The 288,358-nt window shown below is 43.1% G+C and overlaps 1 protein-coding gene and 2 non-coding genes across 3 annotated transcripts; all 3 read right to left on the reverse strand.

Annotated features, from left to right (window-relative positions):
• Positions 1-4,392: 4,392 nt before the first annotated feature.
• On the reverse strand, positions 4,393-196,771 carry LOC124788495 (sphingosine kinase 1-like). Its single transcript, XM_047255765.1, has 9 exons — positions 196,603-196,771; positions 38,100-38,329; positions 30,415-30,533; positions 29,618-29,717; positions 22,157-22,277; positions 18,987-19,276; positions 13,543-13,768; positions 10,251-10,390; positions 4,393-7,077 (listed from the first exon to the last, which is right to left on the reverse strand). The coding sequence occupies exons 1-9, from the start codon at positions 196,769-196,771 to the stop codon at positions 6,892-6,894; spliced, it is 1,581 nt and encodes a 526-aa protein (XP_047111721.1). The 3' UTR covers positions 4,393-6,891.
• On the reverse strand, positions 50,120-50,191 carry Trnan-auu. The gene has a single exon. It is a non-coding gene; the product is annotated as a tRNA-Asn (tRNA).
• Trnan-guu lies at positions 132,999-133,072 on the reverse strand. The gene has a single exon. It is a non-coding gene; the product is annotated as a tRNA-Asn (tRNA).
• Positions 196,772-288,358: the final 91,587 nt, after the last annotated feature.

The following is a 288,358-nucleotide window of genomic DNA, read 5'->3' on the forward strand; positions in this document are numbered from 1 at the left end:
TGGACTTTTACCTCTGCAAACTCTTCAAAATTTCGTGCAAAGGTTTACTATATTTAATGCTGCATAATAACTGCGTTGAACATCGAAACAAAATTAAGTCATTTATGGGGGGAAGGTATCAGTCAAGAAGATAGGTAAAAATCTAATTTTTGAGCCAAATAGTTTTTGTGGAATCGAATGATAAAGAGTGTCAAAGCAGTCAGAACACAATGTGTCTGCACAGGCGAGCAGTGCAGTGACAAAATCGCCCACAGCACGGAATGCAGGGAGCACGTCTTTGTAGCAGCGAAAGGGTTAATGCGGCCGTGGTGGCTTTACTTCATGAACTGCGCGCTCCCCCCTACACGTAAGCTTGAGAACTATGCTATACTATGGCGCTGCTTCTATTGGCGCGTGCGTCGTGTGCAACTGGCAACGCAGCAATCTCCAGCGTCTGGGCGGGCATGCGCGAGCCGCCAAGATAAAAGAATTGAACTATAACAACAAATTATGAACGCAACAGAAGTCACAAACCTACCCTTTCCCGGAATTGGGAAAGTTCTGGTGTGATTTTGGGAACAGTAACTAATGTAAATGATTGAAAAATTCTTTTATTATTTGGAACATTTTATTTGTCATTCCAGAAACTATAACAAATCTGTCTGAGAAATTTACTCAGGAGCTGAGAAAACTGTGCAGTTTATATTTATTCCCACACATTTATTATATATAAGATCCATTTTATTTACAATAACATAAGAAATACCAAAAATATAAAATAATATATTCAAACAGGTATGTACACACTATACATTTATTACCATGGCACAACCACAAAGTTTTCAATCACAGTACACCACATTATTGTAAATATTTCATACTCTGTTCCAAGAGATCAATAGAATATCAGTATCACCTCTCTAAAAGAAACACTTATCAATGTTCTTCTCGACTAGTGGACTCATATTAATCCACATTGTGTTTGGAAGCCACCCTATAAGAATTCAGTCTCTTGGAAAGAAAGAATTTATGTCACAGATATCTAAGGCAAGTGGAGCAATGGAGAAGCAGACAATGGAGGAGGAAATTATTGATCGTAGGTCTCCCAACAGCTATAACAGACGTATAACGTATCTGCAGATTGCAGATATAGAAACCAAATTCAGAATTACAAACACAGATTTCTAAATTAATGGCCCCAAAACATAAATATCACTGCCAAATTGTGATGCGAAATAATGTAATTGCTGTTTCTAAAATAAATTCTACAATAATACAAAGACTTTTAAAAGATACAACAGTGCTGATGATGTATTGTTTCTATCACATTAAAATTATTTGCAGTTAGTAAAGATCATTCTCTACTAGTGGCAATATATGTTTGAAACAATTACAAATATGAATTAATCTTTGAACACATTACAGTTCTGTAAATTAGTCCAAAAACTATGTTCCGCTACTAATGAAGAAAATCTTCTCTCAAATGAATATGAAATATTTTTTTTATAAAAAAATTCAATATGAAATAAAAATTAGAAAAAAGGGAATGTCACCTGTAATCTGCAAAGGAGAGAAGAAAATAAGAATAAATTATTTGTAGATTAGTGTGTCATTAAAAGAAACATTTGCTATGATATGTTAAAGCACGGCCAAAGTGCACTCACAGCCTGCAGTACTTGCCAAGTCTGCACATGGGAATCAAAATTGAAGCATATGACAAAAACAGGGTAGGAGAAGAATATGACGAATGAAGAAGCAAGGAAATATATAATGTGAATGAACACATGGGGACAGATTGGAAATAAGAGGAATTCAAGATCGTCAAGAGATAAGGAGGAAAAGAACAAGGAGAATTAAGATGATGAGAATCATAATGGTTATGCATCAGATTAATGTATTGATCATGCAATGAGAAAAGGATGAAAGGCAGGACAATTTTAACATCCTATAAATTGTATGGGGACAGAAGAGGGTAGTAGGCATGATGTAATTGTACCAAGACTACCCCAGCAATCACCAGAAGTACTGGAAACCACACAAAACCCATATCTTGATGAGCATATCAACCACACTCCTCCAAAATGTTGGTACAGGATCTTAAGCACTTCTCGCAGAGAAAACAAACTGTGTATAGTAACTTTGAAAGAGAAAAAGGCCTGCTATAACTGGAGAAAAGTTCTGTCTCATGACTTCACCATTAAAATACAGTCAATACTGTATAATGGTTCCAGGATTGTTCAAGACAAGGTATAAACTTTTGTGAGCTGATATACCAAAAGGCAGTTACAGTTAACCTTTTATTTTTATGATAGTCAGAGAAAAACAAACTGTTAAAAATAGTGTGTTGAAATACAAGTGAAATCCCAGTAGTAATATTTCTCAATAAAACAACTGTAACTGAAAACAAGAAAACTCAAACATTAAGACAGATGAGTACGTAATAATTCATATTCAGAAAGGAATTATGCCAATATGGAACACAGCATTTGTGAACAAACTCTCAAAAGTCAAATATAACAACAGTTATCCATTTATAGAAAAGAGGCATCCACTGCCACCACAACATATACCTGCAGTGCATATTTTAGTGAATATGGCTACCGAAAAATTCAGCTCTCTTGCTCTACTTCTTTCTCTTCTTAGTGACGTCATGCTCTTGCATCTTTCCAAAAACTCAACACCTCCAGCAAAGAGTCATTGTCTACTACACATAGGCTAATAAGTCAATTCCTCAAAAATACACAAATGTTAATAACTCAAATTTTCACATCATAAATGAGGCAGCATTTTAGTATTAACAAACATCAACTAATGAAGAATCTGTGTCTTGTAATCAATCTCATTGAGGGTTGAGGACTTGGAACAGCTGTCTTTTTATTATTGCAATTCATATAAAAATACTTCATTTTTCACATTATAAGTTAATCAAACCATATCACAGTATCAGTTTTATTAATAGGTGGACTACTTAACTGAACAATATGTACGTAAGTACAGTCTGCCTGCTTTATAGGACGATGGTGGAGAGAGTGCAGATAATAAGAAAACACACAATAGAAGCAAATGTGAACATGAAAAGATGAGGTTTTAATAAATCAGTATTTTATATTTAAGTGAAAATAATGACACAGGGTAAGATGTAATATGGACTGTAGCTAAGCAGTAAGAAACTTTTAATTTATGGACAACAATGAAAAATAGCAAACTAATAATGAATGAATGATTAAAGATGATCACTTACTGTATCAATGCTAAGCAGAAGACACTCAGACTTTGAGCTCGGATTTGAAAGTATGTTCTGAAGCTTTCACTCATCCTGTTGTTTGTATTCTGTTCACAATCCTTCAGCATTGTATAAATGTGGAAACAATTAGATGATGTGAAATAGTGGTTCAATGACATGACTGGTAAGTTTACAAGTAAATAAATTTTAAAAAATCAAAACAACAAAAAAAGAAAAGCGAAAATATTTAAAATAAGAAAGTAGTGACAGGAAGGAGCTAGTGAGTAAAATATACAAATAAAGACTTTGTTATTTTGCTTACAACGTACACTGGTGCCAGATGAAAGTGAGCAACATTTCTCTATCACTATGTAACATAGTGAATAGTATGGCACTGTGCAGATAAACTGATAAGCCATTTTGTGCTACATTTTTAAGTTAACATAAAACCAGTGAGTGATTTACTATCAGCAAGTAAAATGAAGCATCCATTATTAACATGATCATAAGATTTTTAAAACTTTATTTGTATCTTAAAAAGGGTGGTATGCTTCGGTTCATACTTCAACTCACAAAACCTAATTCCTCTTGAATCTTTTTCCGAAGCTTTGTTGACTGTATGAAAGTGTAAAGAAACAGAATGTGAGAAATGATGAATAGGATGGCCAATGTATCAATCAAATCAGAAATACTGAGACAAGATGCAAATGCAGACCACTTCCTGTAAGGTTGAGAACTACCTTAATGCGGAATTGATTCAGCTGACTGTGGTGCCAAAAGTCATACTGTAAGTTCATACAGTTCGAAATAAAGAATGAACAATTTTGGAGTGGTGATTTTCCTGTAATTATCTCTCACATCTGTCCACATACAAAATATTTAATCATTTTTGATGCCAGGTTCACACTCAAACATGTCATAATTCCAAGAAATTCGTTATCCGTTCCAGACATTCATTCCATTCTCAATTTGTGTACAATTCTACTCATTTCTTTTTTTTATTCATTTTTTGCAATAATGAATAAAAGTACAGAATTAAAAACATTGGAACAAGGGCAAACAAATAACTAACCACAGGATGCCTAATTTACACCATTTGCATGATATGCTTTGTACTGAAAGTCGTTCAACTTCAGACTTAAAAATCAATATGTACGCGTCTTCAAGATGGTATATTGTGGTAACTTACAGGCTGTACTTTTTGTCCAACATGAATTTTTTTTTTTTTTTTTTTTCAGAGACTGGTTTTGTTAAGACTTTCTTTGGGTATTCCAGCTCAGACTAGGGAGTGTCCAACACTAATAACAATATAAATTGTCTTAGTAGATATTATATACACAGTATTGAATATTAAAAGTCAAATATAAAAATTACACTATACAGGATAATTGACATATTAAAAAAGTAGAAAGTGTGCAGCACATGACAGCAACATGATAAGAACCAGTGACTGATCTTGAGTGTCCAAGACTAAAGTCCAGTCTACAAAAGTTAGCAAGAAAAATTGGGAAACAACTGAAGTATTTAATAGTTTCCAGGGTCCAATGAAATAAAACATTTGATTTCTTCCATGACATCATCTGATATTTCTAGCTCTCTATGTCACCGAAAGACTTATTTTTCTCCTTTAATATCTAGACTTCTGCTCTGTTTCTATTTTTATGGTTCTGGTAAATGTATTCATTGCTTCTCTATTGCAATTTTTTGTTTACCTCAGTTTTCATGGCAGTTCTGTCATGACTTCCATTTGTAGTAAGTACAGTCTTTCTATTTTATTACAAAGTTTGTGACACTAAAATACTGCCTTTTTTATGATTCCATGACCAAGAATCTATCAGCAGCCACCACAACAACCAACGCATTAACAGATTTGTAAACATTTAGAATGACTAAAAGTTTGATTGCAATTTACATTATTCTCCTGCTACTCCCTAGGAACTATATTTACTTTGCTTAAGATAAAATACAAAACTCTGTGAATAAAAATCCAAGGTGCTGATAAATCATCACATATTATAGCCTACATAAAGATGTATTGGCAAGTTGAAAAACATTAAGTTACAACATATTGTTGGGAAAAATAGCAGATTCTGAACAAGTAACTCATTTTATGCTTATTATAATTAAAAATGTACACACTTTAAAATTTTTAAACACTTGGATGGAATGTATGAAGCATGTTCTTTGTACAAAACAGTTACAGTATATACAGCCCAGTGACCAATACAGGTCCAAATTAAATGTAGCAAAAATATTTACAGTGCATTTATGAGGAAAACTGGGTAACAATATCAGCAAAGCACCATATTTAAATGATTAATCAAGTTTGTAAAGAATCACTCTGCAGCATTGTTGACTTGATTTAAGCACATAAAAATAGAAGTGAAACATCCTTGAAATGGACTATTGCCAATGCAAACCTTTACATGCAGATTAATTTCTGCAGTAAAACTACCGTACAATTTGTGTTTGATTTTTATTCATAGGCAGTAGATTTTACTATGGTTTACAAATATACTGTTTATTTAAGAATGCTAAAATACTGTTATAGTACTAAGTGTACCTATAACCTGGCACTTGCTCACATTTTAACAAACATACAATGACTGCACAGAAAACAGGAAATGGCAAGACCCTCGCATCATTTGCCATGTCAGTGTGTATCAAAAGTTCAGCATTTGAGTTCCTTGTACTCTTCGTACACAGTTAAGTAAGAAACAAATTCACAAATCCTGTAAGAAGAGATCCCATTAACAGAAAAGGAACTTTTGATAAATCTAACATGGCAAATCTCTTCTAAAACTGGGGGTAATATGTAACTATGTTTAGTCTTTAATTTCACAAATTACTAAAACCCTACTATGATCGTTTACTGTTTCGGTCTGGATAAACAATACAAATATTACCTTCCAAGCCATAATTAGACTCCAAGATAGTTTTGACAGAGTTTTGATACTACACAGTTAAAAGCTAAATCCACAATGGAATTTTAAAAATACTGAATGTAGGACTGTACAGTAATATGTCTGGAGTCAAAAAATGAAAAATAATTTGGAGTGGACATCTGCACTCTACAAAGTATGAGGTTGTACTATTCACAGCAGCGTTGAGACAGAAGTGTGTCTTATCAGACTGCCAGTACTAAACAGCACATAAATTTTCTACAACCATGAAAACATGATAATTGTAGCCACAATGCACCCACAAAAAAGGCTGTGGAACTGTTGCATTCCACTGTGTGATGCAGACAACTAGAGAATGTTCCACTTACCTCTTTGGTAAATATTTTGTTAAAATAGCACCTTACATTGTTTGCATACAACATGGTTGTAACTTTTTGTGCTTCTCTTTAAAATACAAAATTCACATGCAACATAGGCAAGACATACTTCAACACAAGTTGTGCAGATTTTTAGGGCAAGTTTCATACTTCTACACAAATTGTGTAGCTTTTTAGAGGCAAGTTGTACAGAAGTTATGTACTCAAATGAGCAAACAATCAGTCTCAATACACAGAATACTGGGCAAATGGTGAATGGTTTATCATACAGACGCAGCTTCAGTTAGTGAAATGGAAAGAGGCTGCAATAACAGCTCCGACTGAAAACACATTCCTTCCTGAATGCTGTAACCATGGAAATACATACAGGAAGACCTAAGGCAGAATAGCAGTAACCTGGCTAGCCTCATCAACGTGACATAATGTTTGCCAGTGATGGCATAAGCTCTGCTTGCACAGGACCATAATCCACAAGTTCACCATCCACTGTCAGGTGTCCACGAGTAGACTCAGGCTCAAGGCGGAATGCTGTCACCGGAATCATTTCTGCCCGAGGACAGGACAAGTGACTTCCTGATGAAAGACCAAGCAAGAACTGCAACAAAAATGGGAATTTAGCAACATGAAATATTTTTGGAACAGAACATATCATCAATCATCACAGAATGCACTCTTTCATATAACTATATCTATGTGCACCACAAGCCATCAAATGGCAGAACACACAATGTACCAAAACTATTGTCCCCTTTCTATACAATTTCCTAGAACAACAACTGTTGATACCCATCAGTACCAACCCCAATCTCTAATTTTAGCAGTGTGGACATTACACAAATCATATGTTGCTAGAAGCAATGTATTCCCTGATTCATATCAGACTTCCAGTACTCATTGTTTAGAGAACAAGGCATTCCACATTGCACAAAATAAAAAATTTCTTGAAGCATCTCCCATTGTCATTTGTTCTAGTTTTCTGTGAAGCTATCACAAAACCACACAGTTCTTCTTTGAAACTTACCTACCTTCTCCATTAATTCAATTCATTTGGTGTTCTTAGTAGTTGTCATTGATTTCAGAGACTGAATGACAAACTCATAACACAACATTATGTGGTCTTGTCTATTTACTCACACACCTTATATTTATTTATGTTAAGGGGCCAGCTGCCAGTCTTTGCATCAAGTACTTATCATTTGAAAGTGTTTATACACTTTGTAACAATTTTTAATGGTAGACCTCCATGTGCACAACTGTCATCTTTAAACAAACTGAGAGCTAAATGTGTTATCTGTCAAGTTATTTGTACATATTGTTATCCAGTACTATGCACATATTTTAATGAAAACAAACTAAAATTAAACACAAATAAATCCACCTATATTGAATTTGATCTTGATGGGCAAAAACCTCATGGAAACCAAATTTTAATGGGTGATGACTACATTAAAAAAGAATATTTGACCAAATTTTCTGGCCTGACACTTGATGCAGAGTTAAACTGGTCTAATCACGTAAATGACATTTGCAAAAAGCTATCAACTAGCATATATACCCTAAGAAAACTGACACCTTTTTGTAACATTACCACTCTGGGGCAAATATATTTTGCACTATTTGAATCCCATCTAAGCTATGGGATAGAGGTATGGGGATCCAGCAGTAAAGGTAATATGAAAAGTGTACTTATTCTACAAAAGAAGGCACTTAGAATTATGGGAAAGAAATGTGCCAGGAAGTCCTGCAGGAATTTGTTTAAAGAATTTAAAATACTAACTGTTCATAACCTGTATGTACAGGGTTATTACAAATGATTGAAGCGATTTCACAGCTCTACAATAACTTTATTATTTGAGATATTTTCACAATGCTTTGCACACACATACAAAAACTCAAAAAGTTTTTTTAGGCATTCACAAATGTTCGATATGTGCCCCTTTAGTGATTCAGCAGACATCAAGCCAATAATCAAGTCCCTCCCACACTCGGCACAGCATGTCCCCATCAATGAGTTCGAAACCATCGTTCATGCGAGCTCGCAGTTCTGGCACGTTTCTTGGTAGAGGAGGTTCAAACACTGAATCTTTCACATAACCCCACAGAAAGAAATCGTATGGGGTTAAGTCGGGAGAGCGTGGAGGCCATGACATGAATTGCTGATCATGATCTCCACCATGACCGATCCATCGGTTTTACAATCTCCTGTTTAAGAAATGCCGAACATCATGATGGAAGTGTGGTGGAGCACCATCCTGTTGAAAGATGAAGTCGGCGCTGTCGGTCTCCAGTTGTGGCTTGAGCCAATTTTCCAGCATGTCCAGATACACGTGTCCTGTAACATTTTTTTCGCAGAAGAAAAAGGGGCCATAAACTTTAAACCGTGAGATTGCACAAAACACATTAACTTTTGGTGAATTGCGAATTTGCTGCTCGAATGCGTGAGGATTCTCTACCGCCCAGATTTGCACATTGTGTCTGTTCACTTCACCATTAAGAAAAAATGTTGCTTCATCACTGAAAACAAGTTTCGCACTGAACGCATCCTCTTCCATGAGCTGTTGCAACCGCACCGAAAATTCAAAGTGTTTGACTTTGTCATCGGGTGTCAGGGCTTGTAGCAATTGTAAACAGTAAGGCTTCTGCTTTAGCCTTTTTCGTAAGATTTTCCAAACCATCGGCTGTGGTACGTTTAGCTCCCTGCTTGCTTTATTCGTCGACTTCTGCGGGCTACGCGTGAAACTTGCCCACACGCGTTCAACCGTTTCTTCGCTCACTGCAGGCCGACCCATTGATTTCCCCTTACAGAGGCATCCAGAAGCTTTAAACTGCGCATACCATCGCCGAATGGAGTTAGCAGTTGGTGGATCTTTGTTGAACTTTGTCCTGAAGTATCGTTGCACTGTTATGACTGACTGATGTGAGTGCATTTCAAGCACGACATACGCTTTCTCGGCTCCTGTCGCCCATTTTGTCTCACTGCGCTCTCGAGCGCTCTGGCGGCACAAACCTGAAGACCGGCTTCAGCCGAACAAAACTTTATGAATTTTTCTACGTATCTGTAGTGTGTCGTGACCATGTGTCAATGAATGAAGCTACAGTGAATTTATGAAATCACTTCAATCATTTGTAATAGCCCTGTACTTATGGACAGATACCCTACAACATACCTCATAGAACAACACTTTATGAAAAAAGCCCTTACTATGCAGCCATAAAACTACTGAATTGCTTCCATCCTAGTACTTCCAAATTGCCCATTGCAGAACTAAAAAAGAAATTAAAATTATGGCTCCTAGAGAATCCTATGTATTCAATACATGAGTTTCTAGAATTAGTACACTTGTATGATGAAAGACCATCTATCTAGAAATATTTGAATCTCAGAACTTACACCGTGCGATAGTAAATTGTTTTTATGTATTGTCCATATATGTAACATTGTTCTCTCAACTAAATTTAGAAAAAGTTGTGTAGATAATAATGCCAATAATGCCAGACAATAATATGTAACTCTAGTAAGTAAGGCTCTGACTTATCCAGAAAACTGGAACATTTTTTTTAAATCAATAGATGTTGGATCAAAATAAATAAATACATATCAAACTGTCTATTTTTCCAACTACATAGCAGGTGACATTATTATTTTGGATAATGTATGCTGAAGTATAATATTTTCTTTCAAGATGGCATAATTAACTAAAATTACATAACCATAATTAGGGCCAACAATGTGAAAAAGTGTTTCATATATTTTTATCAAAACCTTACTTGTAACAACTGTGTACGCGTTATTCCTGCACGAATAATTAACAGCCAGATAATACCATCATCTAGTTTAGAACTGGGTGCAAAGAGGCAGTCGGAGCCAAGGTGTGTCTGGTATGATGCATGCACCAAGACAAAATCACCTGCATGGAGAAGAAATAAATTTATCAGCTTGTGGAGAACAAAACAACAATATCGAAAGGTACTTGAATAATTCTGCATGTGTTTCTATGACAGTGTCTATTATAATTACATACTAGTAGTAATATTAATTCCAAAAATTCTTCGAATTTATGCAAAAGTATTCAAATTAAACTGATTTATGTATTCTCAATTTAATACATCATGATTTCAAAATACTGCCATAATTCATTTGCATAAGAAGGGAAAAAAGTAATAGATGTCAACTTTGGAGGAGATCAGTTGTGTTTTAGAAAAGTGTAAGAATGCACGAGGCAGTACTGATTCAATGATGTATTTTAGAAGATAGGCCAAAGAAAAGTAAATCTTTGGATTTAAAGACAGGTTTTGACATTGTTGACTGAAATACAGAGATGAAATACACCAAGCAAAAGATTGTCTGAAACTTGTGCAGAAACTCGACTGCAGTTATAAGATTCGAAGGACATGAAATGGAAGCAGTAGTTGAAAAGGGAGTGAAACAGGGCTGTACCCTATCCCCAATTTTATTCAATCTGTACACTGAGCAAGCATTAAAAGAAACAAATGAGAAACTTGGAAAAGGAATTAAAGTTCAGGAAGAAAAAAAACAAAAACTTTGAGGTTGACACTGTTATCCTGTCATTCGTGCTGAAGCACTTAGAAGAGCAGTTGAAAGGAATGGTCAGTGTCTTGAAAAGAGAATCACTATTTTATTATTTCATTATGTACATACATAAATCACTGATTTAATGTACACGAGACTTTTAAATATAAGTAATATAATTTTGAGATATAAAAAGTAAAAAAAAACTTAAATTAATTTTAATGTCCAATCATCTTCACAAGGATATTACATTACTCTACACAAATAAAAACAATAAATACTTCCGAACAGGTCTTGAAGACCCAATAGCTTTATCATAATTCAAAAATTCTGTGACAATAAAAATACTGGCATTTAATTTTCTTCTCAGCAAAGCCAGATACCTACTGTGAAAGTTTTCACTTTTAATTCATCATAAATTTGCATAGCCATCTACTGAATGGTATAGCAATAAATTTTTAACCTATGAGATGGTAACATGAAATTTTCTTTGTTTCTAGTTTCCTACACATATAGAAAATTCTAAAAACTGTAGAGACAGACCAACACTTGACACAGTAAGTGTATTCAAATGGATGTAGGCTGCAGTAGTTATTTGGAGATGAAGAGGTTTGCACAGGATAGACTGGTGTGTGGAGAGTTGCATCAAATCAGTCTTTCGACTAAGACCAGAACGAGATGAATCATATAGAGGAGTTAGTACAAGAAGTATGATTAACTGAGGTGTTTGACCTGACACAGATTTTTAAAACAAGGCAAGGAAGATTGGTTTCAAATCTCATTGACAATGGTGTCATGAGGGACAGAGTATAAGCTCAGACTGGGGTAAGAAAATCATACATGTTCTTCAGAGGAACCACAACAGTATTTTCCTTTATAATTTCAGAAACCACAGAATATCTGAAAATAGAAGGCCAGTTGGGAATGAGAACTGCCTCCAAACTCTGTAATGCAAATCCGATGTGCTAACCACTGTTCCACCACACTTGGTGATTTCAGGAAGGCAGAGTTAAAAGAAAAAGAATGGCTTGAACCAAAACTATTCATTTTGGCTGTCGCGTGTGTCTTTACGATAAATGACAAAGAACAAACCCCTTCTAATAATTTCCGGGTATGCAGCCGGGTCCCGTCGACATTCTGCCACGATATTTCGGCCCAGAGACGTCCGGCCATCATCAGGTGAGTACACAACTACTGAAGAGCCCAGGTGCAGTCGCGGTATTTATGCCGAATCTCGCGCATGCGAAATGTACTGGCATCCTACAGCGCATGCGTCAGGTGTTGACATGCGTGGCATAGCCGAGTTGTACGTGCTGCCCTCGGGGTGAAAATAAAAGATCATCTAGTCATTGAGTATCGAATGACGCTGTCGATTTCGCTGTGATTGTATAATTTTAATAACAGGATTCCAATTTTTATCCAGCTGAAAGCCGTTGTCACGATTTATAAGATTATTGGCGAGACGTATTTCCACTGATTCTTTGACTACGGAATCCCAAAATGGAACAAAAATTTTAGCTCCGGTTTCCGGATTTTGGGATTCTGTAGTCAAACAATCAGTGGAAATACGTCTTGCTGATAATCTTATAAATCGTGACAACGGCTTTCAGCTGGATAAAAATTGGAATCCTGTTATTAAAATTATACAATCACAGCGGAATCGACAGCATTATTCGATACTCAATGACTAGATGATCTTTTATTTTCACCTCCGAGGGCAGCACGTACAACTCAGCTATGCCGCGCATGTCAACATCTGACGCATGCACTGTAGGATGCCAGTACATTTCGCATGCGCGAGATTTGGCATAAATACCACGACTGCACCTGGGCTCTTCAGTAGTTGTGTACTCACCTGATGATGGCCGGACGTCTCTGGGCCGAAATATCGTGGCAGAACGTCGACGGGATCCGGCTGCATACCTGGAAATTATTAGAAGAAGAAATACGCTGGGAAAATTTCAGAAGTCACATCAAGGGACAAACTGTTTAATCAAATGTATTTATTTACTTTGTTGACTTTAATTACCAAAAATCAAAACTACACAAGTTTAAACTATCCATAACTGACACAGCCAGATATTTACAAAAACCTCTGTAGATATCAATACTGGAATGAACAGAGTGTACTGAAGGTGTTGAGCAATGGGTAAGCACAAAGACATTTATCATTCCTGTAGTAAGACATATGCAAAGAAAACTTTACCTTCACATGGAAAAGAGGCAATTATGAGTAATTCTTGTGAGTATGATTCAGGGATAGAAAATAAAATTAGGAATGCAACCAAAAATAATGAAAAATGGAATCAGTAATTTTGATAATATTTTTAATAGACGTTTCAAAGAAACTGGTGGATAAAAATTAAGTCCAGTCCAAATATTTTCAGCCAACTGAACATACGCTACCAGATTACTTTGGTTTCAGTGGCTGCTACAATAACTAATTTAAGAAATTGTGAATGTCTAATACGAAACTCCAAACAGACTACTTTCTTCTTTTTTTAAATATCATGTTCATCATGCACATACCCTCAATAGTCTTCCAGTGTGATGGCACTGGCTGTGTAAGGGCTGGTAAACGTGAAGGTGGTCCATATACAACATGCGGGCTACCGTCACCTGCTATTGTCACATCCACAGATCGGTAACTTGAGTCTGCAGTTGAAAAGTATGCACTGTAGCGTGAATTTGCTGAGTAATAGCTGTCTAGACGTGGCCTCATTGTTGATCCCGGACTGTCCAGGTCACTCATGCCCTAATGTTTGACACAAAAAAGATATGCAATGTTAATTGTTTTGTAAATATTAACCATAATTAGGAACAGTGGTCAGAAACACACTATGTTAACTATCCAGTCAAAGCAAATTAAAAATAAAAAGTAGAAAATCCCTCACTGTTATTTCCTAAATGCTAACAATACAGTTTGTGACAAATGAAACACACCAGTGGATCTGAAATAAAAGTAGAGTATTAGTCACTTATTACATGGAGTACGGTAAGGTTTATTTGTATGTGTGGGGCTTCTGGTTTATGTGGGTGGACTCTACACCATTGTGGCAAGTGAACTTGTGGCTGAATGCCAAATGAGTTAATGTATTTGCCTGAATTATAAAAGTAGCCCAATTGCTAAGCAGGGAAGAATATGAGAAAATAAGAAGAAAAGTGCAAGTTTGTATAAATAATTCTGTATTCAGAATGTTGGAGTGATGGAGATTAGTGTGTTGAGTGAAATAATGTCATTGTGATGTTCACAAAAGTAGGGTGGAATAGAAAAAACACAAATGTAGCACAAGAAAAAGCATGTTTAAAAATGATGAAAACGTTTTTTGTGTTATTTTCATGTCACTTTTTGAAATATTAAAAAAACACAGATTCAGGGCAAGGAAAGGATGGTTCAAAAAAGACAAAAGTTTTGACCCTCAACCTTCACTAACAACAAAAAAAAGGGCAGTGAATTTCATAACATGTAAACTGGAAGCAAAAACACCAAACGCCACAGAAGAAAAACATGTCTGGTGGAATATGCTTTTCAATTGGTGGTAGCTTAAGATGAAAAAACCATTAACATATAATAGCTGCAGTGGCAGATGGCCATGCAAACTAACATACAAATCTGAAACATTTTCAAGGACAAGGCAATCAGTGAATCACTGGCTGGTGTGCGGGTTTGAGTATTTAGTTCAGGACATCAGTAGTTTTAAAATAAACAATAAAGAGAGCATCAGTACTTACTGAAAATTGATCCAAAGTACTGCTGCAATAATTTTGTAATTATAATTGAGTTTCGATATCTAGTAATTACACAAAGAGACCTGCATATCATCTTGAGTGTTACTCTCCAACTATGTCCTTTGTCCTTGCTGATGATACTAACAGAAAATCAGAAAACTTCCTAAGGTGTTATAATAATGAATGAGATGTTTTCTTTGGCCACATTCTTACTGACTTTAAAACATAGGCTCTGCACTCAACCACTGACACACAACAGCATTCCATGTATTGAAGCAACTAATTGTTGCCAGAAAAGACTATGTTGGATAATTTCTGTAACTTGGTAGAGCTCACACATGGTGTTACAGACTCAGCAAGGAGTTTATGCCTTACAGCATAACCATGAGTGCACATGTACATTGCAAAATGCTGAAAAATGCATTTCCTATTCATGGTAATAATTTCCAGCTGAAAGTAATTTTCTTATCTTCACTACAGTTCTCATCTGAACAGTAGTGATTTTCTTTTCTGCGCCTCCAATCATACATTGCATGATCATTCTTTCAAAGCTATGACCAAGAGAAAAAGAATTGTCTCCAGCTGGATACCATCATAGATGTCAAATTTTTACAATAAAGACAGGAAACACTGGCCACAAAGACAATGCAATCAAAATAAAATTGTGTAGTTGTATGTAAAGCCAACAACATTGTCAAAGCTTTTTTCCCCTTCATCAGAATTTTCTTTCATGATGATACTCATACTTTTGGTTGTAACTCCCAAAACATGAGACATTAATTAGAAACAATGATTTATATTAAATAAAACAGAGTTCCTTAACATCACATTTGGCTTCTCTTTTGCCATGGATGAAGACCTAGATGGGATGTACCCCATCTAACATAACACTCAGTCTCTTGAGTGGAATCACATTAAGTGGAAATGTGACTTAATAACTGTTTTATCAATAACAAAGATTGGTCTGAATGCTGGAATCTTCAGCGGCTGATATTCATTTCCAAGCGTTGTCTCTCTCCTGCAGTTTCAAATGGTTGGTGGCTTAGGAGATACCCTCATACTCCAACATCCACAATTTTTGGATCTTAACGTTCCACTTTCTGTTATCTGAGATATTGTTTAAATAGATCAACTTCATATAATGCTTTAAACATTTTGTTAGATAATCCTGAGAATGTGGATTTTTATGTCAATTTTCTTCAAGGTCAGCTGAAGAGCAGTTCTGTTCAGGGTGTGGCTACCCGGGCAAGAGCGCTCTAGTTCGCTTGCTGCCTGGGGAGTGAGCACGAGCAGAAAAATGGGGTGGTCTGACGTCATTACATAGCACAGAGGAAGTGCAACCAATGCGCTGCCTTCAAAGGAATGACCACAGTTACGTTTGGCGTAGCCTTACAGATGAAAATAATTATATATTTATGGCACAGCATGCCAAGTGGAGAGCAGCGGTTTTACAACATGAAAAGTAGCATGATGGCTGGGTTAGAAAATTCAAAATTATGGTCAGACAGATGAACATCAATTTAGAACATGTCAGAGCCAGATTGCTATATATTAATGGTATGTAATGATATCTGAATATGCTTAATTAATTTCAAAGCTCTGAATACAATGAAAAAAAATTGCAATATCTTCGGTGTAAAGGATTATGGAGACTTACAAAAGTGAAGAGCAAGAAGGGAGAAGCAAAAATTAAAGAAAGCACTATTACATGATGTGACTAAAGAAAGTATTAATCATGTGGAAGCAGAGAAATAAACATCTGTATAATTTATCCCAACATTTCCACTATGAAAATATATTTTCATTTTCAGGAGGGATCTCAACAAATGAATCTGCAGTTCAAGCAAGTTACCTTACTGCTTTCCAGTTTGCACAGCATTGTGCAGTTTCACTGATTTTCAGTCGATGTTGACAATACTGAAACTGAGCTACAGTTAGAACTTTTAGACCTAAAGTGTGACAGTTGTGTTATAAGTCTCATTACAAAACTAATCTCGCAGTGTTTTACTTCCTCATCATAATCTTCCATGACTTAACAAACCTGCAGCAATGATTATGTCATTGTTTTGGTCTGCATACTTGTGCAAACAACTTTTTTCCATGACAAAAAGAATGAAACCTTACCCACAAAACTCACTGACAGACTTTTAAGTTAAAAGCTTGTCTTTGAATGAGCAGTACTCAAAAGTGGTACCAGACAGTGATACTTTAGTTAAAAGCAAAATAAGAAATTTCTTTGCTTCTATGTGTAATGTATAAAGAAAACGGTAATGAAATCAAGTCTGTCAGTTTACATTTTGCCCTAAAATGTCATTCCTTATTGGGCTCCATCGGTCTTAAGAAATCTGATGTTCTGTACTTCGCTGAAGTGAAGAACTTCTTCAAAATATTAAAAAGAGATGTTTCATTTGATTGTCATTTCTCATCAATATAACAATCATAAAAATAAATTTGCCACAAAATGCATTAATGAGTGGCCATGAAGCAATACATTTACGAATAACATAACATTATTGGCTGCAGAATTAAGACGCATTGTGAAGAGTGAAGCTACCTTGTTCTGATACCTCCCTCCCCTACCTTACTCTCACTCCTCCTTTCCCCACCATATGTTGCTGTGGGCCAACTGGTTTCTCATTGCTGTCATGTGAGCACAACCCAGTGCACATGAGCAGATCGGTGAACAGGCCTGCTCTAGAGGGCCACCTTGAGGTGCTCTGTCAGCACTGAGCTCATAAAAGATGACAATGTTGATTGCCTGAGTGATAACAGACTTCCTTGACATATTGTCATGTCTGAGTCTGTGGCTAATGTGGTACCTTTTATACTTTTCAGTCATGCTCTTATAAGAACAACAATTTCAATTATCTACTTTTTGCATTTTATGATCACTGTTCAAGCTTTTGATGGTAAAAGCACTCCGGGCTGGTTCCCCTTATTCCGTCTCAGCTACACTCTGTCAGCGATTGCTGCGCAAACAAGCTCTCCATGTACGTGTACGTCACCATTACTCTACTACGCAAACATAGGGGTTACACTCATCTGATGTGAGATGTCCCTTGGGGAGGTACACCGGGGGCCGAACCGCACAATAACTCTGGGTTCGGTGTGGGGCGGTGGAGGGGTGAAGTAGACAGTGGTAGTCATCGTAGGGTTGTGGACCACTGCGGCTGCGGCAGGGACAGAGCCTCTCCGTCGTTTCTAGGTCCCCGGTTAACATACTATACAATACAATTAATATGTTTAATGTAAGTAGCAACACCTCATTTCTCTACCATGTTGAGATACATGCCACGACACATAAAATCCTACTGCCCATAACATTATGTTAAATTCCATAACTGACAGATGCAATTGATGTAACTCTGTTCACCTGACACACAGAGTTGTTCAACTGATGCTGACCATAACATTTCATATCAGGAGTAATCTCAACATTTGTATGATTTTTTGTGAAACTACCCTTACCAGGTCACTCTCAATACTGTGTCCTAACCTATTTACTATTATAACATGCTCATTCTTTCCTAAATATTTGCACAAAGGATGCAAGTTCTCTAATATTTCACTAAGACATACACTTGTTATATGAGCCACTACTTTTTCTCTTAATACCCTCTGCAGAATCTAGCGCACACCTTTTTCAAGTCACGTTACCCACTTTACACAAAAAAATCTAACTGAAAATACAAAGCGGCAAGCTCATCAGTATTCACACGATGTAAATATCATCAGTGCTATAGAGTCAACCTAAAAATCTTCTGTCAACAGAAATATACTTAATACATAGAACAGGGTGCTGATGGTGGAACAATAGAACAGAAGGGAATATAAACATTGCATTGATGCTGGGGGTGGCTCCACTCTCATTTGGATGTCATAACTATTGACAGCAATACGGGCAGTGGCCATAGTTTAGAATACCTCTGGACTGCCCTTATGGAAACGGAAGCAAATGGCTATGTACATAGAAAGAGAACCATGGACACAAATTGGCAGACGTATTTTTGTTTCCTGATGATGAGGGCAATGGTAATGATATTTGAAGGCTTGAGTTTTAAATTTAGTCCGTAATGATTTGTGTATCAAAAATTTTATAACAACAGCCTCAGTGGAAGAAAACTTGATAAATAAAACAGTCATTCACAATGAACACAATAACCTAAAGGGAAAAAAGTTTACTTTATTGTACTTTCCGTAAGGTAATATTGAAGAAAACAACAAAAAAATAAAGCAATATGTACCTGAGACACCGCTGTCTCCAAGCTAAGAGAATCGGTGAGAGTGTCTGGTTCATCCAGGAAATCATCAGGAAGCGCACCAAAATCAAAACTCCGACTGGCATGCATGGCCTGCAGACGCCCTTCAGAAGGGACACCATTTGTGTGTTCTCTCATTGTAGAGACTGTTTCAGTGGGATAATGGCTTGAACTCCGTGTGAGAAGTGCTTCACTGGGTCGTATGCGGTTCTTATCATCTGACAGGCCATCTTCAACTGGCTCATATGACAGACGACCACGGTAAGTCCGCAGCCCTGCAGACAGGTCAGAAGTCAAATGTTCTTAGTCACATGTAACAGCTACCTAGATTTTTTATTGTTTCAGTTAGCTATTTTAATTTTATAAGATATAATTTATACAAATTAGATAACTTACATATTTGAAAAGGATATGGTGAATAAGAACCTATCAGTTTGAAATCATTCAAGTGGAGAGAAGAGGATGCAAACATTAGAGAAGGAGGCAAGGAATAGAGAAGGCAGAGGAGATGTGCGAGTTTGGCTGGAGGGAGGTAGTTGAGGGACAATGATGTGGGATGAGGGGGAAGGAAAAGTGGAGATAAAGCAGAAGCAAGAAAAAGAGGAAGGGAGAAGGTGACAAAGGTGAATGGATAGGGAGGAAAATGGAAAGATATATGAGAATGATAGGCATATGGGGAGGTAAGGAATGGAAAGGCAGAAAAGTTTATAGAGATAGTTAGGAGAGTGCAGGTGGAAGAAGAGGATGGGTGAATAGGAACAGAAAGCGAAGAGCAGGAGGATAGAAAGTCGGAGAGTGGGGATGCAGAGAGGGTGAGTGGGCATACAATATGGGGAAAGGGAATAAGACAATGTGAGAGCAGTAGTAAGAGCAATGTTAAAGGAGTGGGGCAGATCTGTTAAGAGAGGGGAGAAACAGGTCTATTAAGTTAGTGGAGAAACAGTAAGAGAGGGAGTACAGAGGGAAGTAATAGCAAAGAGGTAGTGGGAGGAGACAAGGGAATAAAACAACTTTGTGATATGGTGCTTTACTATTGCACACACAATCATGAAAGGAGAGTTTGTCTGCCTCTTTGAATTACTTATATAAGTGAATAATATACAGGATGCCCATAATTAAAGTTCCAATTTTAAAATGCTGTAGAAAGAGAACTACTGCTCAGAATGATGTCAAATTTTAACAGCATAATACTGACATAGGGAGAAAAGTCACAGGACAAAAATAACGAAAATTTGACCAACAGATGCACCATAAGCAACAGAATATGCATACCAACAGATGCACAGCACAAGGCCCAACATGACTATCTCCTTGAAGGATCATGCGATGCTGGTATATCTCTTTCATAAGAACAGTGACTGTGTACCAGTAGTCCTCCAGAAGTCCTGGCCACTCAGTGGTATGAAAAAAGGCATTGGTCTGATGTCTGCTAATGATCTGGAGAAAATGATTACAAAATTTGAAAAGAAAGGTTTATCGAAGTGCAATGCTGCAGAAGGAGAAAAGCAGTTGAATCAAAAATCTCTCAAATATGTGGCCACAGCACTGTAGGAGGGCCTGAGTAGTGGTGTGCAAACATGCAGTGCATAGGGAAGTGCCCAAAGGTTGTACATGCCTGTGAGCACAGTGCATAAAATTCTATTAAACATCCAGGATTGCTATCCATGCAAAATCACCCATGTTCTGTAGTTGCTTTCTGCCAACCAGCCAGCAGCACAAACATTCACTCCAGAATTTCTTGCTCACATGGAAGTGGACAATGAATGGCCAAGGAACATTCTATGAACAGACGATGCCCATTTCCGTCTCCAAGGACATGTCAGTATCCAAAATTGCAGAAAATGTGCAACAGAAAATCTGCCCATACGTCAACTGGTTCAACTTCATTCTGCAAAAGTGTCTCTGTGGTGCAAGTTGATGGCATCATTTTTTGAGATGAGTCTTGCAGTTCGTGTTACCTGTACCATCACTGGCAAATACCGTGAAAGTCTTTTGTGCACCAATACCGTTGCAAGTATTCAACAGTGTGGATGTGGGGGTATGATCATTTTCATGCAGTATGGCACTCCTTTGCACATTGCACAGCCAGTGAAGCAACTGCTGCAGAGGCATTTCGGAAATGCTAGAATTAGCAGCCATAATTTCCCTACAGCCTGGCCATCCAGATCACCTGATTTTAACCCAGATGACTTCTGATTGTGCAGTTATGTGAAAGATGTAGTGCTCAGTGTTCCAGTCACAAACATAGCTGAACCAAAGGCAGGCACTGGACAGTGCATTCTGAATGTCACACCCCGGTCTGGTGTGGAACATGCTATTTCTTGTTTCAACTTTCAAGAAAACAGTGGATATCATGTTGAACATGTCTTGTGTCAGTCTAATGACAATTAGGAACCGATGTCATTTTGTTTTTTTATGCAGTTTTTGGCCCCAGGACAATTCAAGCCTCGGGACAATTAAAAACCTAGTTTTTCCTTTTGATGTGGAATGACCTTGCCATGGTGGATGGGCTTACTTAACAAGCAGTGCCACAACTGCTGACAACCAAAACTGTGCAGTCATGCACACTGAAGAGTACAGATGGTGTAATATGTAACTCAAATCATAGGCGTTTTACTATGATTAATCTATCATTTGTGAGCGACCCCATTTACGTTAAGACCTTTGCAGTGCCATCTATTGGTAAAATTGTTGTTACTTTTTTTTGTTCCATGATGTTTCCCCCAGTGTCAATAATATGCTGTTCATCTGAGTGGTGGTTCTCTTTCTAAAATGTTTTAAAATTGGAACTTTAATTGTGGGCACCTTGTAGTTATCAGTGAGTGATCTGATAATTTTATGAACCTTAATTTGAATATTGGGATGAAAAAAATATACCTATTGGCATTCTCATAACTCGTAAATACATTTTATCTTAATAATTCTATGTTGATTGGTAAGATATGCCAGTTTTATATCTCAGTCTTTGGGCTACTAAATTCATACTCTATGTACCTAGTCAGTCTCTTGACATGCAAGACTATACTCTAGCTCTGCACAAAGAATGTCATGTAGTATCTATACTTATGTGTTAAATAGCATCAAAATTATTTTGTCCCTTCGATGCACAAACTGTTCATTTAATACAAATTCACTGAAAACTGACTTTCTCTTACCTATTAGCCTAGCCACACTCCATACAGTAAACCTCTGGCCTCCAATAGCTCGCAGCTTCTCCGATTCAATATCAATATCGGACAGCAATCCCCACCCAACAGATAGGAATGAGAACATTATCTGCAAGACAAAATACTTCATTACTTTTCTGTACAATATGAAGAAAATTGGTCGACTTGTGGGATAACAAGCCTAGCAATATAGGCAAATAAAATAAAGTAAGAAGAAATAAGAAGTTAAAATGTAATTCCATGCTGCATGCAGAAACAATGGGATTCAAGACAGTAGTCTCATGTGACAGTGTTGAGAAATGTCATTATTCAGATTCTTCTTTGTTTCTTTTTTTTTCTTTTTTTTAATATGAGTGTACTGTAAAAACCCAAGACTTGATACAGAGGTTGGGCCAGAGGAAGCTACTGGGTGCAGAATCAGGGACACACAGCAGTGGCTATCACCCTGCCAAGTACTGTTACATCAGACCATGCACCTGGACAGCTCCGAACGGTTACTGCAAGTGACCTCCTGCCTCTTATGACACCCAGCCACCAATACCTTACAAAATACGGTAATGACCAGAGACTTTGGCATAACCCACTAATGACACACTATCATGTGATCAGTGGAAGGGTTGGCGGTGTATTATAGAGCTGGATGGGACTCTGTTTCATCTTGGTTGTAGGGCCGGTAAACCATCACTGTCCCAAGGCACACCTCCAGGACAAAGGGAGCTGCATAAACTGTTAGTTCATGGGATATTGTATGAAAGGTTGATCTGGGTTGAAACGGAAGATGATCTGTCACTAAATTCATTGTGTGTGTGGGAAACATTCCACGTGGGAAAAATTATATATAAAAACAAAGATGAGGTGACTTACCGAACGAAAGCGCTGGCAGGTCGATAGACACACAAACAAACACAAAACATACACACAAAATTCAAGCTTTCGCAACAAACTGTTGCCTCATCAGGAAAGAGGGAAGGAGAGGGAAAGACGAAAGGAAGTGGGTTTTAAGGGTGAGGGTAAGGAGTCATTCCAATCCCGGGAGTGGAAAGACTTACCTTAGGGGGAAAAAAGGACAGGTATACACGCGCACACACACACATATCCATCCACACATACAGACACAAGCAGACATATTTAAAGACAAAGAGTTTGGGCAGAGATGTCAGTCAAGGCAGAAGTGTAGAGGCAAAGAAGTTGTTGAAAGACAGGTGAGGTATGAGTGGCGGCAACTTGAAATTAGCGGAGATTGAGGCCTGGCGGACAATGAGAAGAGAGGATATACTGAAGGGCAAGTTCCCATCTCCGGAGTTCGGATAGGTTGGTGTTGGTGGGAAGTATCCAGATAACCCGGACGGTGTAACACTGTGCCAAGATGTGCTGGCTGTGCACCAAGGCATGTTTAGCCACAGGGTGATCCTCATTACCAACAAACACTGTCTGCCTGTGTCCATTCATGCGAATGGACAGTTTGTTGCTGGTCATTCCTACATAGAATGCATCACAGTGTAGGCAGGTCCGTTGGTAAATCACGTGGGTGCTTTCACACGTGGCTCTGCTTTTGATCATGTACACCTTCCGGGTTACCGGACTGGAGTAGGTGATGGTGGGAGGGTGCATGGGACAGGTTTTGCATCGGGGGCGGTTACAAGGATAGGAGCCAGAGGGTAGGGAAGGTGGTTTGGGGATTTCATAGGGATGAACTAACAGGTTACGAAGGTTAGGTGGACGGCGGAAAGACACTCTTGGCGGAGTGGGGAGGATTTCATGAAGGATGGATCTCATTCCAGGGCAGGATTTGAGGAAGTCGTATCCCTGTTGGAGAGCCACATTCAGAGTCTGGTCCAGTCCCGGAAAGTATCCTGTCACAAGTGGGGCACTTTTGTGGTTCTTCTGTGGGGGATTCTGGGTTTGAGGGGATGAGGAAGTGGTTCTGGTTATTTGCTTCTGTACCAGGTCGGGAGGGTAGTTGCGGGATGCGAAAGCTGTTGTCAGGTTGTTGGTGTAATGATTCAGGGATTCCGGACTGGAGCAGATTCGTTTGCCACGAAGACCTAGGCTGTAGGGAAGGGACCGTTTGATGTGGAATGGGTGGCAGCTGTCATAATGGAGGTACTGTTGCTTGTTGGTGGGTTTGATGTGGACAGACGTGTGAAGTTGGCCATTGGACAGGTGGAGGTCAACGTCAAGACAGATAAAATTCAGTGTTTTCTCTTATGTACCTCGTCCCATGCTCAGGAAAGTAAAGGACAGAAAGTAGTACTATTATGTATCGATAATTTCAGCCACGAGGATGGGGAACTACCACACAGTGTACAGGCAGCTAATTTAGAAACAGTGGATGAGGACAAATTGGAAAGGAAATTCTTGCATCGTTGTGGAGCATTGGAACAGTCTTTCAGTTTGTCCACAATGAAGGGAGAAGTAGCACATTTACAGGGAAAAGACAGAGAAAGCGTGAGGAAGCTGTTGCAGGAATTCGTAGATACAAAGACCTATTTGACACTCCTGGACCTCTGCCTGCCACACCAATATGCCAGCATCTTATTCCAACAGGGAATGAAGCAGGGAAGGCATCACAGAATGTAGTACCAGTCCACAGTCAGAATTTGTGGTCACTGTATGAAAAATTCACCAGTTTATAGATTCTGTTGTGACAACTGTTTATTGAATGAGAAAATTGTTTCAGATCATGTACCCTATGCCTACAATAAGTGACATCCTAGATTATCTGAGGGCAATGTAGGTACTTCATGACTAAGGACCTTAGCACCAGATATCATCAGTTGGGGATGGCACCCAAAGATTGGACAGAAACTGTGTTTTCCACCCTGTCTGGACATCATCAGTATCAGTTCATGCCTTTCAGACTAAAGAATGTGCCAGTGACATTTAAGAGCCTTTTGGATGGTGTACTGAATGGTTTAAAGCCAAAACAGTGTCTTGCGTTATCTAGATGATATAATAGTTTGCTAAAGCCATTCTACAACATCTCCTATATTTGTATGAAATTTTTGATTGATTATGTTCAGGAAGACAGCCACTTAGTTTACAGAAATACCATTTTATTTGCTTGAAGTGCATATTTATGGCACATCACTGGACAGGATGACATAAGCACTGTCCTTCATCTAGTTGAAGCTGTGAAAAATTTTCCAACACCTACTTCAGTTAAACGAGGGTAGTCCCAAAAGTAAGGTCTCCTATTTTTTTAAAAGTACATAGACCTGTTTATTTCTAAAAAGGTTTACATCAGTTTACAGCTTGAACATTTAGCTATTTTTCAACATAATCACCATTTCTGTCGATGCAGTTTTGTAGACACTGTGGCAGATTTTGTATGCCCATGTCATACCAGCTGGCCGCCATGCTGTTCAGAAAGTTGTTGCTTAGTCTCAGGTGTAAAGTGGTATGCCCAGGTTTCCTCACTCGTGACAATTGAGTCCAGAAAGTTGTCCTGTTCGGCTGAAAGGCAGTGAAGAAATGCGCGGGAAGTATCAACTCGTTGATGTGGCACCCATCTAGTGCACACCTTCCGGTAGTTCAATTTTTCCGTTAAAATTCTGTGAGCGGTACTTCGGGAAACCTCAGGAACCAAGGTGCAGGGATCATCCAGGGTGATTCGCCAATCTTCACACATGCTTTGTTCAACCTTCAACACTGTCTCCTCAGAAAGGACGGTCTCCCGCTCCTTTGTTCGTAGTGAGTTTTGGTCCGATCTTGTGAATTTCGGTCCGACCAGCTGCATACTCTCTACACCACTTACGAACATTTCTGACATCCATGCACGACTCACCATACACTTCCATCAATTGGCAATGGATTTCAACCGGCGCAGTGCCCTTTGCGTTCAAAAACCGAATAAGTGCGTGCAATTCGCACTTGGTAGCAACATCCAACGCAAGCTGCATTCTCAACGGCTGCCAAGCCAAGACTGAGCACCTCAGCGTGGCGTGCACATGTTTACAAACAGCGCTTGAAGCACTCTTCATAACAGAGTGACTAACTGCCACACAAAGGGAGTTCTGTACTTATAAAAAAATAGGAGACCTTACTTTTGGGATTACCCTCATAGAATTACAGTCATATCTTGGCCTGCTGACTTTCTGCTGAAAATACGTGTTGCACTTTGTGGAAATTGGAAGATCGCTTACATAGTTATTGCAGATGGGGTAAAATTTCAATAATATGAAAGCTGTGAAGCAGAATTTCAAACATTAAAAGGCTTATTAACTTCATCTCCAGTTTGTGTTTTTCTCAATTTCAAAAAACTGTTCATATTATCCTGTGATTGGAGCAACTTCACTCTCGGCTGCATCCTGAGTCAGGAAATTGATGTGCATGAACATCCCTTAGCATATGTATCTAGGCAGCTAAGTTCAGCTGAGAAAAACTATTTACAACTGAGAAGTAAATGTTTGCACTCATATTGAGTGTAACATATTTCATATGTTATTTGTATGGCAGATGTTCCAAGGTGGTTATGGATTCACACAGCACTTCAGTGTCTACTAGTCCTTTGAAGATCCAGCCAGCAATAAGACAAGGTAGTGAATTCTGTTATGAAGTGATACATCGTCTGGGCTAGTCACATGTGAATGCAGACAGCCTGAGTCACTAAATTCACACTGTGGAATGTGCTGGTGTTGATGCTAACATTTGGAGACAAGCACAGAGTCACGACTCAGACTGTCAGTGATTCACAAGGCAGCCCAGTTCTGCATGGAAGACGGTCTCCTTTACAGGGAAACAAGATGTGGGTTGCAAACTGATGGACTGACGGAGTCCCATGACTCAATTATGTCCAGTCATGTGAGACATAGGTCAACAGAACGCAGAGTGGTGAAAACATACTGGTGGATGACACGCAAGCAAGATACCGAGCATTACATCAAGAAATGCATTCCACGTGCCCTAAGAGTGGAGCTAAGCCACTAAAATATTGGATTATAACAACTACCTGAAGTTAATAAATCTTTTCAAGTGATTGGAATTGACATGTGTGGACCATTTGCCCACACAACAACAGGAAATCAATATGTGCTCATAATTACCAATCATTCCTCTCATTTTATAGCTATGATAGCCATGCCTAACCAACACGCGAAAACCATGGCTCATGCACTGGATGAATTGGTGAATCAATGGTTGCTAACGAATTTTATGTTTGACCTAATGAAATACTTTTGCCACTTAATGTGTATTAAGAAACTACGGATCAGTATCTTGCAACCATTCATGAATGGCCGTACTGAGAGGGTTCACAGAACAATAAGTAAAATGTTAAATTATTACGTTAATTCATAGCACACAGATTGGGACAGTCTACTTCCTTTGTAATGGGGATGTACAATTTGAAAGTCCATCAGAGTATGTGGCTCTCCTCTCATGTGGTTATTTTTGATTGAAAGAAGCCATCATTTGTTAATTTTGTCAAAGCACCCAAGGAGGGAGATGTTTCACAAATAAAAAGAGTTTACAAAACGTTTAGAAACTTTTTGTTGACATGTGCAGAAAATGAACACAAAAGCTTTAGAGCGGTAGGAGAGAGCCCATACCAAAAAGGCGGTACTGCTAAAATATTTGGTTGGCCAATGGGTCATGTTAACCAACTCTTGAAAACCTAAAGGGATGACAAACAAATTCGTGACACTATCAGGGGCCATTTCAGGTGACTGAGATGCTGTCATCAGTATATATAAGCTATAGCTTCCAAACTATACACTGATTGTTCATAGTAGTCATGTCTGTCGTTTTGGAGGTGTCATAGATCTGCTACCTCCTGTCGGCAGCTTCCACTGATTGGGAGGGAGGAGTTTCTGAGATCAGCAGGAGAAAAAAAAACAGAAAGAGGCAGGAAAATAAGGGCAGCACAGTCACTAACCTGATGCACCGCTACGCACTTTGGCCACAAGCCAAGACAATGAACTAACACTAGGCTTCCCTTTCCCTTAGGGAAGGGTGGTCTGGCCTTGGGGCAAAGAAAGGCAGTTCCGGCACCAAGCATGGAGCCTGGGATGATGGGGAAAAGGAGCATGAAAACAATCATCCTAATGGGACTGCTAAGATGGAGCAGGATGATGCAAGCACTTTGAAGTACATCCTTTCACGGGATGAGTTTTATTCATATGACAGCCAGGTATGATCATGTTGGACCACTGGTGGACTTTAAGATTAGATTTCAATATCTGAGCAGTAAGAAATGAGATCAGATGGCTGGAAGGTACTTTTGACAAGCTACAAGCTATTATAGTTAACAAGACAGAGTTCAGAGATATCCAGGGAGAATACCAGCTTTTACTCAACTACAGAGTCAGCTTTGCCACACCATGGAGATAGTCCCAGGGGTATGATGAATAAGAAGTTGGATAGATGCATATTAGAAACCATTTTCAGTACAGCTGACTCCGAGGACACTGAAAAAAAATGAAACCTTGCAACAGCTGCAAGCCAATGAAAACACTAACCAGAATGCAATAGACTTGCATACCACCCAGCTTGCCAGCCTATAAAATGACATGGTAAATAACACCAGGTAAGCACCTGGTCAGCAGCCATGGGCCAACACCTACAGTCCAGTGGGATCAATGGCTATCCATTGCATATGTTGTTAATAAAGCAGCACTGCAATTCATTAACACCTTCCTCAGCTGTTGGACCTCCAGCTTCACAGGCAGCAACCCACAGCCCGCCATTCCTAAATCTCCTACAACATAGTGTAGAGGTTTGTGATGAGAACTTAATAAGAACAAAATAAATATCTTATTGTTGCAAGCAAGTACGGCAACGAAATGATGGAAGAGGCTGAAATCAGGAACACACTGCATCTGTCAAAAAGCAGCCTTATGGAATATCTCTTATGCTCTACTGTACCAATAAAATATAGAGCAAACTTAAAAATTATTTTAATGCAAGAGTTCATCTGATAATGTGACACTTGTAGAAAATTTCTTGGTTTAATGACAACTTTTGCATGATGGCAGACAGAAAGATGGCTTTACTGTTTTCTGTGACATCAGTGTGTTGCATTTCTTCAGATGAGTCAATGGGAAATATTAAGTACAAAAGGCTACATAAGAAAGGAAAGACGAGATAAGTCAGTGATTCAGCAGTACATTTTTATCATTGGTATAATGAAGTATCGTCTACCTACTACCAATTTTGTGTTATCTAGCAAATAACATTCACCATCTAAAACTTAAGACTGCTTGCAGATTAAAATGTTTTAAAATTTATGCTAAAACGACAGCCATCTGAAGTATTATAACTGCCAATAAATATGTCCTGAACTTTGGCATATAGACAAATATAACTGTGAATCACAATCTAATTTACTTTTTGTCTGTATGTAAAGTTATGATTTAGCAGACAATAAATACAGTAATTAAATGACTTATACACTGCTAAAAGAGTCGTGCATAACTCTTCAGATACTACTAACATTTATTAAATGAATACCTGTGACTTTGTCTCCACTCTTACAAGATCCATGGGTACTTTTTTGGCTTTTATAATGTTCAGTGTAGAGATGAGTACAGGGTTTTGGTCAAATGGTTCCCTGTATAAACATGAAGAGGTACAGGTATTACTTATCTGAATTAAGACAAAGAGGGATCTTCAAAATTATCTTTTACAAATGTACTATTAACTCACACTAGAAACATTCTCGATATCTCAGTATACTCGAAACAATGGCACTAACTACTTCCAGTGATTACCTTTGTGTCTATCTTACTAATAGCATTGTCGAAGGGGTAAAATTAGGGATTAGCAAGAAGCTATAGATGTAGAATATGCAGTTTATGGAATGCAACTCAGAATAACTATTAAAAGAAAAACAATCACCTCTTCACTAATCTACATAATTATCTATCTGTGTATCTTATAGGCACATTTTGGTGCTTATGTCTGTGATTTTGGTAGCCCCAGCTTTGACCCAAGTGAGAAATGAGATGCAGCAGCAAAAGAAATGAATTTATCTTACAGGGGAAGTAGATTCACAGCAAGAACAGATGAAATGGTTGAGGAGAGGAACACACTGTCATTTAAACTTAACAAACGCTTCACAGACACAATACTTAATCTTTTACACATGCAATTCCTGAAGATCAAGTGAGAAATTGAATTTTCATTTAGGGCATTTACTTACTTTTAATGTGCACTTTAATGTTCTAGAGCAAATGGGGTACAAATAAATACATTGTTCAGTGCCATTAATACCTTATCACAAAAGAAAGTAAAACCTGCATACGTACTCATGTATATAAGCTATTGTCTTCGCTAAGCCATTTCCAGAACCACAGGGTATAATTCCAATACCAATTTCCTTAAATGCCTGCTGCCAGTCTGGTCGTTCAAACAAGCCATTAATTACCTGCCAAATCAATCAAAAACATTTGATTTTCTTACAAATTAAGAATGGGATAGTTATTTAATTATTTGGAATAAAGTTATTCTTTCAACTAATGTTCTGTATTTCTTATAAAATATAAGTAAATATTGGGTATTGGATTATTTAGTGGTTGATTAACCCAAAGTAAAAATATGTAAGATCTGAAAATAAGAAAGATAAATATTACGAAGTCATAGTTTGTATATTTCTGCTATTGCCCCCCTCCTCCCAACCCTGCCTTTTCTCCAAATAATATTATCAGCTTTAACAGACCAAATTTTACCTCAAGAATATTAGGTATCAGAACATTTAAGTTTTGGTAAGGATGGGGGAAGGAATTGATTATAATGTTCTTGGCAGAATCAATAACTTCAAATGAAATAATTGATGGAAATTACCCCAAACCTATGTCTGTGTGACTGCAAAGGAAAACACACACACACACACACACACACACACACACACACACACACACACACACACACACAAACAAACAAACAAAAATACCAATAAATGGAATACAAAATAAACTCAGCAGAGCGTAGACACATTCTCAAGGAATAATTTTTAAATGTGAGAAGATATATTGTGAAATAGTAAACGCTTAATATGTGTAAAAACAAGTGTCAGTTTTTATAGCATCATTATCTCTATCAATCATAAACAACAGAATTATCATCAGCCATTTCACATATACTGCTTAATAAAGGTCGCCTCTAGAACCTTCCATGCAATACTGTCCATAGCGACACACATCAATGTTGCTCCTGCATATTTTCTAATGCCGTTTACATACCTTGCATAGCTCACCTCCTCAGTGTTTCCCTCTCTCTAGCAATCCAACAAAGAACTTCCTTGGTTGACTTAACATCCACTCATCTTGCTACTTCCCATTTGTTTTTCATTGCGACTGCAACTACACCTTACACTAAAGTCTGTTATCTGATCTATTTACTTGTTTTCCTAACTGTTCTAGTAATACCCAATATATTTCTTTCTACACTGAATGCTGAGCAAATGTGTTTTTTAATGTTTTTCTTTCAAACTATTAAGTTTACCGACCCCATTCCACGCCATTTTTATGTATCTGTTTATTTCTTCTGGTGTTCATCCAGTCACTGTCTTCAGCTATCCTAAATATCTTCTATGACTTCACTGTTAACGTGTGTGTGTGTGTGTGTGTGTGTGTGTGTGTGTGTGTAGTTTATTTTCAGTCCTACTTTCAGAATTAGTCAACTAAGTTAGTCCAATTTTTGTTGAAGTTAACTTGTGCTAGATGTAAACATTATAATGTCACCAGCAAAATGATGATGGTTCAGGTATTTCCCAATAACATGTATTCTCATTTGCTTTCCTCAGGTTTGGGTCTGAAAGCTTCCTCCAGGAGAATACATTTTTAGACATGGAACCTCCTTGCTCAAATCCCCCTCAGTTCACACTATTATTATCGTTACAGTGTGGAAACACTGTAACAAATATGTCTGAAAAGGCCACATGCAGAATTGTGGGTTTGTGAGGAAGGGCGCTCATTGCTCAGTTTCCATTTGAGCTATGAACATGAGGTAAAAAGTTTTTAGATTGGCCTGGACTCACAGCCATTTTTATAGGCATTCAAATATATGTCTTACTGTAGCTTTGTTGCAGTATATTAAGCAAGGTTCGTGCAACGAACTGGAGCTGGCATCCAGGAAAATTCTGCGAATCAATTAATATCTTTTGCAAAAGATTCTAATTGGTTTTAAATTAATGCTCAGCTAATCACACCATACCATTTTTATGTGCACCGTTCGGATGTTATTGTGCAAATACACACAGAAAACAAGTTTTTCTGGGAGGTTTATGAAGTGCCGCACCTCTGTAGTTTAAACTTGCGTGAACTGATTCAAACTTTGCACCAAGGTAGATACACTGATAAACTCAAAACGAAATGTTTTCTATTCAATAATCTTTATCCATCGTCACGATACAATGGTTTAAAGTCGAGCTAAATGTAGCAAGTCAAAATTACTCTTAAGTGAACTGTATGTACAGAAACAGTTTAAAATGTTTCAGAAAAATTTTAAAAAAATGCATTCTTATGATAAAAATTTGGATTTTATGTGCAAAAAACACATTTTTTGTGAGGGTTTTTTTATACGCGTCGCTTATATGTTTCAACCTTGTGCAAACTTATTCACATTTTAGAAGGTAGACAAATACATGTAATTAAAGGCAGTCCTATTGTTTAGTGGAAGTTTTATCCATTGCCACAATGTAAGCAACATGATTTGAAAGACCATAAAAAAACATATACTCATCAATCTTTGGCAGAGTCAACAAAACTGTACATTGGTTGCGAGTTAAGGCAGTCTACCATCAAAATTATGATAGAGTAAAAGTTGGGAACTAGAATGAAAAATGCTCCTATCATAAGGCAAAAAAATGTGAAGAAGTCCTGGGCAGAGTTAGGGATGTAACTAGGGGATTAGCTTTTTGATTTATCTGGGTTGCTTCAGAGACATTTAAGTCAAAACATCTTGACATATTCACACTTTTTTACGAATTAAACCTACTTCCTATCGCATTAAGCTTTCTTATCTGCAAGATGTTGACACACTTGTATCTTGCAATTTACAGGCTAAAGTCCCTAATCATGTGCCCGAAATTCAGTAGATTCATCAGCCATTGTAAAAAATAATATCATATGGCTGAAGAACATACATGTAATAGCTAAAAAAGGTTTTCTGGGGGCGGAGGGGGGGGGGGGGGGTGAAGTGGGGGGGGGGGGGGAAATATAAAATTTCTGTGGGTGGATTTGTTGATGGGGAGGGGTGTTTGACCTCATGTATCATGTTACTTTTCTTGACACAATGCATCATATTACACGACATGGGTACTAATACTACCAAGTAAAAAGCTATGAATATGTCAAGATATTTTTATTTAAGTGTCTTTGAAGCTGCCAGATAAACTGAAAAGCTAGTCCCTTATTTTATGCCCTTAGATCTTTCCAGGACATATTCACATTTTTGGGATATGATAGGAGCATTTTTCAATCTGGAGTAGTCTACGGAAGCTATATCACAGGCTTGTGTATTCCTCAATTTACAAAGAAGTGTTGAGCTAATACCTCAGTTTTCAAGGACTGTCGTCACAGGTCTCTTTACAAAGAAGAGTCAGCCTGAAAGCTAAAATTCCTAGCATTCTTTTTCATTGTTTCTGTTCGCGACTCAATGACTCCTCTACATTATATTAATCCTTTTTCCAGAGATCATGAATACAATGACATTTCATAATGATGTGGAACATGCCAGTCCAACACAAGTTACCATTACACTTTTTTCAGTTACTATTTCATATCTAAAAATGCATCTATTGAGCAGGAGTTGTCAGAAATTATTTTAATTTGTTTTTCAATGTTGGTTGGCTATCTGTCAGACTTTTAATGCTATTTGGCAAATGACCAAAGATGTTTATGGCAGCATAATTCACCCCTTTCTGTGCCAGAGTCAGATTTAATCGAGAATAATGAAGATCATCCCTTCTTATAGTGTTGCAGCTATGCACTTTGCTATTATTTTTGAACTGGGATGGGTTATTAATAACAAATTGTGTAAGTGAATGTATGTATTACAAAGGTACTGTGAAATGTCAAGTTCCTTAAACAAATGTCTGCAAGGAGATCTTGGATAGGCTCCAGCTATTATTTCTGATTACACACTTTTGAGCAATGAATACTTTTTCTCTTTTGTTGAATTACCCCAAAATATGATGCCATATGAAAACAGTGAATGAAAACAGGCATAGTAGGCTGATACATTTCTCATCAAAATTTGCAATACCCCTAATAGATAAGAAGTCCAAGCTAACCATTTCAGCAGATCATTGATGTGTTTCTTCCAATTCAATTTCTCATCAATGTGCACACACAGAAATTTTGAATATTCTGGCTTAGCAACAAACTTCTGTTCAAAGTCTATATTTATCAATGGTGTTATGCGATTTACTGTACAGAATTTTATATAACATGTTTTCTCAAAATTTAGTGAGAGTCCATTTGGAGAGAACCACTATCTAATTTTCTGAAAGGTATTATTTACAACTTTCTCAGCTAATTCTTGTTTGTTGGATGTGATTATTATATCTGCATTGTCAGCAAAAGGAACTAGCTTTGGATACTCATGAATACGGAGTGGCAAGTTATTTATATATTAAGAACAATAAGAGAGCCTAGACTGAACCCTGTGGGACTCTGTTCTTGATACCTCCCCAGTTAGAGGATTGACCTGATTTTACTGTTAATTTCAACCTTTTGCATTCTTCCAGTTAAATACAAATTAAACCATTTATGCACTGTCCCACTTATATCACAATACTTAAGCTTATCTAGAAGAATTTTGTGATTCACACAGTCAAAAGCCTTTGAGAGATCAAAAAATATCCCAATGGGTGATGTTCAGTTTTCAGAGCATTTAATATTTGATCAGTGAAAGCAAATATAACATTTTGTCAGTACTTCATTTTTACAAATATATTAATCTACTCCTGAATACACTACTTTTTCAAGAATTTTGGATAATGCCGTCAGAAGTGAGATTGGGCAGTAGTTGTTAGCATCAGACTTCTCCCCTTTTTTTATGCAATGGTTTAACAATTGGATATTTCAGTCTATCTGGAAAAATGCCCTGTCTCAGTGGGCTACTACATATGCGGCTGATAATTCCACTTGTCTGTCGGGAACAAGCACTTACTAGATGGGAAAAAGCATTTATTATTCTGTTGGAAATGCCATCAATTCCATGCGAACTCTTACTTTTTACTGAATTTATTATTTTCCTAGTTTCAGTAGGAGAGGTGGATTGAATTTTAATTTTATCACATTGCGTAGGTATTGTCCCATATACAACCTTGCTTTCTTTAATACGTAGCTGGAACCTATTTCCTCTGCAACACTTAAAAAATGATTATTCACAATATTTTCTACTTCTGACTTTTTGTTATCAAACTTTTCATTGTGTTTGATAGAAATACAGTCTTCCTGTGCTCTCAGTTGCCTTGTTTCCTTGTTAGTCCTTGTTATTCAAAATATTTTCTACTCCCGACATTTTGTTAGCAAACTTTTCATTGAGGGTTTGATAGAAAAACAGTCTTCCTGTGCTCTCAGTTGCCATGTTTCCTTTTTACCAATACTCCAAATTGTTTTAATTTTATCATCAGAGGTGCTAATCTCAGACATAAGTCACATACTTCAGGAGTTTTTGATAAACTTCCTTAACACAGTGCATTAGTTTTGTAATGTTTACTGTATCTGAATCATTACTCCTTCTAGCTGTAAGATACATTTCCCTTTTCTTTTCACAAAATATTTTTATCCCCATAGTAAGCCATGGCTTTCTAGATAATTTCTTACAATTATGTTTCACTGTTTTCTTAGGGAAACAGTTTTCAGATATACTCACAAAGGTATCATGAAATAGGTTAAATTTTAAATTAGCATCAAGTTCCATGTAAGCCTCATCCCTGTCTAACTGTTGCCAGCTTTCTCTACAATTTGTAATTGTTGCAATAATTTGGAGAACTGTTTTGCATTACTGTATGTAGCTATGTTATATACCATAACTAGCTGTGCATCATGATCAGACAGACCATTCTTAACAGGAAAAGTTTTTATTTGATTCAATTTACCTTGGTCCATAAAAAATTATCTATCAGTGTGCTACTTTCCTGTTCCACCTGAATAGAAAAATCAGTAACTGACGTCAAACTGAAAGAACCAGGTTTTACTTCATTGTCAAGCTTTCTATCAAACTCTTGCAGAAAATCTACATTGAAGTCCCCACAAACAATAATTTGCTTCCCTCTGTCTGACAGATAGAAAGAATCCTAATTTTTTAAAAATATCTGAAAATTTACTTATTGGGACCTATACACAGCTACAATTACAAAAGTACCATTATTTAGTTTAAGCTCATATGCACATGCATCTATATGTTGCTCTACACAAAATTTTTTTGTTTCCAAATTTTTCACACTGTGATAATTTTTAACATATATGGCAACTCCTCCTCTCTCTGTAGTGTCTCTATTTACATGTACTGAAAGCTTATATCCACCTACATTTACCTTTTCCATATCTGTGACTATATGGTGTAGTACATCTATTCTTCCCTCAGTTTCTAAATCTTCTACACAAACAAGAACTTCGTTTCTTTTGGTTTTTTAAATCCCCTGATATTCTGATGGCAAATACTAACATGATTTTTCACTGAGCTTCTCATTAAGCTTAATTTAATTCAATGTTGAATCATGGGACAGCGATCTTAGCCTAAAAAGCAGGTACTCCCGTGAGTTTCAGTGCCGCCCCCCACCCAATGTGGCGAGTAACAATTTTGTTGTTATTCCATTCTGGACTTTTCATTGTTTTTCAATTTCTGCCCAATGCAGTCTCCAAAAATCAGTCTTTCTTTCTCATCAGGTCTGGTGAATCTCCCCTGACCTAGGATTCTAAACCTCTCCAGTCCCTTTTGCTTCACCCCTCCTCGTTCACTTTCAGCACTTCTGCTGGAAGAAGGAGCCACTGTCTCTGAAAGCTTGCATAAGTAAAACCTTTTTTTATGTGTGTGTTCTCCTGCCACCACTTGGTAAGTAGATTTTTTTATCTATCCGATTGCATTACATAATCAGAAATTTATTATTTTTGTTGTTATATGTAAGAGGATCAATACAATATAAGAGTAGCTCTCCGGCACTCTGAATTTATATGACACCTGGCACTGCCTTTACAATGGCAACATACAACAGCCATCTCACATATGAAAATTTGTAAGTTTTCTTTAGAAGGTGATACTGCGAATGTAACTTGATCGAGCAAGTGTGCTGGTGGTGTATATATAAAAGGAATGTATCAATATGTCTGCTTCATTTATGTCCATTATAATTATCTGGGCTGTTATGCTGTGGTCGGTTGATGAATTCCGTGTCAATTCCCAACGTTTCGTCTCCGACTGCGGGAGACATCTTCAAGGGGGTCCGTAGCTCGATGGAAGATCCAACACACCCACTGGCTCGCTACTGACTGTAGCGTGCCAGTGGGTGTGTTGGATCTTCCAACGAGCTACGGACCCCCTTGAAGATGTCTCCCGCAGTCGGAGACGAAACGTTGGGAATTGACACAGAATTCATCAACCGACCACAGCATAACAGCCCAGATAATTATAATGGACATGACATTTCTGGCCGTGAAAGTCTACATTTTAGTATGCTTCATTTATACATACGACTAGCTCATTTCACAGGTGATAATGTCAAAATTACAGTATTCCATCAGTTTTCCTATAACAGTTTTGTATGGGTGTCAATATCCGTAGTGCTGATGATCTTAATCTTACAGCCAATTAACCAACTAAACTCGTTCTGAAATAAATTTGGGGCAAAACCTCTTTCTTTAGCAAACTTTACGGAAGCTTGCTGAATTTGTGAAATAAACAGGACCAACAGTAGTCCTACCCTGACTTACAAAATGAGTAACTTCTATCTGTAAGAATTTGAAATTTAAATGCAGCTGCTCACCTCAAACAGTATCCCATCTCCTCCAACTACTACAATTGCACGCCATTGGTAAATATCTCTAGACCTCACAAAATCTCTGGCGTACCCAGCATGCTTAGTAACATGCAGATCAAATGGTATCTCTGCCTCCGCAAATACAGGTACAACTCGCTGCTGAAAGACATCTCTAGCTCGGCCTGGACCAGATTTTGGGTTAAGTAATACCAGTACTCGCTGCTCTTGTTCATCACCTGGAAAAAAGAAAAAAAAAGTCAACATACACAAAAATCTTAGATATAGCTGCCTTTTTCTACTCACCGATGCCAGAGCACTTATTATTAGCTAGGGTTTTTGAGTTTTCACTGGCAAGTCACACACACTGTATGGTTAATATGCCTTGGCACTATTTACTTTAAGTAGTTTCTCATTAATAATGGGTGCAGCTGAAGGTTCTGCCTGTCAATCACAAAATATAGGACAATTTTCTTTGCTCAGAGAGAAGTATCTATTCTTTTTAAACAAACTATCCCAATTTAATCACTCAATGGTGCTTTTCTTTAGAAGCACAAACAGACCAAAAAATTAGTCAGTCTCAGGAGACACATCACTATAGTCCACAAGTTTCTTCAGTTATGCCATGTCCAGTTGAAGCCACTCATTGATGATTAGATCCCATATGCCTCCCAAATTGTGGCAATGTTGACTGCTGTGTTTCGCCCACTATTCCAAGTAGTACCAAGCATTTACATTGGCATAAGATCTGGTGGTTTAGCAGATTAGTTGAGGTGTGGAAGGACACCTGGGTGCTCAACAAGGAAAATTTGTGTGAGCCCTACGAACAAGGGTGTCCACAAAATACTCAAGATGCAGATGTAGATAAAGGACAGCACATGGTCAACAAGTTGAAATGAACATCCTGGGTCAACTGCACAGTAACCAAAATGAATGGATCAAAGGCCCAGAATGAAAAATATGTCCTAAACATCACAGAACCATCTCCAGTCCGAACTACACCCTCCACATGTTGCAGGTTAAGTGCCTCGTAGGGTCATCAGTGCATTTGATGCCCTTCATCACTTGAAAAGAGGCAAAAATCCCGACAAGTCAGACCACTTTACATGCCCTCAGTACCTGCTATTCAGTTCCTTGGATGTTTGACCAACTAAAGACGTGCAGTTTTATGTGCCACTGAAGCAATGACCTTTTATGAGGTACTTGAGACTCCACATTTCCATTGAATACAGCTCTGTTCACAACATTTACTTCAAAATTGGTTGAGATGGCCATGCATTCAGTAACATCAACATTTTCTGTCAGGATTGAAACCAGTTGTCAGTTGCGAGGAATGAGGCTTGTCTCATATACTGTTAGGATCACGTTAAAACTGCTGTTAGAACACTTTGTTACATGGCTGTTACACCACTCCTTGCAGTAACGGTGGACAGTCTGTAATCATACACCAACAAATGGGGCAACTATATTCTAAGTGTGGTCATGGGCACATTGAAATGCAACAGATTTTTCTGCCACATACCCACTTTAACTTATCTCACTGTGCTAATTCCATACAGACAACTGGCACATACGTTCTACTTCAATCCCATGATTTACATCAAGGTTGAGGATTGCACAACATGATCACATGACATGTTGACATAAAAGTAATATTACCTGTTTGTTCAGATGCATGAATGCTTAATTGAAAACTCAGTGTATTTTCAGTTACTCTAGCAGCTTCTCTAGCAGCTTGGGAAGTCTTGTGTGCAGATTCTGAATCTAGGCTACTGATTAAGGGGGGAGGGATGTGAAAACAAGGGTTTTTGGATGATCCTTTTTTATATACACGTTACAGAAATTGTTTACATATTCCAAATTCATCTGAGAGTTCTGAAAAATATTTGTTATTAATATCTACCACATAAAGAATTTATTGTTAAAATCTAAGTAACTTTAGTCGACATCTAGGGCACAGGCAGTGGAAACTATTGCTATTTTGTCTAAAAGACATGAAAAATAATGACCATGTTGTTTAACAACTCAATAGAGTCCTGCTCTGTTTATACTCCGTGATTCAATTGCCTCACGTTAATTTTTATTTCAAGTTTTCAGTTGAGTTGAAGTTGCAAGTTTAAAAAAATATGGCTAATTTAAACTTGAAAATATACCACTACAACAGGATGATGCCCCCCTCCTTCTGTGCCCTATCCATACTTAGGCAGAGTTGAGATGTAGAGTGTTCTGTATTTTCTACACTCCACGGATACAGCACCGTATGATTACAACATACTTGGCTTGTCTATTGATGGTTTTGGTGGAACAAAACTTTCAAATTGGTAAATACATCAGCAAAGAACTGTTTAAATGGATAACCACTGGACAACAAAATTCTTCTGTGTTGGAAACTATACACTTCCCAAAAAATGTGTATTTTCATCAAAATGAGGCACATCACTTAGGAGAATGTAACACATTATTGAAACGATCAATCGAAATCATATGTCTGATAATTTTCTATCTTTTACATTGCTCATTGATATCAGTATCGGTAATGAAATGAAATAAAATTATTAATTTATCCGCGTTAATGGTGGCTGAGCCTCATGGCCATGGACTGAATTATGTGAAGAACTACAATTTTTCTCCTCTGTATATGAACACATTTCGCCAAATGAAGACGGATGAAAACCAGAAAAAACTCCTGACAAACTTACTGTATTTCTTTACGGGAATAGGATCATAGCTATTATAGGCTATACAGTAGGGTAACGGTTTTATGCACTTGGAAAAGTTTTTTTTCATTGTTGAGCACAGCTGGGCGTTCCATTCGGAACGGATACACTCGTCTTTGTTACGTAATGTATGTTATGTAAACTAATTACCAGTACATAATTCATATGAAAAGTAACAATATGTCCTTATTTATAAGTTAAAAATTATTCGCGGACTCCTAGCTACGGTTGCCCTGGCATTTTATGGTCATGACCGCCTTTTGTTAGTTTTTTTTAGCGATGAAATAGAGGAAGTATAACAAAGGCACGTTCCGAGTTAATTATGTACGTATAAGGAGATATATCACTGTACCATAAGGATATGTAGATATACCAGCCAATTCTATTCCTAGGCGTAACGAACCTAACACACAATGTCACAACCACACTACAAGCAAAACAATCTCGCCCTTCAACACTCACGCGCCGTTCCTAACCGCCTTGAGATATGCCAAGTGTGTGATGAAGAATTTAATCCGGGATTATTAACACTTACAGATATTATTTTGCAATTCAAAGCCATAGTGCCAAAGTCGAAAGGGCGTTCTCTTTCAATAACAGCCAAGTGACAAAAGAACGTAATAAATTGCAAACCGACAATCACAGATACACTATGTGATCAAAAGTATCGGGACACCTGGCTGAAAATGGCTTACAAGTTCGTGGCGCCCACCATCGGTAACGCTGGAATTCAGTATGGTGTTGGCCCACCCTTCGCGTTGATGACAGCTTCCACTCTTCGCAGGCGTACGTTCCATCAGGTGCTGGAAGGTTTATTGGGGAATGGCAGCCCATTCTTCACGGAGTGCTGCTCTGGGGAGAGGTATCGATGTTGGTCGGTGAAGCCTGGCACGAAGTCGGCGTTCCAAAACATCCCAAAGGTGTTCTATAGGATTCACGTCAGGACTCTGTGCAGGCCAGTCCATTACAGGGATGTTATTGTCGTTTAGCCAATCAGCCACAGGCCGTGCATTATGAACAGGAGCTCGATCGTGGTGAAAGATGCAGTCGCCATCCCCGAATTGCTCTTCAACAGTGGGAAGCAAGAAGGTACTTAAAACATCAATGTACGCCTGCGCTGTGATAGTGCCTCGCTGAACAAGGAGGGGTACAAGCTCCCTCCATGAAAAACACGACCATATCATAACACCTCCGCCTTCGAATTTTACTGTTGGCACTACACACGCTGGTGGCAAATGACGTTCACCGGTCATTCGCCTTACCAACACCCTGCCATCGGATCGCCATATTGTGTACCGTGATTCGTCACACCGTACAAAGTTTTTGCACTGTTCAATCGTCCAATGTTTACGTTCCTTACATCAAGCGAAACTTCCTTTGGCATTCACCGGCGTGAAGTGTGGCTTACGTGCAGCCACTTGACCATGAAATCCAAGTTTTCTCACAGAAATGGCTCTGAGCACTATGGGACTTAACATCTGAGGTCATCAGTCCCCTAGACTTACAACTATTTAAACCCAACTAACCTAAGGACATCACAAACATCCATGCCCGAGGCAGGATTCGAACCTGCGACCGTAGCGGTCAAGTTTTCTCACCTCCCGCCTAGTAGTTACAGTGGATCCTGATGCAGTTTGGAATTCCTGTGTGATGGGCTGGATAGATCTCTGCCTATTACACAATGCGACCCTCTTCAAGTGTCGGCGGTCTCTGTCAGTCAACAGACGAGGTCGGTCTGTACGCTTTTGTGCTGTACGTGCCCCTCCACGTTTCCACTTCACTATCACATCGGAAACAGTGGACCTAGGGATGTTTAGGAGTGTGGAAATCTCGCGTACAGACGTCTGACACAAGTGACACCCAGTCACCTGACCACGTTCTGCGGAGCGCCCCATTCTGCTCTCTCACGATGTCTAATGATTACTGAGGTCGCTGATATGGAGTACCTGGCAGTAGGTGGCTGCACAATGCACCTAATATAAAAAAACGTATGTTTTTGGGGATGTCCGGATACCTTTTATCACATAGTGTATGTTGTTGTTGAATTTAAAATTATTCTGTCAGGAGTTACACGAAACGATTTCCAAGAAATATAGAGTTCAGAGGATAAATATTAATGCTTAACTACAGATTATTGTTATTTCTTTGAAACTCTAATTGAAATAACCAAATTAATTGAATTTCTTTTCGTTTTTTGTCCCAGAAGGGGAGAGATTGTTTAATGAAGAACCTTCAGTTTCTTTTGACATAAGATTGTCTTAAGAAAGCTATTAGGCAGGCTGAGCACTTAATTTCTACCATAACTGCCAAATTATAAGACTATTTATTTTCACAAGCTGCGACATGATCGCGAATGGGATAGCGATCTGAAAATGTAGAATAAATTTCTTTACTTTAGGTCTATGGTCACAAGTACGTCCTCTAATTACCTGTTTCGGTCAGCAATGACCACCTTTGCATCCAATGCCTACTTTCCTTTTCTTGACACCGTTCCACTGTAATCATTGAACGCCTTTCTCATGTACAGAAACTTGGACACCTGCCTAATATCGTGTAGGGCCCCGTGAGCATGCAGAACTGCCGCAACACGGCGTGGCATGGACTCGACTAATGTCTGAAGTAGCGCTCAAGGGAATTGACACCATGAATCTTGCAGGGCTGTCCATAAATTCGTAGGAGTACGAGGAGGTGGAGATCTCTTCTGAACAGCACGTTGCAAGGCATCCCAGATATGCTCAATAATGCTCAGGTCTGGGGAATTTGGTGGCCACTGGAAGTGTTAAAACTCAGAAGAGTCTTCATGGAGCCACTCTGTAGCAACTCTGGACGTGTGGGATGTCGCATTGTCCTGCTGGAATTACCCAAGTCCGTCGGAATGCCCAGTGGACATGAATGGATGCACGAGATGAGACAGGATGTTTACGTATGCGTCGCCTGTCAGACTAGTATCTAGACGATCAAGGGTCCCATATTACTCTCCACTTCATTACAGAGCCTCCATCACCTTGAACAGTCCCCTGCCGACATACAGGGTCCATGGATTTATGAGGTTGTCTCCATACCCGTACACGTCCATCCGCTCGATGCAATTTGAAACGAGACTCGTCCGACCAGGCAACATGTGTCCAATCATCAACAGTCTAGAGTCGGCGTTGACGGACCCAGGCGAGGCATATACAGCACTGTGTCGGGGGGCAATCGAAGGTACACGAGTGGGCATTCTGTTCCGAAAGCCCATATCGATGATGTTTCGATGAATTGTCCGCATGCTGACACTTGTTGATGGCCCAGCATTTAAATCAGCAGCAATTTGCGGAAGGGTTGCACTTTTGTTGCGTTGAACGCTTCTCTTCAGTATCGTTGGTCCCGTACTTGTAGGATCTTTTTCCGGCCGCAGCGGTGTTGGAGATTGATGTTTCACTGGTACACTCGTGAAATGGTCGTACGAAAAAATCCCCACTTCATCGCTACCTCGGAGATGCTGGCAAACTCACTTAAATCTTGATTACTTGCCACTGTAGCAGCAGTAACCGATCTAGCAACTGTGTTATATAGGCGTTGCCGACCGCAGCGCAGTATTCTGCCTGTTATATATATCTCTATATTTGAATACGCGTGCCTGTATCAGTTACTTTAGCGCTTCAGTGTATATATTGCCTATGTCTGTACCTTATACAGAGTGCCTTACATATTTACTTCTTCTTTGGTTGAGCTCTGTTCTCTGTTTATAAAACATGTTTGACGAACTAGATAATCTTGTTAATGGACTGGTACGGTGTTTTATCATTCTTTTCTCTGAACGGCCTTTCGCAGGGTATGAGGGGCCTTCTAGAGGTTACATTCCTCTAACAACTTCTCGTCCGTGCGCCATACTGAGAGTAGCACGAACAGAGGGCGCTGATTATTTGCTACAGTATGTTTTCATTCATTGGGCTTCTTTCGGTATTTGTTTTTGTCGTTATGCTGTGTACTCCGTAAGCTGGTTATTACTTATGCATTCATATTTTCATCCAAAATTCGTCACCACAGCGTGTCACAATTATTGTCACTTAACTTTTTCCTTTTTGATAATCTAACTTTTGTCATATCTTAATTTATTGCATTTTATTATTGTAATGATTTTTACGCCTGGTAAGCCTACTACAGAGTTCACTGATTGTATTCTTTTCATTTTATATCGTATAATTATATCGTTGGAGAGTACGTGTATGCCTACAGGAGCGACGTCTGTTGTGCTAGCGACACAAACATTTTCTTGGATTGGTTAGGTTGGTTGGTTAATTTGGGAGAGGGGACAAACATTTTGTGGCTGCTGTATACAGTAGTTTGTTTTGAACAGTAGTACTCTTAACAAGATGACTCTAGTATATACCATAATTTAGATATGTGACGATGCTGCCGCTAATTTTGTGTTTAGCATTTGACGATGCCACTATGGCTCAGGATGTACACAAAGTCCGGGAACATTTTCAATTATTTACTGCACAAGAACCAAACATTGTACAGATGTCATTTTGAAGAGAAATCCTGAAAGTGGTTTTTTTTTATGTATACCCCCCTCAGCGTAGTTTGGTAATTTGCCGATAGTCAGCGCTAGTCGCACACGTGGCGAGTTCAGGTGCGGAGTAAGCTTTGTGTGCGTTAGGAGTTCGACAAAAACAACCGTGCTAACAGCTGTTCAACGGATGTTTAGAACCAAGTACGGTAAGAAGCCACCAATAAGGAAGGCCATTTACCACTGGCACAACAAATTTGTTACGACGGGTTGCTTGTGCCCGGCAAGGAGAAGAGGATGCCCCAGTGTGAGTGAAGTGAATGTGGAGGGTCTACGAGAGACATTCATAAGGAGTCCCAAGAAATCGGTGCGTCGTGAACTCGCAGTCGGGCTCCACCCCATTTTCGTCGTGAAGTTCGCGTGTACTTGAACACGGAGCTGTCGCATCGATGGATCGGCCATGCTACAGAAGGGGTCAGTTTCATGAAGTGGCCTCCCCGATCACCAGATCTCAGTCGGTGTGACATTTTTCTGTGGGGACACATTAAAGATCTGGTGTATGTACCACCCCTACCACGTGATGTAGCAGAGCTCCGGGAGTGAACACGGGAAGCGACTGACACAGTCGACAATGCCATGCTGGGGCGGGTATGGCAAGAATTCGATTACCGTATTGACGTCTGCCGGGTCACTCATGATTCGCATATTGAATGTTTGTAAAAAAATTCAGAGTTTCTCTTCAAAATGCAATACGTATGACATCTGTACAATGTTTAATTCTTATGCAATAAATAATTGAAAGTGGTCCCAGACTTTATGTACACCCTGTATTAGGACCTGTAGCCATCCACGAGTTGTATTTGTATTTTGCTGCAGATCTGAAGATTGTCGTTGCTGATCAAAATCGGTAGTCTGAGATCTACAATATTTGTGATCATATAAGTGAAACAAAGAAATGTAGGCTGTTTATTGATTGCTTTTTTAGATTAAGCACGTTTAAGATTGATCTCTCAACAAAACTGGTGGTATTTGATTATTGATAAACGGCTGGATATAACCAACTGACTATTTCTATTTAAAACAGATAGTTCTGCTTTTAGGGCAAAATGTCTGGCTAAATATAACGCCGAGTCAAGCTTTTCTATTTTTCGACCCGGCAACCCTACTCTAGCTGACACTCGGCGCGGGGGCTGATGGGAGCGATCCTTTAAAAGCATCTTCCATTTACGGTTGCACCCATCAGCCACTACGTCGATTTTCAGCTTGGACCAGTACACTCCGATTCCTCAAAGAATTGAACTCCCACTAATAAAATAGCTTCAAAATTATGATTACTTTACAAATGAGTTAATGTGTTACATATTTAACGTTAAGCATGGAAGCAAGAAGCGAGGACTGATGACTTCAGATGTTAAGTCCCATAGTGCTTACAAGGGAACCTCCCTATCGAACCCCCCTCAGATTTAGTTATAAGTTGGCACAGTGGATAGGCCTTGAAAAACTGAACACAGATCAATTGAGAAAACAGGAAGAAGTTGTGTCGAACTGTGAAAAAATAAGCAAAATATACAAACTGAGTAGTTCATTGGAAGATATGCAACATCAAGGAGGATAGGAACACGGGAACGCTGTGGTCTCGTGGTAACGTGAGGAGCTGCGGAACGGAAGGTCCTTGGTTCAAATCTTCCATCAAGTGAAAAGTTTAATGCTTTATTTTCAGTTTATGTGACAAACTCTTATGTTTTCATCACTTTTTTGGGAGTGATTATCACATCCACAAGAAAACCTAAATCGGGCAAGGTAGAAGAATCTTTTTACCCATTCGCCAAGTGTACAAGTTAGGTGGGTCGACAACATATTCCTGTCATGTGACGCACATGCCGTCACCAGTGTCGTATAGAATATATCAGATCTGTTTTCCTGTGGAGGAATCGGTTGACCTATGACCTTGCGATCAAATGTTTTCGGTTCCCATTGGAGAGGCACGTCCTTCCGTCTACTAATCGCACGGTTTTGCGATGCGGTCGCAAAACACAGACACTAAACTTATTACAGTGAACAGAGACGTCAATGAACGAACGGACAGATAATAACTATGCAAAAATAAAGAAAATAAAATTTTCACTCGAGGGAAGATTTGAATCAAGGATCTCTCGTTCTGCAGCTGCTCACGCTACCACGGGACCACGGCGCTCCTGAGCTCACATTGTCCATGATGTTGCTTATGTGGCCTATGGACTACTCAGTTTGAACATTTTGCTTATTTTTTTATAGTTCCACACAACTTCTTCCTGTTTTCTCAATTGATCTGTGTTCAGTTTATCAAGGCATATCCACTGTGCCAACTTATAAGTAAATCTGAGGGGGGTGCGATGGGGAGGTTCCCTTGTTAGAGCCATTTGAAGCAAGAAACAGTTTAGAAAAGATTCGAAATAATGTCTAGAAGTAGATACATGCTCCCTGTATCTAACATTGGATGAGTACGATCTGGGAAATCTGCGATCCGCTTTAAGCAAAAGCTAGTTTCTCACGCATCTCAATGGTTATGACGTCGTATGTCCTGAACTGTCTGTCGTACAATGATATAATTTTACACATACTTTCAGTGGCATATGTATTTTATGCAGTCCGCAAAAGGTGTTACGAATAGAGGTAAGAGTAAAGAAAGTAACAAATTAAAATGTCGTGCCCAATGCTGAAGCTTGAGTGCATAACAGGGAAAATGTAGTAAGCGATACGCTTTTTTCCTTTCATCTTTGTGTAGGGGTTTCAGCGAGGAAAAGCTTCGTAAAAGTTTGAAGCTATGTGTAAAGTCTGTACTCTCATCCTCTAATACTGAATGAATATAGTCCGAAAATTTGCGCGCTGTCATTTAACGCTGTGTCTACAAACACACAAACACACACACACACACACACAGTTTCTAACTGTAACACTTGTCTAGTGTGTTAAATCTTTAACATAAATTTATTCCTTATTGCCGGCCGTTGTGTCCGAGCGGTTCTAGGCGCTTCAGTCTGGAACCGCGCGACCGCTACGGTCGCAGGTTCGAATCCTGCCTCGGGCATGGGTGTGCGTGATGTCCTTAGGTTAGTTAGGTTTAAGTAGTTCTACGTTCTAGGGGACTGATGACCTCAGATGTTAAGTCCCATAGTGCTCAGAGCCATTTGAACCATTTATCCCTTATTATTTATTAAACGTCCATTTAATTAAATCACTGACATAGGACACACTTTCTTGCGTACATTAATACACGGTTTTAAATACAAGACACATTACAATAAAACTGACTCAATAAGGTACCAGCACCATAGATAATATTTGGCGTATAATACAGAACAATAAAGCTTTGCAATATAACACCTTAAAATAACAGAAATAACAGTACAATGGGTAACAAAAGAAATTTTTGAATGTTGTTATTTCTTTTTTGCCTTGATGTAGTGCGGAAGCTCATTGTAAAGTTTTTCAGTCTGCAGAGGTCAGTTTTGTCTGAAAGTTGTGTTAGCATATTAACTGTGAACGTCCAGTTTTTGCCTGACAGTGTCAGTGATCTACTTGATTTGTACATATAAAGTTATTTTTAGCCTCGGGAATGTACAGGCTATTGTAGTATCTTAGTTTGCTTCAAATAGGAGTTTACACCAACTTCTGGTTGCTGCGTTTTCAGTTGCCCTTACGATCCTCTCAATGAGTGGATTAAGTCAGTATTTAAAATTTTTAATTTCGGGCAATAATCATGCGAAATGCTGAAAATAATTTTTTTTCTTCCCTCGAAGCCGCTAGATAGGCAGTCTGCAGCTGTTACTGGGTTCCAGGATAGCGCTTTAATAATATACAGGGTGTCCACAAAAAAAAGTCACCGGTTCAGTGGCGTATTACAACAGTTTAATTTGGACTACTGACAACAAATCATAAATCAAATTGAAAGTAAACTAACCTAGTTTTTCTTACAAATATTCAGTTTGTGCGCCTTCAGTTACATGGCACACATCCAAAATCTAATTCTCCTCACGCTTTGACTAAAAAGTCCAGAGTAATGGAAACAATAGCCTCTTCAATTCTGTGTCTCAACTCTTACAAATCATTAGGTAGCGACATACCTTAGACCCGATCTTTTATAAAGCCCCAAAAGAAAAAAAATCGCAAGAATGCGGATGCCTGCGAAACTGAGCTCTGTCTTATTGACCATTACGACCAATTCAACGATCAGGGACTTTGTCTTGCAACCATTCTCATACAAAGAGATGCCAATGGGAAGATGCGGCATCTTTTACCAAATAAAGTTTTCAAGTTCGCCTTCTAATTGGGGAACCCCATTCTTACAAGCCCAGATAAGCCAGCACTGTACGGTAGCTTGAGCGAGAGAAAAAGAAGTCTGTACACTGTACGTCGGGACACATATCAGAAAATGTTTAATTTTGAGGTTCAAATGGCTCTGAGCACTATGGGACTTTACATCTGACGTCATCAGTCCTCTAGAACTTAGAACTACTGTACAGATTCATGAGAGTGTTCTGAACCCCTGATAGGAAAGTTATGGGTATTTATCGTCTCACTACTGAATATCACACGATGAGAATTTATCTATGTGCTGCAACATTTCATTTGCAAAGTTATCTGGCTCTAAAGCAAGTACCATTACCAACCGTAACCAGTATGGAGGCATGTGTTATCATTTTTGTAAACTTTGCCACATTGTCGTCTCTGCCAAATGTAGTTCAAGGCTTACTTTCCTAACAGACTTCTTAGTACCACGAAGAAAGTGGAAATGAGCGACTGATGATGAAAATAATGATGAAGGTCACATAACACCCAGCCCCCTACCGGGAATCGAACCCGGGCACCCTGCGTAATAGGCGGAAGCGCTACCGCTACGCTACGGAGGCGGACACCATGAATACAATATGCTCTGATACTGTCAACATCCTCTTCAGGCGCATTTTGTTGTCCCTTGATTTTCCCGTTACACAAGCATCTGGTAGTTTCTAACTGACTGTACCATCGGCAGATGTTGTTGCCACATGAGGATCACAATTAAACCTTAAATGAAACGCACATTCGACTGAAGTTAACAGATTCACTCTTAGCAAACTGTAGAACACCAAAGGCTTTATGATCAGGAATCACCATTTTGCGTATGTGGCGCCACAAGCGGGAAAACAAAGTAGTACTCGGGCATGTGCTAACACCCTGAGTTATTCTTAATTGCCACTTCGATCCAACTGTCTGCAACGCTTATTGTTGATACTAGTAAAATTTATAACTGGGACACTATTTTATGAACACCCTATGAATTGCGCGAATAGTATTACCTATTGTGAGGGACCAACGTCTGGATTCGAAAGGAGAACGGGAAATTCGTCACGTCTGGTATCCGGTCATGCGTCCGTTTTTGTTGTTGCTACTTCCGTGTATAGCGGAGCTCGCTCGCACGGAGTGTTCTTTATCTCGTCGGCGTTAAAGGTCTGCGTGTCAACTAGAGTTAAAAAGGCCATCAACATATTTTGGAGTAATAATGTGTACAGATATGAAGAGGATGTACCACACTGACGATTTTAGGATAATCAGGAATTGCATATTTTCTACGTAATGGGTTGCATACAAGACACTGTACAGTTTATCGCTTACTGTATTTTCGCTGTTCAAGCTGTCAAGTCATGAGGCATGACGTTTTCATTTATTACTTCTTCACTAGTGATTCTATTCGCGACAAATTTTGCACGCAGTATCGACATACACGACTGAATGTGCCTGCAAAATTATATCACTGTACGGCCCATTGTTCATGAAATATGACGTCATAAACATTGAGATGCGTGAGAAACTACCTTTTGCTTAAAGCTGGGTGCAAATTACCCAGACTATACTCATCCAGTGTTTGATAATGATCGCATTTACCGACTTCCAAGGAACTTTCAACATTATTTCAAACCTTTTCTAAAGTTTTTCTCGCTTACATGCTTAACGTCAAGTATTTAACTCATTAACTCATCTGTGAAGTAAGCAAGAGTCTGAAGCTGTTTCACACATGGGAATTCGATTCTTTAAAGAATCGGAGATTTACCGGTAGACAATTTGATATGATAAAGTGTACAGCAGTCAGACAAGAACTAGGAAGTAAATGCATAAATTTACAGATTAAGGAGCAGTATAGAAATAAATGGAGAGATCATGTCACAAGACTGAATGAAAACAGAACTCCTAAAATAGCACTTCCCGATAGGAAGTAGGTCAATAAGTAGACTGAGAAAGAGGTAGAGAGACCAAGTAGCAACTAACCGCAGAGTACAGAGGCACCGAACAATAGGACGTAACTGGCACCTGCCTAATACTTTAAGGATGAGGAAGAAGAAGGAAAATAGTCTCTAAACAGCGAATAAATTTTGTTTAGTTGTTTCAGCAGTAATGCGGTTCGCTGCTCGCAACTGAATACATTGTCGCGTCGTAACTTGAGAAGATTTTTTTAACAGGCAACAGAAGTAGTTTCTGAAAGCTAATCTTCTGTCTTTTATAGCAGGACGAATTTACACATCCTTCCTGGTTCTCCTTCGTAACATGACTAACGGATCGCTATACATGTATAGACTGAGAAAAAAAATTGTAGCACTTTCGAATCTTGCCATCGTGGCAGAAAGATAGATTTAAAAAAATAATGGCACCATGAAATTAAGCCTCAATACCGCAGTGCAGTTCCTGTAAGCAGAACCAGAAGTCGTCGAAACAGACGTGCATCGTGTCAACGGCATTGTTTATCGCAGCAATGGCTCGCGCGCTCACAAACAACAGCAGTGTTATGGCAGTTTCGTCACTGTAGGTTAATGGCGGCTCAGTTGCGTAGTCACTAACATTAGTGACACAAGCAAACTGAGCAATTCCGTCTAGCAAGGAGGTCATTGTACTTCCGTGTCTTTCTTCACAGCGTCCTGCTCTGAATAGTATTCACGCCGGTAGGAACGAGGTACAGGTACCGGTAATTTTCGTCACAAGATACAGAAGTGAGGTTTCCGGAAAATGATCGAATGCAGAGGGGCATGTCATTTTATTTGATGGGTAGTACCGCAGATCGGCATTAACGTTATTTCATGGGTAACACATATGTATCAACCGAGAGCATATTTTAGCTCTTGAAAAGACGAGAAAGGGATTGCTCGTTAATGTTGGCATTGAACCTTTCTGCAAAGGTAATCAAGAAACGTGCTCAAGTTGAAATAGGGCATTGAAATTAGTTCCATAACTGGAAACCGGAAACTGTTTTAATCATTCATGTAGGCATCTGATTTGAATAATTTGAGTTTGCCTCGATTTCTGAGTGGAGCTTCACCAATAATGAAACAAAAACTACCAAAAGTTCGGTCTTTCTCCTTTTTTTTCAAAATTCTTCCAAAAATAAGCGTTTACTAGAAAAAGCCAAGGTTACCAAAAATGTAGTGTGTTTAATTCTGCATCAATCGAATAACAAAACTTTGCTATTTAATTAAATGTTAGTAGACAAAGCTACAACTGACAACGGTAATTTCTCACACTTTCCAAAACACATTCGTTTCGTTGCTATGAAACTTGGAGCATCTGAGACTTAGCCAGTTTGACGCAAAATTTTATAAGAGAAAAGTTGGAGAGCATTAAATCGTGTTTTCAAAAAGTCAAACAAAATGATAAAAAACTAATCATTATTCAATTATACGTAAATGACATGGTTAACGACCCGCACTATTTTTTACTTTAATTTCAGTGACTTCTTCCCACTCTTGTTCGTCTACTTATCGGTATCTTCAATCTTCAAAGTTCGGTGCTCCACCATTGTCTGAAACAGACACTTGCCGGGGCGCATAGTGTTGATACTTCTAGCAGGCGTCTGACCATTGTTCACTTACGTTCTCCAGTAGAAATCAATGCAATGGTTCAAATGGTTCAAATGGCTCTGAGCACTATGGGACGTAACATCTGTGGTCATCAGTCCCCTAGAACTTAGAACTACTTAAACCTAAGGACATCACACACATCCATGCCTGAGGCAGGATTCGAACATGCGACCGTAGCAGTCGCGCGGTCCCGGACTGAGCGCCTAGAACCGCTAGACCGCCGCGGCCGGCTCAATGCAATGTCTGAGAGTTGTATTTGTGGTGAAAGTGCTGTGGACGGGTTGGATGTCGTCATAAGGAAGGAGAGTGGGGTACGAACATTTACAGCGAGAAGTAAGATGAGAAAAGATAGTAAACATGTTGGTTTCGTGAAATGCACTGTTGCTGTTGTTCATGGAAACTGTTTCTGACCGCTTCAGCCCAGTCTCCACATCTCTACTGAAGCCAGGCAAAGGCAGAGATGGCGCGGTAGTCTAGAGCTCCCTAAATTTCAAGTTTTCTCTAACGTCGAAAGACAATATACCGTTAGTTCCTAGAAGCCTTCAGTGACTGTGATAACGACTTCGTCTTTTTTCGGCAAAGGGAAACTGAAACTCATCAGGTTACCTTCCATTCAGAAGGCTGTTGAACTCAGCGACTGTTACATTTACTTGCAAATTATAGATTGCAGCGGTCAATCGTCCTTTTTAAATTTTATTGTTCAGATCTAGATTTCGGCTAGAAGCTAGCCATTCTCAGTGCACCATTATTTTCGCGCAATGCATGTAATGCCTGTTGGTCGGGTTCATCCACAGTTCACTGAATACTACAGTAGTATTCAAATATCGGTCCAGTAATTTCGGAGACGTGGAACATACATATATGCATACGTACATTTTTATAACATAAAAACATGTATTAATAAATAATACATGTTTGAATATCTTTTCTTTTGTGATTCGATCTTGATGAACTACAGCCTATACGGTGCACTTAGCTACGCCGAAAATATCAGTGACAACCCGATAAAAATCAGTCTAATAATTTTGGACATTACCGTGTTCAGACAGAGAGACAAAGTTTCAGTCAAACTTTAAATCGTGGTATCTTTTTTCCGTTACCCGATTTTAATGAACTAAAGCTTATACGGTGCCCCAGACTATACTCAAGTGACCTGCGAAAACCCAATGGAAATTCGTCTAGAAGTTTTGAAGATTAGCGTGTTTAAAGACAAGCAGAGAGACACGACAGTTTTACAGGTTATTAGGACCTAGATATATGTACAGGGTGGTCCGAAACAGCTTGAAAAGCCTGTTAATGTGCTGCAGGGTGGAATGCGCCGAAAAGTAACATTTAAGAAAAAAATTTGCTACCCCGCAGCGTTTCCGAGTTAATTAACACTGAAGTTAGCCAATCAGGCCTTTGCAAATTCAAACGGGCCGCCAGATACAATTAGTGTCGGTTGTTCTCATGTTGTTGTTGTGGTCTTCAGTCCTGGGACTGGTTTGATGCTGTTCTCATAGCGTCGATGATAATGCCCAAGACTGAGGAGCCTTTGGCTCGGTTTCGGTCCTTATTACCGTATCATCTCCAATTTTTGGCGCTCTGCTGTTCGATTTTAGGAAACCAAACGAGGAACGCGTTTGACGACATTATCTTTGGCTGGCTGGTTGAATTTGTGCGCACAACGGGCTGATTGTCTAACTTCAATTCCAATTATCTCGGAAACAGCGCAATGCATTGACTGTTTTTCCTTAGCAATTATTTCTCAGCACAGCCTATCATGTAACACCTTTACAAGCTATTTCGACTGTTTCTTACTATCTTCTGTGTGTGTGTGTGTGTGTGTGTGTGTGTGTGTGTGAGAGAGAGAGAGAGAGAGAGAGAGAGAGAGAGAGAGAGAGATTGTTCTGATGACAAGCACCACATCATAACGTTTATCGTGTATATGATCCATGGAACAAGTAGCTAACCAATCAACTCACTCACTCACTCACACAACCTTCGGTACATGTTTACGATTCTCGTTTGGAAGGGACAATACGACGACTGGTCCCAGATTAATTCACGATTGCGAATCTGCGCAAAAATTTGTGCTTTGGAGCCAAAATGTTGTAGTATTCTGCGTCACAGAGTTGTTCCGCGACATCGTAACATCCAGCTAATAGAAGCTTTTCGATCTTTCACTACCGTGTGTCGAAATTTTTTTGTCTCCTTTGTGATTATCAAAACTGTCGGTCCAAAAAGGGCTTCATTGTCACTGTTTCTGCGACCACCTTTACATTCACGAATTAAGAAGCAAACAGTTTACATATTAGTGCAGTGCCCGGATGAACTTCTTTGAAGTCGTCTTTTATCTGCGTCTCACCACACCTTGTAGCCAGTCTCCAGGAGCATGAGAAACCACACGGGAAGGGCAAAGGGCGGAATATTGTATTTAGCGCTGAGAGCAGACTACGTGTTGACATCAGTGACGATCGTTTGCGTGTACGGCTTCGACGATGAGAACGGAAAATACCAAAGTTTATCAGGTCGCGAGACGCAGAACTAACTCTGAGCATCCGCATTTACAATGGCTCAGTGGCTCTGAGCACTATGGGACTTAACATCTGAGGTCATCAGTCCCCTAGAACTTAGAACTACTTAAACCTAACCAACCTAAGGACACCACACACATCCATGCCCGAGGCAGTATCCGAACCTGCGACCGTAGCGCCGCATTTACATCCATACCATGCACGCCACTGTGATGTCTATGGCTGAGGGCACTTCCCATTGCACCACTGGCGTTTCATCCTGTTCCAGACGCTTAAGAAGCTTTGCTCTTATCTTCGTGGCAGCATCATGAAATACCTCACTCCTACCTTCCCAAATTCATTGAAGTTCTGCATACCTTTTGGGTCTAGTAGCACTCCTCGAAGAAAGGATTCATTCTGAAAACAATCACTTGTGGCATGACGCGACCATTTCTCCGCAGTACCCTTCCTTCCAGTATTACTAGTCCCGTAAGATAGGAACTTCTGTGAATTTTGGAAGAGAGGCGAGAAGTACTGGCAGATGTAAACCAATGAGGGCGGATCGTGAGCCTTACCTGGATAACTCAGTCGGTAACATTGTCCACGAACGTAAATGTGCCATACTGAAGTCTCTGTCCAGCACACAGTTTTAATCTCTCGGGAACTTAACACAGATACTGACTCCTTTAAAGTTGTCACCATTAAATATTAAACATACACTGTCTGATCAACAGTATCAAGGCAAGCAATGTAATGCGGAACTGACCACTAGATCTCACAGAGGCGTACCCGATAGTGTAAAAGGAGGCAGGGAATATTGAACTGTCAGTAGGGAAGCAGCAACAGCACACTGGGTTGGTCGGGTCAGCTCCGTGACTTCGAACGTGATCATTGGATGTAACATCTGAATCCCTTAGGGACAGTTCGACCTAATAGCTGCCCAAGTCGACTGTTGGTGAAGTCATTGTGAATTGGAAACGTTAGCCGGCCGATGTGGCCGAGCGGTTCTAGGCGCTTCAGTCTGGAACCGCGCGACCGCTACAGTCGCAAATTCGAGTCCTGCCTCGGGTGTGGATGTGTGTGATGTCCTTAGGTTAGTTAGGGTTAAGTAGTTCTAAGTTCTAGGGGCTGATGACCTCCCATAGTGCTCAGAGCCATTTGAACTCTACTTGCCATTGGACCACAGGCGTTTCATCCTGTTCCAGATGCGTAAGAAGCTTAAATACATCCAGTATGCACTGTCATTAGTGTGTTCTTATCTTCGTGGCAGGAGCATGAAGTACCTCGCTCCTACCTTCCCAAATTCATAGACGTCTGCATACCTTTTGAGTCTAGCACTCCTCGAAGAAACGATTCATTCTGAAGACAATCACTTGCGCTATGACGGCCATTTCTCCGCAGCACCCTTTCTTCCAGGATTACTAGTCCCAAGGTACGAATTTCTGTTAAGTTTGGAAGAGAGGGTATAATGGTCGAGCAGTTCCTCATAAGCCACACATTTCTATATTCACTGCTAAGCGACGCTCGAGATAGTGTAAAGGGCGACACCAGTGAACAGTGGATGGTTGGAAAGAAATGATTTGAAGAGCCAAATCACGCTATGTCTTGGGCCATACGTTTCACTTTGGCGAATGCGTGGAGAAGGTTACCTGCGAACATGCGTAATGCCAACAGTGTAGGACGGAGGAGGTGGTTTTACGGTATGGATGCGTTTTCAGTTTTAGGATGTGGTACGGCTACCGTGCTTAAGAAAGCTCTAACTGGAGAAGGATATAAATACATTTCACACTTACGGTGTTGTGTACTGCGTACACTAGAGGAACAATTCGGAGACGATGATTGGTTGTATGAGCGCGACAGTGCATCTTATCATAAAGCACCATCTGTGAGATAATGGTCTGTGGACAACAACGTTTCTGCAACGGACTGGCCTGCCTAGAGTCCCGATCTGGACCCAGTGGAACACCTTTGGGGTGAATTCGACCGTCGACTACGTTCCAGATTCCAGCATCCAACATAGCTACCGTCTCTGGTTTCGGCTCTTGAGGAAAAATGGGCTGCCATTCCTCCACAGACTTTCAGACATCTCTTTGACTATGTTCCCAGCAAAGTTCAAACTGTCATAAAAGCAGAGGGTGGATACAACCCATATTAATGCCCGTCCAGAACTCATCGATAGCCGACGGCCTTGCCGCAGTGGTTACACCAGCTCACGTCAGATCACCGAAGTTAAGCGCTGTCGGTCTGGGCTAGCACTTGGATGGGTGACCATCCGGTCTGCCGAGCGCTGATGGCAAGCAGGGTGCACTCAGCGCTGGTAAAATGGAAATGAGCGTTTGGCGTCATTGGCCGGGAAGTCCCTTGCGGGGCAGGTCTTATTACATTCGACGCCGGATGGAAATGAAATTATGATGAAGACAACACAACACCCAGTCCATGAGCGGAGAAAATCCCCACCCAACCAGGAAACGAACCCGGGCCCCTTAGGACGACAGTCCGTCACGCTGACCATTCAGCTATCGGGGCGGACAATCAGCGCTGGTGAGGTAAACTGAGGAGCTATTTGATCGAGAAGTTGCAGCTCCGGCCTCGTGAACTGACATATGGCCGGGAGAGCGGTGTGCTGACCACGTGTCCATCCATATCCGCATGCAGTGGCGCCTGTGAGCTGAGGATGACACGGCGGCCGGTTGGTACCGTTGGGCCTTCATGACCTCTTCGGGAGGAGTTTAGTTTGGCTTTCCCATCGAATCCAAAGTCATATGACAGTCTTGGGATCCCAAACAATGCGAGCAGGAATATTGCGGACGCTAAAACGCATTGTCGATATGCCACAATTCTGCCATTTCAAATACAGACACGTGCTGGTAGACGATTAGTCTCCTTACACGAGATATAACATGACTTTTTCACAAACATCTAACGTAAAACTGCGAATTCTGAATAAGAAATCCGCTACGTAACCTTTCTTTATACACAGGATGGAGATGGCGTTACTCCCATCTACTTTGTGTAGATGCGCTGTCATCATTTGTATGCGCAAGTACGCAATACATTTGCCAGTTTAATGTTTACTGTATATCCTTTCGTGGTGTTGCAATTTTAGTGGTCAGCAGTGTACTTTCTGAAGATTAAACTCTACAATGGTAGCAAATGGAGGATCTATACAATAGAAGTTACACAGCAATGGCTGCCCGATGACTTCTGCCTACAAAAAGTGAGTGTTTAGCGGGAAAACAAGAGCAGGTGGTAGCCACAGTGCGGCGCCATCCTCGGTCGGGTGAATCTAGCTGACACCGCCAATGTAAACCTGAGTGTTGGCAATTTGCTGCGAGTAACACGAGGAGGCACTTTGGATGCCGATCGCTGACGGCTTTGCGTGAAGGAGGCGAAACAGCGTCGGTAGGGCTTCCCTGCAGATCGAAGGATCGTAGCTCCTCTGAGAAGAATTTAACACACGCAGGTTTTCTAACGGTCTAACACGTAATGCACAGGTGTTCTTAAAAAGACCGCGGCTGCAGTAGATAAAGCACCTACCGCATATCAACAATATCAGCGATCATCATACCGGGATGACCTACAAGTTAATTTTGAGCAATCGAGTTCCACACAAAATAATGTAAAATATATGGTCTGCATGAAAGAGTACTTGCGTTGCGTAGCTTCGAATTCTGTGTGAGCTTGACACACCTGTATCTCCCTTTCTTTACTGTGTGACAGAATGAGGCAAAGCTACCGAGTAATTCACAGAACCCTAATGATTTTTTTAAAACTAAAACAAGACATAAATAGTAACATTACAGCTAGCGACTCAAAACTACTGACAGGGACACAAGCACATAAAAAGGAAGGGTGCCACACAGGACCTTAGATCTGAAAACCTGGGAACTATCGATCACAGCTTGTCTTTCGTTCTGCTGAAAGCGTAATGTATATGGGACCTGTAGAACAGTGTACACCCTTCAGTAAAATCGTTAAAGAAGTACTGTTGCTGTTATCTTCAGTCCGAAGCCTGGTCTGAGGCAGCTACCCACGTTTTGCCTCCCCTGTGCAAGCCCGTTCATCTCTACTTAGCTACTGCAGCCTACATCAATTTAAAACTGCTTACTGCAGTCAAGCCGTCGTCCCCCTCTAGAATTTTTACCCCGGCACACTTCCCTCCATTACCAAACCGACTATCCCTTCACGCCTCAGACTGCGTCTCGTCAACCGATGCCTTCCGTTAGTCATGCTGCGCCACAAATTTCTTTTATTCCCAGTTCGCTTCAGTTCCTCTTCATTAGTTACGCGATCTACCCATGTAGTCTCTAGCTTTACCTGTAGCACCACATCTCAAAAGCTAATATCATTCTGCCAGACATGTTTATCGTATTTGTTTCACTTTGGTACAAGGTCACACCCCAGAAAAATACCTTCAGCACTTAAATTTACGTTAAGTGTTCCCAGATTTCCCTATTTTAGAAGTGCTTTTCTTTCAATTCCCAGTCTGCATTCTATGTCCTCTCTACCTCGGCTATCGTCAGCTATTTTGCTGCCCAAATAGCAAAACTTATCTACTACTTCCCCTGTTCTTAACGTAATTCCATCAGTATCGCTCGATTTAATGCGAATGCATTCCTTTATTGCCTTGAAAAGAGGTTATAAAATGAACATCAACAACAGCATTCATTCATTTCAATGGATATTCCATGTCCTTCGCTGCCTCTGACAAAAACGTATTCACTGGCAAAGCTCGAAGTTTCATTTTTTGTCCCTAACTTTTTAATTCTCTTCCAAATATGGTTTCATTTACTGCTTGCTCGATGTACAAACTGAGTAACATTGAGAACAAGGTATAACCATGTCCCACTCACTACTCAAGTACTGCTTCTCTTTCATGTACTTCGACTCTTATTATAACTGCAGTATGACTCAGGTTCTATTCCCCATGAAAAAGTTATGCTCAACGATCGCATTTATTAATATTGAGAAATGTACAGCTATCAGTAGCTAATAATCGCTCCACTCATGTGAAAAGGGCAAATTTATGGACCTGTTGGAGGAATTGGAAATTTTCTGCCACTAGCAGTCGTCTCATGGTAAGCTGCTCAATGAGCAGACGAAGAGCTCCCATTTTTGGGAAGTTTTTTAAACTGCTTTGGGCTCCACCAATGCCAGCAGGCCATCCATCTGCCAGTGTTGGCATATTATAATAGCACCCCTTCAGGCTCAACTTCGACAACATGTTCAGTATTTACTAATAAAGTTTTTTTCATTAATAGTCAGCGCACTTTAAAGCTTAACGAATTTAGTATCAAACTGAACCAACAGTTATATGGTCCTATCGGAGTTCTGGATTTGCTGCGGTCAGTTCAGTGTGAAACCTCGAGCTTTCGACGATCACCTCCATCGTCTTCATCAGGAGCAACTGCCTGTCAAACTGCTGCTGTCGTGGACTTGTATAGCTCAAAGACGGCTTGTGATTGGCCGGTAGTTACGTCATGCTGTCGAGATGGCGTCAACGTCTGCGCTGGTGGCGCCACCACTCCCGCCGAAGCGTAAACACTGGACGAATCGAGAGCTCGCTTCTATGCGCCGCTAAGATCATATACGCTGTCACAATTGAAGATTTTCCTACATATTCTTATTTCTACGGCCTCTTCAATTACAGAGTCCAGCACGTAGGAGCTTGGGGTAATACTATTGTTTCGTCGAATAGTATTTTATGTTTGTGAGGGTGTACTGAGACTGAAGACCACAACAACAACAACAACAACGTCAACAACAAGGACAGAACGCAAGGACAAGTGCATTTTGGCAAGAGAAACATTCACGGATTACTTTAATTCTTATGCTGAGGTCTCTACCTAGGCACTGAAATACCGAGATATAAGTAAATGTTAAGTTCTAACTACGCGTCTGCTGCAGAAGTACCAAAAAGACGTTGCTGTTAACAATATAATAAATAATAACGCAAAAAACATGAATTTCGTACTCTTTGTTTCGATTTCCTCTCCAGTTTTGCTCCAAATACGGTTCTTGAAATCTGTACCCACATATTTTGGACTGGAGAAGCCATACAGCAACGGATAATTTGCTATCCTATATCAATACTCCGCAAGCCACCTGCACACTGATTCAATAAGTCTTTGGTCATTAAAAGTTCCGATGATAAATGAAAACCATCTACAAAATGGGAAATCAGAATACTCCCACACTCCCCGAGTTGCACGTCCGCGAGAAATCAATCGCGGTACTGTGACGGCGACACGACTGATGGCACAGCCACGGTTCCGCGCCGAGAGAGTGCGAAACACAGCCATTTCAATTCTAACCAGAATGTTTTCAATTTTACCTCAAGGCACTCGAATCACCCACGGTACTATCACATCACAGATAGGTGTGAATCGATTGGAAAAGACGGAAGAACGAAACGGCGAATGTCGTCCACTTGTGCCTCCGAATTATGTCGGGATCCTTGCTGTTCTTGTTGTGTATTAATGACCTGGTAGGAAATAGTAATAGTAACGACAGACTTTCCTTGCAGATGATACAATTATCTATAACGAAATATTGTCCCGAAAAAAGCTGCACTAATATTCCGTCAGAGCTTGCTAGGAGTTCAGAGTGGTGCAGAGATTCTCAACTTGCTTCAAATATTCACAAGTGTAAAGTTGTGCTCTGCACAAAATGTAGAAAAAAAATACAACATTAATGAGTCACGATTGGAATTTGCTGTCTCATACAAACACCGGGCAGTTCTGGTGTGATGTCTGCACTTGTTGGTTGGCTTTGTTATACCATTTTTGTACGGGCACTAGGAGCCACACGATCACAGCAATATGCTACAGGCATCTCATTTTGGACACTTCCGAATGATTCATCATTAAGACCCTCTGAAGAGAGGCACTAAGTGCCTGAAACCGGATAACGGAATAAAATTTCTTTTGCGCAACTGGTTGCTGATTATTTCAATAAATTCAAATACAGATGCTGCGGATGGATAAAAATATTACCTTTACATGTTTTTTTAAATGTTCATTTGTGTAATAATTGAAGGTTGAACAGTAAAATTGTTGAAGGCTAAACGATTGTCACTGCTGATGGCTAATTGCGTGCCCACGCTGAAGGGCAAACAAGAAACAAAAAACTCGATAGTATGTTCATCGAGTTAGCAGTGCATGCCCTTGTCAGCCCAGGAGAGTGGCGTCACCAGCGGGATCACGCCCACCATAGTGAAACCATTAGCCGCATGTAAACATACAGCCTGTGGTCTTTGTAAGATCTATCGCAGGGCGCCTCCGTAGTCTGCTGATTAGCATCGCTGCATAGAAACACGGAAGTCCAGGATTGATTCCTAGTGACCATCTAAGATTTTTCTTTAGTGGGAAGGTGTGGAATCCGTGACGCCAAATGGGAAGCCCCTTGCTAACGTAAGCAGAAAAACTGATACGTAAGCCGACGAACTGGCGTCAAACAAAAAGGTTTCCACCAGGATGGCTTTAGCCACTGCTCGATTGTTCAGACCCGTCCTGTGAGCAGACTATGTAGTACCTGCTTACAGCCATGTTATCGATCTTCAGCTGTCCACAGGCTTTCATTATTGGACGACAGCCTCCGTGCCATGCTAGCGACACCTAGGCTTGCACATCGCCTTGTGTCTTCCTACTAGCTAATGTCAACCCCAACGTGAAGTAGTGTAGCGAATTACTGAACAGTGCATGTTGTTTATACCTCACACTGGATCATGAATAGCACACGGATATCAAAAAACATGGGCCCAATTTGTTTAATTTTCATTTCATTAAATATGAATTCGTTATAAATACCATATTCACCGATGGATATAGAAAGTTTTAAGGCTTAAAAACATAGGTTATAAACAATGTGTCACTGTTCCGCTGTCCGCCTGCTTAGCTGGGCGGTAACGTGCTTGCCTCCCATGTAGCAGACCCGGGTTCGATTCCCGGCAGGGCTGAAGATTTTCTCCGCTCGTGGACTGGGTGTTGTGTTGTTATCATCATTTCATCCTCATCATCGGCACACACGTCGCCGAATGTGGCGTCGACTGAAATACGATTTGTACTCGGCTGCCGAACTTCTCCGGATGAGGCCTCCCGGCTAAGAATACCACACGCTCATTTCATTTTTTCATTACTGTCCCGCCGTGCAGTAAACGCTTACGAAATAGTTGAGCTCATCCCGCACGCGAAGACTCATCTCTTGTACTATCGCGTCCATCGCAGCTGTCATACGGTTCCGCAAGTTGGGCAGAGTTGTTTGTAGATGTGGAACGTAAACTGCCTCTTTTACAAAGCCCCGCCAAGAAAATCCACTAAGCGTGAGATAAGCTCTCAGCGGCCACAACGAAAGAGCCTCATCGTCTTTTTCCCATTCAACCTGACCATCGCTTGGGAAGGGATTGCTTAGAGAGGAAAAAAAAAAAAAAATTGCTGCGACATCAAGGTGCCAATTGGGCGGTATTGGTAGCTCTGTATTCGCTTTATTGGTCGACATACTTGGACTACTCTTCAATTTGTATCACGTCCTCACCTGACACACACACGGTCGGTGTGTTCTTCGGGCTCTCCAGAGAAATCACGTTTGTTAAGGTTGCTTAAAGCAATGACTTACACGTTTCCTAGTTAGTGGAAATTGGAAATTAGTCGTAAGGTCTTATGGGACCAAATTGCTGAGGTCATCGGTCCCTAAGCTTACGCACTAGTTAATCTAACTTAAACTAACTTACACTAAGGACAACACACACGGCCACGCTCGAGGGAGGACTCGAGCCTCCGACGGAGGAAGCCACGCGGACCGTGACGAGACGCTTTAGACCGCGCGGCCCTAGTTAGTGGATTAATGCCAAACCGGAGAAATGCACTGCAGTTCTCGGCTCACTTCATCCGAACTCAAGAACGGAGAAAACTTTATACTGCACGGTAACCATCTGCTTCACGGCTGACGGTAACTCTAGTGGTCATTTCAGCAATTATCAGCGGTCTAGCGGTAGTAATCGAAACTCCACATCATCTTCCTTCAAAAAGCGTAAAATTATTCATATTTTTATGAAATAAAAATTAAATTGGGTCCATCTTTTAGAATAATCCTGTACTCGTATTTCGTATGAAAGTGCGAGCAAGCCAATGAAATTTGGGCAACGACAACAATATAAATTGTTTGCGTCGTTATATGCAAAAAGCGCAGTAAGCAAGGCTCACTGGAATTGCGAATAGTAACGACTGTAAAGTGCAGATATTAGGAACAGTCAAAAAATATACGTACTGATGGATGCATAAACTAGTGCGTCATCCGATGCCGCATATAACATCTCTGAGCTCCCTATCTTTCGTTTCACTCCTTTTTCCGAACACTTGCGTTGCTTTAGTGATCTTCGGTTATTCTCGCGCCGTGCACAGTATACACACGCAGTAACAAGATGTTTCTCAGTCTCCCATGGTAGTTCTGTATAGTTATTATACTGCCTGTAGTGCTTCCGTAGACTACTAACGATATTGTACCAGCGTGTCCCACAGAGAACATGACGCTCGTCGCGGTACGATAGACGTTCAATTAGCTTGATATCATGGCAACTTTGCGTCTAGACAAATGGTTTGAAGTCTCTGTTGAGTTTAGAATGGCGCATTATCGTGATGAAAAGACCAGTTCTCTCCCGAGAAGACAATTATTACGTACACCAAAACACAAATGGCAACCAAGCGCCACGGGGATACTAAAGATTCTTTCGTTTATCGACTTCAGTAAATAAAACATTGGGCTCTAAACCGGCCACATTACCACTGCTAGAATATTCTCTGCTTCAGTTTGTAGTGTGAGCGACATGTACTTAATTTCCATAACGTTCTGCTGACGCCGGGACCATGATATGGAAAGAACGTTATCGCAACTCAGATATATTCCTAAATGGGGTCAAACTGCAGGAAACTGTCCCTGAGATAACAGGAAGCAAAAATGATGGCACGGACATATGGTCGAAAATGTGTTCCAACCCACTTGAAAGGCGAGGTAAAAGATTTTTGACAATGATCTTGGTATCAGCACCAAGCAGGTGGCCCGTCAGCATGGGATAAGCTAGACGACCGTGTGGAACACATTCCACAACTAAGACTAGCCTATCACTTACAATGCGCGCACGCCTTGTTACTTTCCTACATGGCTACGGTTTGCCGCTCGTTCGGCGCATAGACCACCAAGTGGTAGGATATCTATCATGCATTCTACCCACAGATGATGCTACTTGTACGATGGGCTGTATCGCCAACCTTCTCAACACCATCTGTTGGCTAGGAGATCCCCATGATGTGGTGGCAGCGAACCATCACGACCGGGTCAGCCTCAATGTGTGGGCTGGGATTATTAGCGACCGCCTTGTGAGAGCATTCATTCATCCACAACGCCTCCCAGATGGTGAATATCAGCACTTCCTGCAGTTGATCCTACCACCCCTGTGGAAGACATTCTTGTGATGGTACGGAGAGTAATGTGGCTACTATATGAGAGTAGTAGAGCTCACGACTATCTCGAATGTGGAGCTAAACCACTAGCGGACACAGAACATGCGCAGTTGGCTAGCGTGTTCTCGTGCGTTCTTTCAACCACTGATACCTACACTATCGAAGATCTTCAGTATTCACCATCAAGTGGATGTGCCTCCCTTGGGACCAAATGTCCACATGGCACGCTTTGCTCCTTATCCTCTCAGGTGTAGTTTCCTGCGCTTCGTCCCCATTTTTGCAAAATCACCCTGTATACGTGGTGTGTCAAAAAGATTCATCCGATTTCATAAGATTACATCTTCTTCATGAATGAAGACAGAAACATGCGGGCACATTTTAACCTTCGCATCCGGCCTAAAAGTTTACCTTGCGCCAGTTGTAAGCTGCCGTTGACATTTAGCCGGTAAGGGTCTCAGAGGGTCACCTCGCTCGCTTGCTTGTTCATTACCGAATGTGTGTCGGGTCGGGATGGAGATAGCACGGCAGCAAAAGGCGTTTTGCATTCCCCGTTTAAATAGATTGTAAGATGCCTTCACTAATAAATTTTTTTTGCGTGTGTGAAACTTGGTGTTTTGACGGCGGCTAGGAGACGCATGGTTGTTCGTTTTCTTTTTTCGCCATCCTGATCTTTAGTTGCTCTGCTCCCTACGCCAATCTGCAATAATTACGACGTGCATTACTTCGTTGCTTCGGTATTTATTTGGTGAGTGGAGGTGAAATCCAAGTCACAAGATGCAACTCAGTTACAACTGTGCGGCGTGATTTTCACACCTGCACCTTCAACAGCACAAAGCATTCGACGGCGTAAAGGGAAATCCATGTCACCCTGTTCAAGATGTAGGGTGCATTCAAAATTTTTTACAGGTAGCCCACGTAAGTCTACTCGTCGTGCCATCCGAGAATTAGACATTCCTCACGTGTCTGGCTGGCAAGTTTTGAGGCGACGTTTGTATTTCAGACCATACAGGATTCTATTGTTAGGTCGGTATTACACTACAATATTTCTTTGTCAAAGTTGATATGTCAAACTTTATGTCAAAGAAATTTGATAGTGTATTAAGGAACTTTGTCAAATCTCGCCTATCGCCAAAGAAATATGATCACACCTGGAGCCTCGCCGTAGATTTGATCATAAAAGTCGTTCTTCTGTTCATTGCAATGTGAAAGGTAACCGCTTGGAGCGCTGACATCGCTACAGCTATTTGACATCTTTGTGGTGTGTTGTGCACATGGCTTCGAAGTTGGTGTGTTTCTTCGACTGTTTTTTTAATAACCTTGCTTCGACTGGGGTGGGGGATGAGCAAGGGGCTCAATGCATGTTGTTAATAGTGTGCTGATGGACAGGTGGAATATGCTGCAGGCAACTTTATTTCCACAATCACAGCTACAGCCATCCACCTCTACATCTGGAAACATCCAGGCAGCTGTTCAGCAAGCCAGAATAGAGGAGGTGGTCACACTCTAAAATAAAAAAATTCTTAGTTTTCCATTCTACTTTGTCTATTTTGAACTCTGGATGCCACAAGTTAAAAGATGTTTCATCTGTTTCGCACTTCTTATTAATCTTGCAGCTGTTGGAACACTAATTCTAGTAATTAAATTATTCAAGAATGAAAGTAGTCCTATCGCTTCACACATTTCTGGAATTATTTTGGTTAATGTGCATTGTCGCAGTCGAGTACTATACTGTAAACTAGAGTAACTCTCTCCTGTACCGAAAAAATCGCAGGGTCACAGTGAGCATGTCTTCTGCACATATAGCGTTCCTCAAGTGAGTATTCTGTTTTGTAATATGAGAAGCCACTTTTCTGAGCAAATACTGAAATGCACTCTCATCCACTCGTAAGTAATTTATATAAGACTTGACGTCCTCCACTTGCAGCTCTTGTAACAAATTTTGCCGACTGCTTTTACTACCTCGAAGTAATACCCATAGCCTCACCCAAGTGTCTTTCCTTTTTTTCCGCCGTTTTTCTTCCAAATGCACACACAATGTAATTGTGTCACAAGCAACTGCAGCGCGTAATAACAAGTTATTGCTGTCCGCCATCTTGAAATATGACGAAAAATATGGCGACAGTGTAATATCCATAGACTATATACAGGATTCGCGCACTCGGGCTTCGCAGCCTGACTCTTCACATGCCAGCGATAAAAAAATGTCTCTCACAAAATTTTGTCTGGCGAGTATATACGGCAGAAAAAGGACGTTAAAAAGTGGCATCTACGCAAAGTAAGCACATATGTTTTGTGACTTTTGCTTATTCCAGTACAGATACCAAAACGATGTCAAGATAGGAAGCGTAATATATTACAAAACCTTAATTACACTGGTAAAGTGAACTAGGTATTAAGTATATGTCGTTTCAAAATGATTAGTCATTCAACAAATTTTACATCCGAGGACCAACATGCATCCTAAGCTTCAACTTATGGAAATGTCTCTGCAAGTGTTTCAAAGTAATCCACTTACACAACCGAGATTTTCATCACTTTACCTAACCTGCAGGACACAAACCGAGACTTATCTGAGCATATGTGAAGGTCTTTCCTTCTGCATCTAGTAAAATGCACAACATTTGATCTATAACAAAATGTCATAAATGCGAAATGTCATACTCAGCTTCTTGCCCCGAGTCACGTGACTTAGATGTTGTTTTCAGTAATGTGACGCTGTCTATGTTATCTTTGTCAAAGAAATATGATAGTGTAAAACGGCCTTACAAGTCCGTCGTGATGGTGGCAAACAACGTGCAGAGTTCTGTGAATTCATTCTGCGCGTGTAGAAGAAAGATAAGTTGCTTAGTTGCTACGTTCTGTTTAGCAAAAAAACTCAGACGCCACAACGTAAGAATATGGAAAACACAGCAGCCACATAACGATAGTCGAGCGCGAGACGAACTCTCCAGAGCTTCTAAGTGGTTTGTGCCATTTCCTGAGAAATGATTTACGGCCCTGAAAAGACGGTCACTGGAATTGTGCACTTAGATATTTTGCAGATATGAATTTTTGCGCAATTGAGAGAACACACTGAAAATTTAATTTTTCAACAGTACGGGTCATAATGGGCCTCCAAGGTCGCTGATGTTACGATTTTGACTGGGGTGTGATGGATTCCATCCGACTGAGTTCCCTCCTGACAACTGCGGGTGAAATGTGATGCCGCAAAACAACAGCAGTTGATGCAGTAACTCAAGACATGCTCGCAGAAGTGTCGGTTGTGTTTGATATTGCCGGGTGTTTGTCGTGTATCGGGCGGAAGGCACACTGGATATTTGTGAAGGGTAAATAATAACTTTGATCCTAAACGTAATTGTAAAAAGTAAACCAAGGTTGTATGTGCATGCATATAAAAGACTTGAGCTTGTAAAATCGGATCATTCTTTTTAAAGTGAAAACTTTTTATTGGTATGTGTAAGTTAAAATTTGCCCGAAGTTTCTATCTTTGTTTATATAGATGGCATAGTCTTGCAAAAGCAGATGAATCTTTTGGAAAAGCCCCGCTTTACAAACATACCGATAGCACTTCACTGGAAATGGTATACCTACGTACCATACTTTCGTGCACTGCGACAACATTATTGTGATCGAACTTAATATTTGCGAATTATGATCAAATTTGTAGGTATTAAATTGAGTGGCGTCTTAGAAAACGAAATATATGAGTCATTCAATATGCTACGACAGAACCTGCGCTGCTCCGAGATGAGCCGCTGAATATTCAGCTAAGCGTCAAGTTCCAGCATACTTGGCCACTATTGTGTATCACACGATCTGTACGTGACCGTCTCCACAGCAGAAATCAGGAACGATCGATGGGTCACGGTAAATCAATTCCATGGCCTCCAAGGTCGCCACAATAACTCGCTGGCCTTCTTTCTCTGCAAACCATGTAAGGTACGTTCTTTCTCAGACATGTAACGATGCTAGGAATGCCTCTGCACTAAACAAATTTTTGCAAGACATTTCGAAACTGTCTCTTCCACGAAGAACACAGGAGCCAACTCACATACCATTATTGTGACAAAATAAAACACCTACAGCCGTCCTTATGATTTTATTTTATTTTATTTTGTTGCAACCATTTTCAACGCTTCAATGCATCATTTTCAGGCTGTTGTTGATACGGTATGGGTTGATATGATCCCTATATAAATCGCATCAGTCGTCAGCATTAATAGATAACGCAGATGATGCGTCAGCACTCCAAGTGCAGTTAATGGTTGGAGTGCTGACACATTATCTGCGCATCTAGTAATGCTGACGACTGATGCGATATATATAGGGATCATATCAACCCGTAGCGCATCAACAACAGCGTGAAGATGACGCACTGAAGCGTTGAAACTGATTGCAACAAAATAAAATCATAAGGACGGCTGTAGGTGTTTTATTTTGTCACAATAGTAAACGGCCGTCGTCCCACAGACCTCCTGCCAAAAGGATGGACATACAAAAACATTCCATTACGCCTCTTTCTCCCATCTTCAGCGGGATAATCGTTCGGATTCTGACGTTAGTACCAAATGATAATCTGGCTATTTTGTTTAATTCTTGCACAATACATTATTAACCAACCGGCGGTGGCCGAGCGGTTGTAGGTGCTAGCCTAGGTTCGAATCCTGCATCGCAGGTTCGAATCCTGCCTCGGGCATGGATGTGTGTGATGTTCTTAGGTTAGTTAGGTTTAAGTAGTTCTAAGTTCTAGGGGCCTGATGACCTCAGAAGTTAAGTACCATAGTACTCAGTGGCATTTGAACCATTTTGATTATCAACCCTAGTGTGCTTTACTGCAGGGACGCTCGTAAGTAGTCCACATCTTGTGAAAGACCAAGTTCCGACAGTCTGCAAGGTAATCGCCGCAGAGAACTCTAATAGAGGGCTAAAACGGTGTCCACGAATGGGTGCTGAAATTTAGAAAGCCAGACGAAGTTTCCTACCTGTAATTTTGCTCCAAGTCGGTCATACGTACTTTCATACGAAGGTTTGCACCGTCGTGTAAAACGAATAGGCCATATGAGACAGCTGTTGACTGTTTGTCTATTATGTTGCGGAGCCACAACAACGCGTTTAATCACGCTACGTGACTATCTCCCTCGATGTTTTCTGCAAGATAATCAGTGATCGTAAGTGAAAGCCCTCAGTAGTTCACAATTGGATCATATCCATCGGCTTATTATTATTATTATTGTTGTTATTGCCAGTAACCCCCCCCCACACACACACATACGAATTCTTTAAAGAATCGAAGTCGAGTGTCTAAAAAGTCATATCGGTCGAATAATGTGTCATACAATGATGTATTTTTGCAGGTACATTCAGGGGTAAATGTGGATACTGTCTGAAAAACTGTTCCAAATAGAGTTAATAATTATAATAAATTAGAACCTCATGTTGCAGCTTTACTACATGAACAGTGAAAATGTAGTAATCTGTTGTCAGACACTTCCTAAGCATCTAGGCCTGAGTGATGTACCGGGAATTCATGAAGATCCCAGTAAAGTGGGTAGTTTGCATATGTATATTTTATCGATGCTAATGGTATTCAGATGCCCATTAAGATCTTCTAAAACTGCTTTCTGTCTGCCAGGCCGGCCGCGGTGATCTAGCGGTTCTAGGCGCTCAGTCAGGAACCGCGCGACTGCTACGGTCGCAGGTTCGAATCCTGCCTCGGGCATGGATGTGTGTGATGTCCTCAGGTTAGTTAGGTTTAAGTAGTTCTAAGTTCTAAGGGACTGATGACCACAGATGTTAAGTCCCATAGTGCTCAGAGCCATTTGAACCATTCTGCCTGCCAACAACCACTTGTTTACGCTACTGTAGCTGTTGTTCGATTTTCAAGTACTAGTATCTGATAAGTTCAAGTTGGTTCTCGTCGATTCAGCTATCACCCGCGATGTCAATGTCAATGATCCACAGTTCCTTTTTCTCCACAATTGTCTGGTGTACTCTGTTCTAGCAGCCGATCTGTCTGGAATCAGCAATTCCACAGTAAATACAGGTAGGCATGTTCTACTATTTCCTTGCCACCAGTAGGCGGTAATTTTGGTACAAGTAACAGTGGATCATTCGTGCCACATTATCGTGCCTCTGCATGTGATCAGTCAGAGCGATCCTCCTGCAACAGCTAAAAATTGTTTCCCCAAGTTCCTTGCAAAGTCTGCACTTCTGGTCTTTGGCGATTTCTTGATTATTATTATTTGCTTCTTGCATTTCCTATCCAATCAGGAAGCTAAATAACAGCTAAAAACAGACGGACAGAGAGAGAGAGAGAGAGAGAGAGAGAGAGAGAGAGAGAGAGAGAGAGAGAGAGAGAGGGGGGGGGGGGGGGGAGGGGGGGGTTTTGTGCGTTAAAAAAGCTGTTTTTATATAAAATTCACTTGACTGTCAATCCTGAAGAGCGGAACAGACTGTTAGCGGTAGGGCGCATTATAGAGCCTTGTTCTTTTTCACCAGGAGAGTTGATAGTAGGTCAACATTGGCTGAGAGAACAACCGAGTCAGTTCGACCACTGAAAAGATTTCTTTAAGTAAGACACATAGGTGGATTTGTGTGAAGCGTATCTCTATAAAGTGAGAATGACAGTTGTGCCTGCGTATAAAAGAGCGTTGCGTTTGTTCTGTAGATAGTTTTGGTTGAGGGGGAGGTGTGGGGCTATGGTGACAAATGCTGTTGGCAGGTAGCGTACTCCTCTCGATATGCAATAAAGTATCCGTTAGACAACGTGCTTTCCAGGAGGACAGATCGATATCCAGAGCTTTACCTCATATCTTCATAAGACCTTGCGGATAGCTTCCCAGTTTAGCACAGGACGCTATGATTTCTTCTTTCCACCACCGACGTCCGAACTACCTATCATACAGGTTGAGGCATACGCAGCTGAAGTCGACATCGTTCTAAAAGACTAGTCACTGCAGTGCTGATAGCATGGAAGAGCACATGTGACTGTGGTGTACAGGGCTTTTTACTGAACTTAAAAAAATTTTGGTAAAATTAGAAACTCTGGGTGGAGATCCATATATAACAATGGAACATTGTAACTCATGGAGATGTGTTCGTGCGTACTATAGTCAAGTCGCCAGCGGCCTTGCCGGAGTGGTAACACCGCCGCGCGGAGTGGCCGCGCGGTTCGAGTCCTCCCTCGGGCATTAGTGTGTGTGTGTTGTTCTTAGCGTAAGTTCACAAACACACGCCGTGGTAACACAGTTTCCCGTCAGATCACCGAATTTAAGCGCTGTCGGGCTGGCCTAGCACTTGGATGGGTGATCATACTGTTTGCCGAGCGCTGTTGGCAAGCGGGATGCACTCAGCCCTTGTGAGGCAAACTGAGGAGCTACTCGATTGGAAAATGGAAATGTCGTGTGGCTAGGGCCTCCCGTCGGGTAGACCGTTCGCCTGGTGCAGGTCTTTCGATTTGACGCCACTTAGGCGACCTGCGCGTCGATGGGGATGAAATGATGATCATTAAGGCAACACAACACCCAGTCCCTGAGCGGAGAAAATTTCCGACCCAGCCGGGAATCGAACCCGGGCCCACGGCCGGGAGAGCGGTGTGCTGACCACATGCCCCTCCACATCCGCATCCAGCGACACCTGTGGGCTGAGGATGACACGGCGGCCGGTCGATACCGTTGGGCTGGTTGGTTGGTTTGTGGGGGTTGAAGGGACCAGACTGCAAAGGCCATTTGTCCCTTATTCCACGACCATGAAACATCCACAAAGAATAAAAACAAGCAATGGAGAGGACAAGGGACGACACAGAACAACAAAGACACAGACAAAGACCAGAAAAGAGGAATTAAAAGCACACAGAGTTTTACAGTGGTTGGCCGACCATGGAAACAAAAAAGGAAAAGCCAACCACCAAGAGACACACTAAAAACTCCAATCGAAAACCGTAGGCCAAAGGCCAGACGCAACACACAAGAGAGACAAACCCTCAGACTGAGCGATAAAAGCCCCCTGCTCGAATAAAACTAAACACTAAGCCTGCCATTGCAGCGTCATCCGTTAAAAGTGCAGGGAGCATATCAGGCAGCGCAAACGTCTGCCTGAGCGCAGTTAAAAGCGGACAGGCCAACAAGATGTGGACCACTGTCAATTCTGATCCACAGCGACATAGAGGTGGGTTCCTCCGGCGCAATCAATGACCGTGCGTCAGCCAGATGTGGCCAATGCGCAGCCAAACAGGGAACAACTGAGTCCTTGCGAGTGGCTCGCATGGAGGAGCGCCACACACCTGTAGTCTCCTTGATGACCCGAAGTTTGTTGGGTGAAGGCAGGATGCGCCATTCATCACTCCTGGTACCAAAGACTTTCTGCCGTAATACTGACTGAAGATCACATTCCGAAACGTCAATCTCCAGGGCCGGTTCACTGATAGTCTGTACCGCTGGGCCTTCACGGCTTGTTCGGGTAGAGTAACTCATAGTCAGGTTCACATGTACGTACACAGGGTGAACCCGAACTCCACCGATAATATTTTTGAGGTTGTTCAGGAGTATTTTCCGAGTATTGCTTTGTAACGAGCCAATGGAGACCATGTACCAAAACAAAATACTGTCCAAACAGGTACCGACTGGCCACCGTGTCATTCTCAGCATGTGAAATGTTATTGGTAAAGTCCACCCAGCCACGCGGGGTAGCCGTGCGGTCTATCGCGCCTTGCCATGGTTCGCGCGGCTGCCTCCGTTGGAGGTTCGAGTCCTCCCTTGGGCATGGGTGTTTGTGTTGTACTTAGCGTAAGTTAGTTTAAGTTAGATTAAGTAGTGTATAAGCCTAGGGACCGATGACATCAGCAGGTTGGTCCCATTGAACTTAATACAAATTTGCAATTTCCTCCCATCAAGAAAAGAATGCCTGATAGTATCTGGAATCGAACCCAGGTCCCCCACACGCAGTATGCAGTACTGACCACTAATCTACAGAGTGAACAGAAACGCAATGACTCCTGATTAAATTACCGGTTATGTGAACAGAGGCGATCCTGTTGTGTAACCAGTGGTAACCTATACCATCACGCCAGTTGCTGAGCTTCTAGAGGATGACAAATGTAATCTGACAACGTTCATTTAACTCAGAGGCTCCACACGCGGATACCAACATGTGATGCTGTACGCAGAACCGGCATTCGCCCGCATCTCGTGGTCGTGCGGTAGCGTTCTCGCTTCCCACGCCCGGGTTCCCGGGTTCGATTCCCGGCGGAGTCAGGGATTTTCTCTGCCTCGTGATGGCTGGGTGTTGTGTGCTGTCCTTAGGTTAGTTAGGTTTAAGTAGTTCAAAGTTCTAGGGGACTGATGACATTAGATGTTAAGTCCCATAATGCTCAGAGCCATTTGAACCATTTTTGAACCGGCATTCCTCTGAAAACATGAAGCGGCGTCACTCGCATGTCCAGTATTGTCGCTGGCCGGTTCGCTGCCACGTCAGAGGAAGCCGCAACAATTGTCACCGTGTTGATCGCCCATTTTGCTCCATACATCGTCCCATTTCCTTACTCAAGATGCGTGACGTACATTTACTTTCCTCCATGGCCGAGTCGCGCGAGGTCGTTGAGATCTTGTGTGATGCTCAGAAAGGCCCTCCTGAACCCATATGCACATGACAGTCGTGGTATACCAACCAACGCCAGCAGCAAAATTGCTGAATCACAAACCGCAGTCTCGATGCGCCATGATCCACCGGTTGTCAAATTCCAAAAAGTGCTAGTAAACCTTTCTGCTCTTTATGTTAAGTGTAATACGATCTTCTCACAAACAAACAACCATTCAGAATGTAATTTCTGAATGAGAAAACCTCTGCATAATCTTTCCATATTTATGGTATACAGATGACCTTACTACTGTCTACAATGTGCAACAGAATTAAGGGATCACCTTTTCGAAATCCCGTAATTCCCACCCACTGCAACGCTTAAGTTCGAAATTTGGTTCAAAGGTGCCTATAGCCTTCCTCTGTAAAGGTGCAATCGCATGGCGCCCTGCGACGTCGCCGTCGGGCTCGACAACGCTTTAAACAGCATGGTGTCGACATTTGCAATAAAGAGACCAGACCTCAGAATTTCTTCTGAAGTGTAAGGTAAGTTAATGTTATCACAATGGCACCAAATTTCACCGCAATTCTGCCCAAAGTCACTGTGGACGTGTCACACGCTCGGAAAGTCGTCACACCCCCTCTTAAAAATAGTTCACTCTTTATTTTGACGCCTCTACGATGGAGGTTAGGCCGGTATTATTACACTATCAAATTTCTTTGTCCAATATCTTTGTCAAAGATATTTGATAGTGTAATAGGGACTTTGTCAAATGTCGTCCAATATTTGATCAAATCTAGGGCCTCGCTGTATATTTGATCAAAGAAATCGCTTGTCTTCTGTTCACTGCAATGTGACATGTTACCACATGGAGCGCTAGCATCGCTGCAGCGTTCTGTCGTCTGTAGTGTTTTTATAACCATTGCCGGTAAATACCACTGGTGTGTGCCGACAACTACAAAATTAATAGAGATGTCTGAAGCTGATGAGGCGCTTTACAACGTGAGGCACCCTGAATACAAAAATAGATTAAGAAGATTGGAGACCTAACCTGACCTGACCTAACCTAACCTACCATAATCCTCTCCTGTAGCAAGGAATCGGAGTGTTATAGTGAGCCTGTCTTCTGAAGATGTAGCAGTTTTTAAGTGAATATTGTGCTTTGTGATATGAGGATACACTTCATTGAGCACATACAGAAATGTATGCTCATCCATTCTTAAGTAATTGATGTACGACTTGACGTCTTCCACTGTAAGCTCACGTAACAAGTTTTGTTGAATGCTTTTATCGTGTCGTCGTAAAACCCACGGCTTCACCCAGATTAGATTAGTTTTTTCGTTCCATAGATCCATGCTGAGGAGATCCTCGTGGATGTGGAACATGTCGACTTTTTTAAGCTGAAATAACAATACTAATAGTATGAATAAATACAATACATCATTTGTTTCTATTAAAAATTTCGTCAATGGAGTAGAAGGAGTTGGCCAATAGTAAGTCTTTCAGGCTCCTTTTAAACTGATCTTTATTTCTAACTAAATTTTTTATGTTTGCTGGCAAATTATTGAAGATGAGTGTTCCTGAGTAGTGGACCCCTTTTTGAACTGAAGTAAGTGCTTTTAAGTCCTTGTGCAAATCATTTTTGTTCCTGGTATTGTATGTATGAACTGAGTTGTTTGTTGGAAAAAGAGATATATTATTTACGACAAATTTCATTAAGAAGTAAATATACTGAGCGGCAGTAGTTAGTATACCCAGTTCTTTGAAGAGGTTTCTGCAGGAGGTCCGTGAATTTACTCCACAAATAATACGTATTACACGCTTTTGGACCTTGAAAACTTTTGTTTGACTTCAAGATTTACCCCCAAAATATTATCCCATATGACATTATGGAATGAAAGTATGCAAGCTTTTTCATTTTTATGTTGCCTATGTCTGCTAACACTCGAATTGCAAATACAGATTTGTTAAGGCCTTTCTGCAGTTCTGTGGTGTGCTCATCCCAACTGAATTTATTATCAAGTTGTAATCCCAGGACTTTTAAGACTGTCAACCTCGTATGTATGGTTCCATTTCCCCCCCCCCCCCACTTCTTTTCCGCATGTGCACACAATGCAATTGTAGTACGTAGAACTGCTGTGGTTAAATAACAAGTTGTTGTCAGCCATCTTGAACTTCGACGAAAAATTTGATGACAGTGTAATACCCCTTCTAGCGCTACGTCAAAGATCTCTGTCAAATATATTGGACGGAATATTGGATCACATCTTTGATCAAATCTTTGACAAAGAAATTTGATAGTGTAATACCGGCCTTAGAATCGCGACACCCAGCGTTGAAATCTCGCGGTTTTCTTATGAGTGGCCGAGGAAAACATTCCAGTCACAAAAAGGCTGCACGGGGTAGCATAAAGGGCGTCAATGATACGACTCATTTCCCTGCGGTGACCATTCCCAAATATTTCGCGGTCGGAAACGACAGTTCGCAGTTCGATGAGCAGCAGGAAGATGTCCTTCGCAACCTCTGGCACTGCTGACACCCTCGGATGTTTCAACCCTTCTCTGAGGACACTGTGGCGCTGCATCCTCATCGAACACTATCGCACCTGTTTGGAGTGCAGAACGACTGTTTTTGCTCTCGCGCGCAGGTTGGAATCACTACGGAACGTTCAAAGCAATCCACCGAAATCAGAACATGAACCGAAGCTGCAAAGGGTGCTTATGGCTTTTCAGCGCTCCCGTTTTGTGTCCTGTGGCGTGATTACAGGCAGATGTGAAATTGACAGATGCATGAATAAAGTGGCAAAGGGTCTGTCTAGGATCCTCTGGTTTGGCAAAACCCTTTGTGGCACCAGCCTATTTTTATTGAGAATTTTAAAAATCTATCTGTATAGACACAACCGTGACCGCGTCAAAAATGGTTCAAATGGCTCTGAGCACTATGGGACTCAACTGCTGAGGTCATTAGTCCCCCAGAACTTAGAACTAGTTAAACCTAACTAACCTAAGGACATCACAAACATCCATGCCCGAGGCAGAATTCGAACCTGCGACCGTAGCGGTCTTGCGGTTCCAGACTGCAGCGCCTTTAACCGCACGGCCACTACGGCCGGCGTGACCGCGTCTTTGCGCTTGCAGACCAGCAACCCCTTTGACACTCAATGATTCTGGATGGCCTACTGTGAGGCGCAAGAGCACCAGTGAAGCCTGCCTCCAGGCGCCTGGTATTCTTGTCACAGGTTCTGTCTGGACAGGTATATTTTTAAAATTCTCAGTAAAGGTGGTCGGGTGCAGTCGAGAGTTTTGCCGAACTGGAGAGGCTTACAGGGACCGTTTGCCATTTTATTAACGCACGAGTCAATCTTACATTCCCCTGTGACCACTCCACAGGATGAGACAAAACAGGAGCGCCGAAAAAACATAAGCACTCTTTGGTTTTGAATGGTCCCTAGTGTTTCCAACCAGTACCTGAGAGCAGAAACTGTGGGTGCGCTGCAGTTCAGATGGTGCAATCACATTCGATGGGGATACAGCTCCACAAGGCTGAAACACCCGAGGATGCTAGCAGTGCCAAAGGTTGTGAATAATGTCTTCCTGTTGCATCGCTCTGTGAACTGTCGTTTTCACCATGAAATGTGTAGAAATCAACACGTCAGGGAATAAGGTGGCCTTCTCGAGCCGATTCTGAGCGGCAGTGTGTCTGGAATGTTTTCCTCGGCCACTCATAAGCGAACCGCGAGGTTTCAACGCTGGTTATCGTGGTTCAAATGGTTCTGAGCACTATGGGACTTAACATCTTAGGTCATCAGTCCCCTAGAACTTAGAACTAATGAAACCTAACTAACCTAAGGACATCACACACATCCATGCCCGAGGCAGGATTCGAACCTGCGACCGTAGCAGTCGCGCAGTTCCGGACTGAGCGCTTAGAACCGCGAGACCACCGCGGCCGGCGCTGGTTATCGTGGTTCTGACCTCCATCACAGAGGTGTGAAAAAAAAAGTCCGCACTTTTGAGCCAAATTTCAGCTTGAGCGTCGCAGTGGGTGGGAATTTACGAGGCGTGTTTTTTAAGTAAGTACAGTTTTGCCACACCGCGGCCGCAGCGCTGCGGCCGGCGTTCTGCACATGCGCACTGGGTACCTACATCTGTTGTCTACGCACTGACGCCATTGCAGTCCGATTCTTCCTTGTTTACGTTGTGCACTGAGTGTTTAAGATGCCTCCGATAATCGTGAGTCCCGCCGACTGTGAAGTACGGGATGTTATAAGATTTCTTACTGCTAAAGGTTTAAAGGCGATCGATTTTCATCGTGAGTTCTGTGCAGTTTATGGAGAAAACATTATGAATGATGGAATGGTAAGAAAGTGGGTGAGAGCATTTAAAGATGGCCGCACAAATGTGCATGTTGAACAACGGAGTGGGCGTCTTTCCGTCGTTAATGAAACTTTGGTGCAGGAAGTGGACAATAAGGTGAAAGAAAGCACACGCTTTACGATTTCCTCCTTGCGGGATGACGTTCTTAATGTTTCTCGTAGAGTTTTGTATGGCATTGTGACCGAGCACTTGAATTACCGAAAATTGTGCGCACGCTGGGTACCGAAAATGTTGACGGATGTGCACGAAATAAAACGTTTAAACAGTGCATTTACTTTTCTTGAGCGGTACCACGACAGTGATGATTTCTTAAGCCAAATTGTTACGGGCGATGAAACATGGGTGGCGTACGTTGTACCAGAATCAAAGCAACAGTCCTTGGAATGGTGGCATTCAGCTTCCCCCAGAAAAGTGAAGTTTAAGCAAACAATTTCTTCCCGGAAAATCATGTGCATGTTTTTTGGGACAGAAAAGGAGTATTGCTTGTGGAATTTCTGCCTCTTAATGAGACAATCAATGCAGCAGCTTACTGTGCACAATCTGCGCCGTTCAATTCAGAACAAAAGACGTGGGAAGTTGAGCAAGGGCATCGTTTAGTTGAGTAAGGGCATCGTTTTGCTGCAAGACAATGCCCGTCCGCATGTGGCGAATCAGACCAAAAGTCTCATCACATCTATTCGATGGGAAACTCTAGATCATCCTCCGTACAGCCCCGATCTTGCGCCCAGTGACTACCATATGTTCCTGCACTTGAAGAAAGACCTGGGCAGTCAGCGTCTTCGAGACGATGACGAAGTCAAAACAGTGGTGATGCAGTGGTTAACAAGTTAGGCGGCAGATTTCTATGAGGAGGGTACTCAAAAACTGGTACAACATTATGACAAGTGCCTCAATATTGGCGGAAATCATGCAGAAAAGTAGATGAAGGTACAGGCTTTCATGCAAAAATAAAATTATTGAGATATCTTAGCGCATCTTTTTTTAATTTCAAAACGGTACTTACTTAAAAAACACGCCTCGTATATCCAAGAACGTAGTACACTTAACGTAATTTTGACCTTTGATACATGCAGCTTTCGTGGTGTTGCAATTTTAATGGCTATCAGTATGTTGGTCCAGGTGAACGAATGCTGTATGTGTCCACAGGACAAATAGAAAGGAAAATAAAAAAAAACTGTCCAAAGCCGCCACAGTATTGCGCTGAGTTTTGAGACTTCTTTGTTGACACTTGGCCAAGAAACGTGTTCAGCTATTTCACGCCGAAAGTCCTCGCTCTCCAAGAAGGTCGCAAGTCGGCAGTTAAAAGGCTAACGTGTTACCTGATGTCACGGCGTCTCTTATTTCGGCCAAAGAGACGCCGAATTCTGTTTTGTGTTCTCTTTGAAACCCTTCAGAGATTTACGCTTTACTTTGAACCTCAGGAGCAGTAAGGAATCTTGCCTGCAATGCCTCGCAGAATGGAAATCTGCGCTATTCGTGGGCAGCGAGCAGTAAAATGCAAAACCATGTAAAACTCGCCTCCGTAGCCGAGATCGATAGTGTACGCCATTGCGATGACGCTCGATTCCGAAGTAATCGGTTCAAGGCAATTCGATATCATTATTTGCTCAGCAAGAGGCGGTGGAAGCGATGGGGGTGTTGGCGGTGGCGACACACAGTTACCGATTGCCAAACTACGCATCAAATTAATGCGTTGAACACTAAACATCTAAGCACTGTCGTGTAACTTCTTTAATATTTGGACCAACATTCAATGAATGGACAACCATTAGCTGTATAATGGAATCACAACAATGAAAACTTGAGCCGTACCGGGACTCGAATCCAGATTTTCTGCTTATCGCGAGCGGTCGTCTTACCTTTTGGCTATCCGAAGACTACTCCCGGCCACACCCAAACTCCCATATGTCGTCAATAATGCGTCTACAACCTGCACTCGTGCATTCCTTTTGTACTGGGTGATCAAAAAGTCAGTATAAATTTGAAAACTGAATAAATCACGGAAAAATGTAGATAGAGAGGTACAAATTGACACACATGCTTGGAATGACATGGGGTTTTATTAGAACCAAAAAGCTACAAAAGTTCAAAAAATGTCCGACAGATGACGCTTCATCTGATCAGAAAGCAATAATTAGCATAACAAAGTAAGACAAAGCAAATATGATGTTCTTTACAGGAAATGCTCAATATGTCCACCATCATTCCTCAACAATAGCTGTAGTCGAGGAATAATGTTGTGAACAGCACTGTAAAGCAAGCCCGGAGTTATGGTGAGGCATTGGCGTCGGATGTTGTCTTTCAGCATCCCTAGAGATGTCGGTCGATCACAATGGACTTGCGATTTCAGGTAACCCCAAAGCCTATAATCGCACGGACTGAGGTCTGGGGACCTGCAAGGACAAGCATGACGAAAGTGGCGGCTGAGCACACGATCATCACCAAACGACGCGCGCAAGAGATCTTTCACGCGTCTAGCAATATGGGGTGGAGCGCCATCCTGCATAAACATCGTACGTTCCAGCAGGTGTTTATCAGCCAGGCTGGGGATGATGCGATTCTGCAACATATCGAAGTACCTCTCACCCGTCACGGTAGCAGTTACAAAACCAGAATCACGCATTTCCTCGAAGAAAAAAGGCCCGACAACGGTAGATGTGGTAAATCCAACCCATACCGTGACTTTCTCGTCGTGCAATGGAGTTTCCACGACAGTTCTAGGATTTTCGGTAGCCCAAATTCTGCAGTTGTAGGTGTTGACAGACCCTCGGAGCGTGAAATGAGCTTCGGTCCACAACACATTACTCAACCAATCGTCATCTTCCGCTATCTTTTGAAACGCCGACACCGCAAATGCCCACCGCTTCACTAAATTGCCAGGTAACAGTTCATGATGCCGATGGATTTTGTACGGATAGCATCTGAGGATACGCCTCAGTGCCAACCAAACAGTAGTGTATGGAATGCCGGTGCGACGTGCGACTGCACGAGCACTGACTTCCCCGTGCATAGACGAACCCGCTACAGTCTCCATTTCTTCCTGAACTGTCTCAGCAGCATTACGCCTTGTGCTCGGTCGGCCACTACGGGTCTATCGTCTAAACAACCAGTGGCTTCGAACTTCGAAATCTCGCCACAGCTGCATTTGTCAACGGACCTTTACCCGTTCGAATCCCCTTCCTATGGCGATAGGATCGTAAAGCTGAACTAGCACATTCCCCTTTTTGATAATACAGCGTCACTAAAAGCGCCTTTTCAGGTAACGTCAACATGCTGCGACTGCTGGCGCATCTGATTCTCTCTCTCATTACAGCTCCTTTTATACACGATTGTCATGCGCAGTCACAGACGTTTTGCTGTCCACCGTCATCTGTCGGGCATTTTGTGAACTTTTTTGGTTCTAATATAACCCCATGTCATTCCACGCATGTGTATCAATTTTTACCACTCTATCTACATTATTCCGTGGTTTATTAAGTTTTCAAATTGATACTGACTTTTTGATCACCCGGTATATTCCCGTACAGGAGAGACTTTAATTGAAAATGGCTTGCCCGCTGTCGGCGGATACATACATAGCGCAGTGCCTGTGTTGTTCAGAAGTATGACGCAAATTTCCTTCGGACAAGGATACATGTCCAAAGGAATAAGACACTGCGGTGACTACAGCCGTTATGAAATACATTTTAAATGTATTCACAGTTGCGAATATGAACAACCTTCAGCTGTGTAAGGGAATGACGACCCTGACACGCATTCACGCATATCTGCAGGAACGTTGCACCGCTCTTCGTAACAACATATGGACTGCAATATCGTATTAGCTCTTGTTGTTTCGCCTCAGTTTTTTTGATACTGGGATATTTAAAATTCGTCGTATATTTACAGGGATTAGCTTTTTATCTTGATTTGATTGTTCAAGGGCAAAGGGCAAGTGGAACTGTTAATGGGGAATCGTCCATTTAGCCCATTCAAACTGTCAGAAAAAAAAGACTATATCTTGCAAAACGTTGGGTAAAGGATTTTATTTTTTAATTCGTTCATATGGTTGGAAAGATTGAAAAACAAAGTTAAGCCAACAAAATTTATGTTGGTTAAACTTTCAGTAGTCAAAAAACTTTGAAAAATTCTGATTTTTTCAGTTTTTCTAAAAATCCCAGTTTCTTCTGATCACAGCGGTTTGGCAACTATTTCCTTTTTAAAAGAGCACAAAATTCTCTACAGATTTGATTAATGCAACCTTTTTCTGCACCCAATACCAAGGGTACTACAGTTCGTCAAAAAATATCAATTTTACAATAGTTGGTGACCATTCCCGGATATGTGAAGTTTCATAAAAAAATATAAGTTTATGACTCCCCTCTCTGCGGTCAGTATTATAAAATCTCAGAGCACTAAAGTTACTCCTGTTGATTCTTTATCTATTTTCCAAAGGATTTGTTTTATAAAACAAAGTGGAGAAGAATTATAAGCTTTTCTTAAAAATGAACTTGGTCCCTATCCAATGTCTCTAATCCCAGAAAAAGACGTACGAAAAGGAACAAAATCTGCAGTCTACAAGTCCATTGCTCCAGTGAGCAATGTGAGCTGAGGCACACCGAATAATGTTGTTGTCGTTGATAAAGGGTAGGTTACACATAAGGTAACTTGGCCTCGAAATGTTTCCTTCAAATCATTAGCCCAAAGTAATGTTTCTTACCTGCAACTTCATTTTAGATCAGAATTTGCTGTTGTATTTGGTGAATACTCTTGCAAGAGAGAGCAACTTAGCACACAGAGTGCTGAGACAATTCGTAGATCTAGAAAACATTATTCGGTTAAAGCTGTAATTGAACCACAAATGATAACCAAGTACCTCAGGGCAAGTTTTTGTACAACTAACAAAACAAGAACCGCTTGATCACTCTTCTTACAAAGGAATGTCGAGAGTGAAGCACTGAGGTGGACGAGGCACAAGATGATGCTGGCGCTATGATTGTGGTATCCGCCATTGCAGGAAATGACGATTCTGGAAGTCTGGTCATAGTGGGAGAAGATGTTGACCACCTTGTGCTAATGACTGATTAGGACAAGGCATCAAAAACTTACTTGCTCTAAAGTCAGGAAGAGGAGTTGCAGAAGAAAACTGATTTTGCAATGCAACCTACAAGTGAGGCAGTGAATATACGAGGTGCGGCTAGAAAAAACCGGACTGATGCTGGAAAAAACATTTATTTACAATTATTTACAATTTCATGTTGTCTCCTTCAATGTACTCTCCTCCTCGGTCTCTACACCGCTCCATACGAATTTTCCACTGTTCATAGCAATGCTGCATATCATTTTCGGTAAGTCCATACATTACTTCCGTCGCTTTTTCTTTTACTGCTTCAAAAGTCTCAAATCTAGTTCCTTTCAAAGCTGACTTGACTTTAGGGAAAAGAAAAAAGTCACAGGGGGCCAAATCAGGTGAGTAGGGTGGATGATCTAAGATGGGAATGTTGTGTTTTGCCAAAAACGTCTTCACTGACAACGCACTGTGAGCTGGGGCATTGTCTTGGTGAAGGATCCATGACTTTTTTCTCCACAAATCGTTCCGTTTTCTCCGTACTCGCTCGCGTAGGGTAGCCAGGACGCTAATGTAGTAATGCTGATTCACTGTTTGTCCCTCTGGTACCCAATTAATGTGCACAATCCCTTTGATGTCAAAAAAAACAATCATCATTGCCTTGAATTTAGATTTTGACATTCGTGCTTTTTTTGTCGTAGAGAACCAGGAGTTTTCAAATGCACCAGTACTAGTCCGGTTTTTTTCTAGCCACACCTCGTATTTTGTCCATGCAAGCCCTTCGTTGATGTGATACAACATTCGCTTTTTTCGGTCAAAGAAAAATGACGTTTTGGAACCCTAATAAGAAACATGGACACTTAAACTCAGCGCTTATCACGTTCAAGGAACCAGACGCTTCACGTGAAGAAATAATAACACCTGGAAACAGTTCATAAACGCATTGTATAGAGGTGGTCTCAGTGGTTTCCAGACGCTAGATGATTCGCGGTACCCGCTATTCCCCAAGTCCGGCACCAAAGCACACTTAATTTTGCAAGGTTGCCATCCAAAAGAGATTCCGCGCAACATCGTTTATTACAGAGTTACCTACAAAAGTTGGACGGGGAACTGGAAACATCCTGAGAAATGGAGCTGGATTGCAGGTTCGAAATACTCTTACATCTGCAAGAACTGCAGTGGAGTCCACTGTGAAAAAGTACGTAATATGAAAAAACTGAAAAAGAAGTGGATTTTATGGAAATTATTGAGGAAACAAACGTCGAAATCGACGAACTGGAAGAGTCTTACTCGCTTTTGGAAGAACAGGTCCATCTGGGACACACTCTTAACTACTTACTCTGATTCTAGTATTCAAGGCACTTCTTTGGCCCTTCAAAACGTCAGTCGTTACTCATGTCCACCTCAAGTGCGCCAAAGATGATGCGATGTGTGTGAAATCTTATGGGACTTAACTGCTAAGGTCATCAGTCCCTGAGCTTACACACTACTTAACCTAGATTATCCTAAGGACAAACACACACACGCATGCCCGAGGGAGGACTCGAACCTCCGCCGGGACCAGAGTGCGCCAAAGGTTGAAGTACATCGTCAGATGTTTTACCCAGCCAGAACTGATAATAATAAATGTAAGTAAATGTTAATGCATTTTTAATTATAATAAAGCTTCATGTGTTTAATTTGTTTACGTGGTTTCCTTATACAGGTACAATTAGCTACCTATCTCGGTCTGCCTATTTTAGCTCATAATAGCTGTCAAAGGTTATTTAATATATTCACCATAACGAGTAAATGATGTAATTTTTAAAATTTTCACGACTCAGGACTGAAAACTCTAGAGCATAGCTGCGAGTAGTGATGTATGAATCACAACAGATCTATGCTCAGGAATCACCCGACTGCACATGGAGTAACTGAATACCGCAGAGTGAGAAGTTTATTTCCAATATATATATTCCTATGGTAGAAACAGAAATTGAAAGAAAAGTGCTTCCAAATTAGGTATTTTGACATTTTGCACAAAAATAAAAAAAATGATGTTTTTTGACGAACTGTAGTGCCCGTGCCCTTGCCGCTGGTCGCAGAAAAAAGTTACAGTAATCAAAGTTGAAAAGAATTTCGTCCTCTTTTAAGAAGGAAATACACGAGGTGACAAAAGTCACAGTGTCGGACCTCCTTTAGCCCGACGTAGTGCAGCTTCTTGATGTGTCGACATGCTGACTCAACAGACGTCCAAAATTGCGAAAGTGTTGCTGCTGAATTTTGTGCACGAACTTTTCTCTCGAAAATGTTCCATAAAAGTTCGATGAGATTCACGTTAGGCGGTCTGGGTGGCCAATTTATTTGCTTATATGCTTGAATTGTCCAGAATGTTCTCCAAAGCAGTCGTGAACAAGTGTGGCCTGGTGACATAGCGCACTGTCATCCATAAAAATTCCATCGTTGTTTGGCAATATCACATCCATGAATTGCTGAAAATGGTCTCCAAGTAGCCGAACATAACAATTTCCAGTCAATGATCGGTTCAGTTGGACCAGAGGACCCAGTCCATTCCATGTAAACACAGCCCTCACATTATGGAGTCACCACCAGCTCGCACAGTACCTTGTTGGCAACTTGGTCAATGGCATCGCAGGGTCCGCGCCACACTAACTATACCATCAACTCTTACAAGACGAAATCGGGAAACCATCCGACCAGGTCACAGTTTTCCAGTCGTTTTTGGCCCACCGTTATGGCCACGAGCCGAGAAGGGATGCTGCAGGGGATGTAGTGTTGTTAGTAAAAGCACTCGCGTCGGTCGTCTGATGCCGTAGCCTATTAACGTCAAATTTCGCCGCACTGTCCTAACGGATACCTCAGTCGTACGTCCTGCATAGATTTCTACGGTTATTTCACGCAGTCTGTTAGCACTGACAACTCTACACAAACGAAGCTGCTACGTATTGTTAAATGGAGGCCGTCGGCCAGCGCGTTATATGTAATGAAAGACCATGGCTGAAACTTGATATTCTCGGCAGACTTGTCGGTGTGGACCTCGGAATACTGAATTCCTTAACGATATCCGAAATGGAAAGCCCCATGCTTTTAGCTCCAGCTACCATTCCGCGTTCAGTCTGTTAATTCTCATCGTGTGCCCATAATCACGCCGCAAACATTTTCATATTAATCAGCTGAGTACATATGATAGCTCCAGTAATGCACTGCCCTTTTATACCTTGTGTACGCAATACTACCGCCATCTGTATATGTGCATAGCGCTACCCCATGACTTTTGTCAGTTCAATGTATGTTCGATACACGTGGAGCAAATGATGTTTTTAATGACTGCAAAAAAATGGCTCTAAGCACTATGAGACTTAACATCTGAGGTCATCGGTCCCCTAGACTTAGAATTAGTTAAACCTAAGTAACCTAAGGACATCAAACACATCCATGCCCGAGGCAGGATTCGAACCTGCGACCGTAGCAGCAGCGTGGTTCCGGACTGAAGTGCCTAGAACCGCTCGACCACAGTTGCCGGTAGTAACTAAAAGACACTGCATGTTACACATTGATGATAGGATTCTAAGGGCATAACATGCTGATGACATTCTGTTTGCAAGTACATTTATGTGTTCACAGCACTTCAACCGAGAAGCAATATTCATTCCTAGAAATTTTGCATTTGTTACATAGTCTATAGAGGTGCCACCTACACTTAATTTAACATTGTCATTTGTCCTCTTCAAACTGAAATTCATGGCATTAGTTTTCTTTATGTCCAATGTCACTTTATTGCTTATTGACCAATCATAAACTTCCTTGAGAGTTTCATTTGCTTTCTTGGCAAGGAGTTCTCTTGTTTTCTCAGTGACTATAATATTGCTGTCATCAGCGAAGAGAATTTTTTTCACCATGAGTAACATTACTGGGAAAGCCATTGATGTATATCAGGAACAGTATTGGTCCTAATATGCTACCTTGCGGAACCCCTATATTAATGTATTTTGGTTCTGAGAGGTGTTTTACTAAATGTTTAGATCTATTTGAAGTATGTGTTATCTCTACTCTTTGTACCCTATCTGTAAGGTATGATCGAAACCAGTCATTAGCTATCCCTCTTATTCCTAATGCTTCTAACTTATTTAATAGAAGCTTGTGGTCGACTCTGTCAAACGCCGTAGAAAGATCCAAAAATATGCCTGTGACACACTCATCTTTATCAAGAGCATCAAGTACAACTTTTGTGAATCCTACTATGGCTGACTCTGTATTTTTGCCACTTCGGAGACCAAACTCCCAATTTATGTCCCATAAATGTTCGACAGGATTGATGTCGGCCGATAAGGGTGTCCAAACGAATTCTCTCGAACTGTCCAGAATGTTCTTCAAACCAATCGCGAACAATTGTAGCCCTGTGAACGGCGCATAGTCACCCATAAAAATTGCACCGTTGTTTCGGGACAAGTAGCCGACAATTACCATTTCCAAACAATGATCGGTTCAGTTGGACCAGAGGACCCAGCCCGTTCCACATAAACACAGCCCACACCATTATGAAGCCACCACCAGCTTGCACACTGCCTTGTTGACAACTTGGGTCCATAGCTTCGTAGGGTCTGCGCCACACGTGAACCCTACCATCAGCTCTTATCAACTGAAAAGGGGACTAATCTGACCAAGCCAAGGTTTTCCAGTCGTCTAGGGTGCACAAGCCCAGGAGAAGCGCAGCAGGCGATGCCGTGCTGTTAGCAAAGGCCCTCGCGTCGGTCGTCTTCTGCCATAGGCGATTAACGTCAAATTTCGCCGCACTGTCCAAACAGATACGTTAGGCGTACGTCCCACATAGATTTTTGCGGTTGTCTGTTAGCACCGACAACTCTACGCAAAAGCCGCTGCTGTCGGTCGTTAAGTGAAGGACGTCAGCCAATGCTCTGAGCACTTAATATCCCCTAGAACTTAGAACTACTTAAACCTAACTAACCTAAGGACATCACACACATCCATGCCCCATGCAGGATTCGAACCTGCGACCGTAGCGGTCGCGCGGTTCCAGACTGAAGCGCCTAGAACCACTCTGCCACAACGGCCGGCAGTGAGACATCATGCTTGAAATTTGGTACCCTCTCGTGACATTCATGACACTGTGAACCTCGGAATATTGAATCCTCTAACGATTTTCGAATCGGAATGTCCCAAGCATCTGGCTCCATCTATCATTCCGTGTTCAAGGTCTGCTGATTTCCGTCGTGCGGCCGTAATCACGTCGGAAACCTTTTCACGTGAATCATTTGAGTACGGATGACAGCTGCGCTAATGCGCTATCCATTTATACCTTGTCCTCGTCATACTACCGCGAACCGTATATGGGCATATCGCTATCCCATGACTTGTCACCTCCTAGTCGGTCAATGTTACAGTGCAATACTTAGTATTGCGTAATAAATATTGAGCGTGCGACGGATCTTTTACGTTGTGCTACAGTAAAATGGCTGCAACTTTGAGTTTCTGATGAGACACTTACGGTTAGACAGGATGGGCAGACGCGGATTTAACGGCTGACGCTCTTCAGCACGACTCCAGTGACTTGACTACTGCATCAGCTGTTTGTTGCGTTGCGGTATGAAAAGAATATCACGTCCAAAGATTTATAAGCAGCGGAAATCTCTGTGCTACAGTCTCCTGCTCTGATGTGCACGCTAATAACACACGAAAACCACAAAGCTGTTCTCAATAAAGGAAGGCAATACATTTGTTTGCAAAATTAACTTGTGTTAAAACAAAAAAATTAGGACAGTTTAATGCTGCAAGTGGAGATCGTATGTCGATAAACAAACAACTTTTAAGAACTCACTTATCCTAGTTGAGTGTATTCCATAAATAGTGGCCACCGAAGTCTTAAGTGGCAGGTGATTTCATTCCTGATAGGGAACTAAGATATGGGAGAAAACACTCAGATCATCTACCAACAAAGACAGGACGAGATTATCTGGTAGTGATAGACGACACGACAATCTTAGATTTTCTTATGCACGGGAACTTCGTTCTTCTGAGGAAAACTTTACCCCTCTATATCAAATAAACGGCAAACGTTTGGGGTCAGTTTATGGAAAAACGTGGGCTCAGAGTCTGTCCGCCATTCGAGAGTCACCACCATCAAATTATTTAATTATCATACTGAGTTTGCAGACATTGTAGAGAGACTTCGAAATAACTTTATTTCTGTTAGTCCTTTAAGTGAAAGTCCGCATAAATATTGTGTCGCTTTGAAAGCAGAGTCAGGCAGCTTGTAGCAAGCCCCTTTACTCCGCTTTGGCAATAAATCTTTCTTCTTTCCAGCTTTCTGCCAATTACGGTCCTGAAATACATTAAGACCCGGTAACTCTGCCTGCTTCCAAATATTATTTCCACAATACATGCATCTGTAGTTAAGACCGTCGAAAATAACTTGAAAGGCATATTAACAGCCAAAGTGGAAGCAAAATATGTATTTTTCTCAAACACAATTCTGTTCAGGCAGCTCTGTCTTACCGATAATTATCTTGCCATAGGGTAGTTGTTGATCTGACAATGATCTATATTTTTCTCTCAATACACAATGTGGCTTTTGCCGTCTCAACCCTTACAGCCATCACATCAGTGTTACAATTTCTTTCACATTTCAATATACACATCGCGCAAGATTTGTCCAGCCATTCAGAATTAGGTTTCCTACGATTTTCCTAAATCCTTTACGGTGAGTGGTGGGATAGTTCTAAAAGAGGTACGGCCAGTTTCCTTCCATACTCTTCCACAAACAGAGTTCGTGACCCGTTATCCAATATTATCGCCGTCGATGCGACATTCAATCCTAATGTTCCTTCGAGTATACACAGATTTTAAGGTATGTAAATGTACGGATCCACTTCCGGGTTTTATAATGCCAAACAAGCTTTTGCATCAAATGTTGCATCTTAACTTATGAGACATATTCCATGTATATGCACTTTCTTACAGACCTGAAGATGACAGCAAAGTCTGTCGAAACCGGCTGTCTTAAATAAAGAAATATTTTATGCGATATTGAATGCTGAATCTTTTTTTGCGATTGCACTGAAATGCTGATCATTCATTAATACAAGTACGAAGCGCGCTTCACACCAGTTTGACGTTTGTTGGATTTCGCCTTCATGGTGTTACAATTTTAATGGCCAGCAGCGTATATTTTTACTTTACATGAGGTAACCATAAATAACCCCCAGCTTTGTTGCTGGTCAGTGACAGGCTGTTTTGTGTACTTTACACAGCTGATTGGTACCTAGCGCAAGGTAACACCTCATCTGTGCTGCTACGGATGCCATTTCACCATAGACTTAAAAGCCTGTAATGCTTTTTCACTCGTTAGTTATATCGTAATTTTATATATATATTTTACGACTCACTTTATTCTGCTGTTTTAACAGTTTGTATGAAGATGGTTAAGCCGAAACCGCTCACCAGTTTAAGTAAAATAAGACTTGTACTGTTTCATGATAAATTTGAAATAGTAACTGTTTAACACCCCTCCTCCCTGGAGGAAGCCAGTTTGAATCCTCTTCATCAGTAGAATACGTGGGTTAGTCATAAAGCTATAATTTGCACACTGTTTAAAAAAGTTACGTTACTCAAGGAAAAAGAAGGCGTATCAAAAATGGCTACATACTAGAACTCAGGTACACAGAGAAAGTTATGTTGAAGAAAGAAACAAAGCCAAACAGATAATTGCAGCATCCAAGAAGAAATCTTGGGAAGGCTTTGGAAACAGGTTGGAGCCTTTGGGTCGAGCTGCTGGAAAACCATTCTGGAGTGTTATTAGCAGTCTTCGAAAAGGAGGTAAGAAGGAAATGACAAGTATCTTGGACAGGTCAGGAAAACTGCTGGTGAATCCTGTGGATTCCTTGGGCAGATGGAGGGAATATTTTGAAGAGCTGCTCAATGTAGGTGAAAATACAATCAGTAATGTTTCAGACTTCGATGTACAATGGGATAGGAACGATGATGAAAATAGGATCACATTTGGGGAAGTGGAGAAAATGGTCAATAGATTGCAGTGCAATAAAGCAGCTGGGGTGGATGAAATTAAGTCGGAACTCATCAAGTACAGTGGAATGTCAGGTCTTAAATGGCTATACAGGATAATTGAAATGGCCTGGGAGTCGGGACAGGTTCCATCAGACTGGACAAAAGCAGTAATCACACCAATCTTTAAACATGGGAACAGAAAAGATTGTAACAACTACAGAGGTATCTCTTTAATCAGCGTTGTGGGTAAAATCTTCTCAGGTATTGTTGAAAAGAAAGTGCGAGTATTAGTTGAGGACCAATTGGATGAAAATCAGTGTGGGTTTAGGCCTCATAGAGGTTGTCAGGACCAGATCTTTAGCTTACGCCAAATAATGGAGAAGTGTTATGAGTGGAACAGGGAATTGTATCTATGCTTTATAGATCTAGAAAAGGCATGTGACCGGGTTCCTAGGAGGAAGTAATTGTCTGTTCTACGAGATTATGGAATAGGAGGCAAACTTTTGCAAGCAATTAAAGGTCTTTACATGGATAGTCAGGCAGCAGTCAGAGTTGACGGTACATTGAGTTCATGGTTCAGAGTAACTTCAGGGGTAAGACAAGGCTGCAACCTGTCTCCACTGTTGTTCATATTATTTATGGATCATATGTTGAAAACAATAGACTGGCTGGGTGAGATTAAGATATGTGAACACAAAATAAGCCGTCTTGCATATGCGGATGACTTAGTTGTGATGGCAGATTCGATTGAAAGTTTGCAAAGTAATATTTCAGAGCTAGATCAGAAAGGTAAGGACTATGGTATGAAGATTAGCATCTCCAAAACGAAAGTAATGTCAGTGGGAAAGAGATATAAACGGATTGAGTGCCAAATAGGAGGAACAAAGTTAGAACAGGTGGATGGTTTCAAGTACTTAGGATGCATATTCTCACAGGATGGCAACATAGTGAAAGAACTGGAAGCGAGGTGTAGCACAGCTAATGCAGTGAGCGCTCAGCTACGATCTACTCTCTTCTGCAAGAAGGAAGTCAGTACCAAGACTAAGTTATCTGTGCACCGTTCAATCTTTCGACCAATTTTGTTGTATGGGAGCGAAAGCTGGGCGGATTCAGGTTACCTTATCAATAAGGTTGAGGTTACGGATATGAAAGTAGCTAGGATGATTGCAGGTACTAGTAGATGGGAACAATGGCAGGAGGGTGTCCACAATGAGGAAATCAAAGAAAAACTGGGAATGAACTCTATAGATGTAGCAGTCAGGGCGAACAGGCTTAGATGGCTGGGTCATGTTACACGCATGGGATAAACAAGGTTACCCAAGAGACTCATGGGTTCAGCAGTAGAGGGTAGGAGGAGTCGGGGCAGACCAAGGAGAAGGTACCTGGATTCGGTTAAGAATGATTTTGAAGTAATAGGCTTAACATCAGAAGAGGCACCAATGTTAGCACTGAATAGGGATCATGGAGGAATTTTATAAGGGGGACTATGCTCCAGACTGAACGCTGAAAGGCATAATCAGTCTTAAATGATGATGATGATACTCACTTTTTTGTTTTTCTGCAGGTATGTGTCTGCACTGCTGATATACAATGAAATCCCTGCACCAAATACCGTAGCACACCACTAAAGGAACCAAATCAAATGGCGCAGACCACTGATAAAGTTGAGTATCTTGTAGTAATTCGTTTTCTGCGTTAGACGGTGAACAACGCTACAACAATCCACGCTGAGTTGTTGAAAGCGTACCGTAAAAACGTGCAGCCATATGACACAGAGGTTAAATGGGACAGACACTTCCGATGTCGGAATGACGAAGTAGTAATTTTTGAGAACATTTATGGCGGAGAATAAGAGTTGTCTGGTTAAAATACTTTCAAAATGGATGAAAATAGTCTTGACAGCAATGAAATATTTATTTGCAATGAGTACCGGTTTCGATCAGGATGTGACCATCTTCAGCCCATTTATACCATATGGTAGGCGGTGGCAGTGAACGGATCAGATGTTATGACTCCACGAAAGCAGACGGTAACCATTAGAAACTAATATTTTATTGCTGTCAAGACTGTTTTTAGTCCATCTTTAAATGACGAAGTGGCAGACCATGTTTGTGTGAAGAACCGGGAATAGCAAGACAAGAGGCGGCCCTGGCCCTCGGCATATCACAATGGAAGTGACAGTGGAAAAAGTTAAAATTAGTCATGGATCAGTTTTCAACATCTTGCACGACATTTAGAAAATGACAAAGGTTTCCGTCTGCCGGACTGAGGCGGCAGCGGAAATGTTGCAATCCACATAATTTCTTTAACTGTCCAATCACCATGGCCGAGTGTTGGGCGTACCACTATGACTCTGAGACAAAGGAGCAAAGCAATCTGAGGAAACATTTGGATTCATAGAGACCATCATCGGGCAAGGGATCTCTGGGTCTGCTGTGGTGTGGTTAGGGGCAAAGCATCACAGGAGCATTCTACCGAAATCTCCTGACGAAGTTACGGGCGGATGCAAAAATGAACTGTCACGGAAAGCTTTCAAAGGGGAATTTGGATCTCTCTTCACGATAACCGCCTGAGCATTTTGCGTAGCACAGTGTCTCACATGCTGCTTCGTTTGGTCACTGGGCCATCAAATTTTCCATCACCCCTGAATTCTCCAGACCTAACACCCAGTGACTTCTTTCTCTTTCCCCTGGTGCAAGAAACCATTTGCGGCAGGACGACGAAGTGATTTTCGAGGAGTTTCAGAACAGCCAAAATGCACACTTGGGAAACCGAAGTTACCGCTAAATCATCTGTCATTTACAAAAAAGGTCTCACACTGGAGAGTTGATATGCACAGATAGACTAACGCCATCAGCGGGTTGCAGCAGCACTTTTTCGAGATGATAAATAAATTTTTATGATTAGCCCTTCTGTGGTGGCAAGGAGTGGCCGGGGGGGGGGGGGATGCAATAGTGTACAATTTCCAATCTTTGGTCCAGGCACAGCTACTGAACTAAGAAAGAGGCAACGTGCTTTCGCCGTCTCTAGTTAATATACTCAACGTATGCAGCATCGCGTAAATTCCAGGTCTGGGCGACACTAAGTATTTTTATTAGACGTTTCTATTCAAATAACACGTGGATAACATGAAACAGCTGCGAAGATGAGCAGTCACCAAGCATCCGAATCATCATGATTTACCCGCAAATTACACTTGCAAGCATAGTAAACATCACCAGTACGTGAATTTTACGAGTCACATCTGACGGCAGCTCCGAAGACAAACTTCGTCTGAAAACTGTCCTGTTTGTCCTGGTCTGAAGTGCTAATAGGGAATATTCCACCGCCTTCGCCGCTTACAGAGGAGGACGTCACTGTGTCGCAAACATTTGGTACGAAGGGCACAGTGCGATAGGCAGTGTATACCCCGGAGAAGTGCAAGCGATGTCTATACGCTAAATTCTGAAACAAACAACGAAAAGTTTCATAACTTCTACTGGTGAATAGAGATTGTGTATTAATACTTGGAAAATATCCTTAACCTTCAACGCAACAAACATTTTGGTTATATACGCTTGCTGGGCTCAAAGAATGACGGTAGGGACATCTTGAAAATATCCGTCGCTTACCACTGCCAGCACTTGAGCTCAGGATGTCACCTTGTACTCGCTACAACGGAGACAGTAATGCCAGCAGCTACCAAGTCCAAGCCTCATGCTATCTCGATAGTTTTAATTGCGTCTGTGATTAGCACCAGAGGGCGCTTCAATTCATTATAAACCACACTATATGAAGAGGTGCGTATAGCACACAGCACATGTCATCAGTAACAAACCGAAATAGTCACATGAAGTTGTGTTAAGACCGAAATTACATTTTTTCCTATTTTCACACATTCAGTTATTAATAACAGCTATGGTGTTGGATTTTTGCTGCAACAGATGCAAATCGCAGTTCATCAAAGGAGAAAACGTTTCTGTTCATGGAGACCACACAGGTCTAATTATATTTATCATACAGTTAGAAGGTGCTTTATTGTCCATCTGTATATATAGAGAAGAGTGTCTGTTTCTTTCTTTCTAATTCATACAACCCTACAGTTTTATTATGATCCTGAAGAATTTTTGTGCGCTTTACCTTAAGGACAAGAGGAAGATACTACCTACATAAGCTTTCATAGTCTGACTTGAAACATACACAATGATGAGCCAAAACATTATGAACAGCTGCTTAATAGCGTGTTTGTCCGTCTTTGGTACGAAATGCATAACTGATTCTGCGTATCAAGGATCAGACAGTTTATTGGTAGGTTTGTGGAGATATGTGGCACTAGGTGTCTACACACAGGTCATGTAATTTGCGTAAATAAAGGGGTCGCTGATTTGTGTACGCGATGATGCCGTGCGGCAGCGACCCAGATGGATTCCGCAGGATTTGTATCGGGCGAATTTGGTCGCCAAGTTATCAACATGAGTTCACTATAATGATCCTCAGACCACAGTAGCAAGGTTCTGGCTCCGAGATACAGTTTGTTGTGTACATAGTTCCGCGTAGTCAGCGCGTACACAACTTTCCCACTAGAACGCGCCCCGCTAAACACAACAGTGCAGGCGCAGCGCTCGTCCGTCTCCGCACTAATAGATGGCGCTGTCTTAGAGACGGACCAAATTCTGCTTCCGCCGATCCGCGTATTAATATGTAACGCAGCCAATGAGATTGCTACTAATGTGGAACCTTTTCTCCTTGCGGATCACACTCGCGCAGTGATACCTGAACGCGCGAGGTATTATAACGAGTGTACAGACCTCCGATTAGTCAGTCTGCATTAGTCTGTAGTCAAGTTTCAGTCTGCGCCTAATAAGATTATCATATTCCTGTACATAGCCATGAAGAAAAATGTATAGACACTTTGTCAAGTATCAGAGATATGTGAGAATAAGATTAACGTACCAAGACCAAAGGAACTTCAGATTGTCAATTGTAAATAGCATCCAGAATCAAGTTAAGTAAGGTTTATGATTTTTATTATTTTAATAAATGTGTGTGAAAATTAATCAATTTCTGCTTAAAGTTGGTCACCGTCAATCTGCTACTCTAAGCGTGCAAGTGGCATTTCTATCGTCTGACCTAACGGCAGGAGATAAACACGCCACGATAAGACCACGAGACATATTGCTGACACTCGCGTACTTCGTTAGAGCGACAAGTCAAATAATCTGATGGTGTGTGCACCGAAGGTCTTACAGTACGAACACCACACAGTTATGCTGCTGAAAAATTATATCGCCGTCGGGGAAGACACCAAGTACGAAGGAAAGCAAGTGGTTCGCAGCTGTCAGCGCGTCTTCGATTACTACCACAGGTCCCATGCAAGCGCAGAAGAATGTGTCCCACAGCATAATACTGTTCCCACCAGCCTGCGTCCACGCCGCGGTGCACATTTTGAGCCGTCGTTCACCTCGATGAAGGCGTTTGTGGAGACAGTGTAGCAAGAGTGTAATTCGCCCAGAGAGCCGACACGTTTACATTGATCGACGGTCGAATCCCGATGGCTCTGTGACCACTACAATCTTAAATGGCGATATCGTTGGAACAACATGTCAACATGTAGGTGTGGCCTGCTGCGGAGCTCCATGTTAACAACGTACGATGAACGGTGTGCTTCGAAACATTCGTGAGGGCATGAGCATTGGCCTCCTCCGCCAGACATGCCTCCGAACCCCACATTCCGTGAAGAGTCGTGGACGTACAACAGCTTAACGCTTGGTGGCAGTTCCACTGTTCTGCCTCTTTCCGTAGATGCTCATGGCAATAGGACATGAACATTCCATCAGCTTCGCCGTTTTCGAGATATTCCTTCATACACTCTGCCTAATAATAATCTGCCCTTTATCCACGTCCGTGGCTGCCCCGCTTACATACTGAAGTAGTGCTGGAGGAAACTGACACCATGAATCGTGCAGTGCTCTCCATAAATCCGGAAGAGTACGACGAGGGGTTGGAGATCTCTTCTGAAGAGCACGTTGCAAGTCATCCCAGATATGCTCAATAATGTTTATGTATGTGGAGTTTGATGGCCAGCGGAAGTGTTTAAATTCTGAAGAGTGGCCCTCGAGTCACTCTGTAGCAATTCTGGACGAGTGGGGTGTCGCACTGTCCTGCTGAAATTGCCCAAGTCCGTCGGAATGCAGGACGCTTACTTACGTTACACCTGTCAGAGTCGTGCCTAGACGTATCAGGGGTCCCTTATCACTCCAACTGCACATGCCTCACACCATTACAGAGCCTCTACCAGCTTTAACAGTCCCCTGCTGATATGCAGGGTCCGTGGATTCATGTAGTTGTCTCCATACCAGTACACGCCCATCCGCTTGATACAATTTGAAACGAGACACGTCAGACCAGGCAACATGTTTCCATTCATCAACAGCCCAAAGTCGGTGTTGACGGGCCCAGGCAGGGCGTAAAGATTTGTATCGTGCAGTCAACAAGGGTACACGAGTGGGCCTTCGGCTCCGAAAGCCCATATCAATAATGTTTCGTCGAATCGTTCGCACTTGTTGATGGCCAAGCATTGAAATCTGCAGCAATTTGCAGAAGGGTTGTACTTCCGTGACGGTGAGCGATTCTCTTCAGTCGTCGTTGGTCTCGTTCTTGCAGGAACATTTTCCAGCCGCAGCTATGTCGGATATTCGATATTTTACCAGATTCCTGATATTCACCGTACACTCATGAAATGGTCGTGCAGGAAAATCCCCACTTCACCGCTATCTGGGATGCTATGTCCGATCACAGGGCCGTATTCTACCTGTTTACATATCTCTGTATTTGAATACGCATGCCTATACCAATTTCTTTGGCGCGTCAGTGTATAAAGCGGAAAGGTTGTTACCAAAAATCTCTTGGCCCATTTACTTGAAATATCTACACGATTCCCAAATGAACATTTGGGCGACGTAGGCTACGCCTCCATATTTTTTTAAAAAACACAAAATATATGACAAACGGTTTTACCAAACTTCTGGAAAAGTAGGTGACCGGTTTACGTCAACCTTTTTGGCTGATTTACTTCAGATTTCTACGTTGAGATGAACCAATAAAGAAAATCAATGAAAAATTAAATGCCTAACAAACAAAAAAAGTCCCATGGAATAATTTCTATCGCGAGAACAAATTACAACGGGTATCCGCCTTGGAGATAGTACCATCAGTCCTTATTAGCTCGTGTTACGAACGAAAGCTCGAGAATTTGAGAGTAACTTGATTGCAAACTCTTATTTATTGATTAGTTGTCCTTGTTACATAAGACACATACCTTAGAAAATATATTAGTCCTTGTTCCACAGTTATTTCTCTTATTAGTGTCACACAAACGTCAGATCGTGGATATAGTACTAACAAAAGTCTCTACTAATCGCGGGCCGATCAAATCAGAATAGAACCCGACAGTTCCCGAACTGTGACGTAAACTGTTCGAATAGTTGGAGTCGTGCTCAAACACAGCCCTACTTGAAACAATGAAGACTGAGCTGAAAGAATAGGAGACGAATTCTCCAAAAACACAATGAGACACTTATCCCAAAACGTAACAATGAATGGCGCAACTAATTACCTTTTCATACAGGGAAAATGTTCTAAGAACTGTCAGCGCCAGTTCATGATGATACCCAATCAGGTAACGATGATTATACGTTATATAGAAGACGGAAAACTGAAAATGGAGGCATCATAGCGACAATTAAAGTTAACAACAAAAACAGAAACAACGAAACCGATAACGGATGGGTTGTGCCTTATTGCCCTCTCCTTACAAAAATGTTTCACGCGCACATCATGGTGGAGAACTACCACTCTGTTAAATCTATTAAGTACGTTTGCAAATACGTCACCAAACTCAGTGACATCACCGTTTTTGGATTAGCCGATGAAAATGCGGCGGACGAGGTGACTCAGTACCAATCAGGACTCTGTATTAGGAGTTAGGAGGCCGTTTGGCACCGCTTAAATTTTCCTATCCACCAACGATACCCAACCGCTGTCTGCTTAAAATGTGTACTTAACTAAAGAGAATGCTCAAGAAACAGCCGAAATGTCTCCCAACACAACATTAACATCGTTTTTCCAGGCAGAGGGCCAATCACTTTGTGTGGTAGATATTACGGTAAATACCACGCGCAATGCGTAAATTTGTAAGATCTTATGGGACCAAACTGCTTAGGTCATCGGTCCCTAAGCTTACACACTATTTAATATGACTTAAACTAACTTAGGCTGTGGACAGCACACACACCTTGCCCGAGTGAGAACTCGAACCTTCGACGGGGGGAGAGGGGGGGGGGGGGGAGCCGTGCGGACCGCTACGCCGGGCAATGCAGCTAATCGAATAATACAGAGTTACAGTCTAATGAAGGCTTAAGGCTGTAGGACTAATCTAAGTGACCGTATGGTCATGTGTTTACGAAGTAAGTGCTGGATAAATTCAAATGGTCAAATGTGTGTGAAATCTTATGGGACTTAACTGCTAAGGTCATCTGTCCCTGAGCTTACACACTACTTAATCTAAATTATCCTAAGGACAAACACACACACCCATGCCCGAGGGAGGACTCGAACCTCCGCCGCTGGATAAATTCCCTGTTTACGAAATTCGGGGAGGTTAGCCTTCTCCGGATCGAATTCATCTCGAGGATTAATGACGAGGGTTGAAGAGTTCACCAACCTGGATGTGGTTTTTAGGCAACTTTGCTCATCCACCTGGGTAAATACCTGGCTGGTACCCAAGTTCCGCCGGCCGCTGTGGCCAAGCGGTTCTAGGCGCTTCCGTCCGGAACAGCGCTGCTGCTACGGTCGCAGGTTCGAAACCTGCCTCGGGCATGGATGTGTGGGATTCCCTTAGGTTAGTTAGGTTTAAGTAGTTCTATGTCTAGGGGACTGATGACCTCAGATGTTAAGTTCCATAGTGCTTAGAGCCATTTGAACCCTTTTTTAACCCAAGTTCCGCCTCAGAAACCCACCACGTTCTCACACTTGAACGGGGGATTTACACTAGACGTAGACAGATAGGATACACAGATTTCGTCGTGATGGCGTCAGCACCAGCATTCGGTCACCAACTGTCACTAATTTGCTTCAACCATATAACAACACCGCCCGCTTAGAGAAACGGGAGAAGGAGAAGATTCAGTTGTTCCAAACCATTGTGCTTATTTTACAGTAGTTGTAAAGTTACTATGACATGATTAGTCTTTATTTTATTTTCCCTGAGGAAGGGTAAAGGTTAAAAAGATAGTACCAGAAAGAAAAACGGAAGAATGTGGTTAAAAAATCATTTCAAAGTGTGAAAAGCCTAATTTGCTGCATGTCGTAGGTCCAAATTCGAACTTTATAGGGACACTTTCTAACTGTCGTAGTAGGAAGCCATTACACAATGTCACCGCAGAATGATTTATTAAAGCAGAGACTCGGGAATACAAAGGCCTAAAACAACGATGGCTAGCACTTCTCTTCCAACAAGAAAGAAAAAAATAGGGACATCGGAGTTGTGACAGTTTTCCAGTTTTCGCATGTGAAATGCCCTTACATTTCTCTCTTCAAATCTCTACAGTCCAACATCCCGCCTCCGGACAAGACCACACCTCGCCTCAATATTCGGCCTTTCGAGTTTCCGTGTCCCCTATGTCGCGTGCATTGCGGTAAGCACCGCGGGTGCATAACTTCCCGGTGCAGCCTTTCAGTAATGCAAACAACTTTATCTGCATAGCCACACTTCCGTGTGTAACGCCTGCTTTGCACGAGCGACTTTCTTATCTAAATCAACTACCTGTGCTGGGTTCGCGTCACATGCCAGCCTGTAAATCAACTGCCAATGACGCACGGATGGTCCAGTAACGCCAACAGGCAATAACTGAAAGCGCCGAGTGTAGCTCTCTGAAATCTAGAGAATGCTGTTGACTGTGTCTCCTTAATATTTATTGTATTGTTTGCTTTGCTTTCGTGACATACGGCACAGGCTTCATGAAAACTTCCCAGGACAGTTCTCTCATAGGCGAGCCCAAAATAACTGAAATCAAAAGGTTATTTAGGTTTTCCATGTCAGAACAAGGAAAAAATCTACACTGTGCGTAAATAAAAACGTAAACAGATTAAAACTGTTGCATCAGTCGTAAAGTCAGCTCTATTGAAGAAGAAAAATAGTTTGTATGTCACATGGCACTTACGGAGGAAATAAAACACAAAGGATAAAGCAAATGCACTACGTACTGCCTTCTGAAACTGATTTTGTACTTATATATTTTATCGAGTTGATGTTTCAAATTTTTTAAAGTCACTTTTCCTATTCTTGCAGTTCCCAACAGGGCGGTGAATTCGTGACACAGTCTTTGTCAACGTATCCATAATTATTTTTGTTTTAATTTTTAATAAACTGGCCGGCCGAAGTGGCCGAGCGGTTCTAGGCGCTACAGTCTGGAACCGCGCGACCACTGCGGTCGCAGGTTCGAATCCTGCCCCGGCCTTGGATGTGTGTGATGTCCCTAGGTTAGTTAGGTTTAAGTAGTTCTAAGTTCCTAGGGGACTGATGACCTCAGAAGTTAAGTCCCATAGTGCTCAGAGCCATTTGAACATGTTTTAATTGCTACTCACTCGACTTTGTTACGACATTCCCACTTTTTGTAAGAATAACTGTCGTAACTCTTCCTCTACCGTTCATGCGCCTAATTGCACAGTAGACAACACTCAGAGCATAGGCTGTAAAATATGTTCGTATCCTTCTGTATTCTTAAGCCGCAAATAGGGGATCGCGCCCTAACCACGAAGGAACAGACTCAGGTGCCAGGCTAAGATTCATAGGAAGCATCAAGGACTTGTCCACGAAGGAAGTGCCTTATGAGGTGCTTGTTCGTCTGTCTGGGATCCCTACCAGACAGGGCTGATAGGATAGGGGAGGGGAGGGGGGCAGTTGGAGGGAGAGGGCGGGAGAGGGAGGGGGAGAGAGAGAGAGAGAGAGAGAGAGAGAGAGAGAGAGAGAGAGGGAGACAGGGAGAGGGAGAGGGAGAGAGAAGAGAGAGAGAGAGAGAGAGAGAGAGAGAGAGAGAGAAGATCCAACGAAGTGACTCACGAAATCGTTTAGTCAGCACGACAGCATTACTGAGAAGCTCAACAAAATCCATTGGCAAACGTTAAAAGAGAGGCGTTGTGCATCACGGAAGATTTACTATTGAAATTTCGAGAGAGCACTTTCCGGGAAGAGTCGGACAACGTATTACATAGCTGTAATCAAGAATGAAGGTCGACACATGGGAAAGCTGTGGTGCGACGTGCGCAATCAACACCGGCGGGACTTGAGAGACTGGCATCAGAACCTGTAGTAAACGACCAGTGAGAGAAGGACGTTGACTTTTCCATCGTTTCCACATGTTGATCATGTAAAGGGCAGCTGCTCTCGCCCTGACGTTGATCAATCCCAGCCCATCTTTGTGCACTGGGAGGGTAAGAGTGTCGTATCGCCCTTTAAATATATGACCTGTGGAAACGTAGTCACTGAAGGCCGCCTGAAGCCGGCGACCTATCTGCAGCGGTAGTGGGAGGATTTGTGCCATATGGTTGAGTTTTGATCCCACGTAGATGTTCAAGTATTCAATACGTTGTAGCTGATTCAAGTCCCACAGCAGGTTCTGGCGCACCATCGCGAGTATGATCTGTAGTAAACGTCGATAGTTTGCTGCAGCTGTTTTGCGTAAATCCTTCGTGAACGTGATTCCCAAATATCGCAGATCAGAAACTAGTGGGAGGGGAGCGAAGACTTCCGGTCCGAGACCACGCCCAATATCCAACGCCGCCGACTTGTTGATGTTCACAAGACTGTCTGCGGCCTGTCCCTTTGAACTTGGTCATTGGAACGAACCAGCAGTAACAGGTCGTCAGCGTATGCCCTATAGCGAAAGGTTACGTCCCGCAGCGTGATGCCTGATAGCCGGTGGTTAAGGCCCCCGAGGAGTGGCTCGAGAGCGATTGCACAACGTAGGTAGAAAGGGGACAACCCTGTTGTGGAGACCTCTTAACGGGTACTGGTCCTACCGTCCTTCCATTGACCTGGACGTGTGAGTTGGCTGCGGTCCAAAGACGCCGTAGGATGTCAATGACCGGCGGAAAGCCCATACCGTTCATCACTCGTAGGAGGAAGTTATGGTGCACTCTATCAAAGGCGTGATTGAAATCGATGGAGACGATCGCCGCTCTCAGACGGCACGCAGAGGCGATCGCTATTAAGTCCCTGCGGTCACCGGTGGTCATGTATATGTTGGCTTATCCCCCCCGCTGACGTCTGTTCTGAGGCGAGAATCATCGGAAAAGTCGTCTTAATACGGCCTGCCATAAGCCTGGCGAAAATCTTGTAGTCGGCGTTCAGCATTGTGAGCGGCCGATAGTCGTTAATTGATCGCCCTCCACCTGGCTTGTGTATCAGTATGAGAAGTCCTTCTACAAACGCTGGCGGCACAACACAGTCTGGAGACATAAGTTCGCGGAACATTATAACCCAGCGAGGCATCATGTCGTCACGGAAGGTCCGATAGAATTCGACGGGGATTCCATTAGGCCCAGGAGACTTACTGGCCGCACCTTTGTCCAGAGCGTCTTCGGCTTCTTCGAGTGAGACTTCCTCCGTTTAGTGCATTCACGGTAGCCTCGTCGATAGTACGTGTTACCTGCTGTAACACTTCAGTAGTGGCCTCGTCATCTACCGTTCTTTCCTGGTAAAGATGACGAAAATGATCCTCCACCGCCTTTACTATGGTTGCTTGGGCCGTATAGAAGCGACCGTCTTGTGTCCTGAGTTGTGTGATTAAGTGTTGGCGATATCGGCGCTTATCCACCTCGCTAATTGCGAGGAACGAACAGCGTAACGCGGAATCAGATTTATGATGCAACTGGTCACTTTCGACAGTCACGAAATTTTCGAACTACCCCAGACAATTCTCCCGGCCATACATACATACTGCTACGGTGTGGAGCCGGGGTGGGTCGTTAATTACTTTGTATTTATCTTCCTCATACCATCGGGATCGATATGTAAGAGGGCTGTAGAGTCTTCGTAAATTCCATCCTCATAGCAAATCCTTGAATTTTTTTAAAGCTGGTATTCGCGACGTATACAGTATCCTCCTTCGAATGCTCTTCAAGTTAGGATTTTTCGTATATGTTACGCTCTTACACCATTCTAACAGAACAGTGACCATTCGTGCCGCTCTTCTCTGTATATGTATCATTTCTTATCATCATCATCATCATCATCATCATCATTTAAGACTGATTATGCCTTTCAGCGTTCAGTCTGGAGCATAGCCCCCCTTATAAAATTCCTCCATGATCCCCTATTCAGTGCTAACATTGGTGCCTCTTCTGATGTTAAACCTATTACTTCAAAATCATTCTTAACCGAATCCAGGTACCTTCTCCTTGGTCTGCCCCGACTCCTCCTACCCTCTACTGCTGAACCCATGAGTCTCTTGGGTAACCTTGCTTCTCCCATGCGTGTAACATGACCCCACCATCTAAGCCTGTTCGCCCTGACTGCTACATCTATAGAGTTCATTCCCAGTTTTTCTTTGATTTCCTCATTGTGGACACGCTCCTGCCATTGTTCCCATCTACTAGTACCTGCAATCATCTTAGCTACTTTCATATCCGTAACCTCAACCTTATTGATAAGGTAACCTGAATCCACCCAGCTTTCGCTCCCATACAACAAAGTTGGTCGAAAGATTGAACGGTGCACAGATAACTTAGTCTTGGTACTGACTTCCTTCTTGCAGAAGAGAGTAGATCGTAGCTGAGCGCTCACTGCATTAGCTGTGCTACACCTCGCTTCCAGTTCTTTCACTATGTTGCCATCCTGTGAGAATATGCATCCTAAGTACTTGAAACCGTCCACCTGTTCTAACTTTGTTCCTCCTATTTGGCACTCAATCCGTTTATATTTCTTTCCCACTGACATTACTTTCGTTTTGGAGATGCTAATCTTCATACCATAGTCCTTACATTTCTGATCTAGCTCTGAAATATTACTCTGCAAACTTTCAATCGAATCTGCCATCACAACTAAGTCATCCGCATATGCAAGACTGCTTATTTTGTGTTCACATATCTTAATCTCACCCAGCCAGTCTATTGTTTTCAACATATGATCCATAAATAATATAAACAACAGTGGAGACAGGTTGCAGCCTTGTCTTACCCCTGAAACTACTCTGAACCATGAACTCAGTTTACCGTCAACTCTAACTGCTGCCTGACTATCCATGTAAAGACCTTTAATTGCTTGTAAAAGTTTGCCTCCTATTCCATAATCTCGTAGAACGGACAATAACTTCCTCCTAGGAACCCGGTCACATGTCGTTTCTAGATCTATAAAGCATAGATACAATTCCCTGTTCCACTCATAACACTTCTCCATTATTTGGCGTAAGCTAAAGATCTGGTCCTGACAACCTCTAAGAGGCCTAAACCCACACTGATTTTCATCCAATTGCTCCTCAACTTATACTCGCACTTTCCTTTCAACAATACCTGAGAAGATTTTACCCACAACGCTGATTAAAGAGATACCTCTGTAGTTGTTACAATATTTTCTGTTTCCATGTTTAAAGATTGGTGTGATTACTGCTTTTGTCCAGTCTGATGGAACCTGTCCCGACTCCCAGGCCATTTCAATTATCCTGTGTAGCCATTTAAGACCTGACATTCCACTGTACTTGATGAGTTCCGACTTAATTTCATCCACCCCAGCTGCTTTATTGCACTGCAATCTATTGACCATTTTCTCCACTTCCTCAAACGTGATCCTATTTACATCATCATTCCTATCCCATTCTACCTCGAAATCTGAAACATTACTGATCGTATTTTCACCAACATTGAGCAACTCTTCAAAATATTCCCTCCATCTGCCCAAGGCATCCAGAGGATTCACCAGCAGTTTTCCTGACCTGTCCAAAATACTTGTCATTTCCTTCTTACCTCCCTTTCGAAGACTGCTAATTACACTCCAGAATGGTTTTCCAGCAGCTTGACGTAATGTCTCCAACCTGTTTCCAAAGTCTTCCCAAGATTTCTTCTTGGATGCTGCAATTATCTGTTTGGCTTTGTTTCTTTCTTCAACATAATTTTCTCTGTCTACCTGAGTTCTAGTATGTAGCCATTTTTTATACGCCTTCTTTTTCCTTTTACAGGCTGCCTTGACAGTGTCATTCCACCAAGCTGTTTGCTTCCTCCTACTTTTACACACTACTGTTCCAAGACATTCTTTAGCCACTTCTAGTACTGTGTCCCTGTACCTTGTCCATTCCTTTTCCAATGACTGTAATTGACTACATTCAACTAACTGGTACCTTTCTGAGATCGCTGTTATGTACTTGTGCCTGATTTCCTTATCCTGAAGTTTCTCCACTCTTATCTTCCTACATATGGACCTGACCTCCTGCACTTTCGGCCTCGCAATCCCAATTTCACTGCAGATTAAATAATGATCAGTGTCATCAAAGAATCCCCTGAATACACGTGTGTCCCTCACAGCCTTCCTGAATTCCTGATCTGTTATTATATAGTCAATGACAGATCTGGTTCCCCTGCTTTCCCAAGTATACCGGTGAATGTTCTTATGTTTAAAAAAGGAGTTTGTGATTACTAAGCCCATACTGGCACAGAAATCCAAGAGTTGTTTCCCGTTCCTGTTGGCCTCCATATTCTCTCCAAATTTACCCATAACCTTTTCATACCCTTCTGTTCGATTTCCAATCCTGGCGTTAAAATCACCCATGAGGAGAACACTGTCCTTGTCCTTTAACAACTACATCACTGAGTGCCTCATAAAAACTATCCATCTTATCTTGATCAGTCGCTTCACAATGCGAATATACTGACACAATCCTAATTTTCTTGCTAGACACTGTCAAATCTATCCACATTAGTCGTTCGTTTACATACCTTATTGCAACTACGCTGGGTTCCATTTCTTTCCTGATGTAAAGCCCTACACCCCATTGTGCTATTCCTGCTTTGACTCCTGACAAGTAGACCTTGTATTCTCCCACTTCTTCTTCTTTCTCACCCCTTACCCGAATGTCACTAACAGCTAAAACGTCCAGCCCCATCTTACTTGCAGCCTCTGCCAGCTCTACCTCCTTCCAAGAGTAGCCCCCATTGATATTAATAGCTCCCCATCTCATTACCATTTGTTTGCCAAGTTGTATCTTAGGAGTCCCTGGTTTGTCAGTTAGAGGTGGGACTCCGTCACCTCCAAAGGTCCGAGGCATTCTTTTCTGATTGTTGCCAGCATCATATTTAAAGTACCAGGGAAGCAGGTTGCTAGCCTTACTTGCCCCGAGTCCCATTGGGTTTTACCCCTAACGGCTGAGGGACTAACCGGTGGATTTGGTAACACAAAGGTGACCACGACTCAGAATATGTCCGAGATGCCCAGCCCTATTCCAAAGTAACTGATATCCCGACTGTCGGGACCACTTACTTGGCCACTCATACGTTGCCCGTGGTTCATGAACTAGGACATGACTACAGGAACCCACACCATGAACCACATCATTTCTTAAAACAATAAAAATAAATAAAAATAAAAAAGGACCTGGCCAGACGCGAAAAGTCAGTCATCAGGCAAGGAATGACTTTATTGCTCATAAGACGCGTTTCGGAATTTATCCATCATCAGATATCGAGGAGCGATTATAGCACGTAGATACGGCATTTCAACTTGGATGTGAAACAAACATTCGAAGACCTGTTTGAACTTCGAGCTTGACGAGGGATAACAAATGACAAAAGAAATATTTTTTTCCTGTGATCTAATCACAAATTAACAATTTTCGTGTTTTTTTTTTCCTTTAGTTGTACCGCGAAACCTCACTTCTTACCAAATTTCATCGTTGTAAATCGACGGGAAGTTCCTTGTGGGTTTTAATGAGTGAGTCCTCGAGTATCATAATGTGTGACATAAATGGCCGTACCTTTCGACTACATTAAATTAGAAGCTAACGTTCATTATACAGCCAAAAGACCAGAGACTTTAGTACGTTAAATTAATTTCAGCTCGATACGTCTAACCGTTCCTGAGAAAAAAAGGGTCTGACAGACGGACAACGAAACGACCCTTTAAGGTTTCCGTTTTTGCCGATTGAGGCCCGGAACCGTAAAATGTTATCCACTTTAAGTCTCAAAAACAGTCGCCCTTACTGCTTCCGCCGACGAAAGTTTTGAGTTCTTCGGTGCTCCTTCACCGTCGCCAAACCAAAGTTTTGACTGCAGATTTGACTCCGTGAGCAATCGCGCATAAACGCTTCGCCTACATCCACATAACGGCGCAAACTTTTCAAACACTAGTCTGAAATGTCTCCCCTCCAGCGCTTTGTGAGTAGAGTCCAGAAACACAACACCCATAGTGTATTAGAGTTGTTCTTAAACAGAACTCACATTTAGTATATTTCTCGGATATATTTGCAAAAATAATTCACTGCAGATGTTGACGTATGCTATATGTTTATAACGTTCTTTTTACGAGTTATCGAAGGCCGTGAAAAGAGGATATAGTTCCGCTTAATAAATAAATAAATATAAAACACAGATTCTCTGATATGCAGCTGCATCCATAAATGTATTAAACATGCTTCAATATACTATCTCCTATGTGCAGTGTAATTCGCCGAAACCGCAGTTTCGATGCCTTGGACTATATTGGAAATAAATATTGATCGTGTCCATGTTGCTTGGAACCCCCTACATAACATAATCGAGAGAATATACTATCCAGTAAGAGCAAAAGGGAGGAACACTGAACCGTTTTACATCAAAGAGTCTTGCAACAGTCAAACAACCGACTTTGAAAACTCATGTAATGCAGCTGACTAAGCTCTCCTAATTTCGGCAATCTAGATCTTGCAAATGAAGCCAGCGAAAGGGTATATAGACTTTTAAAAAAGAAAACTGACAGAAAGTATAGAATGGCTAAGCAAGAATGGCCACAGGGCAGATGCAAAGCTGTAGAGGCACGCGTGACTAAGGGAAAGATAGATGCCGCCTGTAGGAGCTTTGGAGAAAAGAGGAACACGTGTATGAAAATCAAGAGCTCAGGTAACAATCCGGTACTAAACAAAGAGAGGAAAACTGCAAAAGATATGAGTAGAAGGGCTGTACAAGGGCAATGAACTTCAATGCAGTATTACAAACTGTAAGAGGAAGTAAATGGGGATGGGAGATCCGATATTGCGAGAGGAATTTGACATAGCACTGACGTACCCAAGTCGAAACAATGCTCCTGTAGTACACGACATTCCGTCATAATTACTGAGATCCTTGGGAGAGCCAGCCATGAAAAAACTGTTCCACTTGGCGTGCAGGTTATGTGAGACAGGCAAAATATCCTTGCAATGTAAAAACAATGTGATAATTACAATTCTTACTACCCCCTCCCCCCACCCCTCCACACACACACACACACACACACACACACACACACACACAGACACGCACACAGATACACTTCACTCCAATCCCAAATTCATGATTCCTTGACACCTCAGGATGCATTCTACGAACCGATCCCTTCTTTTAGTCAATTTGTGCCATAAATTTCTTTTTTTTCAGAGTTCGATTTAGGACCTCCTGATTTGTTACTCGGTCTACCAACCTGATCTACAGCGTTCTCTATAGCGCCGCACTTCGGAAGCTTCTTTTCTCTGCTTGTTTTAATTGTTTATCGTCCACGCTTCACATCACGAGTAGCTGTCCAAACAGAGCCCTACAGACAACCCCAAGAAGCAACTTACAACTCCAGCATGGTTAAATAAGGGCAAACCTACGTTATAACATTGGTTGATTTAAAGAAAGCGTTTAACAATGTTGACTTGAATACACTTTTTCAACTTCTGATGCTAGCAGAGATAAAAAACAGGAAACGAAAGTGGTTATCTGCTGAAGATTCACGCGTTAATTAGTAAAGGTCATTGATGTTCTCGTCAAGCAAAGTTTGCGAAAGAAATATTGTGTCTCCTTAGTACCAATTAGCAGTATAATTTGGTAACAATCCGTGATCAGGCTCTGAAGCCCACGCGATGCTAAAGAGTCGTTTTGTCGTACTCCGACAATGGTATCATTTGGAAATGGTATTATCTGGAAATGATATTGAGGGTATGTGGTCAGTACACGACTATTCTAGCCGTTGTCAGCTTTCATAACCTAATGTTAATTCTCTTGTTCCACTGCTATTAGAAAAGAAACCGGTCTGCCACAGTATCAGGAATTTAGGTTTCCGCGAAGACCCAGGTTAAACATTTGAACCATTCAGCTATGGAGCGCACTAATGATGCCAATTTGTTGTCATGGTTTTTAGTACGAAGGCTGGTTTGATGAAGCTCTCCACGCTACTCTATCCTGTGCGAGACTCTTCATCTCCGAATAACTGCTGCAATCCACATCCACGTTTGTGATGAGCCACATTCAAGAATATCCTCTATCTTTTTTTTATGAAAGACGCCTCAGTCAGTTGGTCCACAATAATCGTCGACAGTAAAACACGGGAACTGGCACAAATTATGTAATACGATCACTCAACCATTGTACGCCATTTGCGTTCATTGAGTAAGATGTAAAAATTAGGTACGTGGGTATCACACATATTAAGCGGCACCATCGAAAATCAGCGAGTAAGGTATTTTCGTCTTTGCTGATTCGTTACGATTTGGCTTGTAGTAGGTACAAACACTTCCGTCAGAATATCATTACAGTTGACGGGAAATACACTACTGGCCATTAAAATGGCTACACCACGAAGATGACCTGCTACAGACGCGAAATTTAACCGTCAGGAAGAAGATGCTGTGATATGCAAATGATTAGCTTTTCAGAGCATTCACACAAGGCTGGCGCCGGTGGCGACACCTACAACGTGCTGACATGAGGAAAGGTTCCGACCGATTTCTCATACACAAACAGCATTTGACCGGCGTTGCCTGTTGAAACGTTGTTGTGATGCCTCGTGTAAGGAGCAACAATGCGTACCATCACGTTTCCGACTTTGATAAAAGTCGTATTGACTGTTAGCAGAATATGGAATCGGTGGCTTCAGGAGGGTAATAAGGAACGCCGTGCTGGATCCCAACGGCCTCGTATCATTAGCAGTCGAGATGACAGGCATCTTATCCGCATGGCTGTAACGGATCGTGCAGCCACGTCTCGATCCCCGAGTCAACAGATGGGTACGTTTGCAAGAAAACAACCATCTGCACGAACAGTTCGACGACGTTTGCAGCAGCATGGACTATCAGCTCGGAGACCATAGCTGCGGTTCCCTTGACGCTGCATCACAGACAGGAGCGCCTGCGATAGTGCACTCAGCGACGAACCTTGGTGCACAAATGGCAAAACGTCATTTTTTCGGATGAATCCAGGTTCTATTTACAGCATCATGATGGTCGCATCCGTGTTTGGCGACATCGCGGTGAACGCACATTGGAAGCGTGTATTCGTCATCGCCATACTGGCGTATCACCCGGCGTGATGGTATGGGGTGCCATTGGTTAGACGTCTCTGTCACCTCTTGTTCGCATTGACGGCACTTTGAACAGTGGACGTTACATTTCAGATGTGTTACGACCCGTGGCTCTACCCTTCATTCGATCCCTGCGAAACCCTACATTTCAGCAGGATAATGCACGACTGCATGTTGCACGTCCTGTACGGGCCTTTCTGGATACAGAAAATGTTAGACTGCTGCCCTGGCCAGCATATTCTACAGATCTCTCACCAATTCAAAACGTCTGGTCAATGGTGGCCGAACAACTGGCTCGTCACAATACGCCAGTCATTACTCTTGATGAACTGTGGTATCGTGTTTACGCTGCATGGGCAGCTGTACCTGTACACGCGATCCAAGCTCTGTTTGACTCAATGCCCAGGCGTATCAAGGCCGTTATTACGGCCAGAGGTCTGGGTACTGATTTCTCAGGATCTATGCACCCAAATTGCGCGAAAATGTAATCACATGTCAGTTCTAGTATAATATATTTGTCCAGTGAATACCCATTTATCATCTGCATTTCTTCTTGGTGTAGCAATTTTAATGGCCAGTAGTGTAGTTCCTGACATATACTACTTGGAGAAGAAAGACTGCCTCAGCACACCAAAGAAAGCAATGAGTTGTCAGCAAGAAATGAAACTATGGGATGTGTATATGCAGACTCTCCAACTGTACTGGAATAGGAACTCGGCATTATGCGAAACAGGGGATCCTGCCAGAAACCAAGGCTTGGTGCTTTAATCAAATGAATGCCAAGAGATCCGAGGCGTGAATGGGAAGTTAGATTGAGGAACGAGGCATGCTAGGATAGTCCGTGCATTTGTGCAAAGCCACTGTGCCAGCCTGAGTGACGAACTGCCTAGTGAACAGGAGACACGGCATCGAAACCCAGCTTTCATACAAATTTTTATTTGTCGTTTCAGTTTGCATATAAACATCACGGATGCTTGAGACTTGAAAAGGTCTCTGGCACTATATCGTTTCATTTGAGACTATAGAAGCTGGTGCGTACACTGAACAGCTAAGACGACTCGCAGTTGCTACTAAAAACTTGGGAAACTTGTGCTCTTTTTCCACGATAGTGCTCGCCTGCTTACAGCCAGAATCACCACAGATGCGATAGGTGAATTTGGTCGGGAACCAGTGCCTCGCACTTCACTTTCACCAGCCTTATCCCATTTTTTACGGTCTCTCTCTAGCATCATTCCGGAAGAAGAGTTTCAAGACAAAACTTCTCTTAGCAACTGGCGAACAGATTTCTTCAACTCGGAAACATATCAGTTCTACAGAAAAGGCATAAAACTCCTACTTGAATGATGGCAGGCGGTCACTGATAATGATGGTGAGTACATATCTAATTGACTGCGTTGTGTATCAATCTTTTTATTGCGTATTGTATATGTGTAATACTAAAATAAAATCACTGCATCGTAAAAACTGCACGAACCTATGCACAGTACTCAATAGTTAACCCTTTCATAGTTGATGGGATACGTTTGTCCCACTAAGGTAATGCAAAGTTTTAAACGCTGGGGCATACGTATCTCGCATCTGTCTAATGCTAGCATGCAGGGAGGTTCTTTCAGCACTTGCAGAAAAATAACACGGACTACGGGATGGATACACGTATATCAGGCGATCAAATGGGGCGATCAGATGGGGCGGCGTGTGTTTACAGGTGGTGCAGTGCGTCTATTCAAATGGTTCAAATGGCTGTGAACACTATGGGACGTAACATCTGAGGTCATCAGTCCCCTAGACTTAGAACTACTCAAGCCTAACTAACCTAAGGACATCACAAACATCCATGCCCGAGGCAGGATTCGAACCTGAGACCGTAGCAGCAGCGTGGTTGCAGACTGAAGCGCCTAGAACCGCTCGGCCACAGCGGCCGGCAGTACGTTTATTTCACGAAAATCAGATTAAATCATCATCTTCTCCATTCCAAGAATGAATGAAGTAACTAACTTACCTTACACGTCATAGACGTAGTTTTCAAACATCTCTACACACCTCAGTAAGTCCGCTGGTTCGTGCATAATTTGTATGTAGCGAGACGTATGTGTGCCGGAAAGGCTCTTATAGTGTAGAAAACACTGGCGTGTGGTACGTCAGCGCCATCTTCAAATGTTATGTTGAAAATCTTTGTGCGACAATTCATGTTTTGCTTTGTGAGGGAAATAAATGTGATTTGGTACTGATTTGCTATACTTTTGCCTAACTTCTGTCCTAGTAAAATAATTCTAAAACTAAAAATTCAACTCTGAAAATCTTAGGTTTTCATCAAAACATGAAGCCACTTAGGTTCGTGGGACACACTGTTTTCAAAATTTGTCAGACGTAAACTTGTTTTTTTTTGTGATGAAAGTGTATTATTTACCACAAAGGAAGACAGTTTTGGACTTTTTATTCTTCAAATATATGTAAAACCAATTTTAACCGTGAAAGGCGTAAAAAAGTGCAGTTGCTCATCACCTATTTCATGAAAGTAGCAGTGAAGTCTCACAAAGTCCTTGCATTAGTTACATGATCACCAGCAGAATGACAAGGGCACTAGTGTAAGTTAACGTGATGCGTCCCGCCGGAGGCCCAACGATTTGGCCGCAGCTGTTGCAGCTGCTGCCCCAGACGCCGGTGGATCAAACTGCGGCAAAGTTAGTGCGCTAGGCGGCCGCCTGAGGGCTCCGCTGCAGGCGCTTACAACACGCTGTACTCGGCGCCAAGCGAAAGGCCTGGTCGCGTGTTGTCCCCACAACCTGGGGGACATGGATTCCAGCTGACTCATACACGTCAGCTCTGCTTGTATGTCTGTAAGGGAGTGGACCATTAAATTTATCGCGCACTCTATTTTCTAAAACATCAGTCTTCGGCTGGCTTTACGGCGTCGTCCATTTGTTACGATCGTGTTAAACCTATTTTATACCAGAGCGAAAGGAAGCTAATACAAGTGGACGAGCTTTCGCAGACAATTCGCCAGCATTGACTGCACCTGTGAACAAAACGATCACAACGTGCCAACCCTACGATCGCTGTTTTTTTTGCTCAAATTGTTGGCACATTGGTTTCACTCGATACAACGCTGGTTATTGCCGTGAGGCAAAAACTCTTACTATTCAGACAGTACTATCTTCTATGGCAAGCGCGCCGTTTTTTTAACGAAGGTGTACAAAATAAAAGTAGATGTACGAATTTTTACACAAGCCTTAAACACATGTATCTTGTGCACGTATCACTGAATTGAAGCTCGAGCCTTCTTTGGGAATATAACAAACCGTTGCTCATACATTGATGAGCAAAACATTATGACCACTGCCTACCATTAGCTCGAATGCAGCGTGGTGGCGTCGCGGGCACAAAAAAAAAAGGTTCAAATGGCTCTAAGCACTACGGGACTTAACATCTGAGGTCATCAGTCCCCTAGACTTAGAACGACTTAAACCTAACCAACCTAAGGGCATCACGCACATCCATGCCCGAGGCAGGATTCGAACCTGCGACAGTAGTAGCAGCGCGATTCCGGACTGGAGCGCGTAGAACCGCTCTGCCACAGTGGCGGGCGTTGCGGGCATACCATGCGATTAAGGGATGTGTAGGTCATGTATATGTACAGACAGTAGCAACAAATGAAAATTTGTATTCAGGCCAGGATTCGAAACATGCACTAACCACGACTGCACCCTGGCGCAGTGGCTTTGTACAACAGCAACGACTATCTTTACATGCCTCCGTCCACAAGCCAAATTACCATTCATGCATCAGCACACTTGATAGCCGGCCGGGGTGGCCGAGCGGTTCTAGGCGCTACAGTCTGGAACCGCGCGACCGCTACGGTCGCAGGTTCGAATCCTGCCTCAGGCATGGATGTGTGTGATGTCCTTTGGTTAGTTACGTTTAAGTAGTTCTAAGTTCTAGGGGACTGATGACCTCAGAAGTTAAGTCCCATAGTGCTCAGAGCCATTTGAACCAACCCACTTGATATTCCCCCTAAACTCGAACTGCACTGCAGAGGTTCTCCAACTATATTGGAATAGCAACTCAGCATCAAATGAAATGAGGGCTCCTGTCTGAAACACAGGCATAGGTGCTTCCATAAAATGAAACTGTATGGTTCAGGAGAGATATTCAAGTCTCAAGTGTCTATGATGTATGCACGCAGACTGAAGCGACAAATCAAAATTTTTACCGAGGCCAATATTTGAACCCAGTTCTCCTTCTCACTGGGCAATTGCCTGCAACACTGTTCGAGTTTAGAGGAAATATCAAGTGGGCTGATGCCTGAATGGGAATTTAGATTGCTGAGGAAGGCATGAGAGTAGTACTAGCAGTCGTGAAAAGGCATTGTGCCAGGATGGCGTAGCGGTTCTAGCATCTGCATGGTTAGCAATAGACCTGGGTTCGAATCCTGGTCTTGCTACAAATTTTCATTTGTCTATTCAGTCTGCATACATACAGCATAGATGTCTGAGGCTTGGAAAGGTCTCTGGAAACATATAATTTCATTTGGTTTAAGTACAGGGTGGTTATAATTAAACTTTCGCTACTTGAGAGCCCCAGTGAAAACCGAGTGATCGGAGGACAATGAAACTTCATGGAAACATTTGTAAGAGCATTCCGAAGAGAAATAATGGATAAATCATTGAAGGAAACCCATTTTCATTTCCACATGAGGGGGGTAATATTTGTGAATTACGTTCCATGTTTACGTTCCAGTTTAGTATTGTTGCTCAATGTGACGACCATCTGCATCCATGAAAGCCTAGAACCGCACCAGAGAGAGAAATTTCACAACTGATCGAAGCACTTTTCGAACAGTGGGCCATGGAATGTTCAGCGCCTACTTTTCTCAGCCATGGCAACAGTAACTCCTACAGCAATTTGTGGCCTTCGGCCTCTCCTAGCAGTAATTTCTAAATTGCCCGTTAATTCGAACATCCGAATCACGTTCTTCAATCCCAGGGCAAAAGAGGACCTCTCCTTATTCCTTTAATGCGTCAATACTCTCACTGAGCGAGGTGGCGGAGCGATTAGCAAATTGGACTCGCATTCTGGAGGACGACGGTTCAAATCCGCGTCTAGCCAACCTGATTTAGGTTTTCGGTGATTTCCCCAAGTCGCTTTAGGCAAATGCTGGAATGGTTCCTTCGCAAGGGTCCGACCAATTTCCTTCGCCATCCTACCCTAATCCGAGCTTGTGCTCAGTCTGTAATGACCTCGTTGTCGACAGGACAATCGTCTTCTACTCCTCCTCGATTCTCGCGAAGAACGGCAGCACAATTGCTGTTGTTTTAATAAAACAGCTTGACGAGTAACGCCCTGCTCATCTTGTCCAGACTCCTGTTAGTTGTCTGCAATTGTAATGCACACTGATGCTTGTGTTTGCTCGAAAATGAAACTAAGTCTAGCGAAATGTACAGATTTTAATACCCACCTGTGTCCACTCCCTCCTGCTAAGCAATGGGACTGCAGTTAATAAGTTATGTTTCTCATGAAGATCAATAGTAAATGTTACTGGAGGCCAAGATATTTACCACTAACACTCATTCATTCGACAGCTATTTGCCACTAAAATATGTATGTTGGGATTAAAGGGACAATTAATAAGTGTTGCATGTATCAATACGACATGTTAGCTCTCTCTCTCTCTCTCTCTCTCTCTCTCTCTCTCTCTCTCTCTCACACACACACACACACACACACAGAGAGAGAGAGAGAGAGAGAGAGAGAGAGAGAGAGAGAGAGATTGTTTCTTATAGCCTAGTGATATCGCATTTAGTGATAGCCTAGAAGCAAGAGTGTTTTAGAAGTTGCTAGTTTATTATTCAACTTTTGGGAGAATTCATAATGACGTTGTAAGTGGAGAACCATTTTCTCTACACCAAGATCATAAGGAGTCTTTGGTAAGGTTTGTTCTGTAGCATGTGCCACCTCTGAGAAATTATGTTAATTAACAAAATAAAACGACGAAACCGTAAGTTACTTCTCTGTATATATTGCCCTTGTGTAGCAATTTCACAAACACTGATAAAATATTATACGGGGAACTGTCGAAAGTTTCTGTAGTTAGTATTTTGCCTGAGCACATCAATGCATCGCAGTGTACCTCCTCCATGCCTTCTTCTCTGAGTAAGTTTAGCAGCGTCGGTATGAGTGATCGTATGTATCTATGATGAAAGTAATTTCTTTGTTGTGTTTCCATGATCCTGTGATACGGCGTCGTCAGTCGTGCAATACCTGCGTGGCTGTGCAATCTTTCTTGTTAATTCGGGAAAACTGCAACAAGATCCACCAAAGAATGAAATAAGGTTTTGGAGATAATTATAGTATTGGTTAAAAACAGTCTTGGTTGCAATTTAAGTTTTTTATTTTTCAACGACGTGTATCGTCTTATTTAGGCATCTTCAGGTTATCGTAATTTGGTATTTCTTAGAAGAATCCTTTAGTCAGTGTAGCCAAAGGGCATCGTCGAATATATCAGGCCAACATCGCCTTCGTTAAACTCAGACAAATTTTCTAGATAGACGCGAGTGACACCAAGATCTGCATAGCGCGTTACCGTTCACAGGAGCGAGTAACAGAATCAGAATTTTCTGATCGTTGTCATCTATGGTCCATGATGCACCACAGTTCTACATCTACATCTACATCCATACTCCGCAAGCCACCTGACGGTGTGTAGCGGAGGGTACCTTGAGTACCTCTATCTGTTCTCCCTTCTATTCCAGTCTCGTATTGTTCGTGGAAAGAAGGATTGTCGGTATGCCTCTGTGTGGGCTCTAATCTCTTCGCGAGATATACGTAGGAGGGAACAATATACTGCTTGACTCCTCGGTGAAGGCATATTCTCGAAGCTTCAACAAAACCCCGTACCGAGCTACTGAGCATCTCTCCTGCAGAGTCTTCCACTGGAGTTTATCTATCACCTCCGTAACGCTTTCGCGATTACTAAATGATCCTGCAACGAAGTGCGCTGCTCTCCGTTAGATCTTTTCTATCTCTTCTATCAACCCTATCTGGTACGGATCCCACACTGCTGAGCAGTATTCAAGCAGTGGGCGAACAAGCGTACTGTAACCTACTTCCTTTGTTTTCGTATTGCAAAAAAATGGTTCAAATGGCTCTGAGCACTATGGGACTTAACTTCTGTGGTCATCAGTCCCCTAGAACTTAGAACTACTTAAACCTAACTAACCTAAGGACATCACACACATCCATGCCCGAGGCAGGATTCGAACCTGCGACCGTAACAGTCGCGCGGTTCCGGACTGAGCGCCTTAACCGCGAGACCACCGCGGCCGGCTTTCGTATTGCATTTCCTTAGGATTCTTCCAATGAATCTCAGTCTGGCATCTGCTTTACCAACGATCAACTTTATACGATCATTGCATTTTAAATCACTCCTAATGCGTACTCCCAGATAATTTATGGAATTAACTGCTTCCAGTTGCTGACCTGCTATATTGTAGCTAAATGATAAGGGATCTATCTTTCTATGTATTCGCAGCACATTAAACTTGTCTACATTGAGATTCAATTGCCATTCCCTGCACCATGCGTCAATTCGCTGCCGATCCTCCTGCATTTCAGTACAATTTTCCAATGTTACAACCTCTCGATATACCACAGCATCATCCACAAAAAGCCTCAGTGAACTTCCGATGTAATCCACAAGGTCATTTATGTATATTGTGAATAGCAACGGTCCTACGACACTCCCCTGCGGGACACCTGAAATCACTCTTACTTCGGAAGACTTCTCTCCATTGAGAATGACATGCTCAGCGTCGGTTTCGGATGGCGCCATTTTGCCATTCACAGTATACTTTAACCATAGACAGACTTCGCTATTTCGGAAATGTTTCCAACCTTGGTTTGAAAACTAAAGATAATGCCATTTTGGACAGCAAATAAATCGCTCCGTTTCCGCACTACGACAATTGCACTGTTTTCCGCGTCCCTCGACGTGCTTTATGTACCATCCACGACTAATGCTGCCATCTATCGTCTGTGAATGGTTATTGCAGAATGACGTCGAGCATTAATGTGACTGTTCCCTATTCGTCATACTCACCAAGCTTTGGTCCGAGCGCCATCTTCCTTTTCTGCAAGATAAATGTCAAGTTAATGACAGGTAGGGGGAATCATACACAGGCGGAAAATTCTAACAGAGATACAGACACATTTGAAAACCATAGCATAGGAAGCACAGACGTGCACCTCAATAGCTGTAACCCTGGGACTGATGTGCAAGTCGCCAAATATATCACTTTGAAGATGGAGGTACTGAAGAAGATGGAGTTTAGACGTGGAGATTGTTAATAATACACTCAGGCAAGTTATGATTAGCCTTTTTCGTAGTTTAGCGTTCTCCTGAAACGATAGCCCAACAAAAAGACCTTAAATAGTTCAGCCGGAATGAGGTTCGAACATTGCTCCTCTCGATAGCGAACCCAATTGTATTCACATACACAAGAATGTGCGGGTAAGCCAGTGTTAGAATAATATGAGAGTTACTCAACACCATGCAAAAATTAAGTGGTCTTTACGTATTAATTTTTATTTACTTATCAATACATATATAACGGTATACTGAAAATTAAGGCATAATATTTTCACTTTTAGTCTCCTCTTCCCACGACATTCCCGTCTGTCCTTATCATTGCAACTATCGGGGCACTCTGTATCACCTTCCAGTGTTTTGCTGGAGTGCCTCTTCTGTTGTACGATTTCCATGGGCTGTTCGCGCCATATTTCTGTGCTTAGAATCATTATCGTCACTCCACCAACACCTGCAACATTAAACTCTCTATCCTTAGCGGTTTCCATCAATACAGTACATTCAGCTTCTTCGTGTGCCTCAAGTGTAAGATTTAGTTTTTTGTTGTTAGGAACTGCGACGGCAACAATCCATTCGCTGTCGTTAGATTTATCTAAGAGCATCACACAAAGTGATTCAGCTGCCCCTACCGCTGTCGTTTTATGCAACCCGCAATGTTGCACGAGGGCTGGAACTTAAATAGCGGCAACTATTTATTCACAACCGATACGAAAGAGTTATATGTTTGCACCTGTTATTGTCCTTCAAAGTAACCACCAGCGTTGTGTAGAACCCGTTGCCAGCGATGTGAAGGCGTAGTATACCGTTAGCAGAGCCTGTTCTGTTGATGGTGCGAATGGAGCGGTCTACTGCCTGTAGAATCTCTGGAACAGTTCTGAAGCGAATGCCACGAAGTGGTTCCTTCATCTTCGGAATCAAATCAACGTCACAAGGACTTAAGTCCGGGGGGTATGGTGGATAGTACAGTATTTCCCAGTCCCATCGACCGAACAGAGCAGCCACAGGTTGCGCTGTATGCGCCCGCGCATTGTCGTGCAAAATGATGGGTGGGTTGCGCAGGAAGTGTCGCCGCTTCTTTCGCAAAGCTGGTCGCAGGTGATGCTCCAAAAACGAACAGTAATACTGTGCATTGACGGTCTGTCGTGGTGGAACGTATTGCGTGAGGGTAACACCATCACAGTCGTACACGAGAATCACCATAACTTTAGACCGCTCCATTCGCACATCAACAGGACAAACTCTGCTAACGGCATACTACGCCTTCAACGTCGCTGGCAACGGGTTCTACACAACGCTGGTGACTACTTTGAAGGACAGTAACAGGTGCAAACATGTAACACTTTTGTATCGGTTGTGAATAAATAGTTGCCACTATTTAAGTTCCCATCCTCGCATATGTCCTTCATAAACCACGTGCGAGATTTTCATAATCTCTCTTACTAATTTTTTCGTAATGTGAGGCCACAGTCATATTTCTTTAAAGTCAGTACCGGCATTAGAGTAGTTTTTTTTCCAGTGCTACATTTACACGGTCATGATTTCGGCTTTAAAGCGCCATTATCAAGTGTTTTAATGTTTTATACAGTGCCTAAGATGGCATACTGTCGTATTTAAAATAAACTATTGGACACATTGTCTAAGGGTCAATATTTCTGGTAGGCTTTTATCAGAACTATTGACCCTTAGGCAATACGTCTAATAGTGTATTTTAAATACGACAGTATGCCATCTTAGGCACTGTATAACATTAAAACACTTGATAATGGCACTTTATAGCCGAAACATGATCGTGTAAATGTAACACGGCAAATAAAAAACACTCTAATGGCGGTACTGACTTTACAGAAATATTAGTCTTACAGAAAAAAATGCACAGAACGTTTTTGTAGGTAATTTAATGTAGTGAAATTTTGTACTGGGATACGTCTTCGCTAGATTCCGTATTTTTCGAGATATTTAAGGAAACGTGCAAAATGACCTTCAAACGCACGCCCATTCCCACACTCAGCCCCCACGGTCAGGATTTCTAGTATGTTGTTAACGGCACTCCCTCCTGTCACTGCACAAATATTTGCGACAGCACGAATTATTTCCCGCATTCGGTCTTTTTTTCTGGTCTTCATTGACTCGCCTTATTACGCCACTGGCTCCGTCGAGCATTTAAAAATTGTAAAACTGACGTTTGTGTAACTTTTATTTAACGATTTTGTGAATTTTAACAGCATAAAATAAACAATTACATTGTTGTAATCGTCAGGCTTCCAGTTTACCATAGTATTGTGCTTCTAAAGGTTAAGTTTGGTTCGAATTGCCAACGTGATTAGTTTTAGCGTAACCTTTACAAAAGTCGAGGTCGTTCATTAGTCTCACAGGCACGTTTAAATTAATTATTGTGACGAAGTAGCTGACTATACTAGTGGCGTAATAGCTAAATCAACAGAAACCAAAATAGGTCGAATGTCTGGAATACCTCGTGAAGTAAATTTTTGTACAGGGGTAGGAGGGAGTGCCACGAACAACATGCTAGAAATCCTGATTAGTGAGGGATGAGAGTTGGGTGGAGGTGCGTTTGAAGTTCGCTTTTGTGTGTTGTTCTTGAATAACTGGAAAACCGCGGCCTCCAGAGAAAATGTGTCCCTGTACAAAATTAAATTTTCTGCAGAAAGGTCCTGCTCATTTTTTTCTGTAGGACTAACAGCTTGCGCGTGGTGAGCGAGAGAATACGAACATCTCGCGCGTGGTTTATGTACGCCAGAAATAACATTGCGGGTTGCATAAACGGCAGTTTTAAGGACTGCCGGATCACCCTGCGTTGGGACAGTTGACTGTGGTGTACGATATGTTAATGTTAAATTTCTAGCTGGTCTTTTTGTAGTTCGCTTTGTGGTTCGTTTTACAAATCGGCAGAAACCAAGTGGATCTTCAGTACAACTTGCTGATACACTGTTTTTGCAATTCAGTCACACCTGATCTAAAACGGGAATTCAGAACATAAATTGCACCTTACTATGGCACGCCAAGTAACGTTCACTGAATACAGAACTACACCTTAAAGTGGCACAGATACGTGCCACTATTTTTCAATGTAGTCGCCAAGTCTCTGTAAACTACGGTCGGAACGTTCTACTAATCGCTCAATTCCTCGACGACAGAAATCCCATTGTTGGACATTGAGTCAACCGAGAACCAATGTACGAATGTTCTCCTCTTTGAAAAATGTCTTTACCCGCAGATGTTCTTTCAGCTTGCCAGTTGAGTGGACATTACCGTCTGTGGTCGATGTTGATGGTCTTACTTCCCGATCACCACCAGTCGCATCTGTGCGGCCTCGGTCAAATTGTTGGCACGATTTCACTACGACCGGACGCACACTGCGTTTAGTCCATACACCGCCAGAATTTCACGGTGACAGTGTGCAATATTGACGTGTTGACCACAAGAATAGTACTGTCGGGTAGTTCAGCTTTGTATTACGTTTCCAGCTGCCACGCCATTTCACTGCCACACCACGATGCACGTGGTATCCGCACTGCAGCAGGACTTGGTCTGCAGGAAATGCGCAACATGTACTCTCTTCTGACAATGCGCCACTCTTGTTCCGCTATGGCAATAGCGCGGGGCAAAATTTGTAACTTATTTTCTGAAGTCCCTACGTAGTAGTCTGTTGCTGTGATACGTTTGCTGCGCGTTGTTATGGTTGCTCTGTGTTCTACAGACGGTGCAGCACATACCTGCAGTAGCTTTTTAAGACACAGATCACTTCAGATAGTTTATCAAAATCACTCGGTACTGAACAGCCACCACGAACCCCCTCCAGCTTCTGAGAACAGCTGCCCAGAGGTCAAGCAGTAATGCAGTACATCTTCGAAGGGAGAAAGGAAGATGCTCCGATTAAATCCTAATGTCCCGTCGAGCACGAGGTGACAAGAGCTAGAGCAAAATCTCAGATGGGAAGGAAACCTGCCATGTCCTTCCAAAGAATTCATCCCGATATTTGCATTATTTAATAAAGTTACGGAAAATCCAAATCTGTTTGGCTGGTCGAGGATTTGAACTGCAGTCATTCCGAATGCGAGTCCACTCTCTCTCCACTGCGCCAGCTAGCGCTCTACTTACGCTCGAGTGCTTCTTGGTCGACTCTTCACGATAGCAGACGAGCAAGGATTTTTATCACAACTAGTCATATTCGTCATCAGGGAGCGTCCGCGATCGTTACTTACACAAAACTGTCCAACTTTAGTCTGAAGATCGCTGTCTTCTATTTCTGCATGACAGGCTCCGGGCTAGCTGCCCCCCTTGAGATCTATTACAAACAATTTTTAAATTACGTATAACTGGTTCAAATTACAAATAGTTTACGATCTACAGGGTAGTTGGAAATTCCCGTTACAGACTTCTAGGACTTGTAGAGGGGAGTGAGTACATCGTATTTTGAATAGGAACCCATGTCCGGAAACGTCATCCAACGAGGCTACAGAGCGTCAGAGTTACAGGCACGGGCGTCTGTAAGTGTACGTATACACGAGGTGATTCTGTGATGATGTTTCAGACTTTCTAGGATGATGGAGAATGATAAATGTATTAATTTGAAGTAAGGATCCCTGTACCGGAAACGAACGAGTCGAAAGTTATAAACGAAAACCGTTCTGATACCTCTGACAGTTGAATACATGTACCGGTTTTTGTGATGCGAAGAGTGTAGGGCTGGTAACTTTCAGTGGTGGTAGTATGGACAAAAACGAGAAAAAATGTCCAATAAACGTGGGCTCTGAAGTGCATACCTTAACAGCTATGAACACTTGCTCAGTAGAGGAGATGTGTTTCACGTTAGCGAAGATGAACGAATGGTCATAGCTCCTCAGGTGTGCAATGTAACGGGAATTTCCGACCACCATGTATGTTCAGAAAGCTTCAAAATTCTTAGCAAATTAGTTTCAACACAGCAGTAGTACAACACAGAATTCGTTACACTTAGAGAGCAACCTGTCGAATACAGAACTGAAAGTTCACTGTCGTATCTAGTCATACACTTGCCTGCTGCGGCTTTGTAATTTTTATGAAACTTGATTGGTTCAACACCTGCAGCGCTGAAAAGCACCCATACGTTACATTTAGGAACATCTTTCACTGTATGTATTATTTCAGTCCATGGAAAGCACTTCTGAGCACTATATACAAGCCGTAGTAGACTGTGCGTGGCTACATACGACAGTGAACTTTCAGTTCCACGCTGAGGAGCCAAAAAATCTGGTACACCTTCCTAATATCGTGTACGACACTCGCGAGCAAGCGGAAGTGCCGCATCACGACGTGGCATGGACTCGACTAATGTCTGAAATGGTGCTGGAGGGAACTAACTCCATGAATCCTGCAGAGCTGTCCATAAATCCGTAAGAGTACGACGGGGTGGAAATCTCTTCTGAATAGCACGTTGCAAGGCGTCCCAGATATGCTCAATAACGTTCAAGTCTGGGGAGTTTGGTGGCCAGCGGAAGTCTTTAAACTCAGAAGAGAGTTCCTGGAGCCACACTCTAGCAATTCTGGACGTGTACCGTGTCACACTGTCCTGCTGGAATTGTCCAGTCTGTCGGAATGCAGGATGAATGAATGGATGGAGGTGATCAGAGAGAATGCTTACGTACGTCTCTCTTGCCAGAGTCGTATCTACACGTATCACGGGTCCCGTATCATTCAAACTGCACACTCCCCACACCATTACAGAGCCTCTAACAACTTGAACACTCCACTGCTGACTTGTATGGTCCATAGATTCATGAGGTTGTCTCCATACCCGTACACGTCCATCCGTTCGATACAATTTAAAACGAGATTCTTCCGACCAGGCAACATGTTTCCAGTCATCAACACTCCAATCTCGGTGTCGACGGGCCCAGACGAGGCGTGAAGCTTTGTGTCGTGCAGTCATCAAGGCTACACGAGCGGGCCTTCGGCTCCGAAAGCCTATATCGACGATGTCTCATTGAATGGCTTGCAAGCTGACACTTGATGGCCCAACACCGAAACCTGCTGCAATTTGCGGAAGGATTGCACTTCTGTCACGTTGAACGATTCTCTTCTGCCGCCGTTTGTCCCGTTCTTGCACGATCTTTTTGCGGGCGCAGCGATGTCGGAGATTTGATGTTTTAGCTGATTCCTGATATTCACGTTACACTCGTGAAATGGTCGTACGGAGAAATCCCCCCTTCATCGCTACCTCGGAGACACTGTGTCCCACCACTCGTGCGCCGACTATAACATCACGTTCAAACTCGCTTAGCTCTTGATAACCTGCCATCCTAGCAGCAGTAACCGATGTAACGACTGCGTCAGACACTTCTTGTCTTATATAGGCGTTGCCGACCGAATCGCCGTATTCTGCCTGTATTTGAATACGCGTGCCTATAACCAGTTTCTTTGGCGCTTCACTGTATATTCCACAGGTTAAACCGTAACTAATGCTATGTTGCACAACTGTTATGTTCTAACTAATTTGCTAAGAATTTTGAAACTGTCTGCACACACATCGATATAACTATTTGTAATTTGAAGTGCTTAAAACTTAAAAATTGTTTGTAATAGATCTGAAGGTGGCAGCTTGCTCGAAACCGGTGATGTGGAAATAAAGAACACCGATCTGGAGACTGAATTTGGAGACTTTTGTATAAGGTACGATTTTGATTTCGTTTAGCGACTACTGCTATATACTATGTATTTCTTCCTGGTTACGACATAGTGGTGTTAAATCGTTCGTTCGATATATTGTGAGATACTTTTTTCCATCAGTCTTTTGACTGATACGATGCGGCCCGCCGCGTCTTCCTCTCCTGACCTAACCTCTTTACCTCAAGAACAGTGTTTACGCCAAACGCAATTAATTTTTTTGGTATATACTAATCTCCGTTTTTCTGTACAGTTCTTAACCTCTATAGCTCCCTGTAGTACCATAGATGTTATTTCCTGATGTCCTGTTCTCCTGTCACTTTTCTTTGTCAATATCTTCCACACCGTTTCTACGGATAACCTCATTTCTTGTCAGACCACCTAATTTTTCACATCCTTCTATAGTACATCATCTCAAACGATTGGATTCTCTTTCTTTCTGGTTCACACTTCCATATAATGCTGTGCTCCAGACGTATATTCCCAAAGATGTCTTCCTCAAACTCAGGCCTATGTTTCATAGTAGTTGGCTTCGTTTAGCGACGAATGTCCATTTTGCCTGCCCCAGGCTGCATCTTATACTCTCCTTACTTCGTCCGTCATGTGTCATTTTGCTTACAAGGTAGAAAAATTCCTTCACTTCGCCAACTTTGTGGCCCCAACCCATTATGATAAGTTTGTTGTTAATCTTATTTCTACTACTCCTCCATCCGTTTGTCTTTCTTCGTTTTCCTCTCAATCTACATTCTGTACTCCACAGACTATTTATTTTCTTTCAGGACGTCCTGAAATTCTTCCTCGCTTTCATTCAGGACAGAAATATTATCAGCGAGTATTTTCACTGATATCATTTCACCCAGAATTTTAATTAATGTACTGTCCTTTTGTTTAATTTCGTTCATTTTTTCTTCACTATATTGGATGAACAGACGGCATCCCTGTCTTAGACCCTTTTTAATCGTGTTGCAATCTTGTCGTTCCTTCTTGGTTCTTACAAGCATTGTATTTAAGCTTCTTTTCCTACAGCTTAATTTATTTTTCTGAGATTTTATAACATGTTGCACCTTTTTATTACGCTGTAAAACGCTGTTTTCTAGGTGCTTTGGTGACATACCTGGGAAAAAATCTCTCAGACTGTTTATTTGATTTGTACGTTACATCTGTCAACCATATACCTCAATTGCAGGTCACTATTTATTTCTTAAGTTTTGGTTGGTTAGCTTTACACCGATCACATTTAATCTTTGAGTACACATTGTATTTGCTTAGTGCTATTTTTTTATTTCTAATGTTTATTCTGTTAAGGAAGCACACACTGACATCACATTTCAAATACATACGAATGCTCGAGGTGGGACTCGAACTTATCACCTGCGCTTTTCGAGGCAACGATTCTGCCCCGAGAGCACTGAGGCCGGCTGTCTATAGCATGCAGTCCCGGTAACACACACACACAAGGGACGGACGTCACGCCTTTGGGGACAATCACAACGTTGAAAGCTTCCGGAGATGTACATACCGTACTGAGAACTGCTTTTACGAGAACCAATGGAGCGAGAATTCAAATTTGCTACATCCCACACAGTGAAGCCAGTTTCCGGGTCCGTCTCGTCTGCAAATACAAGGTGCAAGAATTCAGTCTCTATGTCTATAACTTACATTTATCACACTATGAATTAGGGCACTGTAGAGCCATGAGTTTGTACAAAATATTAAAGAGCACAGTTTATCTTCAGGGACTGCAGGATGATAACAAGATGACTTGGACGAAGTTTCTAGTTGGTGTGATGATGGCAGCTGGCTATAAATATAGAGAAATGTAATTTAATATGGATGAGTAGGAAAAACAACCCGTAATGTTCGGATACAGCATTAGTAATTTTTATTTAATTTATTTAATCGTATGGCTAGGGCCCCCCGTCGGGCAGACCGTTCGGCGGGTGCCGGTCTTTCAATTTGACTTCACTTCGGCGACCTACAGTCGATGACGATGATAGGATTATGACGAGGACAGCACAACACCCAGTCCCCGGGCGGAGAAAATTCTCCGACCCAGCCGGGAATCGAGCCCGGGCCCAGAGGATTGACAATCCGTCACGCTGACCATTCAGTTACCGGGAGCGGACAGCATTAGTAGCGTCCTGCTTGATGAAGTCAAGTCCTTTAAATATCTGGGTGCAACGTTGCAAAGCGATATGAAGTGGAACGAGGATGTGAGGATTGCGTAGGCAAGGCAAAGAGTCGACCTCGGTTTACTGGGAGAGTTTAAGGAAAGTGTGGTTCGTCTGTAAAGAAGGCCACGTATAGAACGCTAGTGCGATCCATTCTTCAGCACTGCTCGAATGTTTGGGATCCCAACCAGGTCGGATTAAAGGAAGACAGCGACGCAGTTCGGATGTGGGCTGCTAGATTTGTTACTGGTAGGTTCCACCAACACGCAAGTGTTACGGGATGCTTCGGGAACTCAAATGGGAATCCCTGCAAGAAAGGCGACGTTCTATTCGAGGAACACTGCAGAGAAAATTTATGGAACCGGCATTTGAAGCTGACTGCAGACCGATCCTACTGCCGCCAACATGCATTACGGTGGTTTGCTGAGTATGTATGTAGATGTAGAAGACATCGCCAGGGAATCACACTATGCGCACTAATTTTGGTTTTGTAGCAAGCGACAGTCCAGTCATTTGCTCCAGTACAGGCAGCAATAAAAATGATGACACAAATGGCCTGAAATTGAATAATTTGATTAAAAGAAACACACACACACACACACACACACACACACACACACACACACACACACACACACACAAAAGCGGGCGCGCGCAATCCTGTGTCCTTATGCGTAGATATCTAAAAATTTTAACGTTTTTATGAAGTGTAAATAAAGAAAACTGTCAAATAATAAAACGTTTTAGATATAGGTCACTGATTGATCATTAAGAGGAAAAAGTAGAAGTGCAACATGATTACACACTTAAATCTACCTTTCTCTCCTTTATTTTTTAATTTTTAATTTTCTACTATATATACTAGGAGTAAAATTGTTATTACAATAAAAGAAATTTTACATCCACATGTACAACATTTCTGGCCATGTAAAAATGTGTGTATCTACTACGTAAAGTGAAATGTGTCTGTTTCGATGTAAGGTGTAATTCGGCCACCGTGAACATAGAAATAAAGAAATTATAATAGTAGTGAAATCTACTTTCAACGATAAGGTGTAATTCGGCCACCGTGGACATAGAAATAAAGAAATTATAATAGTAGTGAAATCTACTTTCAACGATAAGGTGTAATTCGACCACCGTGGACATAGAAATAAAGAAATTATAATAGTAGTGAAATCTACTTTCAACGATCTGAGTACTATTCTGTATGGAAAGCAAAATTTTAAAACTTTAACAGCACCCAGGTCTTTGAAAATTTCACAGTGTGTGTAATCATTCTTAGAGGTGGTGATAATGGCACTTCTCGAGGGGACGCCATTTTGGCTTTGAAATTCGACGCCCAGTTTTTCCTCTCCACCGCAGGTAATTGCGTCTTTTGCTCCGTCCGTCGTATTGGCGAAGTCATTTTCCTTAGGGTCTATTGCAATCGCTCTACAATGTTAAACATTGTAATTTCAGCAAGCCATCACGGGCTTTGTTCGTCGATAGGCAGAAGATAAAAACTATTGGTGTGACAGACGGTGCTGCAGGACGAAAGCACTCCTCTTCAGGCCAGGAAGTGATCTTTTGGGAATCGGGGAAGGGCGCCGGCCCGATGTAATATGGGGCGTCCACATAAAGCTTCCTGATTTCCAAATACACTTTTTGTATAATTTAGCGTTTTCCTGTATCGTGTAAAGGAACCCACTAACTTTTGTGTAGATTATTTCCGAATGATTTCTTTCGTTTTGTTTCAGGTGTTAAATAATTACCAAAAACTACTAAGTTTAAGGATGGGGCACGTCGCTCGGCCAGCAGCGGTCTACTGCAGACCGGCACTTAGGGACACTAAATACAAATCGACATCGAGAGAGAGAGAGGTCCTGCCAAGTAGCACTCGCGGTGTATACGCTGAAATTAAATGTAAATAATACGTCTTCTTTAGTGGGCGTAGCTCTACTTCAGTGTCACATGTGACACATAAATAGAAAAATAGTAGAAAGTCTGTGTAGGGCCATGGTTTTACCCACACTTTCACTTGGCTGAATGTGTATAAGCCTCTGTGGCATCATTTAGACACAGACAAATCATCACAGTAGCTGTGTATCTCTAATAAAGTCGACGTGTGTCCTCGCCTCTGTGGCGATTAAAACGATTTCGCCCCCGGGTGGGCTCGAACCACCAGCCTTTCGGTTAACAGCAGAACGCGCTAGCCGATTGCGCCACGGAGGCCTTGACTTTTGCTCTCTTTATCAATGCAACTCGTATACCTTTTGCAGACATCTCGCAAAATGTTAGAATCTGCTTATTCCTCTTCACATGGATAAAGTGTATGCACACTGTAGCGAGGTTCATAAACGAATGTCATCGCAAAGCATAACATTATACTACAAAATGCATACAAAACACTGTTCCATGTGGCCACCGCGCTCTCCAGACATAACCCCTCTGGATTTCTTCCTGTGTGGTTACGTGAAAGACGTTGTGTATACCACGCCTCTACGTGACCTAGACGATCTCCGCAGAAGAACTGAGGATGCAATAGCTTCCATCACCCCACAGATACTTGTGCGCCTATCGGTTGGGATAGAGTATCGCCTAGACATTTTACGAACCACGAGAGGAGCCCGTATACTCTTAGATGTGTGTTAATTTTTTGGGAAAAACTTTGAGTTACTTTACATGATCTCGCCAACAGGAAGTATATATGGATCATACATTGTTTTTAATTGCATTTGGGAATCAGGGAGATTTCATGTGGACCGACACACTGTACAACAACCATGTTCATGCACCGCTGATGAGATAGGAGAAGGCAACTGACGCCGTTGGGCGGCGAACCGATCCTATTCTGCGGCTCGGCCAGGGCTGTACGAGCCAGGAATAGAGAAAAGCTAGAGGATTGTATTTCCGCTCTGTTCTGCAAAAGTTCGCATCTATCTTACCAGCGGCACAGTGCAGGAACCAGGAACCACTGCCGCTCCAAGGAAATGGTATAATTTCTCGTGAACAGCATGATAGCAACCAAACCGAAATTACGAAGCGATTCCTAAAGTCGCGATATTTTTCATCGCGCTCTGTAATACTAAATCTGCAATTTCGTAGAAATCCAATCATTCTTAGCAAAGATACACAATTTTAAAATGAATGATAAGTCTACACTCCATATTTCAAGCAATTTTTAGCACTACAACACAATATGTCACACTATGATACAATATTTCTTTCGTATATTTCAACGTTGCTCATTTGTAATGAATGTAAATATTTTCATTCTTTATTTGTGTATGACCATTTGCAATATGGTGGTGTTATTTCGCGTAACTGTTAGTAACGATTTTTATAAATTTTGTAAAGCAGACCCATAGGCAATGTCAGAGTCTTCGCTTTATATACAATCAAACGTAAGGCTTAAACGGTAGCAGTACCTACGACGTATGAGAGAGCAATAGTCGGAAGATGTGAAGGAGGTTGGTCACTATTGTAGCTGCAACAATAACCATGGGAGTGTATTTCGACGGCGCGTTGGCAGTGTGTGTGTCGAGGCTTTGTGGGTGTGATGAATGCAACTTCGTAAGGCACAGTACAGAGCTAATTAACTAAGAGGCTTCAGGAATATAATTAATGAAGGAGTACGGTGTGGTTGCAGCATGTTTAAAGTTATCTCTGACTGGATGGCGAACTTAGTCAAAGTAATTGTTGTCGCCGTGCTATTACGTTGCGCCAGAAGCTCCACCTTCAACACATCTTAACGTAACAGTCGCGATACTCGGTCTCGTTTTTGTTACCCAGAGATAGCAGCGCCCCAAGCGGCCAACAAGCGACACTTCTAAATACGAGATCGGATGAGTGCGTATATTTCCATTTATACTAATTTGTACCATAGTTTTACAATAGGGAGAATATGCAGCGCCATAAAAATCGACAATAATAAGTAAAAATGACAATATTTTTCATTTTTAGCTTTCGTAAGGACCCTGGGAGGTACGAAACGGTACATTACAGGGCAGTTTATTTACGATTGCCTTGTTACGTATAGACGTTTACTGAATAATAACAAAAAATTAATTGTAAACACCGGAAAACCCGACCCTTAGCGGAAAGGCGTCGTACATCTAAACAACAAAGCATAGTTTTACTCGCTACACTTACAGTCAAATCAGTGAATGTGGAACGTCTGAAAGCTATATGGAATGTAGTACCTACATTATTTAACGTACTAAATAAGCCACCACAACTGTAGCTTCAGGAAAAGCTACACAGACGTGATAACAAATCGTCAAAAGCACAATAAAGCTGTTTTCCAACACTGAAGAGAGCAATTCCGTAATTGTTGCTAAATCTGAGCCATAAACGGAGCCGGTCGCGGTGTCCCAGCGGTTATAGACGCTTCAGTCAGGAACCGCGCGATTGCTACGATCGCAGGTTCGAATCCTGCCTCGCGCATGGATGTGTGTGATGTCCTTAGGTTAGTTAGGTTTAAGTGGTTCTAAGTTCTAGGGGACTGATGACCTCAGATGTTAAGTCCCATAGTGCTCAGGGCCATTTGAACCATAAACGGCAAGAATCTTCAAAACAATCGCTTTTGAAGCAAAAGTAAATTCATTTTCAAAAATATTTGTGTATTAAAAGGCGAGTGAAGGTAAGAATGGGCGAATCATTAGACTCCATAAAAAGGAAATTGTTTGTGCTAACAACAACATAAATACACTCCTGGAAATTGAAATAAGAACACCGTGAATTCATTGTCCCAGGAAGGGGAAACTTTATTGACACATTCCTGGGGTCAGATACATCACATGATCACACTGACAGAACCACAGGCACATAGACACAGGCAACAGAGCATGCACAATGTCGGCACTAGTACAGTGTATATCCACCTTTCGCAGCAATGCAGGCTGCTATTCTCCCATGGAGACGATCGTAGAGATGCTGGATGTAGTCCTGTGGAACGGCTTGCCATGCCATTTCCACCTGGCGCCTCAGTTGGACCAGCGTTCTTGCTGGACGTGCAGACCGCGTGAGACGACGCTTCATCCAGTCCCAAACATGCTCAATGGGGGACAGATCCGGAGATCTTGCTGGCCAGGGTAGTTGACTTACACCTTCTAGAGCACGTTGGGAGGCACGGGATACATGCGGACGTGCATTGTCCTGTTGGAACAGCAAGTTCCCTTGCCGGTCTAGGAATGGTAGAACGATGGGTTCGATGACGGTTTGGATGTACCGTGCACTATTCAGTGTCCCCTCGACGATCACCAGTGGTGTACGGCCAGTGTAGGAGATCGCTCCCCACACCATAATGCCGGGTGTTGGCCCTGTGTGCCTCGGTCGTATGCAGTCCTGATTGTGGCGCTCACCTGCACGGCGCCAAACACGCATACGACCATCATTGGCACCAAGGCAGAAGCGACTCTCATCGCTGAAGACGACACGTCTCCATTCGTCCCTCCATTCACGCCTGTCGCGACACCACTGGAGGCGGGCTGCACGATGTTGGGGCGTGAGCGGAAGACGGCCTAACGGTGTGCGGGACCGTAGCCCAGCTTCATGGAGACGGTTGCGAATGGTCCTCGCCGATACCCCAGGAGCAACAGTGTCCCTAATTTGCTGGGAAGTGGCGGTGCGGTCCCCTACGGCACTGCGTAGGATCCTACGGTCTTGGCGTGCATCCGTGCGTCGCTGCGGTCCGGTCCCAGGTCGACGGGCACGTGCACCTTCCGCCGACCACTGGCGACAACATCGATGTACTGTGGAGACCTCACTCCCCACGTGTTGAGCAATTCGGCGGTACGTCCACCCGGCCTCCCGCATGCCCACTATACGCCCTCGCTCAAAGTCCGTCAACTGCACATACGGTTCACGTCCACGCTGTCGCAGCATGCTACCAGTGTTAAAGGCTGCGATGGAGCTCCGTATGCCACGGCAAACTGGCTGACACTGACGGCGGCGGTGCACAAATGCTGCGCAGCTAGCGCCATTCGACGGCCAACACCGCGGTTCTTGGTGTGTCCGCTGTGCCGTGCGTGTGATCATTGCTTGTACAGCCCTCTCGCAGTGTCCGGAGCAAGTATGGTGGGTCTGACACACCGGTGTCAATGTGTTCTTTTTTCCATTTCCAGGAGTGTATATGCTTCTCATGCATGAAATAAGTGGTTATTTTCCCTAGCTTTCAGCGGAATAAGCTACAATATACACATACTCGAATGTATTTCTTCATGAACAAGTTGTAAATGTTCAAAGATTAGATTAGATTAAGACTAGTTCCATGGATCATGAATACGATATTTCGTAATGATGTGGAACGAGTCAAATTTTCCAATACATGACATAATTAAGGTAATTTAACAACATAATTAAGTTAATATAACTTTTTTTTAAATTTTTTTTTAATTTTTTTTGTGTGAATACCTAAGGGACCAAACTGGTTGGGTCATCGGTCCCTAGATTTGCACACTACTTAAAGTAACTTCAGCTAACTTATGCTAAGAACAACACACACACCCATTCCCAAGGGAGGACTCGAACAAGTTTTCGTACACGTCTTTGTATCAGTGTAAGTCGGGTGTTTTTAAATGTATTTCACAACTCACGTCTCTTGGTAATTTACTAACGCATGGAACGCAAAAACATAACAACTATTTCGTTAATTACGTAGAAAATAATTATAAACAAACATTATCCTTGCGACACATGTGACTGCCTTCTCATCGCTTCTCAGACAACTAGTACCATAAAAGACTTGGCAGTGGAACAAATTTTCTGTGAACAATATATTCCGTGTGTAAAAATTAATCGTAATCCTATGCTAATTATTTACGCAAGTCATTATTACCATAAGCATGGTCCATATCCTATTTTCCTAGCATCACATTGCGAAAAGGGGAGAGAGTTTAATAAAAATGATAATGGTGGCAGAAAGTAAAGCTAAATTTTCAGTTACAAACTCATTCTCGCTGTGGTTGAAGTAATCGCGTAAGTCTTGTACTGCAACAGCATTAAGCACATGTTTAAAAATAAGGTTAATTAAATGTTGAAATCATTGATAAGTCAAACTACAGTAATTTTTATACTATGATCCAGGTGTACCAGTGTCGTCAAACTTTTTTGGTCAAGAGCCATTACTAACATCGTGGGGCGCCACCTCGGACCGTATGTGTACCGATCTTATTATTAATTTGGTAACTCATATGAATTAGTACGTTATGAGTTCCCCATACACTAGCTACGGTAAGGGCGCGATAAGCCGATCACAGGCCCCCCAAAGTACTGATCCTTAGAAATCCGTATCGTTCGAAGACTTCTGGTCGACCGGTCTTTGTTTCAGGTTGCTGCCAACCGCAGCGATCCCACAGCAGTGACACTGTAATTGCCTGACGAAGTGTTGTGTTATCAAATGGTTCAAATGGCTCTGAGCACTATGGGACTCAACTGCTGAGGTCATTAGTCCCCTATAACTTAGAACTACTTAAACCTAACTAACCTAAGGACATCACAAACATCCATGCCCGAGGCAGGATTCGAACCTGCGACCGTAGCGGTCTTGCGGTTCCAGACTGCAGCGCCTTTAACCGCACGGCCACTTCGGCCGGCGTTGTGTTATCTGTGTGAGCAGCGGATTAATTGATTAGTAACAGTAATTCTACTTATATATATGCATCATGCCATAAGGGACACGATCATAAATGTTAAACAAATATTTTGAATGTCAGTTTTCTTGTATGCATTGCGTTGTATTACAGTGGCCTTAATTTAATTTCATATTCCTTGCATAAATAAATACCGAATTTGAAGATGACCGTCTCCATAAAGCGTATCCGCGAGTCCCTGTTAGTTTCGTTTAAAACTTACACCATAGCAGCTGATCAGTACGAAACACACACGCCCACGAGCCTTCAGCACTGGAAGAGAAGCAATAAAACATTCCCCCTCTCCGACATACTCAAATCTTGCATGTCCGCACTACAGTGTGTAAACTTTTAGATGGCAGACCTCTCCCTAGTCCTGAGTCGGTAGAAGTCGGTAAACGTCGGGAGGCTTCGGTAGGCACGCAGTTTCGACTGCTGCCAACATTACGTAGCTGACTGTGTTGTACAAGGTAGCCATTGTCGTCTGCTTCGTTATTGTTTTGCGCTGTACTGTTCTGCGTGTTTTTATTGTGCAGTTGTGCTAAACATTATCAAAATGAGTAGTTGCTGGCCCATCTCGGGAGTCGCCAACAACTTCCAAGCAAGCCTTTCGTCTGCTTTCGTGTAAGTATGACGTGCAATTTGTAGTGTCAGCACTGCAACTGGTAGGCGTGCCTGTCTCTTCTCCCCCCCCCCCCCCCCTCGCCGGGCAATGCTTGCTTCCTCCTCTCCCCGCACTCCCCTCACAACTCTGCCGTCTTACAGTTAACACACTGTACTAACCTCCCTGCCCATGAAGTAAGCGGCCAACTCTCATTATCATTACTTCACGGCCGAATTTGCCAACGTCAATTAAAACTAAGCACATCTTAGAATATTATGTCTCTGTAAGAATTTTTGTTTGTTGATGAAGATGAGGTCGCATACACCGAGGAGCGTAGGGGACGATGAGGGAAACCTGCACCGCTGTACTAGGCAAGGTCCTAGCGGAGGTGGTTTGTCATTGGCTTCCTTCGACCGTAATGGGGGTGGATGATGATGATGATGATGACGAAGACGACACAACAGCACCCAGTCATCTTGAGGCAGGGAAAATTCCTGACCCCGCCGGGAATCGAAACCGGGACCCATGCACGGAAAGCGAGAACGCTACCGCAAGACCACGAGCTACGGACATTAGATTGTTACGGGGCAGGAAAATACATTCTTCAGCTCTTAAGTTTCGTTGCCTATTTTGGATTCGACTATTAGTTGCCAGATGCATATTATAATAAAATACGATTGAGAACCGCGGGCCGCACGAATATTTCATTAGGCTCACAGTTTTACGACGACTGAGCTATACTATTCAGTTTTGAGTGTTTACAAGTTCCGTGCATTTCTCTCTTGGGTATCGTATTTCGGCGCTGCTTTAATAGATTTCTGCTAATTGCGATGCCGTTTACAATTAATTATTATGTTTTTGGTAAAAAAATGTTACTGCTTGCGAAGAGTGGTTCGTTAAACTCAGTGGCAGTGAACATTACTCGGTGGTCACGCTACGTAATATTTCCGAATCGCATGAGACGGTGACTGAGTTTTGATTTTAAATAATTCTAAAATGTTGACTATAATAGTTGCTCACTAACTTAATTTTGTAATAGTTTGCATTTTAAATTGCGCTCTCGTTCAAGTAACGACCGTTGTCGCCCATGTACGTACCATTAATTGTTCCTTAAGTTAAGATTCAAGCTACCCCAATCAGTAAGAGAACTATCGTCCACTGTAGGACATGCGACTGTATTATTTTACTCTATAATTACAGTTCCACTAAACTGCAGTTTCAAAAGCAGTAACAAATTCCCTTATCTGATCAAAATTGATGTGATGTTTCAATTACGTATGTTTGCGTCCGATCATTGTTACCGCAACATATCCTCGTGCCATAGGCACGATAAGCTGTACACTTTCCCGCATCGTTTCAGTTCATTTTCTCTGGAATGGGTGTCTTTTTCCCGTAATCAGGTTCATTTAATCACGGTCGACTGCACGACTACCGAAGGGTGTAGGGCAGTAACAAACTGTATCTATCGGCTGTTACCGCGATGCCTTACTGTGATCTTTTGTCGTCTACCATGTGCTCCGTATGTCCTAAAACAATTTTCTTTAGTATCAGTACTACCACCTAAGTAAGTACCTACTGGATGTATGGCATGTACACAAACGCTAATAAATAAATAATTGCGTCACCAGGCACATGCCGCCGAGTAGTTTTCGCGAACGGCACGAGTTATCGATGTAAACATTGCGGAGACAGTAGTAGTGTGTGTGTGTGTGTGTGTGTGTGTGTGTGTGTGTGTTTACGACAAGCCGTAAATGTCTGGAGGCGCTGTACCCGGCTTTCTACGATCAGCTCTGGTTCCCGGCCAGATGCAGTGTACATATTTCACAGCATAACACAGTTTAACGCCGATACAGATACCATCCGACGGGCGCACCCATCTGCAAACAGATAAGCGCCATATAACGTACTATCAGTGGCATGGGAGTGGTAAAAGTATTACAACAAAAACCTCTGTTGAGTTCATCGAGCGAGGCGTCGCAACACTAAAAGAAAAACTGTAGCGACATGCAGAGAATTGACGCTTGGTATACGGACTTGCGGTTGATCCCCAACATAAATAAATGTCTAGTTTTGGGCATGAATAATCGGAAAGACATGTTAGCGTATGATTGTACTATTGCAGAACACGCTGCAAGCACGTAACACCTATTAAACGTGTGGGAGTATGTGTATGGAGCGATATAAAGTCGAATGAGAGGAGATAACTAATGGTAGGAAAGGCAAATGCCTAACTGACATTCGTTGGAAGACTCCTCTGAAAGTTTAGTCTACCCGTGAAGGAAGTAGCTTACAAAACCTTCAATTTACGTATATTTTAATACTGTTCATCAGTCTGGTGCCCGCACCAGAAGGGATTGAAGAAGGAAATCGATAAGACCCAAAAAATGGTACCCCGTTTCGCCGCAGGCTCATTCATTAAGCACGACACCTTTACGGAGACGCTCAGCCGATTTCTTGGAAGAAGCTGCAAGACAAGCGCTATCCATCAGCGCGTGGTTTACTCTTAAAGTACCGAGAAGGTGCATTCCTAGAAGAATCAACCAATATATTGCTTCCTCCTTCATATATCTCGCGCAAAGATCATGAAGGTAAAGTCGAGAGATTTTCGAGCTCAGAAGGAGGTTTACCAATTAATCTTTCTTCCCGCGGACCATTCGCAGCTCGAACAGAGGTGCACAAAATACCCTCGGCCACACACCATAAGATGCCATCCTGTGTATACCCCATCGGTCCAAAATGTTTCCGCATTCGGAAGGACGACGGTTCAATCCCGTCTCCGGCCATCCTGATTTAGGTTTTCCGTGATTTCCCTAAATCGCTTCAGGCAAATGCCGGGATGGTTCCTTTGAAAGGGCACGGCCGATTTCCTTCCCCATCCTTCCCTCATCCGAGCTTGCGCTCCGTCTCTAAGGACCTCGTTGTCGACGGGACGTTAAACACTAATCTCCTCCTCCTCCTCCAAAATGTTTCGAGACCGGATTAATAAAAAACAGAGAATCGTTAAGAAGGTGGTTTTTAATGTTTCATGCGTCCTATATAGTCCCTCACACTTGTGTGCAATGAACAGAAAGTTCAACCAACCATGTGAAACAGTCAGAAAATTTGTTTTCTGGGATGATGTTGAAATCGCGCGTCACACTGGCTTAAATGTCGATTATGTCTTAAGTGTTTAGTCTTTGTATCAATTTCTGCACTTTGTGTTATCGGTACAAACCCTCTACAGAACGACGAAATCTTTTCATCCGTGATTTGCATTTCAATCAACTGGTGGCAGGTGCCACGCGTCGTCGTTCTTGTTCGAGAGTTCAGGTGTGCGGGACAAACTGTGCACCCACTTTCCTCTCCTTGAAAATAATCTGGAAACCTCTTGAACACTTTATTTACGTGTTGTTCCATAGCAATGTGTGACAACAACGTTAAAACACTGCGGTCGCATGTCCACCACTTACCACTGTCTGCTCACTACTGACTGGCCGGCTGCACGTCTTACACTTGTTAGCTCAAGTTGCCCCCGCAGTCAATGCGCAGACGTCGTTTATACGTCAGCAATGAAATCAGTCTCGGAACGTTTTGGAGTGACGGTGTAGATGGAGAGTCGCATTTTTAAAAATAATGCGGTTTTTAACGCTGATGGAAATGCAGAAATAGCTTCACTGTACGCAGACAGTCGAGAAAATCCGTTGCATGTGCCTTAAGCGATTGAGGAATTCCATGAAAAATAGTAGTGGTTTGGCAGCGGCAGAATGTAGACACTCAGATCCTCCTGAAATGCGAGTGCACGTTCTTTGCTTCGTGGCTGAATTCATTGTGAGAGGCGGGGACCAAATCTCGTACCGCCAATATTATTTACGTTTCCCTTTGTTTCCTGAGGCGAATGTCGAGATGAGTGCTTCAGAAGGAACGCTAGTTCCCTTCCCTACAAATGTACATTTCCGCCTAGTGTTCTGCATCTCTTGGTCTGTCGCCAACTAAGTTCTTAAACACCTGTTCCATAATAAATAATTACATTCATTAAGCGAAAAATCATTGCCCCGTCCCGTTGTAATGGCTACCACAAGCATTCGCAGGGTTGCTTCACCTGCAGACCGACGACGTTAACGAGTACGATGGATCTAGGGCGCTCAGTAGCATGGTTATTAGTGCCCTTACTGGATATGAAAATATCGAGGTTTGTCTGTCCTCATAAGCAAATTTCTGCGACAATTGTCCAGGAATACATATGACGGGCGTTCAATAAGTAATGCAACAATTTTTTTGTTGAAGCAGGTTGGTTTTATTCAGGACTCCAATTCACCATGTTATTCCCCACTCCTTTGGCTACAAAACCCTATTTTTCAACATAATGTCTGTTCAATGCGACGATCTTACGCTACCTTACTGGAAGGGCCCGTATCCCCGCAAGGTACCCCTCTACAGGTCCCCTTGCTGCATCAATAACCTCCCCATCTTCCACGTACTGCTTCCTGCAGAGTACATTAGCCACAGGGGCCAAACAGATGGCAGTCGGAAGATGCGAGATGCGGGCTGTCGGGTAGATGAGGAAGAGCTGTCCAATTAAGTTTTGGGAGCTCCTCTCGGGTGCGCAGACTTGTGTGAGGCCTTGCTTTACCATGGAGACGTTTGTTTGCATTTTTGTGGCGACGAACACGCTGAAGTCGCTTCTTCAGTTTCCTGAGGGAAGTATTGTACAATATACTTCAGAGTTGATCGTTGCACCATGAGGGAGGACATCAAATAGAATAACACCTTCAGAGTCCCAGAAAAATGTCGCCATAACTTTACCGGCTGAGGGTGCGGCTTTGAACTTTTTCTTCGGAGGAGAGGTGGTGGGGCGCCACTCCATGCAATGCCGTTTTGTCCGGTTCGAAGCGATGAACCCTTGCTTCATTGCCTGTGACAATGCTCCACAAAAAATTGTTACGATCAGCCTCGTAATGCGCAAGCAATTCAGCACGGAGGGCCCTTTGTTGCTCTTTACAGTCATCTGTTAAGCGGCGAGGAACCCCAGTGGGCACATCACCTTCCGTATCCCGACTTGTGGACGAGTGTGTCAGCACTATCAGCGAGCAGGAGGAGGCAGGATTTGCGTTCGGGACTGAAAGACGTAAAGTGCTAGGACGCTGAGTGACACTGAAATGTTTCGTGTGATATTACCGGAAGATACAAAAACTAAATGTTAAAGCATATTGCGTACGATGATATTGTTATTCACGGCGTTCAGGAAATATTCCAGTTTTCAAAATTTCCTTTTACTGGCTATTTGCGTCTGCAGGCGATTCACGTCAAAGTTTGAATAAATTTTGGAGAGGCATTCGTGGCATGCTACGTCATTGTCCGTTCCTTTATTTCGGCTGAGGCATAATTTGGATTTTAATTTGTATCACTGTTCGTCCGTGCACCATTCAATATATGAGCAACGCAATCGCGGCCTGTTGAGAAGAAGAATCGAATGGGGACATTCACCAGCACAGCGGTCGGACTAGGAAACAATGCATAGCAGACGCTGAACTAACAAGAGAACCTTCCCATCACACCCCCCTCAGATTTAGTTATAAGCTGGCACAGTGGATAGGCCTTGAAAAACTGAACACAGATCAATCGAGAAAACAGGAAGAAGTTGTGTGGAACTATGAAAAAAATAAGCAAAATATACAAACTGAGTACTCCATATGCAAGAAAGGCAACATTAAGGATATGGTGAGTTCAGGAGCGCCGTGGTCCCGTGGTTAGCGTGAGCAGCTGCGGAGTGAGAGGTCCTTGGTTCAAGTCTTCCCTCGAGTGAAATAATTTCATTCTTTAATTTCGCAAAGTTATGATCTGTCCGTTCGTTCATTGACGTCTCTGTTCACTGTAATAAGTTTAGTGTATGTTTTGCGAGCGCACCGCAAAACCGTGCGATTAGTAGACGAAAGGACGTGCCTCTCCAATGGGAACCGAAAACAATTGATCGCAAGGTCATAGGTCAACCGATTTCTCCACAGGAAAACACGTCTGATATATTCTATACGTGACTGGTGACGGCATGTGAGTCACATGACAGGAAAATGTTGTCGACCCACCTAACTTGTACACTTGGCGAATGGGTAAAAAGATTCTTCTACCTTGCCCGATTTAAGTTTTCTTGTGGATGTGATAATCACTCCCAAAAAAGTGATGAAAACATAAGAGTTTGTCACATAAACTGCAACAAATGAATGCAACAGTTTCACAGTCGCACAGTTTTCCTTGTGCTCTGTCAAAATATATGTTTTTAACGTTTTCAATTTTTTCCGCGTGTAGACCGTCAAATCCTGCATATGTCCAAGCAAATCTGAACATGTCCTGGAATTTTGGAGAGCGAAGTTGATTTTGTGTAGTGCCTGAACTTTGATAATTATCTGAAAATAAAAAATTAAACTTTTCACTCGAGGGAAGACTTGAACCAAGCACCTCTCACTCCGCAGCTGCTCACGCTAACCACGAGACCACGACGCTCCTAAGCTGTCGCAATCCTTGATGTTGCCTATCTTGCGCATGGACTACTCAGTTTGTATATTTTGCCTATTTTTTTCATAGTTCCACACAACTTCTTCCTGTTTTCTCGATTGACTGTGTTCAGTTTTTCAAGGCCTATCCACTGTGCCAACTTATAACTAAATCTGAGGGGGGTGCGATGGGGAGGTTCCCTTGTCAGAGCCATTTGAACCATTTTTTTGAATGGGGACATTCACCAGCACAGCGGTCGGCACTAGGAAACAATGCATAGCAGACGCTGAACCGAGCGCGCCTATAACAAGTCGAGAAGACTAAGACACGCCCCCAGGCTACGCGCCGATAACGCCCCCCTCGGCAGCGTGCATACAGGCCGCCGCCGACGACGACAACGACGGCCGAGCTGTGTCTCTCGCTGTCTGTCAAGCTCACTACCTCAGTACGTCGCATCGGGACTCAGTTAGCATTGCACCTCAATACGTCGCACTGTGCTCCAGTCTTCCACAGTGATATCCTCCCCTCGAACCTGTGGGGCAACGTTAGTCATTATATTTATTTGAGAAATGCACACGGAGAAGATTCAAGAATTGTCACTAAAGTTAAATACTCAACTGGTTCCTTTAATAAACTGTATTTTAACCACGTGTGCATTTTGTGTTGCGGTGAGAGGAAACCGCCACCCACCTATCTTATCACCCTCTCCTCATCCAGCCAGCAACCACAAATCATTACAGGAGGGCACAACTACAACAACATTAACACGAACAAGCGGCTTCCACGAGGCATCGATAGAAAACATCAGGCGAGCAAAAACAATTCCAGATAAACAGTGAAGATACAGGGCGCAAAAATAGAACAGTGTTCGGATTTTTATTATTTCATAGCCTCCGTGGTATCTCAGTGTAATCAAAACGGTGATAATCAGTGCCGGATGGTGTAATGTGTGGGAGCAGAAGTCTGCATACCAATTTTCGGCAGCATCTAGTAGACACTGGGGCTATGCCTTGAAGCCCTCAGTTTAGATGATAAAAAATGCCTAATAATATGCTGTGCACATCGCCTTCCACTCCTTACTTTCATTTCGTTATTTTTCACCAAATTTCTGTTATAGGGTCTCTCTTCAGCTTCGATCTCATCGGCTGGTCTTCCTGTACTCGTCCTGAACGGGTTGTGACCGGAGCTCATGTGGCTGGCTTACAGAGAGAATACTTCCTCTCCGCGGCTGGCATTACCAACATAGTTCTTACATTTCTTCCAGAAGGCAAGACCTTACAGAAGCGCTGTATGCAGTAGCAGGGAATGACCTAGATTCTACTCCCCGTCCTGATTGGCTTAGAATTACATTAAATAATTTCGTGGCGTCGAGTTGGCACTGGGGAAATCCAGGAGTCAACTGGCAGCCCTCGTAGGATGTAGAAGTTACGGCATCGACGGCGTCTCTGTCATCGCACAAGGCGCGCCGCTCATAGATTTGTGGAAGGCGGTACATGTAAACATCCCGCCAGCGTGCCGCCGGGCGAGATAGCTCTCCCGTCGCTCGCTTTCTCCGATTGATGGCGCCATCATACACCCCACCACTGGACGCTGAATTCCCATCACCGCACTGCCTGTGTCTCTCATTGGCCGGTGCGTGCTTTTAAGCAACCGCAATCAGAGCTTTGCCCCAGATTCAGTGCATCTTCATACTTGCATTAACCTCAGTGCAGAAGATTGCAGTGACATCGTCGCCTCACAAAGCTACTAAGGATTATTACTTCTCAGTGACTTAGAACATTGTATCAGCACTCAAGATCATTTTTTCCTATTAAGATCATTAATCTCCGTAAATGACTGAGCACTACCAAATAACTCACAATAACCAAAATCATACATTGAACTGCCAAAGAAATTGGTATAGGCATGCGTATTCAAATACAGAAATATGTAAACAGACAAAAGACGGGGCTGCGTTCAGCAAAGCCTATATAACACAACCAGTGTCTGGCGCTGTTGTTATATCGATTACTGCTGCTACAATGGCAGGTTATCAAGGTTTAAGCAAGTTTGAACGTGGTGTTGTACTCGGCGCACGAACGATGGGACACAGCATCTCCGAGGTAGCGATGAAGTGAAGATTTTCTCGTACGATCATTTCACGAGTGTGACGTGAACATCAGGAATCGGCTAAAACATCAAATCTCCGACATCGCTGCGGCTGGAAAGAGATTCTGCAAGAACGGAACCCACGACGACTGAAGAGAATCGTTCAACGTGACAGAAATGCAACTATTCCGCAAATTGCTGAAGATTTCAATACTGGACCATCAACAAGTGTCAATGTGTGAACCATTCAACGAAACATCATCGATATGGTTCGAAGGCCCAATCGTATACCCTTGATGACTGCATGACACAATGTTTCACGCCTCGCCTGGGGCCGTCAACACCGACATTGGAGTCTTGATGACTGGAAACATGTTGCTTGGTCGGACGAGTCTGGTTTCAAATTGTATCGAGCGGATGGACGTGTACGGCTATGGAGACAACCTCATGAATCAATGGACCCTAGCCGGCCACGGTGGCCGTGCGGTTCTAGGCACTTCAGTCGGGAACCGCGTGAGTGCTACGGTCGCAGGTTCGAATCCTGCCTCGGGCATGGATGTGTGTGATGTCCTTAGGTCAGTTAGGTTTCAGTAGTTCTAACTTCTAGGGGACAGATGACCTCAGATGTTAAGTCCCATAGTGCTCAGAGCCATTTCAACCAATGGACCCTGCATGTCAGCAAGCTGGTGGAGGCTCTGTAATGGTTGGGGCGTGTGCAGTTGGAGTGATATGGGACCCCTGATACGACTCCGACAGATGACACGTACATAAGCACCCTGTCTGATCACCTGCATCCGTTCATGTCCACTGTGCAATTCGACGGACTTAGCCAATTCCAGCAGAACAATTCGACACGCCACATGTGCAGAATTGCTACAGAGTGGCTCCAGAAATCCTCATCTGAGTTGAAACACTTTCGCTGGCCACCAAACTCCCCAGATATGAACATTATTGAGTATATCTGGTATGTCTTGCAACGTGCTGCTCAGAAAAAATCTCCACTCCCTGGTCCTCTTACAGATTTATGTACAGCCCTGCAATGGACAGTCCTGCAGGATTCATGGTGCCATTTCCCTCCAGCACTACTTAAGACATTAGTCGAGCCCATGCCAGCCACGTCGTGTTGCGGCACTTCTGCGTGCTCGCGGGGGCCCTACATGATATTAGGCAAGTGTACCAATTTCTTTGGGTCTTCAGTGTATAGATCTCAATTACCAAGTATACATAACGTAAACAAACTTAGTAATGCGTTACTTTTTTGTCGATGTATATCTATCTTGGCTATCTCAATTACAGACTCATCAGAAGCTGTGTGCCTTCTGGGGCGGAGGTGGTGTTTTTCTTGGTTTACAGGGTGGTCATAACCAAACTTTCGCTGTGTCAGGCAGAGTAGACGGAAAACTATTTACCGTATGGACGCAACTTTCAGAAAATGATGTTCACATTGTGCGCTGCAGGATTTGCGCTGTTAGTAGTGTTAGTGTCATGACTTGCCGTTAGGCGCCGTAGGGTTGAAGCACAAGCATAGGTGTGCATTATAGTTTAAGACAGTCAGCTATTACTCTCTCATGTAGAAATTAAAATGCGTTTCTTTCAATGGTCTATTCGTTATTTCTCTTCCACATTTCCTTCCAAATGTTTCCACAAAGTTCCATTGCCGTACGATCACTCGTTTCGCATGGAGGTCCTCTCAAACAGCGGAAGTTTAATTATAACAACCCCATATTTCTGAAGTCATTTTTGACGAGTGTTGCGGATTAGTGAGCGTGGAATTGCTCGGTCAAAAAGATACGCCTCATAGTAGAGCGTGGAGCCATTAGGTGTAAGGGCCAGTCGAATTAAAACCAAAACACCCACCCCAGCGAAACCATGAAATGGTTCCATTCAAAAGTAATCACCACATGCGTTAAGGCGTTTATCCCATTTGGAGAGAAGACGATCAATTCCTGTTTCATAGAACACAGAGGGCCGCTGACGGATCCACAACCACACTCACTCTTGCACCACCTTGTCGGACTGAAACCGACGTCCACTCACGTCTAACTTCACTTCGCCAAAGAAATGAAAATCACACGGTGGAAGATTCGGGCTGTGTGGAGGATGTTGCCGAGTTTCCCAATGAAATCGGTGAAGCCTAGCCTTAGTCCGATCGGACGTGTGGGAGCGGACATTATCGTGGATTGTACATCTACATCCATACTCCGCAAGCCACCTGACGGTGTGCGGCGGAGGGTACCTTGAGTACCTCTATCGGTTCTCCCTTCTATTCCAGTCTCGTATTGTTCGTGGAAGGAAGGACTGTCGGTATGCTTCTGTGTGGGCTCTAATCTCTCTGATTTTATCCTCATGGTCTCTTCACGAGATATACGTATCAGGGAGCAATATACTGCTTGACTCTTCGGTGAAGTTATGCTCTCGAAACTTCAACAAAAGCCCCTACCGAGCTACTGAGCGTCTCTCCTGCAGAGACTTCCACTGGAGTTCGCGCTGCTCTCCGTTGGATCTTCTCTATCTCTTCTGTCAACCCTATCTCGTACGGATCCCACACTGCTGAGCAGTATTCAAGCAGTGGGCGAACAAGCGTACTGTAATCTACTTCCTTTGTTTTCGGATTGCATTTCCTTAGGATTCTTCCGGTGAATCTCAGTCCAGCATCTGCTTTACCGACGATTAACTTTATATGATCATTCCATTTTAAATCACTCCTAATGCGTACTCCCAGATAATTTATGGAACTAACTGCTTCCAGTTGCTGACCTGCTATTTTGTAGCTAAATGATAAGGGATCTATCTTTCTATGTATTCGCAGCACATTACACTTATCTACTACATTGAGACTCAATTGCCATTCCCTGCACCATGCGTCAATTCGCTGCAGATCCTCCTGCATTTCAGTACAATTTTCCATTGTTACAACCTCTCGATACACCACAGCATCATCCGCAAAAAACCTCAGTGAACTTCCGATGTCATCCACAAGGTCATTTATGTATATTGTGAATAGCAACGATCCTACGACACTCCCCTGCGGCACACCTGAAATCACTCTTACTTCGGGAAGACTTCTCTCCATTGAGAATGACATGTTGCATTCTGTTATCTAGGAACTCATCAATCCAATCACACAATTGGTCTGATAGTCTATATGCTCTTACTTTGTTCATTAAACGACTGTGGGGAACTGTATCGAACGCCTTGCGGAAGTCAAGAAACACGGCATCTACCTGGGAACCCGTGTCTAAGGCCCTCTGAGTCTCGTGGACGAATAGCGCGAGCTGGGTTTCACACGATCGTCTTTTTCGAAACCCATGCTGATTCCTGCAGAGTAGATTTCTCGTCTCCAGTAAAGTCATTATACTCGAACATAATACGTGTTCCAAAATTCTACAACTGATCGACGTTAGAGAAATAGGTCTATAGTTCTGCACATCTGTTCGACGTCCCTTCTTGAGAACGGGGATGACCTGTGCCCTTTTCCAATCCTTTGGAACGCTACGCTCTTCTAGAGACCTACGGTACACCGCTGCAAGAAGGGGGGGGCAAGTTCCTTCGCGTACTCTGTGTAAAATCGAACTGGTATCCCATCAGGTCCAGCGGCCTTTCCTCTTTTGAGCAATTTTAATTGTTTCTCTATCCCTCTGTCGTCTATTTCGATATCTACTATTTTGTCATCTGTGCGACAATCTAGAGAAGGAACTACAGTGCAGTCTTCCTCTGTGAAACAGTTTTGGAAAAAGACATTTAGTATTTCGGCCTTTAGTCTGTCATCCTCTGTTTCAGTACCATTTTGGTCACAGAGTGTCTGGACATTTTGTTTTGATCCACCTACCGCTTTGACATAAGACCAAAATTTTTTAGGATTTTCTGCCAAGTCAGTACACAGAACTTTACTTTCGAATACATTGAACGCATCTCGCATAGCCCTCCTCACACTACATTTCGCTTCGCGTAATTTTTGTTTGTCTGCAAGGCTTTGGCTATGTTCATGTTTGCTGTGAATTTCCCTTTGCTTCCGCAGCAGTTTTCTAACTCGGTTGTTGTACCATGGTGGCTCTTTTCCATCTCTTACGATCTTGATTGGCACATACTCATCTAACGCATATTGTACGATGGTTTTGAACTTTGTCCACTGATCCTCAACACTATCTGTACTTGAGACAAAACTCTTGTGTTGAGCCATCGGGTACTCTGAAATCTGCTTTTTGTCACTTTTGCTAAACAGAAAAATCTTCCTACCTTTCTTAATATCTCTATTTACGGCTGAAATCATCGATGCACTAACCGCTTTATAATCGCTGATTCCCCATTTGGATGATTCTGTCCGATAGCATTCCTGGGTGCTTTGACTTAATGACGCGTGGCAGTGTCTGCAAAGTCTCTTCATAGAGCTGTACACTGACTGGGGTTCCACGCTCGAGGAACTAGACGAGCAGAGGGTCCATGCAATCGAAGGAGGAACTCATAACGACCTTACCGGAACTCTTGTGAAGACCTTGGGATGTCTCTGGCGGGGAAGATGGTGGTTGTTCCCACTGTTGGCTTTGCGATTTACCCTCGGGCTGTCGCAATGCTATTGGATGGAATCATCCTCTTGCACGATAACGCTTGCCTCCACACTTCGAAACGGAAGAAGGCTACGTTTCAGCAGTTTGGTTGGGAAACATCCCCTGTACAGCCAGGATATTTCACCCTATGATTTTCACACTTTGGCAACCTGAAGAAAAACATGCGTTGACGTCAGTTTCCGTCGGACGAGGACGCGCAAGAGTGGGTGCGGTTGTGGATCCATACGCGGCCGACCGCGTTCTACGAAACAGTAACTGGTCGCCTCTTCTTCCAGTGGCATAAATATCTTAACGCGTGTGGTGATTACTTTTGAATGGAACCATTCCATAATTTCGTTGGGGCGGGTGTTCGGTTTTCATTTGATTGCTCCTCATAGCTGGAAGTAGTTTCGGAAAACATGTTATGTAGATTAAGCTCATCCTTTACGAACGTTTAAGGGTCCGTGACTGTTTATTCATTGTAAGTACAAAAAACTGTGACCAGTCACTTTTTTAAAAATAGTTATTTATTCATTGCACGATCCGGTTTTCGAATCTTTTCAGGCTCATCTTCAGATGGTGTACAGGAAGTTACAAAGCTATTTCAAGCATAATGCTGGGCGCTGGCTCTGTGACAAGAAGATGGAACATGCTTTAATGCATCGCCATGAATATTGTTTATCTGCCGATTTCGATCCAAAATTTAGTTTTGTACTTACTGCGACAGTATGGAGCGACTTTTGTTATTGTCCATCTGTCTGCTTCCATTGTGATGCCCAGCTAGTGCCACATCACTCACTTTTACAGAGTTTGTATTTGCGTATACATTCTGATAACTGAACTTTGCCAGTATCCAGCATATGCTATACAACTGTTACTTGTTACAAAAATCTTCACACAAGGATGTGACATAGGTCTACTTTGCTCAGAGACATTATGTGTTTTTGTTTGCATATATTACAGTCGATGTATGGGCAAATATTTTAGTCAAAACTGGCGTTAACATGAGACCCCAGAATAAAATACATGAATAAATAAATAAATTACTACAAGAACAAACTTCAACTGATTCGGTGTCTTATTTAATGCCCAGGAATAAAATAATACAGAGTTATAATATTTGCAATGAACTTCAGCTGTTTTTATGACGTTGAACTTTAATGTTAAAAACAGGAACAAAACTTCAAATGAACTGCAGATTTGTGTTCTTACATTAACATGATCTAGAGTATTAGTAAAGATAGATTCCGTTAATTTCAGCTAGAGGTAGTACGTATAAACGTTACAATATTTGTAATGAACTGAAAGTGTTTGTATGACCATGAACTTTATATTTAAAAAAAAGAACTTAAATACAACGAACTGCTGACTTTGGTTTTGTGGAACGTTATGCTGCCTATGCGTATACCATTCTCCTGAATTATTTATGCAGCTATGTTTTAGTGTTGTTACGAGGGCTGTCCAGAAAGTAAGTTACGATCGGTCGTGAAATGGAAACGACTATGAAAATCCGATAAAGCTTTGCAAAGATGTGTTGGGCAGTGTCTCTAGTATGACTCTAGGTAGAATTATGTCGCTCTTTTCATTCCTGAGCTGTTAGTGAGCGCGTAAAGATGTTATAGAAAATAGCGTCTCCCGCCAAGTACGAGGGCCTGGTGAGAATTTTCCCCTGAAGCTATGCAATCAACATTACATAACTGTCGTGTGGTTTCTTCTTCAAGACAATTCTCAGCCTCATTCTGCAGGGGCAATGAAGATGTTCCTGCATCGTTTCAATTGGAAATGTTTGGTTACCCACAATACAGCCCGTAATTGTCTCCCACTGAGTTTCATCTCTGCTCAAACGAACCGCTGGCTATGAAGACAACATTTTGGCACAGACAACGAGCTTTAGGCCAGCGTAGAGAATGGGCGGAAAGCACTGGCGGCTGACTTCTATGATGAGGGTATTGGAAAGTTGGTACAACGCTACGACGAATGTCTGAGTCAGAACGGCGACTACGTAGAGAAGTAGCTGAAAGGTGTAGCTAACTGTTACAAATGAGACATTCCTGATTTTCACTGTGATTTTCATTGCCTTCGTATTAAACTCTTTCTAACTGGAAAAATGTTTTATAATACCATAGACATTTGAGAATCATTCACAACTAAATCTAAATCCGTTCTCTCCACAAGATTACTACTTCACTGGCAACTGACGCATTTCATTTAAATCTAATGTGGCATTATTGTCACATGGCATTAAGCGATATCGTTACATTTTTCTGCCACAGTTTTGTGGTTGTTTCATTGAGAATTCTGCACACGTGAGCTTGGGACTTGTCGTTTTTCGCATTAGGAAGGTGTGGTGTCAGGTTCCTCTTTGTAGGCAGAAGGCAATCAGTGAATCTTATTAGGAGAGTCGAGATTCCACAGGGAGATGGGAAGTTTTCGCACAAGTGGGTCTGCGGCCGGCTTCGTGCTTTTGCGGGCAGAACCAGCATCTGTCCTTGATGAGGGCAGATGACGCCGAGGCACCACTACCTTCCCTACAGAATAACGGATCAAGACATTTTTGCCTTTTCTGCATGAACATCAAAGGACCAGGCGCCAGAATGCCGCCCAGTCAGTGTGTGACAGTTCGTTGATTCACTTCAAAAAATTTTTGTTTAGACAAGTAAATGTGTTGTATATTGAAAGACATATGGGGCACCAAAGAACACGGGGATATCTGGGTAAACAGAACACGACAGGAACTGTACTAAAATATTGAGCCCATAGCGAGCGAGATACGGAAGAGGAGGTTAGGATTTGTTGGGCACATCACGAGTATGGACGTGGTTCAAAAATGGTTCAAATGGCTCTGAGCACTATGCGACTTAACTTCTGAGGTCATCAGTCGCCTAGAACTTAGAACTACTTAAACCTAACTAACCTAAGGACTTCACACACATCCATGCCCGAGGCAGTATTCGAACCTGCGACCGGAACGATCGCTCGGCTCCAGACTGTAGCGCCTAGAACCGCACGGCCACTCCGGCCGGCTGATGGACGAGGAAAGGTTGACTAAGAAGATATGAAATGCAACATGTCATACGGGAAACAACTGGGTGAAGGAAGTCAAAGATGACTGGAAGGCTGTAGGAATAAAAGAAAGGAATCTGCAAGCAATAGTACAGGAAGGGAGAATTATAAAGGGTTGGTTGATGGTCACAGGTGGCCGGACACCAAAATCAAAGTTGTCTTAACAGAAGAAGCGAGAGAATGAGAAGGTATTGGGAAGAAAGAAGACGGGCAAAACAAGCCACACGTGATGCTGAAGGGTCCTGACGAAGGAGAAGGGTGGAGAGGGGAAGAAAGGAAAGGGAAGGAAAGGAAAGGAAAGGAATCACTGCTGTCAGCTGATCGGGGCATTACGCAGAATCGGCGGTGACGAGTGAAAATGAGTACCGGATGGGGATTCGAACCTGGGATCTCCCGCTTACTAGTCAGGTGGGGTAACCACTGCGCCATCCGGGACACAGTGTAATCGCAACTGCGCGTACTATTTCGGCTCACCTCACGGCCGATTCACACTCCCACCGAGCGGCACCTATGCGCAGTCCCTGTCTATTTCTTCAATATTCGCTCATCCGAGATTCCCACAGGACGTCGGACGTGTTTGTGCATTCGGATGTGTCCGAAAGAACAGACACCACACAGTCATATATAATATGATAGTCCTAGCTGGGCAATGAATCCACCTTCTTCAGTGCGGATGCACACATACGTCCGACTTCCTGTGGGAATCTCAGAAGAGCGAATATGGAGGAGAGGGACAGGGACTGTGGATAAGTGGAGTTCGATGGGAGTGTGCATCGGCCGTGACATGAGCCGAGATAGCCCGTGCAGTTGCGATAACACTGTGTCCTGGATGGCGCAATGGTTAACCGCACCTGCCTAGTAAGCGGGAGATCCCAGGTTCGAATCCCTATCCGGTACTCATTTTCTCTCGTCGTCTCCGATTCTGCGTAATGTCCCGATGCAGCTGACAGCAGTGATCTCTCCCCTCTCCTTTCCTTTATTCCTCTCTCCACCTTCAGTTTACATATAAGAAATGTGTCAGCCCACCACCATGCTTGATGCAAAGAAGCCGACCAATCGAGGAGACACTGCTCTAGGCCTGTAACCAACCTCATGTTTGTTGAAGTACATTTTGTATGATGGAGTATGAAGTTTATGCTGCGTTCCCGTTTTTTTTTTTCCTTCATGAATTAAGCGACATTCTCATGCTCACTACCTAGTCGTTATGGCAAGCAACTTTAGATGTCTATTTTATTGCAATTCGTAATTTTGTCTCATTAACTTTGGATTCAGGAGCTGCCCACATAAGGATATCTTGTTCCATTTTCTCCTTGCTGTCTTCCATATAATTTGGTACCTCTCCACAGTGTTAGCGTCATTTTGTGTCAATTCAATAGAGATTTTAGAGAACTTCGGTTTCTGTCAATTTTTTTACGAATTTGTGCAAGACATAGCAAATACATAATAATCTGTTGCACTCAGACGTTTGAATTTCGAGATGTTTGTTTTACAACTTATTCACGGTATGGCGACTCGCTAATAAAATATAATTTGTTGAACACCTAAATCTGTCGTTCTCACTGTGACAGTGTAATCTTTGTACACAGTACTCAAGCTCAGCAATCAGTTATTACTCAGACAGCGTAACGAGAGCATTACACTCACGTTGTGTGATTATAGATTTGTTTGTTGTCTGTGGTGAGTTGCGTCAGTTTCCCCTACGATTGTAAGTTTGCTGTGTGTTGTTTCATGTTAATTCGGCTAACGACCTCGCAGTATTCAGATATAATAAGCAACAATATTTTTATAAAAGTATGTCATACCACAACGTAGGTCCAGCACAGACTACACACACAACGAACTGATTCAACATTCAACACTTAGTATTAACGACTGCATTCGTCGTGTTATAATGAAGAACGAACGTGTTAATAATACAACAAGCAGCAGAATATCAGACCAGTTGAACTAAATTGTTTAGCCATGCAAATTTTCACTAACAACAGAATTCTTTTACCGCATACATTTCAGAACAAAAAAATGTGTACACAACGCGCCACAGAACTAGAGTTGCACTATAACTGTTGTTATGTGTATGACAGTCCAGTAGGTTTTTTAAAATTTGTCAACATTTTTTAGAGAGCGCCAGAATAATTTACACAAACACTTAGTCACCGCTGCAATTACAAGGAACGCAGCTGTAAGACATGTTTCACGCACCAAGTCACGGAATATTCTGCAGCAGTTTAAGAACGAGTAATAGAGACTGATTTTTTTTACTATATTTAGTTTCATTATTTACTGGGCTCAGCTTGCTAGGGCATAATCAGACGACAACTGACTATCGTCATCAAAGCGATATGATGAACAACTTTGAAATATGATATTAAAAATGAAATACGATATTAAAAACGAAAAATGTATAAGAAAGCCTTCACAGTCAATTGCCATGACAACTCATATATCAAAAAACGATTAACAAGAAAAATAAAACAGTGCTCACACATTATAGACTGAATCTCCCTCTAAGCAGACGAGAGTACGCTGTAATGTAATTTTCTGTCACGTTAAAATTTTGTAACAGATAGCAACTGGAATCCACATCTTTTCATTTTTCCGTCTATTTCATTTGAACACACCGCACGGTCCAAGTCAAAGCTATATTCTGGAATTACCACCTTCTTCTCACTTTCGATTCGCAACAATTCTCCTGCGCACCTGATTGGAATAAATCTCCATAGGAAAAGATACGCTTCTCCATTTTAGTCATTTCGTGAGACCTGCATGAATATTTAATCTCTCAGGAAGTTATAAAATGTCTATGGCAAACAAATATAGAAGAAGTCATTAATAGTGACAGTATTACAGCATACGTCATTCATTTATTTACACTGTCTTACGTGACTAATTTAGAGAAATTGGTGTCATTTAGTCATACAGGCGAACTAACTGGATCATCAAGTTATTGGGCTACAATAAAAAAACAGACATGATCTGTCGTGAAAGTAACTCTCATACAGAAAGTCGACTTCAATGTGAGATGCTTATAATACTTTCCACAACGGATCTTTGTCTCGAAACCTGGCAGAAAAGTCAAAGAGATTCTGGTCATATGTAAAAGTATACTAGTGGCAAGACACAATTAAAGCCTTCTCTGCGCGATGGCAATGGAATTACTATCAATGACAGTGCTGGTAAAGCAGAGTTACTAAACTCAACCTTCCGAAATTAATGCACCAAAGAAGTAATAAACATTCTCGAATCAAGAACAGCTGCCAACATGATTAACCTAGAAGTAGATATCTTCGGATTAGTGAAGCAACTTAAATCACTTAGTAAAAGCAAGTCTTTCTCTCCAGATCGTATACCAATTAGGTTCCTTCAAGAGTATGATGCAATAGCTCCACACTTAATTATCATTTACAGCCGCTCTCTCGACGACAGATCTGTACTCATAAGACTGGAAAGTTGCACGGGTCACACCAATATTCAAGAAAGGTAGAAGGAGTAATCCACTAAATTACAGGCCCATATCATTGACATCGATATGTAGCAGGATTTTGGAACTTATATTGTGTTTGAACATTATGAATTATCTCGAAGAGAACTGTTCATTGAGACATAGCCAACACGAATTTAGAAAGCATCGTTCTTGTGAGACACAAGACACATTGACACAAGACACATTGAGTCAAACTAAATGTTGAATGCTATCAGTAAAAGACGTCCAACTGATTCCAAATGTCTAGATTTCCAGAAGGCTTTTGACACCGTACCTCACAAGTGGCTCGCAATCAAATTGCTTGCTTATGGAATATCATTTCAGTTATGCGACTGGATTCGTGATTTCCTGTCATTGAGATCATAGTTCATAGTAATTGACGCCAAACCCATTGAGTAAAACGAAAGTGATGTCTGGCGTCCCCCAAGGTCCTGTTATGACCCTCTGTTGCTCCTTATCTATATAAACGATTTAGGAGACAATCTAAGCAGCCGACTTAAGTTGTCTGCAGATGATGCTGTCGTTTATCGTCTAGTTATCGGAAGAAAAAAAATCAATTCCAAAACTATTTAGATAAGATATCTATATGCTGCGAAAACCGGCAATTGGCCCTAAATAACGAAATGTGTGAGGTTATCCACATGAGCGCTAAAAGGGATCTGTTAAATTTCGGTTCACGATAAATCAATCAAATCTTCAAAGAAGGGCAGTACGTTTTGTATAATCGAGAAATAGGGGAAAGAATGTCATGGACATGTTACAGGATTTGAGGTGGACATCATAAAAAAGAAGATGTTTCTCGTTGCGGCAGGATCTTCTCACGAAATTTCAATCACTAATTTTTTTCTTCGAATGGGAAAATATTTTAGAGAGAAACGATCATCGTAAAATTAGGGAAATCAGAGGACGCATGGAAAGATATAGGTGTCCGTTTTTTCTGTGCGCTGTTCAAGAGAGGTATGGCAAAATTAATGTGATGGTGGTTCGATGAATCCTCTACCAGGCACTTCCGTATGTTTTGCGAAGTAGCCATGTAGATGTAGAGACATATGAATAAGTTCACAGTGCAAAACTTCGATGAAGAACCATAGTAACAATAATGAGCTAAGTTGATCTGGATAGAATATGTTCGTAAGTTGTAATCAGTGTCAGACAAACGTGAAGACATCGCGAGAAATGCAAGTGTGAACATAAATGCAAATGCTATCCAAGCGTGCAGATTGCGCTGTTCTATTTGAAAACGAACGACGCCTGTGTCCTAAATACGTTGGAAGCGTCAGTCGTGTTGACAAGAGTGTTCTGTGTAGTTGTGAGTACGTGACGTCGGCGCTAAGTGAATTCGAACGTGGGCAATTTGTTGGTGCTCATATGGTGGATACTTCCGTAACCAATATAATCGACGTGTTTGGTGTTTCAAGAGGTATCATACTGAAGATTTATACTGCATACAGTGAAACAGGACGAACCATCTGCTAAGTCACAACGCGGACGAAAGTCTCTTTTGAGTGATCGCGACAGACGGTCATTGAAGAGGACTGTGGCGAAAAATAAGAAGATGACTGTTGCAAAAGTCACTGCAGAACTGAATTACACATTAGGGAAGCCTGTTTGATCAAAACAACGCTCAAAAAGGTAGCTCGATAAGCCGGGAATTGCAGAGCGAGCTGAAATACCAAAACATCATACACTACTGGCCATCAAAATTGCTACACCAAGAAAAAATGCAGATGGTAAACGGACATTCATTGGACAAATATATTATACTAGAACTGACATGGGATTACATTTTCACGCAATATGGGCGCATAGATCCTGAGAAATCAGTACCCAGAACAACCACCTCTGGCCGTGATAACAGCCTTGATACGCCTGGGCATTGAGTCAAACAGAGCTTGGATGGCGTGTACAGGTACAGCTGCCCATGCAGCGTAAACACGATACCACACTTCATCAACAGTAGTGACTGGCGTATTGTGACGAGCCAGTTGCTCGGTCACCATTGACCAGACGTTTTCAATTGGTGAGAGATCTGGAGAACGTGCTGGCCAGGGCAGCAGTCGAACATTTTCTGTATCCAGAAAGGCCCGTACAGGACCTGCAACATGCGGTCGTGCATTTTCCTGCTCAAATGTAGGGTTTCGCAGGGATCGAATGAAGGGTAGAGCCACGGGTCGTAACACATCTGAAATGTAACGTCCACTGTTCTAAGTGCAGTCAGTGCGAACAAGAGGTGACTGAGACGTGTAACCAATGGCACCCCATACCATCACGCCGGGTGGTACGCCAGTATGGCGATGACGAATGCACGCTTCCAATGTGCGTTCACCGCGATGCCGCACAAACACGGATGCGACCATCATGATGCTGTGAACAAAACCTGGATTCATCCGAAAAAATGACGTTTTGCCATTCGTGCACCCAGGATCGTCGTTGATTACACCATCGCAGGCGCTCCTGTCTGTGATGCAGCGTCAAGGGTAACCGCAGCCATTGTCTCCGAGCTGATAGTCCATGCTGCTGCAAACGTCGTCGAACTGTTCGTGCAGATGGTTGTTGTCTTGCAAACGTCCCCATCTGTTGAATCAGGGATCGAGACGTGGCTGCACGATCCGTTACAGCCATACGGATAAGATGCCTGTCATCTCGACTGCTAGTGATACGAGGCCGTTGGGATCCAGTACGACGTTCCGTATTACCCTCCTGAACCCACCGATTCCATATTTTGCGAACAGTCATTGGATCTCAACCAACGCGAGCAACAATGTCGCGATACGATAAACCCCAATCGCGATAGGCTACAATCCGACCTTTATTATAGTCGGAAACGTGATGGTACGCATTTCTCCTCCTTACACGAGGCATCACAACAACGTTTCACCAGGCAACGCCGGTCAACTGCTGTTTGTGTATGAGAAATCGGTTGGAACTTTCCTCATGTCAGCACGTTGTATGTGTCGCCACCGGCGCCAACCTTGTGTGAATGCTCTGAAAAGCTAATCATTTGCATATCACAGCATGTTCTTACAGTCTGTCAAATTTGGCGTCTGTAGCACGTCATCTTCGTAGTGTAGCAATTTTAATGGCCAGTAGTGTATCAGTGATGCAGACCCCTATAACAGGAAAACATGGTGCCGAATGCATAAAACGCGGACTATGGAGTAATGGAAGAATTCCATTTGATGGTATGAGTATCGTTTCACATTGTTTCCAACTTCTGGTCGAGTTTTGGTCCCAAGAGTGAAACATGGCGTCCGTTCGGTAATGATGTGGATGGCCATATCATGTTACAACATGGGCCCAATGGCTATTCTGCAAGGTCTCAATGCTGTCAAGGACTGTATGACCGTTCTGACAGATCAGGTCCATCCCAACGGCAGTGCTGCGTTCCAAGGTGGCAGAGCCCCCGTCCACACAGTTCGCATCACCCAGGACTATTTATTGTGAGCATCTTCCCGGCCACCACCGTTATTAGATCTCAATATTATCAAGCCTTTGTGGTGTGCTTTGGAGAGAATGATACGTAATCGTTATACACCTCCATCATCGCTACCCGAATTTGCCACTATTTGGCGAGATCCCCTTAAAAACCATACATGACTTTTATTTACGCATTTCCAGACGACTGGAAGCTGTTTTGAAGGCCAACGGGTTTCCTACACGGTACTGGGTATGGCAATGAGTTTGATATGGTAGTATAGCAGGACACGTGCTGTTGGAGTGGAAGGAACAAATCCAAGTCGAGGATACAGCAAAAATATTTCTTCTTTTATTTGACGAGGCATAATACACTGGTAGCACGCACGGAACAGTTAAGAAACTTGCGGTTTTACAGACAAGCTCAGCGATCTAAGTAGCACAACCAAGAATCAGAACAAAGTTTAGACAGATTTTAATTAAGGAAAAGATTTAACTTGTAACAAGCAACCTATGACTTTACAGGCAGGCTCAGCAATCTAAATAGTGAAGCAGAGAATCAGAGCAAATGTTTAGAGCAATTTTGACTAAAATAAAATTTGACTTGCAACAATTAAGGAAAATATGATTTTATAGGCAGGCTCAAATCTTCAAAGAAGGGTAGCACGTTTTGTATAACCGAGAAACAGTGGAGAGTGTCACGAACATGTTACAGGATTTGGGGCGGACATCATAAGAACAAAGGTGTTTCTCGTTGCGGCGGGAACTAGTAGACTAGTAGAACACACTCAAAACAAATGCTCAGAGAAACTTTAACTGAAGCAAAATTTGACTAGAAATGTAAAAATAGGAGAAGTTTCCAACGCAATAAAACTGAGCAATTTCAGATGCCTGAAAATAAACATGCACACACATTTTATAGCTTTCCTTAGGACTTAGATAGAAGTAAATTCCCCCTCCTCCCCTCCCCCAAGGTTAAGAACAACATATAACAAAGTGATGGCGTAATTGTCCTCTTATGTGACGTAGGAGCCGGGCTAAGCGTAGAATTACTTCAGCAGTGTTACACAAATAAGTTGAAGTGATCTAAACACACCAAAAGGTACTTAATACATTTTACTCTACTAATGTACAAGTGATCAAGACTTATAATTGACATTACCCCTAATCAGAGCGCAAGGAAAACGTTAAAGGTAGTTTATAGCAATTCTTACCAAAGAGCAGAATTCAAAGAGAGATGTCTTTAAAGGGTGGATAAAAACCTTTTCCAAACTTTAATTTCAATTACTCCAAACCACCTTTAACTGGTGGATTAAAATAGCAAAAAATTTATCCTTAGGCGCTCTTTTGAGAATTAATTTAAAAAACGTCTCCAAAACATAAGCAAATTTTGCAAGAGAGAACTAAATCTTTAAATAAATGTTCATAGTTTGTAAAATATTAAGGTTAAACTGAGCCATCATTAAAGAGGAGAAAAAAATCTTTCAGACTTTAAAAAAATTCACGGTACTAAGTTTACACTGAACCACTTTATAACTTCCAAATTCCCCTAATATCAGAGGAAGATATCCCCAAATTACATTTATCCACAGTTAACTAACAAGCCGTGTGTTCCGAGAAAGTGGCATGCTGGAAGGGACTAAAAATCCGGACACAAGCAAGCCAAATCAAATAACGGCTACGCCGACGTGGTGTAGAAAAACTAAGTATACTGCACGCATGGGAGCTTTAACAGTAACCACTAAATGTGAGAACCGTAGAACAACTTCAAATCAAGCGGCTCACCAATATAGGTAGTGGCCAGAAGAGCAGCTCACACCGACCCCCGACACGCGACACATTGCACACATCACAGTCAGTTCCTCCCCCCTTTTTTTTCTTATTTGAGTTTCGATTCCCCCCGAAGGGGGCGGGCTGGCAGCAGCTTAGTATACCGCTCTTCAGCCTACAGAATTTGCTTTAAAAAGAGGAAGATAATAATAAAAACAGTCGATAAAATCGGAGACTTAAACGGTAACATGACGGAAAAAATTGTAGAACTTAAAACATAGAAACAAAGGGATCATGATGCTAATAAAATACACATGAAGCAGACAGGTAAAATAATAGGCAGACAATTAAAAAACACGGGGACAGCCTGGTTTCTGTTCGCAAGAGACATAAAATTCACACCCAGCGACAGCATGATTTCTGTTCGGAATACTTTGGAAAGACGAACAACACTCAACATTCACTTGAACACTGCACTAAAAAGTTGGCAAATATGACATACCACAGCCGAGGGCGCCGGCCGCTAGAGGCCGAGAGGTTCGAGGCGCTTCAGTCTGGAACCGCGCGACCGCTACGGTCGCAGGTTCCAATCCTGCCTCGGGCATGGATGTGTGTGATGTCCTAAGTTTAGTTAGGTTTAAGTAGTTCTAAGTTCTAGGGGACTGATGACCTCAGATGTTAAGTCCCATAGTGCTCAGAGCCATTTGAACCACAGCCGAGGGCAGGTGGGGGGAACATGGACAGATGATGGGAAAATAAAAAGGGGGGAAGGAGAGGAAAAACGAAGGGGGGAAGGGGGGAAGGAGCCGATGGAGGACGAGGTCCCATAAGAGGGGGATGGGAGTGATCGGCAGACGCAACAGGGAGTGGGGAAGGCAGAGGAGGGGAATACAAAGGGACTCAGGGGGGAGGGAGGTAGGGAGAGGGTAGGCAGGGAGAGAAACAGGATGGAAGGGGGGGGGGAGAGAGCCTGGGGAAAGGATGGAGGAAAGGAGGGGGGGGTCAGGATCAGAGTTGATAGCAGGGATAAATGGAGGGAGAGAGGGCAGCATCTGGGAGGAGGAGTTGACGGAAGCCACCTTGGGAAAGGAGAAATAGGGTGTAGAGATGGAGGGTAGGGGGGGGACACAACAGTGAAGGTGTGGCAGAGGTTGGGGTTGGGAGAGGAGTAACCAGGTAGTGAGGGGGATCAAGGTGGCGGGAGGTGTAGAGTATGCGGATAAGTTCAAGAATAGGAGCAGATGGGGGAAAGGAATGTGGTCATAGAGGATCCGTGTGGGGGACGGGAGACGTATATGGGAGACGAGGCAGAGTGCATGGTGCTTGAGGATCTGGAGGGACTTACAGATTTGGGGGGGGGGGGGAGGGGCGGATATCCAGGCGGGACTGGCATAACAGAGGATGGGATGGATTAAGGATTTGTAGGTGTGGAGGATGATAGAGGGGTGCAATCCCCATGTCCGGCCAGAGAGGAGTTTGAGGAGTTGGAGGCGGTTGTGGGCTTTGGATTGCATGGAGCGGAGATGAGATGAGGGATCCAGGTGAGGTGACGGTCAATGGTGAAGCCAAGGTAGGTGAGGGTGGGGGAGAGATGGACAGGACGGGCGCAGATGGTAAGGGAGATCAGTTCCCCCCATTAGCCGCCCCCTTTAACACACGTGGGCGTTCCGCCGACAGCCCGCGCTGCCCTCTCTATGTTGCTCGAGAACACCGTCTGTCCATCAGCTCCCTCTCCAGGCTCTCACACAAACTTCGGGATCGCTCCCTCTTAAGAACCCGCAAACCAAAGAGACTAATCACCAACGATATCCCCAACGTACACCCTGCGACCAACCATAAGGACACTACGAATTGGGAACGCCCATACCATTGTTTGTGGTATTCCCATATTTTTGCCCACTCCCTGTATTTTTTCAGTAGGACCAATTCTCTTTGGAAGGAGCGGCGAAAGCTGCTTATTTTCATGTACACTACTGGCCATTACAATTGCTACACCAAGAAGAAATGCAGATGATAAACGGGTATTCATTGGACAAATATATTGTACTAGAACTGACATGTGATTACATTTTCACGCAGTTTGGGTGCATAGATCCTGAGAAATCAGTACCCAGAACAACCACCTCTGGCCGTAATAACAGCCTTAATACGCCTGGGCATTGAGTCAAACAGAGCTTGGATGGCGTGTACAGGTACAGCTGCCCATGCAGCTTCAACACGATAATGAAGAGTAGTGACTGGCGTATTGTGACGAACCAGTTGAGAAAGTGCTGGCCAGGGCAGCTGTCGAACATTTTCTGTATCCAGAAAGGCCCGTACAGGACCTGTAACGTCCGGTCGTGAATTATCCTGCTGAAATGTAGGGTTTCGCAGGGATCGAGTGAAGGGTAGAGCCACGGATCGTAACATATCTGAAATATAACGTCCACTGTTCAAAGTGCCGTCAATGCGAACAACAGGTGACCGAGACGTGTAACCAATGGCACCCCATACCATCACGCCGGGTAATACGCCAGTATGGCGATGACGAATACACGCTTCCAATTTGCATCCACCGCGATGTCGCCAAACACGGATGCGACCATCACGATGCTGTAAACAGAACCTGGATTCAACTGAAAAAATGACGTTTTGCCATTCGTGCACTCAGGTCGGTCGTTGAGTACACCATCGCAGGCGCTCCTGTCTGTGATGCAGCGTTAAGGGTAACCGCAGCCATGGTCTCCGATTGAAAATCCATGCTGCTGCAAACGTCGTTGAACTGTTCGTGCAGATGGTTGTTGTCTTGCAAACGTCCCCGTCTGTTGAGTCAGGGATCGAGACTTGGCTGCACGATCCGCTACAGCCATGCGGATAAGATGCCTATCATCTCGACTGTTAGTGATACGAGGCCTTTGGGATCCAGCACGGCGTTCCGTATTACCCTCCTGAACCCACCGATTCCATATTCTGCAAACAGTCATTGGATCTCGGCCAACGCGAGCAGCAATGTCGCGATACAATAAACAGCAATCGCGATAGGCTACAATCCGACCTTTATCAAAGTCGGAAACGTGATGGTACGCATTACTCTTCCTTACACGAGGCATCACAACAACGTTTCACCAGACAGCGCCGGTTAACTGCTGTTTGTGTATGAGAAATCGGTTAGAAACTTTCCTCATGTCAGCACGTTGTAGGTGTCGCCACCGGCACCAACCTTGTGTGAATGCTCTGAAAAGCTAATCATTTGCATAGCACAGCATCTTCTTCCTGTCGGTTAAATTTCGCGTCTGTAGCACGTCATCTTCGTGGTGTAGCAATTTTAATGGTCAGTAATGTATTTAGTTTTTCGATCCTACTTGGCGTAAATAGAACACAGTTTATCACCACTTACACACTGGCGGTTACGCTGAGACCAGAGGAACAAACAGGCTGTTCCTGCCGCCGATGAAGGTGAACTTCACCAAGTTAATGGCTAGCCAGAAGCAAAGTCCAGAGCGTAGTGAAAGTCGACCTAAATGCGTGCAAGCATGAAAATTACAAATTGAAACACGTAAACAGAGGCAAGGTCACTCACTCTACTATGTATTCCGAAAGCAACGAGAATGCCGTACAAGTGCGGGGCAGCGGTATTTATGGTCAATGTCGCTTCAATAGAGGACCCATTTGACATCCCCGCAGCGGCGCCCTTGGCACGAAGACCGAGTATCTCCGATCATCCACATCTGCATGTGCAGCTAGAGGATACCTCTGCAATTCGCACTTAAGTGCCTGACAGAAGGTTCTTCTAATCACCTTCAGGCTATTTCTCTACCAAGACAAAGGAATGAAAGACATCGGCTGTAAGTAGGCATTTATTTATATCAATGGGGCACGTTGAAAATATCTGCTGGACCGGAATTCGAATCAAAGTATCCTGCTTACTAGGAAGATGCATTAACCTCTACGCCATCCGGGCACAGTGGTCACCACAACCACATGGACTACCATAGCACACTTCCGGTCAGACTCAAAATTTACAATTTATACCACACATTACTGATGTCGGGTCCCTGATCATTAGCCTCATTACTTGCGGCATCTCGGCAGTCCCTGTAGGAGTCAGAGCTTAGTGTGCATCTTCATTGATGGGATCATTGGCGGTCATCGCCTTTATTGTACTGTATATATCGTGTCTGTTCTTTCAGGCAAGAGGCTAAAGAGCAAGGGCACTACATCAGCACTGTCTGCTATAACTTGAGAATTTGGGTCTGACAGACGGTGTGCTAGGGTAGTCCGTGTGGTCCGAAAGAACACCATACACTCAATTATACATGCACAAGCACACACAACATTCGACACTAACAGCACGAGGGGGAAATGAATACTTCAGTCTTTCTGTACGATCTCGGATTGCTCTTATTTTATTATGATGGGCATTTCTCCCTATGTAGGTTGCCGACGATATAATATACTGAATATACTGAAGAGCCAAAGAAACTGGTACACTTGCCTAATATCGTGTACGGCCCCCGCGAGCACGCAGAAGCGCCACAACACGACGTAGTATGGACTCGACTGATGTCTGAAGTCGTGCTGGAGGGAACTGCAGCGCTGACTCCTGCAGCGCTGTCCGTAAATCCGTGAGAGGACGAGGAGGTGACGATCTCTTCTGAACAGCAAGTTGCAAGGAATCCCAGATATGCTCAATAATGTTCATGTCTGGGGAGGTTGGTGGCAAGCGGATATGTGTAAATTCAGAAGTGTGTTCCTGGAGCCACTCTGTAGCAGTTCCGGATGTGTGGGGTGTCGCATTGTCCTGTTGGAATTTCCCAAGTCCTTCGGAATGCACAGTGGACATGAACGGATGCAGTTGATCAGACAGAATGATTACGTACGTCTCACCTGTCAGGGTTGTATCTATACGTATCAGGGGTCCCATATTACTCCAACTCCACACGCCTGACACCATTACAGAGCCTCCACCAGCTTGAACAGTCCCCTGCTGACATGCAGGGTCCATGGATTCATGAGGCTGTCTCCATAACCGTACACGTCCATCCGCTCGATACAATTTGAAACGAGACTTGTCCGACCACGCATCATGTTTCCAGTCACCAACCTCCCAGTGTTGGTGTTGACGGCCCCAGGTGAGCCGTAAAGCATTGTGTCGTGCAGTCATCAAGGCTACACAAGTGGGCCTTCGGCCCATATCGATGATGTTTCGTTGAATGGTTCACACACTGACACTTGTTGATTGTTCAGCAATGAAATCTGCAGCAATTTGCTGAAGAGTTGCATTTCTGTCACGTTGAACGATTCTCTTCAGTCATTGTTGGTCCTGTTCTTGCAGGATCTTTTCCCGGCCGCAGTTATGTCTAAGATTTGATATTCTACCGGGTTCCTGATATTCACGGTACACTCGTGAAATGGTCGTACAGGAAAAAACCCTCTTCATCACTATCTCGGAGACGCTGTGTCCCATATCTCGTGCGCCGACTATAACACCACGTTCAAATTCACTTAAATCTTGATACCTGCCATTGTAGCAGCATTAATGGATCTAACAACTGTGCCAGACACTTGTTCTCTTGTATAGGCACTGTCGACAGCAACGCCGTATTCTACCTGTTTACATATTTCTGTATTTGAATGTACGCATTCCTATACCAGCTTCTTCGACGCTTCCTTTTGTTTTCATGGTTCAAATGGTTGAAATGGCTCTGAGCACTATGGGACTTAACTTCTGAGGTCTTCAGTCCCCTAGAACTCAGAACTACTTAAACCTAACTAACCTAAGGACATCACACACATCCATGCCCGAGGCAGAATTTGAACCTGCGACAGTAGCGGTCGTCGGTTCCAGACTGTAGCGCCTAGAACCGCTCGGTCACTCCGGCCAGCGTGTATTTTCATATTCAGAGGAGAAATTTGGTGATTGAAATTTCGTGAAAAGATCTCGCCGTAACCAAAAACGACTTTGTTTTTACCTCTTCTCTTCATATCGATAGCCAGGCTCAGTGGGGAATCTGAATCACTGCCCGATACTAAATTACCCGTTTTAATTAAGGTTCCCAATTAATTAGTGCACGAGAAATTGGCGCTTTCGCTGTTCTCGTGCCGCATTCTGGCAGTTACAGAGCCACCGTCTTGTTCTTCCCGTGTGGAACCAGCGAAAGCGCCGAAAATCTGATAAGCAGGAGAGTGCTTATTATGATCACGAAAATAAGACAGCTAAGCATCTCCACGAGAAACATACGAAATCAATAGCAGTTTCAACACATGCGGAGAAATAAAGCGAAGAACTGAAGCAAAAACGAGTAGCATTATTTAGTGTAATACGAAATTATATGCACAGAAGGTTACATTCCTTAACGGAATTACAAGTTAGATGCCGAATAAATAACGGAATAAACTTTAAAAAGCCGTTCACAGGACAAGGAGAACAACAACAAAAGCCTGTAAAAACATGTAGTCCCAAAGCATTGCCTTTGATGATAGCCTTTTGACGTTTGTGCTGACATACATGTAGAAACTCTCAATAAGATTGGGTAAAGGTATCGGTTCAAGAATTGAGGTCATTTTGGGAAAATGAGGTCAATATGCGTAGTTGGACCGTATTTGCTTTGCCACAGGAGGACGTTCTTTGTTCAGAAGAAAACAATTTCGAACATCCGTTGAAAAATTAATGCACTAAATTAAGAGTGTTTTAAATCCAATGACCTATGTTCACTGTTATGATTGTAACTGCATTGAACGTGGTTTGTTACAATATCTTCGCTTACCATGGACGAAGTGTGATGAATAGTACGCTTACGCTCAAAGAGAACAAAAATTAAACATAATACTAAATAAACTTAAAGTGACAATGAAAATGTGTTTCAGTTTCAGTTTGTTGGAAATAGAACTTTACTATCTGGCTACGACAGCAAGTTGTGCAGTGTGTTGCTATGTCTTGAGACCAACTAAAATCACGCTATCCATTCTCCGCAGATTTTCCCGCAAACGGTGGATGCCACAATTTAACAAAGGGAATTTTTATCTAAAATTTTTGAGCACACGTTTCTGGATACGCAGTATACTACATACGTATGATCTCGGTAACAGCCTGACCATCTTTGCTGAAACTGGTTGTTCGCTATACATCTTTGTTACTACTGTTCACGTTGCACATGGAACGTGTGCTTCTCGGGCGAGTGCAAGTTTGTTGTTAATGTGCGGTGCTATACTTCGTTTCGAATTAGTTTGGCACGCTACAACTGTTTCGGCAAATTTATCTTTCCTATCAATTATTCAATTTCGTTAAATAATAAATAGCACTTTACCGCAACAGGATTGCATCAATTTACTTGGCCACAACAGTGTTTAATACCCATGAAATTAACTGTCACGTGAAACGGGAATATGTTATGTCTTTTGTACGTTAAAATGTGTGTGAAAGCTTTGCTACAATAAAATGCTGGGACAATGAGGCAACTTACTACTGTCTGATATGGGAAAGGGTACTATAATGAAATATGAGCATCCACGGTGGACAAACGGTTTTTTGAGACGTCGTGCAATATTACTAGAGCAAGAGCGTGAATATCGCAATGTGGCAAAGTCCAAATCTTCATTTCTTCCAGAAAGGTGACAGTGAGGCCAGTCGGCGAAACAACTTTCAAAACCACGAGCGGCAGTCAAGAAAAACCTCGCGCAGTGGGAAAACATCTTGCGTTGTCACGTTGTGACTCACGAGGCCGTCTCTCCCAACATTTCTGCAAATCCAGGAGAGTGGAGAAGAGAAGGGGCATTAGGAAGGGCACGGCATGGGAGGGAAGGAGGGAAACAGATTAGCAGTCGACATAGCCATTCTGACAAAAAGCAAGAAAGGCTTATTTAGGGGACCTGTGAATGGATTGTATAGCGTACTTAGTGTAGTATAAACAAAACGGAGAAATTCAATTCAGAAGGTTAGTAGGAACGATACTGACAACAGTCAAAGAAGCAACGAAACTGTATCGACGAAGAGAGACCACATCCTTGTAGACGACGCAAGAAAGGAACAGGCGAAGAAATATTTTTTTCATTCAAACGCGCTTTAGTGATATCAAATACACTGAACAGCCAAAGAAACTGGTATACCCGTCTAATATCGTGTAGGACCGCCTCATAAAAGTGAGTATTCTCAGAAGTATTGAAAGACATCTTGACTTCACTAAAACAAATGTCAGTACAGGAAGAGAAAATAAGTGGTTGTCCTAATTTATCGCCGGCCGAGGTAGCCGTGCGGTTGTAGGCGCTTCAGTCTGGAACAGCGTGACCGCTACGTCGCAGGTTCGAATCCTGCCTCGGGCACGGATGTGTGTGATGTCCTTAGGTTAGTTAGGTTTAAGTAGTTCTAAGTTCTAGGGGACTGATGACCTCAGAAGTTAAGTCCCATAGTGCTCAGAGCCATTTGAGCCTAATTAGTCATTACAGAAAAGAGAGAACCGCGCTACACATATTATACATGGTCTAAAATGTGTAAATGGTAAGTTGGAAGGGTACATACATATGCAAAAAATACGAAGAAGGTTTACTAATTTGAAGCTCTAAGTGGACAAATTACTTCTTGCTTCTGTGTACGTTGACAGCGGAGTGCACATCTACATCTTCATCTACAGCTACATTTATACTCCGCAAGCCACCTAACGGTGTGTGGCGGAGGGCACTTTACGTGCCACTGCCATTAACTCCCTTTCCTGTTCCAGTCGCGTATGGTTCGCGGGAACAACGACTGCCGGAAAGGCTCCGTGCGCGCTCGAATCTCTCTAATTTTACATTCGTGATCTCCTCGGGAGGTATAAGTAGGGGGAAGAAATATATCCGATACCTCATCCAGAAACGCACCCTCTCGAGACCTGGACAGCAAACTACTCCGCGATGCAGAGCGCCTGTCTTGTAGAAATGATATTCAAATGGTAGCATGTTGAAATGGATGAATGAAGGGCGACGAACAGATTTGAACAACATTTTAATCGATAACAGGTATCTACTACTAGCAACCTCGTTATATGAAATCCACGCCATTGTGCAAAACGGCATAAAACGGAAGCAGTTGTGTTCTTTCTGTGTATTACGCTCCTTCACACAGAACCACATGGAAGATTGTTCCTCGTTTTTCGAAGGAATGCTCAAGAAACGGGCCAGCGCAGCATTTCCGTAGTATTATTACAGGCGACGAAACCCGGCTTTATTACTATTACATGTCAACCAAGCTCCAGAGCAAGAATTGAATTGTACGAGGTCTGTACAAAAAATTCCGGAACTTTGTCCGCAAAATTTTTCTACGCTTACCTTTTATTTACTGTGCACGATCTCCTTCGAAATATTCTCCTCCACAATCGGTACACCGTTCCCACCGCCGTTTCCTCTTCCGGAAGCAGTCTTTATAAGCCTCTTGCTCGATCGCGCGAAGAGCCGTCTGCGAATTTTATTTTATCTCGTCTATCGTTGCAAATCTTCGTCCTTTCAACGGGATTTTCAACACTGGAAACAGAAAAAAGTTCGCAGGGGCCAAGTGTACGGAGGGTGGGGCAACACCGTGATTTCGTTTTTTGTGCAATAATCACGCCCAGCAGGGATGAATGTACGGGTGCGTTATCGTGATGCAAAAGCCAAGAATTGTCTCACCACATTTCAGGTCGTTTCTTTATTACATTTTCTCGCAGGCGTCGCAGCTCGTCCCGATGGTACCGCCGATTAACAGTTTATCCCTGTGATACGAATTCATGATGACCTAACCCTTCAAAGTCAAAGAAAACTATCAGCATGGCTTTGGCTTTTGACCTGAACCGACGAGGTTTTCTGGCCTTAGAGAACCTTTCCCCACCCGTTGTGTAGGTTGAACGTTGGTCTTAACATCATAACTGTAGATCCACGTCTCGCTCTCACTTGCGCGATCCAGAAGCTCTCCACAATTTGCGAGGCGAAGTTCTTTCTGTTCTTGACTAATGAGCCGTGAGACAATCTTGGCGGCAACACGATGCATTCCAAGATGCTGTGTCATGATTTCATGACATGATCCACCTGAAATGTTATATTCTTCTGCGATCTCTCGGAAAAGCACGCACAATTTAGCTGACGTTTCTGACATGAGCGTCGTCGGTAGGCGTCGAAGGGTGTCCTGGATGAGGGTCATCTTTAACTTCCGTCCGGCAATTTTAAAATCGTCTGAACCATTCGTAACACTGAGTGCGCCTTAACCACTCATCAGTGTAGGCTTCCTGTATCATTTGATGTGTCTCTGTAAATAGAGCTGGAGAGACAGTGGTTCGAGAGGCTCTCAAATTCAGTCATCATTTAAGGCTCCAGAACCTCCTAATAGTGACAACCCAAAAAGCGTATCACACACTATTGAAAACCCGAAGTGGAACACTAAAATGAACATTCAAATACTGGCAATCAAACGAGATTCACTGCTAAATAAACGAAGAGTTATAAGAATCCCTTTCCTATGGGACATAGCTCATGTACGACTGGTCTCTTATGACATCTGCATCTACATGATTACTCTGCAATTCACATTTACGCTCCTGGCAGAGGGTTCATCGAACCACAATCATACTATCTCTCTACCATTCCACGCCCGAACAGCGCGCGGGAAAAACGAACACCTAAACCTTTCTGTTCGAGCTCTGATTTCCCTTATTTTATTTTGATGATCATTCCTACCTATGTGGGTTGGGCTCAACAAAATATTTTCGCATTCGGAAGAGAAAGTTGGTGACTGAAATTTCGTAATTAGACCCCGCCGCGACGAAAAACGTCTTTGCTTTAATGACTTCCATCCCAACTCGCGTATCATATCTGCCACACTCTCTCCCCTATTACGTGATGATACACAACGAGCTGACCTTTTTTGCACCCTTTCGATGTCCTCCGTCAATCCCACCTGGTAAGGATCCCAAACCGCGCAGCAATATTCTAACAGAGGACGAACGAGTGTAGTGTAAGCTGTCTCTTTAGTGGACTTGTTGCATCTTCTAAGTACCCTGCCAATGAAACGCAACCTTTGGCTCGCCTTCCCCACAATATTATCTATGTGGTCTTTCCAACTGAAGTTGTTCGTAATTTTAACACCCAGGTACTTAGTTGAATTGACAGCCTTGAGAATTGTACTATTTATCGAGTAATCGAATTCCAACGGATTTCTTTTGGAACTCATGTGGATCACCTCACACTTTTCGTTATTTAGCGTCAACTGCCACCTGCCACACCTTACAGAAATCTTTTCTAAATCGCTTTGCAACTGATACTGGTCTTCGGATGACCTTACTAGACGGTAAATTACAGCATCATCTGCGAACAACCTAAGAGAACTGCTCATTTTGTCACCCAGGTCATTTATATAGATCAGGAACAGCAGAGGTGCCAGGACGCTTCCCTGGGGAACACCTGATATCATTTCAGTTTTACTCGATGACTTGCCGTCTATTACTACGAACTGCGACCTTCCTGACAGGAAATCAAGAATCCAGTCGCACAACTGAGACGATACCCCATAGGCCCGCAGCTTGATCGACTAGCTGGCGAAGGAGGCCTGTGTCTCTCTCCTTGTAATGAACGTCAGTCTGCCATCATCCGATTTCAAGTTACGGATGGGATAACTGGCCGAGGAACAATGGGCAGTGTGTTGGCGCCCTTCAATCTGCCATAGAGGTCAAATACTAGGCTACGATCCAAACAATAAATAATTAGAAGTACCCCCTGGTTTCGAAAATTTCAGGTGAGCAGGAGGCTGGCAACTGCCTTGGTACTAATGCGTACCAACTATGGTTCAACTCGCTCCGTTCACATTTACCTTGCATAGGCATGAAGCACAATCCTTTCTGCGACTACCAGAAGAAAGAGAGGAGGACGTCAACCACTTACTGTTTTCCTGCAGTTTCTTCGAAACACAGGAAAACGAGTCGCTACAAAATCTTGTGAAACTGAAGATGCCCCTGCTCCTGTTTTATGATGTCGTGAACATACTAAAAAATACATAACCCTTTTTTGTTTTCTACAAGAATGCAATACGTATACATAAAATTTGGTGTTCTGTCTGTCACTGCATTTAACACATTAATCTCCGGGTGTATTCTTCCCTATCAATGTTGAGTTCTTTTAATTAACAATTTTGTCTCTATTCAAAATGTCAAGTTTCCTCAGCTACATGTCTTGTACTTATGAAGACATTATAAAATGATTTAAAATCATTGTTCAAACTTTGTACGTTGTGATTTCTTTGTCTATAATGTTTTATATTTGTACCAAGCTGTTGGCAATATAGTTTAATAAACCAAGGCCGAATATATAAATGAACGTCTGTTCCTGAGTGAATGCTATTTTTTCCCAAACGATGCTTGGTTATTAAGGCCGGTCGACCTGAGTTCCTAGCACTCTCGCCTTCGTCCCATTAAATTACTTCGTACAGGACCATGTGTACATAATTCCAGTACCAGATACTGAAAGCTAATATTATTGCTAGTTCTACTGTTGCGCTTGTTACCCTCGGACTGGAACTAAATATCCACTGCGCGTGCTACCAAGGATGCAGATTAGTTTTATTGCTCCCTTGCTCTTACGAAGACACAGATGAAGCTTACAATCAGGGATATATTTTTCGGACACAATGTACAACCTTGACGTTGCAAAAAAATTCGTTTCCGGAGTCATTTCCGCAGGCGTTTTTCTACGCTCGTTTGCGCAAACGCTGGGCTGGTCCTCAAATTCTGCCACGGGAAAAACGATACACAAATAGTTAAAATACGATAACACACAGAAAAAAGTTCACGCAATTTAGAGACAAATGGCGCACACGATTTCTCTCTCTTCGGTTACCTTTGAACTGGGGAGGGGGGGGGGGGACAGAAAGGGTATCCGATCATGAAGCTTAAATATATAAGATATTTGATAAATTTGCCACTAATTCGAAAAAAAATAATTTAATAAACTTTGTGGATGCTGTTGATATAACAAAATGTGGAGTGTTGTAAGGGCGATCAGAATAAACAACTGCTTTTGAAGCTCCAACTTTTTAAAAATGTATCACATTGAGATGTCTACTATGAAATAACGTAGAAACAATGATGATACAATACGATGAAGGAGAAGCACGGGGGATACGCGCTCGCATGTTAGCGACGTGAAATCGAAAAGCGATCTGAATGAGCCATCAGCGGCTGTTACGCGTGAAGATCGACCATTAGGGAGAACCGACACACTATGACGGAATGCTCAATACGATATTTGCTACATATCAAACGATAGCATTCTTAGTAGTTTAAGTGATCATTTGACCGTTTATGTACAAATATACATTTGAAAATCAGAACCGAGCAATACAAAACATTTAGGATCATTAAGGAATAAAAACCTCGAAGTGTGGCGTGCATGCGATGCTTGCATTCACCATCAAAAAAAGCTTATAGCCGAAAACACGGATGGGACATTTTTTGATACTCTCAAAAGTGAAGCACATCACAATAACATCCTACGGAGCACTGAGTGCGAGATTTTCTTCAGCTTCCCCAGTTCATCTCTCTGTCAGGCAAGACCTAATGAGAATATCATGCACAGGACACCTGACCTCGTTACTCGTCGCATGTCTTCCGGTGGAAAGACGTCTTTGTTCGGATGTGTTCAATTCTGGAACGAAAGTAAAGTTACAGCCTAGTGCAACGAGAATCCGATATTTACAGAAAATCGGTTAGTTCACATGGCGTACTCTCGCTTCTCTGCGGAGCGGCTTTTGAAAACTGTGCCCGTATTTCTCTTTCTTTTGAAATTACTTTGTCATTACAGTTAGAACTAGCTGCTAATGAAGAGATATAAGTGTTTTCGGCATGTAGCTCTTCCTGACCAGCGCAAAATTCTCTGACTTGCTATAACATTTCGGGAATCTCGTCATATGCGACATCTTCAAAGAAGCTGTAACAAAGCTCTTTTCATCATATCTCACCCCGCCATTTGTCAACCACCCAGCCAGTCTCAAGCGCTCACTCAATGACCAACTCCACTATCAGTTATGTCACTGGAAGGGAAGCGCTAGTTTAAAAGGAGATCCACGGTGAAATTATTAATGTGGCCTTACTGATGGATCTAGCCAGATATTAATCGAAAATGTGAGAAAAATCAGAATACAAAAGTGAAGACAGTTGGAATGTTTGTAATGCAAGTTCAATGTGTGTTTCCATACGCGTTAAATCGCTAGGCAGGTACCAGAATGAGAGCGCTTCGCCATCTCTCTCTCTCTCTCTCTCTCTCTCTCTCTCTCTCCACCCCCCCCCCCCCCCTTCCCTCCCTCTCTCGCATATAACTTAAAATTTGTCGCCTCTACAGTATCATCTTCAATACTTAACGTAAGAGATGAGGCGTGCAATTTATTTTCCCATACTGAGCGACGCTAGAGAGGGATTTCGAAGTCTGCACAACAACGCGACCAGCGTTGTTACTAGATACGTTTCACGTTAGTATTTTCCTAGGAACTTTCTCTCGCCCTTACAACCGAATCGAAGTTAGCTCTACAACGTCAACAGTAACTCCGCCGATAAAATTTCGGAGGTTGTCCATGTACTTGGTGACTCTTTACAGAGGAATAAGGTAATTATGATTTATTCGGTTTATTACCCCAATTACCTTTCTTCCTGCGAAAATGCCTCCACAAAAGCGAAAAAGCTTCCATGACGCAATCATCAAAACGTGCAACGCAAAAGACAGAGTAACGCAACAGCCCTCAGACAGATGCTAATGTACTGTGATGTGGCTGTCGTTGCTACGGGAGGAGATTCCCATGCCGTCGTCATGTCACTTTTCCACTGCATTCAGTGAACCCATGCAAAAGGTGCATATGGCCAACTCTTCATCAGTAAACTGCTGTACATAACTGTTAAAGCACTACTAACACTGCTGGAAAAACAAACCCAAGACGCACCCGGGCATTACTCAATGCAGTCTCGAGGGATAAGAGTAAGGTGGACATTACTGTTGCCAGCAGCAAGCGCCGCGACTGAACGGAATAAGTTTGTTTCCAGAGGCACCCAGCATACACCGTTGACATCTGGACTGTTGTACGAATGTGTTCAGGGCAATACATTTAAAAAAAAAAATGGCCAAGTGTGAGCGGACTCGCGCACTGTGGTTTCCGTACGCACGTAATTATGTATATCCATTCCGGGGATCGAGGGTATTGACGATTTTTGCCTTTTACCGACATTGATACTGGCAAGATTTCGGTTCCAGGAATACCAAGACTTTCGAGAATGTTTTAATTCCAAGTGATAAAAGAAATATTGTTTTGTTTGACATAATTACAAATTAACAATTTCCGATTTTTGTCTTTACTTGTACTGTGAAACTTCGCTTCTTGCCAAATTTCATGATTCTAGGTCAACGGGAAGTAACCTATGCGTTTTGATGAGTGTTGTTGAGTATCAAAATACGTGACATAAATGGCCTTATCTTCTGATTACATGGACTTAAAATTTTTACACCGGCAAGGAACCACTGACCTTAGTAAGTATGTGACTTAAATTTCAACATGATTCACCAAATTGTTCTAGACAAAAAGGATCTCAACAGACGGATAAAAAAAAGACGAAAGATTTTTTTCGTGTTGTATATTTACAAATTATTCGGATTTTTCCCTTTATTTGCACTATGAAATCTTGCTTCTTGTCAAATTTCATGATTCTAGGTTAACGGGAAGTACGCTATAGGTTGTGATGAGCGAGTTTCAGATCGTGAAAATATGTGATGTTAACTACCGTATCTTTTGGCGGAATTACCCAAAGTATATGATTTCTACACCGCCAAGGGACCACAGATCTTAATATGTGACATAAATTTTAACTTGATAAGTGTAGTAGTTCCAGAGAGGGATCTTACAGACGGATGACAAAGAGATCCTATAAGGGTTCCGTTTTTACAGTTTGAGGCACGGAAACCTATAAAGGCGTGAAAACAAAGTCTAGCGGAATGGATGTCCTGAGTAACGAGCTCCCGGAGGCCACGGGTGCCTTGTACCGCCGGCCGTGGTGGCCGAGCGGTTCTAGGCGCTACAGTCTGGAACCGCGCGACCGCTACGGTCGCAGGTTCGAATCCTGCCTCGAGCATGGATGTGTGTGATGTCCTTAGGTTAGTTAGGTTTAAGTAGTTCTAAGTTCTAGGGGACTGATGACCTCAGAAGTTAAGTCCCATAGAGCTCAGAGCCTTTTGAACCATTTGCCTTGTACCAGAACACTCGGAAAATGTCCATGAATAACAGCCCAAGTTTTGTTCATCCTGTATACAACGTATGCGATCTGCACTCCGCACCACGTTTCTTATTACCTCTAGATTTACATATTTTTCATCAAAATGTATGTTGGTGGATCTGTTTTTACTGGTATCACCAACTGCATCTCCAGCCGACTGCAAAGCTCTATGATTATTGTGTATCTTGGCACCAGCCTTCTCAACCAATATTCCGAAAGCACGTTAGATACGCAAGTTCCTAAACCTAGCGATCGAAGAAATTTTAATTGCCAATCTTTGACCGGAAAGGGAATAGAAAGTTGTGTCCTAAAGTTTACTTCTTGACCATCCACCTGTCCGGCACTGTCCTAGAATATTCGTCAGAAGATGATGTTGGTGATGAGGATAGCTTTTCTCACTACCAGGACACGAATCAAGTAGCTCCTGGTATAACAGCCTAGCACTACCATGAATTAGCGCACAAAACTGCAGTGTCGCTGAACCACTAGGCACGGAGTCGTAAGGAAGAGAATATTTTGAGAAGTTCCTTATTACCACACTATGTGGCAATGTTTGGTTTAAAGTCTAAACGTATTCGTACCGTGTCATATAACTTGACCGTAGGACACAGTCGACCTGTTCGTCAGATGAAGGCACTAAGCTTGGTACTTTGCGATATGCGTAGGCCATCTCCCGGCACCGGGTTTCATCTTCCAGCGACAAAAACGACACGACACAATGGAAGTACCGATCACAGTACTACTTCTTGTTCTTCTTTCCCCTTAACATCACATCATCACCATCACCATCACCCTTAATTGTGGGGTGCTACAGCTGTATTGTTTCATCTACGAACCAAGTGAACAACAATGGTCAACAACTTTTTTTCGAACACTTATTTGAGTGAGATTTTTTACTGATTCTCACTTTTTTTTTTGGCTGACTTTAAATTTGAAATCTGTTTTGCTGTGCATGCTCTGGTTTTCATACAATTCCAACTTTTCCATTCAAGCAGCATGCGGTTACATTAATTATTTAGAAAGGAAATGGGACAAACATGTGATGGTAGACTGTTGCTGGTACGTTAAACGAGACCTCCCTGAAGTTTTCCACAAACGGAAGAGCTTAAAATGAAATTAGGTTTCTCTCCAAACTTGCAGCTGACGTTTTAGCCTCTGGATTGGAAGAAAAATGTCTGCCGAGTGATATTACAAAAGTAGCACATTACCGAAAGCAGAAAAAAGTCTTTCTTTCAAATTTTACACCGAAAGATAAGTTTGTTTATGGCTCTGAGCACTATGGGACTTAACTTCTGAGGTCATCAGTCCCCTAGAACTCAGAACTACTTAAACCTAACTAACCTAAGGACATCACACACATCCATGCCCGAGGCAGGATTCGAACTTGCCACCGTAGCGGTCACGCGGTTCCAGACTGAAGCGCCTAGAACCGCACGGCCACACCGGCCGGCTAAGTTTGTTTATTGCCATAATCTATGAGGTCTTCTCCAGGAATTTGGAATTATATTGTACAACCTTGATGACTGACGTTTATTTGTAGACAGTTCAAAACGCAGTCTGAAGTGTGTCTATTACATAATGGAAATGTCTATGCACCTGTTCCAGTGGGTCATTTCGCGTATTTACAAGAGGAGCGTAATGACCTGAAGAGTATGGTTCACCTCAATACCAAGAGCTCTCCAGTATAATATTCGTGGACCTCAAAATGGTTAATTTGCAACATGGCCAACGGAGCAGAATTACAAAGTATCACTGTCTTATTTGCATATAGGATATCCAGGGACGAGATAGGTACTGGAATGCTGTCAGCGACCCAATTGTCGAGAAAAAAATGATTTTCCCTCCACGCCATATCAAACTGGATTTGAGACAACAGGTTTTTAAAGCATTAGATGGAGACCCTCAATGGTTCCAACATATGGTCAGTGCCCTTCCTGCTTTGTACCTTGAGAAGATCAATACAGGAGTGTTTAAAGGACTTGTTTAAAGGACTCCAGATTCAGCCACTTGTACTTGATGAGGAGTTTAAAACAAAGATTAACATCAAGGAAACGATTCCACGAGTGTCATTCGTTGCGGGATAGTAAAAAAGTTACTAATTGTGAAAAATCTCATAGCTGGTATGTTGTCAGCTTTCAGATCCAGGGGTGTCATGTGAGTGTGTCACTTCACTTCGCACACAGTTATCTTACAAATTCCCTGATTACTCATGAAAAATCAGTGACGAGCAAGGCGAATGGTTCCATCATGACCTCAGCACTGTGGAAAATCGCTATCAAGGGAGATGGAACAAACATATGATGGCAGACTACGGCTAGAGTATTAAATGAGATCTCCTTGAAGTAGTGAACAAACAGAAGAGCTTGAAACACGAAACTACCTGCGTCAATGGAATGTATTAGTTATAAGTCACTGTTATCTAACTGTAGCATCCTTCATGGTGTATGTGTTTCAATTTGTACCACTAAATACACTCCTGGAAATGGAAAAAAGAACACATTGACACCGGTGTGTCAGACCCACCATACTTGCTCCGGACACTGCGAGAGGGCTGTACAAGCAATGATCACACGCACGGCACAGCGGACACACCAGGAACCGCGGTGTTGGCCGTCGAATGGCGCTAGCTGCGCAGCATTTGTGCACCGCCGCCGTCAGTGTCAGCCAGTTTGCCGTGGCATACGGAGCTCCGTCGCAGTCTTTAACACTGGTAGCATGCCGCGACAGCGTGGACGTGAACCGTATGTGCAGCTGACGGACTTTGAGCGAGGGCGTATAGTGGGCATGCGGGCGGCCGGGTGGACGTACCGCCGAATTGCTCAACACGTGGGGCGTGAGGTCTCCACAGTACATCGATGTTGTCGCCAGTGGTCGGCGGAAGGTGCACGTGCCCGTCGACCTGGGACCGGACCGCAGCGACGCACGGATGCACGCCAAGACCGTAGGATCCTACGCAGTGCCGTAGGGGACCGCACCGCCACTTCCCAGCAAATTAGGGACACTGTTGCTCCTGGGGTATCGGCGAGGACCATTCGCAACCGTCTCCATGAAGCTGGGCTACGGTCCCGCACACCGTTAGGCCGTCTTCCGCTCACGCCCCAACATCGTGCAGCCCGCCTCCAGTGGTGTCGCGACAGGCGTGAATGGAGGGACGAATGGAGACGTGTCGTCTTCAGCGATGAGAGTCGCTTCTGCCTTGGTGCCAATGATGGTCGTATGCGTGTTTGGCGCCGTGCAGGTGAGCGCCACAATCAGGACTGCATACGACCGAGGCACACAGGGCCAACACCCGGCATCATGGTGTGGGGAGCGATCTCCTACACTGGCCGTACACCACTGGTGATCGTCGAGGGGACACTGAATAGTGCTCGGTACATCCAAACCGTCATCGAACCCATCGTTCTACCATTCCTAGACCGGCAAGGGAACTTGCTGTTCCAACAGGACAATGCACGTCCGCATGTATCCCGTGCCACCCAACGTGCTCTAGAAGGTGTAAGTCAACTACCCTGGCCAGCAAGATCTCCGGATCTGTCCCCCATTGAGCATGTTTGGGACTGGATGAAGCGTCGTCTCACGCGGTCTGCACGTCCAGCACGAACGCTGGTCCAACTGAGGCGCCAGGTGGAAATGGCATGGCAAGCCGTTCCACAGGACTACATCCAGCATCTCTACGATCGTCTCCATGGGAGAATAGCAGCCTGCATTGCTGCGAAAGGTGGATATACACTGTACTAGTGCCGACATTGTGCATGCTCTGTTGCCTGTGTCTATGTGCCTGTGGTTCTGTCAGTGTGATCATGTGATGTATCTGACCCCAGGAATGTGTCAATAAAGTTTCCCCTTCCTGGGACAATGAATTCACGGTGTTCTTATTTCAATTTCCAGGAGTGTATATTTAGACCGTTTTATATATTTCATTTGCGTTACCCGGCTAAGTCCAAGGGAGTTAAATTTGTCGACCTACGTTATGATCTACTGATAGAAAGATGAAATACTGGCATTTGGTGATTGCAACAAAAATGGAGCTTTCAGAAGAAAAGCGGCCACAGATTTGAAATCAGCACCCTTACATTAGGTAAGAACTGCTGCTGATAGCAATGCAACAAAAATGTTGACCAGTGCAATTACAAATCGTCTTTCGGGTATAACGCGCATTTTCAAGCACAGTAAAACTGATATTATACGAGGGCTATCCACAAAGTACATTACGTTTTGGAATTAAAAATAAATAAAGTATTGGAATTTTTTTATTATATACAGATGAAAGCCGCACTTAAATACTACTTTTCTACATAGTTGCCATTTAAATTAAGGCACTTATCGTAGCGATGGACGAGCTTGGAAATTCCTTCGTCGTAAAATTCGGCCGCCTGCGCCTTCAACCACGTGGTTACCTCTTTTGGGACAGAAAAGGTGTGATTTTTGTGGATTTCCTGGAAAGAGGCACTGCAATAAACTCTCAAAGGTATTGCCACACTCTGCACAACCTCAGAAGAGCAATACAAGACAAGCGCAGGGGAAAGTTGGGCTCAAAGATCTTGCTGATTCACGACAACGCCCGGGCCCACATGGCAAATGCCACTCGTGAAGTTCTCGAATCTTTTAAGTGGGAGTTGTTTCCTCATCCGCCGTACAGTCCCGACCTGGCACCGAGCGACTTCCACTTATTCCCAGCAATGAAGAAGTGGTTGGCTATGCAGCGTTTTGATGACGACGCACAGCTTCAAGAAGAGGTAACCATGTGGTTGAAGGCGCAGGCGGCCGAATTTTACGACGAAGGAATTTCCAAGCTCGTTCATCGCTACGATAAGTGCCTTAATTTAAATGGCAACTATGTAGAAAAGTAGTATTTAAGTGTGGCTTTCATCTGTATGTAATAAAAAAATTTCCAATACTTTATTTATTTTTAAATCCAAAACGTAATGTACTTTGTGGATAGCCGTCGTAGCGCAATTGTCGGTTATGGTTCTCGTATTCTCATATTGTGGCGTTCTTTAAGACGTAAGAACGTAAGTGACTGTTGCATTATTTACATTTTCACGCTGCCGATATGTCGCATACAATGGACTTGATGCCCGAAACTCGTCAGTTTAGGAGTTAAATAGCATCCACATGTCCTCCGACGTGCGGATGCTATTCAGCTCCGAAACTGACGAGTTAGTTTATAACAAATATGAATTGGAGAATGAATCGTTCGTAAATCCGAAATCGGTCGCATGTGAAAAACTTGGCAATACCAGACTGCTAAACAAAAACTGTTAATTCCTGATATCGCGTATTATTTGTTGGAGCCGAGCGAACTTCATAAAACTGAGTGTCTTTGCCATGTTTTCCAGGAACTAGTATTTAGAGTTTTGTACTTACAAACGGCATCATCCACTCGTAACCTGAATGGCTGAAGACAGTGAAAGCCAAGCTAGACAGCACTGGCTGTGAGCCAAGAATAATAGCCAGTTCTCACCGAAGTTAGTGGGAGAGCTTTTCACTTCCAAGAAACTGGTATGGAAACTAGTTAGGTTAAGTGCATCGGTGTGAACTTTCGTCCTCAGTAGCATTCGCTTCCGTCGAGACACCGCTGTGAGCAAGCCAGGCTAGAAAACGGGTTGCACTATCGCGTATGTGATCCAGGACTTGTGCAGTTTTTTTTTTGTTAGGAATATTTTCTCTCTAGCCGTATATGACGCCTTTTCCAATGATAAACATACTACAAAGAATGGATAGATATTCAGAATCAGCTATTGTTGAAAGAGAAGATTTTAAGAAAAATATGTTTAATAGTACGACAAGTAACAACATTTTTAAATTTTTATGCAGTTTGTGTTTCGACAGCTGTGGATGAATATAATGGCTGATGATTAGGAACAACTGTAGTCAGTGAGGAATGCTCACAAACATCCACTCAAGACTTTCACTTGGTAGCTATAGAGCACAATCCTGTTATTCCCACTGGCGAGGGTATCTTGGCATCTAGAGATTCAGAATCTGTTAGAAGTGTAACTAACTGAAAATCATTAATGGTGCTTTTTTCGGAGACCTAAGAAAGTATGAACTTCTGGCGCAAACCATAATAATTTCTGCTCTGATGTGCAAAAGTGAGGTATGGGTTCTACCGTACGAGAAAACTGCTAAATAACAAACAACAGCAGTTAAATTATTATTATTATTACGAGTATTATTAGTTCAGGTCCTTTATAGCTCAACCTTTAACATATATTTTCTTTAAAAACATGAGGATATGTAACGATATGTTTCAGATCATGTGTCAAATGAACAGAGCCTCAATGCATATATAAGTAAATTGTATTATATCAGAAAGAACACTGGATGGATGATGTCACAGAGCCAGTAAGAGTGTAGCGCCAGTAAGAGAGTAGTGCCAGTAAAGATTGACGGCATGATACGGTATTCACCGGTGAAAACTGAATTAATACACGATACTCTTGCTGTAGACATCAAAGCAATACCATTCTAAACCTTTACAATGGATGCCGTACAGCGTATTCAATTATTAACAGAGGCACATTCAGTCAAATTAACACTGCATTTCCTTACGCAGTTTTCCTAAGCCCGTTATCACCTCTTTAAAGGTCATCACACTTCGTCGCACACCCATGAATTCGTATTCTGATAAACGTAGAGTTACGGTCATGGCTGGTGACAGTTCAATCTGACGTAACATCACTGTTCGTTTACGTTTTTACAACGCAGGAAGCCGTCATGTGCAAAAGAAGTCTAATCTCGGATATGGTAAGAAACGACTTACGAGCGTATTAAACAAGTGTTGCTCAGGTTGCTAAACAAGGCCGTGAGTTACGTGGTACCGGTGTGTGTGTGTGTGTGTGTGTGTGTGTGTGTGTGTGTGTGTAAAACGAACAATGCAAAGGGAAAGTATACCATGTAGCTGCAACCGAAACCATCTCTTCCGGAATGACGGCTGAGAAAGCAATGGGTGAAAAATGTGATTGTTTTCATTCTGAATACGTATGGGAACCCACAGGGAAACGCAGTTTTCGCGTCAGATTCGCTGATGTCGCTGCTACGTCGATATTTAGAATTCTGTTGCGAGCCATCCCGTCAGGGGCAGTATCTGATCATCCTGAGCTAAACAGTAAACTGGGAGCTGCAGATTAATCTCTGACGTGTTACTCAAGGAACAACTACCCATACGCGTAGTCGCAGAGCTGTAAAGTTATCTTACGCTTGACAGCGAGGAATAACACTAATACAATTCCATTACTTTAAAAACTCCTACGTTAACAGGAAAATCGTAGATAAATAATTAGGAATTAACAGTTTGATCGAGCAAAGACTGTCTGTCCCTGGGAAACCTTGGATCTTTATCGGTGGTTTCCACAAAACGCCAAACGTGAAGCCGGCCGGTGTGGCTGAGCGGTTCTAGGCGCTTCAGTCTGGAACCGCGCGACCGCTACGGTCGCAGGTTCGAATCCCGCCTCGGGCATGGATGTGTGTCTGATGTCCTTAGGTTAGTTAGGTTTAAGGAGTTCTAAGTTCTAGGGGCTAATGACCTCAGCTGTTAAATCCCATAGCGCTCAGAGCCATTTTCCAAACGTGAAGCTTAAAAGATATATCTCAGATGGGATAAACAGACCTGACCTCGGACACTGTCGGTTGGCGGATTCTTCTTGTGGATGGTCAAGCATATATCTTCTAGAATGTGGTTGCGGAGCACCAAAGCACACTATGAGGCACACGTGTCAGGAATGAGGCTTGTGATCCTAGCAGGAGATTTGAGTGAACTTCAAGATCCCCCAAAACCACCAGACTAGAATGGACCTTAACAATCCACCGAGAATCTAGTTTGGAGCGGCTTCCTTAAAATACTCCAGTCAAATATCGGAGTAGTTGCTTCAAACACACCGTTCTACACCCCTGTGCTTGATCTTCATTTTTAATTACCTAGAATTCGAGGTCATGTTAAGCTTACTTCCTTCCAGTTTATAAAGAAGTGTTGCCATGTTTAAGCTTCGAATTGGGTCGAGTCAAGTGGGCGGATGATTTCGTTGGTAGAGCTTTGATAACGGGAGGCAATCAAATCTAATCTTGTACATGATGTACTGTATCTTAGTTATTTATAGTTATAACTGTTCGTAAGTTGCATACTAACACTTTCTACTATATAATAAAATTGTATATGACCACTACGAATACTTCATTAATTCATTAATTTCAGAATAGATTACAATATTTCTGTCTTCATGCCGGGTTTGAGAATGAACTCGCATATACAAAGACCTCCATTATCGTAATAATCAGGAGCAACTAACTGGCGCGACTGCTACTGTAGTGGCCTTTTACGAAAGGAAACGATTAGACGACAAATGTCATGTGCGGTCATGGATAAGGTTTTGCCTGTACCCTCAGAGATTACCTCGATGCCTGATGGGATAGCTATATGATTATACAGAGAATATGCGAAAGACATTACATCTCTTATAGCAGCTATCTACCACAGGTCGTTGGAGGAATGAAGCGTTCAAATGTGTGTGAGTTCTTATGGGACTTAACTGCTAAGGTCATCAGTCCCTAAGCTTACACACTATTTAACCTAAATTATCCTAAGGACAAACACATACACCCATGCCCAAGGGAGGACTCGAACCTCCGCCGGGACCAGCCGAGCGTTCAAAGTGATTGCAAAAATTGCACAGGTTATTCCCGTTTTCAAGAAGGGTCATCGAACAGACGCACACAAATATAAAGCTGTGTCGCTGTCGTCGGTATGTTGCAGAAATTTCCAACATGTTTTATGATCTATAATTATAACCTTTCGGGGGACTGAAAATTTCTAGGAATCTGCTGTATTCCTTGTCACTACCCCTGTCACGTAGTCAACCCTTCTGTCGTAGCGGCGTGTCAACTTGCTTACATCTAGGCGCGCCCAAGAGTGGTGAGAACTTGTCCCCAGATGCCGCTAGCGGCGACTGCACTGTTTTGCCATACCTCCTGACGTGCGCCAGTCGCACACACTTATGACATCAGCCCGCTTGCGAAGCCAACGAACGCCTCTGTTATCGTCCGCAGCATCAATCAATAGCATGGATTCAGTGTAGTAACCCGTGCTGCTTTATAGCTCGCGGTTCAAGAAGCGAGCAGCCAGTTCATCGGCGGAGTTCACCTGGAGTTCAACAGAGTTCTGCAACAGCGGAGCGAAGAGCTCAGAGTTCCTCGGCAACCAACAGTTCATTATCGGCAGCCAGGGGTCGTCTTCAGCAGTTCTCGGTCAGCGGGCATCAGCTATGCAGTCAGCGGCAGCATCTATGAGTAAAGAGCTGCCCACAGCCTTAGTAGCGATGCATATTAATTCACTTTGTTGGCTCTGAGCACTATGGGACTTAACATCTATGGTCATCAGTCCCCTAGAACTTAGAACTACTTAAACCTAACTAACCTAAGGACATCACACACACCCAGTCATCACGAGGCAGAGAAAATCCCTGGCCCCGCCGGGAATCGAACCCGGGAACCCGGGCGTGGGAAGCGAGAACGCTACCGCACGACCACGAGCTGCGGACAATTCACTTTGTCTCTGGACGGGTGTTTACTTCTGAAAGTAACTGTTCTTTTGTGAAACTTAGTTCTCAGCTCGGACAGATTAATGTGTGCTTAAGCAGCACTGTTTGAGTTAATCTTTCAATAAACAAATGTTTATGTACTTCTGGTAATTATATGTGGGTTGCTGTGCTGCAAAATACTACAACAGAATAGACAAGGGTTTCCGCAAACAATGATCGTTAGTCATGTTTGGTATGGATCCCACACAAGAGTATATTTCTATCATGGGACGCACAGTAGTTCTATAGGCAGTCTCTTTTGTAAACAACCTCTTTGATAGTTTTGGGAGCATGCTGCTTTAGAAACATACAATTAGTTTCATTTTTAATTTCAGTGTACTATTTTTCGAAAGATGAACTATCTAACTGCAAAGTCTCTAACTAATATTAATCACAGGTTAAAAAATATTGTGCTATGTTTTCCTTATCAAATCAAGATGCGCATAATTTAATGCTTTCAAAGGCGTTGTAATTCTCATGCAATTAAAAAAATAACACGCTGAAAATCAAAATGACGGAATCTTAGACCACAAAGCATATTCTGATGACGACGTTAAGTTTCGTGGTTCGATACAACATGCGATGCTTGTGTTTAAAAACTAGCGAGCCTCTTTCAACACACCTCTGGCACGCAGGGCCGTGTTTACACGCTGGCTATGTGCGCTGCAGCCGATGCGCCAGCACAACAAAAATTTTACGTACAATAAGTCTTTGTATTAACACTGTTGTGTGGGCTCTCTTACAGTCGTAAAAAACGTAGACATAATTATTTTATATGGGCCTATTCGGCTGATTTTCCAGTTGACAGCTGATGAATTAAGTCATCACTCGCCTCTCAAACGCCGCGCTCCCTCACGCCAAATTCCCAGTTGCAGCCAGTCAAACGCGTGGCTCTTTAGATGGTAAAAGCACATACTATAAATTAAACTTCCCCGATGAGTTTTTCTGTCTGTATGTGAAACATGTGAAAGCTAATCCCAGGAACTACTGTAGGAGTTTTTATGCGGTTTCCACTAATAGGCTTCCCGCGCCTGGGTTCCCGGGTTCGATTCCCGGCGGGGTCAGGGATTTTCTCTGCCTCGTGATGACTGGGTGTTGTGTGATGTCCTTAGGTTAGTTAGGTTTAAGTAGTTCTAAGTTCTAGGGGACTGATGACCATAGATGTTAAGTCCCATAGTGCTCAGAGCCATTTGAACCATTTGAACCACTAATAGGCAGACTGACGAATGACGTTTTGTATATAATTTATTACTGCTATGTCAGTCAAACGTACGTTTGTCATCCGTTGAAGCACCACACGTCGAGCCTACCCCATCAGAAAAATTAAAAACTAAGAGTTTCCTTCGTGTCATAGACCTGTTTGAATCTATGTTGCGACAGAGGCTTGAGGCAGGCGAATTATTTTATTCCCATTTTGGGTTTCCCAGGAAGCTGGATTCAATTAACAAAACAGAGATCATTACATCGACCCAAAACTTAGTTGATATGCGAGTGCGTGCTAGAAAGTAATGCCTCCGAACTTTTTATTCTGTTTTCAGTATCTATTGAGGTATTATACGTTATGCATATTACTCGGTCGACTTTCCCGCTTCGCTGATGCAAGCTGCAACCCCTACAGCTAGAGAGCTCCAAATTGCGCCGTGTAAAATGCCAGTACGTAACGTAACTATGTCGGTGCGTGAGAAACAGAGTGCTGTAATCGAGTTTCTAACCGCAGAAAACGTGCTTCCAATTGAAATCCACAAAAAAATGAAAGTTTTGTACAGTGACAATGTTAGACAACACAGCGTGCTGCGGCATTTGCAACAGTCAGACGCCTCTGGTTCCACCGATCACAGTCCATACAGTCCCTACTTGGACTCATACGATTTTCATCTGTTTCCAGAATTTAATGAACGCATTCGAGAAATTCACTTTCTTAGCGATTAAGCGGTGCACGCAGAGATGAGGTTGTGACTCCCTTAACAAAGTAAAACATTCTACATTGACGTTATCAACAAACTGGCCTCTCGTTGGGAGCAATTTGTTCGTCGCCATGGTGACAATGTTGAGAAATAGTTAATATTTAGACATGAAAAATAAAGATTTAGGCTGTTAATAAATTTTCTGTTATTTAAAAATTTTTAAGTGTTTTCACAAAAAAATCGGAGGCGTTACTTTACTGCACGCTCTCGTAACAATGACTTGAAGGTTCAACTACTAAATAAAATGTTTCAGTTCAAGGCTTTTTACCTAGGGATTCAAAAAGATGATGAGGAAAATGTGAAAGTGCTTCCATTGGGAGGAGACACTTTATCAGTTCTTGGACCATCTGAACTCCGTTCATGGGAGCAGCTAATTTATCGTGGAGATGGAAAAAATGCACATCTTCTTTCTTGGAAGTCCGTCATCATCCTGCGCAGACCAATGGCGTCGTGAATAAAGTTGTACGCAGGGCACATTTGACTGCTTATAAGGGTCACCTATAGGAAAAAATCCAACATCTGAATTTTTTTAAGATAATGGCTATCCACCATCGAAGATCTGCAAGGCTTTACAATTAAAACCGAATGTGCGAGTCCCACCTTACGAAGCTGAACCCAAAAACTTTGAGACGACGGCCTTTATACCGTTCGTGGGGAATTTTTCTTCTAAATTAGGTCCTACGCGCTTTAAACATAAAAGCAAGGTTACGTTTTTGCCAGCACCAACGATAGCAACGCTCGTTCGCTACGAGGAAGACGATTTGACACTGCGGAAGGCAGTGCAGTCAGTCGTATATCGGACGTGATTTCTGTACAATTCAAGAACAATGCGTTATAACATCGACGTTATACCTGGCTGCTATAGCCTGATAAATCGGCAATGGCCGAGCACTGTATAAGGGCAAGTCACGCTATGGACTACAATAACGTCCGAAATTTAATATCTGACTCGTCCTTCTGCGATCCAGTTTTCAGGGAAACTACTGAAATAATCTGACGAATGATTTAATTAGCCGTGACGATGCTTTTAATCTTGACAAAATGTGTAATCCAGCACTATCACCGAGCGAGGTGGCGCATTGGTTAGCACACTGGACTCGGGAGGACGACGGTTCAAACCCGCGTTCGACCGTCCTGTTTCAGGTTTTCCGTGATTCCCCTAAATCGCTTCAGGTTCCTCTGACAAGGCACGGCCAACTTCCTTCCCCATCGTTCCCTAACCCGATGGGACCGGTAACCTCACTGTTTGGTCCCTTTCCCCCAAATCAACCAACCAAGCAGCACTAGCCATAGTTAAGCATCTTAGAAAACCGTACCGTCCCCCTGTCGACCAGAATTTTTGAAACAACCTCCTTCACAGATGGGTCGCGATACCATACATTTCTTCCGTCCATATGGTAGTTCTGCCACTATGATTTATGGTGTACGCAAGAGTAATTAACTCGCTCTGACAGGATATAAGGTGGACCGGAGCGCTTTACAGTCTGTCGGTCTTGACAACCGAAATACACTAACTGATCGACAGTATCCTAACACCTATTATTCGACATTAAGATGGGGTGTGTGCTTCCTTTGCCTTTAAGATGGCTTGTACTCTGCTTGGGACACTATCAAGAAGGTGTCTGAATGTCTGTGGGAGTATGGCAGCCCATTCTTCCTCAAGAGCCGAAACCAGAGAATGTACTGACGTTGGATTCAGGGGTCTGGAGCGACTTGGACGTTGTAACTCATCCCAAAGGAGTCCATTTGGATTCAGGTCGGGACGCTGGGCAAGCTAGTCCATTTCTGGAACGCTGATGTTCAAATGGCTCTGAGCACTATGGGACTTAACATCTGAGGTCGTCAGTCCGCTAGAACTTAGAACTACTTAAACCTAACTAACCTAAGGAAATCACACACATCCATGCCCGAGGCAGGATTCCTGGTCCCGGCAGAGGTTCGAATCCTCCCTCGGGCATGTGTGTGTGTGTGTGTGTGTGTGTGTGTGTGTGTGTGTGTGTGTGTGTGTGTGTGTGTTGTCCATAGCGCAAGTTAGTTTAAGTATAAAAAAACAGAGGCCGGCACGCTAGCTCAGCGTGTTCGGTCAGAGGGTTAGCTGCCCTCTGTAATAAAAAAACTGAGTTAATCGATCAACAACAAACTTAAACGGATGTCTCACGACGTTCGCCCCGAGCAGGTGGAACGAACTAAAGCGAACAAAATGAGATTTTTTATAAAAAAAAAAAGCGTTCAGCGCGACAGAATGTCAATCGTAAGGGCCCGGGATCGATTCCCAGCTTAGGGACTGGGTGTTGTGTTGTCCTAATCATCATTATTTCATCCCCATCGACGCGCAAATCGCCGCAGTGCCGTCAAATCGAAAGACTTGCACCCGACGAACGGTCTGCCCGCCGGGAGGCCCTAGTCACTTGACATTTAATTTTTACTCCTAGGCAAAGTCACTGGGCTAGCTGGACTGCTGGTAGCACTTTGGAACTCACTTGCGATATCTTCCGCTGATTTCCGCTTCAGTCACCCTGCACAATGAACGACAGACCCTGTCCGTCAGTACAAGAGGTCGGTCTGGTCTTGGTTTAGATCTGGTTGTTCCTTCGCATTTCCACTTCACAAGCACATCGCAGCGGTCGACTTGGACAACTTTAGAAGGGTTGAAATCTTCCTGATTCAGTTGTTAATCGGGCGAGATCCACGTAAAATCTCACTGGGCTCTCCTGAACAACTCATTCTGCAGTTACAGCTTTTGCCGGCCGTTGGGGCCAAGCGGTTCTAGGCGCCTCAGTCTGGAACCGCGCGACCGCTACGCTCGCAGGTTCGAATCCTGCCTCGGGCATGGATATGTGTGATGTCTCCTTAGGTTGGTTAGGTTTAAGTAGTTCTAAGTTCTAGGGGACTGATGACCTCAGAAGTTGTCCCATAGTGCTCAGAGCCATTTTAGTTACTGCTTTTCTACTGACAACACAATACTCCCAGACTTTTTATACTAGCGGGACAGCCGCTTCGTGACACCGAGAGATCAATACCGCAATACACAAGGGTGTCCGGGTACTTTTGAGTAACCAATCTCTGCGTACGTGAGTAATTTCTTCCACTACAATTCGCTGTGTACGCTCGTGCTACACTACTGGCCATTAGAATTGCTACACGAAGAAGAAATGCAGATGATAAACGAGTATTCATTGGACAAATATATTATACTAGAACTGACATGTGATTACATATTCACGCAATTTGGGTGCATAGATCCTAAGAAATCAGTACCCAGAACATCCACCTTTGGCCGTAATAACGGCCTTGATACGCCTGGGCATTGAGTCAAACAGAGCTTGGATGGTGTGTACAGGTACAGCTGCCCACGCAGCTTCAACACGATACCACAGTTCATCATGAGTAGTGACTGGCGTATTGTGACGAGCTAGTTCCTCGGCCACCATTGACCAGACGTTTTCAATTGGTGAGAGGTCTGGAGAATGTGCTGGCCAGGGCAGCAGTCGAACATTTTCTCTATCCAGAAAGGCCCGTACAGGACCTGCAACATGCGTACGTGCATTATCCAGCTGAAATGTAGAGTTTCGCAGGGATTGAATGAAGGGTAGAGCACGGGTCGTAACACATTTGAAATGTAACGTCCACTGTACAAAGTACCGTCCATGCGAACAAGAGGTGACCGAGACGTGTAACCAATGGCACCCCATACCATCACGCCGGGTGATACGCCAGTATAGCGTTGACGAATGCACGATTCCAATGTGCGTTGACCGCGATGTCGCCAAACACGGATGCGACCATCATGATGCTGTAAACAGAACCTGTATTCATCCGAAAAAATGACGTTTTGCCATTCGTGCACCCAGGTTCGTCGCTGAGTACACCATCGCAGGCGCTCCAGTCTGTGATGCAGCGTCAAGGGTAACCGCAGCCATTGTCTCCGAGCTGATAGCCCATGCTGCTGCAAACGTCGTCGAACTGTTCGTGCAGATAGTTGTCTTTCAAACGTCCACATCTGTTGACTCAGGGATCGAGACGTGGCTGCACGATTCGTTACAGCCATGCGGATAAGATGCCTGTCATCTCGACTGCTAGTGATACGAGGCCGTTGGGATCCAGCACGGCGTTCCGTATTACCCTCCTGAACCCATCGATTCCATATTCTGATAACTGTCATTGGATCTCAACCAACGCGAGCAACAATGTCGCGATACGATAAACCGCAATCCCGATAGGCTACAATCCGTCCTTTATTAAAGTCGGAAACGTGATGGTACGCATTTCTCCTCCTTACACGAAGCATCACAACAACGTTTCAACAGACAACGCCGGTCAAATGCTGTTTGTGTATGAGAAATCGGTTGGAAACTTTTTTCATGTCAGCACGTTGTAGGTGTCGCCACCGGCGCCAACCTTGTGTGAATGCTCTGAAAAGCTAATCATTTTCATATCACAGTATCTTCTTCCTGTCGGTTAAATTTCGCGTCTGTAGCATGTCATCTTCGTGGTGTACGAATTTTAATGGCCAGTAGTGTAGTTGTAAGTTCTAAGGGACTGATGACCTCAGGTGTTAAGTCCCATAGTGCTCAGAGCCATTTTAGTTACTACTTTTCTACTGACAACACAATGCTCCCAGACACTTTATATACTGGCGGGACAGCCTCTTCGTGACACCTAGAGATCAATACCGCAATACACAAGAGTGTCCGGGTAGTTTTGAATATCTAATCTCTGCCGTACGTGAGTAATTTGTTCTACTATAATTCGACGCGCCTGCTATTATCGCCCTCTACCAAAATACAAGGTGGACGAGAGCGCTTCATCGTCAGTCTTTCCGGATCGCGCCGACGATGGCTGAACGGCTGACAACCGAAACATTAACAGCAGGTAAAGTTTGCTTCCGGATGAAGTCTGACAATCACGTAGTAGGCTGTGAGAAGATGTTGGTTTACACGTACCGGTCCGCTCGGGTGACCAGCGCCCCGGCGTGCGCTGCGACCGGACGCCTGTGGGGCCGAGCGGCACGGTAAGCAGCTCGTGACACGGCAAGGCGTCGCGTGCCAGCAGGGACCGGCCGACCTCGGCGCGCCCTAGGCTGACGCGGCCGCCCTTGGCCCTGAGCGGCATTTGTCTCGAGTGGGAGGGGCGCCAGCGCGCTGAGGGCACCGTAATGAAACGGCTGCAGTGCTCCGCGACGCGCGTCGGGCGGCTTGTTTATCTCCTGCCTCGTCGTACACAGACTCCCCGCAACACTACGGACGGCTCACTCCGCGAAGGACAAAATGTTGCTGACAAGGGGACCGTTCGAATTTCCCCTCACCGATTGGACTCATATGGACAGCTTGTGCAAGGCACGACTGGGACTTTGACATACACGACCATACGCCTTCCCTACCATTTCTCGCATGTTAGTTCCATTTCATATCGGTTTGCAGCATTACACGCAGATATTTAAACGACTTGACTGTGTTCAAAATGTTCAAATGTATGTGAATTCCTAAGGGGGCCTAACTACTGCGGTCGTCTGTCCCTAGACTTAGACACCACTTAATCTAACTTAAACTATAAATGGTGTCTAAGTACTCTTGTATCTTCCTTCGACACCTACCGTTCATCATAGCATCAGCAGCAAAAACTCGCAGTTTGCTCCCCACGCTGTCCATCAAATCATTTATTATATAGAGAACAACAGAGGTCCTATCACACATCCTTGGTGAAATCCTGGCGATACCCTACTCTATAACGAACACTCGCCGTCGAGGACAACATACTGGGTTCTATTCTTTAACAAGTCTTCGAGTCACCCTCATATCTGTGAACATATTCCATATGCTCGTACCTTCGTTAACAACCTGCAATATACACTACTGGCCATTAAAATTGCTACACCACGAAGATGACGTGCTACAGACGCAAAAATTTAACTGAAAGGAAGAAATTGCTGTGATATGCAAATGATTGGCTTTTCAGAGCATTCACACAAGGTTGGCGCCGGTGGCGACACCTACAACGTGCTGACATGAGGAAAGTTTCCATCCGATTTCTCTTACACAAACAGCAATCGACCGGCGTTACCTGGTGAAACATTGTTGTGATGCCTCGTGTAAGGAGGAGAAATGCGTACCATCACGTTTCCGACATTGATAAAGGTCGGATTGTAGCCTATCGCGATTGCGGTTTATCGTATCGCGACGTTCCTACTCGCGTTGGTCAAGATCCAATGACTGTTAGCAGAATCCGTGGGTTCAGGAGAGTAATACGGAACGCCGTGCTGAATCCCAACGGACTCGTATCACTAGCAGTCGAGATGACAGGCGTCTCATCCGCATGGCTGTAACGGATCGTGCAGCCACGTCTCGATCGCTAAGTCAACAGATGGGGACGTTTGCAAGATAACCATCTGCACGAACACTTCGACGACGTTTGCAGCCGCATGGACTATCGGCTCGGAGACCATGACTGCCGTTATCCTTGACGCGGCATCACAGACAGGACCGCCTGCGATGGTGTACTCAACGACGAACCCGGGTGCACGAATGGCAAAACGTCATTTTTTCGGATGACTCCAGGTTCGGATTACAGCATCATGATGGTCGCATCCGTGATTGGTGACATCGCGGTCAACGCACATTGGAAGCGTGTATTCGTCATCGCCATACTGGCGTATCACCCGGCGTGATGGTATGGGGTGCCATTAGTTACACGTCTCGGTCACCTCTTATTCGCACTGACGGCACTTTGAACAGTGGACGTTACATTTCAGATGTGTTACGACCCGTGGCTCTACCCTTCATACGATCCATGCGAAACCTTACATTTCAGCAGGATAGTGCACGACCACATGTTGCAGGTCCTGTACGGGCCTTTCTGGATACAGAAAATGTTCGAATGCTGCCCTGGACAGCACTTTCTCCCTATCTCTCACCAATTGGAAACGTCTGGTCAATGGTGGCCAAGCAACTGGCTCGTCACAATACGCCAGTCACCACTCTTGATGAACTGTGGTATCGTGTTGAAGCTGTATGTGCAGCTGTACCTGTACACGCCATCCAAGCCCTGTTTGACTCAATGCCCAGGCGTATCAAGGGCGTTATTACGGCCAGAGGTGGTTGTTCTGGGTACTGATTTCATAGGATCTATGCACCTAAATTGCGTGAAAATGTAATTACATGTCAGTTCTAGTATAATACATTTGTCCAACGAATACCCGTTTATCATCTGCATTTCTTCTTGGTGTAGAAATTTTCATGGCCAGTAGTGTAGTTTCATTAAAAAGACCTACTTCGTTCAACACTCCGTCGATACAAGAGTTAACAGTATTATACATACAAAGAAATTACGAGCCCTGTTGCATATTATCACTATCCGAAAACCGCATTTCGATATCTTGAAACGTTCAAAGGTGTGATACAACTTACGAGACACACCCAGCATAAAGCTCGTAACTACATACAAATCGCATATACTGCGTGGAAAATGGCGAACGCCACAGTGTGCGAACGAGCGATCGAAATAGTAATCGTCGCGCACATCAGTGCAAATGTAGCACCTCTGGATACGCTCTCCGCTGGCAATCGTAACTGTCTGTCAGAGGGTACATCCAGCCACTCCACATCCGGCTAGTCCGCCTCCGTACCTGAGTGGTAAAGCGCGTAGGTAGTGAAGTGCCTAAGAGCACAGTTCCCAAATTAAGCTAGCGCGGGAGCTCAGCGTGTTTTGTCAGGGGACTGGCCACCCTCCGTAAAAACAAACGGAGTGAAATTTCTCATCGATAGAATATGAAAGATATCATGCTACATCCGCACAGAAGCACTGAGAAAAAACTAAGAAGAAACAGATCGAAAGAAAGAAAAAAATAAATAAAGTAGTCAACGCGGAGTATCCTGGTTCGATTCCCGGTATTTCCTGGGAGGACAGGAATTACGTACACTTAGTTTCGTGATGCCAACTGAGGACAGACGTCTAGGGGCAACAGCAGAAATGGGGATTTTCAACTACCGAGCAATCCGATAGATGTCGCTACGATCGTACTACCAAGATCCTTCGCGAATCCATGGTGCTCATATCTGCTGTTTAGCTCGGGAGAAGGTAATCCAAAATTCAACTTTCAAGGCAAGGCGGAGAGAAGATTTATCACAAATACCTCCCTCTTTTTTAGAATTTGTTATAATTGTCAGTTAATAACATGTCGGCGTTAGAAAGCCTTCATGTCATTGTTAAGATATACATGCAGCGTATTGTGGTGTGAAGAGTGCGGGAGTTTATAAACAGAAGGAAGTAGATTCGAGTGTCATCATGTGTTAAATTTTCTTTCACCTTTGTGTTTGCAAAATATTCTCGGACTTTCACATTAATTTAATAAAAATGTGTTCTGCAATTTATTTACACTTAATATCACCTTCCAACGTAGCCTAGAACACGGGCTATGCTACGGACCACTGTCACGACAGCCAAGATTTCAGGGGTAGGGAGAGGGGCGGGGTCAAATATCACATGCTAGCACCTTTTCATTCAGCATAGTTTCGCTTAAATCGGGAGGTCCAATGTTGTACGCATCGCATTCCTTTTAAACACATTCTTTTCAGCAGTGGCATTCATTTGTTGTGAACTTTCCGAGTGAATTTTCAAACCATATCCATACATACTCTACAGAAAAGACACATTTCGGAGATATGAGTGGGCTAACTTGACTTTGGCGACATGTATCGGATTGCTTGGAATCTGAGAATTCCCATTTCTGTCGGCCCTAGACGCCTGTCCACTGAGAAGCTACTCGACCGAGCAAAAGCAGCACCAGGTCAGCTAAATTACCTACGGCCGGAAGAGCGCAGTGCTGATTCCACGCGATTTCATACCCCGTCTCGATGACGCCATTGCCTGAGGATGCCGTGGCGGTCGTCTGGACTCCATAGGCGAGTATGTGACCAGAATGGCGGTGCTTTCCTTCTCCTTTCCAAGCCCGACTACATTCGCGTATGAAGCAAGGAAAATTGCTCACTCCCTGCCTCCATACGATAATGATGGTGAGACGTGTTTCCATGGAACTTCACAGCGCAGTTGTTAATCCCTGTATACAGTGTGGTCCATTAATAGTGACCGGGCCAAATATCTCACGAAATAAGCATCAAACGAAAAAACTACAAAGAACGAAACTCGTCTACCTTGAAAGGGGAAACCAGATGGCGCTATGGTTGGCCCGCTAGATGGCGTTGCCATAGGTCAAACGGATATCAACTGCGTTTTTTAACATAGGAGCTCCCATTTTTATTACATATTCGTGTAGTACGTAAAGAAATATGAATGTTTTAGTTGGACCACTTTTTTCGCTTTGTCATAGATGGCACTGCAATAGTCACAAACGTATAAATACGTGGTATCACGTATCATTCCGCCAGTGCGGACGATATTTGCTTCGTGATACATTACCCGTGTTAAAATGGACCGTTTACCAATTTGCGGAAAAGGTCGATATCGCGTTGATGTATGGCTATTGTGATCAAAATGCCCAACGGACGTGTGCTATGTATGCTGCTCGGTATCCTGGAGGACATCATCCAAGTGTCCGGACCGTTCGCCGGATAGTTACGTTATTTAAGGAAACAGAAAGTGTTCAGCCACATGTAAAACGTCAACAACGACCTGCAACAAATGATGATGCCCAAGTAGGTGTGAATCGGCAATCTCAAAAAGGTCGCTGTTGAGAATGCTACATCAACATCGATGGCACCCGTACCATATTTCTATACACCAGGAGCTGCATGGCGAAGACTTTGACCGTCGTGCACAGTTCTGACACTGGGCACAAGAGAAATTACGGGAAGATGACAGATTTTTTGCACGCGTTCTATTTAGCGACGAAGCTTTATTCACCAACAGCGGTAACGTAAACCGGCATAATATGCACTACTGGGCAACGGAAAATCCACGATGGCTGCGACAAGTGGAACATCAGCGACCTTGGCGGGTTAATGTATGGTGCGGCATTATGGGAGGAAGGATTATTGGCCACCATTATATCGATGGCAATCTAAATGGTGCAATGTATGCTGATTTCCTACGTAATGTTCTACCGATGTTACTACAAGATGTTTCACTGCAGGACAGAATGGCGATGTACTTCCAACATGATGTATGTCCGGCACATAGCTTGCGTGCCGTTGAAGCGGTATTGAATAGCATATTTCATGACAGGTGGATTGGTCGTCGAAGCACGTTCGCCGGATCTGACGTCCCCGGATTTCTTTCTGTGGGGAAAGTTGAAGGATATTTGCTATCGTGAATCACCGACGACGCCTGACAACATGCGTCAGCGCATTGTCAATGCATGTGCGAACATTACAGAAGGTGAACTACTCACTGTTGAGAGGAATGTCGTTAGACGTATTGCCAAATGCATTGAGGTTGACGGACATCATTTTGAGCATTTATTGCATTAATGTGGTATGTACAGGTAATCACGCTGTAACAGCAGGCGTTCTCAGAAATGATAAGTTCACAGAGGTACATGTATCACATTGGATCAACCGAAATAAAATGTTCAAACGTACCTTCGTTCTGTATTTTAATTTTAAAAAACCTAACTGTTACCAACTGTTCGTCTAAAATTGTGAGTCATATGTTTGTGACTATTACAGCGCCATCTATCACAAAGCGAAAAAAGTGTAAAACATTCATATTTCTTTACATACTACACGAATATGTAATAAAAATGGGGGTTCCTATTTTTAAAAAAACGCAGTTGATATCCGTTTGACCTATGGCAGCGCCATCTAGCAGGCCAACCATAGCGCCATCTGGTTTCCCCCTTCAAGCTAGACAAATTTCGTTGTTTGTAGTTTTTTCGTTTGACGCTTATTTCGTGAGATATGTGGCCTGGTCACGATCAATGGACCACCCTGTACTCATAATCAACAAGCCAATAGGAGAGCCTTTGCGAGTAATATAGCGTAGAGCCAGGTAAAGAGTTGTGACGCTGCCACAAATGTCTCACTGGAGGACAGTGAACTGAGAGTACCAATAAGCGAAGATTTAGACGTGCACAGGTAAAGGTAGAGTAGTAGTAGCAGCAAGGGCGCAACTAAACATTGTCCCAGCAGAGCTGGGCAAACGATACACGCGTTCGAACGGTCTCTATATTTTCCCATACGCCGCAGCGATCGATACGGTATCGAGCCTCCTCGAACAGCCACGTGATATTTGACTCATCGCGAGCGGAAGAGATACGCGAGAAACTGGCCACAACAACAAGCTATAGCTCTGCTTAAAATTTTACAATTCAGTGAAACATAGGCTGAAATATTATTAAATCCTGCCACCGTACAGACCCTCGTTGTATTCGAACAAATTTGCAGGACGAGTTCTAATAGAATAGGTATGGATGATATACGTATAACCGTTTATGCTCATTTTTAATGACGAAACTGCCGTCCTTCGAAAAATATTAGCTGAATGTAAACTCAGTATAATATTTTGTCAGGATATTAGGGACTGTAATGTTTTACCAAGCTGGATGAAGCACCCCCTCGCCAAAACAAGCGGAAGCAGAGTCTAACGTATAAGTCGACTACTACTTTATATCAAGTGGTTTATATATAAAAAAAAGAGGCTCTGAGCACTGTGGGACTTAACATTTGAGGTCATCAGTCCCCTAGATTTAGAACTACTTAAACCTAACCAACCTAAGGATATCACACACATCCATGCCCGAGGCAGGATTCGAACCTGCGACCGTAGCGGTCGCGCGGTTCCAGGCTGCAGCGCCTAAAACCACACGGCCACACCGGTCGGCTTAATACTGTTGAGCGCCGCCACGGCTGCAATTCCGTGCGTGTCATACTGACCTGTTACGATCTCTGTAGCGTGTCTCTAAATGCCTTCGGCGCCTATCATCAGGTTTACAGAATAAAGAAACAGAACACTACAACAGTACTCTGGAATTGGTCACACTGCTGTTTTGTATGGCCTTCCGTAGTACTTAATTCGCTTGCTTGTCAGATTACACATCGCTTAGTAGTGTCGCGCTCTCTCTAGGGTTTCCCACGAAGTGATCAGTATTCGGGGATATGAAAGGAACGATCATTCGAAGCAAAAAAGGATAGTAAACATGGGCTCTAAAATGCATAACAGAGCTATGAGCACATCTTCGATAGTGTGAAACAAATTTCTTTTACTGCAAGCTCTTTGCTTTCCATGTCTTGAGAAGTGGTAGTACAGATCAAAACAAGAAAAAAAGTCGGATAAACATGGACCCTAAAATGCATATCTTAAGAGCTATGAGCACTTGTTCATATTCGCTACAGTGAAACTTAACACTTCTGCTTAGCAAGTGTCAGAGCTCTTAAGGTATGCATTTTAGAGTCCATGTTTACTACAGTTTTTTGCTCAGAATGATCGTTCCTGTCATACTCTTCAACACTGACCACTCCTTTTGCGACAACCTGAATATTTAAACTTGCATCAGACTTCGCAGGTTTACTACTAACGCTATCTGCGTCTCTCTCTTGTTTATGGGAGCACCCTTACATTTATCACCTTGCAGGTGGAGCTACTATTCCCGTCATAGGGTGAGAATGGTTACACTGTAAACAGTTGCAGCATTTCAAAAGGGAAGTAGACGTGATACTAGAACTGCTCGGGAACACCAGTGTTGCCTTGAGACGTGTGTCCACTAGCAAGTAACTTGCGCAAGCATTTGCTGAGATGTCTACACTACAAACAAAAACTTGCGCAAGTTTACTTCTGCAGGTCGCTTGTGCAAGTTAATTTCAGGAACTTGCTGCAAGTACTTGCAACAGTGTTGCCTCTAGGGCAGCATCGTGAGATAGGCAAGTGGAAGTTTGCAGCGTCGTGCTTAAAAATCAAAGCAGCCGTCACCGTTGTTGGATTATTATTATTATTATTCTTTCCTTTCTCAGACGTTATGTCTGGTTAAAAATGGAAAGTGACGCGGACCTTGATCAAGCGTGACTTCCTTTTAATGTATGGTACATGTTACATTGCATTTAGGAACTTTCGGGTAACTGAACATGTATCAATAATTACAGATTTCTGTAGTTGTATATATAGGTTTGGATGTAGCTGTACTGCATTGATGTACTGGTGGATATGGTGTGGTGTGACTCCTGTAGTTGATAGTATAATTGGTATAATGTCAACTTTATCCTGATGCCACATGTCCTTGACTTCCTCAGCCGTTGGATGTATTTTTCAATTTTTTCTCCTGTTTTCTTCTGTATGTTTGTTGTATTGGGTATGGATATTTCGATTAGTTGTGTTAATTTCTTCTTTTTATTGGTGAGTATGATGACAGGTTTGTTATGTGGTGTTGTTTTATCTGTTATAATGGTTCTGTTCCAGTAGAATTTGAATTCATCATTCTCCAGTACATTTTGTGGTGCATACTTGTATGTGGGAACGTGTTGTTTTATTAGTTTATGTTGTATGGCAAGTTGTTGATGTATTATTTTTGCTACATTGTCGAGTCTTCTGGGGTATTCTGTATTTGCTAGTATTGTACATCCGTTTGTGATATGATCTACTGTTTCTATTTGTTGTTTGCATAGTCTGCATTTATATGTTGTGGTATTGGGATCTTTAATAATATGCTTGCTGTAATATCTGGTGTTTATTGTTTGATCCTGTATTGCAATCATGAATCCTTCCGTCTCACTGTATACATTGCCTTTTCTTAGCCATGTGTTGGATGCGTCTCGATCGATGTGTGGCTGTGTTAGATGATACGGGTGCTTGCCATGTAGTGTTTTCTTTTTCCAATTTACTTTCTTCTTAACTGTTGATGTTATGTGATCTAAAGGGTTGTAGAAGCGGTTATGAAATTGCAGTGGTGTAGCCGATGTATTTATATGAGTGATTGCTTTGTGTATTTTGCTAGTTTCTGCTCGTTCTATAAAGAATTTTCTTAAATTGTCTACCTGTCCATAATGTAGGTTTTTTATGTCGATAAATCCCCTTCCTCCTCCTTTTCTGCTTAATGTGAATCTTTCTGTTGCTGAATGTATGTGATGTATTCTATATTTGTGGCATTGTGATCGTGTAAGTGTATTGAGTGCTTCTAGTTCTGTGTTACTCCATTTCACTATTCCAAATGAGTAGGTCAATATTGGTATAGCGTAAGTATTTATAGCTTTTGTCTTGTTTCTTGCTGTCAATTCTGTTTTCAGTATTTTTGTTAGTCTTTGTCTATATTTTTCTTTTAGTTCTTCTTTAATATTTGTATTATCTATTCCTATTTTCTAGATATTTATAGGCATCTGTTTTTTTCCATCGCTTCTATGCAGTCGCTGTGGTTATCCAATAATTAATCTACTTGTTTAGTGTGTTTTCCCTTGACTATGCTATTTTTCTTACATTTGTCTGTTCCAAAAGCCATATTTATATCATTGCTGAATACTTCTGTTATCTCTAGTAATTGGTTGAGTTGTTGATGTGTTGCTGCCAGTAGTTTTAGATCATCCATGTATAGCAAATGTGTCATTTTGTGTTGGTATGTTCCAGTAATATTATATCCATAATTTGTATTATTTAGCATGTTGGATAGTGGGCTCAGAGCAAGGCAGAACCAGAAAGGACTTAATGAGTCTCCTTGGTATATTCCACGCTTAATCTGTATTGGCTGTGATGTGATATTATTTGAATTTGTTTGGATATTAAGTGTGGTTTTCCAATTTTTCATTACTATATTTAGGAACTGTATCAATTTAGGATCTACTTTGTATATTTCCAATATCTGTAGTAACCATGATTGCGGTACACTATCAAAAGCTTTTTGGTAATCAATGTATGCGTAGTGCAGCGACCTTTGTTTAGTTTTAACTTGATGTGTCACCTCTGCATCTATTATTAGTTGCTCTTTGCATCCTCGTGCTCCTTTGCGACAGCCTTTTTGTTCTTCATTAATAATTTTGTTCTGTGTTGTATGTGTCATTAATTTCTGTGTAATGACTGAAGTTAATATTTTGTATATTGTTGGTAGGCATGTTATGGGGTGATATTTTGCTGGGTTTGCCGTGTCTGCTTGATATTTAGGTTTCAGATAAGTTACTCCTAGTGTAAGTGTATCAGAGACTGTGTATGGGTCTGCAACGTAACTGTTAAATAATTTAGTTAGATGTGAATGTGTTGAGGTGAACTTCTTTAGCCAGAAATTTGCTATTTTATCTTTTCCAGAGGCTTTCCAATTACCGTAGAATTAATTGCTGGGGTGACTTCATGTTGCAAAATTATAATTTCAGGCATTTGTGGTATCATCTTGTATGTGTCTGTTTCTGCTTGTATCCACCGTGCATGTCTGTTATGTTGTACTGGGTTTGACCATATGTTGCTCCAGAAGTGTTCCATGTCTGTTATGTTTGGTGGATTGTCTATTTTAATGTGTGTGTTAGCTATTGTCTGGTAAAATTTCTTTTGGTTTGTGTTGAATGTTTGGTTTTGTTTCCTTCTATTTTCACTTTTTTTTGTATCTTCTATGTCGTTTGGCCAATGCTTGTAATCTCTGCTTCTTTTCATCTAATTGCTCTATCGCTTCTTGTTGTGAGATTTTACCTAACCTTTTTCGTTTTTTGTGTGATATTTCATTTCTTATAAATTGTGTTAGCTGTCCGATGTCTTTTCTCAGTTTTATTATTATTATTATTGAACAAAACTCGCGACGAAAAACAAAAAGTTAAGAAAAAATGTTTGGGTGAAGAAGTGGATACAGAGGGATACATATTTAAGTTACCAAATAACACTATTGAATAAAATAATACCAGAGAGCTTTGCTTAGATCAAAAACTTTCTGAGACTGTCGTATGTAACTTTCGAAGAGCATACAGTCGAAAACTGTATAGAAAAATTCGGCACTATATTACCAAGAAATCACCTTTTAATTCTTTTTGATTTTTGCAAACAGTATTTGTTACTTTTACTACACATGTGATGCATTTAAGTTTGCATTTACCTTAAAATCAAATGGTTCAAATGGCTCTTAGCACTATGGGACTTAACATCTGAGGTCATCAGTCCCCTAGAACTTAGAACTACTTAAACCTAACCAACCTAAGAACATCACACACATCCATGTCAGAGGCAGGATTCGAACCTGCAACCGTAGCAGTCGCGCCTAGAACCGCTCGGCCACTCTGGCCGGCTGCAGGATTCGAACCTGCGACCGTAGCAACAGCGTTGTTCCGGACTGAAGTGCCTAGAGCCGCTCGGCCACAACGGCCGGCTTACCTTTAAAAAAAAAAAACAGCTAAAATTTATGTGTATTTACTGCCATTCTGCTTCCCTTCTGGTGAAACAAAGGAACTGGTGAATTAATTTCGCACTCCTTTGGCTGTCGGTGGCCAATTATACAGTATGTTTAGGGATTTCAGTGGTACATTTGTTTCGGCGCACCTTTTCATACCGGTATTGAATACACGTAACTTCTAGAAGTTCGAGAAAAACTTCCAGCGACTGTGACGTGCAGTAATAACTTGCACCAAGGTACAAGAAACTCTTTCCATTAAGTTGCGGAAACTATTTCTGGAAGTTGACGAAACTTACAGAAGCCGACTTGCTGTGGGTTGTTTCCATGTCAATAAACTTGGAGAAATAGTTTCTGCAAGCGACTTGTAGAAGTTTTCTTGCTAGTGAACACACACTTCTACGGCCGTTTACGGGAGGAAAAAATAGTGCGCAACCAGTCTTCCATTCGTTCCTTCGTGCCATTCAGTGGCACCCAGTGAAACTGAATGTACTCCACGGCAGTTTCTCGTGAAAAGACAGGAGTCGTCAAAGCCAGCAATTTATTGTGGACACACCTGCACTGCTCTTTCAGCTCTCGCGGCACCGCTGTCGCGATGAATATGAGGCGGTGGTGTGGCCTTTGAAGAGGTAAAGTCTGACTCGCTGTTTAACCCACAGCACGTGGGTGTTCAGGGCTGTGGCTATTGCACTCGCTGCGGGCCACGCATTACACCTGACCTTCCGCAGCAGCAGTGCGGAACGTGGGCAGAACGTTACCAGCAACCACAGCTCAGTACCAGGTAGAAGCGAGAAGACCGCGAAAAAAGAGAATTTTTTAGAAGGATGCTTAAAATTAACTGGACTAATGAGATAAAAAATGAGGAGCTTCTCCGCAGCACCGCCAGGGATCGAATACCATACAAAACACTCACCCCAAGAAACCCGTCTCCGTGGCTGAGGTCGCAAACGCATGCTCATCCCCGGGTAAGAAAGTTCGAATCTTGGTGGTGGAAAAGTTTTCACAGTTAGTGTTTGGCCGGTAAGGGGTGATGGTGTGGTGGCCCTGAAGTACCACCAGATTTTGCGCCAATGTCTTGGTTTAAACATCAAACCTCTCCGCAGTGTGAGGTGAAGCCATGTGATACTCTTGATGGTGATCCGTTCGTCGGATGGGGAAATCAAACTTTGCGGCCCCCTTGGTGCTATTTGCGAAGAGTAGGCTAGGTGCCGGCACCGGGTTTCACCTTCTCCCTTCTCTCATCATCTTCATGCAACAAACACTACACACACACACACACACACACACACACACACACACACACACAAGGAACACATACAGGGTGAGGCAGTGAAACGGCACGATTTTGTAAAACCACCAAAGATTTATTTACAAGTAAAATCATAATAGTTGAACATGGATCTCAAGTACAAGAGTGGAAATTAAAGATTTAACTTAAAAACAATCATTTTTTAAATATGGTGTCAGTGAGGTGTCGTCCTTGGTTTTGCACACATTGTCTAAGCCTGAGATGAAATTGTCCCATGATGTTTCGTAGCATCTGTACTGGAATGTTGTTAATTTCCTGTCGAATTCGCTCCTTCAGGTCTTCTTTTGTTCTTGGTGGATTTTCCTGGAAGACTTTGCACTTGAGGTAGCCCCAAAGAAAAAAGTCTGGTGCCGTCAGATCTGGTGAACGGGCAGGCCAGGGGAAATCGCCATTCCTGCTGATTAGACGTCGTGGAAATGCAAGTCTGAGCAATTCCATTGAGACATTAGCAGTATGGCTTGTTGCACCATCTTGCTGGAAGAGTGTTTCAGCATCTGGATCATGTCGATCAATTCCAGGCAGACCAAAAATGGTCAACATGTCAGCATAACGTCCAGAGTTTACCGTCACTGTGTTGCCATCTTCATCTTCAAAAAAATAGGGCCCCACGATTCCACGAGATGACATTGCGCACCAGACTGTTACTTTTTCAGAATGGAGAGGTTTCTCATGAAGTTCGTGCGGGTTATCTGAGGACCAATATCTGAAGTTTTGCTTATTTACGTACCCACTAAGATGAAAGTGGGCTTCATCACTCATCCATAAGTTATGCACTCTTTCTTCATTTCGTTCAATAACGTTAAGCATTGACTGGCAAAAGCGTATACGGTTATTGTAGTCATTAGGTTTAAGGGCTTGCACTACCTGAATTTTGTATGGATGATAGTGAAGGTCACTCTTCAAAATCCGTCTTACAGATCGATTGCTGAGACCAAGTTCTGCGCTGTGCCGTCTCGCGGATTTTCGCGGACTTCGTCCCAACGCTTCGCGCACACGATTAATGTTCTCGGGTGTCCGTATTGTTTTTGTGCTGCCGCCTCTTTTCTTTGTTGTGCTAGCAGTAGCTTCAAAGGTTTTAACCCAAAGGAGAATGGCTTTCCTTCATGGCACGGGAGCCCGTGGCGGCAGGTTGAATTCACGACGAAAGGCGCGTTGAGCACCAACCACACTATCCGCCTTTTTGTAATATGCCTTTACGGCATATGCACGTTGCGCACTCGATCAACGCTCCATGGCTACTGAAACTTCCACCACTCTAGACGCCCAAGGTCACTTCCCCCACTCTCGCAACCCCCCTCCGCGCCCGACAACCACTATCGAAATCGTGCCGTTTCACTGCCTCACCCTGTACTTTCTTTCTCTTTCGCTTACGCCATAGTCCCGCAGCGATCGCAGGGTCGGCGTGGTTGGAACGGATTTGGTAAGGTTAGTTGTAGGGGTGGCCGGATGCCCTTCCTGCCGCCACTCCGTACCCCTAGGGATGGAATCAGTCTACCCCAGCTGTCTGCATCCAGTGTAAATGGTGAAATAGTGCGAACGTGTTGCAAATGTCTGCAACGCGTGTAACTGAGGCGGTACGTGGGGACCAGCCCGGTATTCATCTAGTGGGATGTGGAAAACCGCCTAAAAACCACATCCAGGCTGGCCAGCACACCAGCCCTCGTTGTGAATCCGCCGGGCGGATTCGATCCGGGGCCGTTGCGCCTTCCTGAGTCCAGGAAGCAGCGCGTTAGCGCTCTCGGCTACCCTGGCGGATACACAAAGAATACATACATGCAATATTAAAATATTGTAATGGAACACGTTATAAATAAAAGAAAAAAACTTCACTACGTGAAGGGGTAGGGTGACAGAGTTCTACGCATCACACCGCATCCGCAAGTCACTTATCCGAATCCGCAACCGCGAACATTAAATTTTTGTAAACCACTGTAGCTCGTTCGAGACACCGAAGCATCGGCTTTAGGATTGTGCCCTGGCTTACATTTTCGTATGTTCAAATCTGACCTCCTGTCTTACAATCCATGGGGTCTGTAATTTCATGTTACGTACACAACTTGTAAAGCTCTTGTCCTTGTGCTACCTTCGCACTTGGATTTCTGAAGATGGAAATAAATCCGAAACGCGTAATGCATACTTTGTGATCAATACTGTATGCCTTTTTAAGCGGTCTAGCCAGCTAAGCTACAGATGTGCGTATATTTACTAGAATGATAGCTAGCCCCGTAAGTGACTGTCACACCTTGAAACTTCCTGGAAGATTAAAACTTTGTGCCGGACCGAGACTCGAACTCGGGACCTTTGCCTTTCGCGGGCAAGTGCTCTACGAACTGAGCTACCCAAGCCCCATGCCCCGTCCTCACAGCTTTACTTCTGCCAGTACCTCGTCTCCTACCTTCCAAACTTTACAGAAGCTCTCCTGCAAACCTTGCAGAACTAGCACTCCTGAAAGAAAGGATATTGCGGAGACAAGGCTTATCCACAGCCTGGGGGATGTTTCCAGAATGAAATTTTCATCTACAGTGATTTACTCAGTTTCTCAGCAAGAATGTTATGAAAATCAAAGAAATAGCAAGTACCTTTCATATACCTCACCAACATATTCCCCACGGTATCGGTGATTGCACTAAATGCATATCTGAAACACACAGGTGACGAAGAAGTAACCTCCTCTACCCCTCTGTGTGTCCCTCCCCCACCCGCACACAGAGAGCGATTTGCTCCAATCAAAGACTGGTACCTTGGCTCTAAGCACTATGGGACTTAACATCTGAGGTCATCAGTTCCCTAGACATAGAACTACTTAAATCTAACTAACCTAAGGAGATCACACACATCCATGCCCGAGGCGGGATTCGAATTTGCGACCGTAGCAGTCGCGTGGTTCCGGACTGAAGCGCCTAGAACCGCTCGGCCACAGCGGCCGGCCAACAGCTACCTTGTTCGAGAAAGCTCTCATGACGCTTCAGCGAATAGAACAGTTCCGCGTTTTAAATGACCGTGATGCCGCCAACCCTTGCACCTGCCCTTTGAATAAGAATCGCACACAGGATTTGGGGAGACGAGCGATGTCAGCGCATTTAGTCACTGTCAAGTCTTCGAAGGCAGATGCATCGGCTCCCAAGTAATACAAGCATCGAGCCTTCCACGGGGTCCCGCGTCAATTGTCTACTGGAAATGGAAATGTCGTGTGGCTAGGGCCTCCCGTCGGGTAGACCGTTCGCCTGGTGCAGGTCTTTCGATTTGACGCCACTTCGGCGACCTGCGCGTCGATTGGGATGAAATGATGATGATTAGGACAACACAACACCCAGTCCCTGAGCGGAGAAAATTTCCGACCCAGCCGGGAATCGAACCCGGGCCCTTAGGATTGACAGTCTGTCACGCTGACCACTCAGCTACCGGGGCGGACAATTGTCTACTGTCAGTACATCGATTCCGGTAAACTACACCATCAGGGTCAACTGAAATGGTTCAAGTGTCGATGCCAAGGATCGCCGAGGGTTCGGGCCGACTGTAACAGCACATATACGGGTCATAATGGTCGACATCACTGGCTAACTCAATCCTGTGACAACATAAACAACGTTTAAGTTGCCGGAGTATTCCGGAGTCTCACTAGTGGAGCACAAAAGGTTTTGATCGTCGTAAACAGAGCATTTCTGTGCCACTCCTTTCCGACGCCTTGCACAAAAGCAAACTCAGTTTGTGTGTGTGTGTGTGTGTGTGTGTGTGTGTGTGTGTGTGAGAGAGAGAGAGAGAGAGAGAGAGAGAGAGAGAGAGAGAGTACACGTCAGAAGCGGAAGACAAAAACAAGGCGTGGAGTTTTTATAACAAATTAAAATACTCGCAGTTAAATACTTCTCGGACAATCTGAGTCAAAATCACGTGAAGTGGGCGAATTCGGCTAATATCATTACATTACAAGACAAGGTACAGTATTTTAAAGTGACTGGTCCCAGAGTGTTATGTTGGGGAAACTTAACATCGGGTGTGCTCGAGAAAGCGTACTACAGTCGCCGATGTTGTCAATGTACGCAAATGATTAAGCACAAGAGGTCAACACCGCTTTCACATTGTTAGTTTTAACAGAACTATTTTCTAAAATAAAGAATCGTCGTCACCGGTGATGGTGAGGAAATACCGAACGACTCAGACAGTGTTCCAATTGCTGCACTGCACGACAGCTCTTTCAAAATGCGGAAAAATGGAAACAACACACAGCAAGAAAGAGGTAACATCCAAATGCAAGAGCTTGTGGAGTCTTGCATATGAAAAATATCTTGGAGTAGCACAACGAAATGACAAGAAATCTAACACATGACTCAGTACTGTGCAGGCCGGACGAAAGATGTAGATTAGTCAGGAAGATTTTGGGTAAAAACAACGCATCTATTAACTAATGCTCATACGAGATGGCAGTGAGAACATTTCTAGTGTATGTTTCCAGTGTTCTGTTACCAAATATAGCTTGACATTAGACGCCTAACGAACTAAGAGACGGGCAGACGGGATCGTAACAGGTCGATATAGCCCATGGGAAAGTGTAACAGATGCGCAAAGGGAAATTAAATGAGAATCATTGGAAGGAGGCAACGCTGCTCTCTTGAAACTGTTTTGCGCAATTTAAGGAAACAGCTATTGGCCGAAAACTGTGCGACAGTTCAGTTATCACCATCGTGTATCTCGTGAAGGAGCCATAGGACTTAAATCACACTAAGGAGCGAACAGGTGCAAGCAAACAGTCAACTTTTCCTCGATTAAAACTCTTGTGGAATACGACAATAAATGGATACGACTGCTGTGAAGTTACTTCTGGCATACACTGTCCAATGGCTTGTTAAGTACACTACATACTAAACTAAAAACTTAACTACTCCTGAGCAGACCATGAAAGCCCAACGGTACCGAAGGGCCGCCGAGTCATCCTCAGCCAATAGGCGTCACCGGATGCGGATATGGAGGGGCATGTGGTCAGCACACCTCTCTCCTGGCTGTGTGCCAGTTTCCGAGACCGGAGCCGCTACTTCTCAATAAAGTAGCTCCTCAGTTTGCCTCACATTGGCTGAGTGCACCCCGCTTGCCAACAGCGGTCGGCAGACCGTATGGTCACCGACCCAAGTGCTAGCCCAGCCCGACAGCAACTTCGGCGATCTGACGGGAACCGATGTTACCACTGCGACAAGGCCGGTGGCTTGTTAAGAACACCGCACAAAATAATTAAAAGGTCACTCTTTTGTAAACCTGTCTTTTCAAGTAGATATTTGAAATTTGGTTCTAAGGTGCCCACAACTTTTCTCTGCACAGGTCAAAATGCCTGTCGTCCTGCCAAGTCGTGCTATGTCTCGGCGACGATTCAAAAAGCAATGTCCATGGGAAAAAGAGACCAGATCTCAGAAGTTTATGTGAGGCGTAAGGTGAGTTAATGAAGTCACATTGGCAGCAAATTTCCCAACGCCACAGTAGATGTATGTCACGAAAAGAGTGCGATGCCCAGCGTTGAAATCGCACGGTTCACTTATGGGTGGCTGAGGAAAATATTTCAGGTACACCATGGCTCAGAATAGACAGTAAAAGTTTCACAACTGCGACATCGTCGCGAAAAAACAGTGACCCGTATATGTAATAAGTTTCCTTTAATTTTCGTCTATGGTCACAAACTTTTTATTAACAGATTACCGGTTTCGGTCTATAATGACCATCATCAGGTCTGCAGCTTTTCATTATGGTCTATGTATTGTTCTGAAGCTGTATAAAGTTTGCGAGTGTATTTATGTTTTTCCCATTTTTGCTGCAGATCTGATGATGGTCATTATAGACCGAAACCGGTAATCTGTTAACAAAAAGTTTGTGACCATAGACGAAAATTAAAGGAAACATAAGAAACTAAAAGGCCGCAGGAGGTGCCGTAAAGGGCGTCAATGAAACCACCCCCCATGAACGTTCATTTACACACATTTCGCGATCGAAAACGACGGTCTGCAGTGCAGTGTGTAACAGGACGACATGCTTGACGCTGCTGAGGCCCCAGGCCCCCCAGAAGATTCATCCCTCCTTTAAGGACAACGTTAGGCTGCAATCCCACTGAACATGGTCTAACCCCTTTGGGGTGTAGTGCGATCGCAATTTTTGCTTTGGTATACGGGTGGAACCACTAGGGACAGCTCGAAATCGTATCACGAAACTTGAACGCATCCAGACCAGCAAAGGGTGTTGAAGCTCTTCAGCCCTTCTGTTTCACACCCTACTACAGTGTGATCATTGGGGGGGGGGGGGGGGGGGGGGAGGGGGACTGATATGTGTATGTATGAAATGGTGAAAGGTCCCTCTAAGAGCCCACAATTCGGCAAAACCCTTGCTGCCACCTATGCACCTTTATTGAGCACTTTAAAAAGGTGCCTGTACAGAGACCATGCTTGACCGATTCGTAGGCGCCTGTGGGCAGGCAATCCCTGCCGACACCTTGCTATTTGAAGCATCGCCGAACCCGAGGGTCGCGTCGCAAGCAGGCTCTTGCACCATTACAGAGGTGGTCTGTAGGCACCTCTGAGCCTAGTTCAAACTTCTGTGTTGCAATGGAGGAAAATTTTGGGGTTTCAAAAAAGTTACCCTTTAATTCTTTTGTGCAGTGTATTTCTGTACATGTATAAGTAGGCTGTACAAAGTTGGAGAAAAGAAGGTCGGTTGAATTGATTTAACTTAAAACAACCGAACAGTGACATGAATATTGCACCTATCAAATGTTTCTGCTCAGTCTTAGTTATTGCACCACGTACTATCGCAGAGCAAATCAACTACTCTTTCTCCCCATTGCGAAACAATAAACTTTTACCTCAATCTCGTTACTGCAAGCATACAGCACCCGCTGTCTTATATTCCAGCAACGTGTCTTTTAGTTAACGCAATTCAGAAGCAGTTCTACATGAACGCTTGTCGGAGGCTTAACTTCTATCTTGCTCAGTCTATCGGCGTTCGTCATCACTGGACACTGGACGCTTACATCCAAACAGACAGCAATATAGATTAATGCTTGTATTCTATAACTACATTATTTCATAGTCCGCCCGCCGGTAGCTGAGTGGTCAGTGCAACAGAATGTCAATCCTAAGGGCCCTGGTTCGATTCCCAGCTGGGACTGAATGTTGTGTTGCCCTAATCATCATCATTTCATCCCCATCGACGCGCAAGTCGCCGAAGTGGCGTCAAATCGAAATACTTGCAGCCGGCGAACGGTCTACCCGACGGGAGGCCCTAGTCACACGACATTTACATTTACATTAGTTCATATTCTGAAGTCCATAATTCGCCTGTATTAAACTAATGTAGAAAGTGTTCACCACTGAGATCGCTTTCGTTTCGTTAAAAGAAATACGTGCAATGCACGTCCCGAAAAGCGACATATTTCACTGAGATGGATAGCACCGGGCGGCGCGCGCTTTCCTTCTGGAAAACAGCAGTTAACAGCTCCAATTCAGCCACTTGCCGGAGAAACCGCCCGCAACTGGTGCACGTGAGGCTGCCGTGTGTCAGGCCACTGCGAGGTTCCACACCTACCCTGCCCCAAGGCAACAGCTTTGCATTTCAACGACTGTCTTTTGACTACAAGAAGTAATGAGACTATGAGGACTTAGTCGTGAGAATATCGTTTCGAAGGAGGGATTCTGGATGTCTTTCCGCCTCATGCGCACCCTTCGTAGCGACCAATAAAGATAGGACGATCCCTCTGGAAATGTAACGAAATGATACTTTAGTGCACTAGTTTCTAGAATTACAAATAAATTCAAACGGCAAGAGCTCAGTGGTTAAACAGAAGTAAATCTACATGTCTTAATTTTACCCATTGTCTTTCAGTGTTTCGTCCGCGACTGTTTTATTTTCGTAAAATGAAGAACAAACCGCCTTCAGTCACAAGTTGCGCTTATTTACTGCACTATGCATTTGGAGCCCTGGAGGCTCATCTTCAGGTGCTTTTTAGTGATTTACATCAGGTTTTTTAGTCGTTTACCTGTTGATATTACATTTTTGTGTTGCAACATGGTATATTGTAGATATAAGTTTAACAGCGTTAATAATATGAAACTAACTTACAGTTTAACATTGAATGTGGTCTGCTTCTGTTGTGCAGTTGGTATACACAATACACATCTATAATTTTGTAGTACATACTGGGATATATATATACATAGTCACACACTTTTTCGCACATTGTAGTAGCAGAACGTAAACATGCCAAAGATTCTTGTTCATACATATGTTCTACTTCTAAATATAATCGATTTTCTTGTTTCATAGAAGATAATATGATATCATATTATCTTCTATGAAACAAGAAAATCGATTATATACTACATTGTCGTAGCAGAACGTAAACATGCCAAAGATTCTGGTTCAACTTCTATGAAACAAGAAAATCGGTTATATTTAGAACATCTGTATGAACGACAATCTTTGGCATGTTTACGTTCTGCTACTATAATGTGCGAAAAAGTGTGTGACTATGTATATATCCCAGTATGTACTGCAAAATTAAAGATGTGTATTATGTATACCAACTGCACAACAGAAGCAGACCACATACAATGTTACAATGTTAAACTGTAAGTTAGTTTCATATTATTAACGCTGTTAAACTTATATCTACAATATACCATGTTGTAACACAAAAATGTAATATCAACAGGTAAACAACTAAAAAACCTGATCTAAATCTCTAAAAAGCACCTGAAGACGAGCCTCCAGGGTTCGAAATGCATAGTGCAATAAATAAACGCAACTTGTGACTGAAGGCGGTTTGTTCTTCATTTTACGAAAATCTACATGTACATTGACGTACATACTCCACAAGCCAGGGTACGGCGCGTGGCGGAGTGTACCCTCTACCGCAGCCTGTTCGTGTTCCTTTCCTGTTCTACTCGCAAGCAAAGCGAGGAAAAAACTAATGTCAACAAGCCTCCGTGTGACCCACAATTTCTCGTATCTCACCTTCATGGTCCTTCACGAAATGTATGTTGGCGATAGTAGAATCATTCCGCAGTAGGCTTCAAAATCCATTTTTCTAAATTTTCTCGGTAGCGTTCCTCGAAAAGAAAATCGCATTTCCCTCCAGGGATTTCCATTTGAGTTTTCGAAGCATCTACGTAACACTTGCGTGTTGTTCGAACCTACCGGTGACAGATCTAGCCCGCCTCTGAACTGCTTCGATGTCTTCCTTTAATGCGACCTGGTGCGGATTCCAAACCCTCGAGCAGTTCTCAACAATAGGTCGGCACCAGCGTCCTATATGCTGTCTCCCTTACAGGTGGACCACACTTTCCCAAAATTATCCCAGTATACCGAAGTCAACCATTGGCCTTTCCTACCACAATCCTCACATGCCCGTTCCATTTCATATCGCTTTGCAACGTTACACCCAGATATTTAAACGACGTGACTTAGTCAAGCAGGACGCTACTACTGCTGTAACCGAACATTATCGGTTTGTTTTTCCTGCTCATTCGCATTAACTTACAATTTAGAGTTAGCCGCCATTCATTAAACCAAGTACAGAGTTTATCTACGACACCTCATATCCTGCTGTAGTCATTCAACGTCGACATCTTCGCGTACACCACAGCATCATCAGCAAACATAGAAAACAATAGCGGCCCTGTCACACTTCCCTGGGGCACTCGCCGTCAAGGACAACATAATGGCCGGCCATTGTGGCCGAGCGGTTCTAGGCGATACAGTCTGGAACCGCGCGACCGCTACGGTCGCAGGTTCGAATCCTGCCTCTGGCATGGATGTGTGTGATGTCTTTAGGTTAGTTAAGTTAATTAGTTCTACGTTCTAGGGGACTGATGACCTCAGATGTTAAGTCCCTTAGTGCTCAGAGCCATTTGAACCATTTGAACAACATAATGGGTTACGTTACTTAAGAAGTCTTCGAGCCACTCACATATCTGGTAATCTATGATCGTACCTTCGTAACTCGGGAGAAGAGCAACGAGCCGTTCGCGAGATAACAGACTGTGTAGTTATGAGCTGTCACTCAAGTATGAAACATTGTCCTAGTTAGTACAAATTTGTTCATATGCAAATTCTTCCTAACCTAACTGTGCTCAAATCTGAGTCATGGCCTATCTCGGCAAGAAATCTATGAGAATGTTACTAAAATGGTATCCCGGAGCCCTCACCACTTGCAGCGTAGGGGCAAGAAAAATTCGATTTTCAATATACGAGTTTTCAATATATGAGTTTTGCTATTTGGGGAGGAAAATAACTGATGATGGTTGAAGTAGAGAGGATATAAAATGTAGACTGGCAATGGCAAAGAAAGCGTTTCTGAAGAAGAGAAATTTGTTAACATCGAGTATAGATTTAAGTGTCAGGAAGTTGTTTTTGAAAGTATTTGTATGGAGTGTAGCCATGTATGGAAGTGAAACATAGCGATAAATAGTTTGGACAAGAAGAGAATAGAAGCTTTCGAAATGTGGTGCTACAGAAGAATGCTGAAGATTAGATGGGTAGATCACGTAACTAATGAGGAGGTATTGAATAGGATTGGGGAGAAGAGGAGTTTGTGGCGCAGCTTGACAAGAAGAAGGGACCGGTTAGTAGGATATGTTCTGAAGCTACAAAGGGATCACAAATTTAGCATTGGAGGGCAGCGTGGATGGTAAAAATCGTAGAGGGAGACCAAGAAATGAATACACTAAGCAGATTCAGAAGGATGTAGGTTGCAGTAGGTACTGGGAGATGAAGAAGCTTGCACAGGATAGAGTAACATGGAGAGCTGCATCAAACCAGTCTCAGGACTGAAGACCACATTTCTTATTAGTGTTTGACTGAGTATTTTAATGGCGTATAGCCGATGGTTTGAATTTGTGTGCTTTTAGATGGGTTTTAAATAATGGGCCTTTAGCCGATTTAAAATGGAAAGTTCCTTATTTGTCAAGTCTTGCATTGTTTGGGCCTTCAGCCTCATTTAAAATAATTTTTGGATAAAGCTTTGGGCCTTCTGCCTTTTGAAAATTTATTGTAGTTGTATTTTTCAATAATGGGCCTTTAGCCGCTTTAAAATTTAAATTCCTTACTTGTTAAATCTTAGATTATTTGGGCCTTCAGCCTGTGTAAAATATTGTTTAAAGATAAAGCTTTGGGCCTTCTGCCTTCTAAAAATCATTTTAGTTGTTTTAAGTAATCGGCCTTCAGCCGTTTTTAAATTAAAGTTCTTGTCTTTCAAGTGTCAGACTGTGTGGGGCCTTCAGCCTAATGGAAGGTAAGGCTTCTGCCTTGTTTGACTTTCTTTTTTTTTAAATTACTTTTACCTGCAGTCTTAAATCATGCGCCTTCAGCCGTCTTTAAATTAAACTTGTTTGCTTTTCAAGTGTTAGATTTGTTGGGCCTTCAGCCAGGTTATAGAACTAACTTACGTGAGGCCTTCTGCCTTCTAAATATTATGTTTTGAATCTGAATTTTAAGTTAATGGCTTTCAGCCGTTTTTAAATTTAAGCAGTTGTGCCCTTAAGGCGTAAGATAGTGTGGCCTCTTCAGCAGATAACTAAGTTCAAAAATTTTGCTGTATTGTCCGGACAACCGAATAAAGTCATATGTGGCCCCTTTCCACAAATCCAACTACCTGTTCTGTCCTGCGGACTTAAGCAGGACGTTTCACTTACTGCACTACATACTCCTGTTTTCTTATCATGTAGTGATTCTTGAAGTAATAAATGGTAATTTTCCAAACTTCAGCGTGCACCGTATTTTGAGTAGACGTTACTGACACACCGAAGCGCTAAATGGCGCAAAGATTTTGTCAGATTTCCCGGCGAGGCCGTTCCAAACTCGTGTAGTTTGATTAAAACTGATGAGCCGCCTGCCAGAGTCCCAAGACTGTGCCGTACCGTATGCGACGATAGGAGCGTGTATCCCATGTGAAACACCCTGTATTTAATATATGGGGCAAGCAGGAGACACCTGCAGCATGTTTTATGGACACAAGCGTGCGTCACCACCAGAGGGGCTTGGAAGATTGGCCGGTAAGGAACTGCCCGTGGAAGGCCAGATTTCGGGGTCGACTCCTGGTCAGCCACACAGCTTTACAAGAAAGCATTCTTGACTGGAGCACAGTGATCGATATAAAATGTTAAAAATCAATAAAATCAGTCTCGATTGTGTTTTCAGATTTTGCAGTTAGCAATACACCCTGACGAAGGCACCCTGCAAAAGTCGCCGAAACGTCGGAATTTTACAGAAGACAATGCGGCCTCAAACCCAGAAGAATTTTATTGACTGTGACAACGGCCGCGGAAACCTACGTTTACATTTACATTATTTGTTGGCAACCGGTGTCGGCCCTTTCCTCAGACCATCTTGAGGCTTACATCGCCATTATGGCTGCTGGTGGCGGCAAACGGAGCGAGATCCGTAGATGTACTGCAGTGACAACCGTACTTCGGAACTCGTTCCGTTTGCCGCCACCAGCAGTGTAAGCCTGAAGATGGTGCGAGGAAAAGGCCGAAACCGGCTGAGAACAAATAATGAAAAATCTTAAAATGCGAGAGAGATTGTTTTTATTGATTTTTAACACAGTTTTATTCTGTCCAGTAAGGTGTAGTCACCAGGTCTCACGTCGTGATGATTGCTGACAGCAGCAGCGGTGGTAGCAGCAGTGGGTGCGTGAGGCAATGTGGAGGGCCGCGAGGCGGCAGTACGGCAGAGGCGCCTGCACTTCCTGATTAACCGCTGTGGCCGTGGGAAAGCCGGCTCTGAGGTGTCACAGGCGCAACGAGGCCGGCCTTGTCCCAAACCCGGACAGGAGCGCCTTCCGCTTCCACTCTACCGCGTCAGTGTAGGAGGGGACACCTTACCACGGCAGGCCCAGACAAATGGAAGCTCGAGGGACAGAACTTTAGTCACACACCTAACTGCACAACTGCTACCAGTCGTTCATGTAACTGTCTACTGCTGATGGAAGTCATGGCAGTGAAGTGTTGTTTACGTGCCAGCAATATTGTGGAATCAGCGCAGTAAAATGGTTCGACGTGTATGTGTGACAGAATGGCAGAAAGCAGCTGTAGTCTTTCGACGTGCCATGAATGAAGTTGCCCGATTTGATGTTGTATCAACACGGACTGCAACTTGTAACAAGGCTTTAGAACAGTGCTCATAAAAAATGTCCTCAGCGACAGAGGACGAATGTCACGCATTGTCAATGATTCCGGTTTTAACACTTACAGGAATTGATGCTGTCAACGAATGTAAGTCCATCTCAACCACTTTCCCAGGGAACAGTGCGAAGGGAGCTGCAGACAAGTGGACATTTCGAGTCGCGTACCTCGTAAAAACGCTAGTGTTTTCAGTGGATCAAACGACACACAAACTGGACAGTAGCTGACTAGAAGGGTGTACTGTGTTCCGAAGAGTTCAGATCTTGTCCGCTCCACCTTTCCCCTCGTACAGTTCCCGCATGTCGGTTTTCGTCATTAACTGTGATATACTCACTACACGTAGCTGCCACCTGGCGCCCCTGGAATCCCTCTTTACCTTGGTGCACTAAGCGGAAGCTAAAAATGACGATACGTCCTGTATAGAAATCCTACAGTTGCACCTCTGGCGCCCCTCTCAGCATGGCGCCCAAGCGGCGGTTTGTGTTGCTTGACCCTTAAGCCTGCGTTCTCCAGAGATGGCAGGCGCTGAGAGGTGTGAACACTATCGAACGAGCAACTTAATAAGTCATCGTTGCAAAATACTGACACGAATTATTTACGTAAGAATGCGGAGACTGGTAGAAGCCGAGGTGGGGACAGATCAGACTGGATACAGGAGAAATGTAGCACAACGCCGAATCAATAGTGAGCCTAAGACTTATCTCAGAAGATAAGTAGAACACAGGCGCCGGCCGCTGTGACCGAGCGGTTCTAGGCGCTTCAATCTGGAACCGCACGACCGCTACAGTCGCATGTTCGAATCCTGCCTCGGGCATGGATGTGTGTGATGTCCTTAGATTAGTTAGGTTTAAGTAGTTCTCAGTTCTAGGGGACTGATGTCCTCGGATGTTAAGTCCCATAGTGCTCAGAGCCATTTTTGAAGACAGGCAAAACCGTATTTTTAGTACCTGTAGACTCAAAAAAAATTTTCAGCAATGATGGCTGGAGCACATTCTTTGAAATTCTGAAGTTATCAGGGATAAAATATGGCCAGCGAGTAGCTATCTACAACACATACAGCAACAAAACTGCGGTTATAGCTTGAAAAGGAGACTAGTAGGGAAGGACGTGAGGGAGGCTTGTAGCTTACCCCTAGTGTTTTTTCACGTCAAAAAAAAAGTCCACCTTAAGTAACTCCGGCCTGGATCGAGACTGGTGGTTCAAGTTTTGTCCACCGGTGTATTGGACCTTGGTCTAAGATAACTTTCAGCCGTTTAAAAAAAATTTTGCGCCGTTTGGATTTTATGAGCAAAAAACAGATTTTTATTGGACGTTTATGAAGCGCTCCACTTCTGGACGGTGTTTCTGTAACAGCGTGCAAACATTTAACAAGACAGAGGATGCTCCATTGAACAATTTGAGGTAGGGAACCTACGGTAGGAGAAGCTAACTTAAGGAGAAAATAGGAATAAAATCACATTACTGTACACTTTTTATTTACATTATCTACAGTTAACTGCAAATACTATCATTGACACAATGAACGTACCATTTGTACTGTGTCTTACAGAATGTGCTGGAACTGACGGCCATCAACCTCAATGCGAGCATGGCATCAGCGAACATGATTCTGACGCACGCTGACAAATATCCCTGGTGTGTTTCGAATCGCATCACAGGCAGTTACAATTCTGGCAGCTAGTTCCATCTCCGTATCCACTGGAGAAGCATACATAAGTGTCTTTAGATGTCCTCATAGCGGATTCACGACAGGGGACCTCACAGGCCATGTAGTAGGACCTACCCTTCCAACACAGCGACCAGAAAATACAGCACTGACATGGTTCCGGACATCCACACTGAAGTGAGACGGCTCTAGGCGCTTCAGTCCGGAATCGCGCTGCTGCTACGGTCGCAGGCTCGAATCCTGCCTCGGGCATGGATGTGTGTGATGTTCCTAGGTTAGTTAGGTTTAAGTAGTTCTAAGTATACGGAACTGATGACCTCAGATGTTAAGTCCCATAGTGCCCACAGCCATTTGAACAATTTTTTTGGTAAGACGGCGCACCGTGATGTTCTATCCACTTCCTCTCACGAAGGGGTACGTCCTCCAACAACTCATGTAGAACACTTTGTACGAATATGAAGTACCGGTGGCCATTCAGACAGCCAGGCTGATTTCCTAGTAATCAGGCTCGTCCTTCTTGTTTCCTTGCAAGAAACAAAGAATATACATGTAAACAGCACAGTACGTGTAAAGATGTAATCATGTTAGCTGTAAATAAGATGGAAAACAGTGCTGCTAGACAAAGCGGTAGACAAGTTTACTTCGTGTCTCCTTACTGGCTTCTCTGAGCCCAGTTCCCTACCTCAAGTTATTAAGTGGAGCATTCTCTGTGTCATGTTACACTTTTGCGCTGTCTTACGGAAACACCGCGTATACTTTAAACTTAGAGTCGGTTCGAACTTTGCCCAAAGGTAGATAAGTGGATAAAGTCAACATTAAATTTTATTTATCAGGTAATCTTTATACGTTGTTGAGATACAATGTTTTGAAGTCGAGCTAAATGTAGCATGTAAAATTCTTAAGAGAACTAAACGCGCGGGAACGGTTTGAAGTGAATAAAATAAATAAAAAAGCCATTCTTACGATAAAATTGAAACTCACTTTCAAAACTAGCTTCATTCGGGTTTTACGTGCAAAAAACACCTGTTTTACGCACGCCGTTTCTATATGTTTCAGACTTGTGCGAATCGGTTCAAATTTTGTACGAAGGTAGACAAATACATGTAATTAATGGTCGTCCTGTTGTTTTGGGGAAGCTTTAACCGTTGCTACGACATAAGCAAAATGATTCGAATGACAATAAAAAAGGCCTAAACCGGGGCCAGTCATCGCCCGAGTGAACAAAATTTCACATCGTTTGCAAAGATATGGAGATCTAGTGCGAGCATCATGGTAGAGTAAAAGTTGGGAACCAAAATGAATAATGCTGCTTTCATAGCACAACAAGAGGCGAATATATCCTGGACAGAGTTAGGGATATAAAAGAAGGGAACTTATATGGCAGATTCAAAGACATTTCAGTCAAAACATCTTGACATACTTGCACTTTTTTGCAGATTATTCCGACTTGCAAGGCGCGGCGAACTTCCTTAGCTGCAAGGTGTTGGCAAACCTGCATCTCACCATTTATAGGCTACATTCCCTGATGCTGTGCCAGTGATCTAGAAGATTCGCCAGCCACAATAAACAATATATAATATCATATGGCTGAAGAGCACACATGTAACAGCTAAAAACGTTGTTCTCGCATGGGGGGGGGGGGGGGCGGACAAAAATATCTAGTGGTGGATTTGATCCAGGGGGAACACTAAAACAATTTTTTAACTTCTGGGTAGGAGAGGGGGGGTTATTGTTGTCCCCAAGGGGGCTACTTCTCCCTCAAAACCATCCCTTGTTACATGTATGATGGGGCGGTTGTCAAAACAACTACACAGAAATTTATGTTCTTCTAGAGAATGTAGATAATGGGATGCAGCTATAATAGAAAGTATCCGAGAATGGGTATACATGCATCCTAAACGATGACACGTTGTGTTATATTGTACAGATGTCCGCCCCGATAGCTGAGTGGTCAGCGTGACGGATCGCCGTCCTACGGGCCCGGGTTTGATTCCCGGCTGGGTAGGGGATTTTCTCCGCTCAGGGACTGGGTTTTATGCTGCCTTCATCATCATTTCATCCCCATCCGGCGCGCAGGTCGCCCAATGTGGCGTCGAATGTAATAAGCCCTGCACCAAGGCGGCCGGACCTGCCTCGCAAGGGGCCTCCCGGCCGATGACGCCAAACGCTCATTTCCATTTTCCATATTGTACAGATTACAAATGCCGTATTGAATAACATTATGGCATGTATCATGTTATACAACATTACATCAGGCATCATGTTGCTTTACTTCACACGATGCATTATATTACGGGACATAGGAACTAATAACAGCAAGTAAAACAACGCGCTTATGTCAAGCTGTTTTGATTTGAATGTCATTGAAGCCGCCAGGTAAGACGTAAAGCTAGTTCCCATCTTTTACACCCCTAACTCTGCCCAGGACATATTCGCCTTTTTTCTGCTATCATAGCAGCATTTTCCATTAGGGGTTCAAGCATGAATGCTAGAAGGAAGAACGACGAGGTGATTAGAGCTTCGGTTGGGGAAAAAATCGACAGTGCCCTTCGAAAGGAGTCAGCCCGGGAATCGCCTCCATCTCCCTCCCTCTCCCCTAATATGAGTCGATTGTCTGACCACTAACTGTGGCTTCACCCTCTGTCGCTAACAGACGTAACTGGAACTGTGCCACAAAAATTAGTATTTAACGAGGTAATCACTCATGAAAACATTATTCACCGTAAAACTATCTTTTTGGACCTGATCAAATACATACTTTAATAAAGAAACGGTTAAATCAAAATTATACAAAATAAGATGTATCTGTGGCATCTGGGTCAGATGCAAGTTAACGAACTCCACCAAGAAACGCACGTCACAGATAAGAAACACCTGATTCCAAAGTTCTCTATGGAGAATGTGGTAATATGCCTGATAACAGGCCTCGTACCACTTTATCGATCTGTAATCAATGTCACAATTTCTCGTTTACTCGTCAACGTCCTCGAATTTAGCCAGTATTCAGTTAAAAACAGTCACGAGTTGGCTAATAGTATTCGTGATGTACAAGTAATAACAGAAATGCAATGTGTGTCACTGGATATAGTTAAGTTGTACACAAATACACCGGTTGAGGCTACTGTTTAAATCATTACGAGAATTTTGACTGTACAGGATAGATCTTCAAGGAACAGACTGGGGAATTTATTGGCCTGTTGTCCCTAATCCTGAAATATAATTATTTTGTTAGCACTAGGAAAGTATACCTCCAAAACGACAGGTTAAGTATGCTGAGTTCAATTTCTGGCTTATTAGCAGACATTTTTATTAACCACCTATTAAACAGGTCTTTCCGTGAAAATGCCAACATGATACTTAAAACTGTTTATTACTTTTGCTAATAAAAGGTAATGAAGATGACATTAACAAAATTGCCACGCTATTTAATAACAGACATGAGAAAATACATTTCACAAGTGAAATAGGCAATAATTCTATAAATTTCCTAGACTAAGAAGTTAGGAATGAAAATCGGAAACAAACCACTGGTACTTTCCAGAAGACACCTGTGTAGATAGTTTTAGATTTTTACTCAAACCACCCATCCCAACACAAGAAGGCATTTTTTAATTTTGACATTAATCGCCTTTTTAAACTACCACTGTTAGAAACTGCACACAAATTAGAGATAGACATTATCAACTACATTGCAAGAGCTAATAATTATGCACGGAATTATGTAACTACGATTTTCAACAAAATTGCAAGAAAAATAGAACAAAATGTAACATCAGATGTGCACAAAAGGTAACGAAAAGAAATTTATTATGTTACCTTACTATGGTACTGTTAGCACAAGAGTGGCATCAGTTTTTAAGAATTATATACTGTTTATTTTTCGACAGTGAACACTCTTAGTCGTTTATTATGGCATAATATACAAAAAAAAAAACCAACATCTTTCACCATCCAGGTGTATACAGATTGGAATGTTCAGACCGTAATGCCTGTCATGTGGGCCAAACAGGGAGACAGCTCGAGGCCAGATTGCACGAGCATGTGGCACTGGAAAGAAGGAACGTGGCTGATAAATCTGATTTTGTCACCTACTTAACTGACAGCGGATACAGGGTTCCGGATATGACCTTACAATTAAAATTACTTCATAGGGACAAGAAGAATAAATTTTTGGATTTACTAGAGGAGATGGAGATATTCTGCCATCACAGATCTTCCCCCACATTCTTGCTGAATGAACAAGTGGCAATGAGTAGCACCCATGTTTGGGAGTTTTTTTTTAAACCGCCTTCTTGGTAGAAGGCATGGTTGTGATCCAGGAGGGATGCATTCAACCTAACAGATCCATGTCCGTGTACTAGCGTTGTAACAGTATACCAAACGAGTAAGAACGCTGTAACCAAATATCTAAGCCGTCTTGCCAGCATTATAGGCTATATTTTGTAATGTAGTTTTTAACATCAACATATGCTATTTATCTTGCTTGAATTTGGTTTATAAACATCTCATAACCATTTTACTGTATGTCACATTCTCTGTGAAACCTAAGATATCAGTTTTAAAATATTACATGGTGTGTTCATACAAACACAGGTACAATGACGATCATTGTTTACATTCAGACGATACGATTAAGTAGAGAATGGTAAATTGTAATTTTTTTGCCCATTTGTTAATCCTGTTTCAGTGATTTACGGAAACACAGTTTAATATGCCGATGTACTTCATGGTAAGTGATTCAGTGTCATGTAACACTTATTGTTTTTTAATTTATATACCTCCAGACAAAACTGTATATTATAATTGTTATTTGAATGCACTGTATTTTTATGTATATAAAATTTTTTGATCTCAACCCATTCTTTTACATACGGGCAATAACAATAGTTGGCGTTGGCTACCCAGTATGACGTAATATAGCACATGACACATGGTTGATGCCATATAGAATTTTGGTCTGGCCTAATATTAAGGCGACCACTCGCGATAAGCAGGAATTTCGAGTTCGGTCCCGGTCCGACACAAATTTTCATTGTCGTCATTTCATTGCTTATCTGATGGTTGTCCATATTGCGAATGCATTTCACGTAATATAGCATTTTATCGTAATGATTTTTAGAATTTCTTTGCTTCCAGACAAAAGTACTATTTGAATTCCCTGTATTTTTGTGTATAATTTTTTTTGTCTCAACCGAATCTTTTAAATATGTGCAATAAATAGAGGGTGTTAGCTGCCCAGTATGATGTAAACTGACGTTAGGTGCACGGATCTGTAAACAGCAGCCTCAATTGGGCTAATGCTTGTATATGACTGAGTTGGACAGGAATAGGTGTCACTATACTTACGTTGAGTCTACAGACGTTAAAGTAACCTCTGGCGTGCCACAGGGGAGCGTTATGGGACCATTGCTTTTCACAGTATATATAAATGACCTAGTAGATAGTGTCGGAAGTCCCATGCAGCTTTTCGCGGATGATGCTGTAGTATACAGAGAAGTTGCAGCATTAGAAAATTGTAGCGAAATGCAGGAAGATCTGCAGCGGATAGGCACTTGGTGCAGGGAATGGCAACTGACCCTTAACATAGACAAATGTAATGTATTGCGAATACATAGAAAGAAGGATCCTGTATTGTATGATTATATGATAGCGGAACAAACACTGGTAGCAGTTACTTCTGTAAAATATCTGGGAGTATGCGTGCGGAACGATTTGAAGTGGAATGATAATTTAAAATTAATTGTTGGTAAGGCGGGTACCAGGTTGAGATTCATTGGGAGAGTCCTTAGAAAATGTAGTCCATCAACAAAGGAGGTGGCTTACAAAACACTCGTTCGACCTATACTTGAGTATTGCTCATCAGTGTGGGATCCGTACCAGATCGGGTTGACGGAGGAGATAGAGAAGATCCAAAGAAGAGCGGCGCGTTTCGTCACAGGGTTATTTGGTAACCGTGATAGCGTTACGGAGATGTTTAACAAACTCAAGTGGCAGACTCTGCAAGAGAGGCGCTCTGCATCGCGGTGTAGCTTGCTCGCCAGGTTTCGAGAGGATGCGTTTCTGGATGAGGTATCGAATATATTGCTTCCCCCTACTTATACCTCCCGAGGAGATCACGAATGTAAAATTAGAGAGATTCGAGCGCGCACGGAGGCTTTCAGACAGTCGTTCTTCCCGCGAACCATACGCGACTGGAACAGGAAAGGGAGGTAATGACAGTGGCACGTAAAGTGCCCTCCGCCACACACCGTTGGGTGGCTTGCGGAGTATAAATGTAGATGTAGTTGTAGATAACGGTATGGAATTGTGGAACTGTAATTGTGCATAACTGTGACATGGCGTTTGATCAATGTGCTGTTTCTATGTTACATTTTTGTATTAATTGTATTTATAGCACCGATGACAGCAGAACTGTCAGTTGAAATCTAGATGTGCAATGCAATAAAAAACAGATGATGTTACGACACGATGGTGAATCCCTTTCTGTCCTGGATTACGTCACGATCGTGTGGCACAATGATTCCAACAAGAAAAAAAAAGAAAAAAAAGTTCAAATGTGTGTGAAATCTTATGGGACATAACTGCTAAGGTCATCAGTCCCTAAGCTTACACACTACTTAACCTAAATTATCCTAAGAACAAACACACACACCCATGCCCGAGGGAGGACTTGAAACTCTGCCGGGACCAGCCGCACAGTCCATGACTGCAGCGCCCTAGACCGTTCGGCTAATCCCGCGCGGCTACAATCATTCACGTGGAATCTAACATGACGAACAACACAATATATATAGTGTTTTAATACAATTACATTGCTTATGCTTTTTTTCGGGTGAGTCGTTCATAACACCCACCATCCCCCTTGCCTGCTCCGTTGGATCTGTGCCTATAGTTGTTTATACCACTTGCGCCTGATCTTGGAAATTAGAATGCAGTCCATCCCAAGTTTTGGTGTTTATTGCCGCATTCATCAATTTCGAATCTGACATTTTAATTTTAACAGTTACAGCTTTCACGTATTTGAAAGAATGATGGTTATTATATAATATCCTCTCGACGCTAATTCATAGTAGACTGAGTAAAGTTCGTGTAGGTCAAGGAAAATGCATGAAATCGGCCATGCCCTTGTTAAGGAAATCACTCTAGCACCCCATGCGATTTGAAGGGAAAAAAGGAAAAAAAAGAGAGCGTAGATTCTGAATCAAAATGACTGACCGTGAATTCGCACCACATTTCTTCAGAATACGAACATACCACTGGAACAGTTTTATAGGCCCTGTAGCCGGCCGCGGTGACCGTGCGGTTCTAGGTGCTACAGTCCGGAACCGCGGGACTGCTACGGTCGCAGGTTCGAATCCTGCCTTGGGCATGGATGCGTGTGATGTCCTTAAGTTAGTTAGGTTTAAGTAGTTCTAAGTTCTAGGGGACTGATGACCTAAGATATTAAGTCCCATAGTGCTCAGAGCCATTTCAACCATTAGACATATAGGCCCCGTCAAACGACATAATCGTTGGCAGGATATCAAGTCTTACTACGAAGACGACAAATAACAGATAATAAGGTTAGAAAGCTGAAATATTTATGTTCCATATAATGCCAGTACTATATGGACCGACACGTTGTAAGTCATGTTACTGCCATGAGATGAACGCGGGTTGAGTATGGAAACAAAGGATGCACATTTCAAATAATATAACAAAATAATGATCATAACGAATGGTCGTTCATATATCACTTCCTGACAGCTCTCCGTTCACTGAAACGCGTTCTATTGAGGGCACTATCTCTCTTAGCCGTCTCATGTCCTGCAGCGCCCTATTTACGACGAAAGTGTCACACATTTTGACCAGGTTTTCGACTACAATCTGTTCCAAGCATATACAGATTGTTTAACATGCACTACGGCTTTATACACTCCTGGAAATTGAAATAAGAACACCGTGAAATCATTGTCCCAGGAAGGGGAAACTTTATTGACACATTCCTGGAGTCAGATACATCACATGATCACACCGACAGAACCACAGGCACATAGACACAGGCAACAGAGCATGCACAATGTCGGCACTAGTACAGTGTATATCCACCTTTCGCAGCAATGCAGGCTGCTATTCTCCCATGGAGACGATCGTAGAGATGCTGGATGTAGTCCTGTGGAACGGCTTGCCATGCCATTTCCACCTGGCGCCTCAGTTGGACCAGCGTTCGTGCTGGACGTGCAGACCGCGTGAGACGACGCTTCATCCAGTCCAAAACATGCTCAATGGGGGACAGATCCGGAGATCTTGCTGGCCAGGGTAGTTGACTTACACCTTCTAGAGCACGTTGGGTGGCACGGGATACATGCGGACGTGCATTGTCCTGTTGGAACAGCAAGTTCCCTTGTCGGTCTAGGAATGGTAGAACGATGGGTTCGATGACGGTTTGGATGTACCGTGCACTATTCAGTGTCCCCTCGACGATCACCAGTGGTGTACGGCCAGTGTAGGAGATCGCTCCCCACACCATGATGCCGGGTGTTGGCCCTGTGTGCCTCGGTCGTATGCAGTCCTGATTGTGGCGCTCACCTGCACGGCGCCAAACACGCATACGACCATCATTGGCACCAAGGCAGAAGCGACTCTCATCGCTGAAGACGACACGTCTCCATTCGTCCCTCCATTCACGCCTGTCGCGACACCACTGGAGGCGGGCTGCACGATGTTGGGGCGTGAGCGGAAGACGGCCTAACGGTGTGCGTGACCGTAGCCCAGCTTCATGGAGACGGTTGCGAATGGTCCTCGTCGATACCCCAGGAGCAACAGTGTCCCTAATTTGCTGGGAAGTGGCGGTGCGGTCCCCTACGGCACTGCGTAGGATCCTACGGTCTTGGCGTGCATCCGTGCGTCGCTGCGGTCCGGTCCCAGGTCGACGGGCACGTGCACCTTCCGCCGACCACTGGCGACAACATCGATGTACTGTGGAGACCTCACGCCCCACGTGTTGAGCAATTCGGCGGTACGTCCACCCGGCCTCCCGCATGCCCACTATACGCCCTCGCTCAAAGTCCGTCAACTGCACATACGGTTCACGTCCACGCTGTCGCGGCATGCTACCAGTGTTAAAGACTGTGATGGAGCTCCGTATGCCACGGCAAACTGGCTGACACTGACGGCGGCGGTGCACAAATGCTGCGCAGCTAGCGCCATTCGACGGCCAACACCGCGGTTCCTGGTGTGTCCGCTGTGCCGTGCGTGTGATCATTGCTTGTACAGCCCTCTCGCAGTGTCCGGAGCAAGTATGGTGGGTCTGACACACCGGTGTCAATGTGTTCTTTTTTCCATTTCCAGGAGTGTATTTATGTCCGAGACAAGGTGTCTGAGAAATAAAATTAGCTCCAAAACCGTAGTTCAGGTTATTATTCTAACTTTGTTAAGTATTTAGCGCTCGCTAAGTAACTTGGCCCTAACACATTAGATTAGCTGCTGCACTTTTTGAAAAGGAAGCAAAAGTGAAGAAATGGCAGGCATCATACTATCAGCCGTACTGAGTGGCTAGGAAGCATTGTCGGCGTATACCGATCTGTACCTCACAAGCCTACAGGTACCTTCCAAGTAACATCCAAGCGCTCAGCACCAGTTCTGCAGTATCTGGTAACCCATCAAGGAAAGTGCGACTACAGCCGGACTCTTAAGTACTTGAATAATGATAAAATCAGCGGTTGCACTTGAAACCATGTCGTTCATTCTTTTCAACATATGCAACCAGTTTCGACACCAAATGGTGTTACCTTCAAGGCCCAAGCGTAGCCTGCCACCCACAACCGTTTTCATGTGCAATGAACAGAACTGTATGCAGCGGGTCAAAATTAAATGGATTCCGTACCCTTGAAACCTGAAGATGGCACCATTTGGCGTCGAAAATGATTGCTTGTTTAAAAAGAATAAACGACGTGGATTCAAATACAGCCGCTGGTTTTGTTAACATTATTCAATTAGATCTGCAGTACGTGTAATATATCAACCAAAACATGGTTTCCCTAAATTGCGCCCGCATCTCGTGGTCGTGCGGTAGCGTTCTCGCTTCCCACGCCCGGGGTCCCGGGTTCGATTCCCGGCGGGGTCAGGGATTTTCTCTGCCTCGTGATGGCTGGGTGTTGTGTGACGACCTTAGGTTAGTTAGGTTTAAGTAGTTCTAAGTTCTAGGGGACTGATGACCATAGATGTTAAGTCCCATAGTGCTCAGAGCCATTTGAACAATTTGAACCCTAAATTGCTTAAGTTAAATGCTTGGACGGTCCCAGTCAGAACACATGGAGGCGTTGTGTTTCTAACGAAGTCGCCGTCGGCAGAACGTCAAACTCTGATCTTCCGACCACCCTTCTTCGACTTTTCACTTTTTCCGTGCGGGCAGATACAGTCTATTTCAGCGTGTTATTAACTGAGATAGTGTCAGTCACTATTTCGACTTCTATACATATTACCACTGCTCTTTTTCTGGGAAAACGCTTGGGGGACGTGCACCCCTAAACTTTTCCTGTCCGTAAACTAACTTCTTTACGATGTTGGAGAACTTAAAAGTTTGTCAACGAGTTATTTCACGGACGTAAATCGGATTTCATTTTTTCATGTTGTTAATCGCAATATGAACGATGCCAGTGCAGCCAGTCGTGGAAAAAGCGATACATTTAACTATTTCGAAGCAACAGGCAACCGTTCTCAATAACTGAATCGCTGACAGGCAGTGTGTCAACATTCTTCCTCTGTGAGGGAGACGGCACACGGGACACGTCCCACTTCGTTATTCACTTATAATTCCCATTCTACTGGCTACGTGACTGTACAGTAAGCCTTGTTATTCGTTGCACGTGATCTTAGAGGTTAGGTTAAGAGGAACAGTAAAATAAACTATTTTATTTACTCTCATGCGTCTAAAAAGCTAAATCTTCAAAAATGGTTCAAATGGCTCTAAGCACTATGGGACTTAACATCTAAGTTTATCAGTCCCCTAGACTTATAACTGCTTAAACCTAACTAACCTAAGGACATCACAAACATCTATGCCCGAGGCAGGGTTTGAACCTATGACCGTAGTAGCAGCACGGTTCCGGACTAAAGCGACTAGAGCCGCTCGGCCACAGCGGCCGGCGCTAATTTAATTCCTGTACGAATTAAAAATCAGGAATTTCAACCTTGTCGTTGGATGACAAAAGTCAGAATGTGAACACTGAACCTACGAGTGAAAAAGTGCACTAAGAAAGTCAAAAGATCGTTCACAACGATTGACTTTGGCTCAAGAAACAGCATTTTGTGTGAAAAATGACTGATTAATCGTTTCAAACAAAAAACTTGGTTTAAAAATTTGCGAAGAAAGAGGAAATTTGGGCGCAAGTCGAAACAAACAAGGAGTGAATGAGCCCAACATTGAGCTATCGTATCTATCGTCTTCAGGTGATTCAAGAAAAGAAGAGACGGTTTCTTTTTATTTAAACTAACGAAGTTCCGTTCATCTAGCTGCCGCCCAAATACTACTTTGTGCTAAAAAGAAGACTATGGAAAATGCTTGCACTAATGCGTTTCAAACTGAACGGGAGATGACACCAGATATATTTTGCACTGATTTTAAAGAAGCGAAAAATAATCGACCTTTCAATGTTTTTGGTACAGAAACTGATCCCCAAGAATTTAACGGAGTTGACATGGGCCGCATTTTACATTCTTGAAATTCGTGTACTAAAATAATTAATTACATCAAATGTATTTCATCGTCATATCTACAAGACCTTTATTCCATCTTGCTACTGTCAGCAATCTAATGTTCGATGAGCTGGGTGGTCCCCCACGTTAGTGTTTCAGCCTATGGATTATGTACATTCTTGGTTTATGAAAGGCAGGCATCTTGCAACTGACACAAAGAGTAAGGTAAGAAAGCGTGAAGACCAAAGCGTTAGTTAAACTTAATTACAACGTACTGTTGTTTTACAGTCAAATAAATAAAAATATGCATTGAAAACTTCAGTAACTGTCGCTGCATTATACCTAGTGTTATGAGTTCCCCTAAATTTTTTTTATTTAGAAAAAGAGCGTTGCATATTACTAAATTAAAGTCCCCTCCTCCGCGTTTTTCTGTCTATATTAGGAGACTAATTTCAGCGAACTACTGTAGGAGTTCTGATATGATTTTCACTAATAGACAAATTGATTCTTGAGAAAGGTTTCTGTGTCTAATCTATTAACGCTAAACTAGTCAAGTCGTTCAGCTATAGATATTTATCTGGGGAGGGTCGTTAGTTTGTATTCTAAAAGCTTCCGTTCGGTGAGCGACGGCGGATACATAGCTTAGCAGAAAGCAGAATAATCTTCTTTCTCCCTTCCTTTTAAAGTTCCAGACCATACGTGGGACTAAATGTAGTAAGTATCCCTATGTTATACTGGGCTTCTCTAATTTGTTGACGCTGTCATGCTCGGAAGCTGATTAATCAAAACCTTGATGAATCCAACAGCTCTTTTTTGAATCTTCTATTATCTTTTCCGTTTACATAAATTATTAACTATCCCTGGTCGACTACAATACTAGAAGTAACAACGCAAAAATAGTTCCAAACGTTCTATTTCCTGCTATTATTTACAGCAGATTTTTCTTTGTTGCAAGACAGAAACCTGGGATTGGAGGTCGCTTGTCGGACAATCTCTGCAGAACTCTGGGTACTGGCTAAAAGCGAGTCAGTATTTCTGACCTGCTATTTTTTTTAATATTCATTTTATAAAACACGTAAATGCCACTGACAGGATAAAAGCTACAACAAAAATAAAATCATCATCTTTGTCCACAATTCTTTTCCACCTGTGCAGTAATAATCGTGGTCCTGCTTACTCAGCCAACGGCGCACAGAATTTTTCAAGACCACATCTTCCACGTGACACCCCTGATAAGATTCTTTCAGTGGGCCGAACAGATGGAAGTTTGATGGTGCAAATTTTCTTTATCCTAGTTGGTCAACATTTTCCGTATCCAGTGCACAAAAATCTTGGAATAGCTCAGTTGCTTCACGCGCCCGGGTTCCTGGGTTCGATTCCCGGCGAGGTCAGCGATTTTCTCTGCCTCGTGATGACTGGGTGTTGTGTGATGTCCTTAGGTTAGTTAGGGTTAAGTAGTTCTAAGTTCTAGGGGACTGATGACCACAGCTGTTAAGCCCCATAGTGCTCAGAACCAATAGCTCAGTTTTTCAATAATGGCCATCACGCTGCCTTTACGTCATGGGTAACTGGAGAGACATTTCGTCTCTCGTTATCCGGCGGTCTCGCGGATGATTTGGTCGACACACTGGATGTTGTGTGAAGTTGCTACAGTCGCTGGTCGACTGCTGAGCGTTGCATCAGCCCAGCTGCATCTGCCCTTCAGTTGCTCTACAGCGACGGACCCACCACCTAACGGTACTGACGACGACCGTATCATCTCAGTACACCTTCTTCAGCCTTCAAGAAATGCGTTTTGGCGTTTCAACTTCTGCAGTAAGAGATGTAATCACAGAATGCTGTCTTATACGGCGAAAATTTGTGTAACGTTCGGCTTACTCAGAAGTGACATCAAAAGCAGACGTAGTCGATGCGACCACAAAACTCGATAGCAGTCGACCCAGTAAGAGTTGCGTCCTCACCAACGGAGGCAACCGCAGTTGGCTTGCTGAGATCGTTTCCAACTGGCGCCACAGGCAGCTCTTACAATTTCACTGCCAATCACAAGCGCAGCCCAAACAGCAACCTCTGCGCCGACGCCAATGTCATGGACTTCTGCGTTGTAATAAGCGACGGCCAGAGGCAGCAACGTGTTCATATTCGGCTTTGGAGTACGACAGTTCCGGTACAGAGTTCCACGGTTGCTGTTCGTAGGAGAAATCAGCCTGCGAGACTTAATCTACAAGTTGAGTCACCTATAGCATATCCATAGAGACAGCTGTTTAATACAGTGATTGACAGTATAGTGCCCAGGACGGACATCCTTCTGGCGTGCGCTGGCGCCAGCACACCATGCGGCATAGAGGTTACGCGAGTATCGATAGAGGCCAACGACAAGACTCGCTGGAAACGCGCTGCCAACGTCCTCTCAGCCGCCAGTATTTAGGATCGCCGCCTTGGTCCGGAGAGCCAGTTAGTTCGAGCATCTTACGCCGTGAAGTTCCAGCTTGTCACCGAGACGGAGCCGCAGACTTAGCGTCTAGAACAGAGACAGGCAGCACGTAGCAACCTTATAGTGAACATAGCGGACTACTACTTCAACAGCGTTGAGGCTCTGTGGACTATACAGAAGAGAGCTTGTACCTCAGCACAAGGAAACTTGAGTTACATAGCTCTTTTTTATGAATAAAGAACCCCATTATTAATTACGTGTAGTTTGTGTTATAGGACGAGGATACCGGCCACCAACCAACATCCTCTCCTAGCATTACTAGGTACAGCTCTACAGAGACAACGAGACGACATAAAAGCGGTTAAAGTGAATATAACATAGTCCTGTTGACATTATATTCAGTAACGCTCGCCTTGACAGGCCACTGTTAGACGTATCTATCCGCCAGGACATACAGCAAGTTACTGTACAATGAGGTGTGTATGTGTGTGTCACTAATTTGTTTGCACTGTCATAGTTCCTCCGTCCAACTTGGAGCACCTAAATCTAATAAACGTTTGCGAGCCGTTCTACCCACACGACCCATACACATTAGTAAGTGTCTCTTTGACTGCGAGTACACCCTCGGAAATAGCGACGTATACGGAAAAAACAGCTAAATATTTGTGGGAACCAAGTACCCAAGTGTCAGTGCTGCTCCTATCACTCGCAGCATTTCGAGCTGTGTTCTTAGATTCCTACCTAACCATACCCTCGAAAAACGCGACTTATCCGGAAAATAAACAGCCAAATATTTTTGGTGAATAAGAATATGAATGTCATTGCTGCTCGTTTCACTTGCAGCAATTTATTCTCCCTTCTTTTAATCAGACTACAGCGCGAAACTCATTCATCTACATCTACATTTATATCTCGCAAGCCACCCAACGGTGTGTAGCGGAGGGCACTTTACGTGCCACTGTCATTACCTCCCTTTCCTGTTCCAGTCGCGTACGGTTCGCGGGAAGAACGACTGCCGGAAAGCCTCCGTGGGCGCTCGAGTCTCTCTAATTTTACATTCGTGATCTCCTCGGGACGTGTAAGTACGGCGAAGCAATATATTCGATACCTCATCCAGAAACGCGCCCTCTCGAAACCTGGACAGCAAGCTACACGGCGATGCAGAGCGCCCTCTCTTGCAGAGTCTGACACTTGAGTTTGCTAAACATCTCCGTAACGCTATCACGCTTACCAAATAACCCTGTGACGAAACGCGCCGCTCTTCTTTGCATCTTCTGTATCTCCTCTGTCAACCCGATCTGGTACGGATCACTGATGAGCAATACTCAAGTATAGGTCGAACGAGTGTTTTGTAAGCCACCTCCATTGTTGATGGACTACATTTTCTAAGCACTCTCCCAATGAATCTCAACCTGGTACCCGCCTTACCAACAATTAATTTTATATGATTATTCCACTTCAAATCGTTCCGTACGCATACTCCCAGATATTTTACAGAAGTAACTGCTACCAGTGTTTGTTCTGCTATCATATAATCATACAATAAAGGATCCTTCTTTCTATGTATTCGCAATACTTGACATTTGTCTATGTTGAGGGTCAGTTGCCACTCCCTGCACCAAGTGTCTATCCGCTGTAGATCTTCCTGCATTTCGCTGCAATTTTCTAATGCTGCAACTTCTCTGTATACTACAGCATCATCCGCGAAAAGGCGCACGGAACTTCCGACACTATCTACTAGGTCATTTATATATATTGTGAAAAGCAATGGTCCTATAACACTCGCCTGTGGCACGGCAAAGGTTACTTTAACGTCTGTAGACGTCTCTCCATTGCGAACAACATGCTGTGTTCTGTCTGCTAAAAACTCTTCAATCCTGCCACACAGCTGGTGTAATATTCCGTAGGCTCTTACTTTGTTTATCAGACGACAATGCGGATCTGTATCGAACGCCTTCCGGAAGTCAAGGAAAATGGCATCTACCTGGGAGCCTGCATCTAATATTTTCTGGGTCTCATGAACAAATAAAGCGAGTTGGGTCTCACACGATCGCTGTTTCCGGAATCCATGTTGATTCCTACAGAGTAGATTCTCGGTTTCAAGAAATGACATGATACGCGAGAAAAAAACATGTTCTCAAATTCTACAACACATCGATGTCAGAGATACAGGCCTATAGTTTTGCGCATCTGCTCGACGATCCCTCTTGAAAACTGGAACTACCTGTGCTCTTTTCCAATCATTTGGAAACTTCCGTTCCTCTAGAGACTTGCGGTACACGGCTGTTAGAAGGAGGGCAAGTTCTTTCGCGTACTCTGTGAAGAATCGAATTGGTGTCCCGTCGGGTCCAGTGGACTTTCCTCTGTTGAGTGATTCCAGTTGCTTTTCTATTCCTTGGACACTTATTTAGATGTCAGCGATTTTTTCGTTTGTGCGAGGATTTAGAGAAGGAACAGCAGTGCGGTCTTCCTCCGTGAAACAGCTTTGGAAAAAGGTTCAAAAATAGTGCAAATGGCTCTGAGCCCTATGGGACTTAACATCTGTGGTCATCAGTCCCCTAGAACTTAGAACTATTTAAACCTAACTAACCTAAGGACGTCACACACATCCACGCCCAAGGCAAGATTCGAACCTGCGACCGTAGCGGTCACGCGGTTCCAAACTGAAGCGCTTAGAACCGCACGGCCACACCGGCCGGCTTGGAAAAAGGTGTTTAGTATTTCAGCTTTACGCGTGTCACCCTCTGTTTCAATGCCATTATCATCCCAGAGTGTCTGGACATGCTGTTTAGATCCACTTACTGATTTAACGTAAGACCAGAAGTTCCTAGGATTTTCTGTCAAGTCGGTACATTGAATTTTAGTTTCGAATTCACTGAACGCTTCACGCATAGCCCTCCTTACGTTAACTTTGACATCGTTTAGCTTCTGTTTCTCTGAGAGGTTTTGGCTGCGTTTAAATTTGCAGTGAAGCTCTCTTTGCTTTCGCAGTAGTTTCCTAACTTTGTTGTTGAACCACGGTGGGTTTTTCCCGTCCCTCACAGTTTTACTCGGCACGTACCCTCTAAAAAGCGTTTTACGATTGCCTTGAACTTTTTCGCCGCGTGGGATTAGCCGAGCGGTCTAGGGCGCTGCTGTCATGGACTGTGCGGCTGGTCCCTGCGGATGTGCGAGTCCTCCCTCGGGCATGGGTGTGTGTGTTTGTCCTTAGGATAACTCAGGTTAAGTAGTGTGTAAGCTTAGGGACTGATGACCTTAGCAGTTAAGTCCCATAAGAGTTCACACACATTTTAAAATTTTTTTGTACTTTTTCGATAAACACTCAACATTGTCAGTGTCGGAACAGAAATTTTCGTTTTGATCTGTTAGGTAGTCTGGAATCTGCCTTCTATTACTCTAGCTAAACAGATAAACCTTCCTCCCTTTTTTTTATATTCCTATTTACTTCCATATTCAGGGATGCTCCAACGGCCTTATGACCACTGATTCCCTGTTCTACGCTTACAGAGTCGAAAAGTTCGGGTCTGTTTTTGTTATCAATAGGTCCAAGATGTTATCTCCACCTGTTTAACTGCTCGAGGTAATTTTCGTATAGTGCACTCAGTATAATGTCACTAGATGCTCTGTCCCTACCACCCATCCTAAACATCTGAGTGTCCCAGTCTATATCTGGTAACTTGAAATCTCCACCTAAGACTATAACATGCTGAGGAGACAGCGCTCTTATATCTAAATAACATCGAATATTGCAGAACATACTTCTGTTACATTTATAAGTAAGTCCCGAACACAGGAAGATAGTTAAAAATATATTATCAAACAGTAAGACATGAAACAACGTTTTACGACTCTGTAAAGCCGCGCGGGGTGGCCGTGCGGTTAGAGGCGCCGTATCACTGATTGCGCGACCCCTCCCGTTGGAGGTTCGAGTCCTCCCTCGAGCATGGGTGTTTGTGTTGTTCTTAGCATAAGTTAGTGTTAGTCTAAGTAGTGTGTAAGCACAGGGACCGATGACCTCAGCAGTTGGGACCTTAGGAATTCACACATTTGACTCCGTAAAACGACGGCTCTACACGAAGCACAAAATTAGCTTTCGACAGCATTGTCATTCGTCTTAGGATCGCCTGAACGCATTTATCTGAAGTGTCATTAGTTACATTCAGATGACGGGAGGATAAAGCTTTGCGCGGATCCAGTCATTCATTTCTAGAACAACATGGTATTCAGAGTTGAAACTTTCACGTCGTCATGCATCAACGATAAGAATGTGAAAGGAAGTGTTGTCCTGCACATCTCCACAGAATCCATACTGTGTAGATCATCCTTCAGAGCTGACATATCTAAATTATCAGCTGCTTGACCGCTCCTGCTACGCGATCAGCAGACCAAACTTTACAAGGCAATCGTCAAACTGAAAATTCCCCTGTCCAAAGTGTCATGAATCCTTGTCGGCAGTCAAAACACCTGTATCCACATTGGAAAATATTTTCAAGAAACAGCCATTCACAAATAAACTGCAAAGTTTCATGTCACACGAATAAGAGCAAACACATGACCCCACCGGTCAAATGTTGCCAGAAGAAGAAACTGCTGCAGTTATTTACTCATTAAATGGTTATTCGTTCGCGGTATTAATCCCATGTCAAAGTAGTTTTTATCTCTACTGGTTGACTCCAACAACTTACTAAAAGTGCCATACGATTGTCAATTTATTACTAATACCCTCAGCAGAAAACTATATGACTGATACGGAAAAAATAAAAACAAGAATAAGAAAGCGTGTATGTTTGTCTAGTTTCGAGTGATAGTACAGGGGCGCACAAAGTAACTTCACACTTTCAAAAATTCATACAAACGAAACGGTATGAGTTGCTCACTTCTAATCTTATCCATTTAATAGAGTGTCATTGGACGTTTTGTTTACTTATGGGCACAAATCTATTGTTGCAGGCTGTCTCCGCCAGAGAGCGCTAGTGTAGATGAAGGCAACTACACAACACAAGAACTGGTGTGTTCTTCAGTTAGCAAAAATTAGCCGATAACTGCTGTTCAACGAGCATTTTGTACAAACTTTCACCAGGAGCCACCCAGTAGAGCCTCCATTTATGGCTGGAACAAAGCATTCTGTCGGAAAAATGTACTGATTGCGTACGATCAGTGTTCCAGCGAAGCCCACAGAAATCATGTCGAGCAAGACGTTAGCTACAAACACCACAAATAACCGTTTCCAAAATCCTGCGTAAATTGTGCATGAAACCGCAAAGACTGCAGTTGGTCCTCGCTCTCACTTCAGGAACCTAGGACTATGAAAAAAAAAGTTCAAATGGCTCTGAGCACTATGGGACTTAACATCTGAGGTCATCAGTCCCCTAGAACGTAGAACCACTTAAACCTAACTAACCTAAGGACATCACACACATCCATGCCCGAGGCAGGATTCGAACCTGCGACCGTAGCAGTCGCGCGGTTCCGGACTGAAGCGCCTAGAACAGCTAGGCCAAATCGGCCGCTATGCACTATGAACTGACTGCTGGAGTGAGGTGTTGGCAATCATGAACAACGACAACGGCACCTTGAAGAGGTTAATTTTTAGTGAATGAACAACGTTTCATACTAAAAGTGAAAGTAATCGGTTAAGTGATCGTTTTTGTGCAAGAAAAATCTCCCAGTTCTTCGTTGAACAACGAGATTCAGTAAATACGTTGTGCACAATATAAAGAGAGAAAATTACGCGCCTTCTTTTTAATGGAGAAAACCGCCTCGGGAATTTGCTACTCGATGTGCTTTTATGTGGCTTATGCCTCAGTTGCAAGACGACTCCTACAACCTTATCTTGCAACAAGATCGTGAAGCTCCTTAGTTTCCTTAGCTGTTCGGAATTACCTAATCAACATCTGCCTAGACAATGGCTCAGCCGTACAATCACTGTTGATAACGTGTGGTGAAAATGGCCACCATGATCATTAGACATAACGTCTTGCTATTTTTTATGGAGTTATGTGAAAGACAAAGTGCGCCACAATCCTTCTAACAGTTACGGCGGCGAATCACAGCTCCGGTGCAGTGCATTCACATGTTGCGCAAGGTTTGAGTAGAGTACGAACAACGTCTCAACGTTTGCCGTGTGTCTCGAGGAACATATGTCGAGTCCCCGTAAGTTGTAAAAAAACTTCCACAGAGGTTCTATTAACAGCTTAAGGTTCGAAGCGAACAAGTTGTACCGTTTCGTTTGTATGAATTTTTGAAAATGTGAAGTTCTTTTGTGTTCCCTCTGTAGATATTTCAGAGAGTGAAAGGTATCTAAATTTCAGTGTAACCGCAACAAAACAATTCGTAAACACGTTAAATAACAATATAGTTGGCTACATAGTTTGAAATTTGTCTGTCACGATCCTAACTTTCAGTACAAACTTTTCTTTTTCATATTCTAAGTCGCAGACACTCTGCGAAGATGTTTCTGTGCCGAGAAATGACGTGTACGGGTATGGAGACAACCTCATGAATCCATGGACCCTACATGTCAGTAGGGGACTGTTCAAGTTGGAGTGATATGGTACCCCTGATAGGTCACCTGACAGGTGAGACATAAGTAAGCACCCTGTCTGATCACCTGCAACAATTCATGTCCATTGTGCATTCCGATGGACTTCGGCAATTTCAGCAGGACAATGCGACACCCCACGCGTCCAAAATTGCTACAGAGTTCAAACACTTCCGCTGACCACCAGACTCCCCACACACGAACATTATTGAGCATATCTGGGATGCCCTGCAACGTGCTGTTCAGAAGAAATCTCCACCCCCTCGAACTCTTACGGATTTATGGACAGCCCAGCAGCATTCATGGTATCAATTCCCTCCAGCACTACTTCACACATTAGTCGAGTGAACGCCACGTCGTGTTGCGGCACTTCTGCGTGCTCGCGTGGGCTCTACACGATATTAGGCGCGAGTTCCAGTTTCTTTGTCTCTTCAGTGTAATACAAGTATTGTCACGACCAAGGGGAAAGAATAAATTATTCTGGTCAGTTAATAAACGACGCAGCTATTTTTATTCAACTACCATGAACTAATTGCCTGAATTTTAGAGGATTGTCAGTTGCCACCGATTTCCGGAGAAACAATAACATTCAGTGGCTCGTAAGAAAATGTAAAGGATTTGGTTGGTGGTTTTGAGTGATGGGTTACTAAAATGTGTGAATGTCATGTAGGTCAGGAATAATTTCTGGAATCTATGGATTTAAGGATAGCTGGGACGATTACAGTAGGAGGATAGGATGTCCAGTGAGAATCTGCTATGGAAGTATAGATTACGAAAGAAAGATTGAATAATTGTAGAGCACGTAGAGAGCATGAAATTTAATAACCGCTATGAAAATCTAACAAACAATGGGCAAGGTAGGCATAATTTCATACGACATTCAAAACTGAACCGCCCGTTTTATTTGTTAGGTGGAATGTAGAAGGAACCGTCGCTTCCTGATGCTCTTGGAATACATGATGAAGCAGCACAATGTCAGGAATCGTAAGCGTGGAATAATAATACAAAGGCTAGGCAGCAGTCTTGGTGGAGTACAGGCCAACAGCTGCAGGAGAAATTAAGTTTTAGGACACAGGTCACAAGGTTAATGAAACCTGGTCTTAATCTTAGCTATGCAGCAAACAACGTGGGGCACAACTTAGAGGAACAACTGGGTGTTGAACTAGCCTGACAAAGGAGATGCGGTATCACGGGAGACCCCGAGAACTAATTACTGGACGAGTAATTGTGGGTTTTGTTGAGGCCTTTTGGGAATATGACGAGGTCTGCATAAAATTCGCTTCAAACCATGCGAACACGGTGCTGAACGCGAGATGTGGTATTGATACTGGAATCAGTATAAAGTACAATGGAAGCCACGGCAGTTACTGGTATCAGCACAGGCTCTTTTCAGAATCTGGACAAACGGTATCATGAGAAAGTAAACAGACAGATCTTCTCAGTTCATCGGAAGGGAACATGATAGTAACTTTCTTTAACGGAATATTAGAGGGGACAAAAGAAGAGTAACTGAGCTGCTTGTCTGGGAGGTTTTAAAAACCTGGAATGAAACTGTAGATTGCCTGTATTAACACTAATTAACAACGAACACCAAAGAAAATAATGTGTAAGTAGTCTTAAACATCAGCATACTCACGTACGTGATATTTGCCGAGAAACTGGCATACCACCACTCGCCAGCCACAACGGTTGATGGACTCTGGCATAGGATTGAATCAGCATGCAGTGACGTACGTGTATCCGTCATCAAAGTTTAGTGCCATTTGATGTTTAGTTGGGTTAAAGCCATAGTTTCTGTTGAAAATAGCAACTCTGTGTACTTAATTTCACACCTTGTACACCTCCGTATCACCTAGCACAAATATATGCACAAAATTTAAAGTTTTGACTGAGACATTGGACAACCAAGAAAAATACACTAAGAGAAAAGAAACGCACCACGAAGGAATCTTATGAGTTGCACGGAAATCAGTAGATGTGATTTACAAGTACAGAGAAACAAATGATTAAATTTTCAGAAAAACTGTATGATTTATTCAAAAGAAAGAGCTTCACAAATTGAGAAAGTCAATAACCCACTGGTCCACCATAGGCCCTTATGCAAGCAATTATTCGGCTTGGCACTGGTTGATAGAGTTGTTGGATACCCTCCTGAGGCATACCGTGCCCAATTCTGTCCAATCGGCACTTTACATCGCCAAAATCCCGAGCTGGTTAGAAGGTCCTGCCCATAATACTTGCCGGCCCTGGTGGCCGAGCGGTTCTAGGCGCTACAGTCTGGAAACGCGCGACCGCTACGGTCGCAGGTTCGAATCCTGCCTCGGGCATGGATGTGTGTGATGTCCTTAGGTTGGTTAGGTTTAAGTAGTTCTAAGTTCTAGGGGACTGATGACCTCAGATGTTAAGTCCTGTAGCTCTCAGAGCCATTTTTGAACCATAATGCTTTAAAAGTTCTCAATTGGGGAAAGATCCGGCGTCCTTGCTGGCCAAGTTAGGGTTTGGCAAGCACGGAGGCAAGCAACAGAAATTCTCACCGTGTACTGAAATGTAGCCCAGGATGCCTTGCCAAGAAAGCAACAAAACGAGGCGTAGAATATTCTCAACGTAGCACTGTGTTGTAAGGATGTAGTGGATGACAGCCAAAGAGTCCTTCTATGAAAAGAAATGAGAGACCGGACCATCACTCCTGGTTGCCGGGCAAGCCAGGTTGATATCCCACTGCTGTTCGGCGCGTCTCCTGACGTCTTCGGCTCGGAATCTCATTGACTGGAGTAGAATTGCTGATGATGATGCTGATGATGTTTGGATTGTGGGGCGCTCAACTGCGCGGTTATCAGCGACCGTACAAGTTGCCAACCTTTTCTCAGTCCAACCCTGCCACGTAAATGAATGATGATGAAATGATGACAACACAAACACCCAGTCATCTCGAGGCAGGTGAAAATCCCTGACCCTGCCGGGAATCGAACCCGGGACCCTGTACTCGGGAAGCGAGAACGCGACCGCGAGACCAGCGACGACGCGTAGGTAGACAAACTGGAAAGCGATGGGTTATCCACCTAAGTGTTGCCCGCCATATGGCCCAACAACCAAGAGTGATGGTCTGGGGTGCCATCCATTTTCTAGCAGGACCCCTTTGGTTGGCATTGACGGCACCGTTACAGCACAGCGATACTTCAACGATACTCTACGCCCCGTTTTGTTGCCATTAATGACAAGCCATCCTGCGCTCATATTTCAGCAAGATAATGCCCGCCTGCACATGGAGAGAGTTTCTACTGCTTATCGTCTTGCCTGCCAAACCCTACCTCGGCCGGCAACGTCACCGGATCACTCCGCAACTGAGAACGTTTGGAGGATTATGTGCAGGGCCCTCCAACCAGCTCGAGATTTTGGCAGCTAACCCGCCAATTGGACAGAATTTGGCACAACATCCCTCTGGAGGACATCCAACAACTCTGTCAGTCAATGCCAAGCAGAATAACTGCTTGGATAAGGGTCAGAGGTGGACGAGCGCGTTATTGACTTGCTCAATTTGTGAAGCTTTTCTCTTGCATAAGTCATCCAGTTTTTCTGAAATTGTAATCACTTATTCGAACATGTACATCACACCTACCGATTTCCGTCCCATTAGAATAATTCAAAAAATGTTCAAATGTGTGTGAAATCTTATGGGACTTAACTGCTAAGGTCATCAGTCCCTAAGCTTACACACTACTTAACCTAAATTATCCTAAGGACAAACACACTCACCCATGCCCGAGGGAGGACTCGAACCTCCGCCGGGACCAGCCGCGCAGTCCATGACTGCAGCGCCTTAGACCGCTCGATTTATAATAATTCCTTCGTAATGCATTGTTTTTTCTTACAGTGTATTTAAATCCCCTCAGTCCGATAAAGGATTTCAGGAGATAATCATTCGTCCATCCTGGAATTGGATATCCCTTCCCAAACATTTCCAAGCAGGAGTCCGTCTGCCCCACTCCAAATAGTTGGGATATTTTATGGAAAACGACGAGGTTCTACAACAGCCTACCGTGCTCTCACAAGTTGGGAGTGAAAGATGTATGTTTTAAAATTCCAGGTTTAATAATGTGTTTTCCCTACTATACCATACATCCACAGTAAGTAAAATTTCTGTATTTGCTATTCTTTTTGGTGTTGAAGTTTTGATGGCCAACAGAGTAGGCTGGGACGCGATCCGTATAATTTATACCAATGGTTTTAGCTTCTGGATTACAATCGTCTGGATGCGTTCAAGATCTGAAATGGTTTTTGAATAGAACCGAAACCCATCCCTGTAAGTAAAAAGGATATTTATGACCCTGACGGTAAATAAATTCTTGTGCTCGTTTCGTTTACAAGTTCCTGTAATTGCAAACTTTACGGAGAGACTGAAAAAATTGTTCTTATAGCCTACAATGTGACAGGCGACTAGATTATAGAAAGCATAGCAAAAGCGTAGGAATATGTTAAGATTGATGGAATGTTGCACACGGGATCAATATAAGTGAAATGATTCAAAACTTCTTTTAATGGCGAGGAAGCGTAACAGACTTTCTGTGACTAATAAGGACCACTTCCAGTCGAATTTTATTTCTAGTGCTGACGTATTATGCTCTGAGAAGCTACAGAAAACAAGACGGGCCGTTCAAAACAAATAGCGAGAAACCCTGTCGCGGGCATTTGTTTACTGTAAGTCATCTTCGAAGGTTGCGCCGAGTCTGTTATTATTTTTGTATCTTTAAATTATGTAATATTCGGGAGACTCCTTTTCCCCGCAACATGCCATCATTGTGGGATGGAATATCGTTCTATGTGCACAGGAAATTAAATATTCATAACAGCGTGGAGGAAACGGGAGTGGCCCGGAATTGCGGATCGTCCAACCTTTTAAGCGACTATAAGTTATGGAACAACCTATGCAAGCCAAGCGGAAACATGGTGCGCGTGGGGCTCTGTTTGCTTGCCACCAACGAGATTCTACATCTTCATACACTATCTTCACCCTTTCTTTGCCTGCGCAAACTAAATAGTACAGGCGAATAAAAAGAGGAATTGCATAAAAAGTTCTCGGTTTACTTGCCGCGTCAAATTTGGATAAAATCACGAGCTTTTGATGACTACCTCCGTCATCTTCGTCATCCAGCCTATGGGAAGCCATCCTCTGCTTATAAAAGGGGAAGCCTCACAGGTCCACGACAGTCAGTTTTATCCCTGACGAAGATGACGGAGGCAGTCATCGAAAGCTCGAGATTTTATCCAAATTTGACGCGGGAAGTAAACCGAGAACTTTTTATGCAAGGACTCCGTCGCGAAAGACTTCGTAGTCAACAAGAGGAATTGCCTTCTACGAGAGAGAGAGAGAGAGAGAGAGAGAGAGAGAGAGAGAGAGAGAGACAGAGACAGAGACAGAGACAGAGAGAGATATATATATATATATATACATACAGGGCTATTACAAATGATTGAAGCGATTTCATAAATTCACTGTAGCTCCATTCATTGACATATGGTCACGACACACTACAGATACATAGAAAAACTCAAAGTTTTGTTCGGCTGAAGCCGCACTTCAGGTTTCTGCCGCCAGAGCGCTCGAGAGCTCAGTGAGGCAAAATGGCGACAGGAGCCGAGAAAGCGTATGTCGTGCTTGAAATGCACTCACATCAGTCAGCCATAACAGTGCAACGACACTTCAGGACGAAGTTCAACAAAGATCCACCAACTGCTAACTCCATTCGGCGATGGTATGCGCAGTTTAAAGCTTCTGGATGCCTCTGTAAGGGGAAATCAACGGGTCGGCCTGCAGTGAGCGAAACAACGGTTGAACGCGTGCGGGCAAGTTTCACGCGTAGCCCGCGGAAGTCGACGAACAAAGCAAGCAGGGAGCTAAACGTACCACAGGATGGTGCGCCACCGCACTTCCATCATGATGTTCGGCATTTCTTAAACAGGAGATTGGAAAACCGATGGATCGGTCGTGGTGGAGATCATGATCAGCAATTCATGCCATGGCCTCCACGCTCTCCCGACTTAACCCCATGCGATTTCTTTCTGTGGGGTTATGTGAAAGATTCAGTGTTTAAACCTCCTCTACCAAGAAACGTGCCAGAACTGCGAGCTCGCATCGACGATGCTTTCAAACTCATTGATGGAGACATGCTGCGCCGAGTGTGGGAGGAACTTGATTATCGGCTTTATGTCTGCCGAATCACTAAAGGGGCACATATCGAACATTTGTGAATGCCTAAAAAAACTTTGAGTTTTTGTATGTGTGTGCAAAGCATTGTGAAAATATCTCAAATAATAAAGTTATTGTAGAGCTGTGAAATCGCTTCAATCATTTGTAATAACCCTGTATATGGGGTATCCAGCTAATACTAGATTTATTTTTATTTCAAAGTGATAGAGATATTTTATAAACACTCATGCGTGTTCTTCCCAAACATTCCCGCACGCCCCTGTGAAAGATCAACAGACGTCTCAGTAATCGAACAGACTGACCTACCAAGTGCTGAGGGTTTCTCGTCGAATGTCAGAAAATACTCTCATAATTGTGATTAATTCAGTATACTAACGAGCAACTTATTTTAGATATATCCTCCTGAGTAGTGTGTACCAACTCTTTTCGTCACGGCGATGACAGTGACTTACCATTAAAAATAAAAATTCAACATATATTTCCTCAGTTTTTAGCGAGTAAGATCTAGTGAAACAGAAAGCTGTGGCAACACTCCAGTTTAAATTTTTCTTGCTCTTCTTACGCAAATGACTGAACTTTGCCACATCTGTTATTAAGGCACATGGCAGATACCTTTGAAATAAATGGAGAACGTTCTTATATCTTATTATTCTTATACCGACACAATCACAAGAACCGCTTTCAGCCACACAGTGATTACACTCCGACTATAACCGCACCCGCCTCTCATGAACTAACACCAGGAGCTCTCAGTGCACTGTCTCACTGAATGCGGCGTTTGCGGATAAGAGTTTGCAGACGACCGCTGTGTGCTTGAAACGGGTTACATTGCGAAATGTTATCATAATTGTATCTTCGTCCAGTCAATTGATGTTCAAAGCAGACGTTTTCTTAACAAAATTGCGAAACGAAAAACGCAAAAAGCCTCAAAATTTTCGCCCTTACTCAGTGTTTCGCGTAAATCTCGAAAACTACGCGTTTTTCGAAAATAAAGCTCGGAAAAAAGTAAAGTAGACAAAATTTCCTTCAAATTTTCTGACAAGTGGTATCGGCGTTCGAGGGCACTGAAAAACGGCGATTTCTTTGGCCCTTCTGTAAAAATGCCAGAAACGCAGACTCTCACCCCCTACAATTCGAAAATCGTAATGTTATGAATAAAAGCCCCAGCAAATCTTGAAAGAACATTAACTTTTCTACAGGAGAGGTCTCTAACATTAAATTTTCTCACAAGAGGGAGGGAACAAAGCGAAAATTACGAAAAATGCCTTCTGCGCTCTATTCTCAAACGTCCACTCCCACCTCTCATCGTAGTTGTACTTTTTGAGCATTGCGCTTAAAAAAGAGACTGTTTCGAATGAATTGATTGGAGAGCATTTTTGAAGAATACAATTACTGAGAACTACATCGTTTGGCAGGACCTCTACATCAAGTTGTTAAATGTTGTAGTTCATCAAAACGGCCCTTCTTCCTAACGAGCATCTTTGGCTCGAAAGAAGACATTGCTGGGCTAAGCCGTGTTTTAGCTCTTTGCCTGATAGGAACACCGAAAATCTTTGCCCAGAAAGATTTTATTAATTGGAAAATAAGTACGTGTGGTGAGTCGGTCAGCTCGGAATAAACAGCACGTCGTATCTTTGGGGCTACAGTATTTTCTCAGTTTCCCATGTAGTTTTAAGTTTGTGTTATTATGTGCGTACATCATGTCTCGTCCGCAACGTTTAACTTGTGACAAACTGTTAGAAGATGGGACGCAGACGAGTGCTATGGCAGAAAAAGGACTGAAATCTTTCATTCAAACCAGTAAGAAAAGACACAATGCTAAGTTTGTACTATTTACGACGAACAATGAAACTGAAGTTCATGACAAATATCTTAAAATTTACGTATAAGAAAGTCTGTAGCTGCTTATTTGAACAAAGCTCAAGAAAATCCTGACTCCAAACAGCTGCGTTCAGCTACCCCTGACTTTGCCTTTAAAACTCTGTTTCTCGTATGTATGTCTCTGGCCTATGACAAGAAACAAAACAAAATTTCCCTTGAAACGCAATTTGGTGCACCTTGTGACAAAACTAATCGTTAGAGGAAATCTGCTCGCACTCGTGAGGAACCTAAATGATGAATTTGGAAGAAGTATAGTATAACGTATAGAGTCAGTTATCGATTTTGTAACAGCTCATGCACAGTACCATTTTCTGTGCGTGTAACCTTTGCACCAGCCTCCACGGGCTCTCCATGCAGTTGGCAGGCCCTCTGGAGGTGAGGTGGAAGATGATTCAGCTCACTAGATTGTCTCAGTTCTGGGAGAAAATGCTGACCTTCTGGTCACAATGATGGGTCTCCAAACTCCCCCCAGCGTATATTTCCACGAATATCATACGGGAGTTGTAGGGGAGAAAAAAACTGCCAACCACATGTTCTTTCTCGACGCAATGAGTGCTTACGACTCTACATCTGCATTTTTCAACAAGGCAAGGCTAAATTTCTCAAGAATTTCTCCAAAAATACGGACCTCGAATCATACAAATGGGTAATACGGATTCAGAAAAATATCGTTTTTGTGAAAAGCAGCTAGTTCTTTATTCTCACGAAGTAATGAGTGCAATCGACAGGGGAAGTCAAATTGATTCTATATTTTTAGATTATCAGAAATCTTTCGATACCGTCCCTCACAAGCGATATCTGCTTAAATTGCGTGCCTATGGAGTGTCGCATCAATTGTGTGATTGTATTCGTGATTTGCTGTCAGAAAGGTCACAAAATAACTGACGGAAAGTGATCGAGTAAAACAGAAGTAATATCTTGCGTTCTTCAAGGAAGTGTTATAGGCCCTTGTTGATCCTGATCTACATAAACGATTTAGGAGACAATCTGAGCAGCCGTCTTAGGTTGTTTGCAGATGATACTATCATTTACGGTCCTGTAAAGTCATCAGATGATCAAAACGAATTGCATAATAATAAAACAAGAGAAATCAGAGCTCGCACGGAAAGATTTAAGTGTTCGTTTTTCCCGCGAGCTATTCAAGAGAGGGACAGTAGAGAAGTAGCTTAAAGGTGGTTCGATTAACCCTCTGCCGGGCACTTAATTGTGAATTGCAGAGTTATCGTGCAGATGTAGATGTATAACTAAATTCACTGATCCTTCAGGCAATCCGAAAGAAATAACAGCTGCTGGTGAGAAATTCCCAATCACACCCTGTTCTTGCTAGGCGTTATTGCATCCTGTAGATCCTCCAACGTTATTAAACCTGCATTCCTCTCTGTTTCAGCCAGAACCAATCTGTATATATTACACTTCCGTCCAGAGTTTATTTTATAGCACTGTAACCAGTTAGTTTCGGGTATGGTCTTTATAATCTTTGTTTAAATGTTTTATTATTTTGCACGCTGCGTATTGTCTTCCTCTTACATTAGTTCAATACCTGTATTGTACTGTTTTTTCAGCTATAGTTTTTAATTTGCCTGTCTTTCCTTTTCATTTGTATCATTAACAAATGTGTTAAAAGGAGAAGCTGCTCTAACTATATGCCTATCAGTAGTTATTGCCTTCAGTAGTTAGAATCTTTTATGTAGCTGTGTATTTCAGCTTCCCGCAATCGGGCAAACCATGTTTGTTATTTTTCCGCGGAAATATATAATCGTCGTCGTCTTCGTCTTCAAGGAACAGGCATTTTGGCCAGTTTTGCCTCAGAATTGTTCACGCCATCTCTCTAAGGGACGTTCAACGTTCCTATTGCCAGTTGAGTTATATTTCATTGCCGCTTTAGTTATTCAATCATTAGACATATGTTGGACATAGTTTTTCCCTTTCAGTTGGTATTTTTCAGTTACATTTGTAACAGGTTCAACATTTAGTTGTCTAACATCGGCATTTCTTTTACAGTCCAAGAGTGAATATTCCGCTACAGAGCGGAGGAACTTCATCGCCGATGATTCGATGCGTAGTAATTGAACAGATGCTAGGGTCCAACATTCACTACCATGCAGCAGCAGAGGTAACGCTATTACTTTGTGGTCTTTAATTGGTGTTGCTTTCCGTACGTTATGTCTTAATGTACGTTGTCTAGTTCCACAGAAATATCTGAAACTGGCCTACTTCATCTCTAGATCATCTGACACGGGAAATTTAAAATTTTACCCTAAATATTTAAATTCTGTTACTTGTTCAATTATTCGACCACATATAACATTTTAGCCGTTATGGGTTCCAGTCCTTGAAATGCCATCACTTTTGGTTTATCTGTTGACATTCTCATTCCGTATTTAGCGGCTATTTGATTCAATTTTTGTACTGAAATTTCAACCTTTTCGTCAGATTTTCCTATGACAATATGATCCTTAAAAAATAGCATAGTCATAAAATTGAAGTTATCACTTCTTAATGTGCGATGTACTGAAGTCAACCATTTACGAATGATATCGTGAACGTAAACATTAAAAGGATGGGGACTGTGGGCAGCCCTGACTGACTACTTGATTGCTATCGGCAGGTTCTGTCCCATTTCTCACAGTACGGATCCTTGTTTTATAAATGTTGTATAACGACTGAACTGCCACCCAATTCCTTAAGTGATTCCCACAACATTTTCCGCTTTATCTTGTCAATGGCCTTTTCATAGCCGATAAAAATTTGATGCCTCAGTTGACTAAAGGCAAGAGCATTGAGAGCTTTTAAAATCTTGAAATACTTAGGCATTGGTCAGAGCCCTTATGAGATACTGGCTTGATTATAGATGTGTAACATATGGCTCAGTGAAGTCTTTATAGGTAATGATATCACTCATGAACACTGAAAATAGTGCACCCTGAGGGGAGAAAGATAAAAATGCGAAACTTTGGAATAAGTATAGTGAGATCCAATATACGCCTGTTCACGGATGCTGCAGTCGGGCAGGGGACACTATTTAAATGGTGCATAGTGGACAAGTGATATATTTTATGATCACACCCTGACTCGCGGAGGACATTCTTGGGCACAGAATGCCAGGTGACATTCAGGCAACATTTCTCACAGTTAAGTCTGTTTGAGAGGGGTCTAATCATTGACATGAAAATCGCAGGCTGTTCAACATGCTGTGTGGCTCACCAGGTCGATTGTTCGGAGTGTTCTTTCCGACAATGTTTGAAGTAGTGGACACGAGATGGCACCTACGTGTGATGTACTGGATCTGGAGTGATCAGGAAGATGACGAGATGAGGGTATCCAAGGATCTTGCAGCAAGTGATCATGCATCCTACAGTGACTAGCTCCATGATACAACCCTGCGTGTGGAAATCTAAATTGCTTTCCTTTCTCGGCCACTTGTGTCAATGTGAAAAGACAATCAGAATATACCTCTAACATACCTGCCTCCGCTACTGGCACTAATTTCTTATTTATAATTTTAGCATACAGTTTACAGCAGGAAACATTATGACGTACGATGGGGCGGGGGGGGGGGGGGGGGGGGGGCAAAAGAAACCGGACTCCGAGGGCGCTGCCACTCGTAGACGTAGTGCAGGGTTCTCACGCTAGATGGTGTAAGTAGAGACCTTCATAAAACAGCTGTGCAGACGGCGTCTGTGTAGAGCTGAACGTGCAAGTGTGGTATTGTGTTTCTCATACTGTTGGCGGGTTACCTCTTTTCTTTAAAAGAACAAAGAGCGTGTGTGAAATTTTGTTTCCTGCTTTAAAAAACTGCAACGGAGACACACGAAATGCTTCAGGAAGCTTTCCAGGAGGATGCTATGAGCCGCACACAGGTCTTCGAGTGGTTTGGGCGCTTTAAACGTGGTGAGATGTGTGTTGAAGACCAAGCTCGTTCTGGACGCCCTTCAGCATCGCGAAATGAGGAGAACATTGAAAAGGTCCGCCAAAAGATCAACGAGGATCGCCGCCAAACGATCGACCAAATTTCAGCACAGACATGAATCAGTTGGAGCTCGTGCCATCGGATTTTGAGTGAGGATTTGCACATGAGACGTGTTGCTGCTAAATTTGTTCCGCGCCTTCTCACACAGGAGCAAAAACACTCCGCATGAATGTGTGTCAGGACTTGAAAACAGAGATTGCACGTGATCCAAACTTCTCGAACAAAGTAATTACAGGGGATGAGAGTTGGTGTTACGCGTATGACCCAGAAACCAGGCAAGCGTCAAGCCAGTGGAGGTCTCCCAACTCTCCCAGACCAAAAAAGCAAGGCAAGTGAGGTCAAATGTAAAGACGATGACCATTGTCTTTTTTGTTGTTCGTGGAATTGTGCATCGGGAATTCGTACCCCCTGGCCAGACTGTTAACCAGCACTTTTACTTGGATGTTTTAAGGCGTCTGCGAGACGATGTGAGGAGGAAACGCCCGGAACTTTGGCGATCAGGTGACTAATTTCTGCATCACGACAACGCTCCAGCACACACGGCCTTACGAGTGATCCACTATTTGGCATCTTAGAGGTGGTCTGTCGTTCCCCACGCTCCGTATTCGCCGGACCTAGCCCCGTGCGACTTTTTCCTATTTCCACGAATGAAAAAAACGCTAAAAGGGGAGCGTTATGACGTTGTGGAGGCGGTAAAAACAGCTTCGCAAAGGGCACTGGGCAATATCAAACTTGAAGAGTTCCAAACATGCTTCCAACAGTGGGAAAAGAGACTTGACAAGTGCGTCTCATGTACTGGAGAGTATTTTGCAGGTGACAAGTAATTTTGTAAAAAGATTCATCAATAAATTTTTTTTTGGGTCCCCCCTCGTATGTCTCTCTACTCCGGCAGCAGAGATTTAATTTTGAAGACCCCCACAGTCAGTAAAGTAATGCGTCATATAAACGGGAGTGAAGTCCGTTTGAACTGTCGCCTATTCAGCTGGTGTAACCTTGTCGGGCTGAGCACGGCGGGCGCTGTGTACAGTGAAGTGGAACGGCCGGAAAGAGCGCGCCGGAACACGGCTGTAGGGGCGGCGAGGTAAGGCAAGCCGTGCCGAGAGTACCCCGCCGCGCCAAGGGCCGCCTGAGAGCGCCGAGGACAGAAATATTCCCCGCGGCGTCTGCGCCGCTTAATTACGACTGGCCCAGGGCCGGCTAGGGCCGCTGCCTGCTGCCTGGGCACGCCACCGCAACACTCTTGCCTCCACAGCCGCACTCGCATCCCCGATCGATTGCGTGCCTGCAGTCTGCCGTCTTACTGCCAACCTCCTTATGGCCACCATCTACGTACGTATTATAATGGCGCAGGAAAATAGGCTGTTACAATGGGTACATCGCCTCAATACCCACATAACGTGTATAGCTTCCGCATGAGACCAAGACATCGATCAACTGCGTCCCTGCACACTGCCGTCTTACTACGAACCCTCTCGCGTCTACGTACATATACAGGTTGTCACAAGAGGAATGCTCCAACATTCAGAGATATGACAGAACGATCATTAGAAGCAAAAAAAAGGCCTAGTAAACATGGGCTCTAAAATGCATACCTTCTACATCTACATTTACATTTATACTCCGCAAGCGGAGGACGCTTTACGTGCCACTGTCATTACCTCCCTTTCCAGTCGCGTATGGTTCGCGGGAAGAATGACTGCCGGAAAGCTTCCGTGCGCGCTCGAATCTCTCTAATTTTACATTCGTGATTTCCTCGGAAGGTATAAGTAGGGGCAAGCAATATATTCGGTACCTCATCCAGAAACGCACCCTCTCGAAACCTGGACAGCAAGCTACACCGCGATGCAGAGCGCCTCTCTTGCAGAGTCTGCCACTTGAGTTTGCTAAACATCTCCGTAACGCTATCACGCTTACCAAATAACCCTGTGACGAAACGCGCCGCTCTTCTTTGGATCTTCTCTATCTCCTCTGTCAACCCGACCTGGTACGGATCCCACACTGATGAGCAATACTCAAGTATAGGTCGAACGAGTGTTTTGTAAGCCACCTCCTTTGTTGATGGACTACATTTTCTAAGGACTCTCCTAATGAATCTCAACTTGGCACCCGCCTTACCAACAATTAATTTTATATGATCATTCCACTTCAAATCGTTCCGTACGCATACTCCCAGATATTTTACAGAAGTAACTGCTACCAGTGTTTGTTCCGCTATCATATAATCATACAATACAGGATCCTTCTTTCTATGTATTCGCAATACATTACATTTGTCTATGTTAAGGGTCACTTGCCACTCCCTGCACCAAGTGCCTATCCGCTGTAGATCTTCCTGCATTTCGCTGCAATTTTCTAATGCTTGAACTTCTCTGTATACTACAGCATCATCCGCGAAAAGCCGCATGGAACTTCCGACACTATCTACTAGGTCACTTATACTTACTGCGAAAAGCAATTGTTCCATAACACTCCCCTGTGGCACGCCAGAGGTTACTTTAACGTCTGTAGACGTCTCTCCATTGAGAACAACATGCTGTGTTCTGTTTGCTAAAAACTCTTCAATCCAGCCACACAGGTGGTCTGATATTCCGTAGGCTCTTAGTTCGTTTATCAGGCGACGGTGCGGAACTGTATCGAACGCCTTCCGGAAGTCAAGGAAGATGGCATCTACCTTAAGAGCTATGTGCACTTTCTCCGCAAAAGGGACGTATTGCACCTTGGCGAAGACGACCAAGTGCTCATCGCCCTAAGGTATACACTTTACAGACAAAGTTTACTGGACGTTTTTTATTGTTTTGGTCGACACTACCACCTTTCAGTATATGAGAAGTTCTGTGCTTGCCGTAGACGAGATTTGTTTCATAGTATCGAAGGTGATGAAGTGCTGCAGCTCTGAAGGCATGCGTTTTAGAGCCCGTGTTTAATAGACATTTTTGCTTCGAACTGGTCGTTCCTGTTATATCCCTGAATATTGACCACTGCTCCTGGGACACACTGTTTACTGCGTCTATCTAATTGTAAGTAGGCTGTTTGGGTTTTTCTGTTGGTAACGCCACTTAGCGCTCTCTATTAAAATCGCTGACTGCTCTGTGTGCAGTCTGGACTCATTGTTGGAAGTTATTCCCCAGTGTAGTGTTGTGCAGTTGGATGTGAACAGCCCGTAGCGTTGGGCAGTTGGGGGTGAGCCGCCAGCAGTGGTGGATGTGGGAAGAGAGATGCCAGAGTTCTGAGATGTTAATATGAGCAGAAGGTCTGGACGTGTGTCCGTCAGAAAGAGGAAATTTGTTAAACTGGATGTCACGAATATATATATACACACACACTCCTGGAAATTGAAATAAGAACACCGTGAATTCATTGTCCCAGGAAGGGAAAACTTTATTGACACATTCCTGGGGTCAGATACATCACATGATCACACTGACAGAACCACAGGCACATAGACACAGGCAACAGAGCATGCACAATGTCGGCACTAGTACAGTGTATATCCACCTTTCGCAGCAATGCAGGCTGCTATTCTCCCACGGAGACGATCGTAGAGATGCTGGATGTAGTCCTGTGGAACGGCTTGCCATGCCATTTCCACCTGGCGCCTCAGTTGGACCAGCGTTCGTGCTGGACGTGCAGACCGCGTGAGACGACGCTTCATCCAGTCCCAAACATGCTCAATGGGGGACAGATCCGGAGATCTTGCTGGCCAGGGTAGTTGACTTACACCTTCTAGAGCACGTTGGGTGGCACGGGATACATGCGGACGTGCATTGTCCTGTTGGAACAGCAAGTTCCCTTACCGGTCTAGGAATGGTAGAACGATGGGTTCGATGACGGTTTGGATGTACCGTGCACTATTCAGCGTCCCCTCGACGATCACCAGTGGTGTACGGCCAGTGTAGGAGATCGCTCCCCACACCATGATGCCGGGTGTTGGCCCTGTGTGCCTCGGTCGTATTCAGTCCTGATTGTGGCTCTCACCTGCACGGCGCCAAACACGCATACGACCATCATTGGCACCAAGGCAGAAGCGACTCTCATCGCTGAAGACGACACGTCTCCATTCGTCCCTCCATTCACGCCTGTCGCGACACCACTGGAGGCGGGCTGCACGATGTTGGGGCGTGAGCGGAAGACGGCCTAACGGTGTGCGGGACCGTAGCCCAGCTTCATGGAGACGGTTGCGAATGGTCCTCGCCGATACCCCAGGAGCAACAGTGTCCCTAATTTGCTGGGAAGTGGCGGTGCGGTCCCCTACGGCACTGCGTAGGATCCTACGGTCTTGGCGTGCATCCGTGCGTCGCTGCGGTCCGGTCCCAGGTCGACGGGCACGTGCACCTTCCGCCGACCACTGGCGACAACATCGATGTACTGTGGAGACCTCACGCCCCACGTGTTGAGCAATTCGGCGGTACGTCCACCCGGCCTCCCGCATGCCCACTATACGCCCCCGCTCAAAGTCCGTCAACTGCACATACGGTTCACGTCCACGCTGTCGCGGCATGCTACCAGTGTTAAAGACTGCGATGGAGCTCCGTATGCCACGGCAAACTGGCTGACACTGACGGCGGCGGTGCACAAATGCTGCGCAGCTAGCGCCATTCGACGGCCAACACCGCGGTTCCTGGTGTGTCCGCTGTGCCGTGCGTGTGATCATTGCTTGTACAGCCCTCTCGCAGTGTCCGGAGCAAGTATGGTGGGTCTGACACACCGGTGTCAATGTGTTCTTTTTTCCATTTCCAGGAGTGTATAAACACCATTAAGGTAAATAGATAGTTTGTTCTCTACCAAAATCTTTCATTCGCCTATCAGCAGTTAGTGCCTTCAGTAGTTAGAATCTTTTATGTAACTGGCAGTACTAGCGCTCGCTGTATTGCAGTAGTTCGAGTAACGAAGATTTTTGTGAGGTAAGTGATTCATGCAGGTTATAGGTTATTGTTAGTCAGGGCTATTCTTTTGTAGGGATTATTAAAAGTCAGATTGCGTTGCACTAAAATATTGTGTGTCAGTTTAGAAATGATTAGAATAAGTAAAGAGGAAACAGTCTCAGTACGTTCCGTTTCACTGTGGATCTTGAAAATCAAGTAACGTAGAAGTTTTACCAGCACGGTCATTCTTTACATTCAGAGGGGAAGTTTCATAATGGCTCACGAAAATTGGCTGTTACAGTGAGTACGAGTACATTGTCCGAACAGGCACAGAAGATATACTGCTTCCGGGCAAGAACCTGTGCCCCAAAATGAGAAAGAGCTAATTAATGGATAAATATACCACGATACATCTACGTAGGGACTTCATAATGTAAGATGCACATATTGTCCCCCACTACGACCACTCTGCAACAAGAGTGCCACGTTGTTAAAAGAGAGGACACACTGAGGCGACAGAAGTCACAGGACAGTGATATGGACATACACAGATGGCTGTAGTATCGCGTGTGCAAGGTACAAAAGGTCAGTGCATTACTGGAGCAATCATTTGTACTTCGGTGATTCACGTGAAAAGGTTTCCAACGTGATTATGGCCGAACGACGAGAATTAACAGACTCTGAACGCGAAATGGTAGTTGGAGCTAGAGGCATGAGACATTCCACTTCGGGAGTCGTTAGGAAATTTGATTTGGTATTCCGAGATCCGCGGCCTCTCGCCACGGACAACACAGCGGTCGACAGCCTTCACTTAACGACAGATACCAGCAGCGTTTGCACAGTTTTGTCAGTGCTAACAGACAAAACAACACAGCCTGAAATAACCGCAAAAATCAACGTCGGGCTTACGGCGAACGTATGCGGTAGGTCAGTGCGGCGAAATTTGGCTGTCATGGGCTATGGCAGCAGAGACCGAGACGAATGCCTTTTCTAACAGCACGACATCGCCTGCAGCGCCTCTCCTGGGCTCTTTAAGTTGTCGGCTGGATCCTAGACGACTGGAAATCCGTGGCCTGGTCAAATGAGTCCCGATTTCAGTTAGTAAGAGCTGATGGTAGGGTTCGAGTGTCGCGCAGACCTCACGAAGCCATGTACCCAAGTTGTCAACAAGGCACTGTGCAAGCTTGCGGTGGGTCCACAATGGCGTGGGGTGTGTTTGCATAGAATAGACTGGGTCCTCTGGTTATGCCCGGCTACTTGGAGACCACTTGCAGGCATTCATGGACTTCACGCTCTCAAACTACAGTGGAATTTTTATGGATGATAATGCACCCTGTCACCGGACCACCATTGTTCACGACTGGTTTGAAGCACATTCTGGACAATTCGAACGAATGATATGGTCAGCTAGATCACCCGACATGGGACATATTAGTGAGGTCAGTTCGTGCACAAAATCTTGCACCAGCAACAGTTTCGGTATGGACGGCTATAGAGGCAGCATCAAGAGTCAAACCTCTGCAGGAAAAAGTGATGGTTTCAGTTTTTGGAACGCATAAGTATCAGTTCAGGAACATTATCAGGATAAGTGGTCAGCTGTAATTAGTCAGTGGTGGTGTTTTTTTTTATGAAAGCACCCGTCCACATACCAAACTGTTCAGTACATGCATATAGGAGTCTTAGAGCATCCTGTTTACAGACATTATGTCCTGTCAGATTTCCATTTCTCTGGTCCACTTATATATGGTTAAAGAGGTCGTCCATTCATTTCCGGCGAAGAGGTGAAGGATGCTGCACATACGAAGCTTGCTACTCAGATTCTCTTTGACTTGCCGCCATACATACTATGTGAGAGCAAGGAGGAATGTTACAAGCCTGATGGATTATTGAGAGGGGCATAACTAAGTTGGGACGACTGGGACAAAGTCCCAAAGGCCCCCGACAATGAGGGGCCCCATGGCGCCAAAAAGAAGGAAAAAAGGTGAGAAGTAAAGAAAAATTTAAATTTAAATGAATCGTATTGATCAATTTAAAAAAATTACGACAAACCTAAGTCTGATTTGTCGGATAGTGATCTGAGCCACTGGGTTCCCGAACAATAGTTCAGACTGTTGCCACAGCACATATTTTCAAAAAGAAAAAAATTATCTGCTGTAAGGTAAGAACTATTTGGAACATAGTAAAAATGAGGCAGGAAAAAAGAACAGGAAAATTCTTTAAAGGTAAATAATAAACTGATTAAAGGTAGTCTCAAAATTGGAGACCATTTAGTAAGTCCTTTTTACCCCGCCAGGCTAGCCGCGCGATCTAACGCGCTGCTTCCCGAGCGGGAAGGCGCGCCAGTGCACGGCACGAATCCGCCCGGCGCATTAGTGTCGAGGTCCGGGGTGCTCACCAGCCTTTGGATGGTTTCTAAGGTGGTTTTCCATCTGCCTTGGCGAATGCGGGCTGGTTCCCGTTATTCCGCCTCAGTTACACTATGTCGGCGATTGCTGCACAAACATAGTCTCCACATACGCGTACACCATCATTACTCTACCACACAAACACTCGTCTGGTATAAGACACGTTCCCCCCGAGGGGGGCGGGGGGGGGGGGGCTGAACCTATAACCCTGGGTGGGGCGGCGGTGGGGTGGGTGGACTACTGTGGCCTATTGTGGGGTTGTGAACTACTGCCGGTTACGGTGGGGCGAAGCCTCTCCGTCGTTTCTAGGTCCCCCGTTTCGATACACACAATGCAAGTCCTTTTTAAGCTAAGTAACAGATAATTTAAATCCGAATACTTCCTTAGCGGATATATCACAGTTTTCCGAAACACTGTTGCTAAACGCAGCAGAAAATTTTCCAGAGCAGAACTTATCGATACATTCACATTCAAAACACTAGTTTCAGTTCCTTTTTTAATGCTCCGTACGGCGGCGTACATAAGAGCTACTGTAGGCGATACTGCTGCCGAGTTTACCAACGATATATCGATCGTGACCCTTTATATTACTTGATGTTTCAGACCAGGTACACGTGGTCGTAAGAGGATATGTACAAGCGATGACGGCATTAATCAATGAGAGATACGTTGTTAGGTATACTACGCGTAGCATTACATTCTGATCACCGAAGATGATACAGGCCCAGCAAGACGAGAACCCAAGTGTATATGGATGCACTGTACCAGAAAATAAAGCTGATCAACCTTATTTAACTATACAGGGTGTTTTCATAGAGGCGTGTAAAAGATTTAACACGACATAGAGGATGCTTCACTGAACAATTTGAGGTAGGGAACTTGGGGTCAAAGAAGCCATCTTAAGGAGATAGGAGGAACAGAAACACATTATTGTGTAATTTTTTATTTACATTAATTACAGTTAACTGCAAATATCCTCAATGACGCAATGAACGTATCATTTCTACTGTATCTTACAAAATGTGCTGAAACTGACGGCCATCAACTTCAATGCAAGCACGACATTGACGAACAAGATTCTGACGCAACCTGACAGCTATCCCTGGCGTGTTTCGCATCACATCGCAAGCAGCTACAATTCTGGCAGCTAATTCCACATCCGTATCCACTCGGGTCTCATACACAAGTGACTTTATATATCCCCATAGGAAATAATCAAGGGGATCCAGCTCAGGGGGCCTCGTAGGAATAGGACCCCCCTTCCAATCCAGCGATCAAGAAATACAGCATTGAGATAGTTGCGGACAACCATACTGAAGTGAAATGGTGCACCGTCATGCTTTATCCACATCCTCTCACGAACAGCCAAGATTACGTTCTCCAACAACTCAGGTACACCTCAGGTACAGGTGGCCATTCAGACCGCCTACTGCATCATGACTTCTTAGTAATCTGGCTCGTCCTCCTTGTTTCCTTGCAGGAAATAAAAATGTACATGTAAATATACAGCACAGTACGTGTAATCTTGTACACATGTTAGTTTTAAATAAGCTGGAAAACACTATAGTCAGACAAAGCAGTAGACAAGTTTACTTCCATATATCCTTCAGGTGCTTTCTCCAACTCCAGGTTCCCTAGCTCAAATTGTTCAGTGGAGCATTCTCTATGCCCTGTTACATTTTTGCACGCTCTTACCTATATGTTAGCAAAAATGACAATTTCAAAATGCATTTCATTTCGTTGATATCCACAGTTCTCAAGATTCCATTAATTTAAATGGCAGATGCTTAACGTATCAAATGCGTTTACAAGGTATTACACATTCTTATAAAACATATTATTTGTTATGATAAGTGCGCGAAAGACGTTTTATTTCATAGACCATCCTGATGCACTCCACGCGCTCAACATCATGTGTATGAGCGAATGAACAACGTTTTTGCAGAATATATGAGCCGTTTTATTCCGACTATCCTGTAATTACAAGATTTGTAACATTTGGACTTCTCCAACACCAACTGCTTCAAACATGCTGCTATATATAGTCTGAATGACGGGTTTGCAAAATGAAATTACTCTGCATATAGCTGCTGTGTCTGCCACTGAGAATTCATGCTGTGCGTCCGCAGAAAATGGCAATCGATCTGACGCCCGTGGTTTGGGTGGCAGAGATTGTCATGACTCAGGTGTTTGTTGACGACTCAGCTTCTGATTGCTATCGTTGCTCCGTGCTTTTACTGCGCTATAAGGTTTTCTTCAGAATTTGCTGACTGGGAATGAATACATTAGTGTTTCTCTCCAGTCGTCTCGTCTCAACCGTAAACCAAGCAAGGTTATGGGCCGCTGAAGGGACCCACCTATTGTTGAGGATTGCAGCACGTTGCGATCCGTTGTTTACTCTCAGAGAACGACTGGAAAATAATCGCCGCCTAATTATGGTAACTATCCACAAAAAACTTGTTACGTGAGTACTTTCAAGGTGAAGCTAAAGGCACTACGCTCAAGGCGTCGGACTAGCATTTACGACGCCATCTATGCACTTAGAGGCTATTCGTTGACATAACTCTCACGAGAAAGGAACGAAGTGCAGTAACACGCCTTAATAGCACAATCGAATGCAACAGTTTGTTTTTCAATGTAAAGCACTAGAAAGAATCAGTACAGTATCCGAGGCCTTGAACTCTGGTAGTATGAACGCTGCAGCTGCATTTCATCTTTTAGGAACAGTGCTGCCAGAAATCATCATTCGACAAACACTTGATGAAACTTTCACCTGTTGATGGCAACGCAACAAGAGTAAATTCTCTAACAAATTAATAACAACGATAGATAAGGCTGACATAGCCCTTAACTAATCTTAGAATGACACTTTATGGACTAATGATTACAACATTTATTCGCAACTAAATGTAGTAACTAGTTTTACGTAACGAAGTCAGTTAAATGTGCATACGCTGTGGTGGTGACGGTAAGGAGCATCATCGAAACTGTTCGGCGTACAAGATTTGACAAACTAATATCACGTTATCGCGACGTGTGCACAATCGTGTTAATGCTATCTCATTGAACTTGTGGCTGTTGCAAAATCTGAGTCTTCTTTTTCCAAGGTACATATTTTTAAAATAGACATTTTATAATAGTGCGTCAAGAACGATCATCTTGTTTTGGAATACTGTCAATATGGTCAGAGGATTGTTTGACTGGTGAGGAATGTAACAAATTAAAAAGAAATTTTAAAAAAATGGCTGGTACAACTCTAAGCAAGACGCCGTACATCTCCCAATAACGTGCTTGGAAAATTGCAAGACCCGCCTATGAGCCCAGAAACTACAAACGTTCTTAGGCCACATACATATCCATCCCGTAAATGTCGTGCAGATAAAATCAGTCGATAAACATCGCGCACAAGCGGTGTGCAGTCAGCCATTCTCGCCACTCTCCATATATGCAGGCAACAGGAACACAATTCAATGTGTGGTTCATTATACAATGCGACGATCCTGGCAGGCGTCTGTACTGCGTGGACGTCCAGAAACTCATAACGGATGTGAGAATGTTCACTTGACCACCGATAACAGCATCGTTGCACAAATGTCGCACGCAGCAAGTCCAACTTGTGTGGCGATTCTCCGAGACAACCATCACACGACTCTGAAGACGATAATTTAACTCCATTTCAAACTCTTTCATTTGGCTGTAGCTAGCACGAGTGCGTCTCCGTGGCATGACTGCCTGCTTGCTTCATACTTTTGCACCACAATGAGCCTTCTGGCTGCGAGCATTCCCTGTTAAAGGGTAGACATAGATGGCGCTCCGGTAGCTATGCTGTTACGCTGTCTGTTGGCGGACGATGTTGAACCCATTATCAGTTAAGTACACCTACTATTCCCCAGGTAGCATATGCCGTCATCGGATGAAAATCAACGTCGTCCTTCCAGATGTACTAAGTCTCATCCGGAACTGTAAATAACGTTACGGATGCCGATGTATTGACGCCTCCAGTCGTGAACTGGACCACTCACCCACACTCTGCGCTCGTCCTCCTGTTCACAAAGTGACCCTCGCACTCGAGTCGCAACAGAACTAGTACTGGAAATCACTGTACGGACTTTCTCCTGACTCCATCTCATATCACTGTAATCGAGAGGTAACAATGGAAAATTTTACTGAAATGCAGGAGGATCTGCAGCGAATTGACGCATGGTGCAGGGAATGGCAATTGAATCTCAATGTAGGCAAGTGTAATGTGCTGCGAATACATAGAAAGATAGATCCCTTATCATTTAGCTACAAAATAGCAGGTCAGCAACTGGAAGCAGTTAATTCCATAAGTTATCTGGGAGTACGCATTAGGAGTGATTTAAAACGGAATGATCATATAAAGTTGATCGTCGGTAAAGCAGATGCCAGACTGAGATTCATTGGAAGAATGCTAAGGAAATGCAATCCGAAAACAAAGGAAGTACGTTACAGTACGCTTGTTCGCCCACTGCTTGAATACTGCTCAGCGGTGTGGGATCCGTACCAGATAGGGTTGATAGAAGAGATAGAGAAGATCCAACGGAGAGCAGCGCGCTTCGTTACAGGATCATTTAGTAATCGCGAAAGCGTTACGGAGATGATAGATAAACTCCAGTGGAAGACTCTGCAGGAGAGACGCTCAGTAGCTCGGTACGGGCTTCTGTTAAAAGTTTCGAGAACATACCTTCACCGAAGAGTCAAGCAGTATATTGCTCCCTCCTACGTATATCTCGCGAAGAGACCATGAGGATAAAATCAGAGAGATTAGAGCCCACACAGAAGCATACAGACAATCCTTCTTTCTACGAACAATACGAGACTGGAATAGGAGGGAGAACCGATAGAGGTACTCAGGGTACCCTCCGCCACACACTGTCAGGTGGCTTGCGGAGTGTGGATGTAGATGTAGATGTAGAATAGCTCGTACAGACGCATAGTCATATTTCTCTCGCTTCCAAATGGAACAGGAAAAGAAATGGGCAATATTGGTACTACGCACTCAACATGCATTGTAGATAGGCCACATGAGTATGTGTGTACATTGTAATTCTACCCAATCGATTCGTATATATTTTTTTCTTTCTTTCAATTACAATCGTTTCCTATAGGACTAGAAAACTCTACTGACCCGCCGTGTTGTGCAAAATTAACATAATGACATTTGTTTGCCGGCCGGAGTGGCCGAGCGGTTCTAGGCGCTACAATCTGGAACCGCGTGACCGCTAAGGTCGCAGGTTCGAATCCTGCCTCGGGCATGGATGTGTGTGATGTCCTTAGGTTAGTTAGGTTTAAGTAGTTCTAAGTTCTAGGGGACTGATGACCTCAGAAGTTAAGTCCCATAGTGCTCAGAACCATTTGAACCATTTGACATTTGTTTATAACCTTCATAACTTGCTTATAGCTATGTGAAATAGGATATCAGTTACACAGTGCGTTTAACAAAAGTGTCACATATTCCTACAGGGAGCAGTATTGACCAAAATTAGAAGAAAAGTTCCTATAGCGATATATCCAGAAACTAACACCCGTTGAGCTGTGGGCCAGTCTCTCCTCCCATTCCCATCTGTCTGTCACGTCGAAGTATATACTACAGGCAGGGCTGCAATTGATTACCACGCATCCTTCTTCGCAGTGAATGACGCATTCTTTCAAATACACCTGGCTACATTCGGATTGTGTTACACGCATTGGTCATACGGTCGAGTAACGTCCGTACCTTGTGGATGGGTTGGGCGTACACCAATGCATTTAAATGTCATCACAACCAGAAATTCAATGGATTCAGGTCCGCTGAAAGGGAAGGCGATGCTATCAGACCACCTCAACCAAGCCATAGTTCATAAAACCTTGCAGTAACGTTCTGTCTTACGGTCCGTAGAAAATGGGGTGCTGTCCCGTCGTGTATGAACCACACTCGTTATACATCGTACAGAAGTCCGTGATACACCGCATCTGTTGACTGTTTATTCAAGTGTATGGCACTATGAGTCTGTTATCGACAATTCCTGTCCATAATCTGATACTGAGGAGAAGCTGATGTCTCACTTCCGTGGTTCCTTGAGGATCTGTATCTCCCCACATGTGCGTGTTGTGGTTATTTTGCTATGCCATATCTTGTAAATCCTGCCTACACCACCAAATACTATACACTACTCGCCGCAAGTAAAACGGCCCAAATCTCAACAGGTATTTCTTCCCCGACATATAACCATAAAAACTTTTCATCTAGTTTCGACCGTATTTCATCCTGACGGAATATGTGACAGTTGTTTTTCTAACACCCTGTGTACTGATAAACTATTCGCTTTGCATGTTGATTGTCGAGAGAGCCTAAACAGTTTGACGCTGCATGATAAAGCTGCTTCTTGATCCTTAATTTTTAATAAGCAAAGTTACACATGTGCAACTACGAAGGGAGCAATCACGATACAGATTGTCAGTAACATAACGATAGCACTGCGCTCGGTGACTGTAAGAGTCATGGAAAAGTTCTTCATCAACAGCTGTGACGCACAGACGTATGTGCTGAGATGAAGTGAAGTACTAAGACTGTGATGAACTTCGCACACTGTCCTGGCGGGGACTTTAAAATAACGTCTGCGGTGTACAAATGAGCATTGGTGTGCTCATTTATGAGAACGAAAGACCCCAACCATGAACATCGGTGCCACATTTGACTTGTCAGTATGCTGTGTAGTTGCTTCTTAATATGGTGTTGTGTTACTTTGCAACTTGATTGCAGTGCTGCCTGTCCTATTGCTGTTTTGACCTGTGCGTGCTTCAATTCATGGAACATTGCCTCTGTAAGGGTTTATTATCGTCGTTATGCAGAACTAAATGTGATAGGGCAGTTACTTTAGTTTTTGGAGTGTCCACGTGGCTCTTAGTTTGTCCTCAGCCGTATTCAGTTCGATTGCCTTTTTATTAGAGCATTAGGTAAATTCAGCGAAGGTCTTAATGCTAATGTACTGCAGTGTTTATCAACAGAGACACAAGCAACCAAGCCTCACTAGGCCGTACGGAGTGTTTGCAGCATTAAAATGATAGCGAGCACAGATAACAATGTGACTGAAGAGCTTTTCACATTACAGGATGTAGATGTAATGGTATGGCCAGCCGTCCCTGGATGGCAAACGAAGAAGCGATTGGATGGTTCAAATGGCTCTGAGCACTATGGGACTTAACATCTATGGTCATCAGTCCCCTAGAACTTAGAACTACTTAAACCTAACTAACCTAAGGACATCACACAACACCCAGTCATCACGAGGCAGAGAAAATCCCTGACCCCGCCGGGAATCGAACCCGGGCGTGGGAAACGAGAGAAGCGATTGGAAGACAGGAACTTGTCATCACAGCAAACAACCTTCTTTTCTGGTGATCTGGCAATAAGCAGGTGTGCGTAACTCGCACATCCACCTGTATGAACATTTGCGTGCCGTCTAGCCTGAACAGGCTAGTTAGCTGATAATGTGGCGATACGGCCCGAAAGCTTCCATCAAAACAAGCACTTACAAAGATTATCAAATGATAGGATGGTTATCGGCTGTGATATGCTCAAAGAAGCAAGTTGTGTAATCCACCAAAAGGAGCAAAAGAGCTCCATTAAGCCCAAGCCTGCCACTGACTGGCCACGGATGGCAACATGTGCTGTGTTTTTGGAAAATAAATCATGTACTCTCGCACGGAATCATGTCCGCCAGCTGACTGTATCCCTTATCTTCGATGCAACTACCAAATTTGTAGGTGTATTTTCTCTATGTTGCAAGAAATGTATAAATTGAACTTCACTCTGTGTCTAATGACGTTGTTGTCGACGGAACGTTGAACATTAATCTTCCCTCTAACTTTATTTGAATCTTCAAACGTCATTGTTATTGCTGCTGATTTAGCTGCGCTGTACAAGCCTCTTCACCTCCTAATAACTACTGTAACCCATATCCGTCTGTGGGTTCCCTCTAAAATTTTTACCCCCCACCCCCACTAAACTAATGACTCCTTGACGACTCACATTGTGTCCTATCAACCGATCCCTTCTATTACTCAAGTTGGGCCACAAATTTCTTTCGTCTCCAGTTTTATTCAGTACTTCCTCATGAGTCACACGATCCACTCATCTAATCTTCACCATTTTTTCGTAGCACAATATTTTAAATAGTGTAATAAATGCAGTAAACCTAACTACGTAAATTTTTCACCATCACTCTCGCGCTCTTCATGAGAAGTTTCACTGCCAACAGCTCAAACTACATGGAAAGGTAGTAGTACTTTTCCTGTCACCTGTTTATATTTATCTTATCATCAACAATGATAACTATGTGATTCATTCACGTTCTTGTTCACGTTTTCAGTCATTCCTTTACCTTATTTCACCTTTTCACATAGAGAGAAAGAGAAAGAGAGAGAGAGACAGAGAGAGAGAGCCATTTTTATCACCTTTAAAATTATTTCCTTCAAATGATTTCCTCGAACTTTGGCTTTGATATATATCTACACGTTTCATAACACTGTTACGTCAATTTCAAGAATCTCGAGCTAACTTGATGTATTAAATCTTGTTCCGACGTTGAAAATATTAATTTCGTTCCTGATATACAATCGGTAGGAATCGATTAGATGAAATAATTATTAATCATGGTGTTAGACGGCCGAAGTGGCCGTGCGGTTAAAGGCGCTGCAGTCTGGAACCGCAAGACCGCTACGGTCGCAGGTTCGAATCCTGCCTCGGGCATGGATGTTTGTGATGTCCTTAGGTTAGTTAGGTTTAACTAGTTCTAAGTTCTAGGGGACTAATGACCTCAGCAGTTGAGTCCCATAGTACTCAGAGCCATGGTGTTAGACAAGGCTGGGGACTATCACCTACGCTTTCTAATATTTATATTGACTTCATTCTTCGCAAATGGAAATGTAAAATAAAGGGAGGAATTGAGATAAAGAGGAATACGTGAATGACTTTTGTTTGCTGATGACATCGTTATTATTCAAAAGAATGAAGATGACTGCCAAAGATCAGTATGCCAGCTGAACGAAATTTACAAGAAGTACAACTTTAAAATTTCTAGCAACGAAACAAAAATAATGGCATTCCGAGGAAAATATCCAGTCAGATCAAACATTGTTTTGGATAATTGTTTTAGAACAAGTGTCTCAGATCTCCTATTCAGGCTGTGCAGTAAGTTTTGATTTTGATTCTGATATAGAAAATAAAGTACACAAATTCAAAGCTGTCTGTGATACCATTTACATAACATAAAAGAAGCCATAATTTAATTCTATAAATCAATGGCGGTTCCTGTGTTACCCAATGGAAGAGAGGCTGGGTTACCACAAAAAAAAGAAGAAATTCAAACAGCAGAAACGAGGTTCCTAAGAAAGACTAAGGGCTGTACAAGAAGAGATATGATTACAAACGACGATATTATAACAGACTTAAATATTTGCAGCATGAATGAAAAAAGTCAAGAATATCGTGAAGATTGCAGACAAACATCTCATGAGAATGTCAAGTCACAGAATTTCTTAGAAGACCTTGAACTACAAGCCGAATGGGGAAAGATATAGTGGAAGACCTCGAAAAAGATGGGAATGATTTTGTTTGAGAGTTATGAACACACAACAGCCTAATTCTTGAAAATGAGATGATAATGATATAAAATCGAAAGACCAAGCATATATATCAGATCAGTAAACAGCAATACAGTTTTTAATTTCGAGTAAACAAACAGTTATGTAATCAATGTTTTCGTGTCGCAAAAAGGTAATGGCTCAACACGGGATGCGTAAGACATGTTTCTTGTGCCAATTAAGTTACAGCCCTTGATATTCCGTTGTCCAAATTAATATTGTTAGTTTTATTTGAAACCAAAGGCAGAAACATCCTCTGACTCTCACATACTCAACTGTGCTTTTGGTTCTTTATAGTCACATATTTGTGAGTAGAGTATTTCTTGGATAATATACAGAAAGTAACTCTTTTTCGAGAAAAATACAGTGTAACACAAAGGTTTCTAGCGAATTACAGTGCTACTTCAGGTAAAGAAGAAATAAGTAATTACCTTCCTACAAACACTAAAAATTCTGCAGGGGAAATTTCAGTCTACATGACGGGAAAAAACACCATCCGCAGACAATAGTTTTTCGTAAAACTGCTCATATACAGGAACGTCTAGTCCTAGAGACTCGTCCTGAATAATCAAACATCTCACGTACACGAGTATATACTGTTCGTTACATTTTTAATAGTGCAGCCACTCGTCCTCAGCTGCTAGTTCAGTATCATTAATTATATACAGGGTGTCTCAGCAAGATTGGTCGATATTCAGGCATGTAACAGGAACGATCATTCGAATCAAAAAAGTCTGGTAAAAATGGTCTCTAAGGTGCATACCTTAAAAGCTATGGCCACTTGTTCACCTTCCCTAGAGCGAAACACCTCTCTTCTTCTACTGAACAAGTGTTCATAGTTATTCAGGCATGCACTTTGGAGCCCATGTGTACTCAACAACTTTTTCCTTGTTTCGGTGCGTACTAACACCCCCTCGCCCACACACACACAAAAACCAAAGAGCTTGCAGTAGAAGAGATTCCTTTCAGAGTTGGAATGATCGTTCCTGTCATATCCTTGGCTACTGACCATTCCTCCTGGGATTGGCTGATACTCATCTTTCGTAAACGAAACATTATTTTGAGAATGTAGTTACCTCCATGGATAAATGTTCCAACGAATTTCTTGCATCGTCAGGTGGATATGTTCGCCGATGTTCTGTCCTCATCGTTAGGAGTGTTCCGCAAGCTGAGTGGTACTTTATTTAGTTGGCCTACTTATGTCAAGGAGACTAATCTGACGCGGCAAGAAATCCATGAAACATTTGCCCACGAATATTGTTTTGCTTATTAATCACACATATTTCACCTAATTTTTCAAGACATCTTCAAGGATTTTTAAAGGACAATTGCACGCGTTCTTGTGTATTTATCCCACTTTCTTAATATATAATTATATTGGAAGTCGTGTCTCAGTGGAAAATATTATTGTTCTGTTTGTGCTCTTTTCATCATTTATCATCCATCGTTCATCATACTTAATTTTTCTTTATAGGGTTGGGCATATAACACACGCACACACAGCAAGTACCACATGAGTTGTAACCCTAGCACACCACGTCTTCCTGTTCCAACATCCGAAAACCACTGCTATCCCCTCTGCTCCAATACTCCCCATTATCCTTCAATTACACTGACAGCAAAGAATGGGAAGGGCAGCCGAGCGCACCACAGTGGAAACTTTTATGCAAGAATATTTCTTTTTTTTTCTCTCTCCCCTTAAGTGATAGCAAAAGGGCCAGTGGCCCCGTACAAAAAAAAAAAAAAAAAAAAAAAAAAACAGTAAAAATTAGGTTTTTATGCTACATATTTTACTTCAACTAACGTAGACGCCAAGTTAACTTAAAAGTTCTGCTATGAAACACTAAACATCTAAACTGAAGGATTTAAAATATTAATAGTAAGTAAACGATGATTACTGAGGAGACTGAGTACATGAGGTAGCGATATGCAGCTATACAGATGGTTGTATTATCGCTGCCCAAGGCAAAAAAAAGGGCAGTGCATTTGCAGAACTATGTCTTGTACTCGGGAAAAGACTTCCCGCGTCATTATTAGCAACACGACAAGAATTAACAGACTTTCACCACGGACTGGTAGTTGAGACAGACGCATGGGATACTTCATTTTGGAACTTGCTCCGTAATTGAATATCCTGCGATCCACAATGTCAAGAACATGCCGAGAATACCAAATTTCGGGCATTACATTTCACCACGGACAACGTAGTGGCCGAAGGCCTTCACTTAACGGCAGAGAGCAGCGCCGTTCGCGTAGAATTGTCAGTGTTAACAGACAAGCATCTCGGTGCGGAATAACCGAAGAAATAAACTTGGGAGGTAAGACGAACGTATCCGTTAGGAAAGTGCGGCGAAATTTGGCGTTAATAGACTATGGCAGCAGACGACCGATGGGGATGCTTTGTTAACAGCACGATATCGCCTGCAGCGCCTCTCTTGGTTTTGTGACCTTTATCGGTTCGACCCTAGAAGACTGGAAAACCGTGGGCTGTTCAGATGAGTACCGATTCCAGGTTGTAAGCGGTGATAGTAGGGTTCGAGTCTGATGCAGACCCCACGCAGCCATGGACCAAGTTTCAACGAGGCACTGTGCAAGCTGGTGGTGCGTCCATAATGGTGTGGGGTGCGTTTACATGGAAACTGGTCCAACTGAACAGACCATTCACTGAAAACGGTTATGTTCAGCTACTTTGAGATCATTTGCAGCCATTCACGGACTTCCTGTCCCAAAACAACGATGGAATTTTTATGGATGACAATGTCCCACGTTAATGGGCTACAATTGTTCGCATCTGATTTGAAGGACATTCTGAACAGTCCAAGCGAATGATTTCGCCACTTGGATCCGGCGACATGAATCCTATCGAACATAAATGGGACATAATCGAGAGGTCAGTCCGTGCACAAAATCCTGCACTGGACACACTTTCGCAATTATGGACGACTACAGGGTCAGCATGGCTCAATATTTCTGCACGGGACTTCGAACGACTTGTTGGGTCCATGTAACGCCGAGTTGCTGCACTTCGCCACGCAAAAGGAGGTCCGACACGATATTAGGAGGTATCGCATGACTTTTGTCGCTTCAGTGTGTGATCACTTCCTTTCTAGGCCTCAGAAGAACGTCAAACACTTAAATTAATTGTATTTAATTAGGAAACAAAATAAAATTTAGTTGTAAAAACAAGCAAAGCTATTCTTATCTACCAGATAAACAGCATTCAATCGACTTCAGTACTTTAGTCACAGCAATACTGTGGAGACAAGGTTACTTGTTTAAAATAGCAGAAACAGTTAAACAATGCGATGTGCACCGCAAGGTTATCATTACTCATCTTACTATATAGTTCTAAGTAAATACAAGATGCAATGACTACAATAACAAAGATTTAAAGAACAGGCCAGTATCTAAATGGCAATGGGTTTTAAAAGTGCGCGTATGATATACTGTAAACAGCAGCTAAAAAACAACGTGTCGAACAGCAACGGAGACGCATGCAACGTTGATTCAAGTGTGTGGAATAGAAGGCGCCAATAAAAATGTGTTTCCAGCTCTTTCAAATGTCATTAGGACAGATAGAAAATTATTATTTATGCATGTGTTTGGATCTACAATCAACCACCATCAACAATAACAACACCTCAGGTGGCGAGACCAGCTGACACCGGTTTGCATGTGAGACAGCATTACGATTGCAGTGCATAGTTGTCGGCTGCCTGCATCACAAAGAGATGAATACCCGACGAAGTTTTGTACTTTCGTTTTTCATTCGATGCTCAAATTTATGAACACATGCATATAGTTTACCATAATAGATCATACGAGTCGCCTAGATGCAAAACTGTCCTTGTCCTCCATAACCGGTTCTGAGAAAAAGTGGAAAAACTGTTTTCACTGAGTAAATACACACTACCCTACACTGTATGTTGTATACATAAGTATGGATTACTACAAAACCATTTGGGCTATTGAAAAAAAAAAAAATAAATCAGGAACTCAAAGCATGTAAGATGTAAGCAAAATAAAAATGGACTTGGACAGTTTTGCATCTGACTTTGCAGATGGCCACTTTTGCATGCAACTGAAATGGACATGGACATTTTTGAACCTGACTAGTTGTACATGAGGAGAGGATATGGAGTGAACATAAAACTGTGTATTCAGTTTTAATTTCTTTTAATATTTCTGAAGGTACATGGTGTAACAACTGACAAACTGCAATCCACTTAATACAACATATCTGGAACAATGTCATCATCATCTCCTGCTAGGCATTCTGATTCAACTGATGCCCCTGACCCGCTGGAACCTAGTAATGTCATGTACCACGACAGGGATTCACGTTCCCTCCAGGACTCACCATAGTGTTTCTCGAGGAGTTTTGAAACATCCTCCAGTTTCTTTTCATTAATAGGAACGACCGTGTTCGTAATGCAGCTCGAGTTTGTGTGTCCTAAGTGTTTCCCACGTTTGCATACGGACACTGGTAGGTTGATTTCAGAATTATAATTAGGCTCCCCTTGGACTTTTATAGCATTCTGAGAATCACAGATGATGATCACTCGTTTTACTTTCGTTATCTGGAAGGGGAATGATGCTGCGGGTTTAGTGATGTTTTGAATGGCTCCTTTCCTGTCAACTACCTTCCAGTCTCTTCAATAGAATGGGAAGGGTCCCATACTATTTCAAGATGGTACGGTACTCGGATGGCTGAACTATCACTTCTCGTTTCCGCAGTTGCCTTTCGATGAGCCCAAAAACTCTATCAGGAGGCATGAATGAATGTCCAGTTAAGCGATAAATAACTTCTATTTTGTTTACTCCTGGCGCATGTTTGTACATCCAGTGACACAGCATTGAGACAACTATTGTGTTCTTATTTTGCCCAGGGCATCCATCGGCAATTAATCTCAAAGTATGTATGTTGCTCATGTCTGTATGGCACAAACGGTGGTAAAGAGCTGAACATATTTCATTTGACCCCTTCTTACATTCATGTTCAAGCCAAGTGTGAATGAAGACATTATTAGTGGTTAACTTTGATTTAGAGGAACCTACTACAATGGCAAAATTGTATAGATATAATTGCCTACTGTAATAGACACTGTGATCAGGTATTTTTGACAAGGGTTAATTCTTTTGGCAGTCAATGGACATCGTCAGAAGGTTGTCTTGCTTTTCTTTCAGCAGTGAATAGAAACTGTTTGCTTTAAGGTTATGAAGTCTCTTTCGACCCATAAGCTGAGCTTTCTTAACGTCACACTTTTCAGTTTTGATCTGCTCCAAAAGTCTGAGACACATGGAACAAACATCTGTTTTTGGAGACCCAAATCCTATGTTAAATTTTGTTAAATGTGTTCCTAAAAAACTTTTGCCTGACTCGGTTTTCAGTAGTAACCACGGAATTGTAATGTCGCCACATCTTTGTAATGTTGAGAGTCGCAGGTAAACACACGCGACAGCTTTTCTCCCAGCATTACAGTCACATGACACCAGCCATAAATGCGGTTTGTCAAAAGGGACAAGGTAAGTTTTGCACCCAACTTACTGATGGATATGGACAGTTTTGAATCTAACCACACTTTTCGTGAGCTGTTTTCCATAGGACATGGAGAGCTTTCAGCATAAATAGCATTTCAAGCATGTGTAAAATGTCAAACTTTACAATCCAGAGCTGCCAACTCATTTTTTTAAAAAGTGGACATGGACAGTTTTGCATCTAAGTGACTCATATATACTATATTACACCGAATTTTGAAAGCCTTCAACAATACTGTTGTAAATATTCTCTAAAATTTGACGATACCTCTGTCGTGGCTCGCATAAAAATTATCGCAAACACCCTCAATAGAGACAGTGGCTTGCAGCTCAGCGCTGCGTGGGATCCAGCGATCGCGCTGTTGAAGAGGGCACATCGAACGCCGACTCAAAACATACCCATATATGGCAATGTCACGGGCACCAGTGACGTCACAGCCGGCAGCTAGCGTATATAAGGGCGCACCGACAGCCCACTGGCAGTCATACCACTTGACAATGGCCAAGGAGTGCTTGGCCGAAAACTCGTGTAGTTTTAAGCAATTGACGCGGTTGGAAACCCGAGAACATTTGATCCACATTAAGAACATCTTCCTAAAATTTTTGGAAACCAGAAACCTCAGAAGTCTCACCACATTCGTTTGAACGTCACTTAGAATAGAGGCCAGATTAGCCGCTGCCATCTGGTCCAAAAATAAAACACAGTCCAGTAGAATGTGGTACGCAGTGATCTGAACGCCACGAGCGCCGCACACTGGAGGATCGACGCGCTGCAACCAAAAACCATGACGGCTGTGTCCCATGCGAGACGAGTAAGGAGAACCTCATCCGCATTCGTGGCTGAAAGGAGGTACGCCACAGCCCCGTAGTGAGCTGTACTAGGCGCAGCACATTATCTGTCACTCCCGCTCACTCGTCTTCCTATTAAATGGAACCATCCATGCTACTTTTGTGGCGGATGTTCGGTTTTCATTTGACTGCCCCTTATAGAGCAGTTCCTATTGTTGGTAGCGCTTTCCATTTGCTGTTTACATGAGAACTGTGGGCGACCAGATGCAGTGTCAAGCCAGCAGAGCAACTGCGTAGCGGGGGAAGGCAGAGATGTGAATAGCGGCATGCAGTGCCGCACTGGCGCAGAGCGCAGCCCAGCTACGTGCTCATTGCTTTCGGCAGACAAACTGCCGGCGCCCGCGGACAGAGGTCCATTCGGCAGGGCCGTAATGTGCCGCTGCACCGCAGATCAGAGGCCAGGCGCCGCGTCTGGGGTGACCCGTCGCTCTCGTTCAATACCCGACAGCGGCAGCGGGGAATCTCAGCCAGCCCGCACCAGCCGCTGCTCTCAATTACTCACACGCAGCTGCGGCCGCTGGCGCTGTCATCCGTACCGGTTAACTGCCAGCACAGAGCGCGCTCGCTCGTTTAGGGGCTAAGTGGTTTCTCCATAGAGTCAAGTACAATTGCACCCAATTAATTCCTGCGCCGTACGTTCTATTTGTACAGGGGACGACAACGTCTAGTGGCAATTTGCAGTAACGTCCGACGGGATGTCACCTCTCAGGTTTCCTCCACGTGATTCATTAATGATGTGCTTCCTGGTGCTCTGCCGAGTTATTCTTTTCATTTTATGGTAAAGAGATCGGATAAAGAGATCTTCACTGTCCAAGGTGCTGCTCCAGAGGGGATGTAACGGAGAATAATAAACGCTAAAATGAAGATTTGGCCCTGTCTGACTACCCCCTGAAGCAGATCTTACCACCTCTTAATCCTATAAATTACAATCTAAACATAAATGAATGATGAAAGCAACTAATGTAATGTATTGCGAATACATATAAAGAAGGATCCTTTACTGTATGATTACATGATAGCGGAACAAACACTGGTAGCAGTTACTTCTGTAAAATATCAGGGAGTATGCGTACCGAATGATTTGAAGTGGAATGATCATATAAAATTAATTGTTGGTAAGGCGGGTGCCACGTTGAGATGCATTGGGAGAGTCCTTAGAAAATGCAGTCTATCAACAAAGGAGGTGGCTTACAAAACACCCGTTCGACCTATACTTGAGTATTGCTCATCATTGTGTGACCCGTACCAGGTCGGGTTGACAGAAGAGAGAGAGAAGATCCAAAGAAGAGCGGCCCGTTTCGTCACAGGGTTATCTGGTAAGCGTGATAGCGTTACGGAGATGTTTAGCAAACTCAAGTGGCAGACTCTGCAAGAGAGGCGCTCTGCATCGCGGTTTAGCTTGCTGTCCATGTTTCGAGATGGTCCGTTTGTGGATGAGGTATCGAATATATTGCTTCCCCCTACTTATACCTCCCGAGGAGAGATTCGAGCGCGCACGGAGCTTTCCGGCAGTCGTTCTTCCCGCGAACCATATGCGACTGGAACAGGAAAGGGAGATAATGATAGTCGCACGTGAAGTGCCCTCCGCCACACACCGTTGGATGGCTTGCGGACTACAAATGTAGATGTAAATGATAAACGTTGTTCCTGCTTATATACACTACTGGCCTTTAAAATTTCTACACCAAGAAGAAATGCAGATGATAAACGGGTATTCATTGGACAAATATATTATACTAGAACTGACATCTGATCACATTTGCATTCAATTTGGGTGTATAGATCCTGAAAAATCAGTACCCAGAACAACCACATCTGCCCGTAATAACGGCCTTGATACGCCTGGGCAATGAGTCAAACAGGGCTTGGGTGGAGTATACAGGTACAGCTACAGCTGTCCATGCAGCTTCATCACGATACCACAGTTCATCAAGAGTAGTGACTGGCGTATTGTGACGAGCCAGTTGCTCGGCCACCACTGACCAGACGTTTTCAATTGGTGAGATCTGGAGAATGTGCTGGCCAGGGCAGCAGTCAAATATTTTCTGTATCCAGAAAGGCCCGCACAGGGCCTGCAACATGCGGTCGTGGATCAGCCTGTTGAAATGTAGGGTTTCGCAGGGATCGAATGAAATGTAACGTCCACTGTTCAAAGTGCCGTCAATGCGAACAAGAGGTGACCGAGACGTGTACCCAATGGCACCCCATACCATCACGACGGGTGATACGCCAGTATGGCGATGACGAATGCATGGTTCCAATGTGCGTTCACCGCAATGACGCCAAACACGGATGCGACCATCAAGATGCTGTAAACAGGTATTGGAATCATCCGAAAAATTTTTTTGCCATTCGTGCACCCAGGTTCGTCGTTGAGTACACCATCGCAGGCGCTCCTGTCTGTGATGCAGTGTCAAGGGTAACCGCAGCTTAGGTCTCCGAACTGATACTCCATGATGCTGCAAACGTCGCCGAACTGTTCGTGCAGATGGTTGTTGTCTTGCAAACGTCCCCATGTGTTGACTCAGGGATCGAGACGTGGCTGCACGATCCGTTGCAGCCATGCGGATAAGATGCCTGTCATCTCGGCTGCTAGTGATACGAGGCCGTTGGGATCCAGCACGGCGTTCCGTATTACCCTTCTGAACCCACCATTTCCATATTATGCTAACAGTCATTGGATCTCGACCAACGCGAGCAGCAATGTCGCGATACGATAAACCGCAGTCGCAATAGGCTACAATCCGACCTTTATCGTAGTCGGAAACTAAATGGTACGCATTTCTCATCCTTACACGAGGCATCACAACAACGTTTCACCAGGCAACGCCGGTCAACTGCTGTTTGTGTATGAGAAATCGGTCGGAAATTTTCCTCATGTCAGCACGTTGTAGGTGTCGCCACCGGCGCCAACCTTGTGTGAATGCTCTGAAAAGCTTATCATTTGCATACCACAGCATCTTCTTGCTGTCGGTTAAATTTCGCGTCTGCAGCACGTCATCTTCGTGGTGTAGCAATTTTAATGTCCAGTAGTGTATTTATTGAGGATTAAAAAAACTTTGTAATATAAAGCTTTCATTTCCTAAGTAAAATTACTAATCAATTGCCCAACTCTGTCCTTTATTATGACTGCGCGGTCTAATATCAATTACACGAAATGACTGACATCATCTGCGTACCAAACACTAGAAGACACTACTTTCAAAGATGATCTACGGTGGTGTGGAACCTCAGTGGAAATAAACTAACGTGGTCACAGCTGTTTAGCTTTTATAGCTCTATTAAGCAGAAGCAATTTGCGATATCGCCGTATGTACTGCGTCCGGTGCGTCGAAGTGATGGTTCTCGTACTCGTCAGCGAGGATGGGAGACCTCCAGCCACAAATAAACTCTTTCAAACACTAGGACGGCAGAAGGCGGTCCTCTGACTAATACTGTCTTCTCCTCTCTGTGTTCTACAGACGAGAAACGCGAACTCCCAGCCACAAGGACGGAGTTCAGATAACATCTCAAAAGTATAGGCAGAGGAAGTGCTCTCAATTACTGAACGCTGTGTACTCAACGACGACTTCCAACCCGGAGGTGAAGTCCAGAATCGTATAGGTTGGCAACAATACAGTGCCTAACTGTTCTAACTATAAACTCTCCTGAGAGCAAAGACAGCAAGTCTGTCTGTACCAACAAAGCTCGTATCGAGCGACCGTCACACACGGGCGCTCACAGCGGAAGACCACGTCTCTCCAGTTCTGGCTTCCCAGCAAGGCTTCGCTCCCCACCATCGTAATTCCGAAAACGAATCGTATTCCCGAAACCACGGAATATTCTCCCTCTCTACAGATTCCTTCGAACGCCGACCAACAATATTTTAGTCTTTTATCGTCCAGCGCAAAAAGTTTGCGAGGAAAAACTTACACTCGTACAATGGTACGCTTCTGAGTAAAAATCCTTGGAAATAACCCAGCCAGCGTAGTTTCCGGGGTACAGCTTCTTCGTTCCTCTCACCTGCGTCCAAGATTTTCAGCGTTCGGAAGTGTTATTAGGTTATCCTTCCGGCCCCTACTACAATAGCGGCCGGCCGTCACCCTATTGTGCTCCAGAGCTCAGGTGCCACGACGTCCGTGTAGCTACTTCCTGTGTTTAAGCAGGACCAACACCTGTGCGGGTCTTCCACCCAGCCATTTCATCTCCACTGGCCTTCTAACCTCTACTAATATAGGCAACCATTTTTATAATAAATACACTCTGTCACCTTTCATGCAATGTCGTTTATACACTACTGGCCATTAAAATTGCTACACTACGATGACGTGCTACAGACGCGAAATTTAACTGACAGCAAGAAGATGCTGTGATATGCAAATGATTAGATTTTCAGAGCATTCACACAAGGTTGGCGCCGGTGGAGACACCTACAACGTGCTGACATGAGGAATGTTTCCAACCGATTTCTCGTACACAAACAGCAGTTGACCGGCATTGCCTGGTGAAACGTTGTTGTGATGCCATGTGTAAAGAAGAGTAATGCGTACCATCACGTTTCCGACTTTGATGAAGGTCGGATTGTAGCCTATCGCGATTGCGGTTTGTCGTATCGCAACATTGCTGCTCGCCTTGGTCGAGATCCAATGACTGTTAGCAGAATATGGAATCGGTGCGTTCAGGAGGGTAATACGGAACGCCGTGCTGGATCCCAACGGCCTCGTATCACTAGCAGTCGAGATGACAGGTATCTTATCCCCATGGCTGTAACGGATCGTGCAAGCACGTCTCGATCCCTGAGTCAACAGATGGGGACGTTTGCAAGACAACAACCATCTGCACGAACAGTTCGACGACGTTTGCAGCAGCATGCACTATCAGCTCGGAGACCATGGCTGCGGTTACCCTTGACGCTGCATCACAGACAGGAGCACCTGCGATGGTGTACTCAACGACGAACGTGGGTGCACGAATGGCAAAACGTCATTTTTTCGGATGAATCCAGGTTCTGTTTACAGCATCATGAATGGTCGCATCCGTGTTTGGCGACATCGCGGTGAACGCACATTGGAAGCGTGTATTCGTCATCGCCATACTGGCGTATCACCCGACGTGATGGTATGGGGTGTCATTGGTTACACGTCTCGGTCACCTCTTGTTCGCATTGACGCACTTTGAACAGTGGACGTTACATTTCAGATGTGTTACGACCAGTGGTTCTACCCTTCATTCGATCCCTGCGAAACCCTACATTTCAGCGGGATAATGCACGAGCGCATGTTGCAGGTCCTGTACGGACCTTACTGGATACAGAAAATGTTCGACTGCTGCCCTGGCCAGCACATTCTCCAGACCTCTCACCAATTGAAAACGTCTGGTCAATGGTGGCCGGGCAACTGGCTCTTCACAACACGCCAGTCACTACTCTTGATGAACTGTGGTATCGTGTCGAAGCTGCATGGACAGCTGTACCTGTACACGCCATCCAAGTTCTGTTTGACTCAATGCCCAGGCGTATCAAGGCCATTATTACGGCAAGAAGTGGTTGTTCTGGGTACTGATTTCTCAGGATCTATGCGCCCAAATTGCTTGAAAATGTAATCACATTTCAGTTCTAGTATAATATATTTGTCCAATGAATACCCGTTTATCATCAGCATTTCTTCTTGGTATAGCAATGTTAATGGCCAGTAGTGTATATTCTTATACACGATGTACAACTTATCACATGATACCTAACTGTGTTTGTAGATCATGGCAAAGTATGTGGATGAGTTCTTGTAAGGTGCGGAATTATAACCACCTTACAACTAAAGAATTCGAACACCTACGAATAGTGCATGCCGACGATCCACAGCTATACGAAATACACTGAGGTGAAGTCATGGGATAGCGATACGCACATATGCAGACGGCAGTAATATTGCGTACACAAGGTATAAACGGGAGTGCATTGGTGGAGCCTTCATTTGTACTCACGTGATCCGTATGAAAAGTTTCCGAAGTGATTATGGTCGCACGACGGAAGCTAACAGACTTTGAAAGCGAAATGACAGTTGGAGCTAGGGGCACAGGGCATTCCAGTTCCGAAATCTTTAGGGAATTCCATATTCAAAGATCCATGCTGTCAAGAGTGTGCCGAGGACACCAAATTTCAGCTATTACTTCATACCACGGACAATGCAGTGGCCTGCGCTCTTCACTTAACGACTGAGAGCAGCGGCGTCTGCATAGTCAGTGCTAACAGACAGGTAAGACGTAAGACAAACACATCCGTTAGGACAGTGCGGCGAAATTTGGCGTTAATGAGCTATGGCAGCAGACGACCGACTCGAGGCATTTCCTAACAGCACGACATGGCCTGCAGTGCCTCTCCTGGGCTCGTGACCATTTCGGTTGGGCCTTAGACGACTGAAAAACCGTGGCCTGGTCGAGTCAGTCCCGATTTCAGTTGGTAACAGCTGATGGTAGGGTTCGAGTGTGGCGCAGAGCACACGAAACCATGGAGGCATTTTGCAAGGTGGTGGTGGTTCGATAATGGTGTGAGCTGTATTTACACGGAATGAAATGGGTCATCTGGTCCAACTGACCCGATCATTGACTGGGAATGGTAATGTTCGGCTACTTGCAGATCATCTGCAGCCGTTCATGACTTCATGTTCCCAAAAAACGATAAAATTTTTATGGATAACAGTGCGCAATGCCAGAACATTCTGGGCAATTCGAATGAATGATTTGGCCACCCAGATCGCCCGCCATGAAACCCACAGAACAATTATGGGGCATAGTCGAGAGTGAGTTCGTGCACAAAACCCTACAGCGGCAACACTTTCGCAGTTACGGTCGGCTATATACGCAGTATTTCTGCAGGTGTCTTTCAACGACTTCTTGAGTCATGCAACGCCGGGCTGCGACATTACTCAGTGCAAAAGTAGGGGCCAGCCCTTGTGACCGAGAGGCTCTAGGCGCTTCAGTCCGGAACCGCACTGCTGCTACGGTCGCAGGTTCTAATCATGCCTCGGACATGGATGTGTGTGATGTCCTCAGGTTAGTTAGGTTTAAGTAGTTCTAAGTTCTAGGGGACTGATGACCTCGGAAGTTAAGTCCCATAGTGCTTAGAGCCTTTGAACCATTTTTTGCAAAAGTAGGTCCGACAAGATATTAGGAGGTATCCGATGACTGTCACCTCAGCTGAATGCGAATTCCTTGCAGTCAGCTGTTTAGGATATGCTCCGAAAGAATGGCCACTCAGACCGTCAAATTGAACGGCCGTTGCTTCGGAAACATGGCATCCCCTGCATATCGCTTCCTATAACTAAGGCTTTATGTAAGCTTTGTAACGTTAAAGGCAATCTAGGTCTCTGAAAGCCGGGTGTGCATCGCTTTCCATGCGAGCGCGGCATGTCTTATGTGGGGCAGACTACTAGAAAAGTCGAGGAGGGATGCAAGAAAACATCAGCGGCACACCTGACTAAAACTACAACGCATATTGACTGTCGTCCAGCATTGCTTTGCGTACAATCATGAAATTTAACACAGAGAGACCAGTGAAGTGGAGCAAACGTCGAATTTTTGTGACAGCGTAATTCAGGGGTCAAAATTTTAACAAACAGGTACGGAGGTTACCATTTAGGCAAGGTTTGGGGGTCCGGCACTCAATTTTTTGTAATGTGGTGCACATCGTTTGTTTGTGTATGTACCTTCCGGAAGTTGTCATCTGATATAATCTACGCTACACACTAAGGTTATTGAAAAAGGAGGTTAGGCCCGAAGCTAAATCGGCTGTGATTGGCCGGCGCAGCGACGTCACTGTAGGAGTAAAGCGAGGCAGCGGCTAGCGCAGCAAGCGACTCTTATTAAAGACAAGCGACATAACAGCAATACATTCTCAGGAAATTATTTAAAAGAGTTGATTTACCTGTTTAGATGTTTGTAGTGGAAGAAGAGTGCCACTGTTTTGATTTCCGCTTGTGTGCTGCCGCTGCTTTCTGCATTTTATGCTTCATATTGCAGCATACGAATGATAAGTCGTGTTCTGACATACAGTTTTATAACTTGTGAAGAAAACTCCGGTTATTTAGTTTGAACAGGTATCGGTGGGGATTCTCCGGGTAAGTATGATGGGGCCGCACTTATTCTCTATATGTGCGGGGACATGGGCCCGCACTACCTGGTGTAAGTGGGGTGATAGGTTACAATTTAGACAAGGCTTGGGGTCCGGCACTCAATTTATTAAAGTCTCGCCGGCCATCGCAGCCACCAGAATTTGAAAACGCTGAAAGACTTTGCGTCTCACAGAATATCAGGGCGGACTGTGACAAACAAGTGAGCATCAAAGGGCGTAGTACATCGGGAGT

Source organism: Schistocerca piceifrons, chromosome 3 (genome assembly GCF_021461385.2).
Source record: "Schistocerca piceifrons isolate TAMUIC-IGC-003096 chromosome 3, iqSchPice1.1, whole genome shotgun sequence".
NCBI lineage: Eukaryota > Metazoa > Arthropoda > Insecta > Orthoptera > Acrididae > Schistocerca > Schistocerca piceifrons.

Excerpts from the sequence above, each read along its gene's own strand:
- LOC124788495 (XM_047255765.1), bottom strand. The coding sequence starts at position 196,771 with ATGCCGCTCAGGGCCAAGGGCGGCCGCGTCAGCCTAGGGCGCGCCGAG. Across the intron at positions 30,534-38,099 it reads GAGATGGGATACTGTTTGAG|GTAATTAATGGCTTGTTTGA; the intron begins GTGAGCAGCTGC and ends TTGATTTGGCAG. Across the intron at positions 10,391-13,542 it reads ACACTGGAAGACTATTGAGG|GTGATTTTGTCTTGGTGCAT; the intron begins GTATGTGCATGA and ends TTCTCCATGCAG.